Source organism: Vanessa atalanta, chromosome 21, assembly GCF_905147765.1.
Source record: "Vanessa atalanta chromosome 21, ilVanAtal1.2, whole genome shotgun sequence".
Classification (NCBI taxonomy): domain Eukaryota; kingdom Metazoa; phylum Arthropoda; class Insecta; order Lepidoptera; family Nymphalidae; genus Vanessa; species Vanessa atalanta.
In genome coordinates this window covers 2,306,501-2,594,858 of record NC_061891.1, presented here as the reverse complement: position 1 = coordinate 2,594,858, position 288,358 = coordinate 2,306,501, and the positions used below count along the sequence as shown (strand labels likewise).

General features: G+C 32.3%; 1 protein-coding gene across 6 annotated transcripts; it reads left to right on the top strand.

The window, feature by feature from the left end:
• The first annotated feature begins 113,992 nt into the window (after positions 1-113,992).
• On the top strand, positions 113,993-249,279 carry LOC125072271 (brain tumor protein). 6 transcript variants are annotated; one of them, XM_047682823.1, is made up of 6 exons: positions 113,993-114,135; positions 114,282-114,387; positions 173,737-173,815; positions 186,158-186,180; positions 209,691-209,742; positions 243,573-249,279. In XM_047682823.1, exon 6 carries the CDS (start codon positions 243,592-243,594, stop codon positions 246,127-246,129), a length of 2,538 nt encoding a protein of 845 aa, XP_047538779.1. In that variant the 5' UTR covers positions 113,993-114,135; positions 114,282-114,387; positions 173,737-173,815; positions 186,158-186,180; positions 209,691-209,742; positions 243,573-243,591; the 3' UTR covers positions 246,130-249,279. The 6 variants fall into 6 exon arrangements, with proteins under 6 accessions (XP_047538779.1, XP_047538777.1, XP_047538781.1 ...); XM_047682821.1 differs by lacking the exons at positions 186,158-186,180; positions 209,691-209,742; XM_047682827.1 differs by lacking the exons at positions 113,993-114,135; positions 114,282-114,387; positions 209,691-209,742 and adding an exon at positions 157,620-157,630.
• The last annotated feature ends 39,079 nt before the right edge of the window (positions 249,280-288,358 follow it).

Sequence of the window (288,358 nt, the reverse complement as noted above, 5' to 3'; positions counted from 1 at the left end):
TTGGAACGGACTATCGATTGCTGTGAACTCTTAAATCACTTACTTCTTCGAGCACCACAACGACGGACAAGACATACAGATCTATTTGACACCCCTAAAGTTAATACGAACTATGCACAAAACTCAGTTTTAAATCGTTCGGTTAAAACATACAATAAATTTTATGCTGACATAGATTTATTTAATTTACCTAAAGGAGCGTTTAAAAAAGCAATAAAAAGCAAATGTTAGGTGACCTTACTCAATAATGACACACACATACACACACACACACACACACACACACAGACATACACACAATTTCACAAACATACACACACACACACACAATTTCACAAATATACAGTTTATGAACAGTACCTTTACCTATCACAATTTGTTTAACTCTATAAATAACTAGTATAAAATTTTCATATTGTAACTGCTTTTCGAATTCATGTTATAATAGTGTAATCCTTTTTTGGTCATTATTTTTGCATTATATTGTTAAATTTTATAAAATATTGTAACACTGTTGGATTGCCAAATGAAACAATAAATAAATAAAATAAATAAATAATACGTAAAATGCCTTTGTCCTTGAAGTTCAACCTTACTGCATACGAAATTTGATTTAGTGGTTTGGCCTTGAAAGAGCCAAAGACAGACAGATAGAGTTACTTAAAATATATTATGATAATTTTCGCTTTATTTTTATTTGAAATAAGTGATGAATTAGTATTAAACTTATACATTGTTTCAAAGAATTCATTAGGATAAGAAAATAAAAGATTACAAATCAAGTGTTCATAAAATAAATGTAAGAAATTCAAGCAAGACTAAATTTTTGTCAGCTTTCCTTCTCTCCTTACAATGGGAAGGTCAGATGTATCCTAAATTGGGCGATTCATCGCATGAATGGCGAAATCACGACACAGGCGTATTTATTTGGAAAGGCATGATACTAAATTAAATTAACCGTCTCCAGCGCAAGGAACAAATTTAGCGAATTTATTTTATTTTTTGTAGGTAATTTATTTTAGACGTAGATTGTATTACAATACAAATTTATGATTTCTCGGTACAAATCATAAATAATTAATTAATAAACTGAAAATTCGCTACAATAGAATCCCTTACCATTTTTTTTTAAACTGTCATCAATAATCCTACAGCCTGTATTCACTCCACAGGTCTCCTCTAATAACCTCACTCCAAGGTCACCATACATTAAATGGCGGCATCTGCTCCCTTGTTTGGATCGAGGTTCCTATCCGAGGACTTTTATTTCGCCACCTGTTATCGTTTGAAAAACGTGGTCTGCCTATTGTCACTTAAGTAGAAGTAACTCTGCGAGCTATGTAGGTTATCTTCGACTTCGGATTTTGTCATTATGAATTCGCGCAGCGAAATATCGGGCATTGCTCTTTCTCGTTGTATGTAGAACGTTGAGCGACCTTGAGCTTACAAACGAAGCTGACGGTGGAGCATACACATCGCTCGAATACTGTTCACTTCAGACACTGCGCTAATTTGAATGGCAAGATATTCTTAACTTTCCGATCCACTGCCCAGTCAAGTTAGTTATGAGTGATCTCTTTCCCTAAATTGGACTTATATGTAGATTATTTGTTTCAGGTGAATATTCATCAACAACAAGATAACAGTAATGATTTGGAATTATACAAGTTACTCGACCAAGATTAGTATGTCATTGCTACACTATCTGTTAAAATTCAACTTCCAAAGATGCGGTGAACATTATTGCAGATATCACATGTCCATATCTCAACTAAATGAGCTTCATGATTTTGTCGTGTACTCAGACCAACGCGGCCGATTTATATATACATTTCAACACCTCGATATGGGGTAGGCTTTCTTATAGTTAATCATAAAAACATTATACTCCTCGGTCTTTTTAAAAATGTCTCAACACACTTTTTTTTAACATAAAAATAACATACACAGAACACGATATCTTTAGTAAAAAGTAAATGAAAAATCCTTTGAATTTGAAACGCGTTGAATAAGATTATCGAATAGAAAATATTTATTGCTCCTCACGATCTGGATTTTTTATTATAGATTTCGATTGAAACCGAAAGCGGTACGTGAGTTTGTATAAATCTTATAAGATTTGAGATATAAGAAACAGCGTAAAGTTGTTATCGACGAGTGTTGACGAAATTAGATAAATGTATTCGTTGACAGCTCAATAAATTCTATTACATTTGTATGTTATAAAGGAACAGACATTTTTTGTGTCATAGGTTGTCGGTCGAGCATATGGGTCACCTGATGGTAAGTCACCACCGCCCATAGACAATGGCGCTTTAAGAAATATTAACCATTCCTTACATCGCCAATGCGTCACCAACCTTGGTAACTAAGATGCTATGTCCCTTGTGGCTGTAGTAAGAATGTGTTATTTCAAAATACTGAATAATATCCTCAAGAATTATTTAGTGTATTGTCAATTGGAGCCCCGTAATTATTGTGACATTATGATGTCATATTCAAGATAAAAAGTGTGGTCTCAGTATTTATTGATTCCTAGGCATGATATACCAGTATATAAGTTTAATATTGTACTTTACTGACAAGTATGTCATATAGAGTACTATAATGAAAATTGTGGAAAATAACTACTGAGTTTTTTGTCGGTAATTATCGATAGAATCTTCTGTCCAAACTGAAATTAGCTTTACATTAATTTTAACACTGTAATATGACGATTCAAACGTGTTTATGAGCCTAGTTGAATAAAAAATAACACTCCGAGGTCTCGGGTTCGATTCCCGGCCGAGTCGATGTAGAAAAAGTTCATTTCAAAGTTTTCTATGTTGTCTTGGTTCTGGGTGTTTGTGGTACCGTCGTTACTTCTGATTTCCCTAACACAAGTGCTTTAGCTACTTACATTGGGATCAGAGTAATGTATGAGATGTTGTCCAATATTTATTATTATTTATTTATTATTTTGACTTTGAGTCCAATCTATTATCAATGAGTTAACTTACTTGTCAACTATACATATAAACAGCATTATTATCAATTGAGCACAATAATTCTAAAATCGGTAATCAATTCAAACAATTGTAATTGCGGTTTTAACCGACGAAATGGAAATTCTTGTTGCAAGTTTCTGAACTTTGTTTTAGTCGGTTAAGTACTTTGTCATAGATGTAATTTAATAACTTCGATATTCCTTAGGGATTCTCACGTTTTGCGGCTTCTGTACCTATTCTGCGTATAACTGAGTCCTATTCTAAGAAATATTCGTGATATGCCCCTCAATATATTCGGGCTTAAAAACAAATGTATATATTTATTTCGTAATTTATAAAGGATATATTAGGCTTAGATCTTTCCCTTATAGACTAATGCCTCGAAAACTATAAACAAAAATTATATATATCCCTTATGTCTATAATAAAATTGTCTCACTCACTCATCAAACTGGATCTCAATAATGCCAAGCGTTGATGTGCTTCTAACCGATTTCAGCAACGATGGCAAATATCGAAACTAGTCAACTACGCAGAACATATAAAAGTTCAAAAATGTGTGAACAAACACAGGTGTACTCTTTATTCCCTCACTGTCATAATCCAAATGAAATGGCCAAACCGACACGACTGGGAATAGTCCTGACGAAGAATTATCAGTCGTATGTGCTATTGGATTGTACATTCAACTTTCAAACTCCGGGCTGATACTGAGAAATTTCCTAGTAAAAAAAAAAAAACAATAACTTACTTTTTCATATTGTAGACTAACTGATAAGTGCTGACTAAGGCTATGAGGTTACGTAATAACCACCCAAAACGTCTCGCAAAAAAACAAGCTATTAAAAGATATGCAATACGCAAACATTATTCTATTGGTTGACAATGTTAGCTTGAAAATAGCCAAAAATTTGTTCAATTACATATAATACACGTATAAATCCAGTAAAGCTATAATCAATGCCAGTAGATTAGATGTAATAAGAAATGAAAATATTGTACTAATTGTTCCTTATTCGAGTGTGAATGAGCGGAAAAGAGCAAAACAGATGAAGCGATACATGGTTTCGGTTGGAAATGTCCTTTATTATATCAGAGCTACACTAAAGATATGAAAATGGCAAAGGCTTCACAGTACCTCTTGTCTCCCTCTATCTTTATTACAGTGTGTTTTTTTAAACGCTAAACTCTCATAACTTGGACCATTTTCAAAAGTTCACGAGTTTATTAAGTGAGATAGGACACGGTGCCTATCTCATCCGCCAAATTACCTGAAGCGTTTTGTTTGCGTCGTTCCTTTGCACTTTCACGATCGTATCGCTCGTGACAGTAACGAGGTTTTGGAAAAATTACTTGCGATTTTTGTTATACGTGTTGCTAAAACTTTGCGTTAGGGCTTTGTGAACGCTCGTCTGGAAAGGTAGCACCCATCATAATAATGTATATCCTAATGCCAAACGGCAGTGCGTAGGATTTTTGTAATCCTGTTTGAAGGTGAATGAGTGAGCCAGTGTAAGAGGCATAACGGACATCACATCTCAGCTCCCAAGGTTGGTGGTGCTTTGGCGAGGCAATGTCTATGGGCAATGATAATCACTTACTATCAGGAGGCATATGCCAAGCCTAAGTTAAAGAATATCTTATTCTTCCATCCAAAATCCAAATGATATTGCTTGATGTACTACATTAAGCATGGTAATCAACCGACGACATCCATAGCTGCAGGTTGATCTTGGACCAGAACAAATGGCTCACGTAGAGAGAGGACTATACCCAACAGTGGGATAATGTGGATTAAGATAATGTAAATATTCAATATTAATTCGTTTTGGTAATCTCTAATGTTACGTTTCAAATACGTTATGTAATAAATAAAAAATTCATATTAATCCCAGACAAACTCCAATTCTGTAATTATATCAAAATAACCTTCCTGTTATTGGACATAAAGTTGAATTTTCCGCATTAAGAATTATCAGGCACATCTGCTAGCAGCGCCATCTACCCTAACGTGTGGTCTAAATAGCGTTACGCGATGCGCAGATAACGCAATAATATGTGTTTTTTGTTAACAAAGTTTATTACTGCATCTAGGTTTATGGTTAATTATGTTTCGACTCTCTCATGCATACTAATTGTGGAGCAGTAAATTTTAGCGAACAACGTACAATCACAATTATGCTTTGACATTACGCTTGTTACAAGCGAATTTACACAAATAGGATTAATTAAATTAAAATTTTGCTTACATATATCAAATTTTACATTGTGGTCTTTGTGCAAGCCTGTCTAGGTAGATAGTATACTTGTTGTATATATCGCTAAACAGCAATGCTTATTATTGTGTTCCGGTTTCAAGGGTAGCTTCAGGAACAAGGGGCATAGCATCTAAGTTCCCAAGGTTGGTGGCACATTGGTTATATAAGAAATGGTTACCATTCCATACTTTGCTAATGCCTGTGTTAGCGATGATAACTTACCATTATGCCAAATACACTCTTTGATTACCGCCAAAACTAACATCAAAATTAAATCTTTTGTAACATTTCAAGACAAATGTTGACTTGCCATGTCTTCAGCCCAAGCTGTGATGACTTATCTTATTGTGTGTGATTAATACTGACAGTCACTCACCCTTCAAATATGAACACAACAACTACTAAGATTTACTATAAATCTTTAATTTAAGGTTTCAGACCAGGATAATGACTTAGTAATAACGAACTGTAAAAATAATATACTAACAAATTTAGTTGATCACCTATATACCGATATTATTTTTAGGTAATTTGTATTTGCTCAATTTTATCTTATTAATTTACGATTTAATTCACAATCAAACAATCCAAACGATAGCTGATTAAATTTACAATTTAATGAGAAATGTCAATACAAGTGCAGCAATACAAGGGATGGTACATATTAACAGAATTCCAATTTAGTGTGAATATTATATGCATACAAATAATACCGTCGTTACTTGTCATGCTGAGATTGTTCTATCAACAATTCATAATCCTATATCATTGTACTAGTCATAGATATTAACTAGTATATTAAAAGATAATACGGAAAAGTTGTATGAAATGGATTTCTGTTTTTTCTTGGGAACTCAGATGTTACGTCCCTTGTGCCTGGCTTACACTGGCTTACTCACACTTCAAACCAGAATACAACTATACTGAGTACTGCTGTTTGGCGGTAGAATATCTGATGAGTGGATGGTACCTACCCAGATGGGCTTGCACAAAGCCAAGTAAAGTGTCTGTGTTTGATCGAAAGTCAGTCTTGATCGATTTAAATCGATTCGGGTTAGATTCGTTATTTAAAAAATACTTCATTAGAAGTAATACTTTAAATTTTAATGTGAGTATATATTTATATATATAATTCATAATCTTCAATTTTTCTTGCTCAATCTGTTGTCTCTCTTTCTCGTCTATTGCTATCTAAAATTATATTTATTCAAGTAGTCTTAAAAACACTTTTGAATCACAAACAGTCATCATAAACAAACTATCACAAACACAATCATTGAACAAATTATTTCAAGTAAAGCTGCCACCGTTTCTGAATGTAGATTATATCTTGAAGAACTGGCAAGAAACTCAGTAGTTACTTGTTTCATCAATTTACAAAGACACGGTTATTAAATAACATAATGATTTACCCATTTTCAAAAGCCCAAATCAACGCAACATCAATCACTCATCAGCAATTATTACGCACACTTGAATCTAGATTAAGTGGAAATAGAATAGTGTGCAGAATTATTTGGGCATTGTTCGTAAAGTTGCATTATAGATTGTCGGCAAATCTATCAGAATTCCATAAATTATAGGCATTTATGAAATCGGCTTAGTCAGCCATTGTGATTATTTGAACAAGCAATCACAGTTCGAATATTAGTTAAATATTATAATCTCTGAATCCGAAAACGAACAAAATAATCTCAACAAGAGTGACAATTTTATTTAATTATAAATTCCGCTGCTTGTAAGCAGCCAGTTGCTTTAACCTATTGACAAACAGTCTTCTTAAGCCTTACGGTAAGTGGTCGTGGTAACCACCTTTCGCCTTTACGCCACCAAGCTAAGAAGTTATCTTAATAAAGCCTGGAATGACACTGGCTGTTCCTGAACCCGAGAATGTTAAATAGTGCTATTCAAATATAAAATAAATAAAATTAATGAGCAGGAAGAACCTACCAAGACGGACGTTATCAATATAAATAAATCATATTTCAGGGTTTCATGAAATAGTACGGTTTTTACATATGATATTGTGCCCATCTAACGCTCACGGTATTTTAAAGTCACAAGCCAATATCTTTCTGATATTGAACAAATACCTATCCCTTATCTCGTATTATTTAAGTCTGTGAAGACCCAAAGAACGCATCTAGTGTCTACACGAATAAAATTATCTAATTGCAAATCTTATCCATTGCAGTCTACTGAGTTATGAAATTGTATAAGAAAGCAAAGAAATTACTGGTACCAGGAGTGAGTTGCTAATCATGACCACCTAATACGTTTCCAATAAATAAAGCAAATCTTTTTGATCAAAATAATTTTATTATTTGATAAAGTTTGCTCAATTTTGGGCAAAAAAATTAATAAGTTTAAGCCACACTTTGTTTCGTTATTGGTCTTGTATTTGTTAATTATAATCCTACTAAAGTAACAAAACACTTTCACTCTTAAAGTTTAAATTAATTTAATATATTTTTGAAGAACGATATTGTCTCAATAGAGGCGATATTATTATCTTTATCGATAATTAAAAACAAATCATCAAATATTTTATTCCGAACGCTTAATTAAACAAAGACCAATTCACGGATCTTCGAGATCAGTCGCCTAAGCCCTCCGAGTCACTTCAAACGCCCTTCAAAACAAAGGGATCAGTATCGGAGAAAAATCTACCGAGAAAATTTGGGTTTGCGATAAGTTCATTTCACACTAAATGTTCAATCAGGGCTTAGTTTCCGTTAAGAAGTATTAAGAACAGTGCTGTAAGTTGATTTTGTTATTTTCAAATGGAAATCTTCTTGACTACACGTGTCAAATCAAGTTCATGATTTTATTATACGTTTGAAGACGATATCACTTCTGTGACGTGTTACTAACTTGGTCGTTGTTTTATTTTTTTATTAGTTTCTAATGGCAGTAACAAGCTTACCTTTTAAGTCGGCGCTTAGCATGTGTAGTTTTAGAATCGTTGAAGTGATGCATAATTTGCCTAGATGACTCTCAAACAAAAACTCTTAGTCTGTACTATAATTTGTCGATATCGTCGTTGTCGTATGCAAAAATTACCTGACAGAAAAATATACTAATAACAGAACTGATAATCGTAGAGTGTGGATACAGCCTTATTTTTCATTTCATCCTGCCACGAAACAACTTTCCTTATAAATAACAGATAAGGGGTTAATCAAAACTTTCTCGGAACGGATTACACAATATTCTATATTATAAATTCGATCCAATATTATAAATCAATTTTCCACTTCCTTGCTTTCTTTTAAATGGATAAATAATCTCAACTCACATTACTTCAGCTACTTCAATCCTTCCATTATTTAAGTCGATAGACAAAAACCGTAACAGACACTATATATTTTTTTTCATTTATTTATCAATAAGACCTTCCAATAGTTTTCGTTGCTTAGTAATCTTAAACTAGACATTAGCTTATTCGGTTATTGCATATTCCTCTTGGATAATTAATTTCCGTTAGCTAATTAGATCAGTACAAAATTAGTTAAACTAAAATACTGTAAGTATTTATCGTTGAGTTCATCTGGTCAATTTAAATGATGGTGTATGTTTATTATTATTACTTATTTTTTATATTGGGTATATACGGAATAATATACGCGAAACGCTCTTTTGAGGATTGCTGTAATCTCCAGAATTCCATCAGCAATGCTTATAGAACTTATAGGTAAGTTCACTTTGTTACCCAAGACCCTTTCGAGATATCAGGAGGGTCCAAGATAGAATAGCAGAACGTGTTATTTTAGGCAATTCCTAAGCGTCCTTTCATAGTTGCCGTCACGAAAATTCTGTGACGAACCAATACGACCTTTCGGTTCTATTCCCAAATGTTTTTGATTTCTTTGTGGTTATATTCGGCCCTGCGTTTTACGATAAGAGATAACTGGGAAAAACTGTTGTATGTATACTCGATATTTTTATGGAAGAAACAGAAGGGAAGTCGATACGCCTACGCGATAAGTGGTCATTTCTATTATTGGCATTCCTGGTTATGGTAATAAACGAAAATTCGCTTTGAGTTTTCTCAAGACATTATTATTAAAATTGTTAATTGTTAATACAGCGGTAAAAACTTGCTCAAATAGGAAGACTTTTTGACATACATTTTTTGTAAAAATACATTTATATGTCGTAGTTTTATATGTTGATAGAAAAAAGGTTATTGGCCACAAATATATAGCAGCGACAATGATGGCGTTATAGGAACTAAATATATACAATTCCAAAGGAAGAAGAGCCGAAATGGCTCTATGGTTAGAGCTTATGTACCGTAACCGAAGATTGCCAGTTGAAAGGTTAAACGATTTTTTTCTTTCCTTTTTACTTCAAGTTAGGCGGAGAGAGAACAGTGCGGAAATCCGCATGTGTCGGATGCCATTTTGCTATGCCCTCATTGGGGTAATAAGCTCCGAAACTTCACATCAAAAGGAGAGGAGTTTTAAACCAGGCTGTTTACTTATACTTACTTCTTTACTTTAAGCAACGACCACATTAAACGAACATGCCCATAATCTGCCACCAATAATGTTCGTCCAACACCAGTAATTGATCTTCCACATTCCAATATTCCCACTAAAGAATGCTTAAATACTCGTACTCGTATTGCAAAAAGAATCTAAATGTGTCGTGATAAATAATTTATTTACACTTTGATCCGTGGATCTGCGAGGATTTCTTTAAATCCCAATGTAATGAGTTTCTTGTCGCGGCCCGTTGTACGAAACTCTCGAAGGTATTGAACGTGGATTTAATGCCGTGATTGTTATAACGTTCCAAGAAATAATCAGAATTTCGAAAGGTGAGTCATTTGATGACGTCATCCATTGATTTCATTCATTAACCGAATGAGATCGTATATTGTATTGTCCTTACGTTCATTAAATAAATTATTGTTCGCTCTAACCTCAATTCAAGTCTAAGGATTTCGGGTATTGCATAATTAATTTGTTGTTCTTCGTGTTCCTGTCTATATTCATGAATAGTTCCTCGGTGATTTGGTAATATTGGATTTGGCTTTCTTGATCTGCTTGATTGCTGGAGTGTTAGTTTTCTTGTTCAAGATATTAAATTTGGACGAAATACACGATCACGTGCCATTGCATCTTTTCTCTCCGCTACCTCTTCCTGTTTAGTAAATATATAGTAAAAAATTATTCAAAATCGTTTATACAAGGACTTTTGGATCGTCATTTTACAGAACTTGAGGGAAGTAAAAAATTATAATGAATATTAAATATCTTTAAATACACATAACAAAAACATTTTAATAATCACAGAAATTCCCAAGATACGTCATGAAAAATCTAAGTAGAAGACTATTTATAATAACTTAAGCGCGTTTTTGACAATTTCTATGTCATTTATATTGTGCGCATATAACTAAACGACTTTTATCTAAACTATTTCTATGGCAAATTCGCAGTTTGCTCCACCGGTCGCTGCGGATCGTGGCATGTTTGGGAGATTTTCATAAATTTGACCAAACGAACATTCGTCACAGCGAAATTCCAACGGCCAGGCTGTAATGTACAAGCCTAGATGCTAAAAAAATGAACACCTGTAAATATCCAACTTCTGGCCTGCGGCTTTCTCTCGTTTTTAAGAAGGAATTAAGTCTATACGCTACTTTCATTAACGCATCGTGTGTGGTTACTTTTCATACTCCAGCATATCCACGAGATAAATTAACAACATGAAAATTCATTGAGTCCTGGGTTTGAACCGGTATACTCACATGCATAATAACTACACGTGTCTTATATGGTGCCTTTAACATGCACCAATGGAACGATACCAAGAACGTTTGTATTCATCTTCAACCTTGAGAAATTCCATCAAAACCCTCTAATGAAATGAGCGCTTGTGACCCGATTTGGACTCTACTTCGATGATAATTAATGTGTGGAATCATTCCTATTTACTCGCATATATTGAGTTTAAATTATGGAATTCGCTTTAGGGTACATACTGAACGATATATCGTGATCGCGTTCGGTTATTTCGAGAACAATTACAGTAAATTATGATAAAATCAACCAAGCTACTTGCGCTACGTATAAATATCGATTAGATATCTATCTATCTGTATAAAGTAATTAAAAATATAATACAACGAATCAGTTTATGTATTGGATTTTTAAGATCCTTACAAATGGATCGGTCCATTTTAGCACAACCGAGGCCAATTGGAATTTTCAATATACCCATTAGAAATTCAGAGAACTCATTTGAAAATTCATAAACTTTAAAATTTTCATCGCAATTAATTAAATTGTGATAACATTTTACACAAAATCATACATTTATTAGTAAATGAAAAATATTTTTATTACACAATTTATCCATTTTCACAATAAAAATATTTTTAATTAAAATGTTTAGTTCTTCTCGAATTTTTTTTTTTTACAAGATTTATTTACTTTAATCAAAGTTAAAGCTGTCACAATTATGTTCTTACATAAAAATGAGATAAACAATGAAACGCCGTCTAAATAATATTGCTTTTGTAACGTTAAAGTTACCTATTTGTTCAAAACAACCATTATTTTTATTTTTGTCTGTCTGTTCATCTGAGTTATCTTCAACGTAAAAGTAGTATAATCCTTTTTTATTTGTTTTATGTTAATTTTTTACCGCAGCAAACAATAAGTAAATTTGATCCTTGATTATCCTACAAAACTACTATCAAACCTGTCACCGCAGTAATCGTCCACCGTATAATTATATTCATTTATTGAATGTATAATTCATACAAATTATACAAATAGGGAAATTGTAAACCAATAACGTTTAACATTCAATGTAATTACATTTGGATAGCGTGCGTGTTATGTATGCGAATTGAGATACATACCTTCGTATTATATGGGAAGATTCGTTTTGATTCGCAATCATTCGGCGAAAAGAATAAACTGGTAACAACCGGTTGAAACTAGATAAATCCTTTTTTGTAATTATGTTTTTTGTTTAGTATTAGTATATAGTATTTAATCATGTTTTATCTAAGTGGAATATTAAAGACGGTTAAAACTTAAGTAGTCTTCGACTTCTTCGACTAAATTGCAAAATTATAAGCAAATAATAATAATATTTGGCTCAGAATACATTCCTTCGAAAATTAAACGTTTCAGATAGTAGCGTTGCGATAAAATTCGACTCGAACAAGGTACGATTCGACAAAAATATGTCTCGTTCATTGAGAATATATATTATTACATATAACCGTGTCTAAGTGTTATATATAGCTTGTGTAATATAGATAAGGCTGTTCAATATAACGACGCGATAAACCGACGGGAGATCGGACAAGACGTGAATTGGACACGCCATTGACATTTACAGGCTATCGGAATGAAGGCCAGTATATATGGGTATGTATAATGTGTCCGATCGTTCGAATCAAGTTATTTAGTGACGGTTATGGTAATACCACTTAAAAGTACATCAGAACTAGCTGGTATAAATTAAACATAATTGTGTTCCAACTTTTTTAGACTCGGTAGTTTTGTTTGTTCGTAAATCGTCGGTGACGACAAGCGAACTTTTTAATTTAATTTATCGTTCGTAGCATCTGTTTTTTCTTTGGTTTACTTTAAGAAGATAGACGAAGACGCATCTTCATTAGAAACTTGCACTGTGAGAAATGCATACGAGTTTTTAAATATTTTACCTGACTTCTCATATTTTTATCTTAAAAAATGTATGTGTATGCTGTAACCGGCCAAATAGTCACGCAAAAATCATAATAGTATTACTCTAAAACATTGAGTTGTTTTACTATCCAGATAACCTAAAAAAATATCACATTTGTAGCTTCATTTAAATACGCTCCATGGATCGTTTCATTATTATTTAAGAACAAACACGGAACTTAACGTAGAAGACGATTGTGATATATATACGAGAGTGACAAGTGACATTATAGTTGTGTATCGACGTCTAGCTCATTTCAATGGCAAGAGGAGTAGGGATTAACGAACTTCAGATTCATACTACACGGTTTACTAATAACTCTGCTATATTATAAACTATAAAAAATAATGATGTATATTAATATAACTTATATAATAAATCCATTTTCATTTTACTCCCAAATTCCGTTAACAACTTCCCGACATTTAAAACTTTGTTTTATTCAGGAATCCTCGATACCACTGAATTAATTGAGAAATCGACTAATTATGTCATGTCAGTTCAGGTCTAAGTTATTTATTTTTCTCTAGTTTTATTGCCATTGGAAAAGGCTATATATAAATTGTCTACGTTTTACGATTGGGTGCCAAACTTGTTTCTTACAGAGTCGCTTTGCAGGAAACTTATCGCATTTTAAATATCAACTGAGGGAAAATGGATTGCATTTTTACGATTTTGTGAAATTAAAATGTATCAACTACCTACTTTGTTGCATCAAAATGCAAATAAGAAAGTATATACGGAATTTATAACAAAAAAACAGCTTTCTAAAATGTATGTGTATCGGTCTGTTTCAACTATTCTTGAAAATGGCTGGACCGATTTTGATAGGTCTTTCACTGGCAAATAGTTAATATTATGAGGAGTAACTGAGGCATTGTTTAAAAAGAGTTCTTAAAAGATTCGCGAAATAAAATTAAAACCATGAAAATGTTAATTAAAACCGGATCAACTCTACGCGGACTAAGCGAGTAATAGCTAGTGTCTAGTCTATCCTTCAAAGACGTATAAGCCAGACGTACCACAAAAACAAATCGCATCATTTTAGTTCACAAAATAAATTTAATTAGTTCAACTTAGTACAATATAATCATGTAATATCCGGAATTAATTACCTTATTTTAAAAAAAAAAAACAATTGTCGGTTGGTACTTTAACCAAATAATTTTCTTTATTAAAATATCGCACTAGTGCGAAGTCAGACGGGTGGCTAGTTCAATATAGAAATAATAGCATAAATAAATACAAATCGTTTGAAATGAAATAAAAACTTTTATTTATTCCATGTCTAAACAGTTCTGAAGGTAATCGATTGGATATTTCGAGTCTTTCAATTCCTTCGAAACTTTGTCATTGTTAATAGTTTTACGTCCCATTAAAAGTTGAGACATTCGTTATAGAAGATTCGGACTTTTCCTTTTGTCTCTGGATTTTTTCTTTCAGGTTTATCTTTTAAAAGTATTTTCGTTTTTATTAACATTTTATTATATTATTCTTTCAATTTAATATTAGCTGTTCGATATCCGATTTCATTTAGTTCTTTAGTTCTTATGAAGTTTTTTACATTATGAAGTTAAGTTTAAATTACGTTTAATTTTCATTGACGATGTTTTAAATTAATATATAACTTCTCTTTTCTTCTTTAATATGTATGTTTTAATTTAAACTTGTTGCTATGATTTTTTTTTTTTTTTCAATTACATATTATAAGGCAAAGGGACTGATTATTTCGACATAAAACAAATTAAATACGGACGTTTATATCATATATGTAATATCGTTTTAAGTACCCATATCATTAAAAGTGTATGAAAAATACACCCTAATCAGTTGGGTAAAAATGACGTAAAATTCAAATCGATAAAAAAAAATTGACGCACACACAATAAAATGAATAAATAAATAAATACATACATTTTACAAAACTTTGTATGTTTATAATCGTCGAGTAAAATATTATTTCAACGAAGGGCACACACATATATAAATAATTATATAGACACACACACAGATGCACAAAGATTAAAACAATTTTAACATCCATGAAAATTATTACGTAAGATATTTATTTTCTGTATACGAATGTTAAAACAGTTATAAGCACATTGCTGACCTATTACTGATTTACCCCCATTAATCCCCACTTAATCCACTTAATACGATAGTAAATTTTCCAATCCTATCCAAACTATCAATTAATGTGGTAACTAATACCGATTTGCATTTATTCCAATGTAATTTATATTAATAACATAATGAATGATTTTAATGCTGTTCAATACATTTTACGTAATTAATGATCGTTATTTATTTGTAATTTAGGATGTTTGAGTAAACTATTGACTTAACCCTGCTTTGCTCGAAATAATCCATATTTGGAATACGTCAGACATTTTAGATCATTGTCGTAGATTCGCTCGAATATTTGACAAAAATTTTGAAAGATTTGAATATGGAACTGTTTTAAGGAATAACATAAAATCAATTATTATTATTATTATTTACAACAGTGTAACTAATTAGTTTCTTTAATTTATTTATTTTAATTAACTACCTTAATTATTAAAAACTCAATTTATAACTGGAGTTAATACTGACAACATTTCAATTTACAGCAACTTTGAACTGCCACTGAGAATTCCTTGACAGAGAAACTCACAAGGTGTCCAATAGCTCGGGATTTAAACCCTTCGGAATATCAGCTAACCTAATCAACGATGCACAGAAAAAACATAAACATAAAAAAATACTTGGTGGTAGGGCTTTGTGCGAATCCGTCTGGGTAAGTATCACCCATCAAATATTCACGCAGCGATACTTGGTACTGTTGTGATCCGGTTTGAAGTGTGAGCAAAGGATGAAACAGGGGGCTTATTTGCGGGTCCACCGACCTATTACAAAATAAAATAACTCAATCGTGAACATAGTGTGTGCATAAACTCTTGTAAAATCTAAACCTATAATTAATTCATAATATTAAGCTCATGTTGAGGAGTTTATTACGTGTAAACACAATGTTTTACCTTGATCCCCACTAAATTGATATTGTTTCGGTATTACTGCATATAACAAAGGATCAACTCATGACAAGGCACTGTTTGTGATTCCATTTATATTTGATCCGCGTATAAACCTTTATACGTAGTGATCAGCCGGTTTTATATGAGAGTGTATTAGTATTTAAATTGCACATGGAAACAAATGTAAGTCGGATTACGATACGAATAACTAAAACTGAAATACGTAATACTACCAATTTCGGCAACGCTTTAAATAAAATAAAGCCATTCTGCATTCTTTTTATGTTTTTTTTTTATGGCATTGGTTGGCAGAAGAGCATATGGGCCACCTGATGGTAAGTGGTCACCACCGCCCATAGACAAAGGCGCTGTAAGAAATATTAACCATTCCTTACATCACCTATGCGCCACCAACCTCGGGAACTAAGATGTTATGTCCCTTGTGCCTGTGATTATGTTATATACATACTAATCAAAGCCGCGACATTGACCGCCTGAAGTTCATTAAACTTTACAGCACACATACCTTCACCTACAATGATTCCCTCGAAGGTTGAATTAAAAAAATAGCCACTGTCTTTACCCGGAACTCAAATACTGGAGGTATTTGAGTTCCGGGTTTCATCTAGATCGGTTCAGCGGTTTTAGTGTAAAGAGGATTCATAACTAAATATATAGTCTGCTTATATGAGTATATGGGACACATAGTGCACCTATCTCAATACCCTCTCATAATCCGATGCGACGATAATCCAACACCACCCTCCGGTGGTGTTGGATTATCGTCGGATTTCAGGCACAGGACCAACGGTTTTACGTTTGAATAAAAATAATCGACTTATATTATATAAATTATACCCTACTAAACAAAGAAAGAATTATTCAAATCGGTTTACAAATGACGGAGTTTTGAATATTTTTTTTTTATTGGGAATTAAGTTTACCCAAATTCGGTATGAATCGTGGACGAATTTTGACACAATAGATTACGAATTAAGCCAATCTTTTTATTTTTTCATATTGCTCATTGATGACATACTTGTATATTAACTGATATATAAATAAATCTATTAATATATTCTTGCTAAGCGCATATATATTTTTCTTAAGACGTAATAAAATCGTAGTATAATATTAATATAATGATTTTTTTTTAATAAATTCTATATAAAGTAAAATTATAATATGGCTGAAATGTATCCATGATATTATATAAAGTCGACTGTCCAAACACAGTCCAAGTATAATGTCACCGGTGAAATTATAATATCACAGCTTTGACAATTAACCCTGTGACATAATTATATGTATACACCAGCGGTTTTCAAACTGCGATCTGTGGCACACTTTTACTGAGTAAAATGACTTACATATTTACGGAAAATTAAGTATACACGCATACGACAAAAACTTTCCCATTTTCATTTAATAACAGGGAAATAATTATATAAGTGATTTTATTAAGTTAACAAATAAAAATAGAGTTTCTTTCGTGTGCTCGCGATACATTGCAATCTTTTTTTTTATTTGTGAGAGGTCTATCTGGATGCGTAGCTTATCTAATAATGTGTCAATACTTTGTATAATTGGGTACTGGTTTATAGGTGAGTGGACCAGAGTAATTGTAGAAACAACTGATATTCTATACATATTTATAGTTTCTCAGATTTTTTTAATGCTGGCAATATTTATTGTTCCTAATTTAAAACAGATTGGGAACCACTGACTTCGCTTCAGATTTCTCCATGTAAATAACAAATTGAATATTTTAACGTTGTCACGGATTGAAACGTCAGAATTTAACGTAACCAATCAGGTCACAGGGAAAAAATAATAAAACCCATTAAGATCGCAGACACGGTGAATCAACTTGTATCATCAAAATCGGTGCTCCAATTATATTTTTCGTTCACTCCGAACTATCGTCGGGAAAATAAAACGAATGAAAACATCGTTCCATCCTATTTGTTTTATTTTTACGGTTTTTCGTGGAAAATTCTTCGTGCTATTGTCTTAGTTATTTTTTCATAAAATTTCAGAATTGCAATTATTTTCGATACTACGTGTACCCAATCTTATACTGCTACTGCACAATGCACTTCAACAGATTGGTTTGTTCATGAAGGCGCGCCCCTCCACACTAAATTCTCGGCGTGCATTAGTCGCTTACAAGATGTCTTAGTGTGCGTGAGATGACTTACGTAAGAATATAAACAAAAAAATACTTTTATTCTTTATGACACAAGTAAGCGGACGAGCATATGGGCTACGATAAGTGGTCACCACCGCCCATACACAATAGCGCTGTTAGAAATATTATCCATTCCTTACATTACCAATGAGCCACTAAACATGGGAACTAAGATGTTATGTAGCTTGTGCCTGTAGTTACACTGGCTCACTCACCACGACGGACTACCACAATTAAACTAAAAAAAAAACTACTACCTGATAGTGGTCACCATTACCAATAGACATTGGCTCTGTAAGAAATATTAACCATCCCTTACATCACCAATGCGTCACCAACCTTGGGAACTAAGATCTTATGTCCTTGGTGCCTTACACTGGCTCGCTCAGTCTTCAAACCGGAACTCAAGTTGTAGAATACCTAACGAATGCCCCAAACCTTTCCACCAAGTACCTTACCCGGCTTACTATTATCCACAGTCAGTCTGTTAATATTTAACAAAAATATATATATGATAAAACGTATACCACATTACTTAAGAAAACCCCTTTCGATATTCTTGAAGAATATTTCATAGAAAATGTTGCAAAGTGAAATACCCAAGGGAATGACGTTCATTCAATTTACACGAACATCGGAGGTGAATTCTCATTGCATTTTCAACTTTATTGTTATAGCTTTATGGACTACAATTTCAATATAATGTTATTCTATGTGAGGATATTATGTTATAAGTTCATAGTATTTCTATAGAGCGAGAAGAATTATGGCGCCAAAGTAATTTAGCGTTTTTGAAACGTCGTTAGTTCTACTTTTAGTATCGATATATTTTTGGGACGGCGATTTCTTAGCCGACGGACCCAAGATTGCGGACAAATCCAGACAAGCATAATTATTTTTTCATGTGCTTCATTTGTATTTATGTCTCGTGATCGGTAAAAATCTGACGTCTGTATCCAACAAACAGTATAAATCAACATACCTGAAACCATCTCCTTTAAAGAAGACGAGACCTTTAAGTTTTAATTAGTATCTTAGAACTAACGAGTACATATATTTTACATACATATATAAATATATTGTCCGATAAGTATGGATATTTTTCACGGATATATTATAATAATTTCAATTATAACATTTCTTATCATTTATTGTAATAGTTAGTTACGTTTTGATAAAATTAAAAAAAAATAGTCATTTAAGTTGGCTCATAGAAGTACTTTTTGATCGTTTACTATATTTAATTAAATGTAAAGCTACTAAATATATCACGAAGTGAGGACATAGTGAAATATATATTTATATATTATTTCAGGCTGCATAGCGACACGAAAGGCAAGGGTCGATTTTCACCCCTTAGGCATGTCTTCATTTTCTAGTGTTATATTAAGTTCGATGGACAAAATAGAAATATTAGGAATGAACTTTGAAAGAGTTTTTTTTGTTGCACAATAAGGCAAACGTCGCAGTTTATACGGCCAATAAATATAAATCACCTTATTTTGATAATGCCTATATGTTCATAGCCTAAGGACAGATATGTTTTAGTTTTTTAACCCACTTCAAAACTATATTTTATAATTATTAGATATTCAAAACACTATGTAACCAATTTATCAATATCAAAATATATTAGGCGGCAGATACATGAATGCCCATTATTCTGTGCAATTGGTTAAAAATATAAATGTTATACCGAACCGGTATGAAGCGGTATTACCCGGTATACATTACTGAACTTCAACTTTCAGACAACTTGTTGTGTATTCAACGATGCCTGGATGCTGGCAGTCGGCCAGGGTATGATACTCCGGATCATTTACACCACTCCTGATGTAGTTCTACACGTAACAAGGCCAATAAAAACTGATATGATTTTTTTTTATATGGTCTATACAATAAATGGATAACATGTATATTTATAATTGATATTTTATTCTAGAACATTCTGGAAACGGATTTTTTTATCGAGATCGTTAGTTAGTAAGTTGATTACTGTACTGCATAGCTTACAACCATTATAGATTATGAATTTGCTTAATTAATAAATAAAAATATTTATTTATTGAAAAATACGTAAATAAATAACGCTTATTTATTTATTCGAGAGAATAATAATTATGAATTTTATATTTGTTGATTCAAGATATTAGAAAAAAAATTATTTGTAAATACGATCAATGAGAACGACTGAGTTTTTCGTCGGTCATTTTCGGTAATCCGAATTTAAGCCGACTTAAGTCGAAGAAGATAAATACGAATCGTTGCTAGATTTAAACGTGTATTTTCATTTTATAAAATAGCAATTCCGAATATTTGTATAAAGTATATGAACAACTAGCTCAGTCGATCCTAAGGATGGTCTACAAGACTAACGTTTTACTAATAAAACTATTAGGTGCCACTGGTAACCATGTTTATTTATAAATGCTATATGCAAACAATTAGCGAATCTTGCCATCGCGATTCAGAATTATCTACAATTTGACATAACGCCATCTAGTATTTACAAGATGAAATATATATGTACATTAATTACGTATATTTTTTTTTTTTTTATACTATTCTATGAGGAAAATTAATAAAAGTACAACCTCTTTAACTTGCCACTAAAACAAGACTTCGCTTGGTGGTAAGGCTTTGTGCAAACGGCAATACTTAGTTATATGGCAATAATTGCCGGTTTTCTCTGTAGAATCTGCATTCCGAGCCGATGATAGCTTTTGGTTTAATTCAGTTGCGTAAAATAACGATTCAAAAGTGCTCGTAAAAGCCTACTTGAATAAAGTAATTTTCATAGTGTTTCAGTTAGGATCAGTGAGTTAGTGTACGTATAGTGTACACAAGGAATATAATAATTTAATTCCTAAAGTTAGTAGTGTATTGGTAATGTAAAGGATGATTTGTATTTCTTACAGCGTCAATGTCTATAGGCGGTGGTGACCACTTACCATCAGGTGACATATGTTCGTTCGCCTACCTTCGTTATAAAAATGACACTCAAAACAATAACAGGAAATAAAAAAATATTCATATAATATTAGAAAATAATAATTTTTTTATAAAGTCATGAGTTACATATTTTACAAAAAAAATCCTCTTTTGCGTTGGTTCCTCGTTCATCTACTTGGCTTGGCGTGACACTCGATCGTTTCTGGCGTGGTACCCATATGATGGCGCTCACGTCGTGTTACATAATTTAAATAAATTGTGTATTAGATTTACTAAATTGTTAATGTTTTTAACATTCACAGATATATTATATACTTCACGTAATTATATAAATAAAACTCAAATTACCATTTTTTTAGCAAACTATCGGTTAATTTACATACAAAAAATATATTTTTGAATATGCTCCAAACCTTCTCCTCAGAGGGAGATGAGGCCTTAGCCCAGCAGTGGATAATTTACAGGCTGCAAATGCTAAAAAAAAAAAACAAATAATTTTCAGGTCATTTTTTATGTTTTCAACGAGATATGTAAGTCTATAATTTGTTTTTTTAAATATATGAATCTAAACGTACTGTCTAATTAACCATTAATTCGCAATCAATTGTGAATAGTTTAATCCCTACAAATCTAGAAACCGCATTAGGATGACCACGGTTCAATTAATAATCCTCTCGAGTTAGGGTTGCCACACAAAAACAATTTCTCGATACTATATCGATTATATTTATGTCTCAAATAGCTCAATGGTAATCGGGCCGCGTGCTATGTTTACACCAGATTCAATACTAAGTTTCAACATTAAACTTATTTTCGTTCCACGTAATTGGGTGGGAATGTTTTTTTTTTTTTTTAATAAAAAAAACATTGAATAAAGAATTTTACATTTTATGAACTTATAATTATAATTTCATAACATAAAGCATTAAAATGTCTACGATATTTTATACTAATTCAACATTTATTTAAGCTGTGCCGAATTCTAAAAACACATCTATTTTTAGAAATATTATTAAAATTAAATACCGTTATAGCGTAAAACTTATTTAGTGACACAATTCCCTTGACGTAAGTCTGAGCTAAATTACGAAAACACAAACGTGTATTACTTACCTTAGCAAGTAATCGTAACGAATCAATTACAGTTGAATAACACCCTGACATATCCATTAAAAATAAAACTGTTGGATTACAGCTATTTTTAAATTTGTAGTATTTATTGTTAATTAAGTGTTCAATCGAGCAAAAAAATTTAAAAGGCATACGTGAAGGTCTTTGGAGACAATGTAATTTGTTGTCACAATGTTCTAAAAAAATTATTGTGTTAAGAGACATAACCTAGTAAGTAGCCTGTGACGCAGCCCTGTATCGGCTTACCAAAATCAGAATTGTACCATTAGAGGTCGCGACCCAAACACACACATATACTGTATATATTATACATAATATATATGTTAATCTCAGTTACAACATGCTTCAATTAAATGCCTGTTACCTGTAACAGTTGGTGAGGCTTTCATTATACAATGTTTACATATTAAACTTAATAAAATTTTAAGTAAGTTAATCATTACTATTACATTTTTAGTAAAGAGGTTTTTCTTAAGTATTCAGTATTATATACAAGCTGTGCCCGCGACTTCGTGCGCGTTTGAATGTAACAAAAATGTTATTAATTCTGTATTAGGCACCTATTATTATATTTCAGGAAGTCACGGTAGTATGCGCAAGCGATCCCGTAACGTTCTAAGAAAAGACGTAGTGGGTATCGCTGGTTTTTTAGCGGGTATGTCAGCGAGCCCCACATATCCCCCCCATTATGTGGGGTAAACTCGTAATGCGTTTTTCCAGCGTAGTGGTAACATACGCGAGGTGTGCGCGCGGTACTGGACAGTATTTGGGCATTGCAATGTGAATCTATTATTATTATTTTATATATAATTCTAAAATAAAAGTAGCTATGTTTCTCCTTAGTACAACAGCTATCCAGCAAGTAAAGGCCCGTCAAAATCGTTCCAGCCGTTCCAGTGTATTTTTGTGATTTGCCTTTTTCAAATATATTCCATTTACAACATAATATACTTTATGAAACAATGACACATAGTAAATATATATAAGTAAAGTACCAACATTAAGATTTATCTAAGCTCCTACTAAAACTAACAGTACTTAAGCAACTTTGCACGCTTGAACGTCGTTAATTATGTATCGTTATAATATAGTATTTACAAGAACATTTCAAGGACTAGCCAAAGCCGACTAACTCTGTAAAGACTTTGAATTACCCGACGGAGGTATCTCTGAGTTAGCTGAAAAGGAATAGTAAGATCTCGTTTTATTTATTTATGTAATATATAAATAATCAATTTTTTAATTATATCATTAGATCATTAGGCGGACGATCAAATGGATGGTAAGTGGTCACTACCGCCGAGTGACATTTGTGCTGTACGAAATATTAACCATTCCACCAAGATTTTCATCAACCTTGGAAACTAAGATGTTGTGTCACTTGAGTCTGTAGTTAGAGTGACTCATTCACCCTTCAAACCGAAACACAACAATACTAAGTTTTGCGGTTTGGCGGTAGAATATCTGATGAATGGGTGGTACCTACTTGGGCTTTCACAGAGCTCTACCACCAAGTAAATATTCAATATAAGAACTTAAATACAGGCTTCAGATTAACCGCAAGACATTCCTTGAACTCTCACATTCGATGAAAGCCTCTTAATTAAGATCCAACGTGGGGTGTAGGTTAGTATTTTCATTAATAGTAACAAGATGTTAACATGAATGCCTCTTCCTTCAAACGAATTCAACGGTAAACCAGATTCCGCCAGCGGTTCTGCCCACAAATGAGTAGGTGTTAAGTACCCTAAGTAATGTTCCGTATCCCTGACAACTTGTATGAAAATTTCACAATGTTCTGTTGAGTAGTTGAAATTCGTAACAAACGAATGAGCTCAATTTAGCACTTATATTATTACTAGCTATGACCGCGACTTTGCGCATTTGAATTTAACAAAAAAAGTTATTGTTGTAGCCTAAGTTACTCCTTATTACATCAGCCAGTGAAAGTCCCGTCAAAATCGGTCCAGCCGTGCCAGAGATCAGCCGGAACAAACAGACAGACGGACAAAAATTGTAAAGAATGTTATTTTGGTATATGTACCGTGTATACATATATGCATTATATTTAGTAGAAAGCGGTTATTTTAATATTACAAACAGACACTCCAATTTTATGCTATGTATAGATAATTTTAAGGAGGGAATAGTAAAATAGTGCTTATGACCGCTTTACTATAAATACATGGTATGATATATTTAGGAAAGAATGCAATGGATGTGGCAAGAAATTAGATTAGATTAAACCAAAATTACTCTAATCAAAATATACCTTCTTTAAGTAGGCTAGGCTTTATTACAAAAGGTTTTAAATCATCATCTTAACTAACTGACTAATTACATACTAACTGTATAATCCAACTAATTTTCAAAGATACTATATCGACAAATTTTACCATTAAATAGAGGCCTGTACATCGACTTTCATTATTCTATCAAAAATGACGAAATTCCATACAAACATACATCCTAAGCTGAACCCATAATGGTGATGTTTTTTTTTTCAACATTTTCTTATGAATTTCATACTCCTTACGTTAAAACTTGACGAACTTCCATACAAACATAAATCCTAAATTTCACCCTTATTAGTGATGTTTTTTTTTTTCAACATTTTCATTCGAATATTTCATACTCCTTACGTTAAAACTTGACGAACTTCCATACAAACATAAATCCTAAGTTTCACCCTTATTAGTGATGTTTTTTTTTTTCAACATTTTCATTCGAATATTTCATACTCCTTACGTTAAAACTTGACGAACTTCCATACAAACATAAATCCTAAGTTTCACCCTTATTAGTGATGTTTTTTTTTCAACATTTTCATTCGAATATTTCATACTCCTAACGTTAAAAAATTATGAATTTCCATACAAACTTTCATCCTCTTAGGAAAATTATTAAAAAAAACTGTACCATATTAATTGTGTCTCTTACTTAATACCGATTTTCATATTTCTGGCATCAAAAATAACCTATTTCGAATCCCACTTTCACCCCCATTTAACATACCACTGGGTTACTTGGGTTACTAAATCATAAGGCGGGTGCGGCTTATGTACGACACCAGTGCGGATCCAGTGCGGCCACGGCGCGGTATTAAGGTATCTACACAATATTGCGGTTGCTGCACCGTGTATATGAAGCCTTACGATCGTGATTTTAATCCCAAATAATAATTATTATATATATAATAATAATTATTATATATATAATAATAATTTTGTTATATATGAATAGTGTAGTCTAGTTGATTGTGTAGTCTTTGTGAGCCCCAGACAACAAAGGGTCTCTTAACAAGGGTGGTGGATTATTACGTATAGGTATTCTGTAATACTTGGCGTAGGTTTATAGAATTTACACCATTTGTTTAATTAATTGAACTCTGAGTATATAATTATGAGCCGGGATGGCTCAGTGGCTGAAACTAGCGTGTTTGAAGTTTTTGCGTTTTAGCGTGTTTGAAAAAATTCTTTTAGGGCGGTAAATCAAGTCAGTTCGATGGTTGCCTCCAGCATTACCTACCAACGGTAAATAATTTTGTTGCTCAAATACCTATAGAATATAATAATTTTGGTAAGTGTGACTGGGATGACGTCATAGTAGGTATTAAAAGGTGACATACTTGGTTTTTATGAACTAATGAATGTACTGTATCTAGCCTACTAAGTTTCTTCTTCTTTCCAAACTTCTGGAACTTTCCAGCATCCTCTAGTACTAAATAGTAAAATAAATTTGAATATGTTCGATAATATATTTAAAACTAATTGTAATTTTAAATTAAAACATTGAAAAAATTGATAACGATCAGACTGCCTAAAATAAAAATTAAAAATACAATTATTATTATGGCCTGATTTAGTCAATGGCGCCAATTTACCGTAAATACTTAATAACTTAGGTATTAACAGATATTTCTGATTTTTTTTTTCCTTTTTTCGATAATTTTCTTAGTCTAATAATTCAATTGGATGAATGTATTTTATTAGCTTAATATATTTAAATATTAATAAAAAATATTCACTATTTTATTCACTGTTAATTTTTTAATTTAATTTTCAATTAATATATCAAAAAAAAAAACACCCGACTGCATCAATATAATTGTTTCATGCCGTGTACACATACTTAGAAACGTAATCTAGCTCAAAATTGTGTAAATCTATAATTTTAATGTACGTCCTGATTTTATTGTTTGTGTATCTATGAATAAATAAATTAAATGAATTTATTCTAGAAAAAAAAAAAATCATAATCATCTCTATTAAAAAATACAATTTTCAGTCACGCCGTTTCAAAATGACGCCTGAGAAATTCCCTCGTTCGGTTCACTTGTAAATTCAGTATTTCATGTTACTTTTATAAATTAACTTTATAACGCGTACGTTTCAGCTCGTCTCTTACAAACTTTGAATATTTTTGCACCATCTAGATTTATTAAAACTACAACCATAATAACTTTTACGGTCGCTGTAGAACGTCTTCTATATTTGAATATTTTAGAAACTCTTTAAATATTTTTTTATAATTCGTTTGTATAAAAATGTATAGCTATCTTGAATTGGCAGTATAATTTGTAATAATATTTAGCTTAATGACGTTTTGATTCGAAATATATGAAAAAAGAATAGTGTCAATAAATTTAAATTACTTTTAAGATTACACACATTGCAGATGTTAATTGGCGTTATAGTCGCTTTCAGGTAAGCCAAGCCAAGCCAAACGTGCAAGTCGTTTGTTCTATAAAAAAAATCATTCGAAGAATAATATCTTATTTCTCATAAGTTATTTATTGACCCGAGATGGCCAAGTGGTTAGAACGCGTGCATCTTAACCGATGATTTCGGGTTCAAACCCAGGCAAGCACCACTGAATTTCATGTGCTTAATTTGTATTTATAATTCATCTCGTGCTCGGCGGTGAAGGAAAACATCGTGAGGAAAACTGCATGTGTCTTATTTCAAATAAATTCTGCCACATGTGTATTACACCAACCCGCATTGGAGCTGCGTGGTGGAATATGCTCCAAACCTTCTCCTCAAAGGGAGAGGAGGCCTTAGCCTTAGCCTTAACATTACTCAGCTAAGTAAGAGAGTTTTTATGTACATAGGTGCGTCAAATTTGTATTCAAAAAGTCTAAAACAACTGCTACACACAAGCTATACCGGACTGTAAATAAGCTACTAATTAGCGATACAGGCAATTAAATCAAGTTTCAAAAGTGGCAATTGCATCTTGAATCTGAATACAAAGTGCAAAATGGTTGCAAACATCCCAACAACAGCAGGTAGCTAGTTCAGGTCAACTTGCGGAGTAATTAATACAACTTCTATCTATACGTGTAACTTAAAGCACTTCACACGAATTTCCAACTCCACTGAAGCGAGGGCAGTGTGCATCAAAGTTTTGAGTACGTCTTAATTAGTTAGCAAGTTCTGCTGTTACGTGGGAATTGATAGGCTGAAGATGACTCCTTGAGTTTACGGTCAAATGTTACTAAACTTGGAACTGGTGAACTAAAAAGTTTTGATGTATCGTGTTTGAAAATTAAATTTTCTGACGAAAATAAATGTCTTGATATGTTCACTTGTACTGTTAATGTCATGTATTCTACATGTGTATTTTTGAAAAATTCAAAACTAGTCCGACTATTATTAAAATTAAATATGTAAATCATATAATATTATTCTGATCAGTACTTGGTGGTAGGGCTATGTGCTAGCCCGTCTATAGGCACCACCCACTCATCAGATATTCTACTGCCAAACAGGAGTAACCAATGTAGTGGTGTTCCGGTTTGAAGGGTGAGTCAGCCAATGTATCTACAGGCACAAGAGAGATAACATCTTAGTTCCCAGGGTTGGTGGCATATGAGCGATGTATCTTTACATTAATCAGGTTAATATTCTAGGTGGCCCATATGCTTGTCAGTCTACATATATCATTTTAAAAAAACGGTCACTGTGGAGAGTGAGAAAAAAACTGGACTGTTATTTCTTATTTCGTGACGTAAATAAGTCTGTGAGCACTCTCTATTTTCTTTCTCTCCAAAATCGATTAGGTTAAAACCAATACGTCTGTAGAGAGACCAGGCACAGGACAAACGACTTTACGTTTTTCCTGAGATACAACGTTGTGTGGCAATTTGTTGATGAAATCTAATAACAAAGTCCGTTCCGAAATCTACAATCTGAATGTCGACCAGGCCAATAAGAGACTTCAAAATACATACAAGAACTCACAAATAACATACTAATATAAAAAGTCCTTGATAAATAACAAAAAATTTGCATTAAACTATTAGGACAGTCAACGACTAACTTTTTAAAAATAATTTCAGACGCTTTTGTTACAAACTCTCGTCACAAAATCAAATTGAAATAGTCACCTTTAACAGAGTACCTGAACTAGCGTGATACGTTTTGCTAAAAAAGTTAGAACAATAGACCTATTGTCATACCAAAAATTGCTTCAAAAGTTCCGAACTGTTTTGCATCACAGGTCGAAGCGTGAATTGTATGTGAATCTGCTTTAATTTGGACTGGACATTTACGCTTTGGACGAATACTCCGTAATTACAAGCAAACGAGACGAGAAACTTGAAGTTGAAAATGGAACTTTCATTATTAACGGACAATGGCTTCTGTTCCGGAGTTCGCCTCAGAGCAATTTCGCTCCATACGAGCAGCCATTTGTAACTCCTCAACTGACATCGACAATTCTTGATTGTTTAATCGAAGTTAATGCAGCGATGGATATCTCAAACGGCCGTCTGCTTTTTTGATCAAATATTTATATGGATGATGAGATTACAAAATTAATTTTGAAGTCGTCACCGTCGAGTCTTTAAGACTTTATACGTGAAAACATTTTCTTTTTTAAGTATTGCTTTGAGCAATGATGGTCCAGTAGGTAAAACGTGAAATCTTAAAAGAAGACTGCTGATTTATATTTGTCAGCGCAAATAATAAAAAGGCGCTGATTTGACCTTTAAAGAGGAAACGGTCGTTACTCTGGACACCTTGCTATATAATGTCTATTATTCTTATTATTGTGATTGTGTTCCATCCTAACCTCAAGAGTCTTGGGTGTTACCATGTTTGCTGCGAAGGAAAATTGTAGTCGCGGCGATCTTCCGACATATTTATACTTGGATGAAAAATTTTCACATGTGTAACCAACCAACCGGTATTGGTACAACGTCGAAGAAAAATCTTCAAACCTTGTTCTCTAAAAGGAGATGACACCTTATTCCAGCGATTTTAGTGATATTTATCTCGTACTGAGATCACATCAATTCGGTTATTGTCATATAGGATGTATAAATTGATTTATAAAATACAGGTAAATTATTAATACAGCACATATACCTAAGGTCAAGAACTCTTATTTAAGAGGTTGTAAAGCGTAACCTACTCAGTCGGTCCTCGCGAATTAACGAGGGTGGAGTGTAAAAAGTATAATTATTTCAACCTTGATATAAATGCTGTTAGTGCAATGCTTGTTTATGAATATAATAAATAATATGAATTTACATTAATTTTAATGTAGTTTATTTACAACCATGATATTAATATAGATTATTTTAATACCAAAAGTAAATATTATTTATATACTTCGGTGATCATAACTTGACTACGGCCTAACGGTCAGACAGAACTCAAAAAAGTGTGGAGATCTCATTATTTTTTATTATCCTCTTTGCTTTTATTCATCATGAACTCCTTACTGATTGAAAATCCACGGCGGCTAATCTGACGGTGTGTTCTATTGCCTCTCATAATCAGATGGAACTTAGTCTGATACTACCAGAGAGTGAGCAGGGGCAGCGCCGGCCTCAGGTGCTTACTGAAACACGATACTACACCACAATAGACAATAAATATATACATGTAAGCTATGTCTAAATATCATAACGTAAATACATATGTAAATATTATCCTAGAAAAATTAAACTTAATATCGTCATTGATGGACTTAAATTAAAAAACACTTTCGTCGCTCTTTCTTAGCGTATTTTTCATCCATTATTCTTTTACAATGAGAATCTAAAATTTCATTTCCTTTCAACGGCATAACATCAAAATTACGACGGAAAACAATATTCCTTAATTTTATAAGTTCAAAAGGCGCGAACAGCTGCAATAAGCTGCATCCTACGATGCTCCCAACCTCGTTTTCAGTATTAACGATCAGTTAAATTCGGTCGCCACTGTTAGCGTAAAGAGAAATAAACTGAATTGATAATTTGAACCCGGCTTTAACGAGGATTTAGATTATCTGTTTTATGGCAGTTTTAATATCGACTCATGATTGCGTTTTAACATTTCTTGACTTATGAGTTTTGTGTACATTTTGAATAGATTTAGTACCTAGTTTGCTATAATATTTATGTATAATGTATATTGTTATTAAATAAATAATTTATTTAAATTGCAGATGTGATTAACAAAATTAATATTAGTGTTCGCTGAGTGGTCGAAATTCAATTTTAATTGAAAATTTGAGAAAAATATACGTACATGTTTCGAACATTTAATTTTTTAATTCTTATTTACTTTTTTTAATTGGTAATAATAAAGCTCTTTAACAGCTATAAAAAAATTGTCTTATTAATATACTAATTTTTTAAATATGGATTATATTTTCAACATGCAACGGTTTCTGTTATTATCATCTATTTCTCTTATTTATTTATTTATAGTATAGTACTAACTAAAACATCGCTGGTACATATATTCTAGCGTATCTAAAACGCTTCCGCCCTCGCTCGATGTAGGACAATATCCGCTAGAGGCTTCAATATTTCAACAAGATGCAGGCAACGTTAGAAAATGCCTTTATGCACCCGGAGTGCAACGCTAATATTTAAAGGAAGTTTTCGTTAATGAAACTTCTAAGTTTGTTCAATGCTATTGCATTTTATGTTTACTAAATATTAAAACAGAATGTAACGTACCGTCTGTCAATTTCCCAACGCTGGGAAAATGCGGGGAGAGGAATCCTTTTGTTAAGAAAGTTTTGGCGTTTATTCGATAACGCTTGGATACACGTGTGCCACGGTTTCCTTACCATATAGTTTTGCCGTTGAACACGAAGGAAATTGTTAACACAAATTAGGCACGTAAAATTATATGATACTTATTTGAACCTTTAATCTTTGATTAATGCTACGTTTCAGTGATATCGAATCACCTATAACTATGGAAATCTAACATATTAAACATGTAATCAAGTCAAGAATAACCTCAGCTGACCTAATATATAATGGAATGGACCTAAAAGTGGATATATAATTAATAAAAATAAAATAAATTTATAGGAAGAGAATATATTTTATATGATAACTAAGAAATATACTTTTGGTTCGAGAGTTATATCGGAATATTATCCTATCGCAATTTAATATGCATAAGTCAATTATGATCTTAGATAACAGTTGATCCAGTATAATAATGAGTAGCTAAGGTTACCGAAATCACAATCACTGGCCGGTTAACCCTTACTTTGGACTTAAGCCTCTCGATAAACTTTGTACATGTAGGTCGAATTAATTTCCGCACCGCGGTTTGTATTAAACCACATCCACGGGAATCCATTAGGATAGACAACAAGCAAGATGTCGGATCTTCCTACTTGCACTCAAAGTCGAATTCTGAACTTCAACGTAAACCAGATTATTGCAAATAGCTGTTCGATTAGGTAGAATTCGGTTCCTTGCGCACGATACTCTCTGAATTCGTTTGATGGTGCTATTAGTTCGTTATTGTTGTTCGAGTTCTTGATTAATCTTGATATTTTAAGGATTGGCTGAAAGAGATCTCTTATTGGAATAATCCAGCCATTGTACATTTTCATTGCATACGTATGTGTGTACCTTCGTTAAGTTTTACCGAACTCAAAATGATTAATCTGTAAAATTGTGAAGGTAAGAGGCTAGCCAAGTAAAATAGTTCATAATTTCAGTATTTTTACATTTTCTCATTATCGGAAAAGAAGAAGTAAGTAGTAGTAGTAGGCTAGGCTCTTGCCACGAGAGATACGGTAAATAAACATATTAACCGTAAGTGGGAACGCGGCTGCTGGATTTGCCTATCGAAGCGAACAAGTTATAAGAGATTATGATAATCTGAAGCGATTAATAATAATGGTTCTAAGTTTTGATATCTTCCAAGTTCATCACAGCTAAGTTTCGCTTATAATGTGAAATTTTGAGCCGAATTGTCCCAGAAAATTATAGTTCAAAGTAAAAGTACTATCGATGTATTTCCAAAGAAATTGCAACTTGAACTCATTTATATTTAATACACAATCATGGCTGTTTTCTGAGGAGCGTCGTAAACTTCTCTGAGCTAAACTTTTGATTTAAAAACGCTATATTCCTTCATTTGAACTCCATACACTTAGCGAGCTTTACCGTGCACGCTTCCTGAATCTTTAATTTTATTGAATTCCGATCGATTCCACTTGTATAGAGCATTCGCTTGTACCAGATGTTTGGGAACGACTCGAGGAACTTTATACGATTTTTTACGCTATTTTGTTGATGCAGTGTTTCCTATTGACCTTAAGTGATATTTATGGGGTGTTAGGAGTCGTTTGTGTAAATGCACATTACTTTACAGTAGTGTGAATTTCTGTTTCGAGTGATTTATAAATCTTTTTCCAAATCTTTTCACCATGTATTTTTACTTTATTTAGTCTCTTGGTAAATTACATAGTTTTTATGTGTCAAACTAGTCTGATCAATGGAAATAAACAGTTTTCTTTACGTTTTTAATCATTAATAATCCATAAAACTAATTCTAATAATTATTTTTATATTATTCGTATCTATTATTATTCGTATCTATTATAATAGATACGATTTAAAAAAATATACTTATCGATAGTACAGTTTTGTAATTCAAAATTCCTTTTTTTAATTTATATTTAGGAAATAGATTAATATTTCGTAGGTTAAATTTATGATATAAGGATGCTCCGAAGATTAAATATTTGGTGATGTAGTTGCAGTTTACGTATACGCACTATATCCCCATTTACTCTTAAATTGTTTCTACGCAACGCGCTATTTATAGTCAAGGGAAACGCTGTCACACATCCGTTTCAGAACATAACTATACCTGGAATTGAAAATACCATCAAAGTAAGGTTCGGGTCAAGAGTAATATAGTTATAAAAATTAATGCTGACAGATACCCAAAATACTGGAAGATAGATCAAATCACACGGTGATAAAAAAGCAAGCGCAGTACGCTTGCTATATCATAGACCTCATAACTAAACCACCTATGCAAATTGCTCATGTCACGTGGTTGACCTTTGGTTTAAGCATATCTGAATTTTGTTACGTCTACCACAAAGGGGTATTAATGCTGACGTGGAATTCAGACGCGTCACATCCATTAAGTAAATTTATTATCACATCATCGTCTCGTTACCTCCGAGTTTCATGCGAAAATTCATTTCCGTTCAGAAATAGCTCGCTGATTGCGCTTGCTATTCTGCCATTTTAGCGTCATCGCAGACATTGCGCAAGACAGTCTTGTCGTGTCTTGGTTTTATGAAATTTAATTGGACTTAATCCTAGGATTTTAAAATCGATATTACTTATAACTTCAGAATTAAATCATGTACATTTAGTTATTATTTATAAAAATACACATCAAGTACTTTGTGATACTGGAACTTTGTGAATTTTCATATCAAATTTCTCGTAACTAATATTTTTATGATTTAACATATTTTCATGAATAAACAGCTTTGTCCTCCAAAAAATAATTCGTACAAAAAATAATTTATCAGAATATTTTACGACAATATTCCAATTATTTACACATTATTGACATTGACACATTATTTTCATCTTATATGTATATTTTCATGTCACAATCACTTGTCGTAAGTCTGCGCCCGAACTTATCATTAATCCTCCATTTTGTCGATCAGCGTTCCGTTTATCGTTTGGTTTACGATAAATTTTTCATTTACCATCGTTTCATTTGTTTTACATGTTAAAACCTTTCGGAATTGTGCAATTTATTTCGTATTCTTACATTTCAGGTACTTTATCGAGCACGTAATTTGGTTCCGTCGATCGGGGTTTCGAAATTACCAATACGTAAGTAACTTCGGATTTCAATTAAATTTGTTATTCATAAGATTTAAAATAGGAAGGTTGACTGCCAAATGGACTACCTAGGTAGTAAGTGGTCACCACAAACCATAGACATTGATCTTGTGAGATATATTAACTATTCCTTACATCTTCAACACCATCCTTGGTAATTAAGATTTTATATATTTTGTGTGTATACACCAACCCTTAAAAACTGGAACTCAACAATACTAAGTAATTCTTCTTGTTGGTATATATTGCGAGGGGGTGGTACCTACTTACAATCTTGCACAAAGAAATAATATAGAGCTAATTTAAAATTACTATGTTTAATAAGCTATGTCGTAACTATAAGTCTGAAAAACAACGGAACATTTAAAACTTGTATCAGGAAACCCTCGGTCACTTTTTATCAAATCAAACGGGTTACCTACAGCTACATAACTCCAAACTAGTTCTAAACCACTTAAAAGAGTCCTACTATTCAATTATATAACCTTTCACTTTTCATAACCTACTTTTCGCGTTAAGCATATGGCCATCCGCTAAACTACTTGAAAGATGTCTTGACAAGTGTTAAAAAAAAATTAACAACCACTTTTATTTATAAAGCGATCTTATCACTATTGAAATACGGTTGGAAATCTCCTAACCCTTGTTAAGGAAACGCAAAAATATGATTGCACAGACGCGTCTTCGTATTAGGAGTCATAACCTTAAGCTTATGGGAAGAAGGTTCAATTTAGCACACATAGCTATAAATAACTGCCAGCAAAGTGATTTTAATTTTATGTGAACGTACTAAAGTTGGTTTTGCGTTAAGCTGCCATATTGCACCTCTGTGCATCGTGGCTTCGTAGGACGTTGACTTTCTCTTTATTAGTATTAAGGTGGATATACCACAGCGGGCTTGGGTTATTTAATTTAAGACTTTAACACGAAGCTAATAGAGTTTATAATTCAAAGGCAATTCCCAAAATAGGCTTGTCGTTAAATTTATATTATGACTTTACTAATCGTTGCCCGAAGGAAGCTGAAAGAAGGATAGGTAATTAATTTCTAAAATATAAAGGTATGTTTATTTTAAGGATAATTATAAAATCTGTATGTCTTAGGGCCGTTTCACATAGCTGTTACTATCTGCAAGATTAATTGCGTGCCATAGAGTTAACTAACCTAGAGTTAAGTAGGGTTATAAATTAACATAAATTACGAGTGAGTTACTTTCATCGTTTCGCTTTTATAATCTTGATTAAAAAAAAAAGTTATATCTCTTGCAATAACAAAAAAGTTCCTTCGTGAATCTTGATTATGTAATTTTTTAGTGTATCGTTACGTTATGTAAATTACTTAACAGTGTCCGCGATCGCTTAGTGGTTAAAATACATCAGTCGTAACCAAAGATTGCGTTAAGCATGTGTTGGAAGAAAATCTACCACATGACAATCAACCAATCAGCATTGGAGTAGCGTAGAAGAATAATTCCAGAACCTTCTCAAAAGAAGAGATCTACTGTTTAATGGTAGAATATTTGATGAGTGGATGGCACCTACCCAGTCAGGCCTATTCAAAGGTTTTTCTTTAGATATTCTATTGATGACTAATGGAGGGTACAATTTATAGCGTGTGAAACAGCCGGAACAGCTAGTATTTTATAACAAGCATTGTCCTTAGTTTTGTGGTATCTCTTCATGGAAATTGGAAACATTTGATTCACATGTCTATTATTTATGTTAACTGGTAGAAATGAGTAGCTACTGAGTTTATAGGCGATAGAATCTACTTAAGTATGCTAGCTTCACATCTAATTCAATTCTGTAACATGATTACAAAATGCTTTAATCAGCCTATTTTAATATAGAACATTTTGGATTTGAGATACGGCTTCTTGGTTATTTCCTAGAAATGTGATTTTTTGCTCGCTCATCCTCGAAGTGCAACACATCAATGAAAATAACTATTTCTTGTAATTTTATAGTTTGGCGGACGGGCGTATAGGTTACCTGATGGTGAACAGTCATCACTGTCCAGACATTAGTGCTGTAAGAAATATTAACCATACCTTACATCATTAATGCGCCACCAGTCTTAGAACCTAAGATATCTCTTGTGCCTGTAGTTACACTGGCTCACTCACACTTCAAACCGGAATTCAACCATACTAAGTATTAGTAATATTAGTAGTGTCTTGGCGGTAGAATATATGCTGAGTGGGTGGTATCTACCCAGACGGATTTGCACAAAACCCTACCACCAAGTAAACTAAACTAAACTTTTACGCTCCTACCTACTTATACCTTCAGTAAGTATTTTCCAGTTGCGTGTGAAGGGTTTGGGGGGAGGTTAAGTACCCTTATTCGTTATCTGTACCCCTACGTACAGGCACATAAAAAGTAACTTATTTTCGCATAATATTAGTAAGAATAACCGTAGGTCTATTTTTATATAGCCACGTAAGAAGGAAGCTGAGAAATAGTTCCTTATACCATATCGACCTTAGCCGGTTTCTCACGACGTTGTGTAACGCGATATAAGGCGTTTGGTTGCCGGTAACTTGCTTCACACAATCATTAATATGTAACTGCAACGTTTTTGCAAACATGTATCAAACGAATGATCTCTTAGTACCAAAACATCGTAACTGGCTCGTTAAATTATTTTACTAGAATTCGTCCGTGAGCAATGTGTGAAAGGGCAGATGTCAGTAACCTATGTACGCTTTACAATGCTTATATGTCACAGGTATCTATATTAATTAGCACCTATTTTTTTTTTAAACAGCACAATTTAATCTGTTTCTTTAATGGTATCCGCCAGTAAATACACTGTTCTTTGTATAGAGTAATTTGCTTTAGAGTCGAAAATATGCCGCTCATCGGTTGATTAACAAAACTCACTTATAATATTCGTATATTCATAATATAGAAGAAGGCAAAGTTTAATTTTCATATCATAAAGCGTTATCTGAGAGACCCGGTTTAAAGGATTACTATGAACGCTTCATACTGAAGAACAATTACTTGAAACTACCCAAAATATAAGTATGTATAGCTTATTGCAAGCCCGGGTAAGTACCACCCACTCATCACATATTCAAACCAAATAGCAATTAGTATTGTTGGGTTCCTGTTTGAAGGGTGTGCGAGCTAGACTCACTACAGGAACCAGTTCAGAGATCTTAGTTCCCAAGGTTGGCGGCGTATTGGCAATTTAAGGATTTGTTATTATTTTTCACAGCGGTACTGACCACTCACCGTTGGGTACATTTATATAAACCTAACCATAGTACGATAAAATGAAAAAAATAAATACTTTACATTATGATACGCACAACCCTGAGAGCCGTTTTCAATTGCCGTAATTCGGTCAGAAAAACAATTTTATAGATATTTAAATTCGTATCACAAATAATAATCATATTATATTAAACCAATCATTTTGAAAGAAATGTATAAGTAAAAACCATTCTCGGTTATGAAGTAATTTTTACAAAATATTTTGCCAACAGCTTAGTCTAGTCTGAGAGCTAACATCGCGTGGTAAGTAGATTTATACAGCTGGTAAGTGACACTCGAGACGGAGGACCAAACTGAACTAATGCTTGGATTTAAAAATGTATTTTAAGATTTTAAAATACGTATTTTATGACTTAGAACTATTTATCAGATTAGTTTTATAAAATACTTTATCCTTTGCCTTATTACATTCATAAAATAATTTAAGAAGCTATTTTAATATAGCTTATATTGCAAGCATTGTAAACGTTAATGTATTGCTTGTATTGAAACAAGGAAAATCGACTCAATAATTGAATAATTAAAATTACCACAAAATAAAATTCAAGTTTCAAGTTTAATCTGTTTCAAATTTTGATTGAACAACAGACATATTATTGATCAACTTAAACTTGAAGCACTGAACTTAAAACTCAACAAATAAAACCTTGATGAATACCAAATGAGCTCCGTATAAATTCCACTCAAATAAAATAGCGATTAAAATGATTGTAAATAATATATTTATTAATTAAAACTCTAAAGCGAAATGATCGAAACAAGCAACTCGCAAAACAACTCGTTGTGTAATATAATATTAATTTCAGTATATTAAACCAACCGAGTCTAGTCCGAGTTAACGGGACGAGTAGAATTCAACTGCCGGCGAGCGCTTAGTACTTGAGCAGTTAAGAGTTGGTATAAACAGATGGTTTTACGTTGTATTTCGATGATAGTATAATTTGACTCATTTTATACCTCACATTTATAAACAATCTGAAACTATTCCAGTTAATGTTATAGCTGTTATACTAATTATTTTATATTCACTTGCTGGTAGAGCTATGTGCAATTCTGGGTAGGTACTACTCGTCAAACATCTACCGTCACACAGCAATACTTTGTTTTGTTTTGGAAGGTTTCTTTTTGGCGAAAAGAGTGTGTAATTTTTGTAATATCAGGGCCGGATCTACCTTATGGCTTTTTGGGCTTCAGTCTAGGGCCCCGTGGATTCAAGGAGGCCCCAGCTAAGTCAAGTCAAAGTCAAAAATGGACAAAAGTGCGAGTACTGCAATTAAATCAAACCCATTCAATTAATTTCATTCAAGTCTAAGTTCAGATATGTGTTAGGCGGGCCTAAGTAGTGTTAGCCCAGGGCCCCCTAAAGTTACGGTCCGGCCCTGAGTAACATCTACCACGACTGACGACATGGAAGAAAGAATATTTGCCGAAACTTCTAATACTCAATTAGAATGTACTTAACTGAACTTATGTTGAATATTATATGAATTAATATTATCTGATTTATGAGCCGAGATGGCCCAGTGGTTAGAACGCGTGCATCTTAACCGATGATTTCGGGTTCAAACCCAGGCAGGCACCACTGAATTTTCATGTGCTTAATTTGTGTTTTTAATTCATCTCGTGCTCGGCGGTGAAGGAAAACATCGTGAGGAAACCTGCATGTGTCTAATTTCAACGAAATTCTGCCACATGTGTATTCCGCCTACCCGCATTGGAGCAGCGTGGTGGAATATGCTCCAAACCTTCTCCTCAAAGGGAGAGGAGGCCTTTATCCCAGCAGTGAGACATTTACGGGCTGCTAATGCTAATGCTAATATTATCTTTATATTACAGATGTGTATGTGCACTTTGTATATAAATCATTATAAAATTACATTTTTAATCTGGAAACATTAACATTGTCTGATACTCGTCACGGCAGAAAAATTGATTCTCTGAGACATATATTTTTCACGGCGCATCGATTAAAACATTATTTATAATTATTGTAAAATTATATAAGAAATAAGATATAAGACCAAGTTCTTTCAAATTAAAGCACAAATGTTAGCTAAAGTTAGACGATCTTTTCATTACCGAATTACCCGTGTTTATAAATCGTTTACTTTTGTTTGAAACATTTTTGGATATGATCAATGGTTTGAGAGCTGTTCCTCCTCAAATATATATATATATATATATACGACTAGGATTCTGTCAATATTTAATAGCAGTTAATTGATGTATCTTATAGCAAATAGAATAGATTAATAATGTAAGCAATAACAAAGGTGGATCAGATTAAACAGTCTCCCAAACATTTAATTGAATTCCATCATGTAATGCTAATAACATTTAATTAATTTGCCATATTATTGTGATACGTTTTAAAATGCAAGTATTTAATTCGGATGCAAATACGCGCAAGAATTCACTTCGAATAATTTACGAATCGATTCACTAAATCGAGTAGCTAATTATTCGATATTGAGACCACATCTGAGAAACGTTTTGTGTCGGCTCCATTTTCGTTCGGAAATATTCGAATGCGATTATTCGAATATGCGATTGATATTCGTTAGTTTCGAGAAGTGATTTACATTTCATTATTTATTTGGATTTGTAATATCTTTGAAAAACATCGGCGCTGTCAGAAATATAAGAGACTTCGTACCCTCCCCTCCCCTGTTATGAATAAAGTGTGTCTTATTATTGATATTTGTCGTTGAATACTGATGAGTAAATGATACAACCCAAACGGGTGTAAATTGTCTCACCATATTTGGTAATCCGCAAGACATTTATTATATTTGGGTCTAAATATGAAAATTATTTTAATAGCTCAAGCGATATATGGTCCATTTAGCAATGAGAAATCGTAGATAGTAAAGTAAGAAAAAGCTGATATCTTCCTATAGCGGAGCTTAGGCCTCCTCTCCCTTTTAGGAGATGGTTTAGTTCGTGGATCAACATATGTCAGATTTTTCATAACAACCGAGCACAGAATGAACTATAAAAACCAATTAAGCAAAATCATTTTTTTGAAGAGATTTGAATAAGATTCAAGTGTCTGGGAACTTTTTTTTTGTGAAAATCGAAATAATTACGTCTCCAATAAATTTTCAAAGAATTTCACAAAAACTTATAATTTGTCATAGATACGACCCCTTAGGGTTATATTATATATGTTACCGGAAATGTATGAAATCTAGGAATTGTATACAAACCCTAGACAGTTTATACAATTCTGAAGCAATTTAGGAAATGTATAAAATATTGTTTTAAAAAATTATTTAATACATAAATGTCTTAGGAATTGTATATAGTTCCAATATCGTATTAGGAAATAAATAAATATAATTCTTTCTGTAATAAAACACGTTGTTAAAATGAGAATAATATTATAATTTTTATAAAAGCACTTGTTGAGACAACAACGTTCAGGTAACAATCATATAATAATCTTCATATTATCTTACTAATTAAAGCTTCTAAAATCTAGTAACTTTTAAAATGTATTTATCACAAAATCTACTTATTATATATTATTCTTATAAACTCAAACTTTCGTTACAATATCTAATATATATATATAATATCTCAAATGTTTTACATTTCCGATTGATATTTAGGAAGTATGTCTACTATAATTTACTTTACAAATTTCCGTGCGATTTTTGGAATTTCAAACAATACCTAGATTTCATACATTTCCGGTAACATATATACAGACGAAAGTCCGTTTCATACACACATGTGTCTAGTTAGCGGTCGATTAGCCATGTTAGAAGACGTCACGTAGGCTTTGGTTGTTGTAGGAGCTGAATAAGCCTTATATTACGGGAATATAACCGAGACAAAGGTTTTCTTTGAAGAGAATATAGTTCGCAGAAATACGGACCAAGGACAAGAATGAGTTTCTTTCATTAAATATCATGTGTTACACTAATCTTGCCAAATTGCCAATCTTTGCCGATTATTAATGAGTATTATTTAGTCACAAATATATAAATATAATGTGAATTTAAATTTTGTAGTTGACGTACATTTTGGGAAGGAAGTAACCAATATTATAAGCTAACTGAGTTTCGTAAAGTAATCCTTATAAAACTCAAAACTGATATTCAGTTAATGAGAATTAATAAGTAATTTCCATCCCAATGAGGATTATTGAATATGACAATGTCAACGCACGTTGAATCGCACGATGCCTTCAAATCTGGTCAATGAACCCGTCTCAAGCCTATACTGGCTCCACCTTAATTATCCCATTATTTCTGCAGTGTCAATGACCGTAAAGCAATTGCCCGACCTTGGTGAGGTCAAACACATTCGGAGGTTCTACGTTTCGCTTGGAAAAACCGACATTATAAATTATTTATCATTGCAAAAAAATAAACTATTTCAAATATTTGTATTTTATCTCGGCTAAATCACCTGATAAATTTTACAAGTTTTTTTTCGTGTTGCGTTGTATATTTTAACGCTCAACGTCTTAGAAAAAATGTAGTTATTATTTGTCTAGGCAAAACTTTTGAATGAAAATATAAAATAAATTCAATTTGAACTTCAGGCAATTACTTCTTCAAAGCTATAATTTCTTCATGACTGATCAAATGACCAAATTCTAAGTAGATATTACGCAAGCTGATACACAAGTTTGTGCACAAACACAGGTCCTTTTTTTCACTTTCTTTGCTCGATTGAGTTGGAATACAATTTCAAGACATAGGAGTATATTACATTACATTACATTAACAGCCTGTACATTTCCCACTGCTAGGCTAAGGCGTCGTGACTGATCTGTCTCTCAATCTGAATGCAGATTTACTTCGAACTTAAAATATACTTGCAAAAAATCATACCCGTTCATAAAAACCTGATCGGTCTGGTCAAACTTGGTAGGGCTTTGTACGACCCCGTCTGGGTGGGATCCATTTTTCCCTCATTCATCAGATTTTTCACCGCCAAATGAAATATTCTCAGTATTAGTGCGTTTTAAGGGTGAGTGAGCCATTATAACTACAGGCAAAAGGGAAATAACATCGTGACGCATTAGCGACGTAAGGAATGATTAATGTTTCTTACAGCGCCATTATTTATGGATGCTTGTGACGGTTACCATCAGGTGGGCCATGTGACCATATCACTTGCAAGTTCAAGTGCGTATTACCGATCAAAGATAAAGAAAAGATCAAATACATAGCGGTATAAATATATTGCTGAATTTAAACCGGTACTTACTGAATGTGTGAACATCATAAAAGACAGCATTTATAATCTCAGGTAAATGCATAAGATCAAGGTCATCAAATTGGTAATCGAAGCATAGAGTCACAGACCCATTCCTTTTACCTGTGGACTAATAAGTCCACAGGTAAAAATCCTTTTTAAGAAGAAATATCAGAGATCAGTTCACTAGTTTTATTTAAAACGGACTGGTTTCAGTATTTTTAAGCTACCAAGCCAGATTTGAATTATAAACGCAAATATAGCACATTGAACTCAATAGTGCATGACTGAATTTATATTCGTGAAGTTCCATTAAATCTGACACCAAGCCGACACTAGTACCCCCCACAACCTGTGTTAAGGCGGAGTGGTAATATATGCTCGCAATCTTTTCTTTAGAGTATAGTAATCCCAGCAATGAAACATTAATGGACAATTACTTTGCTTTTTTCCTAATTTGAAATTCCAAGCGATGGGTAAACGGATGGATCCTGTTATCTTGGGGTATATACATTATACATATATCGTTTGTAATAGATATATCGTGTATAAAAATTATCCTCCGTGAGAGACCAGTATAAAATGATCTGAGACATTTTGTTAAAAAGTGGAGTCAAAATTGTCCCGTATGAAGGCAAATTTACCATTTAAATTTACATTAAAATCAAACTTAGGATATGCTTACACTACTGTTCCAAGGTTCTGTAGGCTATACACTTTCTAGGAATAAAAAAGATCTTGATATTCATCGTTGTATTTTGTCCAAATTCAATGTTTTACTAAACTCTTAAACTAACAAAAAAAAATTAAATTAATATATTTTTTGCATTTAAATTTGTTTTTTTTTTTTGTTTTTTTACTTTTATGTATTATTTTTTCACATTTTATCGAAACTCTAAGCATTTTTTCAATAATGCATGCTGTTGACTTTAATTTTAAAATATATATAATGTGCGTCTTTCGTTGAAGATAAATAAAAAAATATATATTAACATTTTTCTAATATATTTAGTTAACTTGAAATAATATGTGCGCTTAAGCTGAAATTATTTAAGTGTGATAAAAATCTCTCTTGCAAAAAATGAGGGTAGGATCTAACATGATTCATTATGATAGAGAATCTTCATGTAGAATTATGTACCCATTACGTAAATTTTAGGATAAAACATTTTCCGGTATGTGTGTTCGTGCGTGTGCGATATAATGACGTAAAATTGAGTAGGTCTCATTTTGGTAACAAAAGTATACATTTCTTTGTAATTCGAAATAAATTATTATTATATTAAAGTAATATTATTCCAGGATTTTTTGGAGAGTTACTATAAGCTATTCCATATACTGCGTTTCTGTTACTAACGACAGTACAGTTATTTTCACATCACACAATTCTGTACGAGTGAGATGCGAAGTGAGCTCTTACAGAATTGCATTGCTGGTGAGTTAACATTGACCAAGAACAATTTATTGGTTTTTAATGTAATTTATAACCAATCATATGTACGTAAGTATAACCTACAAATTCAATAAATCAATTAAAAAAAAATTAGTACTAGACAGACACATATCTATCTCTATCGTGTCTGTTTGTCAAGAATAAACGATTAAACTGAACGTCTTAAAAAAATAGACATAGAGTGACGTGATTAATGTAAAATTTGTGTGTATGTCTGTAAGTTCTTTATTATCGAATGAATAATCAAAATGTTACATGCTTAAGGAATCACCTAGGCAATTGTTATTTACTTCACGAGTCTTCGCCTCGCCCCGACGATGGAGATAACAAAAACTATTATAAGCTCGGGAAATACAAATGTGGTCCAAGTGTTAAACTGAAAAATGGTTTTATATTTAATTAAAAATTGGTAATGCCTTCTAATCTATATAACAAATTGACAGAATTTTATTAAATAAAATATCAAAAAGAAAATGTTTATATTTTTTTATATTACTTATATAATTCATAAATTTTATGTAAGTTTCACTCCTTTTAAAACTCTTATCTTTGTCTTTTTAGTACGTGGTTGTACTCATAGCAAATAGGTTAAACCTACTACCGTCAAACATCTATCAAAATCAAAATATACTTTATTCAAGTGGGCTTTTACAAGCACTTTTGGCATCGTCCTTTAAGTGAAGCTACCACTAAGCTAAGCTATATTTAGTAATATTTCGTTCAGGTTTTAAGGGCGAATGACTAGAGGAACAAAGGACGTCTTAGTTCCTAAGCCGGTACTAGCTTTCCCTTGGATTTAATCCAGAGTCTTTTTAAGAGCGTATTTGAATAAAGTATAATTCAATTTGTATTTGTTGATTTTGATACTTGTACCAAGCAAAAAGGACGCGAGAAAAATAAGTCCCAGTTATACCTCGGGGGTGTTATCTCTACCAGGGTTGTCAACCGCGGGTTTTAGTTCTTTTGATTTGTAGCGTCACGGGACCCCACCACCATGGGGAAAATGATTAATAATAACGTAAAAGTTTTTCATATATTTAGGGGATGTTTTTTGTATGACCAGATATATTAATTTCGAGATTGCGTGTAGATAAAGCGTTTGTTTTTACATCTATATTAAGGTAATAATGGATTTTAATTGTTTATAATGGTAACGAAGTCTCCTGGAGGATATAAAAGTTAGGTAAATTTAGCATTTAATATTTAAAGATGGTGGCAACTGTCTATGAAGATTTTATAATTTGTGTGTGATTTTCATTATTTTTTTATATATTCATTTCAATATTCTATATATATATATATATAGAATACATGAAATAGGAGGAAAGGCAAAAAGGTTTCCTGATGGTAAGTGGTCACCATCGCCCATAGGCGTTGGAGTCTACGAAATATTAACCGCATTTATAAAATTTAATTAATAATTAAAATTTCACTAATACGGAACAAAGAGATTTTCCTAATTAGTCTTTATTTTTTTTTTAACTATAACATTTGTATTCAAACAGTTGACCACAGTTTTGCTCGGATTTTCAAAACTCAGATTAGTGACTCATGATTGTAATTAAATACAATTATTTTCTTTATATATATAGTTATGCCGTACTCTTTATAAAACCTATGGACTTCTAAGGGTCTAGAAAAGATCGCTGTCTCATTGATCGCTGAACTCTGGCTGACATCCTTCCCCTACGTTAGGAAAAGGTTTAGAGCCTATTTGTCCGCACTGCTCCAATATGGGTTGGTATGTATATGTGCACACGTGGTACACGTTATTCGACACATAGGATTGCCTTATAATTACAGATTAAGCACAGAAAAACTCAGTGATTGCTGACACGGAATTTAACCTGTTATCTTTAGTTAAGAATCACTTGTTCGCGCCACTGAACAATATTGTCTTTACCATAAATCATATTCGCATTGTATTCTAAAGGAACGATAGATATAATGATTTTATACTTTTTTTAAAATCTTTTGCCACACAACATAGAAAAAAATATATCCGCATAGAATCAGACAGTACTAGTGCAATGACCCCGGATATGAACACGACTATTAATAACAATCAATATTGCTTAATTAACCTTATGATAATATTCTAGACTGTTTTAGTATATGGCTCATTTTGATGAATTTTGAATTCAAAGTCATATCTATCTATTTATTTACAGAATAAGATAAAATCCCTTGGTTAGGGGTTTGTTTGACTTAGGGGCTTCTGCAAGTCCGGTTGGGTAGGTATCACCCACTCATAATTTATTCTACCGCTAAAGAGAACTTCTCCGTAATGTTGTGTTCCGGTTTAAAGGGTGTAGGTACCCATGTTATTAGGGCACAAGGGACATAACTTCTGAGTACCTATAATGGTTAATATTTCTCAACGTAAAGACTATGGGCGGTTATGACCTATTACCATGAAGTCAATTACCATTTAATAAATTAAAAAAAAATAAGTTCCATTCAAATAGTTTTTTTTTTATCTAGACGAGTAAAGTAATGTATTCAAGCAAACTACACATGATATTTCATAGTATTTTACACATAATACTCAGAGATTTACATAAGTTAGGCACGATAGATTTATAACACTGACAAATTTAATACACATGCCGTATGTTCATTCATTCATGTCAGCCGAAGGACATCCACTGCTGGACACAAGCCTCCCCCAAAGATCGCCACAACGACCGGTCTTGTGCAGCCCGCAACCAGCGGCCGTATGTAATTCACGCTTTTATCAATAGTGAAAATTAAAATCGAGTGCAATTGCAAAACGCAGTTTTATCAGCCATTACGAAAACAAATGTTTCCACATTTAGTATCTTAGGTTTTATTAACTAGACTACACGAAATGATTGATCGCTTTCAAAAACCTAAAAATAACCGATGAAAAATATACGAGTCGAATTTAGAACTTCCTTTCTTCGAAGTCAGTTGAAAGGCACCCCAAAATATGTTATTAAGAATCGTGTCAGGTGTACGCAATAAAGAAATCTCCTAGCGTGAGGTCCAAAACGTCTCCAGTGCCCCAAAACTTCATAATTAGGTGGGCGGGTAGTAACAATAAAAACTAATGAAGCGACCTCTAGCGGCAATAAAAGACATCCGCGCAGTTACGCGCAATCTCGTTTATATCGTGAGGGAGAACATACATTCTTTGTTTTAGATTTCCTTTTATTTACTCGACAACGACTCAAATAATGAGAGTATTTGTTCGTGACGTTAAATTTAAAGGGGCACGGGGACTGCTTGTACAAAAGGCAAAAATCAAAATCAAAATGAACCTAACCAATTTAAACCAAAGCATTTTTAAGTGAAACAGTGCGTCCTCAACTCCTTAAATCTCACGATCCAATGGGACGGCTAGTATGGACGTAGTAATGACAATTATATATTACACGGCAATGTCTAAAGGTGATTTATCATCAGACCTATTTGCATATAAGTCTACTTTCCATATTTTCCGAGACATGGAGTAAAGTAAAAAGTTCCGAATGCGACTGAGGCCTATTCGAAATTTCTTGACAGAAAAACCCTTTATTTTTTAACAGCCATCACGCAAATCTTGGATCTAAGACCTCAAAATCTGCCGTATAAGCTCTAACTAGACCAACAAGTCTGTCTAAATACTTTTTTATGGTATAAGTTGCAAATGAGCAGGAGGCTCGTCTAATGGAAAGTGACTACCACAACCCTTGGACACCATGGTGCTAGCAGGTGCGTTCCCGGAGCTTAAGAAGTATTTTCTCGAAGGTTCCCAAGTCGTATTGGTTCGGAAAACCGCCGACGAAATACAGGTCCATAGAGTGCTTGTGCGAGGCAGAAAATGCCTTAAAAATAGCGCTGTTATAGATTTTTGGATTTGGTTTTTGGATCTATGTGGTGTGATTAGATTAACATTTTAAAATAACCGAATATATTTCATTCAAGTTTCTAGTTACGACACTCAATTTCAATGATTGACATATTAAAGTATCTCTAGAGTTGTGCTAATCAAAGGGTGGCTATAGCATGATAAGTCTATCGATAGATTTTGAAAAACTGACCTCTCAAGCAAATTTGAAAGTCTTCAAATATATTTAAAGAATCCACTCCATAGACCATTTATTGAGAAGCGTTAAAGACTATGTAAAATGTTATTATGACCCACAATGAGCAGTAACGCTTAACAGAATAAACTACGAAGAGTAGTTCTTATGGAATTTTCGAAGAGATAGTAAATATTTAATGAATAGGTAAATTAAATAAAAACGTAGGAATAGTATATATTTCATGAAATGGTTAAATATATATTAAAAAAAAAAAAAGCCTTTCAAAATTCTGTCACAATTCCGTAAACTAATTATATTTCTTCTTTAATAAAATGGCTGCAATTAATTATATTTAACTTTCTGAGTCGGACCATTAGGGCAAAGATCTCATAAATGTAAATTAACCTTAATTTATTTATGTCAAAATACATAAGATTCATTTAAAAAAAATAATAGTTTTTTAGGAAGATTTCTGATGAATCCACTACTTTACAGCACTTTAGATTAGCGGATACATATCCTCACGACAGAGTAAAACTGAACTATAAAAATGTGTGTTAAATACATAAGGAAATAATTAGCTCTTTATATAAAGCTAAAAAACAATTTAAGATTACAAAAAAAAATTTAGATTTTTCTTTTTTTAAGTTTACATCGCAAAAATTTCTCATTTTATATTTAAAAATACATGTAAACGTAATTGTCATAAAATGTCACGAGACTCTCTTCGGGATGTCTTTAATAAAGCTGCTTTACAACACGAGTATGTTTACAACGATAATATGTATATTCACAATAATATTTACATGGTGGTAGGGCTTTGTGCAAGCCCGTCTGAGTAGGTACCACCCACTCATCAGATAATCTTCCGCCAAACAGCAGTACTCAATTTGAAGGGTGAGTGAGTCAGTGTAACCACAGGCACAAGGGACGTAACATCTTAGTTCCCAAGGTTGGTGGCGCAAAGGTGATGTAAGGAATGGTTAATATTTCTTACAGCGCCTTTGTCTATGGGCGGTGGTGACCACTTAATATCAGGTGGCCCATATGCTCGTCCGCCAACCAATGCCATAAAAAAATATATAAATATTTTTCAAAGAATCGGGGACAATCATTGTTTAGACAAGAGGAGGAAAGATAAACTAATAACACCTAGTTTCCGAGTTCGCAAAGTTAACCCTGCTTGGAGTACGATATTCGTTTCTACAACACTATACTCCACATTTATTTTGAACTAGGTCTATTAAAAAATTTAAAGCTCATGCCAAAAAACATTGATAATTAAGGCATGTTATCCAATAAAAGATTATATTAATGATAAAAAAAGCGTGGACTTAGAATTGTATTGAGTTTCTTGCTGATTCTTCTCTGTAAAATATACTTTACGAATACTTTGATTTCTTTATTGATGACCATTCAAATTATACATTTTCAAATTGTTATATTTTAATAGATTTTATTTATTTAATAAAACAATGCCTTTAACGAATCACGAAGAAAGACTCTGCTAGTATATTTTAAAAATAGTGCAACTTCGCAAAGCTTCGTGTTATGAGCTTACAAAATATATAGAATATGACCTTCTATTCCAGTGTACTACATATTTTTTTTCTTATATATATCCATCAATACCTTTGAGGCGCAGATCACGTATCTCGGTGATGCCTCGGATTAGTTCCGTAATGAAGCCAAAATATGCTATTCTAATGAGCTTATCAGTTACGTGGTGAGCTTGGCTATGGGACTTTTGTGTTAATGAGTACATTTCGTTACTTATTAATCTTATATTGTGTATCTAATAACGCTGTGTCGTTGATTACGCAAACTTAAAACTATCAATGAGATTTTTTTGTTATTTCGTCCCCGTGGTTTGGAGATAGAGTGTTATCGACTGATTTGAATTTACCATCTGCTGAGACACCCTTCTGATCTGAATACAGTAATACAAAGTACTAGATAAATCTCCGGTCTTTCTCGCGCGATATTTATAAAACTTTACCTATAACACACAAAGCTACACCCTCAATTTTACACCCTTGAGGGGTGAATTAAAAAAAGCAGTATATTTCTCTGTGACTCAAGCTATCTCCTCGCCAAATATAATTTAATTCAGTTCAGCGATTTAAGCGTGAAGAGGTATCAGACAGAGTTACTACCGTATAAGCATCTGTTGTAGTAGACAATGATATGAATCAGCTTATCATCTTAACTTTATTATTGTTTAAATGCAAGCAAACATTACTGATTGTTTATTGATTACATGTAACATATATAATAAGAACATACGCCAAAACCAGTGATGGAATATTTGCAAGCCTTTACAGTCGAAAATAATTCATAAAGCAATTTCACAGAGCACTAATAAAAGTATCGAGTTAATCAATTTAAGCGAAACTTTTTATATAGTCATTTTATTTTTCTTTTTTTTTTATATTATAAATTATTGGCAGACTGTAAAATTGGCCACTTGATATTATGTCCCCTGTGCCTGTAAGCTACTGGCTCACTCACTTTTCAAACCAAAACACAACAATGTTAAATATTGCTGTTTGACGGTAGAATTTATGACGAGTGGGTGGTATCTACCCTGCTTTTCTATACACTTGTAAACGGGAGACTCATTGCTAGAAGAAACGATTACTGACCCTGGACTACTTTATAAAAAAAAAAACATAAAATAGCATTACAAGCTACATATCAAAGCTGCTGCCTTAGTCAAGTAATTTGGCTTAATAATTTGCGATCGTGGCCTTTGTTTTGGAAAAAAAACAATCCCTATAATGAATTTCTTCCCGACTTGTCAAACTGTACTCATAGAAAAGATCAACAAATTTTAAAAAACGAATATTCAATTCATATATGCGACTTACCTTCGAATATCGCTGAAGTTCGTTCACGCGTAAATATTGATCGATAAAACTTTATCTTAATCGTTTCAATGTTCAATTTTATATCTCGCAGCTTCACGAGCCATTAACCGCAGCGATTATGTGACTCGCACTAAACGCGACGATGCATTGAAGACGAATGAAAACACGATTTTATAGAATTTTAAAAATATATAAATTCTTAAGTAAAAATATTTTCAAGTAATAATTTTATCAAAGTTAATGATTTAATATATTTCTATTAATAGTTTAAATATACGTACATACTTGGAATAAAATCAATGTTTTGTTCGAAGTTGTAGTTTTCTTTTCATTTATTACTGGTTTTCGCCTGTTTTCCTTACAGGAAGTCAAGTGTTAGGAACATGTTTCCGGGATGAAAAGTAACCAATGTTCTATTCCAGACAATAAGATTTATATAGATAGATATTTCTGATACCTATCCCTGCGCCAAATTTTATTCGGATCTATCCAGCCGTTCTGGCGTGATTGATCAACAAACATCCATCCAAACTTTTGCATTAACATAAATATTTATTATGATATCGTTTTTTGGTTGAATATTATATTATTGTGTTCCGGTTTGGACGGTGAATGAGATAAACTGTTGTTACAGAGACGACATATCTTAGTTTACAGGATTGGTGGCGCATTGGTGACATGAGGAATTAACATTTCTTACAGGACACATATCTATGGACAGTACAAAAGTAGGGTATGTTACCACTACCCACTCATCAGATAATTTACTGCCAAACAGCAATACTTAGCATAGTTTGAGTGAGCCAGTAGATAACGGGTACAAGGGATAAAATATAACTATTTAGGAATTTTCCCGCCTGAGTATATAACAATGATAATAGCAATCGGTTGACCTGTTAACAAAAGTTGATGTCCTGCAACGCCATCTTGTGGCGAAAACTCTGACATAAAAATTGTGGCAACATTTTTTGTCAAACTGTGTGTATTTTTCTCACATCCATTTCTATGTATGTATATGTTGTCATAAAGATACATATATTTTACATTTGCTAGTTTATAAATTTACTTTAGAATATATTTATTTAGAATACAAATTATTTACTAAAAATCACCTATCACTTAATTTACCTAAGTCACGGTTGGATGTTTTTTGTGTACATTTTGTTAGCATTAGAAAAATAAATAAATACCGAGACGTCGTGAAACGGAATGTTTTCGTAGAATTCACTTATATAAGAAAAACACCGTTTTACGAAGAATTGTAACGATTTCAAGGACTTTTCAAGCTTTGAGTAGGGTAGCCATAATTAGTAAGATGTAATGGATAAAAAAATACGAATATATAGTTTTAAATAATTTCTGTTTTTCTCTATAATTTTTATATATTATTTTAGATTCTTATATATGTATTTGTAACAACTTCGGCCAATCGCTTCGATTACTGTGTGAAAGGAAAACATTTTATCACACACAATATACACTCGGGTATGTGTATCTGTGTATATAGCATGTCTCTCACTTATTCCCAATGTCAGACCGTATAAATCAAGTAATTCATATCGTATATATAATCCTATTAAATACACTTTTTAAAGGTTTTATATATAAAACAATAATATTTAATGTTGTTATGTACCGGCTTGAAGAGTAACTAGCCAATAACACTATAGACACAAAGGACGTCTTAGTTCCCAAGGTTGGTGCATTGGTAATATAAACAAGTGGTAGGGTATGGCTTAAATTTCTTACGGTAAAAATGAGCGTCGGTGACCACTTACCATCAGTTGGCCCATTTACACGTCCAACTACTTTATATAAATAATTGATGTTTGTATATCTTTTTAAGATTAACTACGATACCCAAAGTTGATAAATAATATGTATTTTTAATGGAATAGATTTTTAGAGGACATAGACTATATATATATATATGTGTGTATATATCTGTGTGTAAAGGCAACATAGTGTAGTGCAACGTATACTTGACTAGTATTATATATTTAATATTCAATAAAAAATTGTACATGAAAATAATTTCACAGCTAGAAGTCTGACGTTGCTTCTAGAATAATTCAACGCCTATGATTGAGGTCAAATGCCCAGTAAGGCGTATTATGTCCCGCATTAGGTACGAAGTTTTAAAAAATATTTAATATTCCAATAAAATACGTACTTTGTTTATTAAGAATATTTTTCTTTTTAACAAAAAAACTGAATAGAATACCATACAGCAAAGATAAGTGCAATAATCGTTAATAAGCTATTTATGGACACATCATTAGATTTTAACGACATTTAAATAGAACCATTTCATAATAATCCTTTCGAGTATAAATAACTTTGCAAACTCATACATATATATCGGAGCTATGTCTGAATTCTAAACATACACAAAAAATATATACAAACTCATATTGAGAACCTCTTCCTTTTTGAAGTGGATTAAAAATATTAATATACACAACATTACTTAGTGGTAAGGCTTTATGCAAGGTTGTCTGGATAGGTACTACCCACTCATCAGATAGTACCGTTAAACTGCAGTACTCAGATGAAAGAAATTAATATTTCGTACAGCGTCATTGTCTATTGGCGATGGTGACCACTTACCATCAGGTGGCCCATTTGCACGTCCGCCTTATCTTAAAAAGAAACAAAATGCGTCAAATAATATTATATAATGTTAAAAACCACAGATTTAAAGTAAGCTACCACAAGCCGTCCGACCAAGCGTGCCACGCTTAGTTTGTATTCGTGTAATTGTGTCGCTATGAACTGTACAGATTATTATAGGGTAATAAATCATGTCAGTGGAGGTAATACTATTGATAAATAATTTTGTTGCTCAAATAGCTATACTAATTTTAAAATATTTATTATGATTTTCCAATATAGGGTGGGGTGACTCCATACTGTTTAATGAACATGCGGTATCAAGCCTACTCTAAGACAGAGAGACGGAAATGAAAATTATGTTTGTTTGAATACTCTAGTCTTGTCGATTTATGTTATAAAAATATGTTATATATGTATATAAAAAGGAACTTTCAAATTGTCACACGTGTTACAATTTTTATACACTAATAAACTTTGTTTTATCATATAGGTTTGGCGACGTGCAAATAGGTCACCTGATGGTAAGTAGTCACCACCGCCCGTAGCCACCATCCTTAGGTGTTAAGAAGCTATGCCGCTTGTGCCTTTAGTCATACTGACTCACCCACCCTTCAAACCGGAACACAACAATACTAATTACTGCTGTTTGGTGGTCGAATATTTGATGAGTGGGTGGTACCAAGTAACGAGTAACAACTACCAAAATTACAAACATCCCTCATTATAATTAACTCGTGTTAATAAATCAGAACTTACTACAAACAATATCTTATAAGTTAATTAAAATACGCAAAGAAAGATTTTTAAATAAAATTACATATACACCTGTAGTTATTACACAATGCCGCAGGGAAAATAGGATATTATTAGTAAACACACGTTTTCAATTCCGACTGAGCGTTGAACACTGCAGCTGAAGTACAAGGTTGGGGAGCAGCTAGGTTAACCACGTTTGTTTCATCTCTGAGATATAAATTAAAATTAATTATTTTACCGATGACGTTGATCGTCGTCTATGATATTTGTTGAACTGTTTTATAAACTGCAATGCTGGTGTTTTTATTATAATATAATATTAATGATACCAAAAGATGACTTTATTTTGACCTCTTAACATTTTCTGCGACGGTACATTAGACCTAATAGCTAAGTAATTTTTATGACGTCCTTAGGCGTCTAATGTTATTCGTGGAAGTGTTAACAAAACTCATGTTCAAAATATTCATAGGTAATTATGGTTTAGTATGGGTTACGGTATATGAAATACGGAGTAGGTATTTATTCGTAAATAATATAACAATGAAGATAATTTGTTAGAATTACAATTTAACAAAGTTGTGGGTAGAGGAAAAAAAGCAATTATGTGTCATGTAGACGGCAAGTTTGATTACCTACAATTAATAGAACAAAGAAAGAACTTGCTACTCATAACGTATGACAGGAGTGTCACACCTTCAAAAACTTTTCATTATAAATCAATTTCAGCTAAAATTGAAATCAAATTATACTTTCAACTAAAATTGAAATAAACTTATACTCTAATACCGTTTTAAGAATTTTTCAAAACTATGACAATTGTTTTAGTTTATACAGAGTTTAATTCTGGCCAGCATACCAGACACAACAATAACATTCAGAATACGAATAATTTTCTGTATTTTATCGTCAGTATTTCGTATTTTCCTAATTTACGCGCATCCCATGGTCTCCCTACCAGATGCCCAAGGGTAGTATTCTTGCCGCATAACGTTAAACTTTTCATTGTACTTTCTGTGTCACTAGCTATTTTCTTGGCTTCAGATGTGAAATTTGTATTTTTCAAGTAAAAAGTACGGAACACGCCGCGTTCAGGTTACGTATTAGCATAAACAAGTTCGTTATGATTTTTATTCATAGCAACCTCAAGGAAAAATGTTAACTTTTTTTAGATTTATGAAAAATTAGTGGAAAGATCGTCCTTAGGTAATTGTGTACTAAGCCTAACAAGAATTATACTTAGCTAAAACAATTTTATGTTTCGAAATTCAAAATAGCGTAAGATATTAATTTTAATTAAGCATGTCCTCTGTATTGGAAGTTATTTAAGCAATTTCGAAGTTTAATATAAATGATCAAAGTATTTACGTGTGTCAGGAGACTTTTCGTGAATTTATACACACATTAACTCTTACTTGATACATTAACTAAATCAAATTAATGACTGTACTTACACGGTAATTACCGAAATAGCAGAGTTTATTGTTCGTCATTAGGAAATAGCGTACAAGACACTACAATGTTAAAGTATTCTAATTTATATCTTGAACGGTATAAGGTTTATATTTATGTAACCATGATACTCATTAGGCTTTTGTTTAACCAACTTCACCAGAATATTTTATAAGTAGGATTATATATATATTTTGGGCATTGTGGTATTAAATTTAAATCATAATTTGACTTATAATCGTAATTTGACATTCATTATTTTCTTATAGTTTTGGGTTCATCTTGATATTATCCAAGGAACAACAGAGCTTGATTTAGAGCGAAGTAATGTAATATAGGAGTTAATTTCAAGATAATTAATTAATTAATTGACTAGCACTGTTCGTTAAGCTTCGGTAGCATGCTCACACGTTTTCGAATCCCAAAAACATAGATATTATACAACAAAATTAAATTCACACTTAATTTACATTACATTAACAGCCTTTAAATTTCCCATTGCTGGGCTAAGGCCTCCTCACGCTTTGAGGAGAAGGTTTGATTTTCCACCACGCTGCTCGATGCGGGCTGGTGGAATACACATGTGGCAGAATTTCGTTGAAATTAGACACATGCAGGTTTCCTCGCGATGTTTTCGTTCACCGCCGAGCACGAGATGAAATATAAATACAAAATTAAGCACATAAAAATTCAGTGGTGCTTGCCTGGGTTTGAGCCCGAAATCATCGGTTAAGATGCACGCGTTCTAACTGGGGCATTTCGGGTCACACTTAATAATATCAAATAAACCTTTTCCGAAACGCTTTACATCTTCTGGTACACGTTTTATATATATTGGGTAGTTTTTCAATCAGACAAAATATACTTTTCAATTATTCCTATAGAATTATTAGTCTCAGTATGCTTAACATAGTCGTACATCATGTTTTATATACGTCGCTTAGATTACCTTTAAACGTAAAAATTTTGCAAAACATTTTCTTAGGCCGTATCTATTATTTTGTTCACTCTTAACAAATTAGTTTATAACAATTATTTCTACAATAATCTCGTTAAGTTTATACTAATAACATGATAGTTCAATAAAAATCTTGTAAAATTATGTAATATAACATACATGTATGTAATATAACATATATGAAAAATTTAATTATATTCTAAATTTCAAAGCTCTATGTTTTAATTTATCGAGTCAATCAAAATATTTATTTATATACCAACCATACAATCTTTAATCTTTCTCAAACAGGAGGTTGTATCACGTAAACAGTTTTTCTCCAAATACTACTAGAGTTTTATATCTAGGTACCTATAGATATGTATACGATGTTGATGATGATGACTTCCTGACCGATTTCGTCTACAAGAGCCGATCTCAAGGCCAGCCAACTACGCAGGGCATAGTACACGAATACGCCAACACAGGGTTCCCCTCTATTCCCTCACTCTGATAATCCGACTGGACGGCAAATCCGACACGTCCGGAAAGTTCAAGCTTACCGAGGCACGACTTTACACGCTTCTAACTTACATACTCCGGGCTGTTATTGAAAAAGAAACGATGGAAAGTCCTAGTAATATTCTATCAGCCCAACCTTGGCCTTGAACCTTGGACTCTCTAGCGACTAGACCAACGCGACTGGCAATATATAGACATGGTAGAAAGTAATATCATCCTTAACAGGTTGGATACGGTATTAAGCGAAGTCCGTATTAATAAATTTAACTCGGAGCTCGCTGGATTTGTGTTATTAATACGTAATAACTAGATTCAAGGGATTTAGTCAGCGGTGTAAAGTTTGAAGCGTTTACTTTGTCCCGCAGTTGGTTATTCAGTTTATGATTAAAATTTTGTTTATTTATTAGTTTGTCGAATTAAAGTTTATAATATATTGAGATACGAATATTTCGTTGAATTGATATTTTGGTAGTGTCACATATTATAATAATTAAAATAGTGAATGTGAGAGTGAGGTTGTTTGTTTGTTACGCTATGAAATATTTATTATATATTTTTTGTTTTTTTTTTTTTTTATTGAGTACGCAAAGGGATAATTATGACGCCGAATGCATGATGATAGAACATAATCTGATGATGTTTCCCTTGAACATCAAGCATTAAAGTAATGGTACCTGTCCGGGTTTGAACCGACACATGTACTAACAACCCGTTTGTTATTGTTTGTTATTACCTTTATCGCCTCGGATTTAATAATAATAATTCATTATGTATTACACAACACTAAACGCCTTATGTAAAAGGCTGACGTGATGCGAAAGCTTTCTCTACCAACTTGAGGAAGTGTAGGCAAAAACATAGTATATGTAGACATACAACCAATATATTTATTTATAATTAAATATATACACAAGTATATGTATACATAACACCTGTTGATGGCGTATTGGTTATGTGAGGAATGGTTATTATTTTATACGGTGCCATGAGTACTGACAAGGGCAGTGATGACCACTTATCATAAACAAAAAAAACGTACATATAAATATATTTATATATGTTTTAATAATACGTATAATGGTGTTATCCTTTGTAGACTTATTAATCATTCAATACTATTATTGTTTAAGCAATGCCCCTTTTAAAAAATTGCTAATATCCCTTTTGACCCCGCCAGCTGAGCCTAAAGTCTAACCTTATGCTTAGCACAAGGGCAATCTTTTTGGCAATAGTCGTCAACCGCTCCTAGAGCAAACCAGAAATTGAACTACATCGCGTTACGTCTCTAGGCTGTAAACCATAGCACTAATGCCCTAACCCTTTTAATATATTTAGTGTTAATTATAATTATTCCTTTAATAACGTCACCTAAGTTTTTATGTTTGGCAGACCTAATTACTATTTTATGACAGTATAAATCTTATACGTTATAATGTTATGCCATACTAGTATGATATTTGCAAAAGTTCTAAGGTTAGTGTGCAGGTAAACTTGTTCCATCACAACCGCAAACGGTCGTTTCACCCTTTGTTGGATGCTCGTAAAATAAAGGTACTAAACCTTCCCGCAATTTAGACGATGTTTTCTTCATTATTTCAACTCACGCTTAAAATGTATGTCAAAATTTTAGGCATAGTTAAATTCTATGTCAAAATATATACACTACGAAAAAAGTGATTTATATTATGTATGTATGTTGTTTTTTTTATGATATCTGTAGGCGGACAAAGAATAGGGCATCTGATGGTAAGTGGTCACTACCACCCATAGACAAAGGCGATGTAAGAAATATTAAACATTCCTTACATTACAACCTCGGGAACTAAGATGTTACGTCCCTTGTGCCTGTAGTAACACTGCGTCACTCACCCTTCAAACCGGAACACAACAATACTGAGTACTGCTGTTTGGCGGTAGAATATCTGAAGAGTGGGTGGTACTTACCCAGACGGACTTGTACAAAGCCCTACCACCAAGTAACTGATAAAAGAAGCATTATACTTTTTAAAAATAATTTACATTGATCTTAATGCGATATAATTTAAAGTAAAATAATTACGAAATATAATTCGTAGAAAAGAATATTCATTTCGATCAGTAGATTTACATATAATTTAATCTCTCATGTATGATTCAAAAGTGATTTCGATTTGATAGATTAAATACCAACCAATAGGATTATATAAAAACAAAATCACTAGCTGTAACACGTGTCTACACGCATTGAATTTGGATAGTGCTTGCCTCATATGGTTAAGCTATTCCTACCACTTAGTCATACAGTTTGCCGTACAGCTTGACATTCATTGTTATTCCTCCAATAATAAGGCTATACCTTGAAGTTATATAAACTAAACCACCCAATTAAACAGTCTAATCAAAACGAACTTTGGAGATAACCACTTTTAATGTAGATTAAATCTAGAGATATTTATCTAATTGAACATCAAAACGCGGATATCCTTATTACGCCAGTAATTAACGCTAAGAGAATTCGATATGTATAAAAATATCATTCAAACGTCAAGGTCTGCGATAATCGTGTCAAAGAAGCGAAAGTGCGGAACGAGGTCGAACAAGAAAGCGAAAATCGTTACAAGGTTAGACTGTTGCTTAGAGAATGAGGTAACAGACTTAGAGCTGGTTCACAAGAGATCGGATCGAGAACTTTGACTCTTGTCCTCTCTTCCTACTCGACAGATTTATCGTTATTAATTATACCAATAATAATTGACCTAACTATTTTGATGATGATGATGAATGGAAATGATGAATGGCATTAGTTCATCCCAATAAAATTTTCGGTCACAATCCTAAATGATCATTTCCATTCATCATCATCATGATCAGCCTGCCTTAGTCCACTGCTGGACATATGCCTCCCTCAAGGCGCACTACTGAGCCATTCTCTTGTCATTTTTGTGATTGTTATATTGTTGGTCTGTTTCTGCTATCATATGTCACTACAAATTCCTGATGGCAACTCTACTTGGATACCAAATTACATCATATTTTTTTTATTTACCAGAACTTATGGTTAGTTACTTTTAATACTCGTGTAAACCTACCTGACGCCACTGTTGTTTTTGCTGGTGGATTGGTTCAGCTTCTAATGTGTGTGGTTGAAACGCTTGCGAGCTCGTTAAGGGTAATCTGCTTATATAATGGATCCGCTTAACAGAACATCTCCTTATTAACTCTTACTCTTGATAATCGTGACCACGCATACGTCAATTCGTATACGGCATGTTTATCAGAACGATTTGTCGGTCCGATCTCATATCAACCAGTTCTTAGGAGAATTCTTATCGAATGATGAGTATATCCGTCATAAGTAATCATAGGATTATGTAAACATCGTATCGTACCCATTTAAGTAAGTTAGGACAGGATAGTTCCATCTAGGTAGATTGTAAAATTCACTTATCATTTAATACACAGTAAAAGACCAAAACTTTGTCATATGAGATCCAGCTTCTCAGGAGAGTCAATGTAATCACAGATCCTACATCTTTATTCGGTTCATTACAATAATAAGTATCTAAAACATTAATCATACAATCCTTAATAATATTAAAAAGGCGTATGTTTGTATGTATGGATGTTTGTTACTATATCACACAAATACTACTGAATTGATTTAAATGAAACTTTACAGTAATTTAGTCTATTTATAAAGATATTGTGTATATAATACCTGACAACTAAAATCAAATATTTTGTAACTACATATGACACAACTCAGTTTAATATCATTATTTTCGTTATTTTGTATATGTTACTGTAAAAGCTCGAACTGAGGTAAATCTTAAGATTTTCCAGTAAAACCTAAGATTTACCGACATTAGTTGGTAAATGTAAGTATTAATTATAAAGGGACGACTTTTTTGGATTTTTACCATTCCAACCTAACCTCACCTAACATGTAAATCCTAAGATTTACCAAGTGAATGATGGTTAAAGTTCGAATCCCAATGTTTTATAGACATTTACCATTCATAATCGGTTTTACTGGAAAATCTTAAGATTTACCGTAGTTCGAGGTTTTACAGTAACATATACATGTAATAACAATAATTATAATCTAGGTATAGGTATGATTAAAGAATACAAGGTCATTAACTAACGTCTAAATTTAGTGTTGTTTGAAATTATTATTCAAGCATAAACATGACTATATAAGCATGATTCTTGATTTGGTAACTTGTTACGGCGAACTTGACATACTCAACCCACGAGACAAATTGTTATGAACGAAATAATCGTTTTAAATTAGAATTATAGACAATTTTCAAGATATATATTACAATATGTATATGTTTAGTAAAGCTACCGCTATGGCATGGGTGGGATTTGGGTTGTGTTGGAAGAATATGGTCATAATTATATCATTTCTATTTTTGTAAAGTCTGCTATACGAAAAGATAAAAAAATTGAATGTCAAATGTTACATGTAAAGTTTAATAAATTATATTTGCTATTATATTAATGATTGCCTACCCAGATTATATTAAAAAACAATCTCTCTCAGATTGGGTTGTCTGGGAGTGATGGCTAATTAGCCATAATGGGTATATATTATATTTGTTTTTTTTTTATTAGTACTAATATTATAAATGTGAAAGTAACTCTATCTGACTGTCTGTCGCACTAACAAAACTACTGCACCGAATTCGATGAAATTTGGTATAAAGTAAACTTGACCTCCAAGGAAGGATATAGGCTACTTTTTTTACCTAACACATGACAACCAAACCCCTAAAACGCGAGCGAAGCCGCAAGGACTACTAGTTTGTATATATCTTTGCCTTTATTTTTAGTATTATTTCTTTTGTTTTGTTTTTTGTGTTTATTTTTAAGATTTCAACATTTTACGTTGTAACATTAACGTTTTATTGTTTTAGCAAAACAACTTAGACGGAACAATTTACGGAGTATTTGAAAGGATATCTTCAAATTAAGACCTTAAGATTTAATCAATGATAATTATCATTCTCGTTTAAATCTTAACAATTTTTATTTTTTTCCTTTGTGGTTTGGTACATTTCTGCACGACTCGGTCCAATTAAACAACGCCCAGTGACGTTAAGCTACTCCGTAGCACTGTCAAAATAATAAGGCGGTAACGAGAGCGACAGAACACAAATGGCGGAGGAGAATATAATTAGTTTTCACGAAAAAAAACAGCTGTCATCCCTGAAACTGTAGATAAATAATGAGAAATGTTTTTAATACAAGACAGCGGCGCTATTCTGTTAGATTTAATCCAGAAACTCGCTCGTGAAATGTTATCTACTTACAGTGATACGCTGTTTGGATGAGTACTTGGTGGTGGAGCTTTGTACCACGCAACTTACTCATGTTCATTGTTCAATATAATATGTTCTACGGCAAGTAGTAATCTTTAGTATTGTTGTGTTCTGATTTAAAGGGCAAATGAGCAAGTGTAACTACAGGCACAACTGATATAACAAGCTAATTCTCAAGGTTGGACACACATTGGTGATTGGCTTTGGCAAACATATACCAACAGATAACCTCCTTGCAAGTCTGCTACCCTAGTACTTATTGACTTTCAGGCAGAACATATTATATAAATTTTATATATAGAGATATATTTTAACTGACATTACTTTACGTATTTCAAATTTTGGAAAAGAGTATCAACTGAGTTTCTTGCCGATTCTTCTCGGTAGTATCTACATTCCGAAACCTTGGTAGCTTTATACCTAATACAGTTCTGTAAAATAACAATGATGATCGAAATTACTTGTAAACAAAGTTTGTTGATAATTACCTTAATTTTTCCCTTTATATAAAATCGACTTGAGTGAACGATACTGTTACAAACACCATCATTCTTAAATACATATATATTTATATCCTTTACATATATAAACCAATTAAGACTAATATTCTTACATTTATAACGTTCCCCTTCTGTAAAATTCGATTCAAACATTCGTTAACTTTAAGAACGGGTACGCTAAAACAGATCTAATTGCAATTAAAATCTCTGACTTGTCATTAAAAGCGGGTACGCATCACACCGTAACGTAATGCTTACCACATACATACACGTAGTATCGAGTATCGTGTTGCGAATTTCCCTACAGATTGATATTTTTAAGATGATTATTATTTTTGGAACCGAATATTATGTATATTTTTAATTAAGCCTACTAATATTGGTGAATATACAATACATTAATCAGACATTTATTTGACAGATGCAGGATTTTATACCCAGCGAGTTCGAAATTAATTATAAGTTCAGTTTTTTTTTCTATACGATTAAGCTCACTTAAAGTAAAAAGTAAGTGTATGAGCACAAAACATATGGAATTTCATTTATGAAAATGATTATAATATCGCCATCTCTCTCTGTTACCTTTTGTCTCGCTTTCACCGATGTTTCTAGGAGCGATGCGAGTCCTAAATAAAAACAGTGTTACGTATTCCGAACGCTCGCTCCGTTGTTAGCTCCGGTATCTTAAATTGATAATTTATTTTGTAACGGTGTTATTGAGAATCGAAATTGGTTCTAGGTCAAGGGTACAAGAATACGTTTCATAAGAATTTGAACATTGCAATTTAAACATGATTACTAGTATTGTTGTTATATATTAGGTTCATGAATTATAATTTTATTTTTTGCATCAGTTCTTATTAAGTCTGATTAAACGTTTATTTTTTTTCTATTACAATTTTATTTTAGAACATCGTAACACTAATTCGTTGCGTTATTTTTTACAGCGAGGTCTCGTTTGTGTGGCGTTTAAAGCGTATATAAAACATAATTATGATTTATTCATTTAAAATGCAATATTAATATCTTATAATAGGATCTTTCTACCATTTGATACAAATAAATAACTAATATTTTTTTTTCTGTTATAGGTAATAACTACAGAGGCCACATTTTAAGGTACGGTATATACCCGGCAAACCATCTAATATCGGTAAAATTCTAAGGAGATTTCTGATCGCGATCATTTCCAATGGACAACAGCAAATTCTCAAGTGCTCAAGTGCTCAAGTGTATATATATATAAACATAGGTACTATCATTATTCGAAACGCCATTGAGAGGCGTAGGAATTACACCTTAACATGCGTTCCGAAACGTAAACACTACCAACTAAGACTTACTTTTGAAAATTTACTAACAGAAATATCCTGTACTAGTAACCCATTCAGTATTGTCTATAGAATAGGAGCATATGGGCCATTCCCCACATCACCAATGCGCCGCTAACCATGGTTATGTCTCTTGTGCATGTTGTTACACTGGCTCAATCAGGGTGGTAGAATATGTGACGAGTGGGTGGTACCTATCCTAACAAAGCTTAAGGTAGTAATTAAATAATTAGTTCATGAACGAATCCAGTTATAAAAATAATAAAATCAGAACAATCAGTCAAATGATTAATTATGATTGAGAGGCAAAAGCAAGGCGTGTACAGCTTGAAAAGTATTTCTGTATTGTATTAAAACCTTTCCTTTACTGGTAGGTACCAGTAAATAACCAAAGGGGGTTAGGTATTTATCCTGAAAATTAATTTGTTTATGAAGTTAAGGATTTTAATATCAAACTATATTATACAAGGAACAAAATGATTTTTAAGATAATTTAAATATATTTTATAATAATTTTATCTTATACATAAATAGATAGATCATAAAGGGCATACTTTATACATATATACAATTTTTGTGATAAATAAAGACGCGGTCAGAGCGAATAACAGCTCGTAAGATTATAAAATAGATTATTATTAAAACATTTGTCATTGATTTATATATATATATATATATATATATATATATATATATTATGATTATATCTTCTTTGTACACCCCTACCTCTTTCTATATCTGTTTCTTTCCTCTACCTTAGGGCCTGGAAGAGATCGCTGTTTCAGCGATATGGCTGCTTTCTTAAACGTGACTAAACTATGTGTCTACTGGTGTACAAAAATGAGTATTTTGATTTGTATTAAATAGGATTTCACTGTGTTTTTTTTCAATATGACTTAAAAAACCCCATTAGCAGACTCAAGGGTTGGACTTTGAAAAAGTATTTGTTTCATTGTTCGATATGATATTCTTAATAGTTTAGTACAAAGATGAATTAACGCTTAGTTGTTAAGCGTGTAATTTGTGTTGCATATAACGTCAGAGCTATTGTATATAACAAGAAACGATCGGAATGCATTGTTCCAAAGTGTAGTAACGAATAGCCGCTGCAGTTAGCATTTGTTTGTCGTTGACAAATGAGATCGCTGCAATACATCTAGGAAATATACATCGACTCAATATAAACTCATTTATTTGTTAACACTTGAGGTATTATTTTATAAAAATGATTTTATATTCCTTTGACTTGGATTCTTTTAATATTATTGATAGGTGAGGAAATGGACCTCCAGATGCCATCTAAACATACACATTGGCGATGTAAGGTAACCATTCCTTACATTGCCAATGCGCTGCCAACCTTGAGACCTAACATTTTATATCTCTTTTACCTCTAGTTACACTGGCTCACTTGGCGGTACCAAGAAGCAAAATGTCCGATTATGTATACATAATAATGCTTTTTGTTGAGACATAATTACGGACATAGATATAACACCTTAATGTATACTAATGAGCGTTATGTTTAACGGTGTTTAGTTAGAAACTAATTTGACATTTATAAGGACACAGCATTGTTTAAACAATAAACCCCTAAACGATATTTATAAGTAAAGTTATTTGATCCTTATTTTGTCAGCGCATAAGTACCAATATCCATTATCACTAAATTTGACTAATATTAATAAAATAATTCGTTTTAAAGACCATTCACCGGTAATGTTTTAATTGCCTTTAGTCGCGTATACAAATTAATCAGATATATATTTTATTAATTATATAAAACTATTCATGTTCTATTTTTGAAATACCTGCTACATTTTATAATAATTATTAAATACAATACGAAAGTTCTTTTACCTTTGCCATTTTCGCTCATAAAAAAAAAACTAAACAAAAGCACGGTTACTAACAGGTCATTGGTTAAAATAACACGCGTTAGCGGCTCTCAATACCTCTAACGAAAATAATCGATGCGTGAAATATTGATAAACATTACTATCGCCAGTTAACATTTTATCTCATATCTCGTAAACATATAATAAATAATCTAAATATATATACACATATTTAATAGAAATAAACTATTTTACTTAGATTTTTATTCAAATAAATCCATGTGTCTGGCAACACTGTGCTAATTTCGAAATACATTTTATAATAATTATCTAGTTTCATTTCTGAGACGAAGTATATTCCAATTACAGACATAATTTGAAATTATTTTATATTTCCAACTTTTTTGTTAATAGATAACTTATGACGTCTTTTCTTTCTTTTTTTTATTATATAGGTAGCAAAGGCCAGATGTTGTGGTCACCACCGCCCGTAGACAATGACGTTGTAAGAAATATTAACTTACATATAAATTAATATAATATTCAAATATATTAATTGACCAATTTAGTATATGAATATCTACAGTCAAATTCAAAATATTTGAATATAATGCACTACCGGTTTAATAACGGATAACTACGAATAAAATAGCACTACGAAAAAAACAGATAACTGAGAAAAATACTATGCGGAATTCTTCCAAACGTTCATAACATATTTTTACTTTAAATGTTTCTGATATAATAAATAAATATATATACTGCGATACTGCCTATTATCCATAAACAATGGATCTATAAGAAATATTAAGCATATTAATAGCATAAGCGCGTTTTAGAAAAGACTTAAATATGAAAAAAATATTATGTAAGTAGCTGCAGTCATTAAACTTAGTCTACTAACACGACAAGCGAGAACTTAATATTCTTGTAGTACTATTTATTGAATCCAACATAATTAATGACAGAAGAATCATTTTGTCCAAAACGCCTTAGAATTAAACAAACATCCCTTAATCTTTCAGCCTTCGAGAGCGTTCCCTTCGATTCCTGTCGAGATACAATTAAATAGAAAGCCCTCGTAGCATTCGAGTGGTCCTGTCCTTTAGCCGCTGATGGGGCAATCTGTTTCAGTGCAAATAATTCGCTCTCGGTAAATATTAGCAATCTGACTATGTTTTGAGATTCGATGCGATACTCTGAGGAAAACGAAGGAACATAAATAGGAAAGTTAATTGGAATTTTAATGATTAATATTTACTTTTTTTTTTGTATAAATATATGTATTGTCATAAAAATACTCACGAAGACAAGTCATAGAAAATGTTCTTTTCTAAAGCAGTTCTACGTCTCGGCTTCGCCAACTGAATTCAACTTGCATTCAGTACGGACCGTATTAAAGTAAATTTTTTTTTAAATTTTTTAGTAGACTTCCACAGTACAATCGAAGGATATCTTTATATTTCATTAATAAAACACTGAACCTAAATAGTTATCCATTAGAATATAAATTTAAATTATTTGCAAGACGAACAAAATAGTACGCAAGTTCGTTTCCATCATTAATACTAACATCTCAGTACATAAATGAAACAATGTATATTTTTGAAGTTATAATTCTTTTAGGACGTTATAAGAGCCGAGATAGCCCAGTGGTTAGAACGCGTGCATCTTAACCGATGATTGCGGGTTTAAACCCAGGCAAGCACCACTGAGTTTTCATGTACTTAATTTGTGTTTATAATTCATCTCGTGCTCGGATAAGATGTAAAGGAAAACATCGTGAGGAAACCTGCATGTGTCTAATTTCAACGAAATTCTGCCAGATGTGTATTGTACACAGAGTGACTTCAAAACTACATGATGAAATTAAATTTTGATTTTTTAAATTTGTGAGTGTTATAGTAGTTATGACAGACATAAATACATTTATAATAACAATAAATATTAATTTATTGCAATTATTTATTTGAAAAACTTTTAATAATTACGTCGAAGAAACGGAACGTCTAAAGCGCTTCTTTACGCATAGGACGTTTTATAATGCATTAATTTAATATTGATGAATTTTATATCACAAATACAACAGTATGTATAAGTACGCTATACGTAAACGTTACGTTTATAATTGTATAGAAATAAAAATGAAAAATATTTATTTCAATGCAAAATGCAATCACGATATTTTTCATCGTCTACATTTCTCTTAAAAAAATCAGCAAAATATCAGTACTACGAAACTGTCACCGTCGTACTTTTAAAATAAAAAAAAAAAGATGTCGCGTTTAATATTCTTTATTGAAACACTATTGAAATATCCGAACGATATGAATTCAGTAAATATTTAAATACCAACTGACACTTAAGAAATATTTCACAAAGCAAAGAAAAATGAATAATATAAGTAATTACTGTAATGCTTTTCATTAGTGTTTTCCTCGGAGGAACAGTCGGACAGATCTCTCTTGGGACATATTTCTTAGACTTTTTGCTCGTTTGCACGAAGTTTGCTCGTTCTTTTTTTGCTTTAAATATGTAATTATCTTGATAATATATTTTGTCGTTACGTTAAATTATAAACTTATAAATCGTTTTTTTTTTTAATTAAAATTAGAAAGATACCATAGACTGTTGGATAGATCAGGTTAAAAATGTGTTTCTTCTAGTTTATATTTATATATGATTTAATAATAAGAAATTAAAAAAAAAAGCACAATTAATAACCTCCTTCTTTTTTCGAAGTTGGTTTAAAAATGACACAAACCCACAAAGCTAAAAACCCTCTACTAAAGTCATTTGATATTTAACAGACATAACCGTAACCAAAATCCTTGATCCCCGACACGTGGGTGGAATATAAAAAATATGTATTAAATAAGAACATTTTGGAAGGATATAGAGTTCTAGATTCGCTGGATTGTCTGCGAAAGACGTTTCTGACCGATCACTTTTCGGTTTTAAGGTTGAAAAGGGATATCTGTCATTTTGAAATGGAAGTTTATCTTCGATGTTGTTTGTATAAGGTCAAACGAATATTTATTTTTCTTATACGAACGGAAAAAGTCGTAAAGTTTAGTTTTCATTAATCCATATATGTACTAAAGACCTTTTTATTCTAATTAAAATTACTCATCAATCAATTTAAAAAAGGAATTAATTTAAGTAGGCTCGTATGAATTGTCGTATATATGAAACCGATCCAATATAGAATACTACGTAGCGAGCTTGTAAAATATATTCTAGTGTACTTAAAAGAGCTTATTTAAACAATTAAAATGTAATCTTACACGTGTATATAATACACTTACATTTGGTATGTGATAAAGATCGGGTTTCGAAATACAAAATAAATAAAATAAACTTTATTTTATTCACTTTGGTCACTTACATGCAATTTTGAATAGTCATATAACATTATTTAAATTAATGTAAAGCTACCCTCGTTACGGAATATAGAACCTTCCGAGAAGTACCAGCAAACACTTCGTAGTTCAGTAGTACCCATATGTTATATAACAACATGTCAGGCTATTTTCACTTATTTTCTTCATAGAAATGTCATTATTGTAGTTTATTTGTATATTCTTATAGGTGGTAAACGAGCAGAAGGTTCACTCGATGGTAAGTGGTCACCCATGGACACCTACAACGTACGGGTTGTTGAAGCGTTGCCGGCCTAGAACCATAAAAACAAGCTTTTATTAATGACTTATAACTGCTATACAATTTACGGAACGCCATTATTCGAATTACAAATATTATCGTCCAAAAACTGAAAGGGAAAGATATTTTTCTGTTTCACAAAAACTAACATAAATCTTTTAAATCACCCAGCAATGTAAGTGACACAAACAGAATCCAACTAGTCAAAAAAACCAGCCATGTTTTCGTCCGTAGAACTGGAAAAATCCAGTTAGAACCGGTCCGAACTAGTTGCTGCCGTTGCTAACACCGAGGATTATTGGTGCTCGAGCGGATTTGCTTCCACGCTTCTAAATTCACATAAGATATGCTTGTTAGAGCAGAAAAATTTGGAACAGGTAGGATTCTTGTGAATTCTACATATTATTACTTTAAGAACCAAGATATCCAAATGTAAGTTCGAATTAAATGAGTCGTTTTATTTCCGTGGAACTCTTTATAATATCTTAAAAACAATCTAAATTTGTTTGTTCGCCGATTTTAAAGTATGTCGAGTTCACAAACTAACGATCGACAAAAGTTCCAAGTTAATTCCTTTGAGCTTTCGAAGAATAAAAACATCTGTGAAGAAAAATATCAACACAATTGCGTTGGAAAAGGAGTCAACAAGAAGCGTTAAAAAACGCTTTGTAGAAAGGCCAACGTGGGTAATTGTGAAAAAAATATATTTTCAACAACATTTAAACACAGTCCCGTGGACTCGACTATATATAAGAGAATGTTTAAGTAACTGCTGTGAAAGGGTTAGCGTTTTATTGTTCTTTATAACTAAGCTTTTAAATCATAAAGGATTTTAATAATATCATTTATAAATAACGTCATCGGATATGGACTAGATAATTAATTTATATGTGTTATCTTTTTATGTTTGCATTGAAGAACACTTGTGTGTGTATTGATGTTGTTTCCGAACTAATGGTACATTTTTCCGTTCCTTGGTCTAAGTCTGGCTTCAAACTTTGGGCCTATATAACGTTTTTGGGTTTTTGTGACTAAAAATCTCAATCGCAGCACTAGTATGGTTTTATTAAGTGCTATTTGAACTATTTGTAGTTGGGTCGGATTTGTCAGATTATGACTTCAGATTATGACAGTTAAGGAATTGTTAGGAATAATAATGTTATATCCTGCACTTGTTCAGATAGCTCGACTCCTTAAGTTAACCACCGTGGAGTGGTCAGAATGTTTTATTTAGCCAAAAATAATTAACAATAGAGAATTATCACGAAAAGTATTTACGTAACTTTATTGGTCACGTTTAACACCCAACCGGCCGACCAAAAAGTTATGAACGCGTCATTTGTCTCATAATATGAATTTATTGTACAATGGAAAGAAACCTACCAACTTAACTTTGACGTGATTTGAATTGAAAATAATTGTTGCGTTGAAAATAAAATTAATTATGTGTCTGTATGATTTTCATTTACAATAGCCGCTTTATAATTCTAAGGTGAACTGTCCAAAAAATTTGATCTGAGCATTCAATTTACAATAATACGCATAAAGTTTGACGTCAACCGTTGATAATCTTTTGGTTGGAATAGGTTAGCATTTTGATAATTCAATTAGCCTGTCTATATACCGATAGGTACCATACCTTATTTATAAACCTTATTTTTTATTTTTTTATTACATTTTATAAACCGACCGTTAAAAAAGTTTCGAAACGATTACGTAATTAAGTAAAAATACATAAAACAGTGAAGAGCTAAAGCAGCCCAGTCAGTGTACAAAGTTTAACCATCATTTCAGCCATCCCGGACCCGGGATTACTCTTCCATTATCATTCAAGTCACTACAGTCGCCCTCAACATAGTTGTACGCATAGACTATGATATGTTGGAAGTGGCATAACACAAAAGAGCCATCGTTCGTTCACCTGGTGGTAGAGCTTTGCGATAGTTTGACCAACAACCGCCAAACTGTAATATTTAGTATTGTGTTAGGTTCCGGCTTAAAGAGTGAGTGAGCCAGTGTAACTACAGACACAAAGGACATAACATCTTAGTTTTTTACATTCGCAGCGTATTGGCCATATTAGTAATGTTTTATATTTCTTACTGTTCTAATGTTTATGAGCAGTAGTGACCACTTAAAATCAGGTGGCACATATTTCAATACGCCTACCTATATACAATAAAAAAAATTGTCATTTTACTAAAAGACGCCGTTCGACCAGCAGCCTAAATGTTGTTCAGTGAACACATGTTCGGTTAAAAGCAAAATGTTTTTCTTAGGCAACTCACTTCACCTGATAATAAAAATATTTGCAATGCAAAAAAAATTGAATAAAGTTTTTGTTCGCTTAGTTAAAAGGATAGGCCGATAATTGAACGACTATATATGCGATTTCCGAAACATTAATATTTAGTACTAGCTGACCCTTCGGTTTAACTGGCAAAATTTATAAAACCATGACCAACCATGAACAAATCCTCCCCGGGACTCGGACTATCTCCATGCCAAATTTCATCCAAATAGGTTCAGCAATTTAAGCGTGAATAGGTAACAGACATTCGCATTTATCATAACACATGCCACTTTTATGCGGCTTAATATCTAAGGATTTGTGGATTTCACACGCTCGCATTTCAACAGGGATTTAAGTTTAATTAAATACTTTGTTGATTTTCTTGTTGTTTTTGTTATCATAAATAACGGAAGCCCTAACGAGTAATACGAGAATGCGCGTCAGTTTATAAACTATAAATATGTAATGGAATTAAATGTTATCTCTACCTTAATCTGCATTCAGGACCTTTGGTTTCGTAACCTAAATTTGTCAAAAATCAAAACAAAATCGAAATATACTTCATTCAAGTTAACTTACAAGAACTTTTGAATCGTCATTTTACCAAAGTGTATTAAGAGAAACTACCACCGCTTCGGATGATGGAGATTCTACCGAGAATTTAGTTTAATGTTTATTAGAAACAACATTTTTTTTTGTTTATTTAAGGATTTTCAAACAAAATATGTACTAAACATGAATAATAAAATGTATGTGTGTATATTCCATTATGTGTTCCTTCAACTACAAGATACCACAGCTTATATAAATAAGTAAGACTGAGCTTATTATTGCTAAAATAAACAACTCAAATTGAGATAAAATCCTTACTTATATTATAAAGGAAAAGTATGTATGGATATTTGTTATATATTCAAACAAAAACTACTGTAAATATTTTAATAACCTTACAATAATTCATAAGAAATATGTGTTAATAATACCTGACAACCAACACCCAAAACGCGAGCGAAGCCGAAGCGAAGCGAATATATTAAGTTGAAGAGTTAAATAAATAATAATCGCTTTCATACTAAAAGTTTATTCACAGCGTCGCTTATAACAAGATGAAAATGCTACTTTCCTTTCCAATTACATTAGCTGCATAAAGCCTTCAAAACGAAATCAGCTTAGCAAAGTATTGATCTTAAACGGTGGGGCGACAAAAGTGTATTCAGACGGGCTTGCATATCCATTGCAGTATTAAAATCAAACCGTTCGATAAAATAATTGTTTTAAAACACGTAATGTAATGTGTGATCGAAAAATAATGAAATATATCCGCTTTTAATCAATTGATTTTAATAACGCTGTTGGATTACAATTTTTATGCATCGTTCGTTAAGCAGCTAGATTACAAGATCGAGGTCCTTTGTTCAAACACTGACGCCGATAAAAAGTGTAATATTGCTTTCAAGAAACTTCTAGAAGCAGTTTGGGAATCGGTAGTACTTTTTAAAGCAACTAAAACCAGTCCTGTGTGTGAACTCTGCGGTTTCATTGACCATCCCATGGGAGTATTTGCACATGACATTGCACTTGTTGATATGTTCTGCACAGTTGGGTAATATACAGTAATAAAGGCGACCGTGGAGGTGGAGGTAATCATCAAAGTTTAAAAGTGAAATAACATGTCAGATACAAACGGGTTTTAAAGTGAAGTGTATACCCATACTTCTCATGTTTCAAACTGAAAGGTGTGACAATTACTTTAAATTATAAGTGACCCTAGTGATAAAAGGCACGTGGAGTTTTTATTGGTATTTTGTATTTCAACGAGGTCAGTATAACTGCTTCTTTGGTTAGATATAGTGCAACAGATCCCAAAGTACAGGGTTCACAGCTTATAAAGTTTTCCATAAGGCTCACTGGGGATAGGGGGTCTCTGTACCCCGAGAACTCCCTAGGAATTGGAGGCCTACAGAGTTGGGCCTACCGTCAGGACGTCACGGTCACGTCACGTCACGTCACGGTGTTCTGGGGTAAATAAGAGAATGGATAACCTCCTTCTTTATTTAAAATAATATAGTCTACAGTCGGAACTTAGTTTCATATGAAGGTTTAACATATCGCGACAGAGATATATATATACATAAATTATTTTTTTCAATTCAAATTCCGACTACCGTAACGATGGAATAACAGTTAACTTAAAATATTTAATTCCCTCATCGTTTTTCAAACGTAACAAAGTTAAAACGAATCCACATTTATTATTTTATTCGAACCGTTCAAATCATTTTCGACGCTCCAATAACATTTATAGAAACAAATATTACGTAATTTATATGAAATAGTCTCGTGTATTTCCGTAGTTGAATAATTTATTTTCATTTATCATTTAATTTTCACCTTTATGAAATACGTAACAGGGGTTGTATTTCCGTGATTATTTTATTAATTATAAATTATGGGGTACTATGTTAATCGAATTAAATTATTGTCCTCTATACAGTTTTATGCACAAGGGAGAGGCCGCGGTGAATCTGAAATTTTAAACACCTGTGAGTCTAAATACATTATTCATTGAATTACGAATTAATTTAATATTATAGAAATTAATTTTGTGACGTTAATTGAACTATGCAATAATTAATTATTGAATTGTATATTTCGAAGAATGTGTTCCTGTGTTCTGGCGAGTCAGTCGAATTACAAGCACGATTTTTAAGAGACAGCTACAATTTCTTACAGTGGTAATTACTAGTGTATTTATTTTAAATTAAAAATGAGTTTATTTATCCCACAAAGAAAATAACTAATATAGTTGTTATTTAAAATATTGACAATGTCACGAGTTTTTGACGAGTTCAATTATTAGAAACGTATTCGGAAATTAGGTTATCGGGGGAATTATATGGACGAAATTAAATAATTTTTTTTTAATAACAAACGACGATAAAAAAATTTTGAATCTTAAATTCCGTTTGAACATATTACAGATATTTTATATGAGTACTTTCACAAATAAAACGGTAGATAACAAAGTAAGAATTACTGTATTGACCACTTTGCGTTTACTTTCTGAAAGCAATAAAAAATTACAAGCGTATAAAAATATTATACAAAAGGAATATAATTAAAACAATTTGTAATATTAAATACAGGACTAAACTATAAAAGCATATCACGCATCTTAACGTGTTGCACTTTTAAAACATTATGCAATGAAAATTTTAACAAGTATTTTTTTTTAAATCTGCAATAAACATTTTATTGTACAAGACAAAAACTATATTTTAAATTGTACGGTTTATAATATAATCCGAACCATTTGTATTGTACGCAATAATTGATAAATATATTTTATAAACTACATTCATTATTAATTTGTTGCCTTGTAACATAGATTCGCACTCATGAGTTTTCACGTGCTTGACCGTCTTCTCGGCCGTGCGGAAAAATATCGTGACAAACCAGCATGTGTAGGATGGAATTATTCCACATGAATATACATTAACCCACACTCGCTGCACGGTGAATCAGGCTCCAAGTCTTCTTATTAACAGGAGGACCTTGCTGAGCAGTGAGATATTTACTGTGCTGTAATTCAAAATAGTCATACAATTATTTACTACGGTATATACAGTCAACGTATTCATCTAATCATGTAATTCAGTTATCAATTCATCAGCAAGAAACATCCTTCTTTAATATCGAGGAAAAAAATAAGAGATCCCACAACTGTCTGCTTGGACTTTGTCCGATTTGATATGACTTTGGTAGACACAAGGCTTATTACGGGACATAAACAGTTTTCCTTTGATTATCTCCACCATCGGGCTCGCAATGAATTACAGATTAATTTCATAGAAAAAGTAAGTACATTTTGCAATTAAAGTCCCGAATCCACTGTGCAACATATTGCTACTTGTTTAATTTTAATTTGTAGAGAATTAATACCTTAATATTAATAGCACATAATATTTATTATTAATAAAGTTTCATCTTAAAACAAGGTTTAAACCAGTCTCTCTCGCGCGTTAACGACTCATGAAAACCATTTGTAAAAAATATACAAATAAAGAGATCATTTTAAATGATAACGTAATTAACAACTAACCTTACACAACGCTTTAACGAGAGAGTAATATAAAAACATAACCTCCCTAAATTAAGCGGATTATCAAAGCGTAACCCCGCCCATTTAAGTGAGCCGCACAATGCAACTGAGATTTATTAGCGTTATAAAACATGGCGTAAAACTGCAAAAATGACTGCGGAGCTTAAAACTACCTGGAGATTTTCCGGAATTTTTAAAGGTCCGCGTTTATAAACTTAAATGTTCGTAATATTCTTTGCAAAAAGACAAACACCGAGTTCTCTAATTATTAAATACCATTTCCCTAATAGTACTCGTTTTACAAGTTTTAAATTAATTTATAAGATTTTTTGGTTGTGCATTTTAAGATCGTATAAATTAATTTTATTATAATGCACTAGATGGCGCTGTGTAGAGTATGGGTAACGAGTGGTCGGCGTGTTCAGTTGCTTAGTGAACGTTGACCGCGACACAACGTGCTCATTGCTTTAACGCTCAGTATCCATTGACTTATTGTGATTTGTAACAATTTGAAAATACAGTCATTGGTCTAAACCTTATTTAATTTTGATAATACGTATTATTAATAAAGAAATAGATTTGATTTAAATATAATTTGTATTTATAGCACTCAGGAATAATATTACTAAAAGTTACGTTTTTGTGTTAAATAAAATGTTTTTTGGAATTATTAGTTGGATTCGGATTATTAGTTGCGGACATTATCTTGTAAAATAAAACAAATTGAACTCCCTTATAATATTCGTATAGACAATGTATTTGTATCACATGTTACGTATAAATTATAGTTTTCAGCACTCCTCTATAAAAACTGTGCCAAATCGCAGTTATCCGTGCGGGCAATATGCTTTAAAAGGGATACAAAGTTCCATCACGTATAGAAGATTACATTCATAAAATAGAAGTTTAAAGTTGTCAATACTTTCGTCATAAAACGCTTACCTTGCGTCACCTTCGCTTATCAAAGAGTACATTATTTTGTTCACGCGTCATTTAACAAAACAGTTAATAATGTCAAATGATTAATTTAACATTTGTGAAAGCATTTCTCTGCGCTATCGCCTTCCGAACCGATTCACTTCATACATCAACATTATTTCTTTTATACGTTTATTTATATTATTGCTTCGTACATAAGTCTTCATTTTCCTTTGTTAGTGAAATAATGGATAAATATTTTTTGGGTGTATTAATAGTACTTTTAACCAGTCGGGTTTCGGTCAATCAATATTACTATACAGAAAAATCTTAATTATATTAAAAGTTGGGGCATCAAAAATCTTTCATGGATATTTATTGGTAATGTCGTTGAATGGAGTACATTTTATTCTTCACTTCAAGCCTGTATATAATTGAATTCATGCCGAACGAAGCTGTCGAGTTATAGTTTGTAGATTGTTAAGATTAGTCATTAGGTAAGTTTATTGATTTGAATATTGTTTATAAACGTAGAAGGTATTAAGTACATTTTATAAAAAATATTTGATAATTGTATTTTTATTGCCTTTTTATCAAATGCAAGTTGTTCTTTATTGTATTCAAATATGTACGACGTATGTAGCTTCGTAGTGCATCGTAGACAGCTACGGATTCGTAGGTGTTATACGTTTCTATGTAACACTGAAGGCAGACTATATATTGGCTATAATATGGTTTCTTAAAAAAATAAGGTTTAAGGAAATGATATTAAATAATTAATGAAATTTAGTCTTACGTAGCAAAAAAAGAGTTTCAAAGTGATCTTTACAGTACATTTAAAATAGACTTTTGTTAGATACAATTTTGTGTTTATATTTAAGGTTTTTTGAAACTTTTGAAAGAGTTTTTCATAAAAAAATATATCGGCACGATCCAAAGCTATCATTCGATACTGACGCATTTTTTTGCTAAAAATACAAACGTCCTTTAATCAAACTATACGTACCGTACACATTTTATATATTAAAAAAAATTGATACGTTTTATTTTCTAAAGTTTCAAACGAATTTGCTTGAACCGCTAGAATTGTTTTATAGAACAAATATTATTCAGCGAATTCTATCGTTTGCGTAACTGAATATTGAATACAATAGTGTTAAATATGGTCTGCCGATGAATAGTTTTAACGAATATAGCTCAGAGCATGTGTATCTTAACCGGAAATTGCGGGTTCCCGGACAAATATCACTGAATTTTCATGTATTTGACTTGTGTTTAAGTTTTTTTTTTGTCGGGAACTGTTGCCTTATATCCAGCCATTAGACCAATAGCAGTCACCTTGGTTCGATAATAAAGATATAGCGAAGCCAAATGAATGGTCTAAAAACTTAAAGAACATCTTTTAAAAAAAAAACAATTGAATTTAAAAAAAGCGGCCAAGTGCGAGTTTCTCTAACGCAAACTATTCAGTTTAGAAAAAATGATACTAGAAACCTCATTATCATTTTTAAAGATCTATCCATAGACACCCCATGTATGGGTTCGATGAAAAAAAAAATTGAGTTTGAGTTCCCCAAAATTTATTCTTATATATATCTATAATTGTATTTTTTTTTATTTTTGTGTGAAAATCTTAATACGGTTCACAGCAATACATCTACTTAGCAATTTTTAACAGTATAGTTCTTATAGTTTCGGAAAAAAAGTGGCTGTGACTTACGGAAGGACAGACTGACAGACATGACAAATATATAAGGGTTTCGTTTTTTGCCATTTGGCTACGGAACCCAAAAAAACAAAAATAACGTACAGCAAAGATCAAAAGCAATATTTTATAACAGCGTATTGAATTAATGTAAGAAAAAATGTACAATAAAAACTGAATAATATAAAAAAACCGTGTCTCATTAAACTATTCACGACACTCGTTCAGGACTTTGTCGTTATTATATCGGAGTAACTTTGACGTGGTTCTACTTCTCTAACGTCGAGATCACATCCCGCGAGAAGTATTCGCAAACTTGCATACTTTCGGTTGACGGCGATGTTACCGACGTGTAATTAAAATACTTTGCACACGTATAATTACAAACACGGTTGAATATTATATCGTTGAACTCTTTGATGAGCTAGTTAAGGCTTAAGTTGCATTTTGTAAGGAGAGATGTAGAGCCGAGCACTGTGGATGAGCATTAGCAGCCCGTAAATGTCCCACTGCTGGGATAAAGGCCTCTTCTCCCTTTGAGGAGAAGGTTTGGAGCATATTCCAGCGCTGCTCCAATGCGGGTTGGCGGAATACACATGTGGCAGAATTTCGTTGAAATTAGACACATGCAGGTTTCCTCACGATGTTTTCCTTCACAGCCGAGCACGAGATGAATTATAAACACAAATTAAGCACATGTAATTTCAGTGGTGCCTGCCTGGGTTTGAACCCGAAATCATCGGTTAAGATGTACGCGTTCTAGCCACTGGGCCATCTCGGAGCACTGTGGATGAAACACGTCTTAAAAGAAGACTTGATTCAAATCTGTTTTTAGTTTATGAATACTTATTTTGTGTCTATGATTGCTGGTGAACGAAAATGTTCTAAAGGGTTACTTGCTACGATTCTAAGTTAACTTGTACTTCAAATCAAATTCCTTTATTCAATATTAAATATATAGAATATATCAATCCTTTATTAATAATCTCTTATATTAGTTTAGTAAGGGAGTTAATTTAAATGCGTTGTTCCAGCGAGAAATAAAAAGTCTTTTTTTTTTCGTTTAAATTCGAAACGATATGCACTATTCAATTTCCGATAGTTTACAATCCGTCTAGAATATATATCAGCTGACAATTATTCAGTAATATGCGACTATGTGCTGTCTGTATATAGTCGTATATTAGTAGTCTAGTCGAGTAGTTGTCATAGTTGTGAATGTGTAGGTCAAACCGATAATTTTCATTTCAACTCACCCTTCAAACCGGAAAAAACAATACGCTGTTTGGCGGTAGATTATGTGATGAGTGGTTGGTACCTATCCAGACCAGACGGGCTTGCACAAAGCCCTACCACCAAATATGAAAACATTTTCTTTACCTTTGCGTAAGAAATGAGTTATAAAAAACGTGGATAGTTGCATGCCAGTACCTTTGGTTAAAATCCTGATGTTCTAACTAGTGGGCCACTCGTTTCTTTCAGATTCATAATTTTATATTTTTTTATTACCTGACTGTGACATATTACATACAGCCCTAAATATTAATTTAATCATGAACTCGTTGCTGTAAAGAAATTATTATGATACTTAAATGGTACTTAAGAACTGAATTACGTTGACATACATTATAATAACTACAGACGAGATTAAAAGTTACATATTAATTAAATTTCCAAGTTCCGTTTTATTTAAATTTTACTACAAAAAAAAACATAACGGATGTGACGCCATATATCTGAATCACTTGAAACGTCATTTCCGGGACGACATATTGAAACTGTAGTTTCACGTGATGCTGTTTATTTTATCATGAAAGCGTAAATATTTAAATTTTCTGTTATGATGGAAAATATTTAAAACGACAGTTTTTTATAAAATATATTATTTTATATAACATATACTGACAACTGTTGTAAATGCTTAAATATATATACAAATATGAATTAAAAATAGTTACAGTATAAATCATGACCGCGTGGAATGGTGGCAAGAATGCTAGCAGCATTTCCCCGTTGAATCGCAATTCCGATCCTCTGGGCTAAAAACGAACCAGCCCTTCTGTCACCATAAGGCGAGGTGGACTACTTTTGATGAAGATAAAAATATTGTAAATATATATTTTTGTTGTAAATTATTTAATGATATATACGTCTCAATAGCTCAGTGATATTGAAACGTCAAATTAAACGGCAGTATAAACGTCACCGATACAATACGATCTTATGAAACGAATATTATAAATGTCTAAGTAACACCGTACGTTTGTTACAAACATTAAATAAATCGCAATAATGACAGGATATCTAATAATAATAATTACAAATCAATGTGTCTTATAATTATACATTATTTTACAATTATATTAACAGCGTGTAAATCCCACTGCTGGACTAAGGCCTCCTCTCCCTTTGAGGAGGTTTGGAGCATATTCCCCCACGCTGCTCCAATTCGGGTTGGTGGAATACACATGTGGCAGAATTTCGTTGAAATTAGACACATGCAGGTTTCCTCACGATGTTTTCCTTCACCGCCGAGCACGAGATGAATTATAAACACAAATTAAGCACATGAAAATTCAATGGTACTTGCCTGGGTTTGAACCCGAAATCATTGGTTAAGATGCACGCGTTCTAACCACTGGACCATCTCGGCTCAATGTTACAATAAATCACGTTCGAATTTCGACCAATGGGCGACTGGTATCGTTTTAAAACGCGGACTTGTAACTTAAAATTTTTAACATAGTCAAGTATTAAGTAGCTTGAAGTTTAATCTTGTTTGTTTGTATATTACTCATAATGGCAATATTGCAAAGAAGTTGCTGAGAAAATTCGTAATAAAGGGATCGGCAATTTCGTTACGGACGAGACTATAAAGGCGAAATATCACTCGAAACTTGCTTTATGAAAATCTTTGTAAAATACATTATTTTAGATGCAAAGATCTTGTTCTTTAATGAATATGTGTTTGTTAGGTGGCTTGGTGGTCTTGTATTTGTAATAAATTACACTTTTTTTTTTAAATAGGTAAGACGGGTTAATGGTCCTGGTGGTAAGTGGTCACAGTGGTCCTCGCAATAGTCTACTTGAATAAGCTTTGATTTTATTCGATTTGATAGTATCATTATAAATTTCAACTACAAAATTACGAATGCAAAGTTAACTTAATAAAAATTAGTAATGTATCTGAACGTAGTACTGTAAATAACACACTCTGCGGAGTTCCTTAATTATAATTTACTTTTTGGCTTTGAAAAACTGCGAGATATTAAAACACGGAATGTAGTGAAACATCAAAGTGCAATTTCGTTAGTAGCAATTTGAGTCTCAAATCGCGTTCCCTTTACGTTTACTTTCATACTGAATATCCACTAAAAGCGAAGATTTAAACAGCGATGTGAAATATATATTAAATATTTTTAAATCATAAATTGATATGTGATTGCTATTTGTCGAGTTTTATTGTGGACTAGTAAATTATCAAATTTTAATCGAAAAAAAATTTATTAAATCTTAACTTATATATAAAAAACCGAAACATTTGTCTGTTTACTGGAATATATTGTACACTAAAATCCATTGTTGTTCTTTTTGCATTTTTTTTTATGTCAAAAGGTACATTATTTGGTTGCATTATTTACTGTGAACGATTATAGATTAAATAACATCAAACTTTGACGTACGGAGACGGAAGAGTAACGTAGATGAAATCGAGCAGAACATAGTCTCTTTATATAAAATGTTCTAAAAGAAGTTCGTTCGATTTTTAAATTTTGAATTTGTAACCTTTTATTTTAATATAATATTGGACAACATCACATACCTTACTCTGATCCCAATGTAAGTAGCTAAAGCACTTGTGTTATGGAAAATCAGAAGTAACGACGGTACCACATACACCCAGACCCAAGACAACATAGAAAACTAACGAACTTTTTCTACATCGACTCGCCCGGGATCGTACCCATGAAAACCGGTGAACACACTTCTCGACCACGGAGGTCGTCAATTTTTAGATGTATATTGCTGCGCTATCTTTAGCTATACGTGGTGGATTATTAGCCTAATTTGGTAGCGACCTCGTTCTGCTGGGATCTCATTAAGTCGGTTCGTCTCTTCATTTTCGACTTAAGTGAAAAAATTTAGTGGGAAATTACTAGGCTGTGTTCTGTATAATGTTTAGTTTTACTGCGGAGGCTTAGGAGATAAAGTTGGAAGCTGGTTTTGTTTATTGGCTCAAACATGAATTTTACACGTCGTGTCGTGTTTCTATTTAAATTGACCTTAGTATAAAAAATATATTAATTTCAAAGGTTAGTATGAACACGGTTATGTAACAGAAGCTTTTCTTAAATGTATTTTGTTTTAATTTGATTTGTTTTGTCGACAGTACCTATTATAATAAATTTCATATACAAATATGACTTTTTCGTTAAAGCTTCAGCCTTCTACGATCACATTAGCAGTATATTATCTTTTAGCTTTTATATGGACATATGTCGCTTACACGATAAAAGTTACAAATAATATGTTTATAAAATACCTCCGCAATTTGACAATTGACAAAACTTTGGTAAGGAATGGTTAATATTCTTTAAAGCGTCAAAGGGCCTTACCATGAGGTGGTAAATATGCTCAACCTAATGATAAGAAACAGCCTATTCCAATGGCGAGAGAAGTAATGGGAGTGGTAGACCAAGCACGGTCGACATTGTTCAAAACCAATGTTATTATTTGATCAGTAAATTCTTATTAAAAAAGTTGTTTATACAGACATTAGACACCTTTATATATTCAATCATTGAGTTTATTAAGTACTCTGCTAGTGGAGGATTTGGTTAGATTGGAATCTATGGAGCTCACGAACCCCCCCCCCCACATTTTAGTTCTTCCTCGACTACTCTTAAAGGGAGTTGATAATTATTATTCTAGTGTAACTTTAAAGCATAACTCAGCACTATCTATAACAAGTTAAAATTTTGTGTACATTTCTAGTTTTTAATTTACTAAAACCTTCTACATAGCAATCCTTAATACCCTACTATAAAGCGCCGTAAAGACTGAACTCAGTGTATCTCAGCCTATGATACTTCACACTTCCGAATTCAACTTTCGAACATACACAAGGGGAAAAATCTTCACGTATAACGGAATATTTATACAAGTTTTAGCATCTCGAAACGAAACTTGCCCCATGAATTCATTAATCCTATTTCAACTGCAGGTATAAGACGAACTTTTTCGTTTTTAGTGTGTTTTTATAGGTTTTCGTCGCTACTTCAGCCATTGGCGCGACTTCTTACCAACTTTCAGCCGTTTTAAACGGCTGATTGCATTTTAATAGCGCATATTAATGGTCTTCGGATTTGCTGAGTATTTTTTAATGTTCTCGAGAAATATGAACGTCCACTTAACTGTTCGTTGACAAAAGAATTAAGTTTATTTGTCTTTTTTGTGAAATTAATTTTCTGCTGTGTCACTGAATTTATCGAAGATTTACGTCAGATACTATCGATTAGATAACGGACTTTATAAGTTGATTAAAAACGTGTTCTACAAATCCCTTTGTAATGTTGACGAGACTCTATAACAATTTATATTTAAAATATTTACATCTATCCTACAATTATTGTTAAAATGAAATTCACCCTTGTCACGCAAATACTCTTTTAAAACGCATAAGTTTTATGTACATTTGTTTAGTAATTTTTCAGTAAGGCATTATAGAAATTACGTTTGTATTCTCATCTCATTTATTAATAAAGATTTGTCTATCAATTTAACACAGTTATCACGAAAGAATTTAAGCATTCATTTCGACTTTGCATATAGAAAATTGCACTTAAATGTACGTTAAAATTTTACTCAAATTATGCACAAAGATTACCAATTTACTCATTTGGTCTAAATACACACAGTGACGCAATAAAGGATCGAGTACCTGTTTAATATTAGTATAATAATATTATATTGAAAACAATATCTTCAAGAAATATAAGAATAGCAATATCGAATTAAGTTGGATTGCTTATCTTCAGAACGTACAAAGTAGAACTCGATCAAGTCCTAGACTTAAACAAATTTCATCCATTTTGCATCCCAGCTGCTCTCGTCAAATACGCTGAAATAGGTAAAAGATAGGACTCCTTTGTGAGTGCCTTGAGGTCACAGACCCAAGTTATGAGATTGAGAAATTATAAACCAACTATATATATATATATGTATATTAACTAATATTAGTTTGCTACTTGCTAATGTTTCTGCTATTTGCAATCAAATCAAATAAATTTTATTCAAGTAAACGTCACAATAAAGCATTTTTGGAATGTCGATATTTAAATACTACCACTGTTTCGGAAAGCAGCCAGCAAGAAGAAACGGCAAGACTCACATAGTTGTTCTTTTCAAATAAACAGATTAACAATGCTGTTTTTTTCAATAATTAGTGTACTGTGATGGAATATATGTAATTAACAAATCGAAATTCATATATCTTATGATTTTTTAAATATAAACGCCTTTTTTTATAAATAATTAAATGTAACGCGAAATAAATAATATCTAGACATTTGAAAACATCAACGTTTTGCACAAAGTGAGCCGAGATGGCCCAGTGGTTAGAACGCGTGCATCTTAACCGATGATTTCGGGTTCAAACCCAGGCAGGCACCACTGAAATTTCATGTGCTTAATTTGTGTTTATAATTCATCTCGTGCTCGGCGGTGAAGGAAAACATCGTGAGGAAACCTGCATGTGTCTAATTTCAACGAAATTCAGCCACATGTGTATTCCGCCAACCCGCATTGGAGCAGCGTGGTGGAATATGCTCCAAACCTTCTCCTCAAAGGGAGAGGAGGCCTTTATCCCAGCAGTGGGACATTTACGGGCTGCTTATGTTTGCACAAAGTTAGAATTTTCCATCGTCTCAAGAAGATTTCCCGCTGACGCTTGTAACTTGTAAGTATATCGCTGCTCAACGCTGCAATCTCTTTGGTCGGTTAGGCTTATGCGGTTACGGGAAGGCTTACCTTTCGAAAAATAAAAACGTCATACATTTTATATTACCGTCCTGTTTCTTAAGCCCTCCGAGTGTAATGAGCCCGTTAGCGTGATTAGAGGCTTAAGACTTTTAAACATTTTATTTTTAGTCTCGACGCCAAGATTTCTAAGTGTATTGGACATGTTGAATTCTCGCCATCGTTGAAATAAATGTTTCCATCTCATTAGGTTAAATTTTATGTTAATTTTGGGATTTCTGCAGAATTCCTTCTAAACGAATTGACCTGGTGACCGATCTCTGTATATATTATAGTGCAGTAGGTAATTGCGAAAATACATATACTCTATACAATAGGGAGAGATCAGACAAAAGGTTGATGCCTGCGATGGCTTCATATGCTTTCATATTTTGGCGAAATCAACCTTTATCCTGATAAATGTAAACCTGATACAGTGGGGTTTGCAGACATAAGAGTAAGGGGAAACAACGTGCACCTGTGTTTGCTCTCACATCTGTGCAAAGTAAAATCTCCCACGCAGTTAAATAGTTCTTGACATCGGTCACCGTAGCTATTAACGTTGCCACATAGAGCGTGATTGAGTTAATGTTTCTGACAGGAAATAGGGTAACTTAAGTTTATTTACCAGAATATTCGCAATTGATGAATTTTATAGTTATACTTATATCTCCTTTTACAGTTTTATCATCTTTATATTCATGTATCTCTATACTATACTATTAACGTTAGAATTATTTACATGAAAGCCATAATAACGAATAAAAAATTAAAAATAGTTAAAATCATGACCGCGTGGAATGCTAGCAGCATTTTCCCGTTGTATCGTAATTCCGATCCTCTGGCCAAAAAAACAACCATCCAGTCACCAGTGGAAGCATTATATACATATAGTATTATATACTAAATTTGTAAGTATATATATATCTTATAAAATGTATGTATGTTTGTTGCAGGTATGTTGAAATAGGACGACTATGTGTTAATACGAGTTTGGTGAGTAATTGTTGATATTATTTTTAAATATATATATGTATATGTTGACACAATAAGCAAAGATTCAGGGGCTGTTTAGTGGTTCAGTGACAGTTACTTGGTGGTAGGTATTTACAAGCCCCTCTGGGTAGATACCACCCACTCATCATTTGTTCTACCACTAAACAGCAGTACTCAGTATTGTTGTGTTCCGGCTTAAAGGTTCAGTGAGCCAGTGTAACTGCAAGCACAAGGGACATAACATCTTAGTTTCAAAGGTTGATGGCACATTAGCGATGGATGGTGGTGACTGCTTACCATCAGATGGCCAATAAGTTTGGAGTGTGCAAAATTGGACTTTGTAGGTGGCGCTGCGATCGGGAAGTTAAAAATTCTCATTTCACCAGTACGAAGTTGGCTCCTTATATAAATATACACCAAGTATGAATTTCACAAAGACGAACAAGGTAAAATGCTCAAGAGTAGCATACATCGTATTTTATTGGTATATTTCAAAAGAATTCTTATCCAATTTTTATTTCCACCAATAATATAGAAGCCTTAATATTAGTGCGCTTCCGTGCTGTCGATAGAAAATTGCATTGTCAAGAAAACACGATAGTGACTACGCTCTAACCCGATATGACAATAATAATATATTATGGTGTACCAGCAAAAGCCGGCAGACGTTATCCTGCCTCTATATGTATATAGCAATTGTCATAGCGATCGAATAAACGGTATAAATATAAATATCGTAACACAAGTAGATAAAATTAAAAATTAAAAATATACTAGGCGAAAGAGCTTTCTGCAATCCCGTCTGGGTAGGTACCACCCACTCATCAGATATTCAACCGTCAAACAACAGTACTCAATATTGTTGTGTTCTTGTTCGAAGGGTGAGTGAGTCATGGTAAAAGGAACACAACATCTTAGTTCCCAAGATTGGTGGCGCATTGGCGATGTAAGGAATGGTTAATATTTTTACAGCGCCATTGTCTAAGGGCGGTGGTGACCACTTACCATCAGGTGGCCCATATACTCGTCCGCCAACCGATACAGTTTAAAGTTTTCATGATAATCGGGTAAGCAAAAGTCCTTAATACAGTAGCAGTCTCTAAAACAGTAGCGCTATTCTGTAAGAACCTCGAATGTCACCGCAGAATACGAGTATGAAATGTCAGAATGTGATAGGCGAAGTTGAATAATATAAATCCTACTTGAAAATCCTACTTGAACTAGCGCACAGAGTAGACGTGTTACAGATTTTTAAAAAATATTAAATAAAACATTCAGTGAATTGTGACCCATAATAATTAAGTTTTAAGAATATCTTTGCCTAAGCAAGTGTTACGTTCAAAGACGATAATAATTTTTTGCATCGATGCGGTAACCGCTCTTCACCTCTTCGGGTAAACGAGACGGGACCTTAAGTGTGTAATTCTTTATCTCACTCACATGAAATAACGCAAGTGTGCATACAAATCGGTAATGAGTGCACGAAGATCGCCGACTGGAAGTGGCATCGGACTTGGCGGTTCTCACCCAAACCTGTCAACTTCTAATATGGATACTGATTCCGCCAACTCCCAAATAACTTTTCGAAACAAACGAAAACAAACTGATGACAGCGACTATATTAAAAATGAATTATCTGAGATAAGAAAACAAATGACTGAAATGATGTCGGCTTTAATGTCTACAAGTAATATACAAAAAGAAAACATAAACAAACTCTGTCAAGATGTTGCTGCAATAAAAAACCAGGTAAACAACATTAGCATTACCATAGATAAAATTATTATAGATCAAAACAATTTAAAAACTACAGTAGAAAACCTAGAAACTAACATGAATAACACGAAGATAAGAGTAGAAAAGTTAGAATCTCATGCAAACGAAATAAATAACAATTTCTATGCACCTAATTCCAACTATAATAAAATGTCCTGTGAAGACATATTCTCAGAAATTCATGAGCGTCACGCACGATCTAAAAATATTATCATTGCTGGAATTCCTGAGGCCAGCATGTCTGTTCGCGACAAACAAGATAGTGATAAGCACGAAGTAGTTAAAATTCTAAAAATGATTAATAGCAATTGTCCCGAACCTTTAACAATATATCGACTCGGAAAGCAAAAGACAGATAAATCTCGAAACATTAAAATATGTTTGCCCTCTGAAAAAGCAGCAAAAGACATACTGCGTAATAAAAGTAATCTAAAGAATGATAGAATCAAAATATTTTCTGATCAAACACCATATCAACGGAATTACTTTAAAAAATTACATGAAGAACTTAAAACCCGCATTGATAATGGTGAAAAAAGCATTAGAATTAAATATATAAAAGGTATACCTAAAATAATTAAGACCTTACAGACTGAATCCAATAAAAAGACAAAAAACTAATAAAACCGTCAGCTGAGAAAATCACTTATCAAGTTGTTTCTAAGTATACGGATATAGTTACAACAAAAAAATCTCTGAAGTGTTTTTATGCCAATATACGCAGTATCACTAAGCCGGGCAAACTGGATGAATTGAGATGCTCAATTGAATCGTTTCGAACAATAATACATATAATTATTTTATCGGAGACATGGATAAAAACTGAAGATGAAGCTAGAAGAATCCAAATGCCGTGCTATACACATTACTATAATTTTAGACAAGATAAAAGAGGGGGTGGAGTTTCTATATTCGTACATAACAATTTAAAGCATAGTATTATTGAAGATCACTGTATTGATGATAACCATTATTTATGGGTACATGTAAATAAATTCTCACTAGATGTTGGTGCTATATACAAACCTGAAAGAACTAATGACAATAATTTCATAGAAACATATTCCTCTCAACTTCAAAAAATGAAAAGAGCAGTAGTATTTGGAGATTTTAACTATAATTTGCTTGACATCGAACGCGGTACTAGAAACTACAAAGATATATTAAGAGAGAATGATTTTAAAATATTGAATAAACTTGACCATCAACACTGCACGCGTGAGACAACGACAACAAAAACAATCCTTGATCACGTCTGTAGCAACTTGAAACATAATGATTTTCATTTAGCTATCATTGATTCGGCAATATCGGATCATAAACAAATATTTTGTGAGATCAAAAGATACCAACCTCCACCTTTACGAAGAGTCGAATATTCAGCTGTCAACTATGAAAATTTTTACAAATTAATTGAAAGCATAAAGAACCCTGAAGAAGACTTCGAATATAGCATGTTAGAAAAGCAACTGATGGACTGCCTATTAAAAAGTAAAATAATAAAACATAAAATTCTTAACTTGCCGAAACGGGATTGGATAAATAAAAACATTATAGAAGACATAAACAATAGGAATATGCTATGGCAAAACTATAAAATAAATAAAACTGATAAAAATATAGAAGAAGAGCTTAATGCAATAAAAACTAAAGTAAGAGAAAATATAGAGACAACGAAAAACGCCTACTACTATAACAACTTTAAAAACTGCATAAATAAACCTAGAAAAATGTGGCAACTAATCTTTGATTTGTCTAAAAATAAATTAAATGTGTCTCCATTGGTTGATAAGCTCGTTACCGATTCGGGTACTATAACAGATGAAAGAGAAATCTGCGAATACTTTAACAGCTATTTTTCAACAATTGAATCAGTTCTGGCAAATGCAATTCCGAATAAATATCATCAAAGTCAAGTCCAAACTCAACCACTTCCCACCTACAGTACAATTCAGCTAAATAAGATGTCACCTATTACACCGACCGAAATAATTAAGATTATTGATAATCTTGATATTAATACTAGTTCTGGTATTGATGGTATTAACACAAAAGCTGTAAAATGCATTAAAAATATTGTAGCAGATAAATTAACATTATGTCTAAATAGATGCCTTAACGAAGGAACTTTTCCAGACAGTCTTAAGGTCGCAAAAGTTACTCCGATATATAAATCTGGAAGTAAATCGAATCCCAGTAACTACCGCCCCATCTCAATACTTCCCGTTATTTCCAAAATCTTTGAAAAGGTTATCTACTCTAGATTAGAAGATCACCTAAATTCTATCGATTTCTTCTATAAACAGCAATACGGTTTTCGCAGACACTCAAACACACTATCGGCAACCATTGATCTCATTACTAAAATTAAAAACAAAATAGATAAAAAGCAAATAGGTTTGGGTATATTCGTCGATTTAACTAAGGCATTTGATACGGTCAGTCATGAAATACTATTGAGAAAAATTTCTAATATTGGTGTGACGGGGAACGCGTTTAAAATATTAAAATCTTACTTACATAACCGTAAACAGATTGTTAAAATAGGGCAACACCAAAGTTCCACTAAATCTATTCGATATGGCGTCCCCCAAGGATCAATTCTGGGCCCATTGTTGTTCCTAATATACATAAATGATATTTCCCAAATTGGTCTTTATGGGGACATATCTCTATATGCAGATGATACAAGCCTTTTTTATTTTGGCAACTCTATTAACGCTATTTTGCCTAAAGTAAGAAATGATTTAAATACTCTAAGTGACTGGTTTCTAAACAATTTACTAACAATTAATATCTCAAAAACAAAATATGTTATATTTTCCGCGAAAAACAAAAATATTGACAGTAACTTTCAACTCATGATAAACGATGAAATTATTGAGAGAAAAACGCATGAAAAATATTTGGGTCTAACTTTAGATAATCACCTGAATTGGAAACCACACTTGCAAAAAATTAAGTCAAAATTAATCTCCCTCACAGGAGCTATCCGAAGTATAACGAAATGTTTACCGCGAAAAGTAAGATATATCATTTACAATTCCCTAATCAAGCCGCATATTGACTATTTGATAGAAATTTGGGGAACGGCAGCTAATTCAAACTTAAATATAATACAAAAATCTCAAAATAAATTAATTAAAATATTATTTAACTATCGTTTTCGGACACCAACACAAAAGATTTACACGGACACAAAAATTATGAATATAAAACAAACATACAAATATTATACATGTATATTAGTACGAAAAATTTTAAACCGGGACATACATACTAAGATAACATTTACTAAAAAATTACAAGTGCAAAAAATTAAATTACGAAATGCTAACAATTTAATATTACGCCCATCTAGAACAAATTACGGTAAAAAGAACATTGAATATGATGGTGCTCAGCTATATAACTCTTTACCAAAGGAAATAAAGGAGACTAAATCAATATTAAGTTTCAAAAAACTACTCAAATGTCATATCTTAAAACAAAAAATATAACTTATTTACACCAAAATTTAATTTAAATTTACTTTTTAAAAACATAATAAAAAAAAAAAAAAAATAATAAAAAAAAAAAAAAAACTAAAAATAAAAAATATTAAAAAAGTTAAATAGAATAAAAAATAATAATATTAATAATTTCATGCACTTACACTACAAAACCTACTAACATTTATAGATATACACACATATATACCGGCTTAGGTAATTTATTTAACATTATAAACTTAACTTCCATATCAACAATATCCATCAATGCCACTTCTGGTACTTATTAATCTATGAAGTTAATAATTGTAACATGCATGTATACGGTGTTTATATTTTAATGTAAGATCTGTCTACCCTCTTTTGTGTGATATTTTATTTTATCTTTACTTTGTTATCTCTGTACGCTTCTTTTATAATTGTTTTATTTTATATAGTTTCTCAGTAAGTGAAATATATGTATTTCTTTTGAGGAATTAATAAAGTCTCCAAATCCGAATAATATAATAATAACTTTTATAGGATACAAGTATCAAAATGGCGTGTCACAGTATGTCGGTTGTAAACGTTTCCCGATTAATACGAAGTGTATCTTACACAAAGTGATATAGAAATATATATTTTATATACATAATATTATATAAGTAAATTAACTAATTGCAAATAAATATCACTCTTATCAGGGCCGGATCTACGATATGGCTTTATGGGCTTCAGCCCAAGGCCCCGTGAATTCAAGGGGGCCCCAGCTAAGTCAAGCCAAAGTCAAAAATAAATGATAATGCGAAAGAATCCATAACTTTATTAAATTAAACAGATCGTATGGTTTGCAGCCCTACGAGTCCTGCAATTAATCAAACCTCAGATATGTTCAGATATGTCTTAGTTGGGCCCCTAAATAGTGTTAGCCGAGGGCCCCCTAAACGTACGGTCCGGCCCTGACTGTTATCGCAGATTGGTTCAAAGTTTAAAGTAATTAACGTGGACATTAAATTAGTAGAAGATCAGATGCGCCAATGAGTTATTGAAACTAATTCAAAATGTATCCGAACCATTCAATTGCAATGGATTAACCAAAACGATTGTCAATGACAGATCTCAAACACCCAAAGCTCAAATTGCAATTTACCCGAAGTACCAAATGTCCACTAGCGACTATTACTGACATCGCCGAACGTTCTAATTTTGAAATAGATAAATTTTCATTTGAAGTTTTTTTTGTTTTATTATAGATCTAATTAATATCGTATAATTTAAATAACTTAATTTCGTATAATAATTAATAGATCAAAACACGTTGGATTTTCGAAGGTAAATTCTTACTAATTATAACATCGTCTAATATTACAAGATTCTATATTACAGAAATACACTTTACTTTAAGATAGTGCATTCAACTTTTAACTTGAACCTGTTGTAGACTTGTAAATATCTTCTATTAGATGCTTATTAACTTATTTATATTATAAATGCAGAAGTTTGTGTGGTTTGAAGTTTGTCAATCAGAATCGAGACTTCCAACAAGATTTATATACTACGGCGCGCCCCTCCACGTAAAATTGTTACCGGCGTGCATAAGTGTGGGTGACGCTCGTGCTTACGATATGTCATAGTGTGCGTGAGACGACTAAGAGTACAGATGGCAAAAAAACTAAAAATATTTATGAAATATCATTTTTATTCAATGTTGGTCCTATAAATAAGTGTAGGGTTATTTATTTATTAATAATTTAATAGTTACTCAATTTTAATTTACTCTGAAAAAGTAAATGCTACGTGAAAGCTACGATTTGTACAAAAAACAAACACAAACAGAATACAATCAGAACATACATTATAATTAAAGATTTACACAATTTTGAGCTACATTACGTTCCTATGCATAGTAACTTATTATCAAATGTATTGTGTGTTTTGTTACGTATGTGATAATAATAGTTAAATTTTTACTAATAGATCATGTTGTATATATAATAAAAGTAGTTGTCGCCCGCGGCTTCGCTCGTGTTGCCGTGGTAGTATAGCAGTAGCCTATGTCCTTCCTTGGAGATCAAACTGCTTCATATCAGATTTTATCAAATTCGATTCAACAGTTTGGACATAAAAGACAGAAAGAAAGCAGCAGACAGAAAAACAAATAGACAGAGTTACTTTCCCATTTATAATATTAGTATAGATAATTTTTGTTTGATGCGCTTACGCATCGAATCTTTGACGGTTGTGTGGCACTTGCGTAATAGTTCTGACATAGTACCATCAAAGTATACCAGGTGGTGCTCGGATCTTATTTTTAAGTATACTGTAGTTACATCAAGCAAACTATGGTTATGAACTCGTGAATAATAATTTTAACTTCAATCCATTATTTTTCTTTATACATAATAATGCAATGTGTGCCTAGTGTGACGTAGCTGTAGGGACTAGGGACCGTGTCGCCCCAAACGCGTGCACTGTACGCAGCACCTATAACAGCCCCAATAATTGTTACATCAAATACAAAGGGCCCCACCTTTATAGATTCCATTCGATTGAATGAACTTTCAATTGCTTTGTAATATCATTTACGTTACTTTATTTTTAATGGGCGAAACCTTCATCAGACCTTGACCCCTTAGTTCAGTACTTTGTTCTTGAAGATTATGATTTATATTGGACAAATATTGGACAACATCACATACATTACTCTGATCCCAATGTAAGTAGCTAATGCACTTGTGTTATGGAAAATCAGAAGTAACGACGATACCACAAACGCCCAGACCCAAGACAACATAGAAGACGAATGAACTTTTTCTACATCGACTCGGCTGGAAATCGAACCCGGGACGACCAAATCGTCGTCGTTTGTCTATCATAATAGTTGCCCGCATGACAGGAGTGAGTCAAGTGATAATCCTGAACTTTTCTATACAACTTGTATGCAAATTTCATAATCGGATGTGAAGTTAAGAGGTAGAAGGGAACAAACAAATGAATGAATAAACCCACATCCACATTGTCTATATAGATAGATAAATAAGATCAACAGTTGTATTATTCTATAAGAACTCAAATCGTTTCTCATTCGTTTTGTAGGTCACTTACAGTGATTACTATTATATATGTTACCTTTGAAACGGCTATATGCAAGAAATTATTATTTTTTCTTATGGATATTAAAGTTGTTTACGAGGCGTACTTCAAAAGTTAACATAGCGTGGTCAAGGCTACGAATAACGGATAGTAGGATGGTATCGCTAGCATTTCTTTAAAAAATTCGAAACGAATAGTATTTTTTATACATTTTTTTTTATGGTATAGGTTAAACAATATTACGGATGGCTTAGGGTTGTAAAATTGCAGTTTCGATTCTGACCCGTTGGGGTACTGTCGTAACACAAACTTAACGCTTAACTGGAGGGGAAAATTGGAATAGTAATTTCTTGCATACCTCATCAGTATACTTTAAATATATATAAACATACTATAATATATTTGAATAGTGAATGTCTAACATACCATTTAATTCTGTGAAACATGCATCCTGTTTCTCGATTTATATATTTATTTTCCTTAAGGTTACTTGGCGGTAGGGCTTTCTGCAAACCCGTATGGTGTGGTACCACCCACTCATCATATTCTGCCGTAAAACAACAATATTTTGTATTGTTATATTACGATTTGAAGGATGAGTGAGCATTTGTAACTAAACGCACAATGGATATAACGTGTTAGTTCCCAAGGTTGGTGACGCATTGGCGATGTTCTTCCTACAGCGCCAATGTCTTTGGGCGACGGCGACTACTAACCTCTTTACTTAAAAAAAGAGTTTCCTTGTACTTACGCCGTATTAAAAGTATGTATATACTTATTTATTTTATGTGATTCACAGATCTATATATATTATATAATACGTCAAGGTATCTTGTGGTCATTTCAATTGACTTCATATTTCCGACATCCCATTGCTGGGAAAGGCATCTTCTTCTTTCAAGGCAGTTTTAGGAATTTATTTCACCATGCTACTCCGATGCGGCTTAGTGGATACATGTGTGAATTTCATTCGAAAAATGCAGATTTACTGCCGAGTGCAAGACAGATTATAAAAAAAGTAAGCACATGAAAAAGTATGATGCTTACCTGGACTTGAACACCCAATCCTCGGCTAAGATGCATATATATATATATATATATATATATAAGAAAGTTTATACATAATCACTACTGATTTCTTATAATTAAAAAGTATAATAGATGAAAATTAATATTTGAAGCAAAGAAACAAAAATAATACCTTCATTGAAGACAACTCTGTTCATTTCCTCTATAGACTTTGATCATCGACTATCTCTTTCTGCCATTACACTAATGATAAGGACCAAAAATTATTAACAAACAAACATCAGCGCCGCCATAATGGACGCATTCAAACACCCCAACATTTACATTCAACACCTACAGCAGCCTATGGAGATTACAACATCACGCTAAAATAACACGTAATTTAAAATAGTACGGGCGATATTAGCTTGTATCATTTATCCGCGTAAGGTCTGGATGCTCAGTGTATACGCTTATACCTCGATGCACTTGCGTCGATATTCGACCGTCCGGAACGCTCCCCAGCTGTTAGTTTTGTTTTTGAATTTCGAACGCTTCATATTTGAATTTTTATTTTTTTAAATTCCGAACGTAAAAAATTGGTTTGACATCGTAATTCCGATTCATGAAGCTTCCTATTTTTTCTTATTTGTGGGTTTCGTTTTGGATAAATGGATTTTGAATGAAGTAACTGGAATGTTACAGTAACTTTTAATTGGAAATTAAAATTTCGTGATGAAACAAAAAAGTATGCAGATGTTATATTAATAGTGAAATTTCGATAAGAATTTAACTTTTGTAATTATTTCAAAAACTGTTTATTAAGAAATCATAAATAGAGTCTGAAAATATTTAAATATATATATATATATGGCAACACAGTGGTTGAAATTCGACGGCTGAAAGTTTGACGAAAAGAAATACTATGAAATGACATTTACGATTCTTTTTTTCTTCTCTTATTTAAATTTTTTATTTGACAGTCAAAGGCGAAAAATATACTGAACTGTTTTATCGTTACCTATTTTTACTATTGCTTTTTAATAATATTTAGACAAATATTATCAATATTGTGATATAGTTAAACGCGTGGGCAAATGGCGGTCGCCATCATCCATCGACGCTGTAAAAGATATTAACCATACCTTATATCACCAATGTACTACCTGCCTTGGGAGCTAAGATGTTCTTTGTGCCTGTAGTTACATACACTCATGGTACATGATTACTGGACCAAGGTGTTGTCAGTTTCAAATTATTAACCATGGAATCCTATATAGGTAGTTGACACTTGTAATGCAAGGGACTAAGTTAACTGTTTATATGACTTTTTAACATTATATAGACGTCATCCTGTTTCCAAGATGGCGGTAAATACTTAGATTTTTATGCGGGTACAGATAATAGCCGCTTTGTTTAGTTGAATGGAATAAACTGCGGTAGTGATGTTCGATGACACTCGATTATCGATTTTATAATTAAATTGTAACGATTTATTTAACGATGTGAAGTTTTAATTGACTGTTTGTGCTCATGGCGTTTTCATTCGAAATTAATTACGACGATCCCAAACTTCGATTATTTTATGACATGCATGTTTATGTTTATATTTTGCGTTTGTCGTTTTCTTTCTTACGTCATATTAGTAATGTCAGAAAGAGATGATGATATTGTACAACATTTATTGGTAACAGCAAAATTATTAACATATACATACACATTCTCAGTACTAGTTTTAAAAAATCAAAAATACTTTTGTACTAATTGTAACATCCGTAGGAAAAACGAATCGTTTTTTGAAATCAATAACCGGACATTAGAGAACTTGAAAATTAATATTCTTCTTCTTATATATTGATTGTAATTTAAATTTGCAACATAAAAACTTATATATATAAACTAGCGTCTAGGTTTCAAGCATAGCAAAGACATCAAAATTTATATACATACATAATAAAATATTTAAAAAAAAATTATATCGCATAATGACGTCTAACTGACAAACCAACTCAACTAACATACACATAATGTATGCCAGAAGATGCAACGCACTTTGCAGAAGGTTTTTAGTATATATATACAATTATTATATAGGTACCTTCAGTTTGACCCACTTAAAATTAAGACTATTGACCTGACAAGCGTGAAGTTCATTACTGCATTTAATACTTTCGTTAAATTTCGAGAATCTGTTCGAGCACTTTTTATGTTAATAAAATAGGTTCGATTCAGTCAGTAAAAATACTTTAATGGGACATGTTATATATACTTATATATTTTTATTTGAGTAAAGTTTTAGGTCTTTCTTTCGTCAGAAATAAAGTTTATCAAATTTCTGATACATGAAGATGACAGTAAAGTTAATTTAATCACACGCCGTATCGATTAATCAAACGTACTTTTAACATTAGACTTCTAACCTCGGGGCCGTTCTTTACTCCCCCCAACCGAATTAGCTGGCTGTGACATCGTTTTCACAGAATTTATATAAATATAAAATAAATACAATGTTAAACTATATCACTCGTCGGCAAATTCTTAAGGTTACTCACATTTTTATTATAAGTCTAGCTGTGTGTTCCTGCGCGTTGTTTAAATTTAAGTTATTTGGATATTGTAGCGTGATTTTATTTTTATTTTATATATAAATCTAAAATAAGAGTACTCCTAAGCCTAAGTTACTCCTTATTACATCCGCTATCTGCCAGTGAAAGTCCCGTCGAAATCGGTTCAGCCGTTCCAGAGATTAGCCGGAACAAACAGACAGACAAAATTGTAAAAAATGTTATTTTGGTATATGTATCGTATATATATACATTTAGTAAAAATGGGTTTTTTTAATATTACAAACAGACACTCCAATTTTATTATATGTATAGATGAGAAAACCTCTCACGATACCAGACGTATAAATTGGAACCGTATTACAGATAATAAGAGCTTTGTGACTGATAATATATGGACAAATTTTAAATCTATTGTTACCTTAGTTCATAATTGCATGTTACAAAATACATTTAAAAACGAATCTATTTATAGAATTTAACCTAACTGCTAGTACATAAATATATCGACAGGCGAAATGAGGATTCTTTTTCTTTATATGAGTAAATAAAAAAGAACTTATTTGCATAAGAAAGTCACAGTATTACAAGTTTATTCGTCTTTGAACGTTAAATGCACAGTAAAATGACGTTAGAAAGAAACCTACTTTAATATATCGATCAATCTTCAGGTGACTGTAATTTAATATATAATTATTTGTACTAATAGCTACAAAGCTCTAAGCTAACCGCAAAACATTTAAAGGATACACGTATCAAAATTGCGTATCGCCTCAGACACTTATGAATACTGCACGAGTGTTTTACGAAGTGAGTTTTACAAAATAACTCAGATGGAGAATATGTAACTTTAACAATATTTTATTGTACTCCTTTGGCGATTGGATTAGTCTTTAGATGCGTAGTAAATAAAAATAAAAAAAATCTTTTAAAAGTTACATTAAAAACATTCGATCTTTAAATTATTATCGATAAAAATAAATAAGCGGACATCCCTAGCTATCACTTAAAGGCAAAGTAAACAAAGTGTATGTTGAGCAGATGTTATATTTATTTATAAATACAACCGTTATAGATTGTAAATAATATATCAAAACAATGGCTCTCTGTAGCAGGAACTTGACGACTTTTATACTAAAAATGTAACGAGGTCATCCGTACATGTATAAACTGTGTACAATAAAGATTGTTATGAAAAATGATATATCTCCGGAGTTCTAAAGAAGGGTTTTAATAACTTAATCGATGATTTGTGTAATACGTACTATTATTGTTTCAATGTTTTGAAATAAATAAAACGTAACGTTAGGTAAATATCCCACGGCTGGGCAAAATTCTTTCCTTTAGAGGAATAGGTTTGGGGTTCTATGTGGGTTAGTGAATAAACATAAGGCAGAATTTCATCTGACCCATACGAGTCAACTCAGAATTTGCTTCAACATCTATTACAAGATTAATTTTAATTTTAAACAAATTAAAATTAATTATTATGAAAAGTCTACTTTAATTGCCCAGGTAACCGTAAAATTTGGTTAAGATTTACGTAATCTAACCACTGGACTCTCTATTTGCAAATAATAAAAGAAATCGCATTATATATTAAGACATGTTTAATCATATTTCTGAAAAAAAAACAAAAGGTAATCAGTGGAATACAGAAAATTATTCAACATCATAATACCAACGCCATCTAAAATCTAGGACTAATAAATAACAATTAAATTAAAAGGGTCGCAATAAACGTGACAAAATGCCATTTAGAGAATAAAATCCTTAAATTAATGTTACCAGCGTTAAAAACAAAGTTCGGGTTTATAATTGAATACTAAAAGCTTTGATAACAAGATGTCTAATGCCGGACCCACACATACATTAACGTTGAGTGGCTGAAAATCTGCATTTCAGAACCACTAGGTCCAGAATTTACATTTACAATAAGTCTAGAATAATCGAGAATCTTGAATATCTTTATATAATTATGTATAGTGCTTTAGTAATGTATTTCTTGCAGCAGTATGGCATGGTCTGTGGTTTATGTTGTTTTTTTTTTGTGCTATCCATGGCACAGGTCGAATGACGTGACGAGAAGATTATTCTCGTTTTCTTTTAAATTTATGAAACTAAATTTTTCGATATATATTTTATTCAATATCGGATTATAAAATGATTATAAGATCTGCGTCACGTGAATTTGTATCATTCGAATAGTGCTGAGTGAAACTTTTTCCATTATCCCATATATGTATTTGAATAAGTAAATATGTATTTTTTTACAGTAACTACATTTTGAAGAATAAAAATTAAGAATAACTAGGAATCGTTATACCGGTTTGTAATTCACTGTCTAGTGTTGTGATGAGCCAATTTAATAAGAAATATAACCTTACTTAATTGGAATTATTTGTAACGATATATCTGTCAATGATGACGTATTGATGATGAGGGGTGGATGAACACGGACTTATAGGGAACACGGGTACAAAAACACCGTCTGCATTTATGCGGGTATGGGCTACAAGAGATGTGCCTACATGCAAAAAGATGGCTGAAAAATCAGTCAACAGTCAAACTCTTTTTGACATTAGAAACGTTTTATTTAGAAAACTCCGAAATTTAAAAATCTCCGAAACGTGCGTTGTTAAAACATAGAACAATTTCCCAAACACACGCATAAACGTCTGTTGACTAAATGTCGCGGTGACTCATATCATTCTATAATTTGATATTATTGATCATCCAATTAATTACTAGGTTTCTGTTGATATCGTAAATCATGAAAAAATTGTATCTCTTAATTATAAAAGATAGATATCAGTGTATATTGTGTATCTTTAAAAATTGTTTTATTTTGCATTATTTTTGTCCGCAAATTTTTGAATTACTGATGTCTATACAGATTTTCAATTTACTATAATCATGAAACGGTTTGCTGTCTGTACGTCTGCCTTGTGGTGTTTTGTGGGGCTTTGTGACCGTCTGGATTAGTACCACTCACTCGTCATATATTCTACTAAGCTAAGCAGCGATGCTTTGTTGTGTTGGGTTGGTGCAGCAGTTTGAAAGGTGAGCCAGTTTAACGACAGGCGCAATGGGCATAACAGCTTATTTCCCAAAATTGGCGGCGCATTGAAGATATAACGAAATGTTCAATTTTTTTTTTGGCACCTATGTCTATAGGCGGTGGTGGCCATATACCATAAGGTGGCCCGTCCGTCTACCTAATACATAAAAAAATGTCTTAAGCAGCTGATGAACATAAATTACAATATATTAGTTTTATTATTAAAACGGAAAATGACTGAATCAACTTTCGAACCGGTATTCATTCTATTTGTCTCGACTATGACCGTACTGGTTCCATGGTCCTTTTTTTGTTTCGGATATAAATTCCTGAACCAATAACGGTAAAAGATCCCATGGTGAGTCAGACGCATTATATATTTGTTAAATGTAATATTATATTTAAATACGGTCATGTATAGTGTACTATGTGCAGAGTATGAGTATGTACAGTATCAGTATAGACATCAAAGACTCTAATGGTAAAAGATTTTAAAGGAAAAGTTGCAAGGCGAGACGTATTCCAAAGATTATTTCTAAAAGATCTAAGCAAATGAAGAAGCTGATTTTAACTTATCTTTTTTTCTTTTTAAATCTATCTACCTTAATGATGTGAATGTTAGTAGTGACTTTTAAGATATATTATGGGGTTCTGCTTAACTGTTTAATAATGAATTTTAAAATATACTTTGTTCCATGTCATTATTGTATGATAATTGTGACAATTTTACTTTGTGTGTGTGTTTGTGAACACTATTGTCACTATACTTTTTTTGGGTCAATTGATGATAAGTGGTCACCACCGCCCTAAAACATTGGCTCTGTAAGAAATATTAAAAATCACACATTCGCCGCCAACCTTAGGAGCTAAAGTGTTGTCTCTTGTGCCTTTTTTTCTCCTCTGGAAGAACGCATTACGCGTTTCTCCACGTTTACTGGAAGCGTATGTGGAACTCTCCGGTACCCAGGACGACCTAGTGCGTCCTAGTACACCGAAGTACCCACTAAAAAACCAGCGGTACCCTCTTCGTCTTTTCAGCAGGCGCAACCGGTTACACTGGTTCACCTTCCCCTTCAAACTTGCTTGGCGTTCGAATATGTGTTGAGTAGGTAGTATCTACCCAGACGGGCTTGAACGAAGCCCTGCCAAGTGTAATAGTAATATCAATTGAAACACCATTTCAATTGGGTTTATTTCTCCAAACTTTCTCCTGAATTGGAGAGCATACTTGTGCCTATTAGTGGACTATATACTTTGCATTTTTTTTATGTAAGTCTCATTTACAAACTGGTACTTTACGCAGTAACTCATAAGTCACATGTATTTATTTGATCGTAACTTTACGTTCAATTCTGTATATTTTACGGATGGCTTTATACAAAACCCTGAATAGATACGACCGCTCATAAATTATTCTAATAAACGATAAAACTTCGTATTGCTACGTTCCTGTAGGGTGATTGAAACAACGCAATTACAGGAACACGAGATATTACATCTTAAATCCCATTGGCAATATAAACAGTGGGACTATTACGGTCAGAGTATAGCAACTGTTGATATCAAACCCCACAGGGGTTTATACTCCTTGAAGTTTTCTTTCACCCTTTACAAGTCGTCTTATTTTATATTCTACTTAATAAAATTTAAAATAACTGACTGACATACAATGCACGGCCTAAAACCGGAGGGTCTAGCAAGACGGACTTTTCAAAATTAATCCCCTAAAGGAGTTAAACGGGGTTGAAAGTTTTGTGTTGAAAATACGGAAATCGGTATTTAAGCTTCTGTTCGTGAGTTAAAGACAATGTTGACAGTTTTTTTTTTGTGAATTCATCGCCTCAGAGTTTGTATCAGGATGATAGTTCGTATAGAAATTCGTCATTATTTGAAAGTACAAAAATACTTTTGCTTCATTTTATGAGTTATGAGTGAAAAATAGCTGATACAGAGAGGGTGAAATTAGGGATGAACATTTTGTACGGTTCTTATTTATTTTTCGAAAATTCGTGCGAAGTCAATGTTGATCTATATATGAGTTTATGTTAGTAGTTTCAGAGGTTTTAAATAACCACCCCGTAAGCGAGTCAAGTTTATCTCGATCTCGAAGTAAAATGAGACTATTGGCAATACAGTAATCTGTATGTATAATAAAAACACTTTAAAAAACTTGGTGGTTATCAGAATAATGATTCCGGATATCCTATCGGCTGATATTACAATAAAATAAAAACGTTAAGCATATAAATAAAGCTTAAAAATAATTGTGACTAAATCTCGCGTAATCTAAACGCGAGTACAGAAAATCTTGTCCAAAATAATTCAATTAAAAACCCAAGAGATTTCGGCAATACATTATTGTAAATGAAATTTTAACATCGTATTTCGTGCTGAATTTAATTACAGTTGCCATTCCATTTGGTATGGAAATGAATCCACATGGAAAATAGAAGATTTTATTTAACGTTAGCGCTATGAATAATGTTAGAGTTGATTATTTATTGCGAAAAGCTTATTAGATAACATAACAGATTACATCTTGTTTTTATGATACAGGGTCACGTGATTGTTCTGGCTCACCCTTCAAACACAACAATACTAACATTGCTGTTTTGCCGAGGAATATGATGCTTCATGCAGACATGCATACACAAAGCCCTTCTTTAAAAAAAAAATGAAAAATTGTCGACGGAATTTAGCATTAGGTGATATTTATTCTTTTGTCAGTGTGGCTGTATATATATCATCATTGCTTTGCGTAAAGCTCAAACTTCGTAACACTAGTCGTATTTCACTGTATTTTTTTTTTTTTAATTTGCTTTTAATTTTGCTTTAACAACCCATCATACATGCGTTGTTCTATTGCAACGGAAAAGTAAAATGTGAAATGTACAAATAAAATATATTAACATGTGTGTATAGTTTTCATAGAACCATTCCTATGAAATAAAGGAAAAATTATGAGTCTTATGGTGATAAAGACTCGGCTCATACTACCTTTCTGATTCCCTAATAATACAAGATAAGCCGAAAAGAACTTTATTTGGTAGTATATAATCTAACGTCAAACAGCAATATTCAGTTAATGTGTTCGGAGAGATATTGTTACTACAGGCACAAGGGACATAACATCTTAGCTTCCAGGGTTGGTGACGCATTGGTGTTGTAAGGAACGATTAATATTAAGGCGCCAATATCTATGACGTATTATTGATTCAAATTTTTATTCTATTCCCAGAATTTTTAAAATAGTTTTGGGTATATAAGTAATTTATAAAAAAGTTTACACTATAAATATTTATAATGCGCTTACAGATCTTTACAGCCTATTGTATAGATATTATGCCTTAGATATTTACGGTTCTTACTTTATTTGAAATGTTCAAGAACACATCCACTTTTAGTGTTCAGCTAGAAAAACCATTATACTACAAATTTACACGTAATGACTCAAGATTAGTTAATATTACGTGGAAATTTGTACTACAGTGTAGATCTAAAAACTCAATTGAAACGATTCCATTGGACACTTCAACTACCGGTCGTGAGTTTCTTGCAGGTTCAAGACAAACATGGTCATACCAGCATAATGGTTGTCGTGATCTGGGAGATAATGTTTTTTGAAACACAGTACCTTTACAAAGGTACATCCAGGTTGTTTATTTACAAAGTAAATTTTTGGAAGATATATCTAATCGACGGTTTTCTCTCTATAATATTTTTAGATCAAGGATTAGTTTCGGAAATAAATGATGCATTCCAGAAGTTCCTTCGTATTTTTGGTACGAAGTTCTTTTACACGGCTCAACAGTAGAATGAATTGGTAGAAATTGTCACGCAAAGAAAGCGTTATTAAGGGCTCCCTCCAGGCGACCCTTTCTTTCTTTCTTTTTATCTTAATATATTTATATTTTATACGGTTTTAAAATTATGCATCATTTTTTTAACTTTATTTTGTTATTAACTTAATTCACACGATCTTTAATAACAATTTTATTTCTTATCATTGAATTATTCTCAAAAATTGAAAAATTGTTTCATCGTTTCTCTTTTTAAATGTAACAGAAGCAACTTCATTCCAACAGCCTGTACCAAGTCATATCTCGTTTTTATAAATACATATACATATAGAAATTCATTAAACAAAATTAAAGAATATCTCCGTATCGGTTTTCATAGTTTAAATTCAATGCAATGTCTTTAAGGCAATCACTATCATCACAAATGTAATAAATACATTTAATAAACAAACTGGCCTTAACTTAAGGCCATAACACAAAGAGAAAAAAAGGCCTATACTGTTCCATCTCACAATGATCACCGCATACCGGTTACGTATTAACATAATCGTTTAAATAACTTTAATTTAGATTCCAAAACGATTCGTTACAACATTCCTTGAAAACTTCACAGCTTAACTTGCTATTCGTCTTCTCTAACAAATGGGATATAGAATGCTACGGCCGTGGACCAAGCTAATTAGAGATGCAGTTCGAGTCGGAATACTTTATCACGTTGATGATTAATAATGAAATAAATTATATTTTATTTAAAACTAAAGCGTCCGCGTGTTATATGTTGCAGGTTTTAGGCATAAATATCTAGCCTATGTCCTTCCATGGGATTTAAGCTTGCTTAGTAGAAAATTTCATAAAATTCAGTTTTATGGTTTTGTCGTGACATATATACAGTACGTTTCGTATTCATAATATTAGTATAGACAGCTTGATAGAGTGACAAATGGGTAACCTAATGATATTTCCTAATAATCGCCAAAAGATACTATAAGAAATATTATTTATCACATATGTAGTGTATGATTATATTAAATAATAACATATTTGCTTAAACTATCTCGTACTCACGTGTGGCGGCACATACGTCATTACGGCTAGAGCCAACAGTAAGAACTGAGGTGCGTCTGAGCATACTGTGAGTAACCGAATCATTCTTACAAATATTACACTTATAACCAATACGTCACCAACCATAGGAACTAAGATGCTATGTCACCTGTACACTGGTTCGCTCAACCTTCAAACCGCGACACAACAATTCCAAGTATTTTTGTTTGCCGGAATATGTGATGAGTGATATTATGTTCTCAGTATTATAATGTAAAATTGTATGCTTTAACCTAAGCACAGCTTTTGGCTCCCGTATCTGATGTGACCAGACTAGACGTGAGACCAAAGACTTTTCGCTTTCCGAGGAATTGAACTGTAAATATCGCTAGCTATCTCACTTGGGTCTGCTGTTGAGAATTTATTGGTAAAAATCCGAATATCTTTTATCGCTCTGATCGGGAGTTTGAACATAGGTTCACGATTTCCCTTATCAGCTACACATTGGTGCCTGAACCGACGAAGCAGGATTTTATGATGTCGAATATCGAAATAAGGTAAATATTATGTTGGCCTAAATTTTGGACATCAAAATATAGTTTTGGTTTAGGATAAATTATATATATGATGATGATGGCGAAGCTGAAAGAAATATTTCCAACAACCTTAAATAACATTTTCTCTTGGAACTAAATAACTATTACTACTGTTATTGGTACCCCACGCTGGGTAAAGGCCTCCTCTAGCTTACTCCATAATTTTCTATTTTTTTGGCTTTTACTCTCCAATTTTTTTCTGCTACTAGAATTATTTCGTCGAGCCACCTGTTCCTTGGATGACCTCTTTTTCTGTTCCCGCAGATCCTTTCTATGTTGTGGTTTCTAATGTCCATCTATTGTCTGTGTATCTCATTATATGCCCAGCCCGTCGCCATTTTTGTGTGCGATCATAATATACGTCTATTACGTTGGTTTATACTCTTATGTCTTTGCTTCTTATCTTTTGAATTTTTCTTATTTTCAATATACTTAATTGTTTTCAAAGTCTAATTAACTATGAACCTTAATCCGGTAAGGTTGTGGTTTGCGCAACATTTCTGTCAAACCTATACCATATAATCCACAAGATTCTGCTTTTGTTATTGACTTGAAAATAAAAAAGCAAATTGTATTTTCACGTCATAACATCCATAACACGTATTATGTAAGCAAACATATGCTGCAGAAAATATTCATACCGACCTTTTTTCTATCTCCATTACTCTGTTACCAAGAGCATCGAGAGGGCGGAATGAATAAAACAATCCATCTGACCACGTTGAGATAGTTTCCTCAGCTGAGCTATAAATAACTAGAGGATCTGTCCTGGGACCAGGTAGATTTACAACCAACCTTTCCACTCGGATAAGCGCATTTCACACTCTTAAACCAATGGATTTTCAAGTAAGCCGTTGTTTTTTAAGAATAATTGATGTCTGTCTGGCTTATTTCATTTTAACTCAGGTGTTTGAATGTACTCTCGTTGGTAAAAAATCGCTATCATTGCTCCTTTGTGGTCTGTCTGTAAAATTGTACATATATTGAAACTATATTAATATCCGTTTATATAGATATCCGTTTGATTCAAATATTCAGAATTGGATTATGTTTGGAAATGTTTCTGGGGAAAGTGAAGAAATACCAAATCATATCAAATTATACTTTATTCAAGAAGGCCTATGCGTCGTCATTTTACAGAATTGAACTAAACGTAAAGCTAACACCGACTAGGAATGTAGATTCTACCGAGAATAACCGGCAAGAAACGCATATGAAATACAAAGTTATGTCAATCGACTACAATTGAATTTATACAATATATCCTGCCTAAAAGTCAACAAGTACTAAAATAATATTAATTTGTTTTAGGAATATATTTATTTAACCAAAAAAGTTTATAATATCTATTTGTGCCGGAGGACTAAAGAGGATGACATCTTAAACGGGACGGAAAGAAAAACTTGAGAATGGATGAGTGAAGGGCTCTCATTTAAATCGCATTTATCGTATCGTAGGTATTTTAACATTAGGGTAGGTCAAAGAAATTCTGTATTTGACAGTTAACGTAATAATTGTATTATACACCATTTCCTTAAAATAATAGATTCAAATAAAACAAATTATAAATATCGTGATTACAAGTAACAAAGGAGTGTATAAGAATTTATCATTTCCAATTCGCTATCCCGATACTTTCGACGTAACTGACCATTTCAAATACTAACTCGTTAGATGTTGAAAGGACCAATGAAAACTAACGCACAATAAACTCACGTAGGACACAACACGATGGCAGATTTTTCACTTTCTACAAAAGATGACATAGGTTTTTGATATCATTCCATATTCGAATACATCTTTACTAATATTATAAAGGTATAAAATTTGTTTGTTTGTACGTAGGGAGTAATGTCTGGTATGATCCAAGTCTAAATAAAAATCATCTACCTGTACCTAAATTCTCAAACCATCATCATATTGTATTTAAATGCCACCAAAAATAATAATTACAAATACTAATCTTTATATATTTAAATAAATAACTTAGCTGAAGTAATGTATACTCTATCACCATAAGCAATTCCTTTCAGTAAAGCTAAACAGCAAAAGTCAATCTGCATCCCTTTTATGTAAAAGAATTCATTCTGCGAATACCAAAGGCTCCTTGTCTTACGAAGTTCTTGGAACAAGACCCCCTCGGAGGTCATAATGCAAACTGGCCGCTAACACCTTGTTTCGCCATTAGATTGTTCATCAAAGTTAGCGCGTTGAATCATGAAACCCATTTCAAACTAAACGCGATACATACGTATACCTTTGATATTATTACCCGGCCACAGCGCCCCCTAGTCTGGACGTCTAGCCGTCTGGCGTAACCCCATATACCTAACCATGGATCAACTTATCGATTTTCAACCTTAATACGAAGCAATAGCAACTATACCTTACAATGAATTCGCAAGAGAATTGACAGTATTTGAGCTCTATCGCCTAGCAGTAGAGTCTAAACGCCGACAGCATCTGTCTCAATTCATTTGAACTTTGAACCTTACACCATTGTAATAAAGTCTAGGGGCTTTTTTGATAACGTCCCGTTGCTAGGCAACGAGGCGTCTATAGTTATAGTGAATCATCTACATTGACTCATCAGTGCATCCAATTTAGGTATGGATATTTGGAAGGGTGCACAATTGCATGTGCACTGTTAGAGAAAATTGGACTTTATAGCTTTATAAACACAGGACGGAATCGTGTGAAATGGCTGCAATTTTGGGGCTAATTACTTCGGTATTCCTCTTTTGAGGGTGATATAGAAGCCTTGACAGAGGTAATCGATTCGCAGAGACAGTCATCCGATAGCATTGGTGTTTGGACGGCAGGGGAAATTGTAATTTACAGCCATATATGATTGCGTCGCGTTTATTGTACGTAATATTATGTTTTACATTACTCTGGTCATAAAATGGTCAACCAAGTTACCTGATGAAGATACCTTTCCGTACTGGACCTTTGATACAACACAGGACTACCTTTAGGTAGTCCTGTATTGTATCGAAAAGGTATGCTTTAGCATACTTTTGTTTGAGACATACGCTTACAAAGTGTGTTATTTTAAAGTTTAAGTCAAGAAAAAATTGTCACTCAAGTATGACATATGTGGACTATCTACATATAATATGATTATTTGTATGTTTTTCCTTTATGCGTTGTCCAGATGTAAAAATTAAACTTTGGTGAGTTGTCTATGACCACTAGGGTTCTAGAACCAAAAGTAAACAAAAATTGTTCTTTATTTAAAAACAATTCAAGACCGCGCGGGTAGCTTTCAATAAAACGTAAAAATAGACTCACAATATAACAGTTAAAGTATTAATGTTCTGTTTTTTTTTATATATATATATAACAGTAGTATATTTTTTTTGTTGAAGCTAAAGACAAAACTGTTATATTATACAGCTTAGTTTTAATTTCTTTAAGTATTAAAGATTAATATTGTGTTTGTGATGCATGTTAACTTTTAAAAGGCTTAGTTTGGTACAAAAATAAATCTCCTAAATGCAGCCTAAGGTAATTTTCTTTTAACATGTTGAATCTCGATAACCTAAAGACTTTTTTTGTTTAAACTCGCTTCTACAAGTTCAGAGATCTGGGGTGTTCGTTAAATTAAAAATAGATCCCTCCCTCCGAAATCGTATTTTTAATTTTACTTACTTTGAAATTATGTTGCCTCACATCGAAAGGTCTTTGAAAAATATAATGTAAGAAAGAAGAAATGTATTATAAAAGACTAGAAACATGCCATGTCTCTGTCCCTCTATGCAGTATCATATGAACATAATAAGCGATATATATTTTATAAAATAAAAAAAATAAGTGCGCGCGGAACGAAGATTCTGTTTTTAGAAATTTAGTATGTTTGTGTGGCGGCAGCAGAGATACGTGCATCAAAATGTGTGTGGGGGTCTGTCGGACAGTGAAAAAATACCCTACATTTTTTTATTAATTTTGCAAAACTGACGAATCTTAAAAGTATGTTTTTTATTTATTTATAATGATAATTAGTATAAAACGAATAATAAATAAATTCAATTAAAAAGTAGAGATTAAACATAGTATAAATTTATCGAATATATAATAAACATGAAACCAATCATGTTTATATGTCACATAGATAGGACTGGCAATGAACCCGATGGTAAGTGGTCACTGGCCATAGACATTGGTAATTCAAGAAATATTAATAATTCCTCTTATCATCAATGCACCAACAACATTGGGAACCAATGCCTCTTGTGCCTGAACATTGGGTTACTCACCTTTCAAACCGGAACTCAACAATAAGTATTTTTGCTTGAAAATAAGATGAGTGTGTGGTACCAGACCAGACTTGCATGAAGCCCTACCAACAAGTCTTATAGTCATTAGTTATAAAGTAATGCATTACACTAACGCTCACTTACGCTCGTCAATTGCTTCTCGGTAGTCTTGGGTCAAATAATTTGACACGGTTTTAACCCTATACAAAATATATTAATTTTTAATGCTTTCTGCAAAGGAAAAAATATCGTTTAAGCCTCCCAATTTAGATAAGTACTTTCTAATATACGGTAAAATATATATAAAACTTTAACTAAAAAAAATGTTGTAGCTATTTTAGTGAATCCCTGGATTGTTTAGTTGGAACGTAGCGCCATCTACCGTGATGGCATTATATCGGGAAATAAAAATAAAAACGATTTCATCCGGACGATGACGAGATGGGCAGTTATGAGTGAGCGATTATTACTACAGGCAAAAGGGACTTGACATCTTAGATTCCAAAGTTGGTGGCGCATTGGCGATGTAAGTAATGTTTAATATTTCTTACACCGCTAATGTCTACAGGTAGTGGTGCCGAGATACCTACCTATTATAAAAATATATAATGGTTTACTGAGATATCTATGTAGGATTTGTCGGATGAACTCGGGATTTAGGTATGTTTGTGTTAACAACTGTTTTCTATACCACGGGAGATATAACATGATATACAGTAAATTAAATGTTTTAAGACCTTACACATATCGAATACAAGTTCTGATAACATTTCTGTCTGGCAAGATATCACACTGGAACTCATGTGTGGATTGTACAAATATTGGGTATTCTCTATGTGCTTAAATAAACTACTGAATCACCATCAATAATATATAAAATCAAAGAGCTTGTTTAGATGCGATTATCTTTATTTCCAATTTGTATCCATATTTGTAAAAATAACGTTTTAGTGCTAAATAGTCCATCTATTGAGAAAGGTTATAGACGGCCAGTAACGTTAAACGCAGGGGAAGCAGCCTGGATAGTTTATATCCAAAAGCTTGAGCGTTTGTATAGTTTAGCAGTGATGATTTCACTATTAAACTAACAGCCCGATTTGAATTACTTTTGCATTGGATAGTCCATTTATTGAGGCTACATTATTTATCTATGACGAGCGATATAGTATTAGTTAACATATTATACCAGGCTTGTATTTTCCAAAAATGCGGTTGTAACCGCAGGACAGAGCTTGTAATAATATATAAAGGTCTTCACTAAAAAGAAAACTAAAACTTTAATGGTACATTAATCAGGATACTTAGGTCTAAATTTTATATTCAATTCGTAAATAAATTACTATATATTTAGTGACTTAAAAGTTAAATTATTCTAATATGTAATAAAATCTTTTAATTACACATCTTAATCAAATATCACAATTTAAATTAATAAATACGCTATAGAAATACTGTAATGACTGTTCTGTTCGAATTGCATTAAACATGTGAAGGCGTAATATTTTATTAAAATCGTTATTTGCATCAACATCCGCGGCCTCACTTATTCCTTTCTAAGTAGGCAATTAATGTGTGTCACAACCATGGAAGTTCAGCCCGCTTTGTTTTGTTCTATAATGAATTTCTCTTGGCACTAGCGTACATCTTCCATCCTTTTACGTCGCCAACTTTTGTTGCGAAAAAAGTCCTCTTCAATACGGTATAATTAATTACTTGAAAAAAATATGATTTGTAAACTGTCTTGATTTTTTATTTAATTATAATACGTATTTAGATATCGTTTTTTTTTTAAATTATATGTATACGCATAATCGTTACAGATGCTGTGACGTATTTTTATACCGCCCGTGGCAATGACCGCGGCTGACGTGCCGGTTCATGGCCGTTTAAAAGAATCGACGCCCGCTAACGTACATCCTCGTTTCGTACGACTCACAATTTTCCAAAGATAATATTAAATTTTTCTATCTAGGACTGCACTGCCGACTTATTTCACCCTGTATTCGAAAATAAATAAACGGTTGTCGGGGCGCAGGGCGCACCCTCACATTCACAAATACGCACACACGCCTGACCCGGGGCGCGGATGAGAGGGCGCTACGCTCGCTCAGTCTCGCGCCGACCGCCGCTGAGGCCGGACGACTGTCGCTTTAATACGATGCGATCGGAAAAATAAACTAGTTATACACCGGAACGACCGGCTAACGACTGTGCGTCGAAACGTGCTTTGTGGATAAACTGTTGTGAACGTATACTATTATCGGTGCGTATCCCATGCGTCTTCGATCTTATGCGATGTTTACATCATGAACGCCGGTTATCGGATTATTTCGTTCCGTAGCATAGGGCCTAACGTACGGTTAGTTTGTGTAAAGGCGGTACATTAATAAAATTCGTTTCTATTTTCAGATAAACTGTTCTGTTTGATCTGGAGCCGTTGACTTGTGTGGAAACAAAGGCTTAGTTAGTTATAAGGTGAACGTTCGTGCATAGCCATACGACCGAGAAACATAAGGTACGTTTCAAATGTTTGTACAGTATTTGAAATTCGTCTAACCGTCCCATCTCTGTTTTAGTGTGCGTATGCATGACTAATCGTGATTTTGTATAGATTATGTTTCCGCGATGTGAATAAATGTCGGTTTTTTCCTATTGTGGGTCAGCGACCTCGTTATTTCTCATTGTAGGTAGGTTACGATTTTTTGTACAATCTACTCGTACTTACCTGTGACTTACGTAAGCCGGTTAGGTCGTGTAATTAAAAAAAAAACAATGTATAGCATAAAACTAGTCGAGTGTTCAGATTATATAATTTTTCAACCTTTTGTGTGACATTTGTTAGGCCTCGCGAATGACGAACCGTACCTGTTGCGTCGACTAAGCAAAGCGTACATACGATACAATATTTTATGTATACCAACCGCAGTTCTAGATTCATAAAAACTCGTAATATGATATTATGAAATTGTGTCCTAATGAATGCAACGATGTCAAACTCGAGACAAAAGCCTCCGTGTTGTGTAATAGTGGATAATTTACTTTCAAAGTGCATTAACCACGCCGGCCGCAGCGTGTGGTGTCGAAAGTACAAACTGAGGTTATTCTAATCATGATTTGAACATTTTATCTAGAACATACGACGAACGATTACTTCGTTAATCGAAACGTTTAAAAATCGAATGTAACTCAAATGTTTTTAAAAAGTTTAATATTACTTATTAAAACTCGATGTTTTTTTTTAAATATAATATACGTAGGTATATACTTATATTGCAAAAGCAGGAAAAGATAATGCTCAATTCATGAATTTTATGATATTATTTTCAAAGTACCTACAATTTTATATGCACAAAATCTAAACTAAGAATTATCAGAGCAAATCAATCAAATGAGTATATAATTAAAAATATTTTAAAAACATAATATGTAATACTAAAATGGCAAAAAACTGAAAAAATCTAAATCACAAGTACTATTTTCGATTTTGTTAAAAAACCTATTATAAAAATAAATTAACAGACCAACCTTTTTTTTGTTGCTTAAAATTAATTTATAAACAGCATTTTTGTATATTATCAATATGACTATCATGTAACTTTACTATACCGCGTCCTAAACAGATTTCTTGCGTTTTATTTCCGCAAATCGTCCTTTTCTAGAACATATTGAAACATATTTTTCTTCTACGCCTTTCGAAACCAAAGTTTAACGTGTGACTGTGATATACAAAAACGTCTAAATATAACTAGTTTTCGCCCGTGTATTTGCTCGCGTTATAGGGGTTTGTCGTAACGTAATAAAATTGTCTGTGTCTTTCCTTGAAATTCAAACTTGCTTCCAAATTTCGGTTCGATGGTTTGGCCGTGAAAGAGCAACAGACAGACAGAGTTACTTTCGCATTTATAATATTAGTATAGATATAAAGTCATAGTCGATTGCGTATTCAGCGTTAATTGCTTAATGTATATTATGAAAATATATTATTTAATTTATTTCAAAACATTTTAATGTTAAGTTAATATTGTTAAATATAGATCGAACACGCAAATATAATTATATTTAAATAATAATAAAAAGTCTTCTACACTACTTGTACTGACCAATCTGAATATATAACTATAAAAAAAAAACAACTTTGAATTGATATGTTGTACGAAAGTAATATTCCGAGAATACTTCACAAAGTCATTTACATACAGTTTCGCAATTTCTAAAAAGAATAATTAATTGTGTAATATTTTGTAATTAAACGATAACATATACTTTCAAGAGGCAAGGTCGTCGCTATTACTAAACATAAAATGTTTCAACACGAGTCTGACCCAAGACGAAGTTATTCATATTTGCTGATAATGCTTTAATGATTCATTCCGAAGACAAATCAGGACGTAGCCTAGAGATTGTTATTCAAACAAAGTATGGTTATACTCTGTACTGAGTCTAAGCCCTTGACTGCCGCTTGGAATTATAAGGCTATTGACGCAGAGAATCTGGGTTTAAATCGGTTGGGCTCAATAAAAAAGAAATAATTATTACGACCCCATTTCAGTCAGAAGTTGGTACAGACTACCGTGCCTCGGAAAGCACGTGAACACGCTTGAACTCTGTCTTCTCAAATTGCCTTTTCATCGGATTATTTGAGAGAAGGAATAGTGAGTACACCTGTGTTTCGGCACACCCTATATTATATCACTTGAGAATGTCCCTCGTGACCAAAATCGGCAAAGAGGCCATCATCACAAAGTTCTAAATGGTTTATTATAATAAAAGAAATGCAATAAATATCTCACAATACTATATACGTGATACAGACTTCACCTTCACACCATAAAGGTCTGTTTCCTTATCCTATAATTGATAATAACTTGTTGAATTATTTATTATACCTAGATAAGGTCAATTTGTAAAATGTTGGCTATATTTATGCGTGTAATTGTTGAACACGGCCTCGTTATTCTTTAAAAATGAAATATTTTAAAAATAGAATTTATTTTGGCAAAGGTCTTCGAAATAAAATAATTTATAAAACGATTAAAAAGGTTTGTTTTGATATTTTTATTGGAATTGGAGTGAGTCTGTACCGCCCGAATACCTTGATTTTTTTTTAATTCGTCTTTTAAAGGTATTTATGTATTGGTAATATTATTTTAATAAGTGAAAGGTTAATCTTTATTAATTTCATTCGTATACAAGATATGCTCATTAATTTCGAGTAGATATTATTATTATTATAGGCAGAAGGTTACCTAATAGAATATATTCTTTGTTGTCAAGTCAACAATTTATTTTATACTAAATAACGCGAAAACTTCAAGAATTTATTTTCCATTTAAGTTCGATTTTCATCTTTATCTTTTCATTAATTTAGACAGATTATTTTTTCTCTTTTTCTATAATACATTTTATTAATATCGGTAAACGGGTGTTACCATAAAAACTAAAATAAAAGTAACTTTTGATTTTGTAATTATTGCGTTAATTTTTTTCTTACTCGGTCTCGCAAAGGTTTTATAATTGTCTTTTAGTAATATTTATTAATTCTTTGAACCTTCCAAAACTGGTTCCCTTAATCCACCGTCTCGTTGTAAAGGCACGTTTACACAATGCTCGATTCCATTCGCACAAAAAATATATACACGGACGTCGGATAAAATGCCGAATGTCGGAGTACTCCGGACAGAATTTGGCGAGATCAAAGCTAGCCGTGACAGTGAGCGAACGAAAAGCCCAAACTCCATGTAGATTTCAATGTGCTAGCCTTAGATTTTTTTTGGACGCTCTTCGGAAACTGATACGTTTTGAATTTATCCCAGTATACGGATTTACGATATTTTTTTTTAAAACGGCCATGACGTTGCAATTGTATTAAGGTTTCGTTTAAAGGAAGCGGAAATAGTTTTAACTTCAAGTTTGTATTGCACAGTTGATATGTCGCAATGCTTGTGAAATTATTGTGACATTATCGACTAGAATAACGTTAGGCAAGTAATAAATTATGTACAAAGGACGTCATTGTTCTTATGGACATACATGTATATAAATATAGATTAGATATTGTATGTACTTGGTTTTTGTTAATAATATAATATTTTACAGCTGATATAAAATAATAATAATGTATTTTCGTAACACACGAAAAAAGCAAAGCTATACATTCAATCTGTACTAATATTATATATGTGAAACTAATTTTGTCTGCTTGCAACCAATTCACGGCTAAACCAATAAATTTTAATGGATTTTCGTACACAGTAAGATTAAACCTCAAGGATGGACATAGCGTAATTATTTTTAATTTACCGTTCTTCTTAATGTTCTTAATAAGGTTTCCGTCAAAAACTGATTTCCATGTAGCTTTTAATAATATAATGAGCATATTTGGACAATATCGCAACAAGAAAATTCAAATAAAACAAGTACCTAGTTAGTATTGCAATTTTTTTTAGCAAATCTCTCTTATCTTTTAGTCAATTTCGAATTTTATTTTTTAGTATGTTTTGGGTTATATATTATACTCTTGTGTATTCGTATTATACTAACAAAAGAACGTTATATTAATAACATACTACTACATACCTAAATACTGTTTGACAATAATTATTTTAACCACTTCAATGGAAAACTTATTATGACGATAGCGGTCGCACATGAAATGACAATTTCCCTTTTGTTAAAATGAACATATTAATTAATTACAAATCGCTTATTATTATTTAATATATCATTTATAGAGAGTGCAACTTGTAAATAAACATAAAAATATCGACATACGTGCGATTGAAATTCTTCGGGACCCCCCGTATATTCTGATAAGAAGGTACCATGAACTTTGTCATTGCAAAGTCAGCTGTAAGGTCAAATTATTAAGTCTCATTTTACATTGACCGAGACGAGGACGCCGGTTCGAGTCCTCGGCGTCTTGCCAGATGTTACTGACCTTGTCCAATATGTTAATACTTGACAGGATTCAACATGGATTTTTTATTTTACATTAACCTATTCATAAAATATTTATGTATTTGTAATTCACATATTAGATTTAAAAATTTACTGAACGAAAAAGAAAGCACAATTTTAAAATACCGGTAAAGGTTTAAGATCGGAAATATTTTAAACATTAATTTGAATGGCCTTGAAAGATTGACATACTAATAATAATTAGAACAATCAACGTGATTAAGATGTTGATTATAAATATATATTTTAATTTATTTAGGCAGACGAGCAAACGGCCTTTGTCGTAAAAAATATTAGCAATAAAAAAAAGCAAAAAAACGTCAGTGAAAATAAAAATCCATACACCTAATTAATTAGGTATGTATAAGTTTCATTGTCAAATAATAAAAATGAAAAATTATATTCAGTCGACTCCAATATGCGTAATTCCGGCCAATATGCGGAGTGCGGGAATGTAAAAATAATTATTTTTCCTTAACAATGACAAAGTGAATAGAAATTCACAATTGATAAAATTTCCAGAACTGTCACAGTCGATGGGGTCCCGAGTCGCCGTTAAACCACATCCTCGGTATTATAACAAAAGATCCGGACTTATAATTACAAGCAATCATTCAATTACTCGTATGGGGGTGACCGCCGCCATAAATGTCACTTGCCGTGGAAAACTTTTTTTTTTTTTTATAATTGTATCGCTAAATACTACGGCGCCATAACGTCGAGACGGTCGCTGTAAATATTAAATTTATTGTACGTTGCTCTTTTATTGAATTGATCTTATATATCATTTCGTTTGTTTTATTGTCTGTTAGTTTGAGTACTTTTTATATACGAACTACATGATGAATATTATTTTAGATGGATGTTAAAAACATATTTAGGTTACCGCGTCGGATAAAAAGACCACCAACCATAAATTTTATTAAAGATAAAAATACGTTTTAAAGTTATTGTTTCGGGTAAGAAAGCATGAGAGTTTTTTTTTTTTTAATATATTTAAACATCTTTACATCTAATCAGCATAATGTAAAACAATTGTCAGCTAATAGTAACAGACATGGGAATCACAAATGTTCTTTATCTTTTTACACCCTACATTAGGTATAATAGAAGCCATTTCAATAAGACCTCACTCTACATATCCCCATCAACAAATGGTAGACCAAAATAAACTGGAACATTTATTTCTCAAGCTATATAATTACTGTCCCTTATACCTTGTTCATAAAGCGTAACGCCACGCAAGTACGTTCTCAAGCTATGCCCTGTTTAAACTGGTTTAATACTTGCCTGACTCATAACGAGCGAGTAAAATTAGTCATACTTCGGTTCTTTGTGTAACGTCGGAACGGTCTGACGATTCGTCATGAAGCTAATATTTACCCTGGATGCCATTTAAGAACTTCACGTTTATATTGATCAGATTGTTTAAAGTTTTCAAATATCGTAACCTTTTTAGTCTAGACGGTAGATTCGTTGAACTATAACTAACACCGGCTTAGTGTTTTTGTTATTTATACAAGCACTGGTGTCGGTAATTTATAGCGGCTCATAATTCTATAGTTAGAAAATATTATGGTTTAATATTTGTTAAAAAATATATAAATTTACATAACTTTATAACGAATACGTTCGATTTGAATGGTTATTTTAGTAAATTTTATAAAGTATTCGACGCTTATAAATAATCTTTTAGAACTTTAATTAATAAGCCTCAAACTGTTATTATTTTGTATAAAGTAATGCTATGGCCTCCTATTATACACTTGTCTTATTTCAATTGTCAAATTAGTGATTGGTTTCTCAATAGAGATTGAATACAAATTATACTTAGTGATTACAATTCTAATTATTATGTTATACATTTGTTTAGTATCAGCTGCGTTATTACTTATGTTGCATCTGGTTTCAATATGCCTTCTCTGGTATTCGTCAACTATGATTAGTTTCAAGCTAATTGAGTAGATTCTCTTTATATTAAACTTTAAACCATACAGTATGCTATTTTACGAAAATTTTGTTCAATTTTGTTTATAGTCGAACACTGTTTATATAGAAATATAAATATATTTATTCTATAGCTTATAATATTTGGGAAATAAGCAAAATAAATTCTTTGAAGTTGTTTCTACAAAGTAATGTCGAAAAAGATATGCGTAAGAAGTTATTTGTATTTGATACTGGTTATGTCACAAAGAAAAAAAAAAAATATTTTAATATTAATCTAACCAAAAATAATCCCAAATTAAATTGATTCGACAAGTTGAAAAAACCCATTACGCATTCAAAGAAAGGTTAAGAAACAATTTGTGTATCCTAATATGTAATTTAGAACTGCTTTTCTTAATGTATATTTTCAATGTGACAGTTCTACCCTTCAGTCACTCGCGTGAAGGTCGGAATGAATAAATTGGAATAACATATAGTACTCACAATGTACTCATCGGGAGTAAACTAACACTCTGTTTTCATTTTTCCCCAATGTGCGTGTTAATCTAGGGAATGATGCCAAAAATGTTTTTCGCTTGGCATAATATTAAATGGAAGCATTTGAGATAAACATGTTATTTACGGATAGTGATTTTTTATAGAACAAGTGCTCGCCCACGTCGTCTTTTATTGAATGAATCTATCGATAATGATTCATGAAATTTATATAATTTATAATTCTTAAATTTTCTTTTATGGATTGGCTTGCTTAAATTTTGTCTTTTTTAATTTTGAAACCGATGGAAGAGAGTTAGTAAATTCAAGATTTACCACTAACTCATAAGTTATTCTAGTTTTGCTTTGCATGGTAATAAATAATGGTGTAATTTCACCCACAATTGACATAACGTCTTAGTACTCACCACTGAAAGTAACAGGTGTAAGGAATGATTGACGTTTGCTATAGGGTCTTCTGTCTCAATGTTTATGAGCGTCGGTGACCAATAACCTGGTTGTCAGTCTCAAACCATCCATCATGAAATGTAAAAGTCCAATCACTAGTGGAAAGATAAGTTTGAACGCAGCTCCAAAACAAAAACAACTCGTTTTTAAATCGACTATTATACTAGATATGTATAAATCTATATATGGATACATTATAACCAGTAATGGAATATTTATAGACTGTTACAGATAAAAGTCAACTATCTTTAAAATGGAACAAAATAAATTTATATATGTATATATCTCACAATGTTAACGTGTTCACAAGTACGACCTTTTCTTTACTTGAACGCAACAATGCGAGTCGATGTCTAGTCGTTTAAACGGCTCACAGCAATGAAAAATATTTCTTAACTATGCGAACCACCTTCACTACTAGCCTTGATGATAACCAATTTCCTCGTTGTAATTCTGCAATCGTTTTATTTATTGCATATCAGTATTAAAATTTATATGATACGTTACAATACACACTTGAATGTATTTGGTATAATATTAATAGAACGAACACAGTTGAGGTATTTTGTGAATTCGTCTGTTAAGAGCGCGTTGTATCTATCGTGTCGAGATTCATAGGTTTCTAGCTTCTAAATTCTTGGGTCAAATAAAAATATACTAGAATGTTCGGAAGAAAATATCTTAAAAGCAGCTCAAAAATAAAATAAATGTGTAATATATTCATAAAATATTTATTTATCTAATTTAGAAACATTATAACACTAACAATAAATACATTTTCATTGTTTAGGTATAACTATCTTTGAAACCTTATTAAATGTCAGTCAACTATTCTTAATGTTATACAGTAGGTATATCTACTTGTCTATATAAATAGTAATATTCGATGAACATGTGTTAATCGATATTTTAATCGATTTAATGTCTACCAAACTTCCTTCCCGTTTGTGGTTTCTAGGCACCTTGAATGGTGTAGTTGAAATTTGAAACGTACACGTTACCTTCCAATCACATTTGAGTCTCGTATTTGATGGGTTCGTGAACGATATTGTTATTATACGAAGCTCTCTAAGATATTTTAAGAGGGAGCTAATATGTTTTGGTATTCGTTTGAAAACAGGATATCAGTGCTCGCCAGTTGTTATTTATGCTGTTTTGCCTTTGAAAATTAATGTTGTAATAATATTAAAATTATATTTCCTCGATATAAAACAATAGTCATTTTTTGTAAACGTTGTTTCAAATAGATATTCATCATTTGTAGCTATTATTATCAACGATCTATTCCAACTTCCTGTGCTTTAAATACCAATGTGTGAGCACATTGTCCAAAACCACAAACCAAATAATCTGTAATGTTTTTTAATGTTCCTTATATGAGACTACATGATATGGTATTTGAATCTTTACCGGTAAGAAACTGTCCAAATCATATGATCATTCGTTATCGCTATGCTATTTACGTAAGAGCGAGCAGGACAACTAGTGTCCGGACAGTGAAAACTCGACGTCAGGTAATGTTCCAACTCACGCGCGGAGTTGATGACCGCGACCGAAGGCCGTACAATCGGTCAGACACCAAATGTCACGGCCATACGCAGCGGGCGACAGGAAAAACTGCGTCACAGATGAAAAAACATGACTCAGACACGTAGCACTGGCCAGCTTAAACAGAGCTGCCATCTATTGACCGCACCTCGATCCAAAAGCGCACTTAACGAACGGTTGGACACATTAAAAATTGACTAATTTACCATTCTCCACGTGACAACAACCTTGCTAAAGAGAACGGCAATGACATTGGCTTCGATTTAACGCGGAAAACGGAAGACGTAGATAGTGGCACAATTCTATCGATCCATAGAAAAAATCTAACGCAGCCGTTACTTCAGAGCGAAAAGAAACAATTTCCCCTTAGTTCTCGTTAGGTCGTATTGTAATATTTCAAATCGTAAACTCGATATAATAACTCTGGATCGACGCTCGTTTACGACTGTCAAAATCGTATTTCTAATAATAAAATGTCTCAATTTAGGAGGCCAATGTTTTATCACGGTTATAAAGAGGTGATATTAAACATTTTTATGCTTTGTTCGTGTGTCATTGTGCCCGATGGGTTCGGATGATTGTAAGACATTAGGCTGGTTTTGATTTTAATTTTACGTTTTTCAAGTGTGTTTTCGTAGAAACGTGAGCGAGTAATAATAATATTTCATGTTATCTGACCGGAGGCACGGACGTGCCCGTCATGTCGCCGGGCGCGTTTTTTATACGCATTATAAATAATAATTCTTTTTTTTTTTTTTTGTCCATGAGTCTTCTTATACGTACCCATTGTGTCGACGAACACATTGTTTAGGTACAATAGTCTTTGTAATTTAATAAATTACAGATTCAATATTCATAATTATAAAATACTATATAATATAATATAATTTGTAACTTTGTCGTTGTGAAACCGATTCATATCTATTTACATTACAGTGTAAGATTTCATAATTTGATAAAAATGATCATTTCTTTTATTTGTTCTATTTACCCTTATCGCATGACGTTTGCAATACTAAATCGATTTTGATGTAATTCTGAATATTTTACAACCTTGATATCATATCGAATATTTATAATCTAAGTGATCTATACATATATAATCACGACAAGAAGCTTCCTTTATTAAATACTAGTTTCCGCTCGCGGCTGAGAGGAGGGAAGAGGGATGCAGGTGTTTGGTTTTTTATGGGATATAAGGAACCTATGTACTTTTCAGATTATTATCTATCTCTGTGACAAAATTCATTCAGATTCGCTCAGCTGTTCTGTCATGATTTATTAACAAACAGCCATACGTCCAAACTTTCGCATATATAATAATAAGTGAGATTTATTTATCATAATTTAAATATAAAAAGAAAAAACGATGGTTTTACCTACCATACAAAACGATCAGTTACAGGTGAGTCAATGACCCGCCGAAGAAACAAAGTATTACTTATGAAAAGCCGTGCTGTTTGTTTTGAAGTGTGAATTATATGATGTCGGTGCTACTACTTCTATATAAACATCGTAATATATAATTTATACATAAAAAAATAATCCGTATCTCTATTATGATAAGGTCGTTTTTGTTACTGCGCAAGAGATTAATAATATTCATAGTTTCCTCTTTATTCGGTATTCGGGATACGAGAAAGAGATGGTGAATCTTTTATCCTTGTTTCTTACCTGTAGTTTTTATAGATTCTTCACGATACCTGAACTTCCCATGGAGGGTGAATCATTATCGAGAGAATAGCGTAACAAGTGATATGGTTTTTGCTCCCTTAAATTTTTTACAGGTTTTTAACTCGCTGTGTCATGTACGTTTTTTTTTAATGATATTTTAGTTTGACTTCGTACCAATTAATTTAATTTATTAATGAGTATAATACTGTCGCACACACGCACATGGTCATATATATATAGTTTAAATTATGTTGTCACACACAAAAATGAATCGCATATTTTTTTACCGAAACTGTATGTTTTTGTTTAAAAATTAACATAGCTAATTTGAATTAACATATCTACTTTTATTTTTCACTAATTAAAGATTTTTTACTCACTGTAACCACACTAAACTCTTGCAAATTTACAAGTTACTTGACTTTTTACTTGACATATCGTCAATAAAATAACTCGTTTTTAATGTATTTTCTAAACTTTAACAAAAACGTTATGAACGAACGATGATTCGAGGCAAATCAAATTTCTGTCCGTAACCGGTTTAACTGATTTATGAAATATAATTTAAACCAGAACAATCCAGTTAGCGGATATTACATTTAGGTATATATATACGTTCAATAATATATACAATTACAAATATAATTTGTATATAACTTTTTTGTTGTGTTACGAAAACAACACATATAATGTAACAAAAGTCGAGATGGTCCAGTGGATAAAATACGTTGATTTTAACTATATATGGGTTCCTATCCATACAATGTTATATACATATATTGTTATAAATGATTAATCTTAAATACATAACGCTTAGTGACATTATATAAGTTTAGTTTAATTCCGAATGTGTAATTGTCTCGTGATTGATTAAAGAGAGTGAGACTTATCTCGCCTTTAATTGTTAATCTCTAATTGTTATATTTGAATGAAGAGTAATTACCGATTACAATTTTGGTCGTTTCACTTGGTGATTAGTTTTGGTATTATTTATGAAGTTCGGTTCGGTTGGAACGTTTCATTGGTAACAAAAGTTAATACTCTGTATACCTGTTTAGGTAAGGGTGTTAATTACGTGCTCTAATGTTGCCTAGTTAATTTTTTTTAATTTTTTATCGTGCATGTTTCCTTCAAAGCGAGAATATTTTTTTATCGTAAGCAAAAAAGCTTGTAAAAGCGGTCATTGCCCTTTTGAACTTGCGGTTGGTTTAGATCATATCATATCGTTATAAAGTAATCATTGGCGTACTGATTGAATCTTTTGGTAAAATTCCTCTTACTCAACCAAATTTTTATAATTAATTTTAAAGTCTATTCGAAAATTATACATAATTTTTATTTATTAAAATGGCCTTTATTGTACACTAAGTGTTATTTCAAGCTGTAAGTTTAACTCTTGATAGTATCTGATAGTAGATAACAGGTTGTATGATTTCTTTAAAAGAGTAGAACGAAATATAATAAAGTAATTATATATTAAAAATATCTATAACTATCTGATTTGCATTCCGAGAATGTTTTGTGTGATAAAGTCGAAATTAACATTTTGTCTAGACTGATTAAAAATAAGCGAGGAGCGATCAAGAACTTCTCAAGAGTTCTTAATTCTTGAGATTTTTCTAATTTTATTAAGATTAATGACTATAGACTTTAATGAGACAAAAGAATTTTAATTATGAGCCGTAAAATTTTATTAAATTATTTACCTCTAAGCGTCTCCACTCGTGTTGAGAATGAATCTAAGTTATTTGGTACTTATACAAAAAAAAAATAGCTATTCTGATAAATGTCAGACTACGCGACATTGACACTGATATTCTTTCGAGTAATAATGCAGGAACCTTTATAAAACATAACACCCCGCCTTATTGCCTCCACTAGTGACAAGAGCGCTGATTTGCCAAGAGGATCGGATTCGGGAAACGGGGACTTTTCCTCGCCGCCAATGCGTCTATCGTTATGTGAACTAAGATTGAACCCTCTTCAAACTTAACACCTTGGAAACCAGCATTTCGTGTCAAAACCATAAATAAATACTGTAAACCTTAATTAATAAAACATCCCACGGAATTGTTGCCAGTTTTTCTCGTAGCTGAGTTATGGAATACCAAAATTTTATTCTATATAAAAGTTGGATTTAAAATTTTTGATATGGCAATACTTGTTTTTTTTTTTGGATACTTCTAGTATGTTTGACACAAAGTACTAGCGACCGAGTATTCAGTGAATAATTATAATTTTTATCTTCCACTCTTAATCAACGAATTTTGCAGTATCATATTCTTTCCCCGTATAAGATAACACGTGTATGTGAAGAATATATCATTATTTCCAGTGAACGTTACCGGACACCTTCCAAGAAGTAACGTATACTTTGTTTTAAAGCCTATCCCATGATTACAGTCGCGATTTGTTAATTATAAGTATCTTAAGTTAATTGCGATCACGTTTTAAAGTACTCTTGACTTTATTAGGGCGAAATTAATTTATTTTAAAAATGTTGCGTGTGCATTCGTGTGTTAAAAGTCTACTTCTTTAGAATACTTAAAAATAGTTTTTAATTGCATGCAAATGTAATAACAATAATCTATTTATTAATGATGAAATAAAAATGAAATGATTAATATAATTTTTACTCGACTCGACTATAAAACTCACTCGAGATTTAATTTGTAAAAAAATTAACAGCGTAAAATAAGGTATGGTGTGAAGTTGTCTATTTCGAGCGACTTGACACTCAATCGGTTGTATAGCGAGCAACTTCATATATTTATAATGATTTTTTGATGTGTTAACATTTCACGAATTTTTTCACGTTCCATTTTCAAATTGAATTTTTAATTTAATTAAAAAAAAACAGAATAGCAGTTTTTAAGTAATACAAAAATTTAAATAACATTTGCGAAGTTCTATTCGTATTCCAGATAAGCAATGAAATCGAAACTTCGGAAACGGTTAACATGTCGATCTCAGTAATTTGTCCCTTTTCAACCCAATACATTAGATAAGGACACTATCTAATGTATTGGCAACGTTTCGATGTGTGTAGACATCCACGTCAGAAACTCATTTTCGTCAGCGCTCCGTTACAAAGAATGCTATATTGAAAAATTAATTTGTTCAATTTCTATCGAATATTCGATAAAGGCTTACGTAAATAGTGACGTCAGGTTGTTCATTGAATACCTGGCAACGTAATAATGAAAGTCACATTATTTTGATTAGGTATACACGAATATATATAATACTAGATGAACCTACGGCTTTTCCCGCACGAAATTTATGAAACATAAACTTCCTCCGTTTTACCGCTCAAGTTTACACCCTATAAGGAACCTACCAGTGAGTGATATTTCGCTTCTAGAATATAGAAACGATCCTTATTCTACCCGTGTGTAAACGGGACGTGTTGATATTTATTTATATCATATATATCTAACAAATATAATTCACCACGTGAAACTGAAGTCACTGCTTAACCCGCATGCTGCCTCAAAGTAAATTTAGTTCCATATACAAATTTACCCGCATTTTTTTTTAACCTTTTACAACGAGGGAACTACAGCAGATAACTAATAAGCCATTGTTCTCTATTGTTCGTTATTTTAACTCAAATTCTGTAACAAAATGTACTCTTCATATTGAAGATGGCATTAAATTACAAGCCGTGATTGCTCCGTGGTTAGAGCACGTAGGTACCAATATCTTAAACAAAAGATTGCAGGTTCTTTAAAGAAAAGGCGTTCGTTTAGCTGACGGACAATTGCATGCTTTTATAATATATAAATAGTATATATTAGACTTTTTTTTTTGGTATAGATAGTTGGACCAGCAAATAGGAAACCTGATGGTAAGTGGTCAACGTCCATAGGACATTGGCGCTGTAAGAAATATTACCCATTTCTTATATCGATGTGCCACCAATCTTGGGAACTAAGATGTTATCTCTCTTATGTCTGTAGTTACCCTTCAAACCAAATCACAATAACACTGGATATTGCTCTTTGGCTGTAGAATATCTGATAAGTAGGTGGTACCTACCCAGACGGGTTAGCACAAAGCCCTGCCACCAAATAAAATTAAATTCGTTTTTAGTAACGATTGTGGAACAAAAAACAAATAATAAAGCAGTTTATTGCATTCTTAATCCTCCGCAGATTATTTTCGTAATTTCGTTGAATTATTACGACCCATATATTTTTTCCTTATCAGTTACTTCGTCAATTGTAATTATATACGTATTAATTACTGAAATGAACTTGAGTTAAAGCCGAGATTCTTAAGTTTGGCAGTATTCAAATTCCGAACATGTTCTGGTTTTCCGTTTCGATATAGTTTTGTAAACTTTTGACATAAGGATACTAGCACCTTCTCGTGACAGTTTAAACTCTACAGCGTTTTTTTTAATTGGACAATTAGTTCCGAGTATTGCCCCCAAATTATGTTGGGGGTAAAATAAAATAAAAATACCTCTTTATAATATAAGTTTAAATTAGACAGTTGTCGATAACGGTAACTATGATGTGTTCCAACCCTGATATACTAGCTAACTAATATTTCAATCTGGAACACAGCGATACCTTTCCAATTCCGATTCCAATAAATGTGATTATAAATGTATACTTGAATTCAGTATATTTTAATTTTTAAATGAAGTCTGTGATCATAGCCATCCACGAGTGAATCTATTAACAACAACATAATAAACATAAAAGACATATAATTAAGATTACAAAATAAGTGAAACTTATCATCCCTTATTTAAATATATAAATAACGAGAAAATTTAATACAATCGTCTATAAATAATATATGTATGAATGATATTAAATAGTCCGTAACAAAATATTCCATAATGAAATCTCACAAAGACATTTAAAATCTAAACAGCCGAGCCCCTGGCTCCGGAGCGGAAACACCCAGGCTATTTTAGTTGTTTAAACAAATTGAATGAGACTCAAACGAAGTTTGCTTACCCACATATTTTATTACGGTTTCCGTTTCGCCCCGACGACTAACTTGTAATACATTTCTTAGAGTATCTTCAGACCGTTTTGGCATCTGCGATCTGCGGTTCGATGATGCGTTTTGCAACCTTGTATTTCATATTGATATATGCGAAACTATACAAAGTAAAACATTACATACATAGATAATATTATATGTTAAATAAATAAAACAAAGATATATTAATGACCCGAGGTAGCCTTAGTGTCTAGAACAATATGAACCAGCAGATTGCCACCACACACACCACAGTTACTGCCTTTTTTTTTTCTTTGTATTGCTTGCTCTGCGCTGAAGGAAAACTTAGGAAATGTTAATTTAAATTTCCCCAACCCAGATTGGAGCATCATGATATAATAACTCCAGTATTATGGCCCTCTGTACGAAATTTACTGACTTATTTTTGTTTTACATTAAATTTTGTACATTGATCGTTTTGCGTTTTCTTTCTTTCAAGGTAATAATATAACAGTCATTAATATTTATTGTACTAATCAGTTAATCAATAAACTGCAGTTGCTTGTACGCGCAGCAGTTGCGTTAACGGTTAAACGACTGTTGGTCGAATGAAAAAAATATTAAGTCTTGATGCTATTAGATAAAAAAACTCCGTTCTGTGTGAAAATCCAGTTCTTGTAAACGATTATTTTGATATCCCCTACAGGATTAAGAAAGTTAAATTAAAAATATAGAACTAGAATTATTAATTTATAGTAAACAAAAACTAGGAAGAGAAAAGATCCTATTCTCAGAAGACCCCGCGAAAGAAACTCTTACAATTTTCAACATTTAGAAAAGAAATTTCCGAAGGTGATTATTTCAACCCCAAGGTGCGCATCGCGGTATCTTCATCTATGAACTTACTAATGTGTAATATAACCTTATGCATACAAAACGTTCCTTAATATTTTTTGGCGCTTTCTGGGATCCTGTTGCTAAACATACAAACACATTGCCCCACAAAAGTGTAAATGATTCTATTTTAATTATTATTTTGAACCGAATATATTCATATATGCATTTAGAAAATAAGCCTTAAATGTCATTATCCTCATTTCAAGTGAAATAATGATCTGTCCCTAGTCATGACTTAACGAGATATTGCTTACTGAATTGAAATCTTAAACACCGATTTAAATTCAAGGGTCGTTTTAAATCACAATGTGCTAAGACGTGTGACGTAAAACGAGTGTGTATGACATCGGTCCTTTATACCCGAACCCGTCGAAGAGGGTTAAAGTCTACCTGTCTACGTAATTGTATAAATATATACGTCCCGCTTCCTCGCGCTATATATCCTCGAGAGGAAGAGTAGGGAAATAAAAATATTGATAAGATAGAAAGAGATGCATTATGCAAGGCTGTGTTTAATGGCGCTACGTGTACGGCCGGCTACGGAACATTTCTCTTGCTCGAATAACAAGATGAATTGAGTTTGCTAGTTCATTTAAATTTTTAAAATGTAAATTAAAAAGAGTTGACTTTGTTCGGCGTTTACTATTCGTTTTTAAAGCGAGAAATGTTAGCGGCTATTCAAGATATTATTGAATGAAATTAAAATGGGACAGTAAGAATTGAAAAGTCTAGGGAAATTTCTTTATGTTAAATATTAGAGTACGAAAGAGTTTCTTCGTGGTAGATACTTTTTTGACTAATTGCCGCAATCATTTGAACCGTAATCTGTATGTTTATAACTTTAAAATGCACAAAGAACGAGCTTACTAGCAAAGATGTTTAATAGGTGGCACCCACTCATCATAAACAGTACTCAGTATTGTTGTGATCCGGTTTGAAGGGTGACTGAGCTTGTGTAACTACAGGCGCAAGGGACAACATCTTAGTTCCCAGGGTTGGCGGCTCATTAGCGATGTAAGGAATGATTAATATTTCTTACAGCGCCATTGTCTATTAACGATGGTGACCACTTATCAACAGGTGACCCATTTGCTCGTCCGCTTAACAATATCGTAAAAAATTAATAGTAAATTTCGACTTTAAGTCGGTAAATAAAAAACTATTCATTATTATTTTATTCATTCAACGCTTCTAATTAAATTTCGTACTTCGAAATATGTATTTTAATATGTTAAACTCATTACCCATTTCATCGCTTCGTTATCGGATAATTATATAATAAACAAGAGAGGTTCGCACACACGAGTGCGTATAAGATTTATGTGATAAGTTCTTTGTCAAAACATTTTGAAACAATGGCATGAGTCGCGTTTAGTGCTGCAGGTGTTGTTGATGTCGATGCCTTTATTGTTTTAAGTTATTTCAAATATTTTGCTTTCGATATCAGATATTTTGACTTACATTACAATATCTTCGTATATATATAAATTTATATCGTATATTCCAATTGAAAGATTTTAAAGAAGCCTTTTACATATTCCATGTGATTTGCTAATAGATCTACTATATAAATAAAGAATTGTATTAATTTAAATATACATGTCTGTATGATTAATTGATTGCAATGCAGCATTATTCTACTAATTGCTCATATATACAATTTAATTTTACTTCCCAAATTCTTATGACAAAATCGCCGTCTTTTGAAATGCCATTTTTCCGCGAACAAATAGTAAATTTTTTCAGCGTTAGGGCTTTGTGCAAGCGCGCCTGGGCTGTAAGCACCCATTTATCATATTCTACCGCCAAACAGCAATATTTGGTATAGTTGTATTCGGATTTGAAAGGCGAGAGAGCTAGTATAACTAAGGCAAGGGACGTATTATCTTAGTTCCCAATGTTGACGGCGCATTAGATCTATGGAAGGCGATGACGATTTACCACCTGGAGCACATTTATTATTATATATAATTCAGGATTTCCACCAATCATACCTCGTCATTTCAATGTCACAGTTGATTATTTGATTTTACTCCTCTTGTGGTTGGAATATTCTTTATTTAAAAAACTTTCAATGCTTATTTAGTAAATTTTATTACGAATGTAACTTCGTATTGTATAATTAGAACTTAAATGTGTATTCTGACGTCTAGTTAATGTGTGTGAGCCTAAATGATTAGAGGCACAAGGTTTTCATAATTTAGGTTCGTCGTTGGATGTGCATTTGCGAATTACGGTCTTTACATTGATCTACGTGTATGAGCGGCATTAACAACTTGCCATGAGGTGTCCCAGTAATTTACCTTACGGTTATTTCATAAATAGCTTATAAAAAGTATAAAAAGAGTTGCGTGTATGCGCATCAGGAGCTCTTTTTCGGTGTAAATTAAAATATTTTTTAATCGCGTGCATATTTAAACGTTCCCAATTTAAATTTGCAATAAAACAAACTGTGTACAATAAAATCTGGTGTGAAGTTTTCCATTTCGAGCGACTTGACATTAAACTGGCGGTTTAGTGAGCAACTTCATCATGTAGTCTAGATATCACTCTGTGAGCATCGCAACGAATAACGTCCCAAGAGAAATATAACTTCAATAATATTAACTTCGATGTTTTACTTTAATTCACATTGGAACAAAATGAAAACTTAGAGCGAGGATTTTGGTCCATTAGAGTTTCAATGCACGTCAAGAACCGACGCCAGATTTCGTACAAAAAGAAGTAAAAGAAAAAAAATGCCAGCCAGACTCCGCCGGTCCCAATGGAATATTTAAATAACGTCTGGCTCAAACAATAGTTGGACCCGCTGCTTTGTTATGCTAAAACTGAGGCCCGATCCGTCAAAGGTATCGATAAGTGTCGCGGCCCATTGTCTTCACATCCCTATTATTTGAGTTTAATAGTGTTTTGTGGCCAAATCACCTGGTCTACGATGTTTAGTTCCTCCTAGTGGAAACTCTAGCACTTTAGAAGATGTTATTTGATTATTCCTTGGAATGCCACAATGTTTGTTCCCACAATCTTGGAAACTAAAACGAATGAAGTAACCACATTTTCATTTAAATATATTAAATCGGATTGTACTAAATTCTGATATCTTCAAATTATTAATTGCTAAGTGGTTTAAGTTGTTACTATGGAAAGCGTTTCGTTTGTTGTAGTACAGATTCAATGAGGTTTTCACGCCGATTTTATCATACTATACCAACAAAATAATATATAATTATTCTACCGCGCTGTTCCAAATGGAACACCTTGTAATGATTTTCATCATCCCCAAGCACAAGCACAAACACAATAAACACATTCGACACATTCCACTACTGAAAGTATACCCGAGTATCAAGCCTGTTACTTTCGGTTAAGATCCACGTACTGTATTCGCTGAATTTTGCTGGTGCTGTGGTTGCGGAGTTTACTTTCCGCCAAGCCACAAACTCACAAAATTCCCGCTCTCTATCATATTATGAGACTAAGAAAAATTGACATATTATTAATCAACAAAAATGCCGTTTATATGACAAACAATGACTTCAGTCGAAAGTCGACAAACTTCACTGAACATAATATTACGTTCAAAACGCTAATACATTGAATATGTATGAAATAATAATGCTAACAATGCTTCCTGTGAACCCCAAAAGGGAATTCTTCGAAAGCAATTAATCATTTCTCTAATAATAATTAATACTTCGCCTCGTATTTTAATAGCTGACAGGAAGAGACGTTAGTTACAAAGCTAGTAAGTGGATTGTTTAATAGCAATTTACCTTATGTATCTCGTGTGTTTTGTTCGCCTTATTAAAATGGCTTCCTATTGAAAATAAATTTTATAAAGACGAAAGTTCAGAGTTCAAAGATCTTACGTGATCGCGATTGGAAAGGAAAACAGTTTTTTTTTAAATTATTTTATTTATTTCAAATGGGAATCAGTATGGGAAGCCTGGAAAATGATACCCGATGGTCAATACTGCCCATGTAAATTTACATCGACAATGCACCACCAACTGGGAACTTGGGAACTAAGAAGTTATGTCCCTTGTGCCCGTAGTTACTAACTAACCCTTCGAAACCGGAACACAACGATACAAACCATAGCAGTTAGTTGGTAGAGTATATGACGAGGGAATGATTCATACCAACATGGCACGAAGCTCTATTACAAATTTGTGTAGACATTTTTTTGCTGATTCTTCTTAAATCTGGGTTTCTTTCCGAATCGGTACTTTTCAAACGATCAATACTTGTAATGCATGTTTTATTTATAAATGATTAGGCATTCGCGTTGGACGTTACTTTATTTTCGTTTCTAAAATTTTGTGTTTAATATGTTTTGGGTACAAAATGTATAAACTTGAGTAACTCGAGGTTGAACAATATTGATCCAATTAGCCATTTTAAATGATGTATTTTCGGAATTAACTGTTCAACATTGAAGACTTGCCTTGAAATTTACAAGCTGGTACTTCTTACATTTTTACGAGCTATTTTCACTGATTGATTTAGATGTAAGGAAAAAACATTAGAAAAATAGACTGAGATGGTACGTTTCTTCACATTGTGTTATCAGAACAGCTGGGTATGGTCTGAACCATTGGAATGTATAAACTAGATTACTTCAATTGATTATTATTTCCTAACAAATATATTTATAAAAAAAAGTTTACGGCCTCAATCATACACAAATAAAAATTAAAAATTTGTTGATGTAGAAATCATGAACGCGTGGAATGATGCCAAGAATGCTAGAGCAATTCCCAGTTGAATCGTAGTTCCGATTCTCTGGGCAAAAAATGAACCCTCTGTTACCAGTCGTGATTATAGTAACATTGATTAATAAAATATGTCCCCCTATTAACTGTTATTAAAATTATTGAAGACGCACGTCAATCAAAGAATATCATAAAATTAAAGTACGAAATATTTGCGATAAAGACAATTTTGTTATTTTATCGCACGGATAAATAAAGGCAAGTAATAAACCAACACTGATTGATAATTATTTTGGGAAATACGTATCTTATCTTCATAATTTTCGTTTACAGTTATTTACTTTCAATGCTAATATAGATTATCAGATATAATCTACTATCTACTAATCTTAAAACAATCAACTTTTTTGGGTCTTTCAGAAAGAAGACTATTCTATATTGTCAGAACGTCATTAAAACACAGGATGGGAGTATAGTCTGTGCAATACAAGTTTTACGTTCTGGTTCGTTACTTATTTGCCGGAACAAAGCTGTGTTCCGGATTGAGGATGAGTAAGCCAATGTTAGAAGCACAAGTGACAAAACACATTACTTTTCTGTAGAATGTCTATGTGTGATGATCCTTTACCTTTAGTCTTTTGCCATTATGCCTTCGTATTTTAAATATAAAAAAAAAAACAATTGAACGAATATTTGGCATTGTCTATCTGTCTTTTTCTTTCGATTGTCAAATCGATGATATTAGAAAGAGAGAAACCAGTGCTTGACAACACACCAGATAAACAACGTTCATAAGGCCCAAAATGTTTAATAATTAGTATCAGCTATAATACTCGTAAAGAGATTTCGATACTAATATATCATAACATGTATATTAGTATCACGAAATATCTCATCCATTTCAATATATACATATATAACTACGTAATATCTGAGATCGCTAGAACTATCAAAGATTTACTGTATCGGAGCCTCAAACACACATGTATTGTACAAACGAACACCGCAGGAAATCTGTTCGTATAACGAGGACAAATATTTGCTTGCGTTGTGTGGTGTTGTGTTCGACGACTTTATCATTTAAGTTTTAAATTTTTACGTTTTTTTTTTTGACTTACAGCACTTGTGTTGCCATAGCTGTAAAATATAATGCAATTTCACGATCTATGTTTAAAGTCAGCCTTTTATATGGCATCACTAGCAAATGGGCCACCTTATGATGAGTGATTACCACTGCCTACAGATATTTATGGTGCGCCTCGGTAACTCAGATGTCCCTTATGTAAGCACCACCACTGCTAACATAAGGGACATCTGAGTTACCGAGTATTACTGCTTTGCGGTAGAATATATGAGCGGGTGATACCTACCCAAACGGGCTATAAAGCCTATATCCTATATATAAACAAAGCCTATATCCTACTCCTGGGCAAAGGCTTTCTGGCATTTTAGGAATAATGCTTTGATTTATCTACCACGCTGCCCTAATGTGGAGTGATGGATAAGCACCTGACAGAATTATTTCCGACACGTGTAAATTTCCTTATTTTTTAATTATAAACATAAATTAACCATACGAAAATTCAGTGGCAGTCTTCTCTAGCCAGTGGCTCAACCATTGTATCGATAACATTCTAGAATTGTCTCGAATTAATATTAAAGCCTCCGCAAACACTTGGTAGCATGAAATATTGATATCGTTCCCGTTTATTTAATACAAAGGTAAGAATATTTCACAGGATACAAGTAACGCTACATTTAATTGTAGCAAGAGATTTCTCGGGCATTTCTTCTCGGGAGAGTAAATTCAGCAAACAATGTGATAAATCTTAATAAATACGCCCAAAAATTCACCACGATAATCCCGACTCCACGTCTCTCTGCTAAGCCCGTCGTGGTTTACTTGAATTTCTTATTGCTAAACCGACCTTAACGAAGGTACACTATATTTGCAGAACCTTTGCATTTTACGTTCATGTTGATATATAATTTAATTCTAACTATATTATGAACGAGAAAGTGAATTTATTCTTTTATTACGCTTTAATGTCTTAACTCGTTGTCTTACTCAACCGATTGTCATGACATTTTGTATACAAATGTCAGGGGCACAGAAAATAAGATAGTGCATTAAACAACTGACATCCACGCGGCCGAAACAGGGTGTCCGAAACTAGTACAGTACTATTTTTTCTCTTCAGAAGTTGTGACTATATTATGGAATCGAAACAAAGATTACTTCATAAGTTTAATATGCAAAATAAATACTCATTAAATACGTATAACTTACATACATGTCCGTATATTTTCGATCTCGAAACCCTTAAAGGTATGATTGAGCTATGATTGATTACTTAACTTTATTAAACTGCTGGTCTTTGCACCTAACAAGGTAATCACAAAACAACGAAACGTGTACAATTTTCTTGAAGGGCATTTTTATATCTAGTGAAATATTTAATAGACAAACCATTATTATCAAAGATTTTGTTATGTGTAATCAAATTCATAGAATCGAAGCTTAGTCTAGCTTGTGAATTTTTAATTAGCTTTGCTATTTATTAATAAAGAAAATTATATGATACCAATATAATTTATACCCTATATCACTTAGATATAATACGTCTTTCTACCAGTGAAAAAGTTTTCTGGATCGTTAGTTCCAGAGATTCCCCCCCTCCATATAAACAAACAACTATTCACCTCCTTTTAATATTATTGTATACAAGACTAAGAATATTATTTATGAGTATATATTTCCAATCGATTTCGGTGAAGTCGGTCACTATCAACGTAGACCAAAACATTGCTTAAAATATATCACAGTCCGCAAGTTTGTGTACAAACACAATTGCAGTCTTAATCCCTGATGTGCGGAACTTTCAAGTTCCGGGATGATCCTACTGAGAAATCCTTTGACACGAGATTTGAACTCAAGACCTCGACGAGCCTTAAAAGCAGGCACTATACTAACGAGACGGTTATTTATAGTAACCTTGTCATTGTTTACCTAGTGTTGGTTAAGGAGATATCTAGTCACCGCTGGCGTTTCAACATGTGTGGCCGAGTCACATCGCTTGTCCTAATGTTCTTTGCGGAAACAGTGGATTAACGTAAGCTTACACCAGGTGTTAGGCCCTTACCTATCTCTGTATTAACCTTACAGCGTTCAGAGATAATATTTTCAGTGAAGCAACTATTCTCCGCTGTTTTTAAAATAGGACAAGGTCAGATACGGTGATGTTTCTGTAATTTTATTAAGCAAAGTGGATTGTTTTAACTTGTCGTTTTATATATTTTATGTAAATATAATTTTAGTTTGAAGATTACGTAATATCAACAGGTTTTAGTTGATGTAATAAGTCGTGATTTATTTTCAATGCTTATTTTAATTAAAAATTACATAAATATTTTGTAATCGTTAAATGAATTACGTTGGAGTGTGTTTTGTCACAAAAACATTGCATGAATATAGATTTGTGGTGCCACGAGTATTTCAAATCAAATCAAATCAAAATAAACTTCATTCAAGTAGGCTTTTACGAGCAATTTTAAATCTAAAACTAACTATTTAAAGTAAAGCTACCACCGGTTCGAAATGTAGATTCTACCGAGAAGAACCGGCAAGAAACTCAGTAGTTACTCTTTTTCAACATTGAAAAATACAGTCATGTTAGTTAAAAAATATGTATGTTATGTCTCCTGCCATGAAGGCAACGAGCATTAACTCCACGCTTTTTTATCATCAATATAATCTTGTATGGTATTTCAAGTGCTAATCTTGTCATTTGAATTTTCTCTTAAGTAATTATCTATTTCTACTTAAAACCAGCAGGCTTACCAACGTATATGCGCTAACAAGCAAATGTCCAACATAGTCCATTTGTGTAACATGAAATTCCGATACTATGTCACAAGTAATCCCACCTTCCCTTTGTCTGTCTTACATAACTAACTTTTATAATATCAGTCAACTTATAACGAGCTATTAAGACAGTTAAATACTCTAATAAACAAATCGGGTATCGTCTTACCTTAATTATGAATCCATAATAAACTGTAATTTGTAATATTAAATGTATTTATTTAAATAAGCTTATTTCTCATTCCTTTGTACCTTGTCTTATTGTTTGTTCTTTGTTTACAGGTAAATGCTGATTACTGTTTGCGATCGAAGGTAAACACGATGTAAACAAGGTATTTAATATTACGAATTTACTTTGAATGTTTGAGTTTGTACCCTAAATATATACTCCGTTCCGTTCTCTCTTAATCAGTTATTCTGTGTGTGAAAGAGACAAACGTTGGGACGTGATCGCGGTGATTAATACTAATACAAACTCAACGCTACATATGTAGTTTAATTATCAATATATAGTGTCAATTTTAAAGGTAAGAAGATTTTTACATCCTGTACAAGATAGCTTGATCTTTTTGACAGATGTAAATTTTTCTGATCGACATAACTTTGCAATGACGAAACATATTATTTTCTTAATTTAATGATTTTAAAATTTGAAAAAATATTTAAAAAAATACATATAATACAAAAGTTCCTAAAGATTCAAGCTTTATACGAAAATTTTAAGACTTTTTCTATTATATATTATTGTTTCAAAGTAAAATTTAAATAGAAACACTGAAAATAATAGAAGCTTGTACAATGTTACATCGGTCGGACGGTAGGGACGCGAATAACATGCAATAACTGCTACAAATATCGATTACAAAAATCCTTATTAAAGATCATTGTCAAGTTATTGTTACGAACGGGGGTACTCTTTGGCTGGTATAACTCTTTTTAGAAAAAAAAGTTAAATAAAAATTGAATTCTAATTTGAATTACGCATGCCATCATTCCATCGACTGTTATATATGTTATATTTCCTGTTTCTCATCACTACTCCGTCTGTCATGAAGATCAAGCTAACTTGAACGGGGTATAATGTTGACAAAGAGTCGCGCAATAATATTTAATTCATTTTGATAATATCATCATGACATGGTAACTATCATACAAATGTTTGCTTAAAATATAAGAATCAATTTAACTACATTGGACTTATTTTTGAGACGGTTAGGGATGATAAATATGTTTCAATTTGTAGATTTTAAAAGTTCTCTCTTTATTAAAACAATCCAATTCCTTTGTCGTGCGGGTTTTAAACAATATCATAGGAAAGTCTTGCCTTAGTCACATACGTGAGACGTGCCAAGGTTCTTTGAGTTCCGCGTTCGTTTCTCTGAATATGATTTACGATACTCAGTTAACACGCGGATACGCTTGCTCTATTGCACCATTAGGAGGAAGACTTTGATCTTCATAATTGTCTGTTTAGAACTCTAATCGAGGGTCGTTGCACTTATATTTATGATGTGTTCTGATATATATATTATATACGGAACTTGAGGAGATTTTATTTATATTTACATCCTTATACGTAGTATATATAGCCTGTAATTGTTCCAATGTGGGAGTAAGGCTGCCTCTTAAGAAGGTTTGGATGATATTATTGAATATGCTTTCTTCCATCACTGAATTAGAGAAGAAAGTAGGAGAAAGAGAAATAGTTTACATGCTTTTATGAATATCACTGATACTGTATCTGGATTTGAACCCGAAATCTTCGGTTAAGATTCACATATTATACTGGCCATCTCGGATCTTTGAATGGTTATCCACATTGCCATTCAATCACCAAATATCGGTATTGTATTAATATGTTCCGGTTCGATTACCGGTACAAAATTTATAATGTAATGACAAATCAAAATTTACTTTAATCAACCTTAATATAAACTTTTGAAATGTAATTTTACAGAATTTTATTAAATGCAAAGTTACTAACGGACAACAATGTATGTATATTTATTTTGATACATGTCCGTTGATTAGAACTTATAAAGATTGGCTTATTATTGATAATATATTTCGAATATACAAACATTATTATCGAATTTAGGTTGAATGACTTCATTTTCATCAATAAATTCACGATAAGTTTCGAATAAAAACAGCTGTTGATACATAACTTTTATACAAAATCAAATATCGTGAATTTGATCTGTATTGAGTGTTTTCAAAATGCGAATAAGAATTAAATTAATCACACTAATATTAAAAATGCGAAAGTCTGTATCGGTGGATGTTTGTAACTCAATCACGTCAAAACAGCTAAACGGATTTCAATGAAATTTAGCACAGTGATATATGAATATACTGGAATAGTTCATAGGTTACTTTTTATCCCGGAAAAATGTACATAATAACCACGGATTAAGGTACATTTTTCCGTCGTAAAAAGTATAAAAATATACCCTACCCCATTCAGATACATTTTAAAGCGAATTTATTTCATCATATTTAAAGTTTTGATGCGTCCGTATGTGGAAATTTAGTACAATTATTTGTATGTATGTATGTTCAATGTACTCGTAGACTTTTTCTTTATATTTACTGGTAATAAGTCGTTTCTCTATCCATGATACATTTGTAACAACTCACATTGGTGATAAAGGCATTGCGGTCAATTATCAACAATATTTAACAATGTTGATGTAATTTTTTGTGGCTTCTGAAGTTGCCTAATATTTCAATACAGAGGTTACATAACTTCTTATTCAAGTGATTATTAATAATATATTAATTAAAATCGCTACAGATTCGTTCAGGAATCGCCTTTCAATAATAACAAGCGATCGCTACATGCGTCCACTACCACATGATCTCAGACATTTGATATGTTTGCTTCTATAAAAAGTGCTGATTTGTTTAGATAAGAAAAAAATATTAGACTTCACTTTGGTTTAAAATTTAAAAGTTCTAATTATTATAAGACATACGTTTTAAAATTTTTACAAGTAATTATTGCATGGTAATGCCTCATTGGTCTAGTGAGTAGTTTGTCTAACCTGCGTATTGAGGTTTCGACTTCGACTCCCAGGTGGAACCGTAAAATTATATTTCTCTCTCAGTAACAGCCCAGTTTTGAGAAACTGTCAGGTTACATTGCCATACATTAAAAAGTAGGAAATGTAGTTTGTCCAGTGCGTGCATCACTCAGCACTCTTCGTGGTTTAATCCCAACATTCTTCGAGAGCTACTAGCTCTCAGTGTATCCGTGAAAGAGTTGCATCCGAAACAAGAGATAGCTTTACCGGTGAACACAAATTTAATTTAACTGAACTTGAACCTACACTATTCGGTTGTGCATGCATCGCATCCACCGATTCCGGTATCCATCCAATAATATCCGATACAAATGAATTTCCTCAAATCAGATGTTTTTCCCACAGACCGCGTCACCGTTGTCTCATATAAAATTATATGGAAATACATTCTGACGACAGCTCAAGTTCCGTTATCATAACACATCATATTCATTATTGAATCATATTATATTATGAAGTTTCATATTTATAATTATCATTGTGTACATTCGTAATCAAACTCTTTATCAAATATTTCAAAAAGTGCAATTATAAAAAAAATATTAAAATATGTCATAGACAAGCAACTCGTACTGACGTTTTTTTATGCCTTCAAAACCCTTGTTTAAAGATACGCTTACGTTATATTTAAATATGAATTATAAAAAGGTGTACATAAGAAAAACCTATGTTCTAAATTTGACTAGGCAGAGGGCAACACGAGTAGTGTCAATTCGATTGCAAAGGAGCCCCTAAACTTACACCCGGGTTGCAAGTCCCGGGAAATGCTCTGCTGCTACTGAAGAAATTTTGGAAGATGAACCCGGCCTGAAAATCCATAAAATTTTCAGAAGGTTCTTCTCAGTACGTTTGGCTCATTTAATGCGTATAATATGAGAGATATATCTCATGAGAGATATCGTATAATCAGGAATAGAATTAATATTATTTTAGTGATTGTGTTAACATTACGAGCAATGTAACTGCAATAATTGCAACTTTTATTCCACTTTTTTTATTTAATTCAGAGAGATCCTTCATAGCGGCATTTCACCGTTTCTCTTTTGTTTCATATTCCACTGAAACAGAACAGTAAGTCGCTCTGTAATTTGACACATTCATTTTTCCATCAAAAATATGGTTTTTAAACCTCTCGGACGAACCGCAGCCCACACACATCCATGATTTTTTCACGCTCCATCCTTTGACGCCATGTTGAATTCCTGCACGCGATCACACGAATTCATTCCTTAATCCAACGGGATAGAATACTAAATCGTCTGTCTGATCCTTGAAAATGAAGAAACGAGTTGGACCCTACAACGTTGTAATAAAGTCTGTTTGACATCGTTTTGTGGCCATTGTAGTATGAATAGCCCCTGATTCGGGTCTGATGATGCTTCGTGTTTTTTTTTTTATATTTTTAACCTGTCAGGAGTACAAACGTCTAGGTTATTAATCAAGTGAACGCTGGTTCGTTCGTTTGTCTTTGTTACGAATAGCGACGTCATTGGGTGGGTACGGTTAATTTGTATAATATTTGACATTTTTTTTGACATTTTTCAACTTTACGCACCGCCTGTTGTAATTGTTCGGTAATGACTTTGCGTATTTTTGCCTTGTCTTCAGATAAGATGAATATTTATTGTCTTTGTAACATACATACATACAAACATGTCACGATAAAGTGTTTCTATAATGTATCAGTCATTCACATATTATTTAAAATGTAACATACATATACGATATATGTACATACGTTTAAAAATAACATAGGGGGAAGTACAAAAGACTAATTAAATTCAGTACAATCCAGTTAAAAAAATCCAGTTTTTCATACGAAATTCGGTACAGTCATCAGATCAGTGCTATTTATAGATTTTTCCTTTTATTCTGTTTATAGTTTAATCTAAAATATTTTTTATTGAATCAGTAAGTATTAAAACCAATTCCCCCACCGTGTCTGTCTGTCTGTACTCGATCAACTCAAAAACTACCGAACGGATTTTGACAGGTTTTCACCGGTGTGTAATAAATACGTATAGATTTGGTTTTCTAAATTATCACAAGTTTGACAATGATTGTAAAATATGTCGGAAAGTGTCACGCCGATTGGCTCCGTTGCGTATGATGCTTAACCCAGTAGAAAGTTAGAAAATTTAAGTATTTATTATAAAGGGACGACTTCTTCGGACTTTTACCATTCCAACCTAACCTAACATGTAAATCCTAAGATACACCAAGTGAATGATGGTAAAAGTTCGAATCCCAAAATTTTATGGACATTTACCATTCATAATCGGTAAATCTTAGGTTTTACTGGAAAATCTTAAGATTTACCGTAGTTCGAGGTTTTACAGTGAGATATATATTACGATTTAAACCTTTAATGTAGACTCTTATTCTACACAGACAGACTACTAATAAAAATCGCGTGTATAAATTTATCAACCGTAAAATCCAGTTTGGTCAATATTGCATGCGTCAGCGCATACAGATCTCGTTAACGCAATCAGCTATAGAACATGTTTAAAACGATTACGATTGCATTCTTTTAAACATACAAATACTACTTGAAAAGAAGTAATATTATAATACTACTTAATAAATGATGAGCCGAGATGGCCCAGTGGTTAGAACGCGTGCATCTTAACCGATGATTTCGGGTTCAAACCCAGGCAAGCACCACTCAATTTCATTTGCTTAATTTGTGTTTATAATTCATCTCGTGCTCGGCTGTGAAGGAAAACATCGTGAGGAAACCTGCATGTGTCTAATTTCAACGAAATTCTGCCAGATGTGTATTCCATCAACGCGTATTGGAGCAGCGTAGTGGAATATGCTCCAAACCTTCTCCTCAAAGGGAGAGGAGCCTTAGCCCAGCAGTTAGAAATTTACAGGCTAATGTATGTAATGTAAAAATATTAAATGATTAAACAACGTATGTAAGTTGTAATTTTCAAGTTCCCAAAACGATTTTGAAACGGTTAAAAGAGCAACGTACGGAAACCGCAAAATTTCCTTCTTCGAATTCATTATGCGAAATAGCCATATCCGTTCGTTCGTTCATCCGGTCCTCATGCAAATATACATTTTGGTTGTTTTTGAACACATTAACAGAATATTAATTCTACAATCGTATTTCAAATGTACGTTTTTATAAATAACTCCTCGCTTATTATTATTTATAAACGATTTATGCATTTTATAATACAATTTTAGAATAATTAATCAAGATATATTTGAATATTATTTCGTATAATAATAATAATGGCATTTGTGATAAATCCAAAAATCATATACAATATGACCCTTATTAATACAACCGGCTCGGAACTGAAAATACCCTGAGATGAGAAGAACCGGCGAATGAACCTGTTTCTTTGTAATTTCATTCGTTCAATCGTTTCATTTCATTCGAATCGGTTTAATAAAATATAACGTAATGCAAAAATTATATAATTACTCTAATTATATACGTATATAATTTATGACTTATTTTAATCGAGAAATTTATCGTACAATTTGTTTTAATTTAATACGACGACCTCCGTGGTCGAGTAGTGTGTACACCGGTTTTCATGGGTACGCCACTCCAAGGTACCGGGTTCGATGTAGAAAAAGTTCATTAGTTTTCTATGTTGGGTCTGGGTGTTTGTGGTACCGTCGTTACTTCTGATTTTCCATAACACAAATGCTTTAGCTACTTAGTTTGGGATCAGAGTAATGTATGTAATGTTGTCAAATATTTATGTTATATTTATAATTTATAAGGCAACACTGGATTACAATAATGAAACTGTATAAAAAAAAGTATTATAACAGTAATATCATGATAATTAATTATACATTTATATCAGTTAAAAATTCACAGTTTTTTAATTAAAGAGACAAATTTAATGTCTATAAAGTATTTGAATAACTGTCGGTTGATACGATAATTAATAATTTAAATACTCTTTTTACCCTCTCAATAACACTTTGATCTTCGTCTCCTGTTAAATCTTAACCGAAGTTTAAAGTAAAAATATCCTCTCGTTTCCTCCGTATAAATCACTTAGCGACACCTTTAGGTTAATTCCGTTTAACCATAAATCCTCTGACGTCAAGTTACTCTGTGCCCGGTTTTATTAAGAACATTATTAAGACGATATCACGATATACTGTGCGTATTTTTATATCAAGAAATTGATTTTTTGAAGTAATACTTCTGTCCTCGTTTTTGTGAGGCAATATCCACATTACTTTCGATTGATGGCTGATATTTAATGATCCTCATGTGACATCGCTATCATGTGCTTCCTTGGTGTTCAAGCTTGCTTCATACAAAATATCATCAAAATCGTTTCAGTATTGTGGCTGTGAAAGCAAAACAGACATACAGAGTTGCTTTCGTGTTTATAATATTAGTACAGATAAAACCTATTGCACATTGAAGGCTAAATTAAACACAGAATTATATTCTAGAAATCGTTATGTTATTTATAACGTATCCGTGACGTTATATTTGTACACGTTATACACACACACAGAGAAAAACGCGTTATAGAATGTAAGAGCACCTCTTTCATTTGTAAGGATGTATCAAGGAATTTCTAATATAATGCTTCTCTTTTAATTTTAAAGTGCAACAGTACCTTCACTGGTACTCTTTTTTTTTTTATTAACCCTATTAAATGACAATATATGTTTGAAATTAGATGCTTACAATGTTAATATATAAAAAAGCTGTTCGTCACAAGATTGTTGCACTGGCGTTAATGTGTTAAATTTAAGATGCTCTGCTACGATATACCATGAAGATCTGGCTTAAATTGGTTAGTGATCAGTCGCCTTTTAATATATAAATGCATTTTGGTTTACTCGTTTGATCTTGTTTTACTAAGATCGAGTCCGCATAGGTTGCGTCGTCATGTCGATCCTCAAACAATAAATTGTCTTCATCAATTCTTGCTTAATTTTTCATGGATGTTTTTTATCGTATTTTGATGTAATTCGTCATATAACTTCTATACCAGTATACAGTTCATTTAAGTATCTATAATAGGAAGCATCTGTCAGGCTTTGCTGATATATACCTACTATATTATTTCACCCCAACCCCCTTTCCATCTCTATGTTTGTCTACCTTAAATAGTTTTTTAAGACGTTTTTAGTATATAATATTATTAGGTATATAAGGTACGTTTCGTAGTTTCATTCGCTTTAAATCAAAACATTAGATACGACAAGCGTGAATTTCATGTTCTTGATTTGTATATAAAACTGACTGTGTCAGATATATAGTTATATAATTATATGTCATTCGACACCAAAGACAATGCACGTGTTGCTATATAAATTGGAACGTATTTGCTTCTTCCGTGTATAATACATTGCGACTGAATGCGTCACCAAATCGTGTGAAGCGTCCTTAATTGTTTAACTTTTTGAATATTATAAAGCACTATTAGGATTGCTACAAACATTATGGGTGTAGTTATCATCCTACTTTTGTTTTAACATGATATATCAATTCGAACTTAATAAATTCGTACTTCTCATTGTTATAATGAAACCTAACTGTATAAATATATTACATGAACATTGTGATATTATTAAATATAATAAATATTAGTGCTTATACCTATATAAGTATATATTTATATTACCCATTTCAGATGATTATTGTTCGATATTTAAACCATGGAACATGGAATCCGATGATATGTGACGTCAGCAACAGCCTGCGCCCGCGCAGGTACCTACGAGCTATTCTCGTTCATGGTCAGTGACCACAAGACCTTTTCTTGGGGTGACTGTACCACCATCGAACAAAGACCCCACAAAATAAGGCAATAAGTGTTCACTGCAGATCAACCGAAACTGGTTTTAGAGACCAGTCTAACCTGAGCCAGCGAAGTTTCTTGTTTCGAAAGATAACATAAAGGTTGGCCTTCTCAAAGTAGGTCTTGTTATATTAGTTGTTCTTGTCGCATTTCTTTTTCATACCATATGTTTTCTGATTATTTTTCTGTCCTTGGATGCCAGGACACGTTATTTATAGGTAGGTCTGACAGAATGGATGCTTAATTTCACCTCTGTTAGAGGATTTTGTTTTAGCAACGCCTCAATATGTTATTATGCTTCGCATGTGATACTAAATTTAATAAATAGCGCTTTGAATATTTTCAAACATGATTTAAGTTAACGCTAGCAATAAGCAAACTATCAAAAATCAGTGATAGTGATTTTATAGTTTATAACAAATCAACTATTAATATTTGCCTTAAATTTTATAGATATTTCGTATTGAGAAGAGATAGAGTATATTTTAAACTGAAGAAATATTTCAAAACGACTTAACCGACTCATACTTCGTTCCAACAAAAATCTGAAAACCAATACCAAGTACATTTGAATTTTACAGAATTATAATAAACGTAGAACTACTACTACCATTTCGGAATGTAGATTCTACCGAGAAGAACCCGCAAGAAACTCGATGCTTAGTCATTTTCGCGATATGAATTATTATTGTACAATTAAATTTGTACATTGTTTGTGTGCAGCGGCAAATATTTAAATTAATGTTTTTGTTTCTTTAGGTTTAAACTTAGTTTTTACGTAAACATTACGTAAATGTTTACTTAAAAACAAAGGTTTGGTTTACTACAAAAGGTCTAAAATAAATAAATTTTATTTTATTTATATATTTACCATGAATTACGAAACCAACAATTACGAACGCCACACTTAAGCAAATATATAAAAAAAAAAAATATATATATATATATATAAATTATATGCAATTAACCAAAAGATGAGTATTAAAAATAATAATTTTGCTATTCGAGGACGAAACCTCGAATCCTAGGCATAGTCATGTGGATACAATATTCTAGAAAGGATACGAAATGTTTACAAGTGAGTGTCTGTACTAACAAACTGGAAACTCACCTCAGAACATCGTTACATGCCAGAAGGTAACATGCGACGTTGACAATAATTGTTACATTTATAGATCATACGCATCAAAACAGCGTATCAACGTAATTAGTTTTAAACATTTTAAAATTGTGATACGGAGTAACTTCTTACGTTGCTTTGGTATATAACATGGTTTCAAATGTAATGTAAATTTGTTTAGTCAATATTATGTCGTTAGGTAAAAATAAAGTAATTAACATTCGAAGTAAATATTCTGTTTAACATTTTACAAATGTAACCCTAAAACTTCGTTATTTACGTACAAACAGGTAATACTCGGTTTTAACTTTTAGCCCTTAATATATTTCCACGAAAGCGAAGTTCACATTTATTAATATGTATATCCAAGTTCATCATTTGTTTGTCACGGATAAAACGGTTTACAGTACGTAAAGTTTGACTTTTGAAAATTCGTTATGTTTTAATGGTACTTTATGTACTTAAAAGTATTAAACATATATGTTTATTATCAAAACATATCAATATTTTTATAATACGTAACTTAACATATACGTATTTGTGTATAAATCTTGAGAAATGTTTTGGTGTCTTATAAAACTGAATCTTAAAATTGGTTTAATTTCTTAGGTGTATTTTTTGTATTTTTAAATAAAATTGAATAAGCTTATGAACTATTGAAAGTAACATTAAGAAGTTTAAGTCAATTTCCTCAATCGGATTGCTAATAATCTTTGTATAAAAGTTAACGAAAATTATCGCTAAAATCACATAACTTCATTATAGATTCTAAGTCATTTCAGGATGATTTGATATTAGCTAGTATACATATATTACATATACTAATAAATTTAATTTTGAATTGATAAATACCTTCTTGATTTGAAGTTTGACCTGAAGCAACATCGATAGAGAGATAAGATAAGGGTGGTCAGGAAAGGGTTGATTTAGGTTGACTAGTTAGGATTGATCCTGGAAGTCTTTAAACGATTGACCCGACTTAGTATAATGGAACATGATTAATTGTTAATTATGCATTAAATATAACTGTAAATAAATTAAATGAATTATTTTTAAATTTCGTTTAAATGTTTAATAAATCTATTTTAATTCAATTAATAATTATTAACAAAATATATTGAAAACTGATTCAGGAAGTCTGAAGACTTAAATCAAATTTAGTATTTCAGATATTTTACATAACGACGTCAAATTAAAAAGTGTATTAAGTAATTCTTAATTTTGTTCTACTGTTATATATATATTATATATTACTCCCACACAGTTCTGTATCAATTCAACGAAGAAGGATGTTAAAGTTTAAATCAAATATGAATCACTTATAACATTTAATTCAGCTCAGTCTAAGAAATAACTAATAGCAGGTAGCCTTGATTCTTTAATGACCCCTTTAAAACATATCGCAGACGGCGAACAAAAAACTTCAAACTTGTTTCCAAGAAAACCGTCTCCCAAAATTGACAATCACATGTGATCCGAAATTCCTAAGGAAATCGAAATGCCTTAAATCATAGCTGCATCGTATAAAAAGTTGAGGATGTTTTTAAGCGATATTGAACTTTATAACAGACATTCTAAAGTCTTGTTTGTAATTAACCTTTAGTCGGGAACTCGTTGAACTGGTTTGAAAGAGCGAGACCTGTTCCGTCCCGTTTCGTTTTGTCTTATTTTTGTTTCGCGCAAGGCACTGACCACCACAACAAAGGTTGTATGGACGTTGTTTTTTTACGGAGCAATGCCTTCGAGGCTCAGCCTTAAGTTTTATATGATCGTGGGTTGTCTTGTTAGCCTGTAGGTTCAGTGGAACCTTACTTTGTTGCAAATTCTGCTCCAGTAAATAAAGAAAAAGTATCTTCAATACTATTGACTATACCAATATCACAATAAATATAACGAACTTGATCAATATTCCAAAGATTATTTATTAGTAAATTGTACATGGCAAATAAATCATTAGAAAAATATTTTGAAATTGAATATAAATGAAATTGATACTGTCAAGATAAACATTAATTTGATATACAATACTGAGGACAAAGTACCTTTATTATGAATGATAACACGTTTGCAATGACCATTAAAATAATGCATTTCATAATTAAAATAATTAAAACATCCTATAAATATAACAGAAGCGAATCTTATTAGTCGTAATTTACGTTTAGACGTATCTGACATTGAAATAGGTCGGACCCAAATCACCTCCAACACTTGAAATTCGTTTATTTTGTGTATCGCCTATCTTTACATCTGTCTGGATATTTTGTGGATATATTTGGTGCGGTCGGTTCTTGCCTCTTCATCACTTGCGTTCGTTTTTAGAAAATTCAGATATACAGTCGGTTTAAATAGTTTCGCAAATGGCTTTCTGTTAATATTATTTAGAGATGATCATTATAGGGCTGAACTTTGTAGATTTTTTAATTCCTAACTCTTCGTCTGGGTTTTTTTTTCTCACTTTCTGTTCCTTTAACTCTTGTTTTACAATTTGATTTTAAAACAAATATAGTGTTATCATTTTTAGCTTTTTAATTTTCAGAATTTTGTTCTTTCGAGAATATTCCAAGCTTCTATTAACGAAGTCTAACGAGTGAGTGACAGCTAACGTGATCTGAATCCATTACTTTTAACTCTATTCCAAAATGAAAGACGGACAGTTTTCTACCTACATAGAATCGAACGTGTTATATAGAAGAAACGAACTCATACGTTGCCTCAAGATTAGCCTCATCCAAATTTGGATTACAATTCTAAATATTTCCAGCCAAAGAATGATTATCTTCTAACTTTTCTATTTAACATAACGTAGCTATAAAAACTTATCCAAAAAAGTTTTTAAAAAAAAAATTTTACTTAATCCCTGTACTAGATCGCTTTTAGTACCACTTTCCGATCTGTATTTTTAGTTGATATTCATTTTTGTACGATGAAGAGTTTTTGTTTTTGAATATATTAAAACTTTAAATTGATTACTATTCCAAATTCTTGTTTTGTTCTCAGTACCAAAGTTTATGTTAAATTTCAGCCTATGAAGTTGCGTGATACTGGTTTAAAAGACATCAAAACTTGACCCACACGCTGTAACAGATTAAATAAGCTCCTGATAAATAAATATATTAATCGTAGGCTTAATTTACTGTCGAAATCGTCGATACCAATCATATTAAAATTGACATTTACATTTGACATTTATTAAGGTTTTAGAAGCATTAAACTTCAATTTTCTTAATGAATACAAGGTACCCTGATGGTTATTGCAATCGGGCTTTATGCAGTTATTATTCAAGCCCACCTGGGTAGGTACCACCCATTCATCAGATAGTCTAAAGCTAAACAACAGTACTCAGTATTGTTGTGTTTCGGTTTGAAGGAAGAGTAAGCCAGTGTAACTACAGGCACAAGAGACATAACATCTTAGTTCCCAGTTAGTTAAGTTGGTGGCGCATTGACGATGTAAGGAATTGTTAATATTTCTTATACACACTATTTCTATAGTGGTGGTGACCACTTACCATCAGGTGGCCCATTTGCTCGTCCGCCAACCTATGCCATAAAAATGTATGTATTATCTTAAAATAACCGAAAACATGAACCCATTTTAAATTGTTGAATTGTCAAATTTCACTTTTAAGTGATTTTTTTTTTCTTAATTTTTCTACCGATCTGAACGTTGCCTAAGCGACAAAAAGGTCTTCAAAAACAAGCCAGAGAAGCGGCGTTTATTTATCTATTAATGGATTCAACCAAGTGTTCGTTCAGTTTCCAACATGTTGTGTTTACGTCGTGTATTTCTGGAGCAGCCGCTACCACGTGGAGTTGATCTCTACAACACTTGATAATTATTCAAGCAATTATCGCTCTTGAAACACGGCCATTAGTACAAATATCGTATGCGCTGTTTTGATATAATAAAAACAAGCGGTGGCTGTTAAAGCAGATTATGGTTTTAATTTTTTGCGCTGCGATGTTCGCCTTTTTTATTACTCGTTTGGCGTATTTTTGGACTGTCAGTCGTGTGGGTTATAACAAACATTGTTTTCTCAAAATCATATTATTTTAACTAACTTTATACATTTGTAATATGGAACTAAATGTGTGTTATATTATTTGCGTGATGGTATCGTACAAAATAAAGGTGGAATATCATCAACGTTATTAAGAATTCAATAAGGTCTTTGACCTCTATATACAGTCTCAATTTCGTATGATAAAATTATCTTTGTAAGGGATAAAATAATTTTATTTACGATTGAGATTTCAAAGAAACTAAAAGGAATTTACGTTGGAATATTCTTTTATCGAATCAATTTAACCTAGCTATTGAAATTGTATCATTAAATATATACAGATTCGATAACCAAATAAAAGAAATCTCAAGTTTTCTTAAAAATGCACCGTTAGTTCATAAACTTGAAATGCATCTGCTGATCCTCTTAAAACCTTTCATCATTTTATGTTAAAAGCTGGAAGCATTACATCAGAAATCTTATTAGACCTTACGCTATGCAGTGGTATAGCAACCACATCAAGTTGCATTGCATTCAAGTCCTTATTGCTAAGAAGTTAAAGTTTAAACTTCTGTTAGAGATTATGAAGTGTGAGCCTCTGTATAGAATTACGACATGAAGCTAGTTTCCCTAAGATGTAGAACTGATTCAATTTATTGGCTTTAAACCAAGCTTTCAAATCTTATCTGAGTTAATAAAATGCGGAGCCGAACCAGCCTTCATATATGCAATGTATTGTAGAATATACTCGTTGCACATCTAAAATATTTGAACGATAAAATAATTACTAGGAATTTATTTGAATAAATAATGCTTATTGTTATAGTTTCTAAGATGAGCTTGGATTTAGCATTCGCACGGATAGCTAAATTTAATTGTAGAGTTTATCGCCGGTTCTATCTATATAATCTACATTACGAACCGATGTTAATGATATAATGAATTATATATTTATAAAATGATGATTCAATACTGTAAGAGCTACTTGAATAAAGTACATTTAGATTTGATTTGATTGATGTAGGTCAATTTTTCTCAACGTATCCTCGCGAGATTTGGGATAAAGGATCGCAAACTGTCTCAATTCATAAGACCGTACATGAAATATCCTCTTACGAAACAAAATCAAATTGTCTGGCCGAGTAATGACTCCAGGTCAATTTATATGTAATTATAATTTATTACAAAAAAATTGCTTGCAAAAGTCGATATGACGAAGTGGTTCGATTATATCTTTATAGATTGCTGATTCGAATTTAGTAAATTTCACTGAATTTTCATGTGATTATTTTCTTTATAATTATTCACGCGCTCAAGTAATACTAGTAAATACATCGTGAGAATAACCTCATGCAGTTTGTATATGTGTTGTATAAAAATATCTCATTAGAGTAGAATTGTGGAGTAAGATTTAAACCTCGAGGTGAGGAGACTTCAGCCATAGAAATTAGTACAGTTACTTTTACTTTATTGGTAATGGAATGAGATATTTTTTGGCTTTCAAGTTATATAACAAGTTATATATATTCCGCCAACCCGCATTGGAGCAGCGTGGTGGAATATGCTCCAAACCTTCTCCTCAAAGGGAGAGGAGGCCTTTATCCCAGCAGTGGGACATTTACGGGCTGCTTATGTTTAAGTTATATAAATATGTTGAAACGATCAGATACGATTTAATTACTACATGGCCGAACACGTAGCGTCTTCTTATTTTCTAAATATAAAAAACTTGTTTGTTGACTAAGTGTTTGATGATTTAAGCAACTAATAAAAGTATCATTTATACACACATATATCGCATCGCTCTGTATTTAATTTTAAAATATAATCATGTTTATAAAATTTTAAAAAATACTTTTTATTCTAGAATGTATATATTTAATTATCACTAAGTAATGTTTTATTTCATTCGTGTTCTCCAATATATAATAATAATTTATTATAGAATATTGCTAGGTGAAAGCCGATCCGATCCGTTTCCTCAAGGGGTTAGGATCGAATTAGATCGGATCCATTGTCAATTCCACTCCAAACATCACTTAATTCGAAGTAAAATAGAAATATTAACAATTTCTCACTAACGAGAACTAAGTAAACTATAAGTGAATTATTTTCTATTAATAATAACTTCTGTATTGAAATATAAATCATGTTATATTACGAATAGGTTTTTGAACAAGAAAGAATTTAAGCGTCAATAGTTTACGGGCCGCCTAGCGATGTAAAAAGCCGCAGGATCCATTCTGACTCCCCATTCCTAACACAAGTGATAGATTAAAAGGAAGGAAATTATTAGTATTAGTAATTCCTTAGGTAATTTGAGACATGAGCATATTGAATGTAAAATTGACACCGGTTGAGTATATTCGACCGACAAGAACCGGCAGGAAACTTAATAATTACTATTTTTATCAAACATATATCCGATTCTATATTAACGAGTACCTACATATCATGTATGAAAATCAAATGTTGACTCCAACCTCTATTCATCAACATAGTTGTTTTTATCTATGTGTTATCTTGATATATATGCTGTATAATAAAGTTTCATTATAATCCATTCATAGTTTTTGCGTTAAAGTGTAACAAACATGTATTTCTCCATACATACAAACATTCGCCTTTATAATATTAGTAAGGATTATTTTTATTTATTGGTAAATGTAGAAGCATTGTTAGGAACTGAGTTATTTGACGGTACATTGCGTGGGTGGAACCAGAGCCTCCACAGCCTACCACCAGAAAATTTATGATAAAATAACACACGGAATATATTTATTCTTGTGTATATGGTTACGTGGAACTTATTATCGTATAATGAATGTTTATTTCTATAATTTCAGGTAAGCGACGAAATCGGCGCAGTGAGTGAACTTCTGTTTACTTACGACGTTTGGTAAAACATACATTATTAAGTATTATGTCTATTTGTACCATACATCATATGTAACCATAGTGTTCGATATATATTTTTTTAATATACTTCTTTCAATGGTACATTTTAATGAGTATGTATCATTAGTAGTATTTTGTATTTTCTGTGTTATAAGCTTAATTTGTATATCTAGATAGAGTCGCACTACAAAAGAACTAAACTTAACGAGTCAAGTTTTTATCTTGGTGTGCGTGACAGTTGCGTCATACCAGTTTACTAGTGTTTGCGTGTGTACTAACTAACCACTATTTTTTCTATTATTTTGTTTGGCAGTCTATCTAGACATACAAATAATTAAAGGTTATAAGATTCACGAGAAAAGGCTTATTAAGCAGCATAAACTACATCGCTTCTTCAAAATTCAAGATGAACTGTGAATATCTTACTTGTATTTAATTTATGAATGATTACATTATTGAAGTACGGTTTTAATTGTAAAGCAAAGCAAACTAATGTTCTAAGAAGTTTATCACTATTAATAATTTATTAAAACCGCTAAGGTATCAAGTATCGCACAACGCCATCTCTTGATAGTTCGCGACACTAAATTCATTTGTACTCTGTAAGCTTAATATTTTGCGTTTATTATATAATCATAATTTCGACTATTTTGAAAGTGGTTTAAGAAATCATCAACCCGAAACATTTATAATAGTATTTTTAACTTAAATATTAGCCTTTGAAACTATCAATTAAAAGTATATAATATGCCTTATATTTTTGCTGTATATTTATTTATTTATTTATTTATTTATTATGTTTTGCTAGCGGATGTTACATAAATTACACACCAATGAAATCATGTACAAAATAAGATACATTATGTACACCCATTCAAAAGCAAAAACTGCATGCATAGCGTTCTTGCTCCGATTACAATTATATAATTAAATATTAAAGTGCTTGATTAACATTAAGTAACAATATTTCGACATTGAAAGGAGAAAAAAAAAAGAAAAGTGAAGAACAGAAATAACAAAAACCACATTACAAAGTACTATAAGTTTACATATTTACATTTATATGCTATTGTAACATTCTTTCTGTAATAACTTTACGGAAAGTCTTAGGTGAGTCCGTACTGATATCGAGCAAATCACTAAGCCCATTGTATAGTTTACACAAACGTGGTAGTATTGAGTTTTGAGCAAAAACAGTTCTGCAGAGAGGTGGTACTAACAGCGTAATAGGTTTTCGAGGATATCTGTAAGGCACCCTGAAATTTAATTTAGAGAGTAAGCTTGAGCAATCAATTTTATTATGAAGTAGTTTATATAGAAACGTAAGGTCCAGTAAGTCTCTTCTTTGTTCTAAGCTAATCATTTTAAAATATTTTAGTCTATTTTTATAGGATGTTATAGATTTCTGAATTCTAGCTTGATAGGAAATATGCCATAAAAACCTTTTTTGAATACGTTCAAGTCTAAGACAATGGGCAGAATAGTGAGGTCGCCAGACAACACTACAGTATTCAAGCTGGCTACGAACGAGGCTATTGTATAGGATTATTTTTGTTCTGACTTGTTTAAACGGCTTTGTAGTCCTAATAACGAAACCCAATAATTTCGAAGCTTTCTTAACAATTGCATCATGGTGAGATACAAAGGTTAGCTTGTTATCTAATAAAACTCCCAAATCATTAATGGCATTAACTTCATCTAGATTGTTACCGTACAAATTGTAAGTAGTAGGTATATACTTTAATTTACGTGTGAATTTTATGTGTACGCATTTTTTTGCATTAAGCTCCATGCCGTTTGCCTCGCACCAGTCAACCACACTATTCAGGTCCCTCTGAAGAAGAACAGAGTCATGTACAGATGAGACAATCCGGGTAAACTTAAGATCGTCTGCGTACATATATGGAGTTGAATGCATGAAGCACAAAGTTATATCATTTATGAAGATATTAAATAAAATAGGGCCAAGATGGGAACCCTGAGGAACACCTGATAAAATTGTGTGCTTTTCAGATTTGTAACCGTTCATAACTACGAAAAATGTGCGATCTTTTAGGTACGAGGAGAGCCATTTCAGTAATGAACCTGAAAAGCCGTATATCATCAATTTTTTAGTCAGTATATGATGCGGTTATATACGTTAAAACACTAATCAGTTTATAATAACAATGTACGCCTTCTAATTTGGCTTTCATCAACATATTCGTAAAGTGAAACATAATAAAATAACGACATACAAAATAATCAGTCAAGTCGAATAGAATATATTGTTGGATATAAGCCTCTTCTGAGGTGTGTATGAGACCACACCCAGTCGAAACGCGGCATCGTCAACGAGCCATACCCCCTGACTTCAGGAAAAATGACTTATGTAATTGAATCGGGGATTGTATTTGCATCTCGCTCTCTGCTTTACCAAAAACATCAGTGCAACAACCACCATCGCACACGTGAATTTCAGTCAAGTTAGATCGTGCGTATTGTAATTAACAAGGCACTTCACATTGTGTCTCGTTGAAGCTTTTCAAAGTTTATTAAACTAAATTAGGTATCTAGGCATGCCACAAAGTTTTCCTTCAGCCTTTCATCGTATCAAGAGATTTTCTCTCGGAGTTTATAGAATTACATAAAATGGGTTCATAATGAATTTTAAACTATCCGGAGTTCCATTAACTTCAAAGTATAGTTTGGTATTGTTGTTTATATAAAATAATTTATCAAACGTTTCTTACTTAGAAGATTTTAAATTGTCTGAATCTTGTATGTATAATTATATGCAGACACATTAAAATCCGAAAAGACTTTTGTTACATAATTAGAAGACGAATTAATAGATGTTTCGCGAAATTTGCTCTTTATAAGAGTCGATACGGTAATAGTCTGTTAATATCCCACAGCTGGGTTAAGATCTCGCCTCCCTTTGAGAAGGTTTGGAGCTTATTGAAGAAAGAAATGGATCAGTGGTGCTCCAATGCGGGTTTGTGGATACACATTTGGCAGAATTTTATTGAAATTGGACAAATGCAGGTTTCCTCATGATGTTTCTCTTCACCGTTGAACACGACATGAATTATAAGCACAAATTTACCACATAAAAATCCGTGGTACTTGCCTGAGTTTGATAACCACTGCGCCATCTCGGCCTTTGCTAGCCGTTGCGCTTCTTCAATCAGCAACACCAATCCAGAATTCAACGCACTTTAACAGACCAGAAAACAACTCAATAGAAATCATATGTATTATTTAGTTTAGACGTGGGGGCCGGTGCTGACAGTTCACTAATAATATTTTTAACTTAAAGCTGTGACCGGTAGGGCTAGTAATTATAAAACAAAAAACTGTCGCACATACCTGTGCCATAAGCTTAGTTTATTTATGTAAATGTGATTAGTTCGGCGACTCAAAATGAAAAATGTACAAGACGTCTTGACGTTAGTTCGTAATAAATAAATTACTCTGCAGCCGAGAGAGTTCAAATATTTGCCCAATTCCGGACGAACAGATGGTTTAAGTCGAATTTTTGATGAAAAAATACCGAGTTTCTTGTTTATTTTAGCTCAGGGAAGCGGTAATGAACGATCGTCCTTATACATTTTCGGTGTTTTCAAAGCGTAACATAATAATTTCGTGACAAAGTTAATAAATAAAGCATCTGTATTACGTAATGCGAGTAACGAATTAATAGTGAATTTGGAACAAGTAATCTATTTTCCTTCTCGTAATGTACACGTTGTATAGTTTACTTTAAGGGCGCGAGGAAGCCAGTGTAGCTACAAGCACAAGGGACGAAACATCTGAGTTTCCAATTTTGGTGGGGCATTTGTTATGTAAGAAATGGTTAAAATTGTATATGGTGCGAATATCTGTGAGGACTGGCCTCTAACTATCAGATGGCATTAGCCTGTCCCACCTTATTTCCCGTTGGTGGCGCATTGATGACGTAACAAGAGTTGCTCAATTGACTCATTTACAGATCTACCTAATTTATATAAGAAACAACTTTTCAGTTTAAAATATAATTGGTATATTCTTATCATATTTTGTAAAATAGTTGTTGCCTATGGCTTCTTTGCGTTTTTGGGATTGTTCATCAGGTGTTCGAAAATGTAGCTAATGTGCATTTCAATATTGCTTTATACGACTGCCGTGGTCGAGTAGTGTGTACACCGGTTTTCATGGGTACGCCACTCCGAGGTCCCGGGTTCGTTTCCCGGCCGAGTCGATGTAGAAAAAGTTCATTAGTTTTCTATGTTTTCGGGTCTGGGTGTTTGTGTGTGTGTGGGTGATTTTCCATAACACAAGTGCTTTAGCTACTTACATTGATCAGAGTAACGTATGTGATGTTGTCCAATATTTATTAAATATTTATAAAAAAAATCATATAATTCGATTCAATGGTTTTGCCGTGAAAGAGCAACAGACAGACAGAGTTACTTTCGCATTTATAAACATTAGTATAGATAGATAGATTCACGAACGTCATTGAATGTACAAAAATCAATTCAACTAAAAGAGGGTACGAGATGTTTTTTCTAAAATATGATTATTGCACGCTATTGACCTTTCTAAGAGCATCGTTTATTCCTACGCCCGAAAAAATGCGGATTTATGTTACCGTAAATGTCTAAGATAAGGGTAAACGCAGACGGAGTAGATATATATGCTCACATTAGTTTTTTCAATAACGTTCTGAAATTTATTACTTGATAGTAATTATTTTTACTTTTTATTTAGTTATTTACTGAACATAAAAACTTGATTTAAAACATCATTGTTAAATATAAAATATAACAATATTTAGAACGTGGGCTTCGACTGAACCTAACTGAACACTGCCAGTCCGAGTACGGGTTTCATGGCTTTTCTAATATTCCTGATATTACTTCACGAGCAATTTAAATTGCTGCATTTTTAATTTATGCCTATAAAGGCAGGGTCAGTCTTGACCCTTTGTTGGTGACAGAATTAAACCGTGATGACGTAGTTCGCGACATTGAAACTAGATGTCGTTACTATCGCTTGTATTTTTTAAATTCGATTTAAAAACGAATTACCAATTTAAAATTTTATTAATTTATTAAAATATATATGTAGTATTAAAAACATTTTTGATAATAGTTTTTTTATTATAATTAACTATCATAATACAATATTTTTCACACAAACTCTAATCGTTACGCAATGTGTATCGTTGTGTGTGTGATGGTCATTGAACTTGAGTAGAAAATTATCCGCTATTTGCTCTTGAAAATATTAACACTGTTATCACTAATTTAGAATGATAAGACCGCTATGCAGTCCATCACTTTGAATGTAGATCGATAAACCTTAAGTGAATTACTTAAATATCTTTGACGGAAAATAATTAATTTTCATAAGGTACTCAATGATTGATTATCAAGTTCAGTATTATATAATATGTATACAAACAATAAGCTTAAGTGCTATATGTAGTATCATCATTAAGAACATTTAAAACACTCATAGACCATAAAAGGTAATCACTACACAAACGAATTCCCATTTTATGAATCTATAGAGTTTATTACATCACGATACTCCGATGTTAAACAAATTGAGCCGTAGTGGCCCAGGGTTTAGGATCCGTGAATTCTAACTGGCGATTCCAAGTTCAAACCCAGGCAAGTAACGTAGTAATTATAGTTTTCATATGCTTAATTACTTTTTGTAAATCGTCTCATGCTTGGTGGTAAAGGAAAACATCGTAAGGGCAGCTCTGGTGCTATAACGGTAATCCGCAACAAATATTTGATACAACAGCTGCTAGGCTATAACCTTAATAGCACCACTGGAATACTTATTCTTAAAACACATTATATTACGATAAAAAATGTGATATCTTTTGTATGTATATGAAAAAGAAAAGTTTCAGAGTCTCTTCATAATTTTCTATCTTTAAAATTTTTATTGTCGTTCAGGATCCATTATATAAATTAACTTGTATTTGATTTACGTAACTTTGTATTTAAAATCTTGAAAAAGAGTAACAACTGAGTTTCTTTCCGGTTCGTCTCTGTAGAATCTACAACCGAACCGGTGGTACCTGTACATTTAATACAATTTTGTAAAATTACGATTCAAAAGTACCTATATATTTTATTGCAGAATCATAGCGCGTACACGTTATAACTACACGCACAAGACTCATATCTTTAATGCCTTAGACAGTCACCGCAATAGCAATTTCAAGATATCGCTCTTTATAGGAACTTAGCATATATAATTTGTTTTGTCGTACATTTTTAATAAAAAAAACAGCGCGTAAAGGTCGCCTTTAGACCGCTGCCAAATTTCATTAAAAGTCGCAACGGAACGCATAAAATATAGTCGATTGTCTCGTAAAATACACTTTTGTCTCGAGTTGATCTTGAGGGATTACGAATGAATTATTAATGAAGGTATTCACTTTAAAAGTGAGGTTTTTTATGCCTTTTCACGACGGTGCGTATAGCCCACAGTTCAGAGGCTTAGGGCCCGAGTAGATTGAACTACAAATCCTTACAGCGTAGAATTTAATATTAAGAATTGTTACTGCTGTTGGATCCTATTTGTATAGGTATCTCTACTAATATTATGAAGAGGTAAAATTTGTTTGTTTGTAAGTAAGCCTTTAATGTAAGAAGCTAAAGCACTTATATTAAGGAAAAACAGAAGTAATAGAAAACTAATGAGCTTTTTCTACATTGACTAGGCCGGGAATCGAACCCGGGACCTCGGAGTGGCGTACCCATGAAAACCGGTGTACACACTACACGACCACGGAGATCATCAAATCTTTTAATTATGCCTTAGTGCTTGCTATACTGTATAAATTATATACCGTATAGCACTAAATATATATTCAATAGTTTTATTTATTAAAATTTCACCCGTGGTAAACCGGGCCGGGTCGCTAGTGTACATATGAAATAAATCAATTTTCTAACTAATATATATATATATATATATATATATATATATATATATATATATATATATATATATATATATATATATTTATAAAGTAAAGTAAAATAACACCTAGTTAATTTGCCACCGCTGGACAAAGGCACGTCTTGAGGACGATCGGAACTTCCACCTTTTCGGATACAGGTTGATTATTCTGCAGACAACCATTCGAATCACTCAGGTGGCACGATGTCATACCCCACCAATCACGATATTATAATTATAATTTAGCACAAATACAATGAATATTATATAAAAACAAATGATGAAAATTCAATATAATTAGCTTTGTTGATATTGACTGAGCTTAAGAGGGTACAATGTCACCTGTGTAGAATACGATCTTCAGTCATGGCAAATATTATAGACATTTTGTCGAATGAGGTCAAACGACGCAAATCATCTCAGTAAATGTCATTAAGTATTAAACGATCATTTATCAAGCAATATATAAAGACAATGTAGATAAGTTGTTGTTATTGATTCGGAGCGAAATGATATATGCCGTGACGTAACGTCGCAAACCTCAGCTCTGCTTGATTAAAAAAAATTTAATCTATTTCAACCAACTTGATAAAAATTTAATTTTAAATATATTATAATAGAGGTATATCTTTTCTTTAGTTCTAAAAAACTATTTGTCGCTCGCGGCTTCGTTCTTGTTTAAGGGGTCGGTTGTCAGGTTTTAGGCGTAAAAAGTATCCTATATCTCTTTCCTTGGAGTTCAAGTTTATTTTATACCAAATTTCAACAAATTCGGTTCAGTGTATTGTCCGTGAAAAGACAATAGATAGCTCTGTGCTAGGGTAGGTACCAACCACTCATCAGATATTCTACTGCCAACAGCAGTATATAAGCTAGTATGGTTGTGTTCCGGTTTGAAGGGTGAGTCAGCCAGTGCAACTACAGGCACAAGGGACATAACATCTGAGTTCTCTTGTCGTGACCTCTTACCACCAGGTGGGCTATTTACTCGTCCGCCTACATACGAGAATAAAAAACTGAAACAGTTACTTTTGAATTAATAATATCAGATTCAGATTATATTTATAGATTTATATAACAAATATAAATTTTCTAAAGTTATATTTAATGTAATTTGGTTTTACGTTGTATTATCTACACATAAAGTTTTATAAAATTCAGTTTCCACTCGCTAATGCGCTGGACAAATGAAATTCTTCAATTAGGGATTCCTCGTAAAACCCTCCTCTCCGGGCAAAGAATATCAACCCAGTTTTGGTCTGTTATAATTTTTTTAATTTAATTTAAAGAATAAATTTCATAGATTAAGTTTATATTATGACATATGCGGGCTGCCTTACGACGTTTTTTTAATTAAGCACATGAAAATTTTAAGTAGTTTGCGGGTTTGCACCCGGAATTTGCTAAGATTCACGTGTTCTAACTACTAGGTTATCTCAACACAAAATTAGACTATGTTTGAACCCAACAGTGAGACATAATACTAGTTACTTTAAAACTAAACGTAAAAAACTCAGCGATTTTCTCTACAAAATTTCGTTGTACAGAAAACTTAAAAATTGCCACCCAATTTTCCCACCTCTACACTCAAACAAAACTCGTCAAGTACACTTGACCCTTTATTTTCATAATGAATATTTTCTCCTATCACAAAGCCATCTGTTGAATTCTTTGTTGAACTTCGTCTAGTATCACACGAAAATTCACCTTAAGTTATCTCAATAGAGTTCTATTCGGAATGAAGGGTTTAATGAATGGCTTTATAGTGAACCCGTATCGTCACATGCCTTAAACACTCCCGTATCTAAGTGGCATATTTAGGTGAATGACACAGAATAGAGAAGACGGAAGTAACACGAGCTGCACATGTTTTATGCATTATTACCAACAAAGCTATAGCGCCTATAGCTACAAATGGACATATATACATTTCATTACTGAAGTCTACTTCATTCGGTCTTGTTTAGAGTTCCCTCTTCTTATTAATGGTAAAGGAAATCAAATCAAAAGGAATGTATGTCTGCTACTTACCGGTAGACGCAAGATACCTCGATAGAATCTATAGGATTCATGAAGTTGAAGCACCAACTCGTGGTAGCACAAAATAACGTTGGAACTACTTGGACATTTGACGTCAGTTTTGAAATTTAATGTCAAAAACATTACTGATAAAAAAGAAACGAAATTATATCATAATAGGAATTTGTTCTACCAAAAAACTCGACTTATTTATATTTGATGATTCTTACCTAACTATCCTCGAATGTCATATTGGCGCTGTGAACCTCAACTCTTCGAAGAGTATCTTATTTGATGAGCATCTCAATCAACGGCATTGTTAAAGGAATTAGTCATCGTTACATTGAACTCAAATGTGTAGCAACACTGAGCGAAAGTTACTATACAACTTCAGTCTGTAAAACGACACTCGGTCTTCCTACAAACACAACAATATAAATAATTGATACACGACATTAGCGACGAATAATTATCTTCCTAATTTTACTCAATAGATATAAAATATCTGTACGTAATAGTTAGTAAATGGAAAGATGCCTCACAGAAGTTTTCAAGTAATACAAATTTGAACTCGCGTAGGTACGTTTGAGTGATTTTATTAATTAACTGAGGTGAATTTAAATTGGCTGATTAATTTTGTACATGCACCTCCATACCCTTTAATACAATACCAAATTACTTCCAGGATTAAATGCGCCTTAATAAAAACGATCAGAGGACGATACGATTTGTCGTTTTGACCTTTAAGTTATTTTACATATGAAAATATTTTTTGTATAGGTATGTATCGTGTATTTACAAATATAATAAAAGTATTTCATATATAATACATAAATGAAATTTAAATTTTATTATGTCAAAATAAATACTTTTTTGTATTTTTTTTTTAAACTTCTCATTTCCATTTTGCGATTACGAAAATATTACTTTTTTAAATATATAAATAGTTATTGCTTTGTCATAGCTTAACTGGGAACCTTGCGGCATCCTCAACTTTCAATCTGTCTATCGCTTATCTGAATCTAACATGCTGGCTTTTGATAAGGTGTTTTAGTCAATTTTTTTTAGTAATTTTAACCTCATATTGTATACAAAAATACAAAATATATTCAGCATGAAAATTTAGACTAGTTATCATACTGGTGGTGGTGTTAAATTTGACAATGATTAAGTAAGTGTAATGCTTCTATATTTAATTAAAGAACTTGAGTTTGAGTTTACTCTGCAAAGTACGCTGGCTCAAAATTCTTACGATTTATATGAAATCAATATGCTTACACAATTAGAAACAATACTTTCCTTAGAGCGTCATTATTTAAAATAATCCTTTTTAAACATTACCGTGTTTAAATCGTGTCGTGTCCTTCCCGTCGTGTATAAATGTCGTAAAACACTCGAGTTACCAATATTTCTATCCATTTCACGCAGACTTAATCACTCTCTTGATTGGATGTAACGCGAGATGTAAGACGGTATGTGATATTAATTATACAGCTTCAAAATATTTCTTAAGATTTAAGAATAGTATTTGTAACATATAATTACATATTACATAATAAATTGAGCCGTTCTAATGTATTGAACATGTTCAGAGAACGATAGTTTGTTCAAAATTTAGCAAGTGAGATTCGTGATTAATTTGTATTTATTTTTCATCGAATGTAAAAGTACGTAAATCTGATAGAATCAGGTGAAATTCTGACACATGTGTTTCAACAATACTATGATGGCGGAATAACTTCGAAATGTTATACTTCAGAGGAGTGGACGCCTTTGTTTAGTAGTTAGACTTTACCGTGCTATTACTTTAATATATTTTTTATTTAAAGTTCTGATGTTATTTGTTAATTATGTTGGTGGTTAAAAAACGTGATCCATAGCCCATGATAACCATTGAATTTTTAATTCATAATCAGTAGGTACAGGGCGGAAAACATCGAGAAGTTTGTAAGCACCAACCCGCATTAAAGTAGGGTGGCACCCGCATTGAGGAACCCAGCCCAGCTGTGGGATATATACACTTACTTCTTTTTCATATATTTTACGATTTTAATCATATTATTATTTGTGTTGAAACATTAAAAGTTTAATTATATAACACATTTTTCAAACGTAGATAATTTGGATAAAATATAAGTGATAGTTATTTTAAATTGTATGTTTTTATGTATATTAAATACTCGTTGGCGCCCGTGGCGTCGCTCGCGTTAATGTGTAGGTCGTCAGGTGTAAGTAGGATCCTTGGAATATGAGCTTGCTTCGATGATTTGATTTAGTTTAGTTGTTTGCCCATGTAACAGCGACAGACAGACAGATACATTCGCATTTATAATATTAGTACTTACTTTAATGCTTCATTCAATTGTGTCAAGCATATATGTCCTTGAAGAGCCTATAGATGGATCACCCATCTGAATCACAACTTAACAAAGATGTCTCGTTAGTATAAGAGAAAACTTTAGCTTTGATACGGGCAATTACTTTTACTGAACTTTGAACTTTGCGGTGACTGAATAAAGTTGAAATTAGTCCCATCACATTGTCAAAGAAATATATTTAGTTTAGTGGAATAATTTAATTATGATTATAAAAATAAACCTTTGCCTACGGATTTATATGATCGCTTTGGAATAATTTTGATAACCATTACCGACGTAACGAATACACCTATATATTTCATTATATTTTATGTATCACTAAAAACTATAAATCATGTATTTCAACATTATGTATGTTTAAATACATACATGATCTAACGGTACCTAAAGATTTCGGCTTTTCTAATCAACCCTCTCTAAGTTTTTCCCAATTAATTTGTGCTTAAGATTTATCTTATATATGAAAAACCTCAACAAATTGCATGTTTACGTAGAACTTCTGAGTCAATACAACCGTGCTATTAAGAATCCGTATGGTCTCCGGTATTGTAGAATGGAGCCACCCCATCTTAAGCCGTGGGTAAGAACTGAATAAGAAAAGTTAAAAGCAATGGCGTCAGACAGTCAGCCTGTTAAGTTTTTATAAAGCGCTTACACACTGTGCTGGTCCGAAATAAATAGGACAAGTCCACTTGAATCTTTCACTTTCCACCGTAGTCTTATCCTCAAACATAAATGAAATATCAAATCTCTCTATCCCTAATTTAAACAAGTTAACTGAAGAATCGTTACGTCACTAACTTGATACTTTTACTTACATTATTACTTAATAAAAATAGAAAGTATTTTTTTCTTAAATATCGAATAAAATAACGCACACGTAGTATAAAATACATTATTTTAAATGACGACAGAAACCGTTAAAATGATGACGTCACGGATGTTTGTAGTCAGATCCCCCTCGCCGGAAAGTAATTATCCCTGTTCTAATTTATTTTTTGTTCGGTTTAACTCACGATTTTCGCGTTATGTAATTGAAAATTCACGTTCCAATACACGGTGATTTAAATGTGAAAGCCTGAATTTAGAAATCAACTGTATGTTTTCACTGAAATTCATTCATAATGTTCATCAAAGCTCTACTAAAGGTAAATTGGATACTCTTATGTTATAAACACTCGTTGGTGACAAAAAATTTTGTGTTTTTAAGTTTACAACAAAAATATTTGGTGAGTTTCTGAAGGATATCAAACACAAATCGCTTACTTTTTCAATGCTTTTGAAACTTTAATTATCGCTGCATGTGTCTATGTGTGTTCTATAAAAAAATTAAGTCTAAGGGAGGCCAAGCGATATAGAAGTCGCAGATTTAATCCTGACGTCGACGTAAACTGGATATATATATAAAGATAAATAAAAAATTCAAAGATCCACACAACATTTAAAATAAAATTGTCGCTGTACGATAGCGATACTAAATAAATATCGAGAAGTACCCACCCAGAGCCTGTGCTAATATTAAAAAGCTCACCTGTGTTAAGTTGAGCTCCGAATAGACCGCGTGTATCTGAACCGAAAATTCAGTGTTTTAACTCCGAGCAAGCATGATTAAATTTTCAAAAATTTCATTTACATTAATGATACATCTCGTGGTCGACGGTCAAGGTAAACATTGTGAGATAGTCGAATGTGTCGGATTTAATTGTGCCACCTCGACCAAGGGTTGGTGGAACGAGCTCCAACATTCTTAGAAGATTACTTTTGCCTAGCCGTAACTTCATTTCATCTGAATCGTAGCGTACTTAAGTAAACATTATCTAAGTGATATAAAGTTATTCTGATAACCTGCAGCGATTTCAGTTACTTGATAATTTTAAATTACTTGAATATACCCAATGAAACCTTAATGATCAATCTGCGATTTAAATTGTACCTAAAAGTAGAACTCGGAAAGAAAATTAAAACAAGCGTTTGAAAGGGCAATTTCGCCTTCGAACGTCTAATTTTGTGAGAATACGTTAAATAAAAAAAAAAATCAAAACGATCTCTCCGAAATCCGCTCGAGCACTAAGCAATAAGTACCAGGCGAGTATAACAGTAAAGGAGGTAACAATTTCCCGTGCCGTCTCAATTCATTAGCTCTTTGGAGTCTCGTGCGTTGACTCAGCTTTGTGTTTCATTCAATTCTTTACTTTATGGACATCGGAATAAGGATTATAAATAAGTGCACGTGAAACCATGTGTACGAGTAGCGTGTATAAATAAGTTACAGTTTGTATGTACTCTACGTGTTTATTTGTCCAACAGTTCAGTTGTTCTTGGTGCTACCAACTTCGCAGTTAACTTGGTTACGGCTAACTAAAGGTTACATTGATGTTGAAGTTGCGTGCCCTAGACGCACAATTTTAACATTAGCCATATAAAGACAGCAAACTCAGTAATGATAAAAATAAAAGAAAATATATATTTAAATATTATTGTATCCAAAAAAACTGACTGACTTAGACAGTCTTCGCTATTGAAAAAGTGTAAAAACTCATTAATAATAAACGTGTTAAATACATACACATATGAACTAAACTGTCATATATGTCAACAGGGCTTGTGACCATTAGCGTAAAATCTACAGAAATTGGTAATTTATAAGTGAATTCTAAATATTTAGTCTACCGCAAAACGACATAGTATATGTAAAATCAACAGATGCAAATGAAGACATAACCGTCGTTCAATATTACAGTTCCTTAATTAAGTCGCAAATGTTAAAGGTGCTTCGATCTGCCGTCAGGTGTTTGCAAATAGAATCGGACCCTCGTCAACGGTCGATGTGGGCATTTTGCATATACTATGTTTGCGTTGTCGTGGTCTCCGACCGGGTCAGGTTTATTGAGTAGGGCTGAATTAATGACTTGGTTTATTAATAGATTTCCAGTGAATAGGTTATCCTCGAATCATTGTCTAGGTTAGGCAGGTTCGTTTTGATTGTTTTAACTAGCTAGATTAATTTTAATAGCCATTACGGTTTAGTCATGCTTTGTTCTGGTTTTTGATAATGTCATTTTTTTTTTAATAAATTTAATAATATATTTTTGATAAAGAACACAATATGATACACTACCTGAATATTGTACTTAAACTAAAAATGCCAATATAAAAGTGCCAATTCTTAATATAGCAAAAAAAAAGGAAATGATGCGCGCATACGGCTGTTAACTTTGCAAACAATGCCAAGTGTTTTCATGACGTCTACCCTAAGGGTTGTAAACAATTTTAATAAAGCTCAGAGTTATAAAGTAACAACATTTTTGGCGACACGTATGAGTATTACATTTACCAAGAACAGCGTCAAAACAATTTCACATGTATTCATAATAGGAATATATTTTTGTAAGCACGTTTGAGGAAAGATTTTACCACTGTCTTATCATTGAAACAGGCAGCATGTATTTTTAACAAACTCTTAACAAATTTCGACTAGGCACACTTGATCAATGTCTGAAGTTCTTGTATATTTCCCAATACAAAACAAATGAATGCGTTTTAAAACAAAATTTATTGCGCAGCAACCAGTGACACATTCACAAATGGTGACTAAAATATTAAATAAACAGAGTACACTGTAAAATACATTAATTTTGTAAATAAAAGCGAGCAATTTGCTAAACGTAAAACTCTTCCATCAATATTTACTGTCACTAATTTTACAAATGTTCATATCAAGTTTGTTTTGTCGATCAAAGGCAACGGAACGTTGTTATGGACTTTGAGAAAAGTCGGACAAATTAATGAAACATGACGGAACTGAGAGGAATCGTTGACTTTTATTGAAGACTTACGTTACTTTACAAGTTATCGTTGATGGATACTTCTTTGAAAATTAACTCAGTTAATTTTCAAAATTTTGTTTCTTATCTATTATTGCGAATAAATTTCTATTGTACATCATAAAATATGTCAATATCAGATGTTTTTTATCAACAAGCCATTTTTATTTGACCTGAAATCAACAAATAAATTGTTTCTGAAAACTAATTAATATTCTGCAAGAGCCAGAGGATCATATATCTGAAAATAGTGATACGATTAAACCTTTTGTCTTTCAATAGTTTGTAGTTGTGCAACACGAAAATTCCACATCAATTACAGATAATAAGGGATTAATTATACACAACAATATGTCCATGATTGTGATTGATTGAATTATATACGTTTGCGAAATAGCTTAGTGTTATAATGGTCCAAATTACAGGACCTTGTGTGGGCTGTTATTAGAATGCATTCATTTTCCTTTCGTTTTCTGTCTTGATATTTCAAACACGAAGAAAAAAGGATTAAACCAAATAAATCTATGTATGTTCTATTTTCAATATGCCAGTATTACTTACATGTTGACCTTTTTTAATTTAATGTAGTATTTGCTAATAAACGGAGTCTACGACCATATCTCAACCATTAACATCTTTACCACAGGGCACATGGGGCATGTGCCGAGGGCCCCAAAGAACCAACAATTATATACTATAGCCATAAGATTGAACAATCAATCAGATTCCTACGAATTTACGAAATATACCGCACCGTTTATTTGAAACTATACTTAAGGCCTGGCTATAAGCAAATTATTTGTACATGGTAGTTATAGTTATAGATATATAGTATATCTACCAAAAGGGTCCCAAATTCATGGGTGCCCAAGGGCACCAGCATAGCTTGAGACGGCTCTGATCTCAACGTAAAATCATGACGTAGTAACACATTTATTTTTTAGAAAGTTCTGGATAGCAATAAATATCAGGTCGTACCAAATAAATGCTGTATCTAAAAGGACAATTTCATATAAAATATATACTATATAAATCCCGCATCTCAAAGGTGACTCAACGTTTTTTTTTTTTATATCAAATCCTCTATTTCATCCGCTTTAAACCATTGCTCGTTTAGACGGCTCGGGACGTTGCTACCTGGGCCGTTCCTTTTTTTTATTTCAAGGCTAAAACTCGCTCATAATGGAACAAACCGTTTTGAATGCCCGCTGCGATACAAAAAGGATTATACGATTATAATTTTGTGACCGTTGATTTTGATTAAAGACTTTAAAATCGTGATAAGGAAATGTTTTTTTTTATTTCTCTACGGTTCATTTCAAACAATGCTGGCGGGGTTTTTTTTTTGTTAACAAACGATTGTACTAATTCCGAGCAATTTGATTTTGTCGTCGTGAATATTAAAACTCGAATACTTATATACCTAATATATCCATTTGAACTGTCACTAAGAAATCTAATTTATAAAAGGATTTTTTTAATTATTTCTTTACTATTAACACACGATATTAGAAAAATAATTCAATTCGTTATTACGACATGTCTTGTCAAGGTCACGATCTATAAACATTTTGTTATAAAATATTTTAATGAAATATTACGAAAGCCTATTAAAGTATCACAAAATTATTAACCAATTTATATATCACATTATTAAAAAGGTTTAATTAATAGATTTCCTTTGTTTAAATGTAGCAAATTTAACAAAATTAATACTATTTATTATAAATGTATATGTGACACTATAAAAAACGTCATATATCCAAATACCGATCGATTAGTCGTTAGCATTTAATAATAATAGTAATAGTATTAATTATATATATTTAATATTAATATAATATTGAAACTAAAAGTTTGACTACGATGTCTTTCATTGCCCGCATGTAGTTCCGTACCTCTCAAATATTGAATCACAAATAAACTTGAGTTTAAAATGCTTTTACGTCAACCTTCGTGGGGGTCTCAACTCAGATACATCCGATTTTATTTAAATACTAGCTGAACCTACGGCTTTACGATAGCACACAAATCAACAAAGGGAAAGCATTTTTACCCTCTCAGGGAGTGATTTAAAAAAAGGAGCCTATGTCCTTACCTGGGACTTAAACTATCTCTTTAACAAATTTCATCTAAATCGGTTCAGCAGTTTAAGTATATATAAAATATATTATTAGTATTTATATCGACCTTTTACAGTTTTATTTGTAATTATGAGCTTCATCGAAGATTTACACCTATACTGTTACTTGTTGCAGATATTGTGGTACCAAGCGAGCGGACGAGGCGCTCTGGCCGGCGACCATGAATTAGATATCGCCGCGTACGATATCAAACGTATGTTTTTTTTTATATATTAATTTGAACTAAACCACAGACTATGTACATTTTCAATCTTCTCTAATATTTGTATGGAAATAAAGCAATTACAATCGTAGTGGACTGTCAAGGTGATAATTTAAGATGATAAAAAAAAAAATAGAATTATATTTAATTTCTTCTTTAAAAAAGGAATATGAACTGTACATAGAGCTAACAGACTTTATTTACTACTATATATTTTGAGGAGAAGGCTTGCATAATTTTTTTTCAACTAAGTATACATAAAAACAATGTTTTCGACGTTGTTTATAATTATATATTTGATATAGGTACATATACTTAGGTATATAATTAATTTGAACGAACGGGAGTTTTCCATCCCGAAAGCCATTGTTGGAAAATTCAACAGTAATAATAATTATTCAAACACGCCGTTTTAATGTTTGCTTAGGTCTTGATTGTACAATTAATATATGGAGTTGGCTTGCTAAACGAGTTTAGACTTTAATCTCATTAAATTAAGGCGGATTTTGCATATTTAACGTAACCGAGTTACTTATGCTAAAATGCCTGAATCCACTCACTATATTAGATGGTGAATTTTAAAATATAAAAAATATAGTATCTGATTACTTAATTGAAATAAAACCGTTTGTTAATGTATTTTTATATATACATACATATATAATAAAAAATATATATGTAATAATATTTGTAAAAGTTATCATAATTTTTTCGAGGTTAATTTTGGCTTTTTAACTCTGTAAATCCCTTTTAATCACAGACTATCGAAAGAAAGATTATATATGTATTATATTTATGTACATCACAAAATACGAGAGTGTAATTTAGACCCCCTAATATGTCCTATTCATCCGTTATTATTTATTGGCCAGTCCTGAAATCGAACCCCGTTTTTTCATAGATATTATTAATTTGCACTCAGTCAATAGAAACCTGTATTATATACTTGAATCGTTTTACCATTAAAAAAGACCTTATCTTAGCATTTACTTTTCTAACAGCACCCATAGTTATATTGTGATAAAATATCTAATATCATTGTCATTAGCTGCCTGTAAATTTCCCACTGCTGGGCTAAGACCTCCTCTCCCTTTGAGAAAGGTTGGAGCATATTCCACCACGCTGCTCCAATGCGGGTTGGTGGAATACACATGTGACAGAATTTCGTTGAAATCAGACACGTGCAGGTTTCCTCACGATGTTTTCCTTCATCGCCGAGCACGAGATGAATTATAAACACAAATTAAGCACATGAAATTTCAGTGGTGCCTGCCTGGTTTTGAACCCAAAATCATCTAGTATGAGTATACATAAATTAAATGAAATAATATATAGTGTATTGATCTTATAACCTCTAAGCACGAACAACAAAACCTATTCGAATTTCATGTACAAACAGATCTATTATATAGCGGCAAAAGTACACACTACACATGACACGTGTCTGAGAATATATTAAGATTTTGTCCCTACGTCGATCCTTCGTATCCGAACACAATTTACAATTAAGCTCTTAAGTTCTGTGTAAACTCATGTACCCTAAATTCAATGAAATATCTCACGATATGTTATACTAACGTACCGTGCCTATTTGTCTATGATACAATAATGTTTATTTTTTTCAAATATTTGAAACATATTTCCAAAAAAAGCCAACAAAAGTGATCAACTTTGGTTTAAAATATACGAAAAAATTAATTCACAGCGGTCGATATAGTAACTTTCTTTTTAAAAAAAACCGTTATATGTTTGTTCTTAGACCAAATATATCAAACATACTAGATTATGTTGCCAATAACTTGAAGTCTTTATAACAGGAAAAAAAAACCGTGTAAATCCTTTTCCAAGATACTTATCGTACGAGTTTATGCAAAAGTATTCGCAAATCATTTTCCACGATCGAGCTCAATTTAAAGTTTATGTTTTTCGTTACTGCGTACAATTTAATCGCGTGTTTAAATGTCAACTGTTTCTATTTCTTTATCTAGTTTCCGGTCGTGTAAATGACGCTAGACACATAGACGACAGTTGTACTAGCCAATTAAATTCAACCATCAAGCCGTTTAATGAACTATACATATATATACTACTTTTCGCCTGCGGTTTTGTTCCGTAAGTCGATATTAGACATAAAAAAGTAACACTTGCTTCATAGCAATCATCAAATTCGATTCAGAGAAAGACCAACAAACAGACAGAGTTACTTCAACATTTATAATATTAGTATATATTAGTATAGATAATTTTCTAATCCATTAATATTTTAACCAGGTTCCAATGTATGATCGTTTCTGCGAATGATAACTATTGATTTGTTGAATCTTTTTTTTTTTTTAAATATAAATACTGTCGATGCCTTTAAAATTCAAACCTAGTTAAGATTTAAATACAGTTCAAATAGTGTAACGAGATGCAATGTGTCTTTTAAGATAATTTAACGTAAAGCGGTTTTAAATGTAGATACATACCTAATAGATAAATAATAAGGTGAGTTCTTATACTTTGACATAGTTTAATTAACAAACAATCTTGTATGCAACACCTATAAAAATTAACAGTCTCGTATTTAACACTCATAAGATACGCACTTGGAAACTCTACTACCGAATATAGATAGATAGATAGATTACACAATAACGTATCATAAATACGCGAGTTAATTAATGTTTTATCTGTGAAACATTGTTAAGAAATGTCGGATCTAAGTGAAATAAACAACAAGATGGACCAGTAATTTAAATAGCTTACGAAAGGCGCTCCTTGAGGACGCCATTACAACGACAATACTTCAAGTTTCGAATGACGTGTTCCATTTTCGAAGCACTTAACGCTGTATTGCGATAAGGCTTTTGTCTATGGTAATACGAGAATTCCTGTTCGAAATTCAATTTGTAAGATAATTGCTCATAGATAAAATATACATATGATATATGAAATTAGTATATGTATTTACATCGGACGTCCATTAATAATTAATTTATAAACGTTTCCTATCAAAGTTAAATCAAATTACAACTGCCGTCAAACTTTTTTTTTAATTGTATGAAATTTGTCCAAATTTATACCCCAATGGAAACCACAGATTAAAAAACAGATGACATAGTTTCTTCGGTTCGGAAACAGGCAATGACACGATGCTTTCCGAATTAATTTCCGATTTTGAACAATTTATAACGCTCGCCATTTGAATATAAATAACGAAATTGATAAATCTTGGATTTTAATTTGTTATTGCGAATATTTCATATTTTCTATTTACTATATAAAAAAAATGTGTTTATACTTTAATTTGACATCAAATTTGTAGGAAGAATTTCTATCATTTCGTTTGCAATTGCGCTTAAAAAAACATATTTCTTTTTAAAACAAAACTACTGAGTTCAGAAAAACAGCTTAAATATTGTATCCTACTTAAAAAATAGCGTCCACTTGACTTCTGTTCATGTTAAAAATTAACTAAGAACTCTTTTGAGATAAAACTTCTACGGCTGCTCTAACTGAGATACTTGTGATACAAGTACTTATTTAAACAAACTGAAGAGCGTAGTCCAAGAGAAATCTTAAATTTGTACATAAACTGTAATAAAATGCCAATGTAAAAATTTAAATCAATATCAAGAAGACTCGTTTGAATCGTTACATTGCACTGAAGCGATTATACAATGATTTTCAAAGAATCGAAATCATATTTATATAAGTTATATCTATTTCGACAATATATAAAGACTTCTAAAACTGCGCATTTAAATGGTGCCAAATATCAGTAGTGTATTTCGATTAATCCCGACTTCAGCTACCAAAAGGTTCGGCCAACGTTTCGAATGGTTACTGAATTACGAAAATTCCTAAAGATTTACACGAATGCACGGAAAACTGATCTGTGTTGAAATGTATTTTAGACTGCTATGTATGTCTGAATTGTAGGTGATTTTGGTATACTGGATTACTTTATTAACTTAATCGATCAAGCTGATTAAGCGCAAAGTGATTGGCTTAGAATTTGTTCCGAAATGTCATCTATATTAAATGACAAAGTGTTTTTTAAAGGGATATGTTGGCAATCAATGCTTACTCAGATTTGAACGTAGGACCTGAGTTTAACTAATCTAGTTTTATGCAAAATGTTTTTTTATGGCATCGGTAAGCGGACTCGCTGATGGGGACCTGATGCTGTGTGTCACCGCTGTCCGTAGACAAAAGCGCCGTATAAAATGTTTAACCTATTCTTACATAAGCAGTGACCCACCAACTTTGGGAGCTGAAATGTTAGGTCCTATGTACCTGGTCCAGGCAGGACACATAATATACATATATAATTGTATTTAACTAACACGACTGTATTTCTAGATGTTGAAAAAGAGTAACTACTGAGTTTCTTGTCGGTTCTTCTCTGTATAATCTACATTCCGAATCGGTGGTAGTTTTACTTTAAATAGTTTGTTAAATGACATTCAAAAGTGCTTGTAAAAAGGCTACTTGAATAAAGTATATTTTGATATTTTTTTTATTTTGTAGTTACACTGGCTCACTCAATCTTTAAACCGAAACACAGTATTACTAAGTATTACTGCTTGGCAATAGAATATATAATGGGTGGTCGGTACCTACCCAGATGGGCAAAATACAAACGGAATTGGTATGAGTCTACCATTACATCTCGTGTTTGTCATCTGTACTAATATTATAAATGCGAAAGGAACTCTGTCTGTTTCACTTTCACTGACAAACCGCTGAACTAAATTTTATGAAATTTGATATGAAAGAAGCTTGAACCCCCACTCACTCCTCACCCCCTATACGCGGGAGAAATTGCCGGCGAAATCTAGTAGTATATATTTTTCTTCATTAACTTCTGTGCAGTCACTAACTCGGCGGAATTTGAAATTTGTAAAGCATGAAATTCAAATGAATTCGTACCGTAGTTCCTTCTTAATTGTTATACATATTTAAGATGTAAATTAGCATAGCACACGACGCCGAAGTTTTCATATTTGACAGTCTTGATGAACTTGCGTTATAGACTCGTAGGGTGTTGCTGGATTGTGTGATAAAGATTGATGATATTATATATGTATCTGTACATATAATAAACTTAAAGAAAATATATCGCACATATATAACAATTATAAACTATACTAATATTATAAATACGAAAGTAACTTTGTCTATCTGTTGCTTTTTCATGCCCAAACCACTGAAACAAATATGATGAAATTTTATGTGAAGTAAGGTTTTCTTGTTTTTTCTTGCTGACCAACCTCTTAAACGCAAACGAAGTACTTTATGCTAACAAAACCAAAATTGATTCTATAATGACATTATTTAAAAAAATGAAAGATTAACTGGTTCGTTATTTTTATAAAGGGTGATAGACACGTCAAAAACACTGAAGTTTCGTTATAACCAGAAAGTCCAGAAGCAACATCTTAAATCAACCGTATTTTATCTGAATTCTTATTTACTTAGTTTCCGAATCACGTTCTATGTTAAGGATCCATAAACTTCCGTCTGTATTAAGTTCACTGAAGGTCTCATTTTATAGCAAAAATTGTTAGGGAAGCGTTGAAACCTCCGCCACAGGTGCCTAGCATTACCTAATCCGATACCATTTACATTTGTAACCGCAAAATATTTATTACACCAATCTGAACCTTATTATTAAGGCCATTAAGTGGATAACAGCAGAAAAAATTACCGTTCATGTTTTATGTACCGCAGTTCGTGTTCCGCGAATGTTACCGCCTGTATGAGTTACTTCAAACATTTGTCGTAGAGATCTCGATAAGCATATGTTTTTTTGTATCAAGGACGTCGTGTTAGTTTTGTCAGAACCAGGTTTTTTTTTAACTGGAAAGTTTTTTTTCAAAGGAAGTTAATTTTTCCGTTGAATATTAAACAAGTTAGATGTGCCTCAGATGTTTAAATTGTTATTATTTCTACTGGCTTTAATTTAATCAGTGGATTCTAGTAAGTATATATTTTTTCGTAACGTATGTTTCAACGGCAGGAGGATTAAAGGCAAACAAACCTATTTTAACATATTCCATGCGATTCGTTAACAGTTTTCTAATATAAACTATAAACAATTGATAAATCATCTTTTATCTTTATTTATAATTCAACACTATTTTAATCACATATATCGAAGTTGAAAGTTCGATCCAAGATGACATGTTCCTGGTCCGAGTAGTTTATATATATGTACACCTCTTTCCATTATAAATGACTATATTTCCAATGCAGAAACCAAGGACGCTGACTTTAAATATATCTTAATATTTAAATTTTCCCTATGATAGAACTTTAACATACTAATTCGCGTTGGGACATCGAACTGCAATTACTCACAATTACTCCCCCCGGGACGTTATTGTAGACATTTAAACGATATTTCGATTTAAGGCTACTTACAAACGTGACTGTTATAAAACTTTATTTTTTAAATACCAACTAAAATTATATCATATCATTGGTTTAGAAACGCTTAGAAGACGGACATACAAACATATATTTTTTTATTTATATATCATAGATACTAATGGAGTTATCTATAAACATTTTTTTCTTATAAATAACTAGCTGAACACGTAACTTACCTGTGTGTAATTTATAAAATAACATGGATAAATAACCAAACCTCGAGAGGAGAGGATTTCTTTCCCCAGCACTAGGGAACAAAAAAAGACAAACTTTAAGAGACTACAAATTTGCTCATAAAAGCCAGTTAAGAACGCAACCATCATCACTTTAATAATTTCACTCAAAATATAATATTCCCGGGCATTTAAACGCTACACGTGAAAGAGCCCTAATGCATTTCAATCAGTGCGTCGCGGTAATGACATTTAGGACTCTCAATTACATTACGCCCGTCACATATAGAGGGTGCTTCATCCTACATTACCGTACACTCACGATGCATATACATACACACATATACACAAAAAGTGAGCTTATTTAAAAATTTTAATTAATTATAACCTCAAACTTATCAAAGCGAACTAGTGTTTGTTTATTTAAGTTTTTATGCCTTAACTACTCAGCTGATCATCAAGAAATTTTGCAAAAACGTTTAAGGCATACAGATGAGGATACAGCAGATAAAACATCTAAACCCCCCTTTCCCCGAACACGCCAATGAAGGCACGGGCAAAAACTAACATTCATATAAAAATAAACGCACAGTATAAATTAAATGCTAATTTTATTTTGTGTTGCTATTGCATAAAGATAAGATAACTAAAATGCCGTCGAATCTACTGAACCCTTGGTATCTTTACGTATAATATAATAATCCTGTGAAATGATTGAAAAGTGCTAGGAAAAGTCTACTCGATTAAAGTACCTATATTTAGATTCGTTAAATATATGAACTATATTAATAAATAAATAAATATTGGACAACATCACATACATTACTCTGATCCTAATGTAAGTAACTAAAGCACTTGTGTTATGGAAATCAGAAGTAACGACGGTACCACAAACACCCAGACCCAAGACAACATAGAAAACTAATGAACTTATTCTACATCGACTCGGCCGGGAATCGAACCCGGGACCTCGGAGTGGCGTACCCATGAAAACCGGTGTACACACTACTCGACCACGGAGGTCGTCAAATATTACTAGTAATATATAATAATAATTATTAATTCCAATTATTCTTAAGATCATCAACCTTTTATACATAACAAACGATTTAGTTAAATTTCTTGCAAATTAAAAATATACGTTAATTGCATTGAATACAAATTACTTGGAAGTCAATAAATAAATTATGAATTTTCCTTGTATACTAATATATTAATATACAAGTTCTCCAATAAAACTTACAGTTTCATTAGTGCTGACATTTTGGATTTCTGATGAAATATACTTTATGACACATTGACATTTGGTACATCACTACACTGATATTTAATGATAGTTACTGTTCTAAGTTTAAAAATGGAATGTTATTTTTTTTTCAACACAGCTATCACTCGACGTAGTCTCGCTATCAAAATACTCGGTCCATTAGGCAATGGCTACAAGATACAAGCCAATAAATTCTTTAGGATTTTGCTTTCAAGAAATTCAGTAGCATCTTGGAGTTACGAATTCGGAAGTGTTAATCTCGCGTCTCTAAGAGCTCGTATAGCCGTTAGTTCATACCCAATGCTCTCTTTCCGGCCGTGTGGAAATGCCTTCCTATTAATTATAACAGCGAGGGAACAGAGGATACCCTTATACTTGCCAACAATTGAACAAGTGTGTCTATAATAAATCTCATGCACCACTGTGCTCATCCTCAAGATGGACCGCTATGTCTGAAATTCTCCCAAGAGTACATACCATAAAACCGGTTATTACCGGTAATATGTCAATTTGTCAATTTAAAGGTGCTTGTAAGAGCCTCCTTGAAATTCACGAAGCGATATCATTTTTACATGATTACTACGAACACTATAATTAAGTCGATATTATACGTTTTAAACTGAATTGGAAGATAATTAATATTTTATAATAACTACCTAATTTAAGAGGACTACAAGAGCTAAGTGCCCTTGAGAATCGCACGCACACACTTACAAAATCGACAAAAACGGCAAGCCCGTGTACTAAGGGTTAAGCGAGGTAACGAGATTACGCCCAAATATTCTAATAGATGGCGCCAAACCGAGCGACGTAAGATCAATCATAAATCTCATAAAAAATAGATAGGACAACAGAATTATTTTTATTTCTTTCGATGTTAGTTAACAAATGATTATGAAATAAAACTGATTCAATTAAACTTACAATATTTTTATTTATATTTTGTATACAATAAAATAGACAGTTAGTTTTAACCTTTTTTTTCTATTATTTATATTATTATACCACAATTAGTTCTTATACAAAATATTGAAAGATACCAATTTTTAACATTTTATAAAAGTTTAATGATCTATTTATATAATAAAATCGTAAGTGTTCGAAATCTGTAGTGTAGTGACCGTGGGGTAAGATATAGCGTAGTATTTGTTCGTTTTATTAATATTGGTTCATAAAGAAAAAATATATATTAAATTAAAAAAAAAAAAAATCTAAATATTTACTAAAAAAAAAGTTGTCAATTCGGTTTGGTTGAATCATTGATGAATGAAAGGTTAATCATAATAGGTTTAATCATAAATCTCATAAAAATAGATAGGATATTAGAATTATTTGTATTGCTTTTGACTGTTATTCGAAAATGATTAAAAAATAAAACTGATTTAATTAAACTTAAAATATTTTTATTTATATTTAGTACTACAAAAAAAAAACATTTAGTGTTAATTTTTTTTAAAAAATTTTTATTTAATGTCCTGGAATCTTGGAATAAATATTACACCCACTTTCAGCTAAAAGTTGGCACACATATTTAATCTCGATGACAATGCACGATTCATGAATTGCTGCTATATTCAATCCAATATGGCGGACGTTACAAAAAAATTTAAATTTATGAATTACGTACAAATGACACTTCTAAATATTCTAGTTCTCTGGTTCACAACAATTACATTTTTTTTGTTACGACTTTACTTTTTTTTATTATTATTAAAATTAGTTCATACATAACTTTAATTCTTATTATAAACAATCGATAAAATTAAACTCTTACGCAATATAAATAGCTTCCGTGTTATTGTTTTCGACTTTCTTTATTCTGTAAAAAATCAATATATGTTAGTAATTACATTTTTATTAATTATAAAATTATGTATTTAAAAAATATGTATCTTAATATGTCATAGTAGTTATAATGAAAAAAAAATGCTTCGAGTTCATGGGGATCGAATGTAGTCACTTGATCCCCATGAAAGTCAATTGATGTTTTCCTTCCTTTGACCAAATACTCTATCGTAATTATTAAGAATTGCTCGAAAAATCTGATTATATGCGAACTGATTGCACATTTTTCTAATAGATGTTTTCAATATTCAAAATTTATAAAAAAAAAAAATATGTTTACTAATTAAATACTCTTACCTTTTAATATCGTTCATATGTATGTTCGGCGCTTGATTTATATAAACGTTTTTTAGTTTTCCTCACGCGTTTCACTTTATTTCCCATATTTACACAATTAAAATTTATAACAAAAAATATTATTAAAAATCAAATGCCTAATTACTACTACACTATTTTAACTTAATATATTTATTTACAAGAAAGAATAAAATTTATTATAAGAAAACATGAAACAATGAATTTACAATTAAAATTACAAAAAAATATCTCGTAACGTAATGAATGATGCGGCGAAAAGATCGACACGTCTGTATAGCATCAGGCCTCGGCCGGCATTGTCTGTACACGGCGTTTACGCACACATCCGTACGCATTTTGTTCGAAAATAAGAATATCGGATTTAAAAAAAATCTATTGATTTTACTAAAAAAGTGAAACCGAGGTTAAATAGTATATTGCTTGTAGAATAATCTGACAAAAAACCAGAATTATGGAACGTATATAAGTATCGTTATTATTGATTAAAAGATCTTTTTAGAGGTAACTTTGTGATTTTTTTCTATCGTACCAAATTAATTACATCATGTTTTCAAAATAACAAATACTTAGCATGTATCCTGAAGATTATCATATATTTTTTTCATTTGGTTTACTGCATTGGATCATATACTTTTTTGCATTATAAAACTTGCATTTAGCTCATGTAGTCCCCTTAACATACAGATATGGTCATATTGTTTGGTCGGTATCCTTTTAATTTGACATTTCAAACGTAAATAAGGAAAACTAATGAAAAACAACGATAATGTAATTGTGTGTGTCATGAACATAATTATAAGCTATTATATATATTTAATATTATTACGACAACGTTGTGTGTTCGTGAAATTAAAATCGCCGCGATTTTTTTTTTAAGATAAAATACTCGATCCGTGTAGAGGTGGCTTTATCGCTTACAACAATATCTTGCGGGTGACCCTTATGTTAGAAACTTCTGTCTGAGTAGGTAACACCTACTCATCAGTTATCCTATCGTTACACTGAAAATCTTAGTATCGTAAAAAAACTCATTTCATCATTCTGAGACTGACTATAAATTAATCAATTAATCATTCATTCATTCATTCAGGACAGTGTAATCTTTGATGTATAATTGTCTTAGATTTCTATCTACGAAATTTTACAATGAAATTATTATCATAGATTACAATTATATTTATACAAATTACAATATAGCAATTAAAGCCTTAAGAAAAGTTATCAAAATCATTATTAACGTTTCATATACTAACGAAAAGCAAACATTTAAAATCAAAAGAGATTACTCGTAATAAATAGCTAAATAATTACTTTGTTAATTAAGACATTTACGTTATTATAACTTAACTAACAGTACGGCACGCGTGCGCAAAAATTTAATATGCGTAACTTGACATCCGTTCGCTGAGATAAAATGAATTTTATCCAATTACCTCCAAGACTGGAAGACAAAGTGGAGTATTAGCTCCATTCCCCCATTTCAAGCCTCCGAGATAGTTGAAATGGTTCCGTACATTTTAAATTATGTATTACAAAAGCAGACGGGTTGTTTTTTATAATGATATCAACAAAGACTTTCATTATATACAATATTAAATTACAGACAGACAGATGTAATATATATATATGTATTTAGGTCACACTTTTATATAGACAAAGGAGCATTCAAAATCAAAATATACTTTATTCAAGTAGACTTTTACAAGAACCTTTGAATCGTCATTTAACAATAATCAACAAACAATTTTAAGTAAAGCTACCACCGGTTCGGTATGTAGATTCTGCCGAGGACCGACAAGAAACTCAGTAGTTACACTTTGTCAACATCTAAAAATAGTCATGTTAGTTAAATACAATTATATATGTATGTTATATCTCCTGCTTGGAAGTCAACAGGCATTTAGCCTTGATTCTTCCTTCTCTTTGTCGGCACCAGTCTTAATATATAATAAACTATGTATCTTGTGGCTCATATGCATTAACTATATATACTTATTTAAATAAAAAATAAATTCCAATTTAAAACTAAATATCTTAAATTTCTGAAACGCTGATTAAAGTCAGATAAACGAATTGTAATCTAAACGTCCATTGGTCGCCTATTGACTCATCAAAGGCAACCAACCAATGACAATTCACCGGCGTTTCGGCAAACTGGAGGTTAAACGTTTATCAATCGAATTTGCGTCCATCGTTCAGTGGATTTAATGGAAATCCAACGAAGGTACACTCGTGACAGAACAAAGAATCGGTATTACTAATAACTGATAATTAAACAATAACATTTAAAGTTTTTTTTTCATGTTTCAGGTGAGTTATGGCCAGCTTCTTTTGTAAGTAACAATTATTCTCTAAGGTGACGCATGAGACTGTCCTTGCTTTGTCTTATACCAGCTGTTTCCCGCGATTCCCGTTGTTTTCCTGTAAAATATGGCATTTATGTGGATATTATCCAGCTCCCAAGCTTACTTAAAGTCAGATGATGGTCCGTTCTATGGTATAGCAACATATATGACCTAAGTTATAAGCAATCTATGCGAGGGATTATTAAAATCTAATTACCACTTATTGGTATGATGTTCACAGACGGACGGATATAAATTCTTTGGTTCGATACTAAAATAGCAGATCATATTACAATGTTATGTATAAAATCAAACGCTGAATTTATTGATATAAATTATAGAATGGGATCTTGGTTATTCATAAAATAGACTTGAAGGAGGCTGTCCCCCGATCCCCCTAAACTCCGCTGCTTTTATCAGGATAAATTCGAACCATTTTTATTATCATCGCAAATCCTTTTGAAGAGAATTAAATTAAGTTGAAGATTACATGTCTTTTTTTTTAAAAATACCTCATTTTTTTATGTTTAGATAGACTGTCTGAAATGAGAATGCGTCGAAAAAAATAGTAGTAACTAAGTACACGCACACTAGTAAAGTATGACGATTGGCGTAGCTGTCACGCACACCAAGATAATAAAATTGACTTGTTGTTGATGTTCTTTTGTAGATATACACATATATCTAAATTTAATACACATTAATTAAAATCTTAGTAGATCGTAATCAAAGATTATCGTTTCTAAGGATCCGTTTCTTTCATGATTACCGTTCCTTTAATAAACCGTCAAAAACCGTGTTTTTGTAATAATATAGATTGTAATACTACAAAATGAAGTGACCTTTAAACGTGTGTAATTTGTTTAGTTAAAATATAACTCTACAAAATGTGAATGTTACCGTCCATTGTTTATATTTTCCTTTGCGAGTATTAAAATTTAACTTTGTCGCAGTATTAAAATGTCGGACATTTGGAAATCCTAATTCGTATTCAATTAATTCTAAAATATGAATAGCGTTACGTTTGAATAAGTTTCGTTCAAAACCAGGTTTCGTGCCTTTGTACATCGTGTCTTCATAGAAATTACAGCGACTGAATCCGAGGTCCAAATCTAACTTTGAAATTTTAATATATATACAGATTTTTATGTCATGTAATTGTCAAATAATTTTTCCTTGCTTAAATATACATAAATAGGTTATGTACTGTGTAACTATTTTCAAGATAATTGATCTTTAGATTAACGACATATTGGTTTTAAGTATTTAATGAACAAGGAATAATGCTAAAATTGTTTTATAGTTCATAATAAACAATAAAAGAAGGGGGAGAAGCAGTAGTTAGAACGCGTGCATCTTAGCCGATCAGTGCGGGTTCAAACCTAGACTAGCACCACTGAATTTTCTTTTCCTTAACATCGTGCATCGTTACGAAACTTTCATGTTTCTAATTTCAATGAATTTTTGCCACAATGACCAATCCATATATAGGTGGTGTACGCTTCAATAGAGCCTGGATAAAATATAATTATATAAACTAAAATTTTATGTTTTTTTAATATTAATAATGACATATTATACTTAACAAGATTATATAACAACTGAGTTTATTGCCAGTTCTTCTTGGTAGCTTGACATTAAATTTACCCAATAGTGCATGGAAGACCCTATCAAACTTGTTGGTTAGACGTACTATCTGTGAGTACGTTATAAATATTCTAAAACCATAAGTTTGTATATTCGGATGTTAATCACTCGGAATCACATTTGAACGGTTGGACGCGTTATCAATTTAGGCTTTGGAGTTGATTATGTCTTGGAATTAAAATACATACATACATATATACATATTTTCTAAGTACTTCACCTAAGTAATGTTTATAGTTTGAAATAAGCCATCTGATAATGATAATTACATACAGTAGTAAAATATTTAACATTTGTAGTATTTTCGAACTGTAATGAGCGCAGCGCGTCACAACAAAAGCTGGTTTTAGATTTTGTTTCCATGACAACAGCCATACAGGCGTTCTGTAGTCCGTCTATATACACGCTTTTACAACGAAGTTAGGTGGTATGGAGCAACTTATAGTAAATGGTCACCACAGATCATAGATTCGGAGGTAGATAGTATGTCCCCCATGCCTGTTGCTACACTGGCATACTCACACTTCAAATCGGAACACAACAATACTAAGTACTACTGTTTGGCGGTAAAATGTCTGATAAGTAGGTGTTACCTACTCAAACTGGCTTGCACGCAGCCAAAATCAAAAATCGATATCAAAAGATACTTTATTCAAGTACTTTACAAGCACTTTTGAATCGTCATTTAGCAAACTATTTTAAGTAAAGCTACCACCGGTTCGAAATGTAGATTCTACCGAGAAGAACCGGCAAGAAACTCAGTAGTTACTGTTCTTAAAACAGAAATTGAAAAATATTAGATTTTTTTTTACCAGAATTGAGATAATTACGAAAAGTCATTCAATATACTGCATTCGTCGGTTTATTTATCAATTGGATTTAAATCACAAGTGCCTATAAATACCGACTACCAAGCGCTTTAACGCCATAACCGAGCACCAGTAGTACTGTATACCGCGTCACAACAGGGGCAGCGCCCTTCGAGTAGGGTCTCCATCCCTTCACGTAATCCACAGACAATGCATTACATAATTCTTTAAATAAGGTGGGGATTTTTTTTTTGTAATTAGTAAAGGGTTGGTTATTAAGACTTTGAGACTTGTTATAAAGCGTTTTTCTTCGTAAAAAGAAAGAGGGTAAAGAAAATCTTTTATTTTTTTTGTATCGTTTGTCGATCGTTACTTACATTGCTTAACTTAAAAGTTATAATCTCAATTTAGTTTTGAAACAAATTGATTCAACAAAATCGTATTATGTGATTAATATACAAACATAACATTTCTGGTCGTTTAAATCGTCTGTATTCATACCTCGAGCACATTGACTTTAACACTATAAACTATAAATTAACTTGTTTATTTTACTATTAAAGTTTACTATGAGTCACAAGTGTAATGAGCGAAGTAAAAACATTGATAAAACACCCATTAGCGCTTATTTATAAAAATGGTTAGTACCTCGTTTTACCGTAACGTTATTAACCTTCCCTAGGTATCACATGTGATTCATGATTAATGTTTAACTGATGTAGCGGCTGTTTAGACAGAACACTTGATAAATAATCGGTTTATACTATTTTGATGGTTAGTTATGTAGAATAAAAAATGCTTATTTCTTAATATTCCCATATTTTGAGTCATCAAATACATACATATCTTTAGAAAAAAACATTGGTCTATGATAATCTAGACGAATAAATTATTGATTAAGACTGTTTCGTAATAAACAACAAAAATAAAACTTAGCCGGTTGTTCCTTTGTACAAATTCACAAAAAAAACCTCAAGTAAAGTGGTATTAAATCTATTAAAGCGCTCACATAATGGCCACCCTACCCCGGGGCGATCCGTCGCCATGGCGACCGCCGTGTTTGCCGCCGTATCGATCGACGCTTCCCTGTTTACTTTCAGTATGCACCGGGAAGAGTCACGCTTTGTTTTTGTACTTTTATTTCTTAATAAACGTATAAATACATGCTATATACTGTCTCGTTGACGATATCATAATATAGTAATGTAATAATTGATACATAGACTTCGAATATTGACGTTTTGAACATTATAATATACTTAATGTAATTTAATATGAATTTAATATTTGAATACAGATTGTTTATTTAAATAATACAGAATGACGCGCTTTTGTTTATAGATAATTTATGCGTGAAGACGCGGGAAAACCAAATATCAAAGTGCTATTTGACTCTGAACAGGAAACAAGGAGAGAAAATAAAAAATACATTTTCATTATTAAAACCAACGCCAATTATCTATCAGAAGACAAGGATATATACACAACAAAAAAAAAACCTCAAGTAAAGTGAAGGCGTAGCTATATATGAATATGCCATTAGATGCTCTAAATGAAAACTTCCTTGAATCAATCTTTATGTTTTTTTGGGATTAAAACAACAGTTATATTTCCCTGTTTACATATTCACAAGCTATTTGACATATCAAAGAAATCCTACAAAAGACATATTTGTTTTTGAAATAGGATTACAGGAACGGGAGACATCTTTGACGGTAGGTTGTCCTTACAGCGCCCATTTAAATGAGAACTGATTTCTTATTAAATAAAAATGTATTGTTGAACATTGTTTTTTTTTTTTTTTTGTTGTCGTATTAAATATAGCCCACGTGTTTACAATGCTGGAACGTACATTGATAATAAAAAATATTTCAACATAAATAAAGTTAAGATGTCTGTCGGCTTATTGAATTATTTTTGGTTTGAATTAAATATTCTTTATGGAATTCACGTTTCGTATTTCTTGCCTTGCCTTGAATTTGCTTTGGTTATTTGAATAATATATTTTTTGTTGATTTTTTTAAATATATGAATACTTATTAAATAATAAATTAATCTTAGAAGTTCAAAAGGTAGCCTGAAGTTGAAATTTCAGATATTTGAAAATAATTATATTCCACTAGTTACCCCTAAGCTTCTACCGCTTATTTCCGGTATTAAAAGCAACCTACATGCTATTCCAGACTATAATCTACCTCTGTTCCAAATTTCATTCAGATTCGTTCAGCCGTTCTCGCGTGATTCAGTATCAAACATCCATCCATTCAAATATTATGTAAAAATGTCTATTTAATATATCCAATATATTTAATGTATTGGATATATCCTTGTCTACAGATAAGGCACATGTATACCTTCAGGTCTGTAGACCTTCCTGTATCTAGGTAGCCTAGGTAACCTCGACATCCTCATGCAATCGACACGCTATGATGCAAGCTATCAAGTTTCGAACATCGATATCGATGCGGTGTAACACAACACTAAACGGAAGGACCTCCTCTTACCCTCCGTATGCATAATATTTGCAACTTTTTAGAACATTCGTAAATGGGTAGGTTAACATACTTCTCTGAGTTGTTTCACAAAGTTTCATATGTTTTTAAACCTGACACACATACTATCAATGAATATTTTACGTTTTTTTTTATATAAACGTACTAATTTATTTAAAATAAATAAATATTTCGTATATATATAAACGTTTATATAGAACATACATAATTTATAATTCATAGGTAGGTAGGTTTCCTCGTGAGTTTTCCTTCACCATCTCGATATTAATCACACATGCAACTTAAGCACATTAAAATGTCCAAGTTTAAATCCGCAATCTTTGATTTATATACGCATAACTACGGGGCCATCTCGACTTATTAAATCAAACTATCTTTTCAATATTTTGAGAGAAAAATTTACGTATATTTATTTTCAAAAAAATAACCTGAATGATAATAATTCGAAGTCGAAATAAAGTGTTTCAACGTTTTGAATATTTTTTTTTTTGCTCACAATCGAATAAATAAAAAGGAATGCCATCCTGCGTCCAATCCGTTACTCCGGTCGGTCGATTTAAAATATTACACTCCACAAGGAAGTTCATGGAATTTTCGATATAAAGAGGAAATAACCTTGTGATCGAATGTCGGTACGAAATGCATTTAAGATTAGCCGTTGAATACATCTGTCTTTGTCTCTGCCGATGTGATTCTCGCGTCGGAAAGAGATGGATGTCTACGGTTCGCAATTAATAAAATAAAACTCTAGCAAGAAATTTATCATTTTAATTTTACCGCATAAATTACTTTAATTATCATAAAATACTAAAATTATTAACATATGAATGCGAAACAGTTACTTCATTTATAAATAAACGGTTACGAATAATAAGATCTTTGTTCCTTGTCACATTGTTTGAACTTTAAGATGAATCATGTCATGTGCTATAAAAATGACCGCGTCATATGTTCGGTCATTGACACGGACATTGACCTCAGCGTGTAATTGTTACCTTTAGGACTCAACACCTGTAGCGCTTATTCCCTTGTAATAAAGGTTATATTAGATTTACTATAGAAACTTCTACATCCGGCCTACCTCAACATGGCACGACAATCATCGATAGGGTTACTAGATAGGGCAAATATTTGGCTTTACTTAGTTATATATTCTCTTTGTCTCCATATAACATAAATAATAAATTAATTTAAACAATAATATATGTGTACAGTTGCTTGTTACGTTAAAAATTACGAAAACATTGCACTTTATATGAGATGCGATTAAAATAATTATCTTTCCTGTTGTCTCTTTTGTACACGTGAATTTCACATCTTACTATTCAATAATTCTCATAATATAAGCGATATGTTTTATCGTTAAAGTTGAACAATAATAATTCGAATAATAATTACTTAAAAAATATATTTGTTATTAATTATTAAATAAGCATTAAGTTTTTAAATTAAGAGTGAACAATAATTTCACACAAAAATTATAAAGTCACTTTCGATATAAATAAATATATGATTAACGGTTACCCTAATGAATTTTATTTTACGTAAATACGTTGCATATATTACGTAAGTCGTAATATTATGTATCAAAGTCTTAGTTTAGAATATCTATTTTTAGAATACAACTCTTATGTAAATGTTATTTACAAAATTGTATGTTATTACTATTGCGATATTTTTAGTTGAAAATCTCGTTAGATACAATTGTTAAAATTTCTTAATAGTGATTACGTCGTGTTTTAACAAAATACGTCTTGCCTTTTTCTTTACATTGTAATATAAGACACACACACAGGATTGAATTGAATATTTATATCTATTTAATAAATATGATTAATTTTGTCCAAATTTGAACCCAAAATCTTCGGCTTGGACTCGCACATCTTGGCATATTACATCTACCTAAATAACTATCTTTAAGTATTTTAAAAAAATATATTACGATTGTTTTTTTAATACCCTATAATTCATTAATAATTAAATTAAATAATATATATATATATATATAACAATACTCAAGTCAAAATAAAGTGTTCCATCATTTTGATAGTATATCGTAGATTTAATTAAATATTTATAGCTAGCGTGACAATAATCAAAACTATTTAAGTATTAGTATTTTTTCTCAATTGAATAGGTCAGTACAACAATATGCAGTCAAACCCATATATACTGTATGCAACTTGTACTTACTGGTATCGTAACAAAGGATATGAATGTGAATTATTTAATTTGAACGCTGAATATCAATTTCAAATGTCAAAATGTATTACATAATATCTCCTATACAGTACAGTTTCCGCAACATTACGTAATGTACGTGATCAAGGAACCAGTTGCCCGTGGAGTTGAAAGTTCGATCATAATAATCCTACAATTATGTATTCGTTTAAACGTTTTTCCTCTATATATAACAAGTTAAGTTATATATATATAGTTTACCCAACATTTTTTGGGCCAATGAATCACCTGTTGGTAAGTCACGATCGCCCATAGACTTAACACTGGTATTATATACCCGAACGTTGCACGAACTACCAACCAGTATAAGTTTGAACTTGGTGCGTTTAATTCGAAGCATCGAGTCTAGAACATTCCTAAACGTGTCATTAACAAAAGTAGAACGTAATATAATTATTATTTATATTATTATTTTTTTCTGATAACAAACCCGCGACACACTGACACACTTGCGAATGTTACGACATCGAATGCATTTATTATAAATAAGCAGTGTCCGCAACTTTGTTCTCGTCGACGTTTTGCAAACAATATATGTATTTAGCTAATATTTTTGTATCGTATAACCCATACTATCACAGGGCAAAATTATATCAAAATTTGTGCAGAAACTTCCACTCTTAGACGAATACACAATTGAATAACAATAATGATTATTTCTCTTAACAAAAACATACCATACCTTACAAAAGTGATATTTATATGTTTACATAGCATGTCATATAGTAGTTAAGATTATGTGAAGAGATGGTGTCTGGGCTAATAATAAGTATGCCTGTATTAAAGATCACCTGGTCACTTCACAGAAAAACAAGAGCTTTAGACTGAAATGATATAATTACAGTTTTGACAGATACAAATATACGGTTAATAAATTGTACGATATAAAAAAATCGTCCTCTATCTATATAGCCCACATACAAACAGATTACAGTATTATTAGTAGATAATTGCTATGTAAATCACATTTTTATGACTATTTTTAACGATTTCGTGTTAAAAGATACGAACGAAAAATGTTTAATCGTAAAATAATTACAGTAGATTATACCGGAAGAGTTTTTACATTGAAAAAACCCTTTAACATCACACCATTAACTTGATAGTTATTATTGTTTGGTGATTGAATTTTAATTAAATACGGAAGAAATATTATTGGCTCACTTGTATCGATTAGCGCCTTCACAAAAAAAAGTTGGCGACTTCTAAATTGACTCAAATTTAATTAAAAACCCTGTTGTCAACAAAAATTGGTACTGAATTATAAAATAGTTTGTCTGGAACTTATTAGTCTAGAAATGGAATTTAGAACATATGATTATTTTATATTTTAAGCATTCTTTTTTTCGTATTTTCAATTTTGATAATTCGAAACGGACAGCTGCGTAAAGAACGTACTGATATTAAATTTTGAAAGTAAGAGATTCACGTTTATATTAAATAGTATTTTATACGGTACTAGTCCCTGCCCGTTGCTTCGTTTGTAAAGGGGAGGGGGTAGGTATTAAGATCATTGTTCTTTGTACTTCAGACAACGTATTTACAAAATATCATTAAAATTGTAACAATAACTGAAATAAATAAACTCACTTCCAATTTCTAATATCAGTTATATTAATTGGGAACTTAGCAATGGTATTGGCAAGTTTTAACGTTGGCTAAAACAAGAGAGGCATATCTATCATTTATTTAAAAAAAAATGCTTTCGGCGATGAATAACACTTTCAAAGAATTCATAGAATTCTGTCTACGTGATTTCTATAGCCGAGGCATCAATGAAATTTAATTAAAATGGCATAAGTGCATTGATTGGCCAAATATTTTATTAATTAGATCCAATATAATTTTCTTTAAAATAAATGTTAATTTTTTCTATATAATATACAAGTTTCATGTGTCATTCAAAAAATATTTTTACTTAAAGTCTATAGGGCACTTAACACACGCATTATTTCAATATTAATAACTTAGCTACGCAGACGCAGACAAGGTTTTGATTAAACTATTAGACATAGTCCTTGACGCCACCTGTCATACGTTCAATGACCTCAAATATTTGATTTCCCATTAATATGAAAATAAAAAGAGAATACTACACAAAAAAATTAGAGAGTTAAAATATATCAACTTAAACATAAAAAAGGAAATAGAACTTTAGTCTGAAATTGTAGTTTGTATAGTTTAATATAACTATTAATAAAGGCTATTTAAAATAGAAATCAATTATAGTATAACTTAATTGATATTTGATATTGAAAACATATGAAAAAACACTATGAGTCTTAGCTTTGAATCTTATCAAAAAGTTTTATATTCTATAGAGACACGTACTCAAAGTTATTTTATTTAATCCAACGAATTAGTATATAAAAGTAAATGGAAATAAAAAAAACGTTATAACGTTACATCGATAAAATAATAATACAATAAACCAATCTATCTCGGAACAAAGGTATAACAATAATCATTACATTAAACACCCCTACACATTAAACACCCTACAGACGCACACACGTAAACAATGAACCATTGTATACGGTGTACACATGTGTGCAACAGCCGGGAACGGCAGCTGCAGGACTTGAATTCTGACTATGGTTCCCAAACTTTTATTATTAACTACCGCCCCGACACGGTGCCGTTTAAAGATTATTTAAACGTATATGTATAATGAAGCTATATATTAAATACACATATAATTATATTGTTTCATAAGTTTGAAACACTTCAAAATGTATTCTTAATAATTTTATTTGATTTTCAATGGTTTCATGTTGAATTTGTAGCAGTTTTATGTAATTCGTTTTGGCAAAATTTAAAGGTTATACGAGTTCAATGTGTTGCGAATTTGAACTCATGCGGTGCAAATTCTCTTTTTTATAATTTTTTAAATCAAAAATTAAACTGGTAAACGAAATGACGTAACTTAATATCAATTTGTGAGCGAATTTTAATACACTGTGTTATAAAATTTGGGTACAACGAACGGAGCTGGATCGCCTTGAAAACTCGAATGTGAAAATCATTGGGAAAAAAAGCTATAACTGACGCTTTTATTTCATTACGATGACATCATAACCACGTGATCGAGGCAAATAATTGGATATTTATTTTAAATATTTGTTGAAATATAATATTTAAATAAATGGAACGAGTAATGCATTTTGAGAAGCGCACCTTTTCGAACCGATAATATTTAGGGTCCTTTTTTGTAGTAGGCATCTCGGTCTGAACGTATGGGTGCCTTTGCCTGCAGTTGAATTTTTTTCCGAAAACTTGACCCCCTCGTCAGTTATGATTCGACCGTTGACGCGAACGGTTGTTCTCGCGTGCTCGTTTTAATCTAGTCATTGTGTCCAAATTTTTTATTGTATTATAACTCGGTAGTGGTTTCTAAAATAGTTTTAAGTACATTTAGTTTTAAATATATAGAAGTGTGTTTAAAAATTTTTAGGCAATCAGAAGACTGATTTTAATGAACGGATTTGGTTTACTTTGGTAAGTTTGTATTATTTGTGTCGTACTTTGTTGCATTATTTTATAATATATACCTATAAATTAAATGTATGTAAATATAATATATGATATGTCTAGAATTATTTTTAAAAATCATTACTTCAAAAAGTCGAAGGCAAACAGGTTTCTTTGACAAAATAAATTTAGATCAAGTTTACAAGTTCACCTTAAGTTGATTAACCTTAGTCGTTTGCCCTTGACTATACTTCGTTAGTTTCTTGCTTTTACGATTTAGTTACAAGATATAATATTTTTTGTCAATTTAAAAAAATAAATAATTAATTACAATTTTACAAAATTGTTTATCATCATATCAATATTTCTTAATCGTTAACTAAATTTGTTTTTTTTTATATATACAAAAAAGACTTTGGATTCTTTTTTATATTTAATAATAATGTGGGAAAAATTCTTGGACCTATATGACAGTTAATTATCGATACATATATTTAATACGTTAAAAGTTTTCAAATTTGTTTAGGAAATCGTGCTTTGTTTAAAATTGATTTTAATTCTTTGTACCCGCTTTTAATCAAATCCGTATGGTTTATTCGCGTACTAAAAATCTTGTTCTTCTGTTCGATGCTCTTAAAGAAACCTTTCAGAGAAATTGCTTTCCCATTTGAAAGCTTATGTTGTTATTTTTCCGCTAGTTAAATAACGGCCGTGTAACCTTTTGTTCGGGGATTTTTCCTGTATAGTCTCAACAATTATTTAATTTAAGGAGAATAAGAATAATGTTTGAGTATCTGTGTTTAAATAACGAAACATATTTGAATTTAGAATAATAATGAGACAACAAATCCGTATTTAAATTTAGTTTTTAAGAGATTTCGAACCAAAGATTTACACTCAATAACTTACTTCTAAATGTTATAAATATTATTTTTTTCATTGTTATAAATATATTTTATATTATAATTATATAACTGAACACTGACTAATTTGATTACTAACTGTTTCCTGGAATTTATTGTTTACAAATTCTTTACTACGCAGTGATTCCAAGAATATTGTATATTGTGATGTTACCGTGTTAAATAATTTCCTACTAAGAAGTTTGACTATTCTACGCATGTTTAAGTTTTAAATGCTTATCAAAATATATTTTATATATTTTTATATAATCTTAATAAATTTAAATGTTTGTTTTTTTATGTTACTAAAGCATTCGTCCAATTGTAATGAAACTTAGGTGAGTTTTTCTGCGTACGCCTGCAAAGGTTTCATGGCAAAAGGATGGAAGAAGATATCATTTGTTTGTCCTTCAATTTAAATGGTATTTGGTCGAACGGTGTTGGGCCGAGTAGCTTGTCTTTTATAAATCTCTCTTTTAATCTTACATTTAAAATGATAAAGCGTTTAATGTGAATTCAATTTTGGCTTAATATTCGTCAAATAAATTTGGAAATGATCAGAAACAATTTCCCATCGGTTATATGAAATAGGGAATTATGCAAGTTCTCTCTTGATTGCTCGAATAGTTATTAAGAGCTAGTGTACTTCGTGATTCGTTTATATTATTTGAGCGGAGCGTTAAACTGAGCGATTTAACCGAATCAAAATAATATGAAAGTTAACACAAGTGTTTTATCATAAACTAATCTAATATTTATGTTATTATTATAATTATTAATAAACATATTATATTAAAATTAATTAATCACTATGCAATATTCAAGTAATATAACCGCTGTGGTTATCTATGGAGTGATGTTTTATAAAGTTACGTTTTTAATAACGATTTTTCAATTAATACGTAATACTTCAAAGCTAATATTATTTATCGCCTATAATAGTTGTTCGAGTTAAAACAAAGGTGTGCTGTCGCTTTGCAACGTAGCTCGCTTTCCGCTCCGCCCGTTACCGTATGTGCCCTTAACGTAGAAGCATTTGAGATTTGGTATTCAGATTTCAGTTAGTCGTTAGCTTCGATTTGATTTACGGCTATGACGAATGGCACCACTTCCTTGTTGTGTTAACCGTACTATCGGATGGTACTTATGGGCACGTGATAAACAGAATATGTTATCTCTGAGTCTGAACCTACCTTCTTAGTAAATTGATAAGCGAATCTTAATGAGTTTCCTAGTATGTGTTCCAGAAGAAATATCAGAGTTTATATTTATATAAACTCCTCACGAATTTGTAAGTGAGATTCTATATGCCTTATGACTATAAAAATTTCAAGGTTATTAGCGTTTTTATAAATAACCGTCTTCAACTTCATGGGTAGAAGGACAAAATAAAAAATAAAAAAGTTGTCTTCTTTTTCGGGCTAGGTTCCTTCACAAGCATACACAGAGTAACTTAGCAATATATCCAACTATGTTTCATAAACATTCTATATACTTTTTGGGAACACACAAACATAAACGTTGATAATTATTATTTTTTGATCCGCTGAAGATATTATTTTTCATGTCAGTGAATTATACCCCTCATGTTATATTCCCACGACAACCCGAAACACCTAAAGTATATTTAATATATACAATTTCTTTGTTCAAGCGCCAACAAATATTGCTGCGCTAATGAACCCTTCTTTGTCTTAACATCGATGAATATTTCGTTAGCACAAAACAAAACTCGGTATTTCGTAGAAGTATTCTACCTGTTAGTGTAAACACTTCGCTGGATTTCTTTTGTATCTTATGTTGTAACAATCGGCCTGCCAGGTACTAAAGGATATTAAGAAAGGTTAGTTTCGGAATATTATATCTGTAATACTGTTATTTTCCTTCGGTTTTGTACTATTCTACATTAGAACATTTTTTTCGAATGTAACAGCTATTACCAAGTTACTACCACAACTGACTTATTTCTTGGCTAGCATGTATTTTTGGTATGAAATATTATTTTGTTTTAATTTTGATATTTTTGGAGTTATTGTAAACTTTAGCATTTTTGAATCTATAATATTTAAACTGTTGATAACTTTAATTTAGTGCATTGTAGGTTGGTTGCATGTTTGTGATAATTTAAATGTATTTTAATAATTAAAACTTCTAACGGTCTAATAATTTTTTTAATTATATAAATTATTATTTACTCTATGGAGAAATATATAAAATCATTAATTCATCTATACACAAACAAATATATTGACGTACAAATTTTTTAAGCCATTTCGATATAAAACGTTGATTTATGACTTGATTAGACATGATTTACAAATCACACTAGTCCCACATTAATTATCTATCAAACTTTAATTCTATGAGAACAATTTCGACGTAACTTTGTCAAACTCAACGAGATCTAAGTTGATACATTTTTAATAAACCGGATATTTATATTTAAGAATTTATGTATCACGGACTCCATAATCAACCCCAAGAGGAGCGATGTAAACGCTCAAGATGAAAAAAGACAGTCATTACTCATCGCTGGATGCCTCAAAGACTTGCCACTCGCGATTAATCAAATTAATTACTTTCATTTCTTCGTGTAAGAGCTTGTCTTTTGTTATTAAGTCAAAAACGACGAGCGATTTTTGACATACCTTCTTCTGTGGTCTACGTAATTACGTGTGATGTATGTTTGCTTGAATTTCATTTATAAGGCTTAATTCCATCACGTTCGAAAATTTGGACGGATATTAATCAAATGTATCGTAGAACATCAATTATGTGCTGGAATAAAACAGATACTTCTGTATTTGCACGGATAACAGTGTCGTATTATTTTTATTTATTAAATTGCGTTCACTGGTTTTTAATTTAAGTTTAATACGGTCAAGTTAAAGAGCCAACTTGTTGCATGTGTGCGTCGACTCTCGTATCTTATACCACGACCTATGAAAGGCTACACTCTACCGTCGCAGATATGTCATCTTGACACTTGTATTGCTTTCTGATGTGTCAATCGTTATAGCGGTGGAATAATGCAATTACGTTCGCTAAATCCGCTTACTTGCAGATTGAGTGGTTTATTTTTTAATATCGAATTGGTCAAACCTTGAGGATAAAGAATTGAACACTCTACCTTCGTATATTTTTGGCATAACGAAAGGTCTCTTTCTCGCCTTATATTCCCCCAGTCTGTGTGAAAGTGACAAGAATAGTCTAACTCAAATAGTTATAACGAATTTATTCACGACATAAAATGTAACCTAAACCATTATTCATCTTCATAATTGTCTTAAAACGATTGTCTTGGTATAAGATTCAAAGTTTTATTATATTGGTCTTAGGTGGCTGAGGGGACGGCGGGAGGACAAAGTTTGCTAACCCACATTGAAAGCGTGGGCCCAAGCCAGTAGATAAATGAATTATATCTACGAATTAGTCGAACACAGGACAGATCGAAAGTTTTACTAGTGACTGAATGATATTCAAATGTTTGTCAATATAACTTAAATAAATAAGACAATATAAAATTTACTTTTGTCACGTCCCTAGTCTTAGTTAAAAGCGGGTGAATTTGCGAAGCGCATCCTAGTAATATTACGTACTAAAACCTTTTCTGAAAAGCGCTTCATACTCTGCTAATAGTTTAAGCACTTTTTCAATTAGACGTTACAAAATTGACTCATTTATTTTGTTTTAATTACACTAGGTATGCTCTCAAACGTTCGTAATTTTAACGTTGTAACTTATGACGAATAAAATATTTACAGGGCGCAACGAATCTATTTTATATTCAAGCTATGCATAAATATTAACGTACATAAAGAAGTGTTATAAATTACGTATTTTTATAACACCTCAAATATACTAGACAAGTTTCTTTTGATTTGCATAATACTATTAAATAGATAACATTTCTAAGTACCCCCAAAGAATCTCCTCGCCTATTATTCTCAACCCCAAGACTGAGAAAGTACACCCTTATAATTTTCACACGGTAAGGTGGTTCGCCGTACAATGGATCGTATCAAAGAGGTTTTTTTTTTAATAGCTTAACGGTTATTCGTTGTTCACGTCTTTTTCGGTTTTTAAACATTTACAAAGATCTCTATTTGAATTTATACGTTTGTTAAAAAAGGGCAAAATACATTGCGGGGTTTATGAATAGTAATTTTAGAGACGTGTATTAAAATATCGCATTATGTAACTGATGAAAGTTACTAATCTTTCGAATGACCTTTCAAAACTATCTCTAAACCGATAAACTTGTATTGAAGTAGTGAATATTTAAAATCAATGCAATATAATTATTTACTTGTTACCAAAAAATGAAATGTTATATAATTAGTTAAAAAAAAAATGTGATTAAACTTTAATATTTTTTTATCAAATACCAATTACGTTAAGATCTTTCGGTTTTTGGTTTGTTTATATTTCCATTGTTCATTTTATTATAATACTGACTGTACTTGCATTGAAAAGAGTTTTACACAGATTGTGATTGTTTTTTTATAAATTGTGATACACTAAGCATGTACAAATAAATAAAAAAATGATTGTATTTTATTACACTAGAAACACATTTAACGTCACGATAAAAGGGATCGAGTAACTGTTTCAAGGCTACCGAAAAGAGGTTTTTCCGCCATTAGAGAAACGATAACTGTTTCTATATTAAATTTACGTGTTAAAAGGCTGTTAAATTATGTTGACAAAGAATTCAGAGGGTAGGTAAATTATATAGTACTAACTATTGCCCGCGACTTGTCGGCTTACTTTTTGGTAAAAAAATACAAATGGCACTGTTTTAAAATGCGCCGGTTTATAACTTACAAAAATGGAAACACATATAGGACAACTAAAGAGTTATTAATATATAAACTCATTTATAGCTATACCTATATATACAATAGATAGAGATTTGTAACCAATCGTTAAAGAAAATAAAATCCTTACTCCTCAGGCTTCACACTTGCACCAATTTCGGTTCAGTGGTGTATCCGTGAAAGCATAACAGACGTAGTTATTTTCGCATTTATAATATTAATACTGACTTCCATGCTTTAAGAAAATAAACTTACATATAATTTAGTCTATAATTGGTTAATTGTACTACAGAATGCCAAAATACATGAACAAGAACTAATTAAATAGCATAATGTGAACTTACAAGGTACATAGGTTACAATTTCGACGAAGCCCTTTAACGGAGATTAAAAGGCTCTCATTGATGTTATAGGACGCCATTTATTACCTTAATTACGTTGTTTATTTCATAAGTACACGCAACGCCATCTAGCGAAGGTTAGGTTAGTTAGTTTCTTAATTCCTAATTTATTTGCTGAAGACTTAGCGTAAAGATAAAAATAAGAAAGATATTCGAAAATCAACATTACCAAAGCTTATCACAAATAATTTTCGATACGATATTTATATTCTTTTTTAAATTTAATAAATGTAATTTCCATCTCTTTATTTTATACACTTTGTGGAATAAAATTCGTATCCCAAAATTAAACCTTAAAGAGCGTGTTATTGTCTTTAAAAATCTTCTAAGTTATTTAAATATTCATCTAAATGGCGAAGTGTTGAAGATAAATTGCCACTTACGTAACCTCCCTCTCTGCTTCTACTTATTAAGGCTTAAGCGCAGTCGAAATTTAGATAGTCGATGTAATCAGAGCGACAAAGTCGCAAATGAGTCTGTCGAGTCCGGATTAGGTACTTTAAGAAACAGGGCTGTCACCTGCGTGAAATTAAGGTTAGTAGAATTCGCGACGCAGAAAGACGCTCTTTGAAGATATATCACTTCGAGATTGGTAACTAAACATAATGAGGTTTAAGATCTTAAGATCATTGCTGTGTCGGGAAATGTATACAACTCTTTGCGTATCAGTGTGATGTAAACATAAAATACACTACTTGCGTAAACGGACCAAATTGTATAATCAAAATAAAAATTGATGTTCGTCGGTCTAGTTACTGATCTATAATATATATTCTAACTTTTCGAAATAATTGACTATGTTGATAGAACGTAACATGTAGTGTATGTAATGTATAAAATTAACGTTAAGAACCGGCGATGGTTTTACATTATGTTTAATCCTAAAATATGGTAAGAGTACTTGTACGATCTACTTGAATAAATAATATTTTAATTTCACCAGATCACATAAATTTAATTTTTGTCCAATTAAAACATCTCAATACTCACCACCAAATGTAAGTTATCTTTTAAACACGAAAACTTTCAAATATGATTATTGAGAAGGTTTTTGACAATTCAATTTAAAGAGTTAAATAACATTCTACAAATGTTTTCAATTTTCGTTTGATATATTTCCGAAATGTATTTGTCTTATAGTATAACAACTTAAATTGTTTTAACGAACTACTAAAAGTGCTAAATACTCGTTATAAATTCCTGAAATCTTCGTTGTATTGTTACGTCGTCAAAAACAACTCCTAAATAAATTTTGTACAGTTTGATTGCTTTTGTTGTACGAGGTAACTGAATTGATAAAGTTGCTAAGTGTATTATAAGTTTCGGGACTCTGAAAATGTAAGTAGTAAAAGAATTATACAAAATATGTTATCAAAGTCTCGTAAAGATTGAACTTTATAAGGTGACTTTTATCAGATTCGCGATGAAAAAAATATAAGGTTTCTATTAAATAATCAGCTGGTATTGTAAGAAAATAATACATTGTAAACCAGGTTATTTCTTAATTAAATTTATATATGACAAGGACATATACAGATTAAATAATTCCAAATACAAAATTGCTGTCCATTAAAAATGCTATAAAAATGTCGTTTCAAATGATAATGAACATTTTAATTCTACCGTAATAAAACAAATTACCAAGTCGATTGTAACATTATTTTTGGACAAACCTGAATCACGCGTGCCCCGCGTTACAGATGAAAGATAACATGAAGGCTAATATTTAAATCATGCTCTGTAAACCGCCGGCGACTTCCTGCCATTGGCCAATACACTTGAGCTTTTAAGTGGCGCCACTGTCTTTACATTTTGTACTATAAATTTAGTTCCAATTCACGACGCGTTTCACTTTTAGTTGGTCGGGTGTCAAAGCGATTGCGGAGTTCATTAATTTCTTTTTTTATAGGAAGGGGTGGTGTTTATTTAACTGTTGTATAAGGACAGTTATTTATATCTCAAAATAAATAGAAAATATAAAACGTGAAATCACATAACGAAGTCTTTATTTTATGGAAACGCTGAATTCTGTCGTGATGTAAGATTTTTATTTCTTTCGAGCCGTGTATTGTTCAACGCGATATAAGTAACTTATATCTGTTATATAAAAACAGCTATTTTGTTATGAAGAAAAAAAAGAAATTAAAAGCTATTTGATGATTTTTTTGATTAATGACAAAGTGAAGGTTGGTACCCATGTGTGGAGCGATTTTCAAACCCATTGGGTGTTACAGTGAGCTCCATTAAGCATTACATTTAATTCTCTGGTTCCGGTTCATATTTCCTTTGGTTCAAGTTTAACGCTTCAATAAAAGTCGGTTAGTTTAAATGAATTATGATTCCTTTAGTTTTTAATTTTTTTTTTTTTGGAATTCAGAATTTGTTTATATTTATCGTTTACGACATTTTTTTCGATTCACTGATTTTGGTATCATTCCTATTTTGAAATAATAAATATAAAAGTATCTTTTGACCTTATCTTTCAGTAAAGTGAACGTAAATTGAAAACATATCAACTTCTTCCAACTCGGTAGGTACTAAGCAGATTGGTGGTGTTTCGCCGCGAAATGCCTTTTATCTTCACCATATATTTTACTTAAACCAGTTTTATGCGAACGTGACTCGAACTTAGCAACTTTGAGGAATATAATAAAATTCGAATCAAGTTTCTCTTATAGAAGTTGGTTTACATCAACGAAGTTTGAAACAAAGCCGCAAATCCGCCAAAATGTACCTCAGCCGAGCCTCGGAACCGTATGTGTTATAAAATTATCGCAATACTCGGCGAAGTTTTAATCAGGTAGTTTATTAATTCATTATTAACCTCATAAGATATCCGATAATACTTCAATGTATCTGTGGAGTTTATTTAAAACTATCATTTTTTTTGAATATTCTGTATTAAATAATACGAGAGCAATTGTTTTCTATTTAAAGTTTTTCAATCTTGAAAAATTTTCTATCAAAATTTTGTTCACAAATATTATTTCTTCAAATGTCAATTTTCTTTCTATTCAAAATATAAAAAAAAAAACAATCATCCGAGATTAAGTAAATAAATTTTGTTATTTTTTAATATCTGCGATCCACGTTACGTTCGTAGATAAATAACAAATTTTTTTCGTCTTGCCTCACAATAACATAGATAACTATTATAATTCTGTAACTATGGACAATAATTGACATTAAATTGAACGCATCTGTGACAAATTAGAAGAGTCCGTCTACATTAGTACTAGTCATTTGAAATTAGTTACGTTTACCACATCAAACCCCCGTAACGAGTTCTGCAATTCCTTAATTCAAATCGAATAACTATTATTCGATTTGAATTGAAAAATATTCTGAATGATTTATATATCTGTAAAAATATCCCAGAAACCAAACATTCAATGACGCAAAGACAAATCGAAATTACCGAGAATATATTTCGAACGTGGAATGAAAAAAGAAACAAATCCTTTCCATTTCAATTTATAATAAGTGTCGGTCACTTTATCAAACTAGTCATATCTTTAATTGAAAATTTAACTCTTAATAAAATACATTACAGCTGTAACCTAAATAATTGATAAACAACACAGGGCGAATCTATAAATAGAGCTGTTGATTCAGCAACAAGTGCAGACCAATTGTTTACCACCCGCGGACCGACGCAAAGCCGCGCCTTAAACCAAACAATCTCTGAAAAATAGTACCAAAAAAAAGATCATAAACACTAACCGAAGTAAGGTTGCCATTGAGACTTTTATTGCGATAATAGAACCATTTGTTTATTGATATAAAACTTAGGATACGATAATATCTGAAGCTTCATCCAATTTTATTGCAATAAAATTTAATAATAGCTATTTCTAACTTGCTAGTTCATCATCACTGAATGACTTAAAATTGGTACCTTCGATTGTCTGCGCAAACATAGTCAATACAAAAAAAAAAAAAACAAAAATAATCTTCAAGAAATAATGGCAGAATTACCTGTCCTATAATTTCCCTTTCAATTGAGACCTATAACGCAGGTGCCATGTCGAATGAAGCGAAATCTAATAAAAAGCCGTACTGGTACATTGAATTTAAATACTCCATTACGTTTTGTTTTTTTACTACCTATTTACATGAGACAAGATCGTGTACATTCATTCGATCACGCTCTGAACCGCTTTTTATGTTGTTTAGTTTATTTTCTTTCATTAGTCGTTTTATTGAATCTTATTGACTTATCAGTTTTAATATTAGTAATATCCTTTTATATTTACTAGTTGAATAAGTTATTATTATCAACTAATGTCCAATGTATTTTTTAAATATATATAACGTCAACTGAAATACAATTTAAATCAAAGTTATGTTAGTAAATGTTACTAAATTCACTTTCTGAATTGAGATTTTAACGTAAATTCCCATTTAATACAAATGTAGGTCGCAATATATGGCAACAGGTGTATGAAGTCACGTAAGTTTGTCCACCCATTTCCTTTAGTGCTACTGTTTTAACTACTCCGACCGCTTCTTGTTTCCTTTTTACTCTTGTTTGTCTAAACGGTACAACGTGCTCTAAAATTGTACTTTAAAAACGTCGGGTCTTACTGTTTTAACTTTAAAGCGAATCTTTCTTTGAGATGCTCCTTTATCCGTTGCTCTTTGATGTCTTGTTAGTTCTTTATTATTGCATAGTGTATGCTGTAGTGTATCGAAGAAGGTTCTATTTTCTTTCATCAATAAGATACGAGTATTTTCTAGTTCGTTTTTTTTTCAATGTCCATATAACTTTTAGTATAACCTTTTCCAGTTGATGAAGTAGTAAAGAAAAACAAACCTTAGAGTTATATATTTTAAAGTCATTTTTAATAGCTCAGTTGCATTATTCCGTACGGATAGTCCTTGATAATGCATCTTTACTAATCATAACTGCTTTAATTTTACCTCCAAAGTTCAGATAACTGAACTGACATACAAATCACCGTTCGTGAATCCATAATGAATATCATTAATTTTGATCTCGAGCAATGATATCGAAGCTGTTTATTTCGCTTTACTCCTCTTGTTGGAATAGACTGTAGTTGTATCTAAAAATTCTTATTCGAATCTTCTCGAATCTTCTCGAATCTTAAAAATTCGATTGAAAACGTTATTCTTTTTGACTATTCTGTAACAAGAAACTCCTAACTCACCGCAGAAGACGAGCTTGTCAGAATGTAATATGCGACATTGACTAATAATTATAAAAGTAAGTAAGTCGGTTGTCAATATTTTATGAGTGAGGTACGAGGTCATTTCTTATAGAATCGCTCCGTTGGTCAAATTTGTAACCTTGTTAATAACGAGGACAAATAAACATTAAAAATATTTATTGTATTTGTCACATAGTTTTCTTCAATTCGCGTTGAAACCTTTTTTGTGACGAGGAATACCCTAGAGGATACAAATTGCGTTTTACAAGTTTCCTACAAAAGGCCTCTAAATTCAAGTCGGATTTTATTTCCAGCTGTCGGCGACAGTCGGTCAATTTGTTTGCGCCATTCCGCCTTGTTTCCTGTTCAATAACCTCGCAATGAAATGTTTCTTGTATTATTTAACGAATAAATCGCAATTCGTCTATCCATCTTGTGAATGATAGGAGACATGGTTTTTGATCTTTTACAAAATTTGACTCTACTGATTCATATAAAGAATATTTCTGTTCAAAATCTCAATGAAAATATTATTGAACAAATTTTTCGGCTCAATTCCTTGAAAGGCGGTAAATAATCGAAATCGTGGAAATGGTGATGCTCGATAATCGGCAAACAATCGTAAGATCGCAATATCGCATCCCTAAGCCTTGAACCAATTCTTTATCGTTTCTCTTTTGGGAATATCCGATACATTCTCAATGCTCAAACTGTTTGTAGACGGAAACAAAGCGTCAACATTCCCGATAGAATGCTTATGCTGTTGGTAAATTGGAGACATTTATCTGGTATATATGTTTTAAAAGATTAAGCCGTATCGTTTACTAATTTTAAGCTCAGTGTGTACTGAAACATTTTACGTTTCGTAAGAGATAAGATTTTTTTTCCGTCTATTGGCGTTTCTTTTACGTTTTCTTCTAAGTGTAAAGAAATAGACGGATGCTTTTGGCTCGACGCCAGAGGCTTGCAATACGCCCCACTATTTAGTGCCAATTTCCACGAATCCCAACTTCAGAAAACTTTTTAACTGTAATAATGCTAAAGTACCGAGCAACACACCTTGGCTTAATACAGTGTGTATTAACTCTTAAAAGCTGAAATATTCATAAGTGAAAAATGAGACTTAGACACGTAATATTCCAAAAAAAAAACATATATATTATTATTTACCACCCATGTAATAATAGTTAATTAAATAATTTATTTCATACAATTTGCATAATATATTTTATGTATAAAAAAAAATCTAAATTGAGCAAACTTTTTAATTACTTAGTGGCTTTGAATTCAATCTTTGTCTCCGTGTTTAGCTGTGTATTATACTAATAATTCGTTTTATTTATTATTTATATATTAATATTATTAATTTATTAAATATTGTATAGTAAAGTTTATTCAATACTTGATTACATCTAACCAAGATATTTTCCATTTAACATAAACAAAGACTGTAACTTCTATGCTTCTGTCGATATACATAAAAAAATAATGTGTCCATTTACAATTGTTTCAATTTTTTCCAGGTAAGTAGCTGATCTGCAAGCAAGAATTATTATTAACTTCGAAGACATGACGGTAATTGAAATGAAATTTTTGCTTTATTTTATTTAATTACCTTTCGAAACAAATCCAAACACTCGAACATTAACTTTGAAAGACCGTCAGTATCAAAATTTGTATACGAATGTAGGATGATTAAGAAACGAAATTAAATACAAGGAAATACCTTTTTCTGACTCAATAGTGAAGATTGTTTCATGTGAAATTACGAAGTTCGAAGTATCCAATATTCAATATGTTAAAGACAGATTAAGTAGGTAGAAAGGTTCCAAATCCTCTGTCTCGTGGATATTGTGGTACAACTTAAAGACTTAAGGCCTCCTTACGGCCTCCGCTCTTTTGGGACTTGTCAGTTTTGGGAAACAATTTGATCTTCAATAAGACGAGAATAGATTCGTTTATTTGTTAAATAGTTTTTAATCTATTACGATTTAAAAGATATCTTAATATGACTTATATATCAAGTAACCCAACGTGTAGGCTTACTTCTTTATAAATTTCTAGTATTTAATTTTAAAAGAGAGCATTAAATTATGAAGAGGAAAGTGTTTAATCTACTATTATTTCTTATTATCCAAGAGATATCTCCTATCTTGTGTCAAACCCCATTATATGTGGAGGCAGTGAATTAATGTTCTCGCCGATAATGCGACGTTGAATCTTTTTATCCCTTATATTCAGCCTATAGGTAGTTTATAGCAAAGTTAGCTATGTTGGATATCTACTTTATATAATAGATATATATCTATCTTTCTATAACAGCCTGTAGTTATACCGCTGCTGAGGTAAATCCTTTCTTTGAAGAGGTTGGAGCGTATTCCACTACGCAACTCCAATCCGGTTTGGTGGATACACATGTAGCTGATTTTCATTTAAATTGGACACATGCAGATTCCTCACAATGCTTTCCTTCACCGCCGAATATGAGAAGAATAAATTTTAAGTCATTTTCCTGGGTTTGAACCCGCAAGCGTCGGATAAGGTGCACGGATTTTAACCCCTAGGCCACCGGCTCACTTGCATTACGTAATATGTATCAGAACGAAAAACCTTTAAAATCAATGGAATGTATTTTTGTTTTAACTGTTCGAAATGTCACTGTTCCATCGGCTGCATAAAAGCATAAAAGGCTCTACGATTCATTATTGGAATTCGAATTTTGAAATATGTAGATAGAGAAAAAGCCTTCTATTGCGATGACTCTCTTATGTTTTTAATATGAAAAATAATGCACAAACTATAAGATTTCAAATTTGTTTTTCTTAGGTTGAAGGCCATTAATCGTATATATATATTATATATATGAATGAACATCCAGGCAGGCGGGATAACATACATATATAATTGTATTTAACTAACGTATTTTTAGATGTTGAAAAAGAGTAACTACTTAGTTTCTTGCCGGTTCTTCTCAGTGGAATCTACATTCCGAACCGGTGGTAGCTTTACTTTAAATAGTTTGTTAAATGACGATTCAAAATTGCTTGTAAAAGCCTACTTGTATAAAGTATATTTTTATTTGATTTGATTTGCTTGATATGATTTCATTTAATTTGAATTGATTTGATTATAATATACATTATAGCAAGCTACCACACACGCCGACGATACTATGATACATATTTCGTCTTAATTTCATTGAAAGATAGCTTTAAAGTTAACACGCGTCTTGCAATAAAGGTATTGTCATTTCAATATACTTTAATATGAGTTCAATAAGTCTCGCTATACCATAATAAATATTAATATGCTATAATATTAATGACGGTATAAGTTGCTGACGTCATAAAAAATCATAGCTTTGTGTGCGATAAATTTATATAGAAAATATGTCGTAATATAAAATATATTAGCTAGGTGTGTGACGGCCTTTATACTTAAGACTAACAAAACAAAATACGATTTTCGAATATTGTTATCGTATAATTCGTTTTATACAAATGTTATTATTCATTTGTATTCAATCTGGCAGCACTGGGTATTCTGTTTATGATGCATTTCCCGTATTAGTTCGTTACAAACTCCCTTGCAAAGGCGATCCGTCTCCAAATCCATATTCAGGAAGAAATTACGTAATCAAAGCACGCTTACAGAACTTACTCTAAATGTTAAACCTTGTGACATTGTAATAGAGACTATTTTCGTATGATTAGGTTTAAGATGAGATTGCACAGTTGACTAGGAGTTCAGTAGTCCTCGGGGAGGCGCGTGACCCGATGCTTACGATTACGAACATGTAAATGTAATGAAAATAAAATGTTTTGCGCATCTGTTTATGTAACGTGGGTGGCAATGTTGCCAAATGTTATTATTTAAAGAACAAGTCTCCTTGGGAATTAGTTTAAAACACCAACTTCAACCCATACATAGAAATTACCTAATTTAACATTATTTTATTCACAAAATTTAATAGTAAATGATATTGCTATTAAATTTTGAGGAAAGGGGGGGGGGATATGGGTTTCGCCGATGTCCAGGACTCCTAATGCGCCTTAGTATACCGGAATAACCATCGGTAACCCTGTCCCTCTTTAGTGGGCGCCACGGGGTCGCTTTCGTGTTCTACCGAGACATATTGGTATTACCTAACTACAAACTACTTTAAAAACCAATCAAAAAATGTTATTAAAAGATGTGTATTAGTAATTCCTTAAATGACATATAATATCGTTATAAAATTACATTAACTATATAAACACACGCATATAAACATTTTAAGCGTTAAAATATCACATTCGACGCGTGTAATAATTTTCATATTAATAATTAATATCTAAAATCATTAACTAAATTATAAACTGGGTTTATCATTTGGAATACGTAGTTCATGTTTAATGATATGTCACGCTACGTAACTCCGAATATGATTAATAAAATAATGTTTAATTATCCAATGTACATAATACTGTACTTATTAGAACTAATTAATGATAAATTTAAATTCTATATAAACGGCTAAGTTCTTAATGAAAATTTATATAATCATGAGTGTTAATTATTACGATAATATTATTAGATTGATAACAATTTAAATTAATTTTGTTGGATCTAATGATATTTTATAAACATCACATCTAAGTAGAAATTTCGTTTAGATAATGCTTACTGGCAACATTATATTTGGATACAGTGTTGCCATCACGGCGACATGTGGCGACCTCTGAATTAAAAATACAACAATAGCGATCGTACAATAATCTCTTGCCCATAAGTAAATGCACCCAACAGATCTACGGACGCAATATTCATTTGCGTGGCTTTGTCCTCTGTCTGGCACGTGTCATACGAATTTGCTTTGCAATTGTGAAGGGTGACCGAAACCAATTTAACCCGACATAATAACTGCCTTATCCCTCTCTCGCATCCATCAAATTCATTGCAAGTGAAAGAGATAGAACTATAAAGGGAGTAAAGATTACAGGGAATGAATTGAGTAATCCTTTCGTTTGTTAGCTTTCTAAAGGGGAATTTAGGGTTCAATTGTAATAATAATACCATTTCGTACTGTGTTAAAAATAAACGTGGATTAAAAATTTATACCATTGCCTAAACTATACATTTTATATTGACTAAAGAACAAAAATGGTTTCGGTAATAGTTGCTATTTTTTTTTTAAATATCAATTCACTCTTGTGTCTGAGACTCACGTGTCTTCTACTACAGTACATAGCTTCTCCTTAAGAAATGAGGGCAGTAAAACATGAATAAACTGTTGTTGTTATATATTTAAAGAACAAAAAACCAAGTCAATTTATTTCGTTTCCCTCCTCGCTAATAGCACAATTTTTATAATGATACTTCAAATTAATATTAAATAAACCAAAATAGATGTATATAATAGTTATTTTTGTATGTAAACAGTAACGAAGGAACATTATCACGTGGCTACATTACATTAAATTAGAATGAGTCATTAATTTCTCAAAACATTTAAACGTCTCGCTTACTCGCTTGACAACAAGCGTACTTCTTGATGGCTGACTAAGCAAAAATGTTTCAGCGTAAAACGGAACTCAACTAACAAAGGACCGACAAATCGCACATTACGCGCAACGAAACGCACAATAACGTCAAAAAGGCGCGAAAAATGACATTTCGAGATTTAAAATGGCCGACGTCGAAAGGGAATTACACGATCTGGCGCGTGTCATTAAACTGACTGCGATTTAAATTAAACTAAACTTAGTTCATAGATGACCAAGAAAAGAGCATTCGTGTATTAATTTGACTTGTGAATTAAAATAAACATATTTACTGAATCGATCGTAAGAAATATATTGAACCTAACAAAAGTCAATAATAATACTATGTACATATATCATTAGCTTCGTATTTAAGTGATAGTACAGATTTGACGGCTTTTATGATAAATAAATAAATAAATAAATATTGGACAACATCACATACATTACTCTGATCCCAATGTAAGTAGCTAAAGCACTTGTGTTATGGAAATCAGAAGTAACGACGGTACCACAAACACCCAGACCCAAGGCAACATAGAAAATTAATGATTTTTTCTACATCGACTCGGCCGGGAATCGAACCCGGGACCTCGGAGTGGCGTACCCATGAAAACCGGTGTACACACTACTCGACCACGGAGGTCGTCAAATTGATTGATGATATTTTGATATTTTTTATAAATGCTTTATAAAATCAACTAAATAAGATTAAAATTAAGGGATTTTTAGCAATAGCATTAATTCCTTTTAATAATTAAAACTTTGTCTGTGCGTTTGTTAACAGCTTTAAAATAAAAAGGGTGTAAATTACAAGCGTTATAGGCTGACGTCACGTCACTTTCCTTCCAAGGATGATTTTTGGTCATTTACGAAAATACTCTTTTGTGAAACCTTATTGATGTAGAAACTATTGAAACGTAAAGTAAATATAACGATTCCACACTTAATAACTGAATGTTTGACGCATTTTAACACACACATTTATATATAATAATATATGTTATGTATGTTTACAAGTCCGTCCATATCGATTGTAACACGATAGTTAGGGTGCGACGTCCGTCCTGTCCGTACGTGAGTGATATTAGGTATATAAGTCAAATAGGGTAGGGAGGGTCGAAAAATCGAACCCTCTGTGACACCCACGTCTAATCTATATCAATGTTGCGTTGAATTTTCACACTAAACTATTATATTTCTATTATTACTTTAAACTTATTAAATGAAAACTATTGGGTCTTCTTCAAAACTTCCCGTTTTTTCAAATTATTTTTTTTTGTTTAATTGTAAAATGCATGTCACTCTACATTGGGTGCCAAAATGAAATCAAAACAAAATATATAACCTGTCATAAGTTTCGAAACGATTTTTTTAAATAACATAAAAAAACGAGTTACTTATATTTGTTAACGTTTTTTTTCTTTTTTTTTCTTACACAGTCGTAGTAGTTCTTAACCGGCTAGTAGCTCCGCTCTTTAAAATTACTACTTTGTTCAATCGTAACAATCTTGAATCCTCTTTAATTTTCTGCACATCCACGGCTCTTTAAAATGAGACTAAGACCGATTTTTTATGTTCAACCATCGTCCCATAATCACAGGGACAATCTTACACTATTAATATACAAGACATTTAATAAACCTTAATTATACGAATATAAATGAGTTGAAAAATCAATCGGAAATCAAATATTTGCTATAATGAGTGGGTATAGAGATTTCTAGCTACACTGTCTACTATTTTATTCAACTACCGAACAACGATCAATGCATTTGTGTATCAGTTTGTTACGACCCTGAGGTTTAATTTAATTAAAAACTAGAATTTACCCATATTTATGTATATATATACAGTAGAGTACATTTTTTAGATATTGCTTATGTACATCGTCTAAAATAGCTAAGAATTTTTGAATATATTTTTGGTGCGATTTAAAAGTTATCGGAAAAATAAAATAATAATGCCTCCGTGATTCAATTAGTATTTGACGGGAAGGAGATTATTCTCTGTTTAAAAAATTATATGGAACTGTTATGTTATGTTACAGATAAAACATTATTTATATAACAGCCATTATTTCTATAGTTAGTGTACATACGAATAAAATTAAACAATAATAATGAAAAAGAGACGAGAACTTTCTAGAACAGGCTACCAAATTATTAAAAAAAAATTTAAAGGATGCTTGTGTGCAAAGGGGTATTATACAATTAGTGAATTCATAGTTGAAGACACACATTGGAAATGAAACGATCGCCTCCTGGCTATTTATTCTTGATAGTGAATATATATAAATAAATTTAAAAAAAAATGATGACTTTCATTCGCCTGTTCCACTCAGGTCAGGGTATTTTCTTTTCCGAGCCAGTTCCGGTAGTAGTTCTATTATTATATTTATCAAAGAAATTTGATTTGTCAAAATAAGAGAACACGGTAGATCAGCAGTTTCATCTGTATTTAATTGAAATTATATATTTATACCTCTTTCATATACTTCGCTATACTGGTTGACCCTAATGGCAACAGATCTCCTCGTAAGTATTGTAGCGTAAACTTATGAAACCTGTGACCTTCCGCAATAAACGGACTATCTAACGCAAAAAGTATTACTGAAATCGGATTCGTAGTTTATGAGATTAACGCGTTCAACCATACAAACTATCCAGTTAATATATATCTAATTTTACGTCCCACAATAACTTAATGTTAATATTTAATGTCATTTAAAAAGTTCTTATTCAAACTATTGACAAGAACTATTCTATATACTTAGACATACTTTCGCAATTGACATTTTTAATCTGTGAAAACGTTATGAAAGAAAATCATAATTTCCTTTTGAAACCAATCATTGTTACTCGTCGTACAATTTATCAAAAGGCTGTAAAAATAATGTTTTACAAAAATCGACCTTATAATAATGTAATTTAATTTCATTATTCAATGTAAATAAAATAGTTCTATTGCAACTTTCCGATAAGCAAAATTTTCTCCTTAAGTATTGATATAGCTTTGCTATTACTTTTAAATATATCCATTTTTCAAATATAATAGTCTACAGAGGCTTAGAAAGCTAATTTCTGTATAAAGGCGGAACACAAGAGATGAAGTGGTTACATTAATAAAATTTATGTCCACGTACACACGCTGTATCTGTGTGATGGAGGGTTGCACTTTGTTTTGGATGTGCCGTGTATGTTGGACAAGGATAGACATAATGAACCGGTAGTGAGAGAAAGAGACGACACGTACGACACGTACTCGGTTTGAGTTTCTAGAGAACTCTCAAAATAAATAGCAAAATGAGGCAAGGAATAATGATGTCAAAGTTAAATCAGATGCTGTTGTAATTTTCATGCATACGAATGAGATAGGTTTAATACTAGTTGTGTATTTTGCGCGGACTAACATGTTTTATATACTGAAATTATTTTGTCGTAAGTCTATCATAAACATTCGAGCCAAAAGTATATCCTAAACTCATATACCGTTACATTTCCACGTAACACGTCGAAATCTCTAGACGAACCTCAGTAAAACTAATCACAATAATAGCATTGAATGTTCAGAGAACCATTTCCATTTTCAAAATTAAAAAAGAATTCCCAATCATCACGGATACGATTTTAATTAATTCACTTGGAAGCTAAAGAAAAAAAAAAAAAACAATCCGTCCCAATGTAAATAAAGTGACCCGACACCGATGACGCATTCACGAACATATCATATGTCCCTGATTCAAAACTCAGTAACCGTGTCGCCGCGACATAGCAACTGCACCCGATACAAAGTATTAAAAAGCATAATAATAATGCATAATTTAGTGAAAGCGCGTGCCATATTATATAAAACTATACAATACTTTATAGCTCGAGGGGCATGACAGCTGCGAGCTCCCACATCTGCCAGCCCTAACAAACGAGTGGCTTAAACCGGCTCCACACGGGGTGGGGCGGTTTTTGCAACGCGTGTCGTAAAAAGACATATTTAACTTAACTCCTGCATTGATTCGTTGATTACGGCTTATTTTTATAAACGAAAGTCTAACTTGATAAATTGTTATTTAAATAATCGTAAAAAACTACGAATGTAAATAACATACAAAGACATAAAATATAACACTATATATACATACGTTTTTTTTTTTAATAATATTTAGGCTTACAAAAGAAACTAACTAACTTGTAATAATATTGTTTGTACGCAAAAAAAAACATGGCTTATGACAAAAAAGGAACACTTTAGAACCGTCTTTCATTAAAAACAATGTTAAACATAATTACTGACATGTAAAACGATCCGTTACGTGTGTAACCGTCTTTACACCGCGTAAATAAAGACACGGCTCGCCACACACACTAACGAGAGTGACGCACACAACGTATTTTGAAGGGTGTTGCCATTGTGACTGAGAGTCAGGGCTGCTACGATAACAGTTTTGTTTTACTTGTTGAACGTTCTGAATTGTTGATGGATGATCTAAAATGATTGATTGAACACGTATTTTCGAGTATTGCCAATAGATTTCCACAAAGCCGTATTTCTTTGTGCGTTTCTTCAATGTCGGCGAGTTGATTTTCAAATTCTTCAGTTATTGCCGGCGGCGAATTCGATGTAGAAATTGAATTTCCGAGGAAATACCTGTTATGACTTTGACAGATTTTTCTTTTATTTATAATTTTATTTTATGCCGTTTCTTATAAGGAAGACCAGTATAAATACAATAAAAATACATCATGCTTAAATATGTATATACTTAAAAGAAATAGTGTACGAAAAGTTTCCTTCCATGTTTAAAATATTTTTGAATGGACTGCTTTCAAAATCTGAAGTAATTCTAAAGCAATTTTAAAAATGTTAGTTTATTTAAGTTCAAAACATTGTTTATTAACAAAAATACAAATTGAAATACACGTCACAATCCTGTATTTACATGAATACCTACTTGGAATAAAAAATCAATTTATTTCATAAAAGTTTTTCAAGTCTTTTTAGATTACAAGATCGTTATATTCAAGATTCTTTCTGAATGCTCTTTTAGAATAAAAAAAAAAATTATTACACGAAGATCAAACATGATTACGCCGACCTGTCTTCTAAATTAAATATACGCACAGATCTCTAAAAACCCCTTAATAGCACGTAAATAACTTTGTTATACAAATAAAGAAAAATATTAGATCATTATTCTGATCTTAGAGAATCGGGTATTTTTATTTTCGTCTTCATAAAACGAAAAAGCATTCTCATTCATCATTACGCGCTTAACAACGACCAAAATATAAATACAGATAATTAAAAAAAATGTTATTAAAAAGTAATTTAATGTTACGTTTAGTTTCATCGTCACAGATACTAAAAAATAAAACACAGTTTCATAAATACAACCATAATACTTTTGTTGTTACTCCAAATGACAAGTTGTAAAAAATCAACTATTTTCGTTTTATCTTCGCAATCCTGTTTCAATTTAATCAGTTAATGTGTGACTAGCTTTTAGTTTTATAGCTGGCAGTACAAGTGTTCTCTTTAAAAGTCCGACCAACCCAAATGCCCCGTATAAAATACTTCTGTTAAACTATAAAAATTGTAAAAGCACTATTTTAGGTAACCGTACAGCGTAGCTTTAAGTGCTCTGAAACATGAATGACAGCTCTCAAACATGAGACAGAATAATATTATAGTTTTATATATATAACCTCTTTTTCCTCATACAATATTTAACAAAATATATCTTAAAAAAAAAAACAAAAGAAATATTAAGGTATACAATCACATATTGACAATATTGCTCTGAGGTGATCTCCAACATTTGAACCAACATTGGAATAACTTTGTACAATGAAAATTCTTGGTATATTTAGGACAAAACAAAGAATACACAGTACAATCGATCCACTAAACCCAAACCAAAGTTCCGACTTAATCCCTTAACGTTTTATTGGCTTTTCGTCCTAAAACTTCGCCGAATGAATTGCTTGCGACAATCCGATTTTGGTTAGGTCTGATTGCAAATCATCGTCTTTTATTTGAGAACCTTGACCCTGGGTTTCAGAGATTTTACAATAATGTTTAAAAATCGTTTGAAAAATTCAGATTTAGAGAATTCGTTCTAGAAATATGCCATAGCCGAGCGGACATCTCCCTATAATGGAAAGCATTTCCGACCTAATGACGATAAGTTACGTACGTTTTTATCTCATATTGCCTTCCTTATCAATCAAACCATGTTATCTTAAAGCCAACTCAAATAAAACCATAACCTGCGAAACCGCTATGTAAATCCAGGTAGTTTTATCAGAATTTACGTGACGTGTGCACACGTCCTATTTAATAATACTTGGATGAGCATTTATCCCATTACCCCTCGGAACATACATTTGTAAAAATGCCATTTCAAACAATCACCAGGCAATAGAGAATTTCCCAGCCTACATTAGAATACAGTTATTTGTTTGTGAATTCAAAAATATTTACATCTATGTCTCCAGGAGATAATCTACTTACTTACAAAGTTGGAAACATTAAAATGTTCAAGCTATAATATTAGTAACCGTCTCATTGATCAACTTGCTTATAAGGTTAAAGATCTTGACGTCCTGCGTCCGATCTCAGGGTCGACCCGAACCAAATCCCATAAAGGTTTAAAACGGCAGCAGCCCGACGCTTGAAAGTTGACAGTTTCGACATTCTCATGCCTAAAAACGCAACCTGATGGTGAGTGGTCGCTACTGCTCTTAGAAAGTGGCTTTAGAAATATTAGATTTGCAATTCACCACCAATCTTGGGAGCTCAGATGTAACGTCCTTGTATCTGTAATTACACTGGCTCATCATCTACTAAGTGCCTATAATGAGACTAGATAGGTTTGTGTTTGCAAATGTGTGCAAACTTGTGCAGTTTCTATTGCGTAATATTTGTTTAAATTGGCCTCGGCCAAAATCTGTCAGGAATACATGTAAATATTAGTAAGATAGAAATTAATTACTTATCTATTTTTAAACATACTTTCACCTCTTAATTAAAGCTAATTAATCTCTAATCGTAAAAAGATAGTGTGATATTACATTATTCCTTTCAAGTCAAGTAAAACTTAAATGTCGTAATTAAAGCTATCGATCCGTGAAAATATTTTTTATCATATCTAAATGTTAAACTATGTATTTTTATGCCAACTTACGTATTGATTTTTAACGAACGAACATATCAGTAAATGTTATCGATATAGGTCTAGTGGCGTGCGAGATAGTGTTGTGCAAACATAATGTCGATATCTCCTAATTGATATTTTCTTTTAATCGCTTGAGCATTAAATATAAAAACGATAAGTGTTATTGAATTATATTAGCATATTTTCACATTATTTAATTTATTTATCTGGTAACACACACACACAGCCTTTTGCACGTACACACCATCTTCAACTCAGTTATAGAGAGATCAATACTTTGAAATAAAATATTCTTTTTTCAAGGTTTATGATTATATTATAGAAAAAAATATATACAATTATGATATTTACGTAAGGTCGTATGTGAAAGTTCTATAAAGACCAAACTTACTAAATTAAAACATTCATTATTATAAGTAAGTAACCTAAGAACAATTATATTAAATTGTAAATAAATTATGGCGTCTAAGTTTTCCCGTATAACATACGACCACCTTCAATTGTTTTCAACTGCGATAAATTTCAATATTAACATTATTGTATTTTAACTCTTATGTCTTTCATATCAAAGACTATATTACAATCGACCGTAATCTTCCCCTTACACCACATTAGCATTTATGTCCCTGTATATTGAACGTTATAGCCTTAAGTTTTAGTCAAAATAATTGCGTGCAGACCCTGAACCCCAGTACGCACCTGCATCTAACAGCTCGGAAACGTTTCTTTAAAATTAAGAACGTTTAATAAGATCATGAAGTCCTATCAAGTAAATTTATAACATAAAACGTAGAAAATATTTCACTATAATGAAATATATCAACATTCAAAAATGTATCCCAGTGGTTATAACTCGTGAATTTCAAACGAAGGTTGTGCGTTCAAACCCGGACTCAAAATTCAGTAATGTTCACTGATGATAACATCGGGAGGATAAATGCAAATGTCGGCCTGTGGGCCATTTAAAAGCCTGTAAATAGTTACTACTATTTAAATGTTTCAACATAATATATAGTTTAAGTTAAATATATAAGTATAATATTCATTAGTATGTTACGTACTCGCGATTATAATAGATACATTATGTCAGATAAAGCTTGTAATCAGAACTTACAAGCTTTTAAACGCACGATCCTAACGACTTGCATCACTAAAATGTATTACATAAGTACATACGTAAGTGCTTAAACACACACAGTGCCACATTTTAAAAACCAAAACCTAATTGAAAGAAGTATTAATCGGTTATGTAGTTTACAAGTATATTGATAAATTACTAATTAAATATAATCCAAAAAAAATATATGAGCCGATATGGCACAGTGGTTAGAATATGCATCTTAACCGATGATTTCGGATTCAAACCCAGGCAAGCACCACTGAATTTTCATGTGCTTAATTTGTATTTATAATTCATCTCGTGCTCGGCGGTGAAGGAAAACATCGTGAAGAAACCCGCGTGTATCTAATTTCAACGAAATTCTACCACATTTGTATTCCACCAACCCGCATTGGAGCAGCGTGCTGGAATATGCTCCAAAATCTTCTCCTCAAAGGGAGAGGAGGCCCAGCAGTGGAAAATCTACAGGCTGCTAATGTAATGTAAAAATATATATCAACTTAATTTCGTCCTTATGTAAATATAAATAATGTTTATTATCAATTGTATATGTAATAAATTGATTTATAGAATTAATAACGGAGAATCCGACGAGATACCGATCGTAAAGCTGACATTACTCGTGAATAAGAGATAAGTGTTGCAGATGCGAAGAATCATTTATACAAGTCATTCATATTGTAAAGGTGCATTCACACATGCCTGCTATTGTTATCTAATAGGGCGGGGAAGGATTCCTTTTCAAATTCCATATTTATGATTATATAATTTTTTTTGCAAAAATTATATCGAAACTAATGCGATGTCGTTCTTACCCATTTGATCCATTAATTGGGACTAGTATGAAAGCTTCTAGCATAGTGTAGTACCTATTTTCAAGGTACAAGAAGTAGCGTGTAAAACTAGGTGAAAAATGAATATATTTTCAGTCCTCATATAATACGATACACATATCTTATTAATCAACAAACCGTGTACCGCGTGGGTTACCATATTGAAAAAAATATAACGTTTCACATAGAAACATAAGCTTTGGCTTCCTATATTTCTAACTTTAAAAAAATCCAAACAATTTTTCATCCCCCATTTAACCCCCTTAGTCTTAATTAATTTTATTAAATTAAATTATTGTTAAATTAATCTTTAGAAAAGTTAACATGCCTGATACGAAACAGCCTCAAAAGCTTTAGGTTAGCTTTTGTTAAGTCTAGCTTGTAACCAATAAATCTTTGTCGTTGGTTAAATCCCACTCAGTATCAAAATTTATTATTTATCCGTCTGTATATATCAACAAAATGATAAGACAGTTTTTAATTAAAAATTCTAAATTCATCCCAAACTATAGTAGGAGTTTTTTTTTCAGTCTCGTGAACAAGACATTCGTAGATAATGTCGAAATATCGAGCTCCAACAAATAAAAATAAAAAACATGGTAAATATCCCGTTTTAAATACTGTTAGTAATTAGTAGGAGTATTAGTTACCTCGTGATAAGGAAAATACATATGCATAAGTTAGGATTAGTTTATTTTAAACAACACACACAACATTCTAGTATTTCCATACATCCGAACCATCATCGAACACTTTCAATTAATATTTACACAATTCGAATTCAAATACAAATCGTTTCTTAAATCAATCAATCGTTGTATTTAACAAACACGTCACTGCGAATACATTATCGTTGTGTCATTCGATACGTTTTGACATCGGTTGCTCAAGATTCGAATACAATAGGCATCGACGTAGCATCTGAGTGTTCTATTTAACTAACAAACGGATAGATTCGATCGATTCACATGCGATCATGATTCGTTTGATTGTAATGTTTGCAATGGTAAAATCGATTCATTCGATATATCAATCGTGGATTGATCGGTGATCTTTAGGTAATTATAAGATTTCGTAATGATTAAAAGCTTCTGTTTAGGCTTAGAAATAGGACGTTACTTTTATTTATGATATCGGTAGGCGGACGAGCAAATGGGCCACCTGATGGATGGTGTTGTAAGAAATATTAACCATTCCTTACATCACCAATGCCCCACCAACTTTGGGAAACAAGATGTCACGTCCCTTGTGACTGTAGTTGCACTGGCTCACTCACTCTTCAAACCGGAACACAACAAATACTGAGTACTGCTGTTTGGCGGTAGATTATCTGATGAGTGGTGTTAAGAATATATACGTTATAAGATTGTATTTATAAATTTATATTTACATTTTAAAATAATTAGAATAGCTTGTTAATATATTTTGTGATCAAGTAAATATTTTTAGAATAAACTTATTTCTAAAAAAAAAGTATTTTTGACAATAATCATCTTAACCCAACCATAAGTATTTTTGACAATAACCTTCTTAACCCAACCATATTTTACACTCCGAATGGAAAAGAAAAATAATATCGTTGACAAAATTTGTAAATCAATATAAATATATACATAAAAAGTGATTGCGTTAGAAAAACACATTTCAGTTATTAATAAACGTACATCCTGTAAACAAAAAGAAAAAAAAAAAGCAAATGACTGACAAAGACGCGAGTTGCGGTAAAGTTATCAGAATCAAATTAAATCAAAATGGACGTTATCCTAACACACTAACAACTAGTGACTAAACATAAAACGTTATCATGATTTCCAACACTAGTTGGCTGAAACTCAGATCAATATTATTTGTAATACGAGACCGTTCAAAAGCGACGTCAAGTTTGTAGTATTCATTATTAAAGGAGAATCAAACTTCATTTGTAGTATTATAAAAATTCAGGATAATTTGGACACGCGATACTAGTGATACAAATTATATGAAATATATATATGCTAAATTGTATATATCCTTGCATCGTGGCATGTCAAAACCCTGTGATTAGTGGATCGTGGAGCAGAAAGCGGCTTGCGTGCGCGTTCAAACCCGCATTGCAGTGCTAAATGAGTATTTGTTTATCCTTCGTTTACAATGACATAGATATTACAATTACATCGATCGATTTTACTAATTAATCAAACTGAGATTATATTTTCTTAATCTTATGTTATATTTATATATATGCGAATATGTGGGTAGGCCCACAAGGTGGTCCGACGGCCTGGTGAAGGTTGCGGGAAGCTGGTTGCGGGCTGCACAAAACAGGTCGTTGTGGCGATCTTTGGCCTATGTCCAGCAGTGGACGTCCTTCGGCTGACTTATATTTCAACGTTCAACACGTTTATAAATAACATTAAGGACAAGTGAGAAGTCATTGTTGTTAGGGATTCTGTGGTGGAAATCACAGTGATTTATGTTTTATTCTACTAGATTGGAATACATTGTTTGTACACTAATAGCTTAAATAAATACTTAATAGTTACTTAAATATTAATGACATTTAAAAAGTTTTTAATGTATTTTGTAATTAATATTGCATATATGAATACTGCATTTAAGGATCCGCTTTTTTTATAAATTAAAAGTAAAATGGTATTTATTTTATCGTCATAATTATGATAAAAACTACTTCAGAACAAAAATAGCTAATTTTTTATTTGTTTTACATTTCATATGTGGATCGATTTTCACCTCAGCCACAGTTATGAAAGAGATCAAATTACTAAAATAATCGTTTATTACTTAATTTTACTTTCAGTTATATTTTTTACTTATGCAATATTTTGAAATAACTTTAAATAAATAAATTAACCCAAAAAAAACGTAGTGAAATCCATTAAATAGGCCATTACAATTGTAATACAGTGTACATAACTCGTACCAGGTGATTAGAGGTTCCTACAAGAGCACAAATTGCTTTGCGTGCACCCGCAATGCAGCGCATAGCTCGCTAAGTGGGTTATTTACTAAAACTTTTTCATTCATCTAATTACTTAGATAAATGTCACGATTAAAAAATACATAGAATTGTTGAGTGTTAATTGCTTTAAAGTGGATTAACTTTTCATTTGTTTTTTTTTTATTATTTATATTCGAATGTAAATATAATACTTGGTTCTTAGTGAGTTCCAACTGCGGGTTTAAATCCGGCCAAGTACTGTAGCTTTCGAGCGCTTAAGGAGCAAATAATCGTAACTAAACTTACTGCAATGCGATTCTGGAGGTATCCACTTTGTATCTCACTCGTGAAAAGGTGACAACCGACGCTCAGTGATAGGCGATTTTGATACGCGTGTCCTTTAAATTTTATAATGATTACAGTCACATCCTACCATTTCATGCTCTTGTTCTTTCAGACACGTGAAAATCGTAATTTCACATCCCAGATCGCATTCAAAAAGAAAATTATTTCTAGAATGGAGTCAAAACAAAGGCGGGTTACATAACAGTGTAGGCAACTAAATAACCAAACATTGATTATTTATTTATTTATAATACAAAATTGCATACATATCATTACGGGACACGGTTGTCTTAATTCGATATTACAGCACGTTTATTAACCATAAGTCTCTACATTATATATGATATAGTCCAAGTGGCTATAGTTGTGAGTTCACTCATTAAATTAGACATCTGAAGGTCCCCTTCAGATGTCTAATTTAATTTAATAATTCACCCTATTTGAATAGCTAATGAATACCCTCGTAATATAGTAAAAAAATACAACTATCAACAACATTGTGCCGTAGATAATATTTAGGTTAAGGGACGTGCATTGCCTAGAGGCCATGATGGTTAATCCGGCCCTCGAGACCTTTGCGCAGTATTGGAACCCTTACTGTTTGTTATACATCTTATGATATATTTTATAGTAACTGTATATATATGTATGTATGCATTTAACTATATATATATATATATATATATAATATTATTCAAGATTATTAATTTATTAAAGCTTAGCGTTCACGTACATCATGCAACAAACAGATTAAAAATAATATCTTTACAGCGAACAGTGTAATTTATTTTTTTGAGAAAACAGTACAAAGTTTCTACATTAATTGATTATAGTTTAAAGTACTTTATCTGAGTGTTAGACATTTATATATTCTTTATATACTGAAAATTATTAAAAAAAAAAAACAAAACGGAAATAAATCAAATATACTTATTGAATAATTTGATTTAGTCTTTAAAATAGTTGAATTGTTTCACTTCAAATACGAACTTATTCCAAGAAGGCCTTCCAGATAATTTTGAATCTAGGTGTAATCTAAGAAAAAAAAGGTTTCATGGTACATCTGGTTAGAACGAAGTAATAACATACACACACACACACATACATACAATAACATTGAAATAAATTAACAAAATTACAAAATAATTAAATTCCTAGAAATACAATTTAAAAATCCCGTGTGATTTAAAACAATAATACTATAAAACTAGTTTGAACAAAACGCTACATAAAGGAAAGAACGGGAAAGATAGCCTGAAGAGTCGGTTTATCCTCACGTGACTTCGTTCCAATAAAACAAAACTTCTATACATAACACTAACTACATGATAAATAGTTTAATTATATTCCAAATCATTGTTCACTTCCGAGATGACTTCTCGTGACTGGTTTAAAAATAGCAAATGGCTTTGTCGTTTTGAATTTGTATTCTAACAATAACTCAGTTACCAAAGAGGTTTTAATATTATAACTGTCATATAAAAAAATCATGAATTCTGTTTGTGTAATGTGGGAAATGAAAAAAATAATTTAAAGGTAAACTCTATACAAAAATTATTTAAAAAACAGGAAATGTTTGCGTCTTATATAATTCCTTGATTTTGTTTACATTTAATACAAATGTCACCTCGGTCGTTACGAGTAAACCACAATTTTAAAAAGCATTTTCCAGCTATCACTACACCGAGCTTTTCTATTTAAATTCAGTTGGCGCCATTAAAACACACTGTGTCGCTTTTGTTTAAACTAAAATACCTAAATGGTGCAATTTTCGCGGTATTACGCAATTAAGAAAATTTATTTGAGTCTTATAGTGCTAGTAATAAGGTCAGTTTTTCTATAAATTAATTATTAATTTAGTTTTCATAGCGTGTCGGTGTATCATCAACTATTCAACAATTTAATTTGAAAAGTAATGTATTTATCTAGTTCTACGAATTACTAAATATCTAAATATCGTCATGAGAAAAACATAAATAATTACACTAATTATTCAATATTCTTAATTTATAATATATAAGTATATCTTTTTAAATATAATCAAATATACAAAACCCACAGCCAGACTTAAACACATATGTTTATTTTATGAGTGTGTATTCACACAGACATACGTACGTTTTAAGTCCTCGTTCATCGGCCTACGGGTTACTGTCCGGTAGTAATAGAAACACTGTCTGCATATAAAATATTAATTAATGTGCATCAAAAGTATCGTAGTAAATGATTGTCCTGTTAAAACAACCATCATGTTTGAATGTCTGGCGTGTTCATTACATTACATAACTTCATTATATAATTTTATCTCATTTAAATATGAATATTGAATCTTTAAAAAACTTTACCTCCTCTCACTGTACGAACTTTCATTAAAATCTATACTGGCACGTACAGTTAATATAATAACGACCTAAATCGTATAACGAATGCACTAATAACCAACTAACTCCAAAATGAATTTAACGAAGTTGCTAAGCGCTCAGACCGACTACGTTCTTAATTTTGTCGCTTCATATTATTGCGGCTTGATGTTCAAATAAGTTTTTGAAATAAGAATGTATTTTTTTTTTTGTTCCATACACTAATTTTATAGTAAAAGGACTTATCTATTCAGTTTAGTTAAAAAAAATATACCAAACTTAGAGAGAAAATTAAAAAATGTTGAAGAAAAAAGTTTTCTGAAAGTATTACAATTTAAAATGTGCGTGTCATAAATCGCGTGCTATTGTTTTAGTTAACACAAACCAATAGAGAAGTTTTACAATTACGTCAACCAAGGTTCATTACTCGGCGATATTTTTAAAATTTACATCGCAAGACGTTTCACACGAACATATACAATCCTTTGTAAATAACTATCATGAAGGCATATAAGGTACTTTTAATAATTCAGTGATGCTCAAGCGATTTTTTGTTGTTTTCTATGTCTTTGGTACGCGGAAATTGGCGAAGCCACTTGTTGGTACTAGATCACCATTGCCCAGAGACATTGGCGAGTAATAAATTTCAACCATTCCTTACATCACCAATGCACCACCGACCCTTCTAGATAAAATGTTACATCTATTATGCCTGTAGTATACTGGCTCACACATCCTTCAAACCGGAACACTAAAATACTTCGCAGCTGCTTGACACTAGAATATATTCTATTGAGTGTGTGGTACACGAAAGACAGAAACTGCTCCCACCTGTAAACTCACACTTGCAATTTTTGTATACAATTTACGTATACTATCGTACATTTTACATTACATTAGCAGCCCGTAAATGTCCCACTGCTGGGATAAAGGCCTCCTCTCCCTTTGAGGAGAAGGTTTGGAGCATATTCCACCACGCTGCTCCAATGCGGGTTGGCGGAATGCACATGTGGCAGAATTTCGTTGAAATTAGACACATGCAGGTTTCCTCACGATGTTTTCCTTCACCGCCGAGCACGAGATGAATTATAAACACAAATTAAGCACATGAAATTTCAGTGGTGCCTGCCTGGGTTTGAACCCGAAATCATCGGTTAAGATGCACGCGTTCTCGCCACTGGGCCATATCGGCTCTTGTATACTATATCTTGTATACTATCGATTTGTCAATAATAGGTAATAGTTAATAGAACCAGCCACCGCTTCTTGTTAGTCCTTCTCGATAGAATCTACATTTTAAAATATTGACATACATAGTTCCTGAGAAAATGTTACCTAATCTTTTTTTCGCTTCTTCCTGTGCGAAGCAAAAAACTTAGGTTTAGGATTAAGGCAATCCCTCCCTTAATAACTTTTTTCGAATTCGCATTACAAACAAAAACTACATTATAGAAATAATCTCCTAGTTCGTTTCGTGTTGGAACTTGAGTCACGTGAGTCATGTATTTGTTATCACGAAGACTTAGGCACATACAATTTAAATTACAATAAACCTTAACTTACATTATGTATGACGTTGTACATATGTTGTAAGTATAATTTTATTTATAGTACAATTTACGATAAAATAACACATCCCACTACTGCGCAAAAGCCATCTTTCAAATTTGACTGGTTAATAATGGTATAAAAGTTCATACTCATTCAGGACTACAACTAGAATTACTATTTTTAAAAGTAATATCTTCAAACCGCAAACAATGATAATCACTAATACCACATAATAAGAACCGAGATGGCTTAGACGTGTGATTTCTTATAACCATTTGCGTTTAAAAACTTATTTTCAGTGGTAAAGAAGATATCCCATGGAAGGTAGATACTCCAGTACATGTAGCAGTTATCTATTCTACTACATACATATAGTATATAAGGCAAATTATTGTCATATAAAAATTCAATGAAATTATTTATTTACAACGCTACCCCAGCTGTTGTAGCCATTATAATAACGACCCATAAAGTAACACCCATTTGAAATATAAAAACAAATCGTTTAAAGCCGTATCGAAAATATCGTTAGTCAAAAAAAAATGACGTGACGCCATCTGTTTCCGAACAGCTGATCGAACGGATATTGGTTGTTAAGGATCACACACGGATACATTCGGTAACTGTTATACGGCTTTAACTTTGAAATATTTTTTGCATGCGACTGTACTTAACAGGATAAATAGTTGTTCATTTCAGTAATTTATTATAAACACATCGCATATAAAAATATATAATCATTTTTTTTAATTTGTAGAATCAGCATTAACTTTTAAATATTTTTTTGCACATGACTGTACCAACAAAATATAAAGACTTCAAAGAAAATACTCTTTCTCATTCTACGTGTATTATTCTTCTCTTTCCTTTTTAAAGTTTTCTATTTCCTTAATGAGCGCTTTTGGTGGAGTCCGTGTTCGATCAATTTCGATATTAATTAGCCTGTCAAGAAAAAAGACCGATAGTAAAATAATGACCGATATTCATTTTAAATAACTTTATGTTTAGGGGAGTTTTCACTTTCATTTGTTTTCGTTTCGTCAAACGATAAAAATTCGATTAGTAATACTGCCTACAGTATACATCTGCTACATTACAATTTTACACCAAAAAGATAAAATGCTGTACAATATTCACTTACTTTGAAAACACTGCTTGAAAAAAAAGTTACAGCGTGTTACACTTGGAACTTTACCACACTAATTAGTGAGGCATTAACTCTGTACAGCATCACATAAAAACACAAACACATTATCGTACTTATATGCCTCGTAGTTGGTTAACAAAACATTATTTTCAACATGTGTACCAAGCAAAAGTAATCTCAACCACCGAAAACTCGCCCGGGGCGATTTTGTAACATGTCGGAAAAGTTAACTTCAAATACGGATTGTGTATTGTTTGTCAAACAAATGCGAGTGAATTTGACGTTACATAAAACTAGCATTGTTGCAAAATATCGTGCATATCTTAAATTTAGAAGAATATTTTATATATGCCTCGAGAGCTCAACTGCGTAACGGCTGCTGAGATATAAAAACTGCTCCTGACTTGGGCTATTTTGATTTTAACTTCCAACAAAATTAATGCTCAACTGGAGGGCAAATTAAGCGTGATGTTGAAGTGCTTCCTTTATTCATTGTTTGAATTGTTAATTTATTTTCTAGTAGTTTTTTTCAGTCTATGGAATTATAACTTTTAAAAACTCTTCAAAACTTAATGAAGAATTTATTAAAATTTTGGTAAACAAACATCACTAATTTCGTCTTGAAACTTTAAATATCATCTAATTTCTTATTGAAAATTTCCATCAAAGAAAGTTTCTTAAAAGTCACCTTAATTAGCCGCTTGGATTAATTAAAAGGAAGTTTGTGGACAAATCCGAAGTAGAAAAAAGTCTGCTTATGAAAAACCTTGCGGATAAAATTAATTCTAATATCGGGATATATTTTTTAGTACTTCTAAAAAAGGAACGTCATTAGTCTGCCTACAAAGATTCCTAAAACTCGTTGCTTGAGCCTTGTCATTAATAGGAGAAAATAAAAATTGAGATATTTATTTTCACTACACTCAGAATATAAGTCAACCTAAGATCAAATAAAGAATAAAAAAATATTTTCCAAATAGGTAGAAAAAATCAATTATTCAATATTAAAATATAAACAAAACTAAAACGAATTAATTTTCTAGTAGTAACTAATACCATCACAGCAAAACAATAACAACAAATTAATTAATAGTTAATCCGCAACAATTGTTGTTTACGAGATTGTAGAGAACCATCCCCATGTAAACCCTTGAGTGTTGTTAGAGCCCACAAAGCAAATTCGTTATATTTTTTCTTCAAAAACATAACGTAAATTCGTCAGTATTAACCTTACCGCCGTATCTACTCTTATGGTAGTAAGGAATCAGCCCTTCAGCAAAATACCTACTGAAAGTTGGTCTCTGGCTTACGGTGTCCCCAAATAAATAGATACGCGAATGATAATGGTCGCTTGTGATGATTAGATGGACTTCTAAGAAACCTTCATAAATTTGAATTTGAAATATGAAAGTCTGACTAAGAAATTGTCGTTAATGTTCGAGTAATAATTTAAGAAGGGACAAAAATCGTAACAAAATTAAAAAGTCTTTGAACTTCTGCATTAAAAGAACCTAAAATGATTTAAATGAATTGGATATAAAAAAAAAATTATTTCCCATCCCTTTTAATAACTTGAAGTCTTTCAGTGCAGAAAGGCTATTTAAAAAAGCTGTAAAATGAGAAAGCTTTCATAATAAACCTTTTCCAAGGCGCTTTTGTGAAGCATTCGCTTTATATTTATACGTTGTTTTTGTGTAATGGGTTTTAATTATGTTTTTTTTTTCTCTTTGCAGGTAAGTTGTGGGATTCGTTAGAACATTCCTTCTAAATGGCTGAGGTGAATAATTTTAAATCGATACAATGTTTGCTTGATATCATCGCATTAGATCTATCTAATTAAATAAACATAATTAACACCGTATATATACATGTATACATTATATATTTTTATAATCATATCATCTGAATGAATGCTTGTTTCTGTTCGTACAATAAACTTTAAGAGACATATAAATCAAAGAGGCGTATTGATGTATTTAATACCTTTGTATTTGAGCTTATGTGTCTGTATGTATATTCTTTTCTATATAACTATTGATTTCAATAACAACGCGACGTTTTCATTAGGAACTTATCAAATAGTGGTTGCTATGCTACTGTTAATTTGTTAAATCAGACAATTCTCTTCGAAATACGAAATGTTTATTATCCAATTAAGGAGTATTTGTGCTCGTTTGTATCTTAAGTTTAAACGTAACACTTTGAAATTGTATAAATTATTAGATTTAACTAACGCGTAGTTTAGAGTTTGAGATTAATTTTGCTAATGCTTTCAAACGCTCGTCAGGTATTGATAAGTTTTATTTTATATTAAATTTGCTAAGATGGGTAATGCTTTCGGTTTCGAAATGGCTAAACTCTATCAAATATATAAGCTAGTAATACAAGCCTGCTAGACTTTCATTGTAAAAATAACTCGTAACGGCAACTGAAGTATTTATGTTGTAAAGATTTACGCTTTGAAAATCACGTCTAACAGATTGTTACTTTGAGTTACGGATAATTCTATAAAATACACATAAAATGTATTCAAATTCCCCAATAGAATTGCAAATTTGTCTGAAACGGATGCCAAATTTCATATTTGACATCTTTACGTATAGTACGGTTTAAATCTGCGACGAGATTTCAACATTTTCATTATGAATGAATTGGAGATAGTTGTTAATAATTCTGTACCTCGTTAGTAGATCCGAACTTTCTAGATTAACGAGAAATAAATTTCGTAGAAATATAAATTAACTTAACTTGATTTCATCGGTAAAGAGGTTGTTGCTTTTCTATAATAAAATATAATTCAAATTTCTTTATCCGTCATTCTCGTTCACATGATTATTTTCCTGAAAGTACCCGAGTTTTGTAGGTAGTGTTTTTTTATATTTCTGTTCTTAATTTTATTAAATAATTAATCGCAATTAGAGAAAATCGCATTATTAGAGAAAAAAAAATGAGATTACTACTGACTCCCGTACCGTCCGTACCGTCGTTGTGTCCTTAACGATACCATAGTTTTAGATTTGATTTGGTCTTATGAAATGACGTTTCACAAGCACGAGTAAAGAGACTTCTTGAAAAAAATATATTTCGAATGAAAGCTATTCAAATCTATTTGGAATTTTTATTTTTTTTATTTTTATTACCTACCGAGGAAAACACTCGAAGGAAACGTGACAAGTTTTCAGTTAATAAACCTTCAACGTTTCGTATTATAATCTATTACATACACATTATAAACAAAACAAAAGCAGGTATTTTGTATATTATTCCTAATCTACTATACATAAAGTAATGTAATGGCAGTTATATCGTAGCGCATGTACCGGCGTAGCACAGTTGTAGAACTGCTACGGGCTACGATATAATATGTCAGGAAAATACAATATGGCGTTTATACGCAATGCTATTCAAAACTGATTTATGAGTAAAGCTAATATTATTAAAACGTATATGTTGAATGCTTTGATTTTTTATAATAAAATATGAAAACATAGTTTTAATCGTTTTATATTTCGTTCATTACTAATTCATAAATAGTTTGAAAACAATAACGTCATTGTATTTCGTACCAGGCACTAGTTTAGGCCATAAATCTAATTAATATTTGCTACAACATTATTAAACATTTGTAATTTGAATATGATTTTATAAAACAAAAGAAATAAATTTGTCACATAAAATATTAATCGTACATTGTATTTCAAGCTTTGGGAAAAATTAAATATTAATATTAATTAATCAGCGGAAATTTTATTAATAATTACAAATTACTCCTCACAAGTTGGGGGAGGGAGAAGGATGGCTTCATGGTGATCGGTTCAGTATTTAAGATGTTAAAGCGTAACAAAAAAACAAACGAATTCACTTTCCATTTATGGGATTAGGAACGTTTTATTTATTAGAAAATATTTATTGATACTTGATGTTGTACGTTCATTTAGCAGTTATATTGTAATTCCGTCCCTTCCCATACATTATTTATATCGGGAACAAGATTTGCATCCCTGTTATTGAAAGACTTTCTTATTTTCTCATTCGGTATTGAACTCACTTCGCCGCCTGCCGACATAATTAGAATATTCAACAATGCCAATTTTATACGCAAAATTGTCAAGCTTTATAAAACTTTGCCGATATTAAATATATTTTTTTAGCTTTGACATATTATAAAGTCGATTTCAGGACACGCTGTATATAGTGACCAATTATGTGTGGGAATTTTAATTTTTAATAATAAAGTAATTTGATACACTGTATTGAAGGCGTAATTCAGACTTTTTCTAAAGTTTTTAAACAACAATTCTGTAAGCTTAATTAATAAATTTCTTATTCCATACTCTTTGGGCATTGTGCCAGAAACTACGTAACTAATTTTGTACCCCATATACATATATTTTGTTAATCTATTTCATAGTCTTTAAAATATTATATAAAGTAGGAGTATGTCCCTTATTGATTTTCGAATATTATTATTTTACTGTTATTACGTGTGCAAGTCACAAGAGTAGACATCTCACATATTACATTTATACACAAAAGTGCAATGCATCCACACCACACTAATATATTTACCGTCATTAAGAAAGGTATAAATGTAATTTCAAAATTAAATCCCAGTTTTTCCGGCACTCCGTGAGTCGTTTGAGTGGAACTATGACTTTCCCATTTAATATTCTAGTACTTGGAAAATTGTATAAATTCACAAACAACATTTTTGGGTTATTTCTATGACGCGCAATATTGTTTTCGTGTAAACAAATAATTATTATAAGTAAATTATGTACACATCTGATTTCAATATCCGCAATAAGTCTGCATGCCATTTAGTAGAAATACTCCAACGGCTTTCGCAACATAAAAACATACTAATCCTTACATTGTAAATTTAATTCCACCGATTATATATTCATACGAAGTCGCATGCGGAAGGAACAAAAAAAATCACATTAAGCCGCCGAAACTGCGATATGTATTAACGTATTACGTGACGTCATGAACGCCGTGTTGCCAGTGAAAAATATGTTCAGTGCCCGCGACATACTCATGAATTTTAACATTACCACGCCTCCGGGAATTTAAATATCACATGGCAACACTTCGGATCAGACTTTTCGGCCACGAGAGAGAATTTTTAAGGATATTTAAACTATATCAAAGTAAATGTTACTGGTAGTTTTCTTGACAAAAATCACCTTCGAAAATTAAATATAATTTTTATAAGATTTTTTTATTACGAAAACATAATTATTCATATATAACGAAAATTTAATATATGAAATTGAATTCTAAATAACAAAAAAAATAAATAAAACTAATTTACGACGAATCTAAAATACACAACACAACGTTAAAACATAAAGGGATTGTTGCTCAAGTTTATGCGTCAAATATGTTAAGATAAATATATGTTCTTCCAGGGAAATGTACCGCCGAAGTTGCTCGCACGTGTTAGAAATATGACCGAGACTTTTGGAAGTAATTTTTAGACTTCACTATTCCATATCCGGTGCTCGCAACAGATAAATATAGACAGTATTAAGAAGACTTTTTTTTAGTTAGAAGTTATTCTAGATATTTTATACATTTTTTTATTAAAGTGTTAATAAATCAGAGAGAAAAGTACCGCATTGCCAGCAGAGAATATATTTCGGTCGATTCCGCTACACGAGTAGGGTTACATGTATAAAATAAACAATTATCCTAATTAGGTGCGAAGTAGGAAAGGAAATCAATCTAACGACGTCCAAAAAGAAATGTAGGAGAATTAATTTAATCCTGGTTATAATAAATTGTGCGAAATTAGTATGTGTTGCTCTTAAATAATGTAACTCGCTCCACCTTACGCCTGTCGGATGACCACAATTCCTAGCCGGCTCTTCTGAAATACCCCGCTATTTCAATTGTCGAATATCTTCCATATACGAATTTATGCCTTAACACGACGTACTGCAGTTCATTTCACCTCACCTCGGCTGCTGATTTACAACAGTTCGGAAAACCTTTCGGGGCACCGTAATCTGCTTCGACCCTATCGCAATTAATGCGGTCCCAACAGAACAACTATCGGAATACAAGGATATAATTCCGCTTTACGCGTTGGCAATTCTTGATGATTTTTGAGACCATTCCTCCCCGAGGAGCTGCGCTGAAATCTGGCAGAGCGATGTTGACAGTGTCGGTTTTCAGTGAATATCCCAGAGGTATTCGCTCGGAAACTTTGACCAGCAAAGTTGTGGACTTCTTTGAGCTTGACGCGAAGTTGGTTAAGAAAAGGTCAACTACATGGGTCATTTGTAAATTTAATACGGACTAGTCACGCTCTACTTGTACTTTATATACCTAATGTAATATTCCCGTCATATAAATGTGGGTTTGTTGAATGTCTCCCTGCGGCGACAGCGCTGGTGCGAAATATCGCTCGTCTATTTTTTGTAACGACTACAGTCTGCGCTGTAAATAATTAAATTATATTGTATTACAAATAATAAAATATTGTATTGACAGTCAATTGCTTGGCTTAAAAACAATAAAACGTTGATGGTATAAAACTAAATAAAGATCGTTTAGTTCCTGTTCCTGTAGTATTGGAACACCTTTTTTTAGGTTTGTCGCCAACAATAGCGTCCAATTTTCGACAATTGTACTTGGAGTAGGAGCCGATACAAAACGTCTTAAATTGAATTTCCCTTGAAACTGATTACTTAGTGTAATTGTGTCATTCAAATGCTAAGCTGAGTCGTTTCAACACAAAGGAGAAAATAAATAATGTTTTTCTTGAAACGATTTTGAACAATCACTAGAATTTGGAAACGGAACGATTAGTGATTTATATTAGATTAAAGCTTTCAATGTACTTACTCGACTTAACATTTCAAGTAAAAAGCAAATTACTTCAGAGCCACTGGCTAAGGAAAAAACTCATTTGAAGCTTATCTAACACGCAGCACCAAAACCGGATGGTGTAGACACATGTGGCGTATTTTCGGCGAATATCCTGTGACCTCTGTCTAGGTTCGTACCCGCAATCTCTTGGATCATTCTAACCAATGGACCATTTGCTCGCGGCTTACTTAATGGGTCGTAAGAAAATTATTACTTACGTTACTTTGTATCACTCAAGCAATTATATTATTAAAACGTAATATGCATCTTAACTTTCTAGACAACATATTCTAAACATGAGTACATTAGTTATTCTACCGGCATTATAGCAAACATACATTATGTAATGTATATTCCGGTTTTGAAGGGTGAACGAAGCTGTGTAATAAAATCTACAAGGGATATAAAATTTTATTTCCAAAGGCAGCGCGTTGACGGTGCGAAAAATATTTAATAAATACATTTTATCTATAGGAGGTACTGATGACTTACCATCAACGCGTAATTTTTAGTTTTTCCCCTTGGTTATAGTACTTTTATTTCGTAATTGGATATTATATTAAATAATAATAATTAGCACTTTGAAAATGTAGATACTAATAAGTATGGATTTGTCTGATATGATAGATCAAGGGTATTTTAAAACTAAGGTGTAATTAAAATAAAAAAAAAAAACGTAACGTAAAAGTATCGACATATAAATTTTGCACGCCAATATGCGTCCTCACCTTTTAAGAAAAAAAAATGGCGTATTTAAGTGATATTTATGAAACGATTCTTTTTTTTTATTCGAATAGATTTTTAAATCAAATCTGACTTTCTTGGTCTTTGTCACAATGATGATTAAACTCTTTGAAATTTCAAGGGTACTAATATGTTAATAGTATATGTTTTGCTTATATATAGTTTGCATTGCCTTCGAAAACTTCATTGAGTCAATATAGCCAGAATATGTAATATAAAATCTTGAATAGATATAATATTAAGTTAAACATAACTCAATCGTCAATGTATAACCGATTTGCAATACCTTACCATACGATATACTCACGCAAAGATAGCCTTTATAGATAAAGGCGTAGAGGTGATAATGGAATCCGCTATTCAATGGTCATTATCTACGGCAGAGCTTTGTCTACAACTAATTTATAATACGAGCGCATTGCGTGTGTATTACACAAGACTTATTATCTACATACATGTAAAAATGTAGTGTAGTATGTTCAACAAGACATAAATATTACGACTTATAACAAAATGTATATTTTAATACATTATATTAATTAAAATATACGTTTGCGAAATGATATGATATGACATGTGTAGACTAATGGGCCACTTGATGGCAAGTGGTCACCACCATCCATAGACATTAGGGATGTAATAAATATTAATCATTACGTATGCGCCATCAACCCTGGGAAATAAGATGTTGGATACGTCACTTGTACCTGTACCAACACCACAAAAAAACTAAGAGTGGGTGGTACGTAGCCAGAGCTTGGCAAAACAGGCACAAAACCCTACCACCAAGTATACTAATATAAAAAATATATATTTTGCTGGTATTTAAAATACTTTAAATAACCATCAGTAACCATACGCTTCCGTCTTACACGACAGTTAAAAAAAATGAATAAAAATTAAATTTGGAATACATAAAAAAGCTTATACTTAACACAAAGAACATCAATCCCCTTAAATAAAAAGCGGGCTTAGCTGCAGGCGGAAGGTAGTATAAGTATAAATATATAGTTAATATCATAACTGGCAATAGAGGCCCGAATCATGATAATAATTGTTATTAAGAAATTGTTCCTTAAATATGTCATGAATATCTTATACGATAGTGTGTATGTACAGAACCAAGCACACTTACTTTCGTCCCGTGTCAAATATTAAGCCCATTTAAATGTATGCGATCGTCCGTATTATTAACTCTAAAATGCTAGCTGGTAATTTACTGTGTAGCCTTTTGGTAACCTTTTTATAGCCTTTGACGTCCCTAGACCGTCGCAATCTTGTGAACCATGCTTTATAAACTTTAATCATGCTTTTTAAACTAATAAAAATACGAAATTTAGTTCAATGAATGGTCAATTCATTTAGCTCTATAATATTTGTTAAATACAAAAAAATGTTCATGGCATATGCGTTAAGTTTTATCAAAGTACAATAAATAGCGAATTAAAAAATAGTCTTAATTTATTAATATCGATAGCCGTTCATACTTTGGCAAAGTGCCACTTCATATCATATAAATCTTTCCACAGCCTCGAATTTTTGCAGATAAAATATAGTAGTCAATTGACTTTAAATACATAACGAATAAAACAATTATAAATGCAACAAAAACTGAAATTTATACAAAGTATATTTGTCTGAAGTAGCCTTTACCCCTTCATAGATTTGCTATATCACTAATCGTTGGATATATTCAATTTAAAATCATCCAAAATCTAAAACGCGAGATAATGTCCGCCATTTTGTAAAAACTGTCATAAATTCATATTTGTTTTATGTAACTTATACTTGTTTCATAATATATAAAGAAAATCGAAAATGTGACTAACGGATAAGTAAAAATATTGAAATATTAATCTTTTAATTACTACAAGCGAATATCACATTTAATATTAATAGTATCTATAACAATAAGGCTTATATCGGCTTGCACAAATGATACGTCATTGTATATGCACGCGCATTCGATCGAGGCTCACTGGGGACGCGTTTAATGTATTGCAGGGTCTGCATCAAGTAAATTCATGTAGTGCAGGGTTGGCACAGTTACAAAATAACAATTAATAAAGTATTTTTAGATTTTTTTTAAAATGAACACTAATGAATGTTAAAATCATTCTAAAATTAAAATGATTCAACGCAAAATTACCAAATATAGGTGATCTGATAACGTATTTAAAATGCAAAATTAATACATCTGACAAGGACAGCTAATACGCTAATAGACAAAACAAAATTATTCTTCTGTGGACATATTCATAGTTATAAAAAATAAGATCTTTCAACCCTGAGATTAAATCGCAAACTTGCAGCTTGTTCAGAATTAGACGAAAGGCCTCTAGTGATGTATTGTTTCCATTGTCAAACCTCTCATAGTTTATTTATCGATATAATATACCTTATATATTTATATTTATCTTATAAAATATTTAATTATATAATATTAACTAAAATTCGAACGTGAACTGTTATTGCTATGACATACATATAAGACATAACAACGCTTATAACACTGTACCTTACCTTTAATAATAAAAAAAAAGAACAAAAATGTACATATATAACTTTAGTCCTATATCTCTCGAATATTCTTTACGCATCCCGTAAATACCGGCCATTCACCTCACAAATATCTCCCCTTACGAGAGCACCAAATATAAACCACCCTCACCCCAATTCGAGTAACCCTCGCTAGACGCCCTAGCCGTTGCCTAGCGACCGCAGTGAAATGCATCAAACTATAGAACTGATCACCATTTGCACTTTTGATATGATAAAATAGCTTCACCTGTTTCTGTTTGAACGATTTCACTTTAAAATTAATACATTTATTAAAGATCGTCGATTCTGATATCCTCACGTATATAATAAATGTGAAAATTAGTTCGCTCATAAGGTTTTCACGTCTTAACTACTGAACCGGTCATCAAGGTTGAAGAAAAGGTATATATTATAAAACAGCTGACACCAGCCATAAACAAGCAGTACCTAGTTCTACCGTTAGAATTGAGAACGGACTACTTACCACCAATTTGTATTGTCTATGCTGTTATCTTTTGAAGAATTCCTTAGTCTGAAGTCGATCCTTACTGTAAGTTCATCAGAAATGAACCGAAGCGTAGAATTTGAGTTCCGTATGATATAAGGAAGTAGTTCTAGTTCAGCTTGCAAGACTTAACCTAAACAAACTAACGAACATTGAAAGTAAATTAAAGCTCGTAAAACCAACCCAGTTCAAAGATTCTTATTTGCTTCATAACTCACTTCAGTAAGTAATTTCTGTAAAACATTAAACAGAATTTAGATAAGTCCTACTGGGTTTGTTACTAAACATTCTATTCGTACTGTTCAAGTCTCACAGACTGTTATTAATGTATTTTGCACTCCCTCGTACACGGGTCGGACCCCATAAAATAAGGCATTAGGGTTCCACCCGTCTCAACAGAAATCGATTTTCTTACCTTCCATTGAGGAGCGTTCATTTGTGCGAATGTGTAAAACATCAGAAAGTAGAGTTTGTCTTCCTGATATTCCATAACAACATTTTCTGTTTATCTGGAATTATAAACAGTTTTGTATTTGTTTTATAAATGTATAATCGAAGTATTTTCATCTGCTTTGTTTCATATAGTTTCAGAAGAGTCTCGTTAGCGCAATTTGTTAAAAAATTTGAAACGTTTGACGTCATTTATCGAAGCGTACTCCTGGATAGAGCAACGAAGTTACGTTCTGAAATGCATTTACGGCGTGTCACTTACGGGTGACAGCAAAAATAATTTACCTCTATGCTGAACCGTAATTCAATTATGATGCTGCACGTAATACAGTTATTTCGATTTATTAAACTTTAAACGGACGTTCATTCTAAGCAAAACAAATATTTAGTACTTAGATATTGTTCGTAACCTATTTATTCAGGATAATGCCTTTTACATTTTATGCCTCTCGGATTGGTAAATATTTTTAAATTGAATTACCAATAAGTTGTGAAATTTATTTACAAGTAAATTTTATCGTTGCTCTGGCCTACTTACAATATTTTTCCTTTCGCTCGGAGAAGTATTAAAGTAGTTTAATATTCCCTAAAGAGTAGACTTTTACGTGTAAAAGAAAAAGCACATCAAAAGAATTTTTATAAATAATATTCGTAATACGAGTACGAGTAACTTCATCTCGATTCCACGAGATATCACCGTTCGGGGCTTGATACAAGTGACTTCCTTTTAAGAAGAAATATGATTCTCCCAACATTACATCATACGATAGATTTCAAAATTCGAACGTCTTAAAGGCCTTTTCCATATTTATAGAGAGCTGGGGGTGGGGTACAACGTATATTAAATTAAAGGTTTTCTTTGTATTACAACACCACTGATTAAGTTTTTTTTTACATAATATTTCTTAAACATTTTGTCAGTCCACGGGCAAATTCACACTTACAAAATACCTAACACATTTATTCCTCGCAACCTTCCCCACAATATTTAAGATCCTATTTTTCCTTAACGCTCGGAGACTATCTACCTCGAAATATTACTTATTTCCTCTTTGTATGCTGTAATAAGCTCTCGAACTTGTAGCGAAATGGTATCATATCTTTACGTATCGTATTTATATAGCAGCCATGTTTCGTTGATGTTGAAAAATGATTTGCGTTATATTATCGTGTGGTGTTAAGTGCTAGCTATGTTTGTCATTTATTTTTGACGCAAACGATTTTATCACGACATTCGCCTCATTTTTATCTTATTATCTTAAATATATATTTAACAAGTATTGTTTCTCTTTCCAGGGATGCCGGTTTCCTGAAGATGGCCTCACGCACCCCGTCCCTTGAGTCGCTGCCCGGTGCCAACTCTATAGGTTCGCTGGAGCGTGGCTCCTTATCGCCCTTGACTTTGAGCGGATCCTCGCCTCCTGCGAGTGACTCCGCTGTATGTGACCTTCGTGAATTCGACGGCCTCGACACCACCTGTGCAATCTGCCGAGAGACATTTGTCGACCCCAAAGTACTCAACTGTTTTCACACATTCTGCCGTGGGTGCCTGGAAAGGGAACAAACCCACCCCGATAAAGTTACTTGTGTCACTTGTCGTGTAGACAGCCAACTACCGCCTGCTGGTATACCTGGACTATTAACGAACCTCGTCATCGCCGCGGCTGTAGAGCAGGACGCTGATCTTCTGCCAACAGCTCGCCAAACTAACTCTCCTTCAGCCCGTTGTACCGGCTGTAAATCCAAGGAATCTGACGCAGTAGCGCGTTGTGTTGATTGTGCGAATTTCCTTTGTCCAAATTGCGTCATGGCACACCAATTCATGCATTGTTTTGAAGGCCACCGTGTGCTCGCCTTCACGGACTTAAAAGACGATAAAGGGATGCTTGGCTCCACACTTACAACGAGCGGAGACAAAACAGCATTTTGTCCGAGACACAAAAATGACATCCTTAAATATTTCTGCCGTACTTGCTCCGTGCCGGTTTGCAAAGAGTGCACCATTATCGAACATCCGGCAGCTTTACACGATTGTGAACATTTATCAGACGCCGGCCCTAAGCAGTTAGAACTGATGCAACAAGCTGTTAATGAAGCCAAAACTCGAGCTACTGAAATAAGGCACGTTGTCAAAACCGTAGAACATGCCGCGGGAAAATTACAAGTACAGTATCATAAAGCTCAAAATGAAATAAACGACACGTTCCAATTCTATCGCTCTATGTTAGAAGAGCGTAAGCAAGAGTTACTAAAGGAACTCGAAAGTGTATTCTCAACGAAACAAATTGCCCTTACCGTTGTTGGGCAAAAGGCTCAAGAGACGGTTGACAAAATTTATCAAACATGCGACTTCGTCGAGCGACTGACAAAATGTGCAAACATCGCTGAAATTTTAATGTTTAGAAAACTCTTAGACACAAAACTGCAGTCGTTAATGAGCACTAACCCGGAACAGAGTGTTCAAACTGCATGTGAACTGGAATTCGTTTCCAATTACCAAGCGATACAAGTTGGTGTCAGAAACACTTTTGGATATGTGCGTTCAAGTTCTGAAGCGAATGTGGGTCCTACTAAACAACCTCCTATTGCGCGCCCCACGAACGGATTACTGCTAAACGGAGGATCGTCTTCAAGTAGCAGCAGTGTTAATGGAAGTTCTGGCAGCTTAAATGGTGGTATACACCTACCTACAGGCCTGAACGGTGTTTTAGATCGACCCTACACAAATGGATTGCTTGGCCCCACTAGCCAATCGACTTCTCCATTCGACTCAAACATCATCTCAAAGAGATTTAACAGTGCCAATACGCTCGGTCCGTTCTCCACAGCTATTGGAGATATTAATCTGAATGGAATTAATCCCTATGAAAAATGGTCAAACGGTGGATGTGACTCTCTTTTCCCACCAGCTAATAATGATCCTTACTCGCTTACAACTGCGTCTCACACCGATCCTATTCTTGATTTGACGAACAAGTTGATTTCCACTGCCATTTTCCCGCCGAAATCACAAATAAAACGTCAGAAAATGATCTATCACTGCAAATTTGGTGAATTTGGCGTAATGGAAGGTCAGTTTACTGAACCAAGCGGTGTTGCAGTTAATGCACAAAATGATATCATCGTTGCCGACACCAATAACCACAGAATTCAAATATTTGACAAGGAAGGACGTTTTAAATTCCAATTTGGCGAATGCGGCAAACGTGATGGTCAACTTCTATACCCGAATAGAGTTGCAGTAGTGCGCACTTCAGGAGACATCATTGTGACTGAAAGGTCCCCGACGCATCAAATTCAAATTTATAATCAATATGGCCAATTCGTCCGAAAATTCGGCGCAAACATTCTTCAACATCCACGTGGTGTGACAGTCGATAACAAAGGAAGAATCGTAGTTGTAGAATGCAAAGTTATGCGCGTTATCATCTTCGACCAGGTCGGTAATGTTCTTCAGAAGTTCGGCTGCTCTAAGCATCTTGAATTTCCTAATGGAGTCGTTGTCAACGATAAACAAGAAATATTTATTAGTGACAACCGAGCGCACTGCGTCAAAGTCTTCAATTATGAAGGTATTTACTTACGCCAGATTGGCGGGGAAGGAGTTACTAACTACCCAATTGGAGTGGGCATTAACGCATCTGGCGAAATTTTAATTGCCGACAACCATAACAACTTCAACCTAACGATATTTACGCAAGACGGTCAACTCGTGTCGGCATTGGAGAGCAAAGTGAAACACGCACAGTGCTTCGACGTAGCACTAATGGATGATGGTTCCGTCGTGCTCGCCAGCAAAGATTACCGGCTATACATCTATCGCTATGTACAAGTTCCGCCTATAGGTATGTGAGCCACACGATCTGATCACAGAAGATCGAATTGACCGACGAACTTTAAGCCAAAAAATCGACACTCTAAGACATAAATAACTAACTTACTACGATGTTTAACGGTTCTGGCCATTTGTGTCAATTTTTAAATAGGTGAAGTGACGATACTGACATATGGAACTACAAGGTTTTGTAAGTGCGAGTGCGTCACAGATTGCGGCTGTCTCGATGTGATCAAAAGACTATCTATGGCAATCCTCTAATATTTCGGCGTGAGATCTCTGAATGCATTATTTGTAAACGAAACTGTAATGAGATTAGTTGTAGTATTGACATTGTTATATGAGTACCTATTTGAAGAATAGAGATTATTCCGTTGGTTCAATCCAGTAAAACGAAAGGTTCTCGACCCTTATCATTTTTTGATCTATTGAATAATATTTTTTCATATCCCACATCGTTAAATTAGGGATGAATATTAAGGGCGTTTGTATTATTTAGCCCATTTGTTGGACCAATATTTTAACTATTATTACTTAAAAATTGTTAGGCGTTAAGCGTGTGATTTTATTGTAATAAGAGAGCATCGAGCGGTATTGTTGTTAGTTTTAAGTATATTCTTCGGCACAATGGCACTTCCTGTTTTTAATTAGCACTTATTCTGTGTCGATGGAAACATGATTATGAAACTAAGTAAGAAGTTGTTACATTATTATTAGATAAGTGTTAAATTGATTGAGCTAATATGGACAATCTTTAGTTACTACCCCTTTTAATGTAGTTACAAAATTTATGGAAATGTGATGTTAGGGGTTTTATCAATGACAAAGTTGACTGCGGCGTTCCTTAGGCATGTGCAACGATAGGCCTCTTAGTAGACGTTACTAAAGCCTGATTGTTGACTCGAAAACCAAATTACATTCAGCATCACAAGATGGCAGTGATCGAAAATGTTTTATAGACCTCAGTCAGTTTCAAAAGTTTTTTTTTTTTTTAATTTACGCCGGTCTTTTGACTAAAGATAACCTTGAGTATTATAAAGCATTTTAGAGTACGTAATAGCGATTGTAGTTTTTTATTCATGGATTATTGGATAATTGTTGGAAGACAGTTTTCTCTATCTCGACCGTTGACGTCATTACCGCCTAGTCACTGAGAGCCCACGGACCCATAATTCCTCAATTTCGTTGTTTTATTTTAACGATTAGTAACTTTTGGTTGATAATAATATTATTCGTTTTTTATACAAATCTTAGTACGTATTTGAATGTTTTTTTTACTAGTAATTGGACACGGTAGTAACTAGTAGAGCACTTTAGCAAATGTTCGTCTCGCTAGAATTTTTTTTATTACTGATATTTTTTTCTGAGATTTTAAGAAGGTGGAGCACCATGCGCTTGCGCAAACTGCGCTATGCTACTTACTGGAGTATTAAAGCTTGCTCGGTATACAAAATAATTATACAATTTGTTATTCTGGTAAGATATTTTTTATATGAAAACAACTTTATTTTTGTAGCGGTAGTATTATACGGTGCATGTCTAACGTTTATTTTCTTTGTATTTTATGAATATTATGCTATTTTTATTATTATTTTTTTATTACATTACCGTGTGTTTGAGTGTGTTAGCAGAATTATTTTAGTTCGATTTCATTAGTTTTGATTTTCTTAGTGAATAATGATTTTTAGTATTTTTTTTTTCTGAATCTATGACAATAAAAGATCTGAAGCGATCCGCTGCTCCGGGATCGTAGATCCTTTTTTTAATTATTGATCTGCATAAGTTTATCATTTAGTTTATGCGTTACAATGTGGTGATATTCCTATGCTCCTAAATAAATTATCTTTTTTTTTATGTTTACACGAGAATGCTTTGAAAACACGTCAAAAGATGATCGCGTCTGTCTGCACCACTTGTTCGTTTGCAATACCTGCTTAACATGTGCCATAAAACCATGTTGTGATTTAATAAGTGATATTTAGTGTTGTTTGTAAATATGTAACATAAACTGCTGATTTATTAAATTTAATCATAAGTAAACAAACCCATTATATACTACGGTTTCACCGGTTCTACTCGTTAGTGCAAGATAGTACGACGTACTTAAACGAATATTCAATCAATTTACACGACACATGAAATAACTGCTTCATTATTATTTATAAAAGCGTCTAGAAAATTTCGATGTCGACATATTTGCACTAACCGTAGAACGACTAAGATCAAACTACCTTTATGAATTAATATAATTTTTCTGCACTTTGCAACCCACGGTGCGCTCAGCCGCCAATCGTATTGACGTGTTTTCGACATGATTATCCATCGAAACAATAAATACTAGATTAGGTGAAGTAGACTTTATTATCCAGTCGTTAGTATCCAAATTTCAGTGATGACTCGCCAATGATTTTATGTATAGACTGCTCTGTTCCTAGTAAATTATTATCTTTTTTAAGATCGGATAAAACATTTTATTTCACTTAATCTACTGTTACGATACAATAAACTGTTTGTAAGCTGTAATGTTATTGAATTTATTTTTTGCAATTGCAGTGCTTTACTTCAGATTTTTTGGGCGAATGAATGTTAGCGCGAAACCTTACACTGAGGTTGTTAAATGATTTAACGAGTCGTTCGATAACAGTTTATCGCCCCCAAAATCTGACGTTACGCTAGAAACCTTGGGGCTTAAACCCCATATCCAGAATGTCATTCGCTACGAAATTAAAATAACGTGATTTTATCGAATGTACAATTTTGGTTAAAACATACGCTTCTACTTAAATGAAAAAAAAAAAATTCACCGTATTATATTTATTTTAAGTACCTATAGTATAGTGTATGAAATTCTATGTAAGGATATGCAAATTATGACAACCGCTCCTTTCAAATTAATAGTAAATCTGTATAATCAGTTGTATTTAATTCTTTTATTATATTTGACAGCAATGAATATTTAATTGACCCGAACGGGTGATTAAGTTTTGTTTAATTTACAATTTAATTTACATTCACAATTAACTTTTTTTTTTAATTTCGCATAATATAATAAGTAACATGATTTTGTATTAAAACAATTCATTCTTAAAATTGCATTTCTAAAGCTTGAGGACTGATTAAAATTGAAACATGTTTTGTCTTTAAATATATTTTGTCGATGTTTGTTGTTATAATTATTATATTATTTTTTTTAATTATTTGTATAAACAATTGTTCTTTAAATTAATGTACGTCGTTTTGTTTTGAATTATTTTTGTTGTATAATTGCTTTTTTATAATAATACCAGTTCTTTGCAGTTTTACTGTGTGTTTTATTTTATTTTTTATTTATTTTTTCTTTTTATTTGCCCGAGTAGTATAATAGCATTTTTACTCGGTCGTAACTAATTTACTTACACTAAACTAGTTCCGACCGAATGAAACAAAGAGTTTGTGCTGTTGAATCTCATAATGAACGCCTAAAACTGATTGTGCCTTAAAGTTGAAAGCTCTCGAACAAAAGAAATAACTTCAAAGCACGTAAAGATATAGATTCAGTCATACTATTAGGTAACGGATTTCTAATAGATTCTTTAGCACAAACGAGTGTGGTCATAGGTCTTATGAGTGTGTGTTATGTACATTTTTGGATTCATGTGTGTGTGCATCTTAATAAGACTCATTTAAAACAGTTGGTGTTGGGGAACAAACGTTGGCATGAAATTTGTAAGTATTGCTTTAGAATTAATCGTTACACAGTTAGAGAAGCACCCATCTTAAATTTGCTCCTCTAGTAGTATTTTAATTGCACAGTACATGAAAATGCTTCATCTTTCACGTAATAGATTAAAACTTTGAAATTCGAATCAGCACTCAATGGCGCAGAGCCTCAGTGAATTGGGCGGTAGACTATACTTTATTTTACACGATATCTTTAAACTACATATTCTTATGAATGTAGGCTATAATTCTACGAGTTTAAGATCTATTGTATTCTAAAATAAGTAAATAATATCCCGACTAAGCTTTACTTTTCTACGAGTGTAGATAACGAAACCGATTTAGACTTAACGGATCCAATACTCCATTTCCCTTCAGCAGCACTGCTTCTAAGGTTACAAATGAATCGCTAACCAAAAAAAAACCACTATTTCCAAGTCAATTACTCTAGGGAACATTTTACTACTTACTAGCACCTATTAGTAAACGTAAGCACGACTTAGGCTTACGAAGATCGTTTATAATTTTATACTCAGCAAATTTCTTAAGATTAAAATTAAGACATGTCATACAATTGTTTAATTTTTTTTTCTATATCTGAGTAAATCATCAACGAATCGTTTGATAATGTTATCAACATTGGCTGTTTCTCAATCAGTTTCAACTTTATAACCGGTCGATTTACCTGCTGCTGTTTCTGACCCCAATTTCATTGAACCTCATCTTCTTGCCTTGCCTATGGTATCGAATATCGGTATAGCAATTATTAGAAGGCCTAATTGTGAATTTTCGATCCCTTTAGAACCTCCGACTTTACAGATACGTATTACTATGTGAGGTATGAAACGGTCACAGATCGCTCATTGCCAGTTAGGCCTAGTGGTCTGCACTGATCATTGATGAAATTTCAAGCTTTTACGTAGCCCCATCAGACAGTCTTTGGTTAAACGAAATTACTCAGCCACGATACGCAGGAAGTGTATAAAATGTAAATACATCTAGATTAACTACGTTGGTAGTCGTAACTTTTAGATTTAAGGGATGCCGGGACGTGTAAGATGGTTATGTACGAATAGATGATTTGAAAAATTGACGAGCGTGATAAAGTGTGTATTTTTATAATGAAAATTCGACGATAGATATTTCTAACAAGTTATTTAGGATCGAAGGTATATAATAAAAGCTATATAAGCGAGAATTGCATATGGTTGGACAAGGCTTGATATGTTGAAGCTAAAATGAAATCCGAATTCGAATGGATTAGATTTTTTAAGAATATAACATTAACCATATCGATAGCTATTACTCTTAAAATATTGTTTGAATTCGATAATTTCATAACAGTTATTAAATTCACCTGTTAACGTATTCATCCTGGTAGAAGTAATGTATCAATGTTAGCTTGTCAGATTGTATGTGGTTGACGATTTGGTCAATAATTATATTACTTAGTAGAGCGTCGTTGAATTTTATAGAACTTAACGATACGTTGACGTGTATTGTACGGATTTGTAAATAGCATTGTCGCTTCTACGTTCGTTTATAAACTGATCTATTATAGTTTTTCGTACATCCAGTGATTCCGCCGACGATACGATTCGTTCCGAGACGACGTCAGGAATCAGAGTTATTCTTCTACTTAGCTTTAGTGAATTCGGAGGTTGTGTCACTGAATGTACCGAGACGACCGCAAATGCGATCAATTGCTCAGGAATTGCATTAGTTTTCTCATTGAATTTTGATAATTTACAATATTTTCTATCATCGCTTCTAAGAAATTATATTAAGCGATGTTCTATCATTGTTGAATTTCATTGATTCGCTAATCGATATATAATTTAGTGAATTGTGCACAGAACGTTGGTGTTTCACTTAATTTTTGAGATATTTTCTTAAATGTGATGCATGCGATGATTTCACTGCATTTAACGACTGAAGTTGAGTTTTAAAAAAAATTTTTGGGCATAGTGTAAAGCGGAACAGAGCTGCGTCCGTGACGCGGGGGCGCGGGGCACTTGTAGGCCTCGAAGGTTATATTTGATTCCGTTTATACGCAAATTGTCTAAATTGTGATTGTTGTAATTTAAGGTGAAAGTAACAAAGCACATATGAGCACAAACCATCCATCCTCAAAGATAACTACGCTGAATGTTTTGATTAACTCACGTTTGAATTTATGATACATTTTATTGTAAAAATAAAAATATTTTACGATCGCTTATGTTAGTTGAGAAGTTTGCAAATAATAGTATTTATTTTCCCAGTAATAATTAAAAAAAAAAATCGAAAGTTTGGGATTTTTAAGGTGTTTTAAATTTATATGTATTCTACTAAATTATTGAATTTTAGATGTAATATTTATGTAAACTTTTATTTCCGTTTTGCGCTCCTTCTTGTTTCATAGCGGACCGTAGGACGCAACTTATTTGTGTTGCGATCATTTTTCTCATTGGTTATGTCGCTCGATCTTACGTTTGCGTGTGCAACAGAAGGAGGCATTTGGATGTGTCATCACGTTTCATTTGTCAAAGTGTGTTAGGTAATTTAATATGTATAATTGTAAGTGTGTGATTTTAGTTAACGATAAAGTTTTTATACACGGAAAGATTCCAAATGAAACTGCGTGGGTTGGCGACGGTGTAGCAAATGACATATCAATGTAATATTTCTAAATATTAAATGGTATATGGACGAGAGCGGTTACGGTTAGTGAAGTGTAAATAATGGCTATGTTTGATCTACTGACAATATAAGGGCACTTTTCACATGTTAAAAATTAAAGGTTTAATAGAAAAATGGTTTCACGCGATGAAGCTTGACATATCATCCACTAAGTGGTGTCATTTGTAATAGACTAAATTGGTAGTCCAAATTCGGGTTTCGTTAGGATATGTTGATGAGCGAGCGTTAGGCGATGTGATTGTACGAGGGCGTATAGATAATTTGGAATCTTTCTCATTGAAGCTAGTCGCCAAAGAAAGTCGCTTTTAGGTAATTAAATGTTATCGTAATATGTGTATGCACTTAAATTTAAACTTAGTTATACGATGCTTAAATTGTCCACACACAAATCGATTTTACACACATAATTAATGCCATCCTGCCAAAATATAATAAAAACACAATGCTTATGATGAACTAAACTTATATTATATCCTACTTAGCGTACGGTGTAGTGTGTATTTTTAGATAATGCATTGTCTATGTTAGATTAGTTGTTAAGACACTGAGCTTTGGACAGTCTGTCACGATATTTTTTACGAATGTATCGTAATTAGATCTCGCCCCATGCTCTCGAATAATGTTATCACCTTAGGATAGGACTCGACACTAATACTTCAAACTTAAATTCCGCACACAATCATTACCAACACAGCGGTATCCGAATCGAGCGATTCGCGAGAACAAGCACTAAGAGCTTCAATGTACATAAGGCCCGTCATTAGAATAATGACATATGTAAAAGGTAAAAATAATTCAGTAATCTTTACTATATGAACTACTGTAACACCATATTGCGCCGTGGCCTTATATTTGAAAGGATGTTTTACTCCTTGAATTAAAAAAAAAAAAAGAAAATGTGAAAACTCATTTGAATTTTGTACAGACTTAAGTACTTCTATGTTTCACAATCATAATCCATGAATACCATTCGTAAGGTAAGTGATAATATAATCTTTGTAACTGGTAGTAACCGTGTATAGAATAGATGTTGCCGTAGCGTTCTATGTAGGTATCGCTTAAATACACCCTTGTAACGTTAGGCGTTGATTTCGATTCGTGCATATCCCCAACATTTGATAATTGTTGACATTAGTTACTTCGAGACTGTTCAAAATACTCTACCGAGTTTTTCTCTAAGGGAAAGGGCTGTTTTAGCAGATATTTTTGATACATTGAGGATAATCAAAGGGAAACGGCAATGGAAACTCGAGGAGATGCTCCATAAATTAAAGGAGTCGTTTTCGAAGTCCAAACGAGATTCGCGGACTTGTTGAGTATCATCGTCTTGATGACCTGTTTTCATCTCTACTTCATAAGTGTGGATAATACAATTAATGTTACTGTAACAAAAACGATGTTGTTCTTATAAGAGAGGCGATAATATTCGCTGATAACTTGTTGTTTTTCATATTCGTAATATTTCCTTTATTTTTTGTACTCTTTAGTCTTAAGATAATTATAAAAGAACTATTCAATGTTGATTACTCTAAAACCAATAATGTATGTATTAAGGATGGTATAATTAGTTTCCCCGAGAGCCTTACTAGTGGAGAAGCCTTTTCCTTAGAAAGTTAATCTTTCCTATTTCCAAATATAATTAGTACGGATGTCGTGGACACAGTTTATACCAATTAAGTAAAACCGTAATGTTTACTGTGAAAAATTTATTAACAAGAGAAATGAACTATGGTACAATAAATTGTCGCCTGCACCGTACTCCTCTATACTTTTGTATTCTTGTAATATTCGTCCTCTTCAAGTACAGTTTACCAGTGAAACCTCACGCATATTCCGTGTTAGATCTGGCCTAGTGATGACTTAAGGTAATTTTAAGGTTTCATCATCTCTTACTTAGATTGTATGACTCAATTTTAAGACTGATCACAGAAAATAAAAATAAAAAAAAATAAAAAGAAATACAACTTAATCCTTTACGATTGTTTTTCATTGGTTATTTAACTATTATTTCACTGACACGACAACGGTTGACAAATTCAATTTGGTAGAGTATATAGGGAATCGTTGGCCAAATTTTGAAAAATGGTAGTTGATTTTGTCAACCGGTGCCGCTGACGTATCGTCTACGTCCTTTGTCGACATCTTTCTGTCTTCTATTTCCAACGACGATGGTAAAAATATACGATGAAAGATTGGTGAAAAATTTAAATAACCCATGGCAATGTTGACTCCAAATGGACGTTACTGTTGAAATTGATGGAAAAAAAAAATAAGAAAAATAATATTTGTTGCCAAAGCGTTGTTAGGGATAATCGTGTAGTTATATAAAATCGGTTGTCACATGCATAATTAAGTTGTTCTTGCGTGGTTTGAGATTAAGGAGAGAAGTTGAAAAATATTTCCAATGATATATTTTTTCATGATGAACTTGAATGCTAATCAATACTTAAGGTTTATATCTGTGTAGGATTTAAATTTAACGTGTGGTAATACATCGTTGCCACGATTAGTCTCGTTGTAGATCGTTTGAGACCTTGAATAAATCGAGATTGTAAACGAAGAGATACTAATATTTTGTGACTAATGGAAGTGTTCGAAGGCTAGAGACGCATCGTGGCAAATGATTTAGTTGTTTAGTGTTCATGTTACATTAGATTGTATTCGACAATTCTGCCGGTCCTTGTACCAAATAAAATCACCTGTTTCCGCCTTTAATGCACATCTCATCACATCGACCGCCACTTTTATATAGCACGTCTTATTTAACATAAAATGTTACTATTTCATTATCGATTTAAATTGAAACAAAAGAAAAAAAAAACGACTTCGTGTCTTGAATTGTTAAATTCTAATTTATTGATATTTATTTTTTAATAATTTATTATATTTACAAAGCTAGTCAGCGAAGGTGACCTTGTAGCGACAGACATTTCCAACGAAAGTAAAATCCCTTAAGCAATCGTGGTCTGTGATTTTACCGTTTGACGTATCATCGAAATACAATTCGACTATCGCTACAGGTCTTAAGTTTAAGTCTGGTGTATGTATTGGTAATTTTATAATTTAGGATATAAAAACATTGTTTTCTCGAAGTTTTTTTGATGCTTCTGTCTCTAGTCATGTACTTTGACACTATTTAATGTGTATTCCTTTCCTCGATTACGTAGCCCTTTGGGCTTTAGTTACTTTGTTAATTGGACCACTCGATACTGATATCATTATAATTGTATGTTATAATTTAATACCATTCAAATACTTCATAATCTTGTGTTTTGAAAAAACAAAGTAGAGAAATGATTTATCTGGTAAATCTCTTCTTCTGCTGGAAATGTTTCATTTTAATTATATTTAAATATAATCAACGAGTTAATATTTTCAATCACTGAAATTATGAAGATCTTATTTCGTTTTTAATATCTCGTTTAATTTAATATATTCGTTTAAAACTTTTCATAACGAGTTAATAGTGGTCCAATTAAAGCTGAACGTTTAATTATATTCAGAACACTGACTGTACTTACTTTATTATCCGAAAGAAGATCACGTCGTTGAAACTCACCAAGTATAGCAAATAACAGTCATGTTACTTTAATTAAAATGTTTGTGTCGTTTAATATTTAATTGACGTGATCAATATTTATGTGAGTGAATACGATTGCTCTGTTAGAAACTACGACTTCGTTTGTTTTTTTTTTTAATAAAACAGCATAATATTAAGCTTTTGTTTAAATATAATTAGATGATAATTTAAAACTTCCAATCTTAGTTGATTTGACTGTTCCCGTGTGTACTTGCGTTTGTGTTTTTAATTTTATGGTGTACTACTAATTTATTTATATTGTTGAGTCAGCTGTGAGATATCTCATTAAAATTTGTGTATTTGCTTTTGTGCTAACGACGAATATGTCTGTATACTAGGGTTACATGAACTCTGTGCAAGATGACGTCGAATTGGAGATGATTTATTTGTAAAGATGAGGAATATAATCGCATAAAGATCATTATATCAAATTTATACACGATTTAAATACTTTGTAAATTATTATTACTTGTGTACCGTATTTGATTAATAACTTCTGAACTGAATACCGAATACGCTTTAATAGCATGATATATTCTAAACTAAAGCGATTACCAACTGATAAGTTAAGATAACTCCCGAACGATGGAATACCAATCAAAGTATTTGCACACGAGGTATCTGTCAGATGACTCAACATAGTGTTAGTTTAACATTACTTTCCAATCATTTAAAGCTTTGGAATTGATATTTTCTGAACATTCCATAAAAATAGTTTCGACTAATATTTTTGTTACGACATTTGTTTTGTATATGTACTTGTGTGGATTGGACATTATACATACAATTTCATTATACCATTCCCCCTGTAACCATTGCATTTAGGGAATGAAGACATTAAATACTCTTAAATATTTGTTATTCTGGTAATAATTAAGTTAGTGATTAAGAATTGATGAATAATATCTGATGATAAATTTACTTGTATGTTGTATTAAAATGATGAACACGAAATAAAGAAAGTGGTTTGAAAACGTTAGTTTCATTTTAAATCCTTTAGGCGTTTTTATACTATCTTATATATTAATAGCGTAAGACGATTTTTGTCTCGGTGATCGTGGGTCGATAGCTGAACACGAAAAATTCTGGTTATGCTCTCATTTTGAAGAGCTCTAGCCGTAGATGTGCTGAAAAATAAATAGGATAATTGCAATTTACTAAAATTATTAGAATTTATTTTAGAGAGTGAAAAAACTTGCTGATGAAAATCGTAAACAAAATTAAAGTAAATTGTTATCGACAAACTACAATTCCAACCGAACTAATGTATACTATTTGACAATAAAAAGTTCATTTATATAAGGTTTCATAATTTTGGCTCCGATTGAAGATGAGTAACTTGCAGTTTACAATGAAGTTAAATCAAAATAAAACCAATAGGTCTCGAAATTCCGAAAAAATCTTTTCGCGAAGTTTCGCTAGCGACTCACTGATGTTCTCTTCATAGTATAGGTATATGGACGGGCATATAGCCCACCTGATGGTATGTGGCACGACTGCCTATAGACATTGTCGCTGAAATAATTTTTAACCATCGCCAATGCGCCAACCTTGGTAACTGTCATTGTTACATTGGCTCAATTACTTTTTAAACAGCAATACTAACTACTACCATATGATAAGTTGGTGGTATCCAGACTGACTTGCACAAATAACTACCACCAAGTGAAACGTCACTGTAAACGTCCCATTGCTGAGTACTGACAGGCTTTCTTCTTGCGGAGAGGGATTGGAGATTATTTCACCATGCTGCTTCAATGCGGATTAATATACACGGCGGTTTGATGGCAGTCTACGTCACGAGATGAATTGTGCACACAGAGTAAACACGTGAAAAGTCAGTGTTTGTCTTGCAAAGTATTAATAATTGCGGGTAAGGATAAAGATATTAGCAAAACTGTGGATAGATATCCAAGATTGTCTTTCTATGAAATAGACTTCCTAACATTGTTTCTGTTTATTCAATAATTCCAATAAGGAAAGAAAGAAAGTGCTGAACCGATTTATAAAAAAATATATTTCTTTTTACTGTAATGTATCTGCACTAATATTATAAATGCAAAATTAACTCAGTTTGTCTGTCGTTTGATCTTTCACGGCCATAGCAATGAACTGATTATTTTTTGTGGTATGGGTTGGCTGACGACCATATGGGACCACCTGATTGGGAATTAAGATAGTATAGTAGTTCTGGAGTTACACTAGCTCACTCACCCTTCAAACCGTAACACAACGAAACTGAGTATTGTTGTTTGACGGTAGAAATCTTATGAGTGGGTGGTATCTAACCAGACGGGCTTGCACAAAGCCTCACCACTAAGTAATTTGGTGAAATTTGCTATGAAGTAAGCTTTAACTCCACTCCTCTTAGCTACCATAAACAGTGTTATATATAACCACCAAATTAATATACACCAAGCATGCAATTTATATATAAACTTAAGAAAGCGATAATTTAAACTGTATACATATTCAACACTTATATACTTATTTTTATAATTTGATTTTCTCACTCTCAGTCCGTTAAAACCCGACTTGATCACAGAAAGCCGACTAGTGTAATACTGCCACTTATTATTTCTTACAACGCCAATGTTTATGGGCGGTGGTGACCACTTACCATCAGGTGGCCTATTTGCTCGTCCGCCTACCGATATCATAAAATAAAGAAAGATACATACATATGTACGATTATTATAAGTTTGTTAATTGCTGAAACAGAATAACTACAGAGACTACTGTCGGTTTGGTGGTAGCCTTACATTGAAATTAACCTTCATAAATGACTGTTTAAAAAGTGTCTGAAAGAGCATAGTTTAATAAAATCTTATTTATTATGAGTTTTATATAAAAAGCCAAACTACTCCGATGCCGTTTGTTGGATACATTCCTTACAGATTTTCCTTACGACGTTTTCATTTATCGCTCAACACGATATTAAAAAATGCAAAATCAGTAGGTTTTAATTGCAATTATATGTTCACGTGTACCACTGGTCCATCACGGTTACAATAATAAAATATTCTACTCATAAAGTGATTTACATAATAATAATACACGTACTTATGCATGGATATTATTACTAGTCCCGTAGTCCCTTTAATTCCCAAATGAGATATAATTATTTAATTTGAACAAAGACCTTTTTACCCGTCTAAGCCTAAAATAATCGGCTCTATCTAATGTATAATAATAAAGATAGAAAAGGTAAACTTAGACGTATATTATTTTTAAGCGGCCCTCCTGTTTCGGCTTCGTATGCCTATCTTTAACATAATCAGTTTAACTCGTTATATAAATGATTAGGCTATGTTTAATATTATTATATTATATTCTTTGTTTTTTTTTTTATGGCATTGGTTGACGGACGAGCATATGGGCCACCTGATGGTAAGCGGTCACCAGCGCCCATAGACAAAGGCGCTGTAAGAAATATTAACCATTCCTTACATCACCTATGTGCGACCAACCTTGGGAACTAAGATGTTATGTCCCTTGTGCCTGTGATTACACTGGCTCACTAACCCTTCTAACCGGAACACAACAATACAGTGTACTGTTATTTGGCGGTAGAATATCTGATGAGCGGGTGGTACCTACCCAGATGGGCTTGCACAAAGCCCTACCACCAAGATTATTTAGACGATAATAAGTGAAATGAAAACAAAACACAAACTGCCTCCAACACTGCACATTGGCGCTGTTAGAAATATTAACCATCCGTTCCTGGATCTAAGAAGAAGGTGAATCTTAGGTTTTACTGGAAAAATCTTGCGATTTACCCTAGTTCGAGCTTTTACAGTAACATACAGCTGAACTTAGTTCTTCTGTCAGTCCGGTGAATGGCATAGGATATTTTTTTTAATTCACGCCTCGAAGGGGTAAAATTGAGTGTGACGGTTGTGTGTTCAATTCAACCCTTAGTTAAGTGGCTTTTAGTTGTGCCAATCGGTTGGTAAAATTAAAATTAATGATGTAAAAAATATATTTATAATGTACATCACATAATATTCTGGCAATGCCAGGTTTGAAAAATAATATGTCCATTAAAAAAATATGTTTATATTCTCCAATCTTGCCAACCTTCTAGTATTACACCATTAGTATACCAACCTAAGGACATTGAATGAATTGGTCGGTCACCGCACATGTGTCTCCACTAAGTACAGTCCATTTAGTTCTTTGTTCAGAATTAATCTACATACTTGCTATTCACATCTAACCACGACATTATACTTAGTCTAGCTTACTTATAGTATATCTGGTCAGTGACTGAACACCGAGCAAAAATACCACCGATAATAAACGAATAGTGTTATTATAAAACACTGAATATTCGCATGTAAAGGTTGCCCACTGTTGGGCTAAGGCCTCCTATCCCTTTTAGAAGATTGGAGCTTATTCCACCACGATGCTCCAATGCGGGTTGGTTACACATGTGGCAATTTCATTAAAATTACAAACATGCAGGTTTTATCACGATGTTTTCCTTCACCGCCGAAAACTTAACCGATGTTAAGATGCAAGTGTTCAAACCACTGAGTATCGGCTTAAACACTGAGTATATAAGTATTTCTCTATATACGGTATAAATCAAAGTATTCTGTTTCTGTCTGTGTCTCCGTTTTCGTCTAAACCACTCAACGGACTTTGATATGGTTTTCACAAGTAAATTAAGCGATAAATGAGGAAGGTTTGTGTATGATTTGTTAAAAAATTGTTACAAATTGGCTAGGAAATCTTAACCTTAAGAGATACATCAAACCAATGTTGTAAAAACTCAAACGAAAAAAGTTGGTCGCTGCTAAAAAAGTGGCCGTTTGTAAAAATACATTTTTGATCTTAGCAATTTAAATTATGCGAATTTGAATCTTAAGCAGCGGTAAGAATCACAATTATAAGAAATACGTACCTACATGTATAACCCTTACAATTTCCTTGCTGAGCGCATTTATTTTTCCATATTAATAAATTGCTCCCATGCGATGCTGGGGCGGGTCGTTAGGAGAACTATTAACAATACTTACATTGCGCTCAGATATTAAATCAATTAAATTTCAACAAATAGACGCACAACCGGGAATTTATATTCGTTTTTTTCACAATACTGTTCCGCGCACTACATCTGGCTTTTGTTTTATAATCTGAGACAGTAATGGCAAAATTAGCGTTCAACGGGCATTTGCAATGGACAGGCTATGACGTCACGTATCGCGGTGCGACGTCACGCGCTAGTGGCCATCTTGCGGCCAAGGGATGTGACGGTCGTGACAAAATGACACGCTTATATGTACTCCTGACATACAATAGAAAATTTATAATTTCGTCATATCAGTCATAATTCTCATATTTGTTATTCTTTTTTTTTTATATAAAAACTACATAATAAATAAGTATTGGACAACATCACATACATAACTCTAATCCTAATGTAAGTAGCTAACTTGTGTTATGGAAAATCAGAAGTAACGACCGACGAAGGTACCACAAACACTTAAACCCAAGACAACATAGAAAACGAATGAACTTTTTTTTCTACATTGACGTACCCATGAAAACCGGTGTACACACTACTCGACCACGGAGGTCGTCAACTAACTCTGACGTCATAAATACATATATTGTAAACTTTTTTTTCCTACTGATTTATACTAATATTATAAATGCGAAAGTAACTCTGTCTGACTGTTACGATTTAGCCACGAAACCAATGAACCGTTTGATGAAATTCTTTAGGAAATAAGCTTGAACCCTAATTAAAATCAAACTTTTTCATACATAAAACCTACGACGACCTAACACGCTTACGAAGCCACGGCCGAAAACTATTACATTTATAAAATTTATGAATCAATGAAAAGCGTTAGACAGCCTGTCGATGGTAAAATCTACCAAATAATTTCCCTGGAGGCCAGCGAACGGTGATGGAATTAGCAGAACGGTCAGTCAAGTTCATTAATAGTTCATAATTCTCAGAAGGGGGAGAGGAACGCGGTCCAGAAACAAAATATCGAGGTAATTGATTGGAAAAATACTCAATGTTTTGGAAAAATGAGACTCACAGGCTTACATTTCAAAAGATAAACCATTTAATATTTTTATTTTTAACTATAAAAATATTACTATTACTCAGCATTGTTGTGGAACACAACAAGGTTTGAAGGGTGAGTAAGCCAGTGTAACTACAGGCACAAGGGACATAAAATCTTAGTTGCCAAAGTTGGCGCCTTGGCGATGTAAGGAATAGGTAATATTTCATATCGCCATTGTCTATAGGCGATAGTGACCACTTACCATCAGGTGGCCCATTTGTTCGTCTGCTTACCTACGTCATAAAATAAAAAAATAAAAATATGATATGACATAATTTATACCTTCAGGAAGGATGTAGCTTGCTAACAGGGATTTTTTTTTTTTTAATTTTCATCTTTTGTTCCGAAAATTACCGCCTACATACAAATTTTACCTGTTTATATTATTCGCCAATAGTGACTTAATATTTATTCAATGCGTTAATTTAAATGAGATTTATTAACATGAAATATTTCATAAGTTACGTTGTTGATACTATAATTTTCAGATATTAATGTATTTACTTCGATACTGTGACAGAGTTAGTACATCTATTCAAGTTATTTTTTTATGGAGATGCTTTGCTCGCCACTAGATGGCGCTACATCTAATGACCTTATCAACCGTCAACAGGAAAAACGTCTGCTGTTTACGGTAGTTAGAGGTGAATCCGGGATTGTCATTCGGGAGGCGATTGACACCGATAAGAACACAACATTTTATTTTGCCTAAAATAATATGATACTTGTTAAAAACTTTCATTTTATTTACATAAAAAATATTAGTATAAGGCCTTAACTACATACAAAAAAAATAAAAATAGTAATTATACAAATCACTTTCCTTTTCAATCTTTTTCCCGTCGACGACTGTTTGCTACCATCATATTATGTCAAACGAAAAATAAATAAAATCAAAAGGAATAAAACATTGTTAGGTACATTTCTGTTCGCTGCATTCATTTTTTATGAACACATCGTAAACTTTACAAGGAAACAGAAGCTACCTTTCGAATTGAGAAATACAGCTCGTGAAACATTTTATAACTTCTTAAATTTCGAAGCTGTAAAGCATCGAGCTACGAAATCGTCGGAAATGTTACACTGCGTTCGACACAGTGATTATTTTCTATATTATTTACGAGTAGTATTCCGTCTGGGTATTATCACCAGATATTCTACCGTCAAACAGTAATACTTAGTATTATTATGTTTGGAACATTAGCAGCCTGTAAATTTCCCACTGCTGGGCTAAGGCCGCCGCTCCCTTTGAGATTTGGAGCATATTCCACTACGCTGCTCCAATGCGGGTTGGTGGAATACACATTTGGCAGAATTTCACATGTGACAGAATTTTTGAAATTGGGATGTTTGGAAGGTGTGTAAATATAACTACAGGTACAAGGTACCAAGATCTCAGTTCCTTCTCATGGCGGCGTATTGGTGATGTATAGAATATTTAAAATTTCTTACGGTGCCAATGTCTATGGGCAGTGATGCACTTTCCATGAGATGGTTCATTGGTGGTACATATACCATTCCATATATCCTCAGAATTGGTTGAGTGGTTTTGAAGTCCGACATTACAAAAAGTCTTTTTATTTATTAATATAATATAGGTACATATGGGCATACGTGTAGGTCATATATATGCTTGGGTTTACAAACGATGTGGTCTTTTGTCAGTACAAAAGGACCTTTCCTGTTTAGGGAAAGGCCTGGAGCTAATATCCTCGTGCTGTTCCAGTGCGAGGAGAATCCACAAGATATCCAACTAAGGTTACCTTGCGATGTTTTTTTTACCACCGAGCTGAAGTATTATAAACACAAGTTAAGAATACGAAACTTCATTGATGCTTTCCCGAAATTTAATCGAAAATCTTCAAATTCTCGTGTTTCAACTACTGGTTATCTCAGCCCCTTATATTCAGGCTTATTATGTTGAATAATTCTAACGAGAGGGATTGTATTCGCACGTTTTAAACTCTTTTCTAAACTGATATGTATTATAAAAGCAAAAGTAACTCTTGTCTATCTGTTGCTCTTTCACGGCCAAAACAATAAACCGAATTGATTGATAATTGGTTTGAACCGAGCTTGAACGCCAAGGAAGGTTTATGCTTAGCACCTGACAACCAATCCTTAGAGCACAGCGGCGGGCGATAACTAGATTTTAATAATATTAAGTATGGATTAATAATAACAAATAAATACCCTGTCAAATATCCGAGACAGCGCACAAAGACACACATTATTTAAAATAATGTATCGTAGAGACGGGTCGAACACATTGGTCAAATACGTTACGTAGACGGTAGACCAAAGACCTCCAAAATTCACGACCCTACATCTGAAGTGTAAACTTCTTCTGCCTTCAAGGAAATATGTTTGAACTTTGAAACGTACGAAATATTTACATTTCATTTTATTTACCGACTTCACAGGCGGCCGAAATTACTGTGAGGATTTTAAGTTTTTATCTCGCCGATGAATGAAAGATTTCTAAGTAGAATTTAAGTGCTACGTTTCAATGTAAATCTTTTATGAAATAAAGTTTAATATCTGCCAAGTAAACCAATTAGACATTTATTTAAGACTGTTATGTCGCTCGCGGCTTCGATCGCGTTTTTGCTTTATCAAATTTGGTCTAGTCGTTTGGCCGTGAAAGATCAACATAGAGAATTACTTTCTTATTTATTATATTAGTATAAATTTTCAATTTGTCGATATATTGTTAGGACCACTACGGAGGTCAATCTCTCAAAAATATTTTTCGACGTCTGTTGTTGCTCCCGTATCCGGTGCATCAAAGCAGTTTGATGACATAATATTTTTCGCAGGATTAATAGCATCCAAAAGGTTGTTAAACGGAACGATCTTTCCAAAGGTAGGAAGATGACGCTGGTACAGTACGTAAACAAATGACAGAGAATTGTGTGCAAAACAATGAAATCTTTCTGGTTTCTTAGCACACCTACAGAATAATAGTAGGAGCCATTCCTCACGCGCTGTTTCCTAACTTAGAGGCGCTCAGCACACACAATTCATTTTTTATTTTATTGCAGAAAGCAGTTACATTGAAAACATGTAGTTAATTGTCCGGAAATATCGAATGATTAATTTCGAACATTGAAAACATTTAATTATTTTCACACGGTGTTAATTTATTTTGTAGTTTTTATTATTTAACACATAATATATAATATAATTGTGAAATCTCACACTTGTTATTGGCATGTGTTCGTAACCACAGTTAGAGAAACACTGAAATATGAACTATTTTTTTTTAAATATTTGTGCTCGTAATCTACTTTTAACTGATGCTTTATTCTTGGTAAGCCTTGGAGTATTTCAGAAATTAAAATGTATGAATTTGTTAGTAATTCTCTCAAAGTGATTTAATCTTAATTGCTGAAACATTTTTGATTTAATTCAGCGGCTTAACGACAATTAGGCCCCTTAAAAATAAATAAAACATCGTTATATAACACGAATTAAGCATGAAAATTCAGTGGTGCTCGCCCGGGTTTGAACTCAAAATCACCGATTACGACACCTTCTAACCACTGGGCCATTAAAGCTCTAAATTCAGAGCACTAATGGATTAAGATAAAAATATATATAATAAACCCAGTCGACGCAATTCATCTTCTTGAATTTGGACTGTCATTGAAAAATCATTACATTTATTAATATCTATTTTTATCTATATTTTCATTTGGAAGACACGAACAAATGGGACCAACGTTGGTACATTCAACCAACGACCTGCCTCACTCACTTTCTGCTCGACTCTAACATTGTATTCAGCAAAATGTTGGCGGCAGTTTTACTCTTAATATTATTGTTACTACTAACTCCTTCTAAATAAAAAATCATATACTCCTATTATAAAACAAAGTTCATAAATTTAAATCATTTGTAAAAAATAAATTAAATAAAAAAAGTACATTGTTTAATTCAATATTATATAGGTCATAAAAAAGCGTATACTTCCAGGTATATTATATAATGAACACAACTTTATATTTTAAATGTTGAAAAAGAGTAACTACTGAGTTTCTTGCCGCTTCTTCTTGGTAGAAACTAGTTTGTAAAATGACTATTCAAGAGTACTTGTAAGAGCATACTTGAGTATATTTTGATTTTGATTTTTTTAAAAAGATGGAGCGCATGAAACATTATAGTGAAGCCTCAAAAGCGAATACAAAATTCCAGTATTGTGTGTACGTCAGTAACTAAATAATTAAAATGTCAGTACTTTTGGTATATTAATAAAAGACATGTATTTTTTATCCTGACAAAGAAAATATTATGATGCCTTAAAAATTAAATGAAGCCTGCAAACTCTCTTGTGTCTTCTCCATCTCACGAGACATAAGCGAAAAAAAAAAGAAATATATACATGACCTTGTTGTGTGATGTAAAATCATAGTCTAGCTTAATGAATCGTATATATTTTTTGTCATTTCAATAATTATTTAATTTAATTAAATGTAAACTTTTAATAACTCAGTCTTATGGCACAGATATTTTAGGCCGAAAAGAATGACTCTAATCACTATACTATAAACTTTGATTATGACATGAATTTGTTAGTATTATTACTACTGTTCGAAACACAGGCAATAAAGATTTTAGTGTGATGTTATAAAGTTCAAAATTGTTTAACTCTGTTAGATCCTGAGGTTAGCGCGTTCAAATAAACTCTACAATAATATTATTGGACAGGAAAATAATAATTTTATAATAATAATAGTTTTAAATAGTACATTGAAAGAGAGATAGAATAAAAATGTACGTGAAACATATATTGATAGGGGAGAACAGGAGGGTGGATATCGATTCTGGCATTCCCCAGGGGAAAACTATCGATCCCTCAGTCCCTCGTGTGCTTATGCTGCTGGTGATATTTGAATTGGGAATAAATAAAAATGTCTATTTTATAATTTAATTAATAATATATTTCGACATTTTCATATAACTAAGGATGGATATATACGACAGGTAGCTTTCAAAATAATGTGAAAACCTTTTACAAAAAAAAGGACGCTACAAAAAATTCCAAACGTGCTGTACATAATTAATAAATACATGAAAATTAGTAATATTTATCGGAGAATGAAACACAAGTCCTTTTTTCTTATAATAATCAATGTAACAAATATTTGCTAGCAACATCAGCAACGTCTCAAAATATGTTTATGAAAAAGTATTAAAGTCACAATATATTAATTATTACTTAATATAATACCAACACGACCATACACCCTAATTTATTACAGTTAAATTGAAATTTACCAACCTTTAAAACCTTTACATGGTCAATATAAATTCAAACATAATACAAAAAAATATATATGGGACATTTTTTAAATAGAATAGATTCTTAAAATTACTGTAACATGTCATGTCAGGTCGCGAACGCGTAATAGATTTTATTATGTGAAGATTTAATTGAGTCAGTGTGTGTGAGGACGTGATAAAAAATAATAAACACAATTTCTATAGTGTGTGTGATGTATTTGATGGGGTTGCCGCACGCGCATGGCTTGTAAACAACAGACCTTATGTATTTTATATAACAAATCCTTGGACAAAAGCAGTTAGGGTGATGGATTATATAAATCTCGGATTACGGCTATGTTAGAAACGGCTGATGAAAAAATAATCCAGACGAAACGGTCATTTCTCTAGGGATAATTTAAATTAATATAAATTACACAGATGACATACGTTAATTCAATCTCTTAGCTTGTATATTACCTTCATACATTCAATCTTCAATACGCCATTCGTTCATCACCATACAGATAACAGATTAATGTCTAATCCGTGGAATCATTCATCTAACCATAAACAATAAATCCTAGATGTATTTGTTATAACTTTGTAGTTGGTAGTTAACTAGTGTTCGCTCATCGTTCGAAATACACGGTTTGATTAAATTTCTCGTTAACAATAATATAAGATACATTGATTTGAAAGATACGAAAAATTAGGCTCAGCGGGACGATACCTTGTCATTACATTTTATAATAAAAAAAAAAAAAAACGTCATTGATTTTTAAATTTGACATCTCGTGTTTAGTCATTGGCAGTATGAACTATCTGACGCATGGTAGTATGAGTAAATTGTTTTTTATTAGTTTTATTGAATGCATATCCTTCTCGATATAAACTCAAACTTTGGCAAATTTAATACTTCTCCATCCGCAATTAACAATTAGTATGAACCAATTTCATCAACATATGGATTATATATGTTTAATTTAATTATATTCTTATCTAAATCCACACATACGAAATTTGGAACGTGAACGAAAGCCATTGAACACAAATAATATTTATTAGAATGATTTTTTTTTAAATGTATCAAATATATGCCGCCAAGGCCAGTCATTGGGACTAAATTACTACGTCCCCTGTGTTGCACCCTGTAATTTTACCGAACTCCCCCTTCAAATCGGAACATGACAACACTGAGCATCAATGTTCAGCGGTAGAATATTTTATGTATATTCAACGTTCACAAAATATATTATTTATTGAACATTGTAATATCTGGTAATAAATTAAAATAAAATAAATTAATTCCTTCTAGAAATTATTTCTTGATTTCATTTCTTAATTAAAAACATCCCCATTGATATATATAAAAACATTCTATATGATATTTGAAAGAGTTATTAAAATCGATTTATCCATAACGCGATTATTACGTGAGGCATATATGGAGTAAGTACTTTGATGTCTGTATGTTGTCTACACAGACATAAAGAGCGCTTATTCAAATTGCTTCTCAATTCCTGTCACTTTTAAACATACACACACAAACTTAAAAGTGCGTATACGTGTATAATCACACAACTATAGTCAAGCTAATCGATTAAAAGCGTCGTGATTATCCGTACGAATTACAATATTTATTCCGTGTATATTTTCTCTGGCAGAAAATAAAATGACATTAGAATCATAATAAATTACTGAAATAATTATAAAATATTTATATAGACATTTACTATATAAAACACGATCAGAAAATAATAAAAAAAAACTTTCATTTATAATATTAAAATCGATTTTCATAGTAACCGTAAATTTTACGATTTCTTGATTAATTTTATTACCAAATAAAAAAAATCCATTACCTATTAGGACAGTCGGCGCAGCATGTCTTCTTCTTCCATACTTCTCTGTCGGACGTCATCTCACAAGTAACATTCTTTCTAATCATATCGTCTTTCACACAATCCATCCATCGTTTCTTGGGTCGTCCCCTACCTCTATATACATCCATATCCATGCTCAAGACCTTTCTCACAACATGGTCCTCATTCCTCTGCATAACATGCCCATACCAAGACAGCCGGTTCCCAGATAGCTTCTCGGTTACCGATGCCACTTGCAAACTTCCTCTTATATACTCATTCCTTACACTAAAATTTAATTTTCAAAGCCAAATACAAATAAAAACTAAAAATAGTTACTGTATAAATCTTGACCGCGTGGAATGTTGGCAAGAATGCTAGCAGCATTTCCTCGTTGTATCGCAATTCCGATCCTCTGGGCAAAAAATAACCAGCCCTCCAGTCAGTATCTAAACTAATATTTGATATGAGTATATTTTTTTTAATGTCTTCATATCAAGGTAGCCCTACAACCTTGGTGGTAGGGCTTTGTGCAAGCCCGTCTGCGTAGGTACCACCCACTCATCAGATATTCTACCGCCAAATAACAGTACACTGTATTGTTGTGTTCCGGTTAGAAGGGTGAGTGAGCCAGCGTAATCACAGGCACAAGGGACATAACATCTTAGTTCCCAAGGTTGATGGCGCATAGGTAATGTAAGGAATGGTTAATATTTCTTACAGCGCCTTTGTCTATGGGCGGTGGTGACCACTTACAATCAGGTGACCCATATGCTCGTCCGCCAACCATAGCCATAAAAAAAATATATCAGGATATCAGGGTTCGATGTCAAAAAAAAAACTTGCTTGCTTAAAACCTGCATGTAAAAGTATCTTTTGATTTTTAATAATTGAGTAAGTTATAGACTACACTAATACTACTGGTGCAGCAACGTGTAATTCAAGCTTTGCGGATCCCCTAGTAGTACAACATTATATGAATTATTACTATAATATATTAATAATAATAAATAATATACGTCGAAATAGAAACATAATTTCTTACTGAAATATAGTCAATTTCAGCTAGACCTAAGTTCTTTATAAATCTCATATATAAAAGTAACTCGCTTAATAGCAAAAATCTATTACAAAAATATAATACATTTGGCATATAAGTAAATTTGAATGGGTAAGTTATATAATTCTGATATAATTAATATTCTTTATATGAATTGAGCGAAGACGGATAGATCTCAAACGAAAGAGATTCATACACGAGCAAGAACTAAGTCTACTTGATACTTATTTAATTTATAATTTATATCGTGTTCTGTGAAGGCAAATACAGTACACGTGTCCGTCAATAAGAGTTTTACAAAAAATTAGCGGAAAGCGCTATGAAAATTACACTTCTTAGTCAATTGTTTTGAAATAATATCTATTTATACCTATAAAATAACAAGTCCTGACTGACTGATTCATCATCGCCGAGCGTAAACTATTAAAGTAGGACCATGAAAATTTTTGAGTAGGATCGTTTTATTGAGTAGACACTCGGTAAGGAAGAAATTTTGGAATTTCTACCCCTAAGGGGGTGAAAGATTGTATGGAAGTTCGTCATTTTTGAAGTTAGAAAAATTAGAAATATTATTAAAAATAAATAGATGCGTATTTAAGCGTTTCTGGATATTCTACCCTAAGGGGTGGTATACCACTAATGTGATAAACAAAAGAGGTCTTAAATTAACGTAATATTTTAAGTTAATCTGTAAATATATTCAACTACCACACGAGCAAATCCGAAGGCAAGAGCTAGTACAATATAAACGCTCGGGTCAAAAAATACTAAGATTATTTTAGAATACAAATATACATAACTTTAAATAATTGATTTTTTAACAAACGTTGCACCTAAATTCGAATGACTGCACCTAAATCCGCAGAGTCACGGCAAATAACTACTCCAGTTATATAACTTTATTACAGTTAAGTAGTTATTCCATAAATCATAATCACAGGATAGAATAAGCTTCTATATAAACCATTCATAATCACCTGTACATCTTTACGCAATTAGAAATATTACAATCGTACAGCACGGGCGGTAATAAATGTACGCCATTTTTATAAAATAACAGAAAGACTTTACAGAATATGCTATTAATATTACATGACATGACATGATATCATATAGAAAACACACGCCGTTCAAAAGATTCTTCTGTGGCATTGTACCCAAGACGATGGCACTATCAGCTCTCTGAATCGCAAGTCTTTGAGTTAACTAAGCGCCAGGTCGTGGGTCACCAGAACTCTGGACCTGTATCATAGAAAGGAATCTTATTACTCTTTTAGTTTCTGATGACCAAGGACCTAATTTTTCTTAAAACTGAGCCCCGCTCGTTGCTCGTTGGATAAAGGTGAGTACGTGCAGCGCTTCAGTATTTGATCAGCTTTTCTTTTAGCACATGTTTGAAGTGCTCTGGATATATATCCAGCGTCACTACAGGAGTTGCATCCCACATAAAAAAACTATTGCTACTAGTAATCAGCCACCAAGCCAAAAAACCCACCAGGTCTCTTGTCTTCATCTATGTATTAACTGATGGGTTCTGAAGTAGCAGGAATCGATGCTGATGCGAAGGACGAGGGAGTATATCATTAAGTATTTCATGACAGAGTCCATAGAGTCTGAAATAATCCATAAAGGTTCCTCAGGTTTCAACTACGTGTACCCTAATATCTAAAAAACGTTTTGAAGTTAGATTAAACTTTTCTAATTGCTGCCCTACCGATAAATCTAATAATTTGTTGTTCACCAAACAATTATATAAATTATAATTCAATACTGTATTTACCAAGTTTAATATATGATGAATAAAATATAAAATATGATGATCGAGAGACCAACGAAATCGGCATTTAATAGTCGTCCATTTTAAATTCAAACAAAATCTAAACCAATTATAAGAAGAAATTGCTTACAAACAAAAACACAATTATTAAAAAAAATAAAAAAACATTTGAATAACAAAACACTACCAACTCTCATTTTATTGTAACGTACGTATAAATAAATCATTAACATAATGAATTTAATAACAGAATATTTGTATACTTATTTGAGTCGTCATTGTAATCTCCTTGAAATCGTCTCCTTGATGTCTGGATTAATCCATTCATCGCCCGTTCGTCCGGGTGGAAGGACGACTAATTGGATTAAGCCCTGAAGAATCGTTGATGTGTCTGACAGATTTATTAGGAAATCAGCTGAGCGGAAGAGTGTTTCTTTTACCTTTATAAGTAAGTATAGGTAAGGAGGTTCTTTTGTTTTTAACAATACCATTCAAGAGATATTGTAACCGATGTCCACGAATTCACATCTAGGCATAAATATTCGTATGCAAAATTTGTGGTTCGCTCATCTCGTGATCAACAAAAAAAATGCATGCTTCGGATGAAATTCTCCTATATGTGTAATGTATATCCAACTCGGAGTAGAGGTAGAGATACTTATATACCTTCCCTTTTAAGATGAAGGGAATATTTTTAGACCGTAAAACAACGAAAGACATATAAAACGAGAATATTCATCTAAACAGCATTCACAAATAAAGATATTCAATTCAGTATTCCACGTAGCGTTGGAACAGACAGCAAGACAATATTTTATTAATATATATAGTATTTTTTAATATGAGTAAGTTTGCTTGTGTTTGTAAATACGTACGTGAATGTTTGACAGTGTGGGTGACTTCAATTTTGCTAAATTAACAGGAGTACCGGAGTTTTGCTGAATTTTACGAAACCACATGGCCGTGGCAGCACCCTTGTCTTCGGTTTATTGTTTTGTTCGCACTGATATTATTAGAAGCTAATAGATTCTATATATCCTTTTACTAAAATACGACGGATCGTTTCCTTTTATTTTGTTTTATTTTATATTCAATAACTGCAATTCAACTACTTCAAATTGTAACAAAACATTCACCGATGTCATTACTTTTATATCTACCCTCAATAATTCATTGTTTAAAAATTGGTAAATTAGTGCAGCCAAGTGGGTGGGTTAGGTGGTTCGGCACACGGTGCGCAAGCGATCCCGTGACGTCCCCCGAAAAGACAAAGTGGGTGCCTCTGGTTTTTTAGAGGGGGTTCCGGCCCCGCAAGCAAAGCAAGCAAAAAACAAAGCCAATAAGGGGTTATTAAATCTGTCGAAAAATTATTTTCAAATTTTTCCTATTAAAGAATCGTATATGATGCGAATACCTTTTAAAATATCAATATACCATAAAACAAACTAATTGATTTTGTAACCGTATATATTTTAGTTATGTTTTAATATTTGGTGTTCTAGCCTGAATACCATAAAAGACTGACGTCGATGAGATGGCCCAGAGGTTATAACGCATCTTATCCGATGATTGCGGGTTCAAACCCAAAGTTCAAACACTACTAAATTTTCATGTGCTTAATCTGTGTTTATTATTCATCTCTTTCTCGGCGTTGAAGGAAAACGTCGTGACGAAACTTACATGTGTCTAATTTCCACGAAATTTTGCCACATTGGAGCAGCCTATTGGAATATGCTCCAAAACCTTCTCTTCAAAAGAGAGGGAAATTAACAGGCTGTTAATGTAAAAGACCAGACTTCAAATTTGATGTACAAGCTATTGTCTCTCCAAAACACATTTAGTGACTTCCGATTACTATGCTCAAAATTGTTCACATAAAGCCATACCCAGACTATATATCTAGTAATCCCAAGACTTCAATACTACTCGGTCATTATCTAAAGCCTAATAATGACACACTAGTGACCAATATCCTCATTAACGCTATGATTTACAGGCCGCGTGCCCGCGTCGTACTTTCGAACCCGACTCCTCGAACTATACCGTATGTGCCCATTAACTTTTTGCTATATAGGAAAACAATGCTAATTCCTTGAAATAATTTAAAAAAATGATCTCTTTTTATTTAATAGGTAGGGGTCGGGCTAAAAGGATACCTGATGTTAAATGCTTACCACCGCCCATAGACATTGATGCTGTACGATATACTAGCCATTCCCTACGTCATACCAATGCACTAACCCTTGTGCCTGCATTTATAATAAATCACTCACCCTTCAAACCGGACCACAACAATACTAAGCATTGCGGTTTGAAATATCTGATGCCTGAACCTGCTAGGACGGACTTGCACAAAGCCCTACCACCAAGTGCCCCCTTATAATATAAGAGTTAGTTTGCTTGCTTGAAGGGTTTAATCTTATTAACAGACCTTTTAAAAAGTTATGTATGTTTATAGAGAAAGGTAATACGATTTTATATTCTACAACCAAATAGAAATACTCAGTATTGTTGTGTTCCGGTTTGAAGGGTAAATGAGTTAGTGTAATTAAAGGCACAAGGGACATAACATCTTAGTTTCCAAGGTTCATGGAGCATTGGAGTAAAAAATTGTTTATATTTCTTAGAGCGCCAATGTATAAATATGATGGTGACTACTTAACATCAGGTATCCCAGTTGGCCGTCCGCCGTACCTATATCATTAAAATTTATATACGATACGACCCAAATGGACCAATTTCTGCTAACAAATTTTCACTCTATAGCTATCGAATCAAAACGCAATCGTCGCTGTTCAACCGTTTTCCTATTCTACACAACGAACCGGTCACGGTTCGGTCGAAGTTCCATCGGAATGGAATGGGAATGTATCGAAACCGTTATAAATTAATATAATTGTCTCCCAGTAACGATGAATGTGACAAACCGCGCAAAACAGCTAGTATAATTACAATATTGAAAAATAATTAATTAGTACACGACAAAAGATTTTTACCAACGTTTCTTATGAGACAGTAAATTAAACTATTTAAAATGTATGTTATAATGCAAAGGTCAAATAACTGTACTAGTTAATGATGAAATATAGTTTTTTTTACTTTGTAGGGCGTTGTGCAAACTCATCTGGGTAGATGACTCAGTATATTCCACTGCCGTGTTCCCATTTGATCTGTGAGTTAGCTAGTGTAACTACACTGCACTGCACAAGGTAATTAACATCTCGGTTTCCAAGATTGCTGGTGCATTGGAGAAGTAAGGAGTGATCAAAATTTCTTACGCCAACAATGTCTATGAGTAGTGGCTGACGACCTCCGTGGTCGAGTAGTGTGTACACCGGTTTTCATGGGTACGCTACTCCGAGGTCCCGGGTTCGATTCCCGGCCGAGTCGACGTAGAAAAAGTTCATTAGTTATCTATGTTGTCTTGGGTCTGGATGTTTGTGGTACCGTCGTTACTTCTGATTTTCCATAACACAAGTGCTTTAGCTACTTACATTGGGATCAGAGTAATGTATGTGATGTTGTCCAATATTTATTTATTTATTTATTTATTTATTTATTTATTTAGTGGTGACCACTCACCGTCAGGCGTCCCACTTGTCTGACCGCTTACCTATGCTATAAATATATGTATTTAATAGCTGTTCATTGTGGTTTCCAATTTAACCAAAAATCAATATAAATTAAAAAAAAAATTGTAAAAAATTCGCAAAATTGTGAAAAACTGTGAGAAACGGGTATTTCTCACAGTATGCCACAGTTTTTGGCGTTTTATATCACTACTCAACTCATTATGGTGGTAGTTTTTTTACTTTGTAGGGCGCGGTTGTATGGTCGAGCAATCCCTTGACGCGCCACGAAAAGACGGAGAGGGTGTCGCTGGGTTTTTAGTGGGTTTTCCGGTGCAGTAGGCGTCGGTGTCACCCATATGGGGATACACGTCGCATTTCATATGGGTGAAACTGTATGTATGTGTGTGTAAGGATTAGTGTACATACATACAATCCGATACACAACAACCTAATAGACTTTTTAATAAATATTATTCATTAGGAATAATTTGACATAGAAATTGATTAACGTTCAGTTTTTGAACCGCCTGATATTTATCTGAACGGACATTGGTGGATGCAGCCTATGACGCAATAGGCCACCAATGAGTGTTTAGTATTTAGACAGATTAGCAAATCTAACTTTGAATAGCGCTTCGGAAAGTAGAAGTTTCAAGTTAGTTGTTGTTTCTAAATAAAAACTTTTTAAAATTGGCAGACCAATGTAACTGGCATAAAGTAATAATTATTAAAAAAAGTGTTCTCTATTCTGTAATTGTTCTAAATTTAAAATATGTAGTTTAACAATTGCATGGACGATCAACCCGTCGAATATCATCTTTTAAAAAAATATAACTTTGATTTTTCAATCGACTATTATTCATGTACAGAACCAAAAAATAAAATGTATTTTCCACTTCAAAATATCGTATGGGCGAAAAAATTTTAAAATGCAAAATTCAAAAAATTCGTGAAACGTGATGGGAACGTGCTTCGGGAAATTTCAAAGGTTCAATGGCGTATCGATTAGTATTTTGTGTGGAATATGCATACCTACGTGACGGTCTGGTCTGTGGTACTGACAGGCGGCATAATTGCAAAATACATTTTCAAAGAATTTTTGTGTTCTCAACTTACTTCAAAATAATTTTTAAAACGATTTTATCGTAATGGAACTTCTTTCGAAAATCAAAAATTCTACTGCAACGTATATGTAACGTTGCGGTAAAAACGTTTCTCGCGTCAAATATTACAAGTACTTTAATTCTGTATTTATGTATCGTGATATATTAAAATTGTAAATTGTTTAATATACTTAATTGAAAATGTACAAGTAAAAATGATATCGGAAGACAAATTAACACAGATACGTATATTCACCAACTCGCTCTGGAACAGAGTGATATGGAGACGAGGGCTTTGGTGAGCAAAGAAATATAAAACATAAACATAAACATAAGCAGCCCGTAAATGTCCCACTGCTGGGATAAAGGCCTCCTCTCCCTTTGAGGAGAAGGTTTGGAGCATATTCCACCACGCTGCTCCAATGCGGGTTGGCGGAATACACATGTGGCTGAATTTCGTTGAAATTAGACACATGCAGGTTTCCTCACGATGTTTTCCTTCACCGCCGAGCACGAGATGAATTATAAACACAAATTAAGCACTTGAAATTTCAGTGGTGCCTGCCTGGGTTTGAACCCGAAATCATTGGTTAAGATGCACGCGTTCTAACCACTGGGCCATCTCGGCTCTCGAGCAAAGAAATATACAGGTACATATTAAAATATATCTATTGATATATCCTATTTGTGTTATAAATGCGATCGTACTCTTTATTATTCTTTACAATGTACATTTGTACTTTAAAAGTAAATTACTTACTTTAAATTTGTTCCATAAAAATTTTAAGTATGTTAAATAAAAATAGGTGCGTAATTGAATCACAGAGTTTCTCATTGAGTTTTGTTAATATGCAACTGTAAGCTGTCAAAAAGAGCCAGTGAAAAATTTCAGACGACCTCCTCGCTTTAACTGTGCTCCTAGTACCTACCGGCTACATAATAGCGCAAAAGAGCACATTGAAACTTAAGTTCAGACGAAAGCCATTGTGCGACTGTGTATTCAGCATGGGATTTCTTTTTGTTATTTCATTATATACCAACCTCCCCTAACTACGTTCTACCTGTCTGTTAGAAAGTAATTTGGCTATAAAATACAAGTTTACCATGCATTTTAAAACGTTATTTTTTTATAAGAATTATTTTATTTTTATCGGATTCGAATAAAATTGGTAACTTCACTTTAAAACTATGCGCGTCAAAAGAAGTAAAAAAGTTTGTTTTTTTTGGCTTTTATTTGTGCCGAGGGCGGGCGGGCACAGATTATTTCATGAAAAAAAACTTTTTAATTATTGCAGTTGACGGGCAGACAAAGTTGAATTTATTAATTAGTATTATCAATATATTTAGTTTATTTTATGCGAAGAGAGAAAAATACTACGGACAAAATAGAATAATAAATAATAACAAGTCGGTAAGTGAGTACCAGGAGCGCAATTAATGCGAGGAGATATGTCTATTATTTAAATAATGTTTCGTCTACACTGTAACGTAGAGAGGTGCTAGGAGTGCAATTAATGTTAGGAGATGTCTGAAACTTTATTAAGCTATTTTATGACGACTACATAGTTACATAAGTAGACGTTACTAGGAGTGCAGTTAAAGTGAAGAACTTGTCTGTCAATGTTTTATTACCTTGCTTTAAGAATTACATAATATAATTATGTACTTAATAGAAAAGGCCATTAAAACAAACTTTAAATTGATAAATTTATTTTTCTAAATTGCGCACATACATTTTAACTTTTACAAATATCCGAATATTCGGACTTGGAAAACTAAGACCTATAAAGCACTGTAAGGCGTGGTTGCAGCAAAAATCTTGAGAAATTCATAAGTATAATAAAATTATAAAAAAAATATATTATTTTTCTATTGTCAAGTAAGCTGATTATTGAGACATCGAGAGCTATCATTGGATAACGTGTCTGTTATCATCAAGATTTTTTGAAATCATAAATTATAAAAATTATAAATTGTCTTTTTATACATTTTTACATCACCTCTATGACCGCTCTCGGACCGCGCCTGGACGACATAATGTAATATTTTCGCCTGACGATAAATTCTGTTTTTTTTTTTTAATTATTAGGCGAAAGGTTCATTTCATTAAACCTTAATTAATAACTTATTATTCGCCGTTCATTACGTCGGAATAAAAATCTCGTCCCACGCTAAAGTTGCTTTATTCTATCAACAATAAATACAAATTAAACTGAAAACTAATTAATATTCGCTTTACTGTGTTTAATATCTATAAATGAATTAATTAAAATTCATGATTATATCAATTTGTATGTAACGGTTAAAATGATATCTTGGTCATATATGTATTCTTTCCAAGTTTATATTGAGTATAAATATCTTTACCAAGTTCGTTGATATTTTTACGCAAAAAAAATTCATTTCTTCCACTATCGCACAAAACAAAAAGGAAGAAAATTCTCTTTTTTAAAAACTAAACATTTGTTCTAAACAATCTGTGGTCGAAAGTTTATCAATGCTAATGATAAAAAAGACAAAATGTTTTGGGTGACGTTCGACCATTCATTGCGCTTATCTATGTTACGGTAGCTTTCGAATGATTTAAATTTAATTCCCGCCCTTTTATAAAAAAGAAAATACGCATATCAATAGTTGACCATCGAGAATGTTCCGATGTATATAAATAATTTATACAATACATTTTTAATACATTTCACTTTTTATCAATGCAAACCATAACCCTTGGAACGTATCCAATACGATGATAGCTCTTGGCTTCTGATCGCCTTTAGCTCTTAGACGACAATTCTTTGGAACACTTTTTACGGGCCATGATCGAATGTGCTTATGGTAAACGAATTGCAATACTATTTTGTATATCTGAAGTTTATGTTCTATCGTTTTAAAATTGATAAGTTTTTTTTATATATTTTATGAAATCAAGCAACGAAGATATTCTGCCTAAGAATGTACTCTATACTAACCACTCCTTACACCGTCGATGCAGCGGGATCTCAGTCATTACGTCCTTTTGGTCTGTGATAATTCTGGCTCATCAATAATTTAATTGGGTTATATGTTGGACATTGATTTTTGACTGTTCCAATCTAGAGTGGCTAGATAGAAAGTTGCAGGTCCCGAGGTCCTGGTTTCAATCCCAGGTGGGGTCGATAAAAAGTTATTGGGTTTTCTATCGAAAAATTCGGTGCCTGGGAAAGCGATGTCGAAGAGTAAGTCGTTGGCCAAGTACCTGAACTCTTGAAAAAAAAGTAGTAGTACAATTCAATATTTATATGAAAAGTGCTGATAATAACTCAAATTAATTACTCAATATATGTTATCTACTTGGTGGTATACTCTGGGCAAGCACATCTGGGTAGGTACCATCCACTCATAATATTTTCTACCGCCAAACACCAATACATACAATTGGTATTGTTATGTTCCATTGTGAGCCAGTTTAACGGTACAAGGGATATGACATTTTAGCTCCAAGATTTTTGGAGCACTGGCGATGTAAGAAATTATTATTAAACGCCAATGCTCTGGGCGGTGGTGACTTATTACCATGAAATAGCACATTTTCCCGCTCACCTAATTTATAAAGCTTACTTGTAATTGAACACTACACACAAGATCCACGAATTCAACCGACACCGACTTAGACAAGATTCGAGCTACAATAGAAAAATGGCGTCGGTTTCAATGTTTTCGTCTAAAAGAACAGTATTAGCATAATGAGAAGTCCATCTGTCTAATTGCAAGCCAAATGAATATTTATGAGGCAAACTCACTTTAAAATATTCTTTGCGCGTACAAACTTAACATACAATTATTTGTTACGATCTACATTCTTCTGTTGTTTTCATTATGGAAATACTTTTATTTTAATCTTTATAAATTAATTCGAATTGTTTTCTTGGAATTAGGGTCTGAGATGTGGGCGGTGTCTAATAATTACTGGAGCAGTCCAGTACCAATAAAAATGGTTACGATTAGTGATATTTGCAGTTGTGTGATTGTGATCTTTGTAGTTGATGAAGTTGGGATGATAGACTTTTAAAGACTATCATGTAGTAAAATTAGACGGCCTGGCAAATGGTTGATGGTAAATGATCAATTGGCACTGTAATAAATATTAATCAATCCTCATATTGCCAATGCGTCACCAACCTTGAGATCTATGATATTATGACAGATTTTTTTTTATTTTTTTCTTATCTTAATGGTCGTTGGTTCGAATCTGGGCAAACAATAAAATAATAACATTATTGTATCTTCATATAGCTCATTTATGTATTAATATACATTTAATACTCAGTGGTGAGGGTCACTTGGAGGAGCATGCATATTGAATAAAATTCTATCTACGTGTGCGTACCTATATACCATCTTACACTGACGCAGTGTGATGCTCCAAACCATTAAGTGATCCCGTGACGTCACACAACGACTGGATTTATAAACGCACTTCCAAGTGAAAGAAGACAAGATAAATATTACATGTTATTATTGTTGTTTTTTTTTAATTATGACTTACTGAATATTATGTAAAACTGATGTTTGTACGATATTTGAACTGAAGTATCTAAAAGTTGATAAAAAAGTGGCAGTTATTCATCCGCATGCAGGTTTCCTTACAAAATATTCCGGTACCCCTGGCCATGAGATAAATTATAAACAAAAATCAAGTTAAGAGATTCGCAATCATCAGTTAAGACCGTTGGGCCATCTTGGCTATTTTCATTCATTCATGTCAGTCGAAGGACGTCCACTGCTGGACATAGGCCTCCCCCAAAGATCGCCACAACGACCGGTCTTGTGCAGCCCGCAACCTGCGGCTTCCCGCGACCTTCACCAGGTCGTCGGACCACCTTGTGGGGGACCTACCCAAACTGCGTCGTCCGGTCCATGGTCGCCACACGAGAACTCGTCGGCCCCATCGGCCATCGGTTCTTCGAGCAATGTGCCCCGCCCACTGCCACTTAAGTGTGACAATTATCGGCCCCTTGGCTGTTTGCGCCAAATAAAAAAAGATAGTCCCTTTGATGACAATAATCTTCACATAGTTATCTAATTCCCCATCTGTATACTAAACCACAACGAATGTATATGTCCACTAATTTTATTAAATAAAATATTGTAATTGTGCCTTAGGCATTACGTCACTATAATTAATTAATAACATAATCAGTTATTGTTATCTCAACATTAATTGAATATACAAACTCATACCGTCGTAAATGCACTCCGATGTTTAAACGATAATCGTCTTTGAAACTCTATCAATAAGATGGAGTATCCTTATACATTTGTTATGACATAATTCGCATCGAATAATTCGAATAGCAGAGAAACTGAAAACAATTACGATCTCATTCATAATAAGTTATCGGAGGTTTAAAACCTCGCTAAAAGTGTCTTTGATTATACAAACTACTATAAACCTTTTTTTTTAGCATTAGCAGCCCGTAAATGTCCCACTGCTGGGATAAAGGCCTCCTCTCCTTTGAGGAGAAGGTTTGGAGCATATTCCACCACGCTGCTCCAATGCGGGTTGGCGGAATACACATGTGGCAGAATTTCGTTGAAATTAGACACATGCAGGTTTCCTCACGATGTTTTCCTTCACCGCCGAGCACGAGATGAATTATAAACACAAATTAAGCACATGAAAAATCAGTGGTGCCTGCCTGGGTTTGAACCCGAAATCATCGGTTAAGATGCACGCGTTCAAACCACTGGGCCATCTCGGCTCAAAACCTATAATCTATATATCTCGGCTATAAACCTTTGATAAATCTATATTAACAAAAAACATGGAGGATTTTGATCAGCTGACATTTGACAATGACATTTCATTTCACCCCACAGAAATCCTATCTATTATCCTTATTATTAACTATTAATTATTTTAAACAATATTTAAATTAGCCTTAAGATGTTGATATTTAATCGTACATTATTAATAATTTAGCATTTACTAGGCATTATACGTGGAATAGCATTATCGGAGTCCACTCTTCAACCCAATTACAGCGTGGAGTGGATGAATATTCAACCGATCGTGAATGCAAAATCGATTATAAAACAATTTTGTAGGATAAAAACATGTACCTACGTCGAGTAGCCCGCGGCTCCGCCTGGTTACGTATTTCATTAAAATTAAATAGAGATGCGATTTATATTTATTATGACATCGATAGTTTTATTTACTATACTATTGTAAAGTCGTAACATTTGTTTGTTTGGTATGTAGAGGGTAACCTCCGGTATTAATGATCTAATTCTAAAAAATGTTCACTGGTAGGAAGTTGTTTATCTATATTAAATAATTTTCTTTGTTAATGAATTGCACACGTGAAAAGGTCGCTGTATAGAGAAATAAAAAAATCCTTTAAATTACACTATCGAAATAATATCGATAAGTTTTTGTTTTGAGAACGTATACGTTAGGGTATCGAACTGATACAGTGTGCTAATTTGAGATATGTTAGCTTTTTTATCTCGCTGGAATAACGGTACGCTTTTCCCCGAATTTCCTTGCTTTTCTATGGAATGGGATTAAGTGCGACTCGCCGGTGCCCAGGACGCCTAACGCGCCCTAGTACACCGAAATACCCACTAAAAACCAGTAGTACTCACTCCGTCTCTTCAGTGGACGTCACTGGATCGCTTTCGGGACGCCAGGTTACCTTAATAATATCCACAGAATTACAGTTTTAGAAGCGTAAGGGATTGGTGAAAATAAATGTACTATAATTTTACCCGAAACAGTTTTGTACCCGATGTTATCCTTCTTAACAATAATAAAAATACATATTAAGCATGAGAAAACTTAACGCTTGCTCGGATATGAACTCGCATATCCTGTTAAATTCGGTGTGATATGTTCACTGGGGCATCTCGGGTTTCGATATTCCTATTACCTAAAGAGTTCGAATAATGTCATATTCCTGGACAAAACCGTGTCTTCCGCGGATATATCTTAGGATTATATAGAGAAAGGAAATTATGAAAACTGGGAATTTAACTCGGATTTGATCCCACTATGTTTGTTGGTAAATCATTTCCGTATCTACTTGACTATACATATGTTAGTTTGATTAAAAACTTTTTTCTTTATTTTTATTGCTATATACGTTAATAACCATTGTTAGGCATTTTAGTATTCCTTCCTTTGGGAATTTACGTTTTTTACAAATATAGAAAAATAATTTTAATAAAATCAATGCAGTAATTTTTTTAAATGCCCAAAAACGTAATTCACTTATTTAATATTACCAACGAATTAAAAAAGTATTAAAGAAAGTTCAAAATTGTTTACCCTCACTATAACGTAATGAAAAAATGGATACATACATTATATAATATAATAGTTTTTATACAAAGTTACTCCTGTATTTCGCCGTATTTCCTTCTCTCAACAAAAGTTGTTACGTATTTTAGTATTCCTCCCTTTGGGAATTTGCGTATTTTACAAATTTCACTACAGTTCATTCGCTTCGTTATTTCTACTAGACTAATATTGAATTTTTTCTTTAATTCAATATTCGAATCAAAGGTATACATCGAACTGCATATTTTCAAATACCTAATGTTTATAATTTACATAATAATCATTGAAATTCATTTTAGTATATTTTTTATTTTAATTCTACAAAAATATCCTAACTTACATATTATTATTGAAATAATCGATATGATTAATTAAATATATTTAACATTAAATTATACATTTTCATTAAATATATTGACTATAAAATGTATTATTCTTTTATCTGATTTCTTGACAAGGATGTTTATTCTTGAGCCTTTGACATGTCAAACGAAAAAAAAAACATTCAGAACTTGGCGCCAAAACTGTACGTACAAAAGTAAAAAATAGCGAAGTTCTCAATCAAGATAAAACAGCACTTATTTTCACCTCGAAAACATTTACGATAGCGACATTTCGTCGCCATTTATATTTAATAATAACAACCCCAACTGAGGGTGAAACAAAAATCAATACGTCTGTCTGGGAGGGCTCCGAAATCCCTCCTGCATCCCGTCAAAATATCTGCATTTGAATGGCAGTGCAAGCATATAGGAAAATATATGTCCGTTTCAATTCGATTCGTTTAAAACACAAACAAAACGACTAAACGATTCAGGGAAACAACGGAAATTTAAATCGTTATAATGCAGATGCACTCAACATTAATTTGTTTTCAAAAATACTTGAAAATTCATTTCTAATAATAATTAATTGAAATGTTTATATGATTTTCTTTGACATTAATATGTACCTTAAAAAAAACAACACATTTATTTAAAAAAATAATCTATTTCCATTAAATGAAAATAAACACTATTACTATAATAGCAATACTTGTGTTTGGTTAAGTTAAACCTTAATCTAACACCACCGCGCACCGTCCACCAAACTTCTGAGCTCTTCCGTGACAAATCTTAAAATGAACTTGTTATTTAATTATCCTAATTAAAGTTTACAACGAGCACCCGATTACCCGATGCAAAATAAAACTTTGTGTGTTAAGTGTTTACCTTGCCAAAACCCACCCTTAACGGGGTCATGCTCGTTCCAAACGACATCCAAGATCCTTCTCTGCCTACCGTAACATGGTAGACGTTGGCCTGTTAATAGTGTATATGGTAAGGTGCTGCAGCGCCACCTAGCGGAGAAATACAATTACATTCATAAGAAGCCTATCCATACCATACAACATATGATAACATACTATACATCCAACGTATGTGATAATTACTTGAGTAGCCAAACGATGTGAATATATATTAATATCAAACGAATATACCAACGTCTATTGGCAGATAGATGTATAAGTATAAGTATGTGTATACGTAAGTATACATAAGTATCTTTATATCCGTGCAAAATTTAAAAAATGTATATTGAAATCTCATACCTTATATATTCTTATACTTCAATTATGATAAATTATGAACTACATATCTACATGTTATAAACATTTTAAGCTACGCAACGGATTTTAATGCATTCACCAATAAACTCAGGGGTTATACGCATATACAATACATTATCATAGAAGAAAAACGCCAAGGATTCCAATCGAAAACAAAGTCTCACATGATTTTCTCCAATGTAAAATTGCTTATAGACCTTAATATACCCGTATGAAGCAAGGACGGCTCGCTAGTATAATGATATAGTTAAAACATTTCAACAATCACCCAGACGGTCGGCGACACGTTTTGTATACCTTTATAGCAAGTCAATCGGTTTAAGTGGCAATTAATGTATTATGGGTTACTGGAAGCATTATTTAGATTTATTAATAATAAAACCCACCCAGACTCTTTAGGTATCATCTGTCGTGTACAGAGAAAGAAAAGAAAATATTTTCGAAAAAAATTTAAACAAAGCGAAACGCCATTTGACAAAATTAGTTCACTAACCTGTAGAAACGGAAACGCCGTGAGTCGCTGTCAGTCGTTACTCAGACACCTACATAGGTACGATTAGGTACGTACTACATTACTATCATAGTAGCGGATTGTTTGTCCTTTGTCTGAGTGGCCCGTCGTACACCATCAATTAAATACAATGAAATATAAACAATTTAGCAAAAACCTAATACGCTGTTATCTAGTCACTTCACGGATCAAGATCATTTATTTACCATACCGGTATACTCCGAAACCGTCAAGTTCACACGAAATTATTTAAAAAAAAATAGCAGTATTATTTCGAATATGGAAGTCAAATCTCTTCACTTAGTGGTCACAATTTACAAAATACTAAGTACAAGTGTCCAAAAAATATAATCTTCCAAACTTATCAATTAAATTATATTAGCATTAGCAGCCCGTAAATGTCCCACTGCTGGGATAAAGGCCTCCTCTCCCTTTGAGGAGAAGGTTTGGAGCATATTCCACCACGCTGCTCCAATGCGGGTTGGCGGAATACACATGTGGCAGAATTTCGTTGAAATTAGACACATGCAGGTTTCCTCACGATGTTTTCCTTCACCGCCGAGCACGAGATGAATTATAAACACAAATTAAGCTCATGAAATTTCAGTGGTGCCTGCCTGGGTTTGAACCCGAAATCATCGGTTAAGATGCACGCGTTCTAACCACTGGGCCATCTCGGCTTAAATTAAATTATATAAAAAATAACAATTCAAAGGCTACCAAATTGTACTTTATATTCCTCAAGGTCGATAACAGGGCACATGTCATTATGCGTTGTATTTATTTAAGTTTGACATTCCGTGTGGCCTACCCACCCACTTATCAGGTATACTACCGCTAAACAGTAATGCTTGGTATTGTTGTATTGCGATTTGAATGGTGAGTGGGCTAATGTAACTACAGGCATATAACATCCTTGCACCCAAGGTTGGTGACACATTGGTACGATGTAAGGAATGGTTATTATTATTTAACTTGAAATTCAAACACATCGTCCTACAAATTCATCACTTCTCAAGTGTGGAGGTTTGCTAGTGATTAAATCATCCCTTCACTATTATCGTAGACCCCCAGCGCCACCACGAAGCGCTTCTTCAATTATGATGTGGACAACCATTGGCAAAATACGAGAAATAGAAAATAAACATTTTCTGAATAAGCGCATTATTTACTAGATCTTCAGTACTTATATTTGGTAACATAAAGAAAAATCTGGAAGGCTGAGACGGCTCCAACAATAAGAAATATAATTTAAAAATGGCCATAAAAACGGTGACAACGCGTGGAATTTGTCCAAACAGAGCTGACCAAATGTTCGACTGCTTCAATCCATCTTCCTTAGCAGAAACATCGTTGACGGTTCCTACGGTTGCAACGACACAAATGTATTAGCAAGATAGTAATATATTAGTATAAAAAAAAGATCAAAACATATAATATAGTAAAAAAGGGAACTCAAAAAGGTAAAGTATGCCAAGAAATAAATTATATGATTCACTCAAAACGATTTTTGTTATTTAATAATAATATATAATGTACCGTTTGAATTAATAATTTTATTCGATTTCACGGAAGCTGTTTAATAAATCATATGCATACCACACTTATCAGTAGGTATCCACATCGACAAAACTTTTAATTCGCCGCGACAGGCAATCGCGTTGAGTGCAAATTAGTGGATCACGTTGAAGTGGTGAACGATTTTCATTGAAGTCAGACGGCTATTACGGAATTCATCGTTATATTTATTTTAAACTCATAACGTGCTTATAAGTTTAATTGTATTTATTCTATTTTGAAAAACCCACATAATAAATAAAAACATTAAATTGCTTATATTATATAATGCTCGTACACAAAAAAAAACGAATTACAAATATTGTTTGTAGTTTTTTGCTTATAAATATCATACTGATTGTCGCCGGCGGCTTCATAAAAAGTAGGATATGTCCTTTATTGTGGTTAAAGTTTACTTCATCAAATTCGGTTCACTATTCGGCCGACAGAGCGTAACTGACGTACTGAATTACTTTTGCATTTATAATATTAGTATAATATACAAATTATTATTAAACATGCTAAAGTAACTTTGTCAGTTTGTTTGTAACCTT

Bases quoted from the DNA above. Each gene is read 5' to 3' on its own strand.
- LOC125072271 (XM_047682825.1), top strand. From the start codon at position 243,592: ATGGCCTCACGCACCCCGTCCCTTGAGTCGCTGCCCGGTGCCAACTCT.